We start from the raw sequence: 282,144 nt of genomic DNA on the forward strand, positions 1-282,144 counted from the left end.
TAAACGAATGAAAGAACGCATCTGCTTTACCCACGGAGCATTTGTGAATGGTTCTCAGGATTGATTGCTGAATGTTGCTAGAGTCCAACATGAACCCAAAATTGTGGAAATAATATAAGTATATAGCTGGTCAACCAATTCTTGTCAGTAAAAAAAGGCGCGAAATTCAAATTTTCTATGGGACGATATCCCTTCGCGCCTACATTTTTCAAATTTGCCGATTTATTCTACTGTCAAGATCTGGTTGACCAAGTATAGGTACTCTGTCAAGCAATTTCCGTCAGTAATTAAGAAAACTTAAATAAGTATAATATCACATCAGTGACATCAGTCCAGACGTTAAAGGAAAGAGGTCGGGAATATGGAAATATTGTGTCAATTTTGTAACGTGTTTATGGTGTATGGTGTGTTCAATCGTCCGCTGGTTATTTTCCACTTAATTTCTTAATTAATACATGAGGCCACAGTAGGCCTATTTACGTTTTAACAGTAAGTTTCAGAAATAAGGAATTCGTATTTGTTTTTGAATTTCCCGTAGTATAACGAGGGGAATTTCATTATTTAAACTAGCAACCCCAATGTCCACCTGCCAGTGGCACTTCCATTCGTTCGCGTCACGCGTAATCCATTCATTTGAATTCGTTCGTTTTAATTTAACGGCCTATAGCGGCTAAGAAAGTTTTGGTTGTGTTGTGTGGTGTAACGATCTGTGAAATGGCATCTTATGAATTTATTACGTTATTACTGTGTTTAACAACGAAAGGTAAGTTAAAACTACTATGGCACATATTGAAACATATCTTAAAGTATGCATTTAATGTTAAAAAACACTTAAAACCGGTACGTAATTGTTGAGTCGCATACAAAGGTGTTCGCGTACTCGATTGTTTTGGTTCCATGCACGTATTATATTAACAGACACACCCTTTTATCACGTTTTTTAAGAAAACACCTTGTAAAAAACCTAATTTATGCTTTAAAAGTTACGAAATATATAAAATTAGTTAGAATTCACATTTTATTTACTTATGAATCATCTACGTACAGTTAATACAATATCTAACGGACTTTTCGAACGTTAAAACTCTTCTAGTTACGAATTAAATTTAGTGCCTAATAATAGGTTTACCACTCAAAATTGATGTCGTAAAATGCGTTTTCGGATCGCGGCCGGCCACCCTTCGGCTATCGATTCATTTTGCCGCTTCAATGAGTTAAAACAGGATACCAGGGGTGATCCGAGGCGCGATAAAGGGATGTAATGTCGTAAATTACGACTCGCAAGCTTTTTAAATCACCCATTTGTTAAATAATAGTGACAATTAGGGTGTCAATGCTTTAGTGATTTTTTGATGGTATCACGAGTTTTTATTCAATTATGCTTTTGTTGATTTTTAAATGTGATGGTGATGTTCTTTTTCACTTGCCTTTACTTTTTTTATCAGTAGTAGGCAAATTGAACTTATTTTTAGAGAAGATAGTGTTGAAAAAAATTGTCTTAGAGTTCCAATTCAAAACAAAGGAATAACTAAAATTGAGTGAGATTTATTTTGAATATTTTTAAAATGCAAGTGTCACTTGCACCATTCTACTAACCTGGGGTTAACCGGTTAAACCTGGAGTTACCATGGTTACCAGCCCAATTTTGACACACACACCCGGGTTAGTGGCATGGTGCAAGGATTCCACATCAACTTTTTAGGATTCCGTACCTCAAAAGGAAAAAAACCCTTATAGGATCACTCGTGCGTATGTCTGTCTGTGCAACTATCCCCCCCCCCCCTCCCGCCCCTTTTATCTCCAAAACAGTCTAAAATTTTGAAAAAAATACACAAAATAGTTCTTTACCTATAGATAACAGGAAAACCTATTAGAAATGTGCAGTCAAGCGTGAGTCGGACTTAATGTACGAAACCCTTGGATCGCGAGTCCGACTCTCCCTTGGCCAGTTTTTTTATTTGGTGCTACCATAGAGAAATATAGTAAGACAAGAGTGCTCACTCCATACATCAGTTAGACTATTAATTTCAGTGTCTTTTTGGTACTAAAACTGATGTATGGAGTGAGCAATCTATGTATTTTTTTCTCTATGGTGCTACTAATATATGTCATTTCACTTGAATACCCTACAATCAAAAAGTTTTGATTTAAAGTTGTACTTTATTTTCAGCATGGGGTCAACGGACTCCGACAATCTCACACATAACTCAGGAGCAAATCAGAGACATTGGCAGCCAAGTGGAGTTAGAATGCTCCGTTCACTACGCACAAGAATATCCGGTGCTATGGGTAAGTTTCAAACTATAGAAACAGGCTGAAATAGATGTCATATATTAAAGAAAAAGTGACGAAGCCCTCCAGTGGTGAAGGCCGGATTCGAACCGGGGTCTTTAGCAATCCGGGCTAACGCCTTGAACCCCTCGGCCACCCCGCCACGGTGGAACCCGTCCGAATTTCTCGACTATATTCCATCTTACTAAGACTAGGCGTCTTTGACCAACTCTAAGGGCAAGCGGTAGGCGGTTGCACCTCCTATACTAATTCTTTACACACACACAAATCTAAATATTTAATAAAATAATTTGATTTGTTCCCAAAGTTGTGCAAAGAATCTATAAATAATTGTACTAGGTACAGACACAGACAAGACATCCTCTAGACTGAGCATAGTAACGCTACCCCCTCTGCCACTCATACGGTAGTTTTACTCCATCTTCGAGTCAATTCCGTGCCGTGATTGGTCCGTGTCTTTGAACGGACCAATCACGGCACGGGATTCGCTCACCTCGTCCCCCCGCACCCCCGTATTTTTGGCAGCATCGGTTTCATGAAATAATTGCTCTAAACTCAGTCTAGAGGATTCCTAGTCTATGGGTACAGAAGATTCACTCTTTAAAACGCGTCTATTACGACAGATATGACCGCTTTTATTACGACAGGCGTCCGTTCCGTAGCGGTGCGCGGCAACTACGGCTAGACACCAATATTGGTGTGGGCCGCATGTACTTGTAGGTACTTCTGGTGACGCGACGAAATCGCGGAGTGAGCCACGCCTGTGTATGCTAGCCTGTATTGTGCCCTAGGTGTGGTCATACATCCATCCCTACGCTGCTTTGTCATGCCAATTATTATATAAATGCTATCGAATACCTAGATTAGATTTTAGATTTAATTTAATATCAGATTTAATATTAGATTAAAGACATAATTTAGATTTAAGACTATTGCTGTGCCCTACCAGGGTCCATGTGAAACTCACTATTACCACAGAATAAATAATAGTACTAGGTACAGAAGACTCACTCTCTAACAAAACGCGTCTGTCACGATCAGGACAGATATGGCCGCTAGGTGGCGACAGCGCCACGCGCGGCTTATGGCTGGCCACCAAAATTGGTGTGGAACGGATGTACTTTTAGCTACCTGTAGCAAAGCGACGAAATCGCGGAGTGAGCCACGCCTGACAGAGGTCTATTAAAACACGCTTAAGTCACTCCTTGGCGTACCCCCATGTCCAATTCCAAGACAAACACACAATCAACATTTTATTGTATCTCAAACATTCTTAATGACTCAATGGCTAGGGTCACAACGCATCACTGCTTTGTATAGGGGGCCACTGGCACCATTGAATTTTGATCACACCCCCCTCAATACGACAAGGTCTTATGTGTGAAGAATCAGTACGCATTTAGGACCTTTTCTGAGAAAGGAAGTTGTAGATGTTTTTTTTATTACGTTATGCTTGAATTGTGATATTAAAATGACATTTGGCTGGGATTTAAATAGACTGTCTTTTATGAAGGACAATGGTTTAACTAATAAGATTAACGATTCTTCCAATGGTGATATATTTGATATTTGATATTTATTGAAATCAAATTTTACAGCATTACAGCTAACACCAATGCACTGTAAAATTAAGTAAGTAATAATAAAGCGATTAATAAACTACCTATTGCATTTTTGATTCGCAGAACCGTAAAAAATCTTTAAAAAGTTTACGACTTTGGTCGGCAAACAAGTCGCAGTCAGGTGCAAAAGATAAAAGATTATTAAGGAGTGTCCGGGAACGGACTATTGGAGAGTACTGGTGTGCAGTCGTGTGAAAGGTTCCATTATCTAGGAGGCGATGTATGCAGCGCGCACCCGAGTTGCATACATCGGCATTGTTAGCAATATCTTTCAGTAGGAGTAGCAGCGAAAGTGCTATCATACCGTGACAACTAGCTGAGGGCCATTTAGCGCAACTTCTCATTTTGTGTACCGTAAAATGGGGTGAGTAGGGTTCGCGGGGAGAGTTGGGTTATGAATGGGGAGAGAAGGGATGAAAGGGGGGTGAGATGGGATTTTAAGGCTACTGCTACAAAAATAATGTATTCCAATTTAAAATGGAGCTATAAAAAAAATCGGAACAACAATCTTCCAAAAATCACCTTTGTATGAAATCCCATCTCACCCCAATTACGAGGGACTACGGGGTGAGGTGGGATTTCCTGTTTATCGTCAAAGTTATGAAATGGAACTACCCAAAATAAAATAAAAACTAAAATACAAACGTCCGGAACACTTATTATATACGCCATTCAGTTTGCATATGTAACAATAAAATGTTATCGAGGTTTGAATGTCAGTTTTGCCCCTACTCACCCCATTTTACGGTACTCTTTGTTAGTTTTTAAGGTTATTTTATTGTGCTAATAATAATAATATACCCATGCAACCTTATACCTTTCCATAGCGCCAACTACTGAACCACTTACCGCAAACTTGGAGACTCACACAACGGTCAGGAACGCTCAATCTGCTGTACCTTATGAAGAGATAATAGATATTACACTTACCTGAGATGCACTTGGCCTAGGCCCGTGCATAGCATTAATCCGGTGAAAGCCGAAAAAATATGAAAAACCAGATAATAATAATAATAAAATGTTATTTATTTAGCTATAAACCCATTACATTTTACAATAATACAATAAAATTAAAGCTAGGTATACTAAATCTAAAACTAAACAAGTAGGTACCTACTAATTATTAGGTGCGGCTGACATCTGCGGGCTCAGCACGGTTCCATTTTTATCGACTATCACTATGCCCGTCACTTTCGCACTTACATACTTGTTAGAACGTGACAGACATGGTGATAAACGATAAAAATGCTACCGTGCTACTAGGGCTGCACACAACCTGCTACTGTATGAGCAGACAGTAGCAGGTTGTGTACACTACATTAACAATGCTGGTCGTCGATTCACTCACTCTCCCGACAAACGACCAGTGCCTTTTACGCATTATAGCGTAAAAGTCATCTACTCTGTTCTCGGCGAACATACCACTCATACCAGACGCACTACACCGCCACGGTAGCCGTAACATTGCACGAAACGCGTTGTTGTACTGTACTCGGAGTCTGTTGAACGATCGTTTCGTGAAATGGTACCAATATACTGGTAAATGGTAATAAATGCTTTCTTCTTCTATTATTGTTTGTCCTTGTCAGTCTAACTTTTTTTTAAATTCCCATCCGTAAATTTAGTATGGATTATGGTGGGCAACAAATAAATTCGACCAATCATAGTGTCGCATTGCGTACCTATATGTATTGACCCTCACGGACGCACGCGTATAGCACATTTATAGGATCCTACCATATATGAACCTTAAACTTTTTTTGAAGTGAAAACTTCTTTAGCGGCGCTGTGCACTTTTTGAGTTGGGGAAAAAATGTTAAACTCGAGACAGCGTAAGACGATCACGTGACCTGATCGAAAAACTGTTACATGTAATGTCATTGAGTTTTTCTTTATTGATTTAAATGCCATCTAGTGAGTTTCAATCTAACTGGTATTAATATAACTCCAGTACTAACAGTTATGTGCTTAGGGGATTCAAGTAATGCGACGAAATAACGCTAGATGGCGTTAACCTCAATTATACATAGTGCTGCAGACATTTTGCAATAGTGATTGATTTGCCGGCACTCCCTGAGTGCAACCCGTTGTTTGTTTTTTTTTTTACCATAAACCTTTTGTTTTCAGTTAAGATTCGACCGGATAAAGACCACCGAGGCCCTGCCTCTCTCATACAACTCTGGTCTCATCATACGAGATTCTAGGTTCTCGCTAAGATATGACGCAGCCTCCGCCACTTATACCTTATCGGTGAGTAATTGAGTAAACTGAAATAAATGTCATATACTAAAAAGTGACCAAGGCCTCCAGTGCCTCAGGCTGGAATCGAACCAGCGTCCTCTGCTATCGCGGCAGGTGTCTGTGCCACTCGGCCCCCGGGCCACAGCGGCGCAGATCGAATTTTTCCAAGTATATGCACTTCTTACTGAAGGCTTATGGCGCCCCCTGGCCACCAAACCTTTCGAAAATAATCGTTTCAAAAGAAAAAAACATGTATCCTTCTATCGTTTTTAGGGTTCCGTATCAAAAGGGTAAAAACGGGACCCTATTACTAAGACTCCTCTGTCCGTCTGTCTTATGCGTCCGTCTGTCTCATGAATGTATCTCGTGAAACGTGACAGCTAGGCAATTGAAATTTTCACAGATGACGTATTTCTGTTCCCTCTATAACAACAAATACTAAAAAAGGGGCCAAGTGCGAGTCGGACTCGCCCATGAAGGGTTCCGTATTTAAGCGATTTATGACGTTTTAAAAAAAACTACTTACTAGATCTCGTTCAAACCAATTTTCGGTGGAAGTTTACACGGTAATGTACATCATATATTTTTTTTAGTTTTATCATTTTGTTATTTTAGAAGTTACAGGGGGGGGGGACACACATTTTACCACTTTGGAAGTGTCTCTCGCGCAAACTATTCAGTTTAGAAAAAAATGATATTAGAAACCTCAATATCATTTTTGAAGACCTATCCATAGATACCCCACACGTATAGGTTTGATGAAAAAAAAATTTTGAGTTTCAGTTCTAAGTATAGGGAACCCCAAAAATTTATTGTTTTTTTTTCTATTTTTGTGTGAAAATCTTAATGCGGTTCACAGAATACATCTACTTACCAAGTTTCAACAGTATAGTTCTTATAGTTTCGGAGAAAAGTGACTGTGACATACACGGACAGACGGACAGACAGACAGACATGACGAATCTATAAGGGTTCCGTTTTTTGCCATTTGGCTACGGAACCCTAAAAAGTGCGGAACGCTCGGGTCCAACTCGCACTTGTACGGTTTTTACAAGCTTTTATTTAGTTTCACCTGTCCCGTTGTCTGTAATCAAATCTTGCAAGTTAAATTTGACCCACTTCCCGGTTTCCGATGAAGCTGAAAATTTGCATACGTGTGTAAGTCGGGTGACAATGCAATATTATGGTACCATCGAGCTGATCTGATGATGGAAACAGGAGGTGGCCATAGGAACTCTGTGATAAAACAACGGAACCTAATTGTGTTTGGGGTTTTTAGAATTGTCTCGATGAGTATTAGTTGTCTGTGGAAAAAAAGTACAGTCAGCGATAAAAGCTTGTGAAATTTTTGCCAAAAACTTATTTTAAATGTCTACTTTACTTTTTCCTACAGGTCAAAGATATCCAAGAGACTGATGCTGGCTGGTACCAGTGCCAGGTCATCATCTCAGCCTCTAATAAGATCACGGCCGAAGTGGAACTCCAGGTCCGCACACCGCCCATCATATCTGACAACTCCACGAGGAATCTAGTCGCTAGCGAAGGGGAAAGTAAGTACAACCATAGAGAAATATAGTAAGACAAGAGTGCTCACTCCATACATCAGTTCAGACTATTAATTTCAGTGTCTACATCTAGCATCGAGTAGCGGAACTATCAGTACTGCTACTTGACAATAGATGTAGCAGTACTGATAGTTCCGCTACTCGATGCTAGATGCTAATAGTCTTTTTGGTACTAAAACTGATGTATGGAGTGAGCACTCTATGTATTTTTTTCTCTATGGTACAACGAAACGTCATATTCGCTAGGTGCACGACTGGTGCTGCCCTCATTTTGTCGGACTTTCTACGTTAAATCTTATGGAGTAAAATTAGTTCAAGCGGCTGCCGCTAGTACTAATGTCGGACATTCCATAAGATTACCTGTGTTTGTGACGATCAGCGCCACTTCCCCCTCCACCGACTTTGCACCTTGCCAATAGTACACTATAGTTCGTTGTTTTAGCATTAGAATGAAAGTAAGCAATCTTGACATGTCTTTTTATAAAAAATTACCATTGAAAAATAAGTCACAGCAAATATGTTAGAATTATAAATCACATATGTACGATCTTTTACATTCTTTTGCTTTCATAAGTTATATGAACTAATTTATTAGAGCGTTTTTCAATATCTTTTATTAAAAAGACACGTCAAGATTGTTTGCCTTCTTTTTAATCCAAAAAAAACGAACTATAGCGACCCGCCCCGTCTTCGCACAGGGAGTAAAAGGTAAGGTCCACGAGGAATCTAGTCGCTAGCGAATGGGAGAGTAAGTATAACAGTACATCGAAATTGTGTCGTATAGTCCGGTATCAGTGATGACCTGGCATCCTCTAACAAGATCACAGCGGAGGTGTAACTCCAGATCCGCACACCGCCTATCATCTCTGACAACTCCACGAGGAATCTAGTCGCTAGCGAATGGGAGAGTAAGTATAACAGTACATCGAAATTGTGTCGTATAGTCCGGTATCAGTGATGACCTGGCATCATCTAACAAGATCACAGCGGAGGTGTAACTCCAGATCCGCACACCGCCCATCTTCTCTGGCAACTCCACGAGGAATCTAGTCGCTAGCGAAGGGGAGAGTAAGTATAACAGTACATCGAAATTGTGTCGTATAGTCCGGTATCAGTGATGACCTGGCATCCTCTAACAAGATCACAGCGGAGGTGTAACTCCAGATCCGAACACCGCCTATCATCTCTGACAACTCCACGAGGAATCTAGTCGCTAGCGAATGGGAGAGTAAGTATAACAGTACATCGAAATTGTGTCGTATAGTCCGGTATCAGTGATGACCTGGCATCATCTCAGCCTCGAACAAGATCACAGCCGAAGTCGAACTCCAGGTCCGCACTCTCTCTCTCTCTTTAGCCCTTTTCTACCCTTCGGGTGTAGGCCTCCTTCATTCTTCGCCATTCGTCACGGTTCTGTGCAACCTGGAGCATAGAGAAATATAGTAAGACAAGAGTGCTCACTCCATACATCAGTTCAGACTATTAATTTCAGTGTCTACATCTAGCATCGAGTAGCGGAACTATCAGTACTGCTACTTGACAATAGATGTAGCACCGACCGGAAAGTCTTATCTCAACAGCATAAGACTTTCCGGTCGGTGCTACATCTATTGTCAAGTAGCAGTACTGATAGTTCCGCTACTCGATGCTAGATGCTAATAGTGTTTTTGGTACTAAAACTGATGTATGGAGTGAGCACTCTATGTATTTTTTTCTCTATGCCTGGAGCCACCTCATCCCCGCAGCCCTTTTGATGTCGTCTTCCCAACGCATATTGGGTCTACTTGGAGGACGTTCTTTCACCCCATGGTCGCCACTCGAGTATTCTTTTACTCCACGAGTCGGTCTTTCGTGCCATATGACCAGCCCATTCCCACTTCAAACTGGCTACGCGTTTTACATCCGTGACCTTGCTCTGCTGTCTCAGCCACTCATTCGTTTTACGGTCTCTCAATGTGATCCCCACCAGTTTTCTCTCTAGCGCCCGCTGGACAACGCTTAGTTTACGTAATATGCCTTTGGTGAAAACCCAGGTTTCGGCTCCATAAGTGAGAATAGGCAGGATACATTGATCCAGGTCCGCACACCGCCCATCATCTCTGGCAACTCCACGAGGAATCTAGTCGCTAGCATAGAGAAAATATACATAGAGTGCTCACTCCATACATCAGTTCAGACTATTAATTTCAGTGTCTACATCTAGCAACGAGTAGCGGAACTATCAGTACTGCTACTTGACAATAGATGTAGCACCGAACGGAAAGTCTTATCTCAACAGCATAAGACTTTCCGGTCGGTGCTACATCTATTGTCAAGTAGCAGTACTGATAGTTCCGCTACTCGATGCTAGATGCTAATAGTCTTTTTGGTACTAAAACTGATGTATGGAGTGAGCACTCTATGTATTTTTTTCTCTATGTCGCTAGCGAAGGGGAGAGTAAGTATAAGGCCTGAGTGGACGCTCTTGTTGCGCGTGCAGCGGGGCGGGGCGTGCGGCATGCATGTTAAACAAATGTATTTATACAGTCAGCAACCCTATTGGACTTATGTGGTTATTGTCTTTTTTCTTTTTCCTTGTTTGTTTTATTTTGTTACTGTGTTTTGCTACAATAAATGACTTTTTATTTTATTTATTTATTTATTTATTTAAATGCGCACGTATAGGAGCGGCCTTAGTGCACGCTGCTCACATCACGCGTGAGCCCACAGCCACGCTGCACGCGTCGCCGAGCGAGCGTCCACTCAGGCCTTACACTAAGTTCAACAAAACGGCATACCTATTATAGCAGGGATCGGATACCGGTATTTTTTGTATGGGAACGAAAACTGTATTTTTTCGTTCTGTGCTAATTATTTCATTTCTAATTGGGCAATCTAATAGTACGAAGTCGTTACCTAAAAACACGACTGAGTCCTACAGTCGCCATCAGATATATCGGAGCGGCTAAGGCGCTCACAAATATCTGAACACGCCTCTATTGTCAGGGCGTTAGAGTGCGTGTTCAGATATTGTGAACGCCTTGGCCGCTCAAGTAATTCGCAAAATATGGTTATTTCGATGTTTTTGCAAAAAACCGGTTCCGATCCCTGTATTATATACACTAGCGACCCGCCCCGGCTTCGCACGGGGAGTAAAGTCACGTTAGACCGGGTCGTGTCCGGGCCGGAGCTTCCGGCGCTTACTTTTCTATTACAGATGACAGGTGATCAAGTGATGCTTTCCATAAAAAACTAAGCTCCGGCCCGGACACGGTCCGGTCTATCCTGAAGTCCTTAAAGGGTAATGGCAGGCGTGGCTCACTCCGCGATTTCGTCGCATCGCTACAAGTACATGCGGCCCACACCAATATTGGTGTCTAGCCATAGTAGTTGCCGCGCACCGCCGAAATTTGCTTTAATATGGGGGTTTTCGGGGGCGAAAAATCGATCTCACTAGGTCTTATCTCTGGGAAAACGCGCATTTTTGAGTTTTTAGGGTTCCGTACCCAAAAGGGTAAAAACGGGACCCTATTACTAAGACTCCGCTGTCCGTCCGTCCGTCCATCCGTCCGTCCGTCTGTCACCAGGCTGTATCTCACGAACCGTGATAGCTAGACAGTTGAAATTTTCACAGATGATGTATTTCTGTTGCCGCTATAACAACAAATATTAAAAACAGAATAAAATAAAGATTTAAGTGGGGCTCCCATACAACAAACGTGATTTTTGACCGAAGTTAAGCAACGTCGGGCGGGGTCAGTACTTGGATGGGTGACCGTTTTTTTGCTTGTTTTGCTCTATTTTTTGTTGATGGTGCGGAACCCTCCGTGCGCGAGTCCGACTCGCACTTGGCCGGTTTTTATATGTAAATAGCTCGGTCTCCCAAAATAATATTGTGGTAAATTAACAAAATTCAATTAATTTTGCTGGCTATGGATGAGGTCTTGGTGGCTCAGATGGCAGAGCGCTGGAGTATCGATCCAGAGGCCGTGAGTTCAAGCCTCACCCAAGACAGTAATTTTTCCACTTTTAAATTTATTCTAAGCTTAAAATCCAATGACGACCGGTCTGGCCTAGTGGGGAGTGACCCTGCCTGTGAAGCCGATGGTCCTGGGTTCGAATCCCAGTAAGAGCATCTATTTGTGTGATGAGCACAGATATTTGTACCCGAGTCATGGGTGTTTTCTATGTATATAAGTATGTATTTCTCTATATAAGTATGTATATCGTCGCCTAGTACCCATAGTACAAGCTTTGCTTAGTTTGGGGCTAGGTTGATCTGTGTAAGATGTCCCCTGATATTTATAGCTGGTCAACCAAATCTTGTCAGCAAAAAAAGGCGCGAAATTCAAATTTTCTATGGGACGATAACCCTTCGCGCCTACATTTTTCAAATTTGCCGCCTTTTTCTACTGTCAAGATCTGGTTGACCAAGTATATTTATTTATTTATTTAATTATTCAAGGTGCCCTGATGGAATGTTACGCGGGTGGCTTTCCCCCGGCGAAGATATCGTGGCGTCGCGAGAACAACGCCATCTTACCGACCGGAGGATCCATTTACAGGTATTGTATAGTTAGCATAAAGTGCTATAGTCTGTCATAGAGAAATATAGTAAGACAAGAGTGCTCACTCCATACATCAGTTCAGACTATTAATTTCAGTGTCTACATCTAGCATCGAGTAGCGGAACTATCAGTACCGCTACTTGACAATAGATGTAGCACCGACCGGAAAGTCTTATCTCAACAGCATAAGACTCCGGTTGGTGCTACATCTATTGTCAAGTAGCAGTACTGATAGTTCCGCTACTCGATGCTAGATGCTAATAGTCTTTTTGGTACTAAAACTGATGTATGGAGTGAACAATCTATGTATTTTTTTCTCTATGAGTCTGTCAAGCCAGATATGTCAGTAGCAATGTAAAGCAAACTATAGTATGGTATCCCTGGGAAACGAAACAAAAGCAGCAATGTACATCGAACAACGATGAAATGTAAACAAAACAGTTGCACAGATAAGATTTAAATGGCACGCGATTTTCGAACAATTCAAACGTAGTGTTGCTAAGCCGCTCAAATTTGGCGCCAATATTTACTTGACCAAGTATAACTCCATACGTTTTCTTACCGAAACCATAGAGGAATATAGTAAGACGAGAGTGCTCACTCCATACATCAGTTAGACTATTAATTTCAGTGTCTACGTCTAGCATCGAGTAGCGGAACTATCAGTACTGCTACTTGACAATAGATGTAGCACCGACCGGAAAGTCTTATGCTGTTGAGATAAGACTTTCCGGTCGGTGCTACATCTATTGTCAAGTAGCAGTACTGATAGTTCCGCTACTCGATGCTAGATGTAGACACTGAACTGATGTATGGAGAGAGCACTCTTGTCTTACTATATTTCTCTATGCTACTGCTACTTGATATTAGATGTCATGAGTGTCGCGGCTGACGAAAAGTGTATTGCTCAACAATTTATAAGCAGAAGGAGTTAAAAATAGAGTCCGGTTAATCCGGTTATAATATTAGCTGTAAATCGTTGAGCATTAGACTTTCCGTTCGCCGCGACATCTATTGTCAACTAGCAGTACTGATAATTCCGCCACTTGACGCTAGATGGCCACTGCGAAATAAAAGAGTCAATTTGTGTAAGGACGTCCTGTAATATATTAATTTATTTAATTCATAATATGTTTTTTTTAGTCGTGCAAAACTATTGCAAATCAAAAAAATCAAATCAAAATACATTAATTTCAGATAACTATGATCCATAAGTACATGATAAATTTAAATAAAATTACAAACACAATAATAATCACACATCACAATAATACAAATAAATGTTAAAATACAATTAAAAATTAAAATAAATTAAATTAAAAACAGTTAAAATTAATAAATTAAGCACATAAACACTAATTAATTTTTTTTTAAACATAAAACAAAGATTAAAATCACAGTAGGACATAAAACAAAGATTAAAATCACAGTAGGTAAAATCACAGTGCAAACTAGTGTAATGTATTAAAATAAACAATTAAATTTATAAACTTAAATGTAAATACAAACTAAATATTTAAAAAATAACTACCTACTAAAACCCGTCCCGGGCTGCCCCCGACGCAAAGGTGCCCATTACGCTCGCTGCGTTGCCGCGTTGGATTGCGATGGACAATTTATTTAATTTAACCTCGTGCCGCCCACTATACATTAGGATGTACACTGAGTTTCGATGGAATGTCAACCGTAATTAACAAACAAAGTAGGTAGCATTTCATTAATCTCGTAAAATTTTCGACCAAATGAAATTCAACCTAGTTGAAAATACAACAGGATTCTAACTTCCTTGGCTATAATTTTGTATTCTTTATTCTTTAAATAAATACAGGTATAAGTTTACAGCTCTAGATATGCCAAAACACTTATACTGTTAATACATAGTCATTATAACTATTACATATGTAGAGATTAAGAAAAGGCCTGAAACTATACTAATTTACATAGGTACTCGTAGAGTTAAAAAAAAACTACTTTGTAAATCCTGATACTATACTAATTTACATAGGTTGAGTTTTAAAACATCCTGATACTATGCAGTAAGGACGGCCACTTGTCTGCGAATATGTCTGCGTTTTGGACTGCACGAGGCTAAAGGGGGTAAATATGCTATTTTCAGGGGTAACACGTTCAAAATCGCGGCCGTACACAAGGAAGACCGCGGCACTTACTACTGTGTGGCGGAAAACGGCGTGGGCAAGGGCGCGCGACGTAATATCAACCTGGAGGTCGAGTTCGCACCCGTCATCACCGTGCCGAGGCCCAGGCTTGGACAGGTTAGTAAAAAGAAAATACTACATAGTATAAAACAAAGTCGCTTCCCGCTGTCCATCCGTTTTATTCAGCGATTAGACCTCTGGTCCAAAATAATAATCAAAAAACCGGCCAAGTGCGAGTCGGACTCGCGCACGGAGGGTTCCGCACCATCAACAAAAAATAGAGCAAAACAAGCAAAAAAACGGTCACCCATCCAAGTACTGACCCCGCCCGACGTTGCTTAACTTCGGTCAAATATCACGTTTGTTGTATGGGAGCCCCACTTAAATCTTTATTTTATTCTGTTTTTAGTATTTGTTGTTATAGCGGCAACAGAAATACATCATTTGTGAAAATTTCAACTGTCTAGCTATCACGGTTCGTGAGATACAGCCTGGTGACAGACGGACGGACGGACGGACGGACGGACAGCGGAGTCTTAGTAATAGGGTCCCGTTTTTACCCTTTGGGTACGGAACCCTAAAAATCAGGCATCTAAAGTTCTGGTTTCCTCGGAAAGCGGTGCCGTCATATAGCGGTGAATGACGTCACTAGAACGGTGTCTATGTAAACCAAATGGCGCGGTTTCCTAGAGGGCGGTGATTGACACCGTAACGTCAAAAAGCGGTGCCGCCATTTCCATGACGGTGTCGATAGTTTCGTGAACGTTTTATTAGATAGCGGTGAAGCCATTTTGTACTAAAATCTCAAATGCACCTTCTGTACCACGAGATTTGAATAAATGATCTTCCGCACTACGATTATTTTCCTCTTCTGATGATATTTCATCCTCCAAGTAAATTATTAAAGCTAAATCAAGGTCGTCCATTTTCTCTCCTGAATACGTTTCGTTTGACCTTGGTGGCTGACGGTGTGTTATGACGTTAGTTCCCACATGTCACCGTACAGACGCCAGTGATTTATAACTCAAGATAGGTTATAGGCGTTCCAAAATTGAAGCGCTTAACTTGTGACAAATTGGACAAGTTGTCTTTAGTCGTGGCTGGACAAGCGAGAAATGTGCACGTGCTAACGAGCTCCCGAAAGACACCGAAAGAGAAAGAAACGACCTTATGTTTAACAACGAGTGTGAGAAAATTAATCAAAAATAGCAGGTTTCTTCGTAGGCACAGAAATAAATATGGAAGTATTTTTTGTGCTCCTCAAGTATGAGTATAACCTATCGTTATATAATATCATTGACAGACGCCCGTCTTTTTGACGTCCGCTATATGACGACACCGCTTTCGGAGGAAACCACAGCTTAAGGGCCAGTTGCACCAATCACACTTCAACCCGACTATAACTTGTATGGGAACTGCACGCCGACGTTCCCCCCCCCCCCGCCCCTCACACACACAAAATAGTTCTTTACCTATAGATGACAGATAACCTATGCGCAGTTAAGCGTGAGTCGGACTTAATGTACGGAACCCTTGGAACGCCAGTCCGACTCGCATTTGGCCGGTTTTTTTAAATTTTACAAGCTTTCATTTAGTTTCACCTGTCCCGTTGTCTGTCTGTAATCAAATCTTGCAAGTTAAATTTGATCCACTTCGCGGTTTCCGATTGAGCTGAAATTTTGCATTTCATGTTTAAATCGGATGACAATGCAATATTATTATGACATAGAGCTGATCTCGTGATGGAGACAGGAGGTGGCCATAGGAACTCTGTGATGAAACAACGCAACCTAATTGTGTTAGGGGTTTTTAGAATTGTCTCGATGAGTATTAGTTGTCTGTCGTAAGAAAAGTACAGTCAGCGATAAAAGCTTGTTCCAAAAATGAAATTTTTGCCAAAAACTTATTTGAGTTATTTATTAAGAGATCTCTCAATGCCTTACGCATTCAGTATAATAACGGGTTCAGGGTGTTGTTGGGGTTGCCTCGATTTTGCAGCGCGTCGGGGATTCCAAGCCATAATGCGCAAGAGAGTGGCCTCCCTGATGCGCCGTGCTAGGGACTGCCCCAGCAGCCTTCTGAACACTGTTATTGACAATTTACAGTGTCCAATAGTGCTCAAATGGAACGATATGCACATGGACCATAATAGAGGTGCTGTTAGGCTAATTTAGTTATTTAAGAAATAGTTTTAGTTTAATTTAATTTGTAATGTATGGATCTTGTTATCTGAATTAAATATATATAAATAAAATAAATAAAAGCTTGTTCCGAAAATGAAATTTTTGCCAAAAACTTATTTGAGTTATTTATTAACAGAGGTCTCTTATTGCAGGCTCTGCAATACGACATGGACCTAGAGTGCCACGTGGAGGCCTACCCGCCGCCCGCCATCGTGTGGCTCAAGGGCGAGTTCCAGCTCGCCAACAACCAGCACTACAGGTCTATATTTCTTTTACCTATTATTATTTTTATTTGGGTCTTGGTGGCTCAGATGGCAGAGCGCTGGAGTATCGATCCAGAAGCCGTGAGTTCAAGTCTCACCCAAGACAGTAATTTTTCCACTATTCTAAGCTTAATAGCATCGTTCGCAGACGTTTCTGCTTGTTAAAAATTAAAAATAGGTAAATATTTATTTACAAAAGGCGAACTTAGTGCCGGAAGGCATTCTCTACCAGTTAACCCTCGGGCCAAACAGAGAACAAGCAGTAATATGTGCAGTAAAACTAAAAGTACGAAAATTTAATAGTAAACAAATTTTTACAAAAAAAAAATAGTGGTGGCGGGTGAACTCGTATTCGCTAGGTGCACGACTGGTGCTGCCCTCATTTTGGCAGACTTTCTACGTTAAATCTTATGGAGTAAAATTAGTCCAAGCGGCTGCCGCTAGTACTAATGGCGGACATTCCATAAGATTACCTGTGTTTGTGACGATCAGCGCCACTTCCCCCTCCACCGACTTCGCACCTTGCCAATACGATTTTAGTTACATTGCGGACCATTGAGGTTACAACAATTCAGTCGACCTATCAAATAATGCAATGTAATGAAACTCGCATGAAAATGAGCCCTAAAGTGGAAAAATTCACTGTCTTGGGTGGGACTTGAATCCATGACCACCGGATCGCTAGCCCGGTGCCCTTCCATCTGACCTACCAAGATCTTAACCAATACAGCGAATATTTCCACCATATATGAGTCTTAGGGAGGCCCTAGCGACATCTACTGTAAGAGTGTTATACTTCATAAACGGCTACCAGAGTTCCAAGTCATATTGGAAATTTACCAGTAATGAATCGCTATCCCATACTAAATTTATTTTGTATACAGTAACAGTAAGGTCTTGGTAGCTACAATGGAAGGGCACCGGGCTAGCGATCCGGTGGTCGTGGGTTCAAGTCCCACCCAACACAGTGAATTTTTCACTTTTAATTTGTTTCTAAGCTTAATAGACTTGCACCATCCCACTAAGGGGCTATTCATAAATTACGTCATTTCAAATTAGGGGGGGGGGGGGTCTGGACATCGGATGATGGTAGCAAGACGTAGGAGGAAACTGGGTCAATCGAAGCATGATTTTGGATGATTTTAGGGGGGGGTGGTCAAATATCGTCAAAAATAGATGACGTAATTTATGGACAGCCCCTAATCCGGAACTTAACTGGTTAAACCGTTAACGTAGTGTCAAATTGAACTGGTAACCATGGTAACTCCAGGTTTAACCAGTTAACACAGGGTTAATGGAATGGTGCAAGTAGCCATACGGTTAAAATCGATAAGTTTACTATTTCCTGTTAAACTTTTGTTATCAATAAAAATATTCTTATTTGGATTATCCTCACAGCATCTCCCACTTCGCGACCGCTGACGAGTTCACCGACACGACACTCCGCGTCATCACAATAGAAAAGAGACAGTATGGCATGTTCACATGCAAGGCCACCAACAAGCTGGGGACTGACGAGGGACATGTCGAACTATTCGGTATGTATCTTATTCGAGACAGGCCAATGGGTTGGCAGATGGATGGGGGATGGCGCCATCACAGGCCAATGGGGTTGGCAGATGGATGGGGGATGGCGCCACACTCCGCGTCATCACCATAGAGAAGAGACAGTATGGCATGTTCACATGCAAGGCCACCAACAAGCTGGGGACTGACGAGGGACATGTCGAACTATTCGGTATGTATCTTATTCGAGACAGGCCAATGGGTTGGCAGATGGATGGGGGATGGCGCCATCACAGGCCAATGGGGTTGGCAGATGGATGGGGGATGGCGCCATCACAGGCCAATGGGGTTGGCAGATGGATGGGGGATGGCGCCACACTCCGCGTCATCACCATAGAGAAGAGACAGTATGGCATGTTCACATGCAAGGCCACCAACAAGCTGGGGACTGACGAGGGACATGTCGAACTATTCGGTATGTATCTTATTCGAGACAGGCCAATGGGTTGGCAGATGGATGGGGGATGGCGCCATCACAGGCCAATGGGGTTGGCAGATGGATGGGGGATGGCGCCACACTCCGCGTCATCACCATAGAGAAGAGACAGTATGGCATGTTCACATGCAAGGCCACCAACAAGCTGGGGACTGACGAGGGACATGTCGAACTATTCGGTATGTATCTTATTCGAGACAGGCCAATGGGTTGGCAGATGGATGGGGGATGGCGCCATCACAGGCCAATGGGGTTGGCAGATGGATGGGGGATGGCGCCATCACAGGCCAATGGGGTTGGCAGATGGATGGGGGATGGCGCCACACTCCGCGTCATCACCATAGAGAAGAGACAGTATGGCATGTTCACATGCAAGGCCACCAACAAGCTGGGGACTGACGAGGGACATGTCGAACTATTCGGTATGTATCTTATTCGAGACAGGCCAATGGGTTGGCAGATGGATGGGGGATGGCGCCATCACAGGCCAATGGGGTTGGCAGATGGATGGGGGATGGCGCCATCACAGGCCAATGGGGTTGGCAGATGGATGGGGGATGGCGCCACACTCCGCGTCATCACCATAGAGAAGAGACAGTATGGCATGTTCACATGCAAGGCCACCAACAAGCTGGGGACTGACGAGGGACATGTCGAACTATTCGGTATGTATCTTATTCGAGACAGGCCAATGGGTTGGCAGATGGATGGGGGATGGCGCCATCACAGGCCAATGGGGTTGGCAGATGGATGGGGGATGGCGCCATCACAGGCCAATGGGGTTGGCAGATGGATGGGGGATGGCGCCACACTCCGCGTCATCACCATAGAGAAGAGACAGTATGGCATGTTCACATGCAAGGCCACCAACAAGCTGGGGACTGACGAGGGACATGTCGAACTATTCGGTATGTATCTTATTCGAGACAGGCCAATGGGTTGGCAGATGGATGGGGGATGGCGCCATCACAGGCCAATGGGGTTGGCAGATGGATGGGGGATGGCGCCATCACAGGCCAATGGGGTTGGCAGATGGATGGGGGATGGCGCCACACTCCGCGTCATCACCATAGAGAAGAGACAGTATGGCATGTTCACATGCAAGGCCACCAACAAGCTGGGGACTGACGAGGGACATGTCGAACTATTCGGTATGTATCTTATTCGAGACAGGCCAATGGGTTGGCAGATGGATGGGGGATGGCGCCATCACAGGCCAATGGGGTTGGCAGATGGATGGGGGATGGCGCCACACTCCGCGTCATCACCATAGAGAAGAGACAGTATGGCATGTTCACATGCAAGGCCACCAACAAGCTGGGGACTGACGAGGGACATGTCGAACTATTCGGTATGTATCTTATTCGAGACAGGCCAATGGGTTGGCAGATGGATGGGGGATGGCGCCATCACAGGCCAATGGGGTTGGCAGATGGATGGGGGATGGCGCCACACTCCGCGTCATCACCATAGAGAAGAGACAGTATGGCATGTTCACATGCAAGGCCACCAACAAGCTGGGGACTGACGAGGGACATGTCGAACTATTCGGTATGTATCTTATTCGAGACAGGCCAATGGGTTGGCAGATGGATGGGGGATGGCGCCATCACAGGCCAATGGGGTTGGCAGATGGATGGGGGATGGCGCCACACTCCGCGTCATCACCATAGAGAAGAGACAGTATGGCATGTTCACATGCAAGGCCACCAACAAGCTGGGGACTGACGAGGGACATGTCGAACTATTCGGTATGTATCTTATTCGAGACAGGCCAATGGGTTGGCAGATGGATGGGGGATGGCGCCATCACAGGCCAATGGGGTTGGCAGATGGATGGGGGATGGCGCCACACTCCGCGTCATCACCATAGAGAAGAGACAGTATGGCATGTTCACATGCAAGGCCACCAACAAGCTGGGGACTGACGAGGGACATGTCGAACTATTCGGTATGTATCTTATTCGAGACAGGCCAATGGGTTGGCAGATGGATGGGGGATGGCGCCATCACAGGCCAATGGGGTTGGCAGATGGATGGGGGATGGCGCCACACTCCGCGTCATCACCATAGAGAAGAGACAGTATGGCATGTTCACATGCAAGGCCACCAACAAGCTGGGGACTGACGAGGGACATGTCGAACTATTCGGTATGTATCTTATTCGAGACAGGCCAATGGGTTGGCAGATGGATGGGGGATGGCGCCATCACAGGCCAATGGGGTTGGCAGATGGATGGGGGATGGCGCCACACTCCGCGTCATCACCATAGAGAAGAGACAGTATGGCATGTTCACATGCAAGGCCACCAACAAGCTGGGGACTGACGAGGGACATGTCGAACTATTCGGTATGTATCTTATTCGAGACAGGCCAATGGGTTGGCAGATGGATGGGGGATGGCGCCATCACAGGCCAATGGGGTTGGCAGATGGATGGGGGATGGCGCCATCACAGGCCAATGGGGTTGGCAGATGGATGGGGGATGGCGCCACACTCCGCGTCATCACCATAGAGAAGAGACAGTATGGCATGTTCACATGCAAGGCCACCAACAAGCTGGGGACTGACGAGGGACATGTCGAACTATTCGGTATGTATCTTATTCGAGACAGGCCAATGGGTTGGCAGATGGATGGGGGATGGCGCCATCACAGGCCAATGGGGTTGGCAGATGGATGGGGGATGGCGCCACACTCCGCGTCATCACCATAGAGAAGAGACAGTATGGCATGTTCACATGCAAGGCCACCAACAAGCTGGGGACTGACGAGGGACATGTCGAACTATTCGGTATGTATCTTATTCGAGACAGGCCAATGGGTTGGCAGATGGATGGGGGATGGCGCCATCACAGGCCAATGGGGTTGGCAGATGGATGGGGGATGGCGCCACACTCCGCGTCATCACCATAGAGAAGAGACAGTATGGCATGTTCACATGCAAGGCCACCAACAAGCTGGGGACTGACGAGGGACATGTCGAACTATTCGGTATGTATCTTATTCGAGACAGGCCAATGGGTTGGCAGATGGATGGGGGATGGCGCCATCACAGGCCAATGGGGTTGGCAGATGGATGGGGGATGGCGCCACACTCCGCGTCATCACCATAGAGAAGAGACAGTATGGCATGTTCACATGCAAGGCCACCAACAAGCTGGGGACTGACGAGGGACATGTCGAACTATTCGGTATGTATCTTATTCGAGACAGGCCAATGGGTTGGCAGATGGATGGGGGATGGCGCCATCACAGGCCAATGGGGTTGGCAGATGGATGGGGGATGGCGCCACACTCCGCGTCATCACCATAGAGAAGAGACAGTATGGCATGTTCACATGCAAGGCCACCAACAAGCTGGGGACTGACGAGGGACATGTCGAACTATTCGGTATGTATCTTATTCGAGACAGGCCAATGGGTTGGCAGATGGATGGGGGATGGCGCCATCACAGGCCAATGGGGTTGGCAGATGGATGGGGGATGGCGCCACACTCCGCGTCATCACCATAGAGAAGAGACAGTATGGCATGTTCACATGCAAGGCCACCAACAAGCTGGGGACTGACGAGGGACATGTCGAACTATTCGGTATGTATCTTATTCGAGACAGGCCAATGGGTTGGCAGATGGATGGGGGATGGCGCCATCACAGGCCAATGGGGTTGGCAGATGGATGGGGGATGGCGCCACACTCCGCGTCATCACCATAGAGAAGAGACAGTATGGCATGTTCACATGCAAGGCCACCAACAAGCTGGGGACTGACGAGGGACATGTCGAACTATTCGGTATGTATCTTATTCGAGACAGGCCAATGGGTTGGCAGATGGATGGGGGATGGCGCCATCATGGCCAATGGGGTTGGCAGATGGATGGGGGATGGCGCCATCATGGCCAATGGGGTTGGCAGATGGATGGGGGATGGCGCCATCATGGCCAATGGGGTTGGCAGATGGATGGGGGATGGCGCCATCATGGCCAATGGGGTTGGCAGATGGATGGGGGATGGCGCCATCATATGCACCTTTCTCTAGTTTTGTTCTATAAAATTCATACAGAAATATAAGTAAAGAAAGAGTGGTAACTCCATACATCAATTGGCTACTTTCCTAGTAGTCAAATCAGCTTCTTTTTTAGAACTGTCAAAACGATTTTCTAATATGGAATTTATATGAAAACGTGTGTAGTGACGTCACGGTCAAATCACCTAAAGTCAATTTTTTTATTCGGTAGACTAAAATGACATTTCATAGTATGAACATAAAATGTAATTTCATACTGTGAAATGTCATTTTAGTCTACCGAATAAAAAAATAGACTTTACTTTTTAAGGGGCAAGCTATGGTGGCGCCATCTATGCAAACCTTTGACAGTTGCCAACCCCATTAAGAAGACATAGAGTGCTCACTCCATACATCAGTTTTGTTACCAAAACGACTATTATCGTAGTCGACATCTAGCGTCAAGTAGTGGAACTATCAGTACTGCTACTGCTAATATTCGGTCGAATATTCTCTATCCATTACATCATTTTTAATTTTGAGTTTTTTTTTATGCGATGTGTCAATTGCTAGCGATGTAAACCCGTGGTTTTATTAGGAATTTCCCTTGGCTTTGAAGGGACATTTCACGAGAATGTCGCTTACGTAACACTTTTGCCTTGTATGGCATCTACGTCAGTGTAATCCGTACGAGTATAGCTCGAGAATAAGGTCCCTTTGTTTCCCATAAAGTTTTAAGCCATAATGTATTGTTTGTCATATTATCATTAGTCGTAAAACTGAAACCGTTAACTTTCCAGGATTTTCGTAAGGTTATCCTATATTTGTTGTGTTTTATGGCAATCCTGAAAAGTGACACGTTTCTGAAACAAGTGATTTATGAATTATGAGTTATGACAAACGAAAATGCGGGCAAACAATAACATTATGACTTAAAACTATTTGGGAGACAATAGAGAATCGAGAATATGCTACAAAGTTAGCCAAGTCATGAAATATTTCCTGACCTAATGTCGCTTTCTCAGCATTTTCAGAAGTATTAGAAGAGTGGTGTTACGTAAACGATATTCTTGTGGAACGCCCCTGAAGTATATTAAAATATTTTGCAGATGTCTCTGCTTGCTAAAGTTTTAGTAATTTACAGTGTTATTTTAGCATGTTTTCGTCAACCGACTTCCAAAAGTTATCATTTGACTAGGATTTTAGAATATGTATTATTATTTAATTTATTTTGATGACCGGTCTGGCCTAGTGGGCAGTGACCCTGCCTGTGAAGCCGATCGTCCCGGGTTCGAATCCCGGTAAAGGTATTTGTGTGATGAGCACAGATATTTGTTCCTGAGTCATGGTTGTTTTCTATGTATTTATGTATTTGTATATTATATACAGGGTGGCCCATTTAGATCGGTCAGTATGGGAAAATCTGAAACTATAAGACATACGACGATCTCTTCTTAGGAACCATGTCATCGATTTTAGTAGCAAGAAAAACTGCATTCATACATTTGAAAAAAAAATGTGTACTCAGCTCGGGAATCGAACCCGGACGTTTTGAATAACAAAACTAAAATTATTTCTATTTAGATATCGATTGTGTAGGTCTTATAAGCAGTAAATGTTACTATGAAACATGATGTCTGAAATGAATTAAATGCATTGTTTTCATATCCTTTAATTTATTTTTTAGTAAGTTTTCGAAATGACCACCATTTTTTTTCATACATTTTACATATTTTTTTTTTATGTATAAATGCAGTTTTTCTTGTTACTAAAATCTATGACATGGTTCCTAAGAAGAGATCGTCGTATGTCTTATAGTTTCAGATTTTCCCATACTGACCGATCTAAATGGGCCACCCTGTATATCGTTGTCTGAGTACCCACAACACAAGCTTTCTTGAGCCATAGAGAAATAAGTAAGACAAGAGTGCTCACTCCATACATCAGTTCAGACTATTAATTTCAGTGGCTACATCTAGCATCGAGTAGCGGAACTATCAGTACTGCTACTTGACAATAGATGTCGCACCGACCGGAAAGTCTTATCTCGACAGCATAAGACTTTCCGGTCGGTGCTACATCTATTGTCAAGTAGCAGTACTGATAGTTCCGCTACTCGATACTAGATGCTAATAGTCTTTTTGGTACTAAAACTGATGTATGGAGTGAGCACTCTATGTATTTTTTTCTCTATGCTTGAGCTTTCCGTGGGACTTAGTCAATTTGTGTAAAAATGTCCTATAATATTTATTTATTTTATTTTATTTCATCATAGTGCTAATATTGAAGGGGATAGTCTTGTATAACTCTCAAATTAATCTCCAAGAATGAGAAACATTTATTCTTTGTCGTAGAGAATAATTATTCATATAGAGTCGGACTTAATGTACGGAACCCCTGGAACGCGAGTCCGACTCGCACTTTACCGGTTTTTTTCTACAACTATGGAAGTTTTGGAAGTCGGTTGTAATTTTTGTCGTCAGTAGCCATTTTGACAGTAGTGATCGTGGCATGTTCGTAGAGACCATAATCCCGGTGTGCCCGCCCGCCTGCGGCCAGACGCGATACGGCGGCAGCGCCGCTTCGCTCGCTCCTTCTGCTCTGCTCATGTGTGGGTTATACGCTACACACGTTCTAAGGAGGTATGTACAGGCATAGAGGAAAAAATACATAGAGTGCTCACTCCATACATCAGTTTTAGTACCAAAAAGACTATTAGCATCTAGCATCGAGTAGCGGAACTATCAGTACTGCTACTTGACAATAGATGTCGCCACCGACCGGAAAGTCTTATGCTGTTGAGATAAGACTTTCCGGTCGGTGCTACATCTATCGTCAAGTAGCAGCATTGATAGTTCCGCTGCTAGATGTAGACACTGAAATTAATAGTCTGAACTGATGTATGGAGTGAGCACTCTATGTATTTTTTTCTCTATGGTACAGGTCTCTATTGTTTCACAAATAGTTTTAAGCCATAATGTATTGTTTGCCCGCATTTTCGTTAGTCATAATTCATTTGATTCAGTAAACGCGTCTTCATTATTGCCATAAAACAAACCTAACCTAACCTATCTATAGGATAACCTAACGAAAATCCTGAAATGTTAACGGTTTCAGTTTTATGACTAATGATAATATGACAAACAATACATTATGACTTAAAACTTTATGGGAAACAACGGGACTCCAGGTATGTACAATTGTACACTGTCTTATTGACACTACGATTTTCATACCACGACAGGGTTCGAAATTATCCAGATAATTATAGTATTTGATAATTATCGCGATTGTTATCCGATAGATGCTATACACGATCTAAGATGGTCTGTATATAGTACATGTGTATAATTTGTCCTTTTAAAAGGACACCGGGACTTAAAGGGAGAAAATACCTTTACGTTTTTTTTTGCTTTATTATGAGATGTGCATCATGTAGATTCATTAGTTAAATGTAGTTTTATATTAGCATGCATTTGTATTGGTTTGTTAACGAATGACTTATTTGTGATGTTCCACGGGAAAAGGCACCTAATGGCGGCTAGCGTTTACGCTGTTATTTACGAGTTTCACGAGGTTCCTATACGAATACGCTGCTACGTGTCGTTAAGCGCCAACCGCCATAAGGTACCTTTATCCGTGGGATGTCACATTTTACCTGTAAACACTTTATAAGTACGTAATGTACAGGCATAGACTAGGAATCCTCTAGACGGAGTTTAGAGCAATTATTTCATGAAACCGATGCTGCCAAAAATACTGGGGTGCGGGGGACTTAGCACCTTTGAATACAAACTTCTATGCAAAAGGGGTCACCTTTTTCTGCAGCTGAATGTACAGTAATCTTCAATAATATGTTACACAATGTACAGTCACCTTCAATAATAACGTTACACAACGAAGGCCGCAAAAATATCTGACACGATCTTATTTGTAGAGCCATAAGAGCGTGCCAGATATTTTTGCGGCCTTTGATTAGTAACATATTATTGCAGGTGACTGTACATTGGTATATCATTTAGCAAGTACCTTTCTTACAGTAAATTAAAATTCTGACTCGTCAAATCGTCGAGTTGTAAATGACTGAATATATGTACAGTCAGCGATAAATACTTCTATCAATTTAAACAATTTTTTTTTCAGAGTCGCCAATCCCAGATATTAACTACCCGGGCCTGCGCCCGGACCCGCTCTACTTCGGCAGCTACAGCGGAGCGACTGACATACACACAAACATACACATATCGTTAGTACTGTTCCATGTGTTCAAAATGGCGGCTAAGTTTATAGTTTAATTCAGTGGTTCTCAACCGGTGGTCTTACCAAGAAACAATAATTCTTTATAAGTTACTAGCGACCCGCCCCGGCTTCGCACGGGTTAACAAATTATACATAAACCTTCCTCTTGAATCACTCTATCTATAAAAAAAACCGCATCAAAATCCGTTGCGTAGTTTTAAAGATCTAAGCATACATAGGGACAGACAGACAGCGGGAAGCGACTTTGTTTTATACTATGTAGTGAAGGGTCAAACGCATTTCAGAAAAAGGTTAAATAGGGTATTTGACTGTATTTAAAATAAATTATTTTACACCATGCATGAAATAAAGCACCAGATTAATAAAGAAATGTAGACACAGTTATTTTTGGACACAATTTCTATTTTAAATCCCGTATAAAACTATAAACAGTAGGTAATTTGATTGTGACGTCACATGCTAGTGTTTCATATAAATTCCACAGTAGCAAAATCGTTTTGACAGTTCGAAAAAAGAAACTGATTTGACTAGTCAAATACCCTATTCTGCCGTCTCATACATTTCGGTGAATCAGAGTCAATGTTGTTGTTTTTTTGTAAGTATAGAATAGCTGATTTTTTTTCGCGATTTCGGGGTTGGCCACATAGTAAAAGTTGTTCAGTATGACCATAAAGAAATATAGTAAGACAAGAGTGCTCACTCCATACATCCGTTCATACTATTCATTTCAGTGTCTACATCTAGCATCGAGTAGCGGAACTATCAGTACTGCTACGTCTATTGTCAAGTAGCAGTACTGATAGTTCCGCTACTCGATGCTAGATGCTAATAGTCTTTTTGGTACTAAAACTGATGTATGGAGTGAGCAATCTATGTATTTTTTTCTCTATGGTATGACCTACATAACCCCTCAGAGTTTCATCATCATCCTCACGTTGTCCCGGCATTTTGCCACGGCTCACGGGAGCCTGGGGTCCGCTTGGCAACTAATCCCAGTAATTGGCGTGGGCACTAGTTTTTACGAGAGCGACTGCCATCTGACCTTCCAACCCAGAGGGCAAACTAGGCCCGTATTGGGATTAGTCCGGGTTCCCCCCCCCCCTCAGTTTGATCAGTGATAACAAAACCACACTGTATTATTAAGAATGACGATACATCACAATTGGTAGCTAATTTAAATTTAATTATAAACTCATGATCGTAAAATAAACTAAATAATATACCAAATGCAAAGATATTTTATCTATGGACCAAGTACTGTCAGCAGTAAATATTAAGGGCATTTATTTGTGTGATAAACACTAATATTTGTTCCGGAGTCATGGATGTTTTCTATGTATATAAGTATGTATTTATCTATATAAGTATGTATATCGTCGCCTAGTACCCATAGTACAAGCTTTGCTTAGTTTGGGGCTAGGTTGATCTGTGTAAGTGTCCCCCAATATTTATTTATTTATTTATTTTATTTATATACCATTTTAGATGTAATAATGGTTGTGCTTATGTATTTGTATTGAACAGTGATCACAAATTAATAAAAATAATAAATTTCAGTTATAAATCTTAGTAAAAGTTGGAAACACTATATACATAAGTATTTAGAAATTAGGCCTTGTCAAGACCTTGTTGTTTACAAAGTAACATCAACGTGGATAATTCCGTCATAGCATAGAGAAATAAGTAAGATAAGAGTGCTCACTCCATACATTAGTTCAGACTATTAATTTCAGTGTCTACATCTAGCATCGAGTAGCGGAACTATCAGTACTGCTACTTGACAATAGATGTAGCACCGACCGGAAAGTCTTATCTCAACAGCATAAGACTTTCCGGTCGATGCTAGATCTATTGTCAAGTAGCAGTACTGATAGTTCCGCTACTCGATGCTAGATGCTAATAGTCTTTTTGGTACTAAAACTGATGTATGGAGTGAGCACTCTATGTATTTTTTTATCTATGGTCATAGGGACTATTCCGTCTACTAACGTTTTTCTCGAGCAACGAACCAAAATTTATAATTTCATCGACAAAGCAGCGATTGCTTTTAGTTTCAGGCAATCAAAAGCGGATGGTGTTTTTCCTATAAAAAAAAAAAATATATACGCTCGTGGACGGAATAGACCCTATGACGGAATTAGCCACATTGACCTTATTTAGAAATTAGGCTTTGTCAAGACCTTGTTTACAAAGTAACATCTACACATCAATGCCAGATGTAGTGCATAATTATTTTCCATCGTATTTTCACGGAAACGCACGAACATGTCTTGCTATTTCAGTCAGTCTCGGTACAAAAAGTATGTATGTATGTATGTATAAACTCTTTATTGTACAAACACAAAACACAAATTTATGGCACAGGATAGGCAGTACAAAGGCGAACTTATCCCTTTAAGGGATTTCTTCCAGTTAACCTTTGAGTAGATGAGAATTGATGAAGAACGTAGACAAATATAGCACTGAGTACAATAGACTAGAGGAAAGTCAATAAAATTACTGACTAAAAGTACTGACGTTGACTGAAGTAGCATGACAAAACGAACTTTCCCGAGAAAATACGATGGAAAACAATTATTCACTACATCTGTACAACTCAATGTCAGTTGACAATTGTCACTTGACACCATTTTTGTACTATTAAGTCTAGTTGACTTGCCTATAGCACTTTACTGACATGTACGAGGGGCGTTCAAAATATTCTCGGTATTGATATCTTACGACCTCTTCTAAAATTTCTTTCGTTACTGGCCGCTAAGGTTTATTCATTGACATTAAAAAAAAGTATAATTCGAACCGAGATAGTCTTTTGTTTTTCTGCAATTGCTGAACAAACATGAACATCCTGTGCGAATTGACAATGTTAACTAAATTAGAACATCGATGCGTGATAAAATTCTTGACAAAACAGGGTAAAAATCAAAAAACCATAAAAGAGGAAATGGATTGTGTTTACCGTGAGTCTGCTCCTTCTTTATCTACCATTCAAAAGTGGTCAAGCGAGTTTAAACGCGGAAGGGAGAGTATTGAAGATGACCCTAGACCTGGCCGGCCTGTAGTAGCTACTTCACAAGAAAATATTGATAAAGTGGAAAAACTTATATTGGAAGATGGTCGAGTGAAGGTAAAATCTATAGCACAAGTAACCAATCTCTCTATTGGTACCGTACATGATATTATACATGACCATCTTAATATGTCAAAAGTAAGTGCAAGATGGGTTCCGCGAATGCTGACTCGGCTTCAAAAAGACATGCGTGTAGCTTGTTGTTCCGATTTTATTGACCTGTGCGGTGAAAATCCTGATGAGGTGCTGCAAAGAATAGTTACTGGAGATGAAACCTGGGTTCATCATTATGACCCAGAGAGTAAACAAGAGTCCATGCAGTGGCACATTAAGGGTTCAGCTCATCCCAAGAAGTTCAAGGTCATCCCTTCAGCTGGCAAGGTCATGGCCACGATATTTTGGGATTGTGAAGGAGTATTACTAATCGATTATAAAGAAAAAGGTGTAAATATCACAGGACAGTACTACGCTAACATTCTACGTCAATTAAAGGATGTAATTAAAGAAAAGAGGCGAGGAAAGTTAACCAAAGGTATTCTGCTTCTGCATGACAACGCCCCCGTCCATACTGCTCATATTGCCAAGGCAGCTATTGTTGAACGTGGGTTTAAAACTGTTACTCACCCACCGTATAGTCCGGACTTAGCCCCCAGCGACTTCTTTTTGCTCCCCAATCTTAAAAAGGATCTGCGTGGAAATAAATTTTCTGACGATGAAGCATTGAAGGCGGCAGTGGAGGAGCATTTTTACACGAAAGATAAAAAATATTTTTACGAGGGATTAAAAAAAATAATTGATCGATCTTTTAAGTGTATGAACATAGGGGGGGAGTATATTGAAAAATAAAAATATCAAACTTTTCGTACTTGTTTGTTTTCATTCTCATACCGAGAATATTTTGAATACCCCTCGTACTATAGGTATACACGCATTTATATAAAAGCTTATAGGGAGCGTGCATGAACTGTAGGGGGCAGCACAGGAGCCGTCAGATTTTTGGCGCGAGGCGTAAATGTGAAGTTTACGCTTCCGATGTAGCCCACAAGATGGCAGAACTTACTATACACAAGAAAACGTACGAGAACGGTAGATGGCAGGACTTGCTTTGGCACTTGTTTATGTTTCCGATTCAGGCCACAAGATGGCAGGCCCTTCAACGTTCACGGTCCCTATAGTAAATACACGTACCTCTAAATAATGTTTAGTAACGTCCGACCAAGCTAACTGTGCACGGGCTGAGTGTGGCAGTGATACCATAAATACGAATTTCTTTGAAAAATTACGTTATAATGACAACACCAGACTTGCACACACAGGATGATTTAGCTTAGTCGGTCTCTAAAGAACTTTTAGGATTTCAAAATGAAAGTAAAATAATATGATATAATAACGGCCTTAAGTGGGTATATCAACTATTTCTTATTGTTATTCTGTCCGGTCAGCCAAGAGACAATAGTAGCATAGTTTGTTAGAAGACATTGTACACCACCTTCTGACACGCTTGGTAGACGACCCTCAATGGAAAGGGTTTATAAGTATCACAAAAAAGCGTGTTTGGTGAATATAAATGCCTAAAAATCAGGTTTTAAAGAGTGACCCAGGAGAACGTAACCATGGCAGCGAGTGACAAGAAAAAGTTGATTCACCCAAGTATTTCATTTCATTTCATTTATTTTATGCATAAACCATGGTTATAATAAGGTGTTACATATTATTGTTTTTATACTATAATATGATAGGGTCATGTGGCGTAAAACAAAAATAAGATTTCACAAATCATATTTTCTAAAATTATTAATTATACTATGTTTATTATAAGTAATAAGTGAATAGTAGTTTTTGTACAACGGAGTGAAATATTCAATTATTGTTCAGTAAGAAAGTATGTGATTTTTGTACTACCAAAATTATTTTTTAACTAGTACATTTAGTATTTTTTGCCACTTATATTTTGCGTATAGATAATTATCTTATCGTAGATATGAAATAGGTACAGATTCTTCCAAAATACCATTCCTGTTTTAATTTATATAATGAATTCAAACATTGTTCTTTATATATTGTATATTTCGTAATCTAGTTTTTTTAAGTAGAGGGAAATTCTCATTTTGTATTATTTTTATAAAAGATGTAACTAGAAGCTTTAGATTTACATAAATTTGACTGATTTTGAATTTGATTGATTCCATCCAATTTAAAGACTTTTTATGGCAAATAGAGAAAAATACGTCTTTATACATTGTCTTAGCGATTATACATTTAACCGTTTTTACGCCAATGACCGATATATCCGCACCGTAGGTTCAACGCCAAAGACCGATTAATCGGTCACAGACCACAGAGCAACATAGACCTACGTGCATATGCATAAAGTTCAATTTCAGTTTTGACACTTCGGTGACGTGGCGTCAGCGTGACAGCTTTTGTGTTTGACACGTCGTCGAAAAGGTCAATGGGCGCCATTTTTTTAAAGAACTTTTTTTAAAGTACGTTTAGACAGATTGGTGCAACTGTCCATTAATTATTTTTTTTATTTTTAAAAATAACTAAACTAATTGCTCTGTGAGCTTTGGACCTCGCGAGCATAACTTAAAACTGAATAAATGTATGGCTCCGCCATTTTGTAAAATTACCAAACACTGAATAGACAAAAGTGTCAGTATACCCTTCACTTTCGCACTTACATACTTGTTAGAACGTGACAGGCATGGTGATAAGCGATAAAAATGCGACCCCGTTACCGCCGCTGGTCACAAAATTTCACAAGCTTCGTTTGAAAATTGCGACGTGTAGAAGCCATCCAGACATACGAAAGCATTTTTAACTAAGCTGAAACGGAGACCTTCGCTCACGCTCGGTCAATTAACTAAATTAAGATGATTTTTCTCTATTTGCCAAATGTTACTTTAAGGTTTTTACTATCGACATGAGTTATTTTGTACGTATTTCCATAGAGAAATATAGTAAGACAAGAGTGCTCACTCCATACATCAGTTAGACTATTAATTTCAGTGTCTACATCTAGCATCGAGTAGCGGAACTATCAGTACTGCTACTTGACAATAGATGTAGCAGTACTGATAGTTTCGCTACTCGATGCTAGATGCTAATAGTCTTTTTGGTACTAAAACTGATGTATGGAGTGAGCAATCTATGTATTTTTTTCTCTATGGTATTTCAGTAGCATCGTAGAGAAATAAGTAAGCATAGAGTGCTAACTCCATACATCAGTTTTCTTACCAAAACGCGGCTTATTTGGTAGTCCAAGCAGAAGGGATTGAAAATAGAGTTCCGGTTATAATATTAGCTGAAAATTGTTGAGCATTAGTGTAAGGCCTGAGTGGACGCTCTTGTTGCGCGTGCAGCGGGGCGGGGCGTGCGGCGTGCATGTTAAACAAATGCGCACGTATAGGAGCGGCCTTAGTGCACGCTGCTCACGTCACGCGTGAGCACACAGCCACGCTGCACGCGTCGCCGAGCGAGCGTCCACTCAGGCCTTACACTTAGACTTTTCGTTCGTCGCGACATCTAGTGTCAAGTAGCAGTACTGATAAATCTGCTACTTGACGCTAGATGTCGACTGCGAAATAACCCGAGTTTTGGTAAGAAAACTGATGTATGCTTACTTATTTATCTATGGTAACATTAATGAATCTCTGTAGTCTGGTATTATTACTATACCTAATCTTGCATAGTTTTAACAACTTTTGTGGAATCTCATATGCACATAGATTATTCTACGCTTCTTTCGAGTGATTAGTGATTATGCTTTATATAGCTGTTTTTTTATTATTAATGTATTAAGTAAATATATGTTTGTAGCCGTTTCTCACAATTTTGTAACTAATTTATTATTTATCTGTGTATTTTGTGTCCATTCTAAATGTATTTTCAGCCTTGTATGTTTAGTGCAAATTTTTGATTTTTAATAAAAAAATGTATGACAATTTCGTGTTTTATTTTCACTTGGGATAATGATGATGATGATTGTTAAAAACTATCTAACTAGTTTCCTCGGGCCCTAACCTTTTCGACGCCGTGTCAAACACAAAAGCTGTCACTCACACGCCACGTCACCGAAGTGTTAAAACTGAAATTGAACTTTATGCATATGCACGTAGGTCGATGTTGCTCTGTGGTCTGTGACGGATTAATCCGTCTTCGGCGTTGGACTTGCGGTGCGGATATATCCGTCGTGTTATTGGCGTCAAAATGGTCGCTATGGATATATAAATACCTATCTAAACGGTCGAGTGGTTAAATAAAAAACATTTTGGTATTAACATGTGTATTTATATTTTTAACCCTTTATATGTAGATTGTAATTGTAACTTAATCAAATGCTGTATTTTATAAAATATAAAAATATATGTACTCTTAACTATATTTACAAAATCATACCTTTTAACAACTGCTATAAAATTTAAAATACCTTGACATAATCACATTTATCAAAATAGCTTAGTATATTGTTTAACAACATAAGGTACAAAAAAATACAATTCAATTATATAAGTTTTTAAAGTAATCTATACAATTTTCATAAAAACACGGTTTAAGTTTTTAAAATACCTACCTATGCATAATATTGTATCTGTACACATTACCATATTTTTTATTTCTATAGAGTTACCTATTAACCTTTTCGACGCCGTGTCAAACACAAAAGCTGTCACGCTGACGCCACGTCACCGAAGTGTCAAAACTGAAATTGAACTTTATGCATATGCACGTAGGTCTATGTTGCTCTGTGATATGAGACCGATTAATCGGTCTTTGGCGTTGAACCTACGGTGCGGATATATCGGTCATTGGCGTCCAAAAGGTTAATAGCGAAAGTGTAAAGTTTGAGAAAAATGTACCCGTACTTGACAGCTGATTTAAATGGTGCTGTATGGCGTAAAAAAAAATCTATAATATAATTTTGTATGGTGAAAACTTTAGTTTTTAATTTTTTCTCTTTAGTAACGGAAGCGAAAGAGGTTGTCAGGATCGTAGCAAGTGGAAATCCGTGGTCTCTGCCTACCCCTCCGGGAAATAGGCGTGATTATATATATGTATAGATCTTGTCAGTAAAAAAAGGCGCGAAATCCAAATTTTCTATGGGACGATATCCCTTCGTTCCTACATTTTTCAAATTTGCCACCTTTTTCTACTGTCAAGATCTGGTTGACCAAGTATATGTATGTTTTTCTTTACTTTCGACTGTCAAACTCGGAGCCACAATTCTTTCTTGCACTTTACATCTCCACTACAGTAAGAACGCTAGGCACGAAGAATATCGTACAGTGATCCGCCTGTTATATTTCTGTACCGCTCGCACTGTGGTATTAACCGCCGGCACGTCGGGACAGCAATATTAAAAAAATATATATACATGGTGTCTCATTTAAATCGGTCAGTATGGGCATAGAGAAAAAAATACATAGATTGCTCACTCCATACATCAGTTTTAGTACCAAAAAGACTATTAGCATTTAGCATCGAGTAGCGGAACTATCAGTACTGCTACTTGACAATAGATGTAGCACCGACCGGAAAGTCTTATCTCAACAGCATAAGACTTTCCGGTTGGTGCTACATCTATTGTCAAGTAGCAGTACTGATAGTTCCGTAGTAGACACTGAAATTAATAGTCTGAACTGATGTACGGAGTGAGCACTCTTGTCTTATTATATTTCTCTATGGTACATACTTAGAGCCACCCCACACTAGCGTCGGCGTCTAGTCAACTCTATGGCTGCTGCTCGACGCAACGTGGGCGCAACTGCGCAGCGACGCCATTTTCCATAGCGCTGACTAGACACCGACGCTCAAAAGACGCTAGTGTGGTGTTTAGCGTCTTTACTGTAAAACAATAACTCTTTGGTTCTAAAACAGTGCTGCTAATATGGACCATAGAGCGTAGAGGGCTAGAGCAGAGAAAATGAGCCTTACTAACTGGTGCAGGTAGTATAATCTGAAACAAACAAAAATCAATTTTGTATTAAGCAGATACTTCTGCGAACGATGCTATTAAGCTTCGAAATAAATTAAAAGTGGAAAAATTCACTGTCTTGGGTGGGACTTGAACCCACGACCACTGGATCACTAGTACAGTGCTCTGCCATCTGAGCTACCAAGACCGTACCGAATTCACCGAATATTTCCACCGTATATGAGCCCTAAGACAGTGAATTTTTCCACTTTTAATTTATTTCGAAGCTAAACAAAAATCAGTATTACAATAAACACACAAAACCTTAGCCTTGACAGTAATTACCCAGCCTACGAAGCAGGGGGTCGCGGGTTCGAATCCCGGTAATGGCATTTATTAAGATAAGATATCGTTTATTTGCGTAAATTATGGTAGTTAACAGATGTTACATAGTTTTTACGGACACGACAAAACAGCCGAATAACGGCATGCAATATTCGTGTGTTTGTTTGTTGCGTATAATTTACAGATAAAGATAAATACTTAGAAAACATTAACTCAAGAAATATCTGTGATAAACATATATACAAATTAATGCCTTTACCAGGATTCGAACCCAGTAAGTACCTTCTTCGTAGGCTGCTTCGTAGATGCTTTAAAAACTGAAGGAAAACTTGTCCGAAATTCGAACTTGCGACACCGAGACACCAGCCCGCCGCTACCAACTGAGCTACCGAGATTTACCCGTTGACAGCGAATATTTCTTAGCAACGTCGCGAATCCGAGTCTGTCCGAGGAAATATTTGTTTTAAATACCTTCTCCACTTGATCCTCGCTTGCGGCAGCGTGTCGTCGCTCTCCTTGAACATGTATCGCCTGATTCCGATGAGGTACTGCTGGAAATACTCCTCCCAACTCACTTCGGATATACTGAACGGGAATAACTGAAAAATCAAATAGTATTTGTTTTACAAGAGAGCAAAGTTGTTGTTTAACCGCTCGTGCTAATATTGATACCCGAGCCAGCGAAAAATTCCGAAATTGAACCACGAGCATGAGTGGTTCGAAAAGTGGAATATTGAGCGTTGCGAGGGTTTCAAGGCGCGATGGTAAAACAAACTTTGCCACCAACGCGACGAAAATATTTTTTTTGTTAGAGAGCCTACAATACAATAGCGTTGCCCGAGCGTCGGGTTGACTGACGTCTAGTCAGCGCTATGTATAGTTTGTAGCTTTCTAGTAGAGCCCGAAGGCTTATCCTATTGTCTATTGTTCAGTAAAACCGCTCGTGCCACGTGCCACAACCACCTGCATAAAAAATCGCTCGTTCACTTTACCCAGGTAATTGAATTACAACTCCTATGGAAATTGCAATAAGATTCAAAATGAACTAATGGATAAATATTTTGTTACGATGTGTGTGGTCAGTACTTCGGTTACTGAGTGCCGGCGAGTCGAACGCTACAGAACCAGTCTAAAATGTGTCATCGAGATGCGTAACAAAGGCGCGTTATCGGAGAGCGCACCTACACTGGTTTTTTTGAGCGTTGGACTAGCCCGCGCTCAGGTGCCAAATAGAATAATGAAGACCCTTTTTTATAATATAGCGTTTGCCGCACTGGATTGCGACGGAATTCACCGTTTCGGTGCGGATGGCACGACAGGCGTGTCATCACTGTTTTTAACGTATGACACGATAGGTGTGCCATCATATTCTATGACGTAAGGCACGCCTGTCGTGTCATGAAATCATTTTTCGCCGCCACAGCCAAAAGTTTTCGAAAATGGAACACGCAACCATAGAGAAATATAATAAGACAAGAGTGCTCACTCCATACATCTGTTCAGACTATTAATTTCAGTGTCTACATCTAGCATCGAGTAGCGGAACTATCAGTACTGCTACTTGACAATAGATGTAGCACCGACCAGAAAGTCTTATGCTGTTGAGATAAGACTTTCCGGTCGGTGCTACATCTATTGTCAAGTAGCAGTACTGATAGTTCCGCTACTCGATGCTAGATGTAGACACTGAAATTAATAGTCTAACTGATGTATGGAGTGAGCAATCTTGTCTTACTATATTTCTCTATGCCCTAACCGTGAGACGTAATAATTGGATGACCCCTATCTGTTTACCTGTTTGTCGTCATCTGGCGTGCTGTCCCACATGTTTCTTATATTTCGGTTGCAGAAATGTATCTCCCGCGTACAGAAGTAGGAGAGAACAGAAGAGAACTTGTGGATCTTGCGATACACCTTCAACATCCTGCATTAATAAGAAAATGTTATTGATATTTTAAAACAACAGTTTTTTTTTACAGATTTGGTCCATAGAGATGCCCCGAATAATGGTCTCTTTGGAGGCCCACACCATAGGGTTCAAATCCAGAATTGATCACAGTTCAGAGGGCCTACCGCGAACCACGTTCGAAGTGTTGCCTCTCTATCGCACTTGTAAATTCGTAAGTAAGTGTGACAGGGAGGCAACACGTCCAACGTGGTTCGCGGTAGGCCCTCAGTTTTTCATTGTGATCATAGAGAAATATAGTAAGACAAGAGTGCTCACTCCATACATCAGTTCAGACTATTAATTTCAGTGTCTACATCTAGCATCGAGTAGCGGAACTATCAGTACTGCTACTTGACAATAGATGTAGCACCGACCGGAAAGTCTTATCTCAACAGCATAAGACTTTCCGGTCGGTGCTACATCTATTGTCAAGTAGCAGTACTGATAGTTCCGCTACTCGATGCTAGATGCTAATAGTCTTTTTGGTACTAAAACTGATGTATGGAGTGAGCACTCTATGTATTTTTTTCTCTATGTTGTGATAGACATCTGAATTAGGAAGCTCCAAAGAGTCGCAAATGGTGTTTTAACTCTCAAGGGTTAATTTTATGGGCGCTACCTCCAAAGAGCCTTATGCAGCTCGCGAGCCGCGGTTTGCCGACCCATGAGGGCCTATCGCGATAACCGAAATTCGCAAATTGCGGGGATCATTCTCTTTTACTCCAATGAAGGCGTAATTAGAGTGACAGAGAAAGATCCCCGCAATTTGCGAGTTTAGATTTTCGCGTTTATGATGATGAAATAGCACTGGACACTGGTATAGTTGTACCTACATAGCAGGGATGTTGCGGATGCCGATTTTTTGACATCCGCGGATGCGGATGCGGATGCGGATTTTTAAAGGCTCACATCCGTGGATGCGGATGCGGATGCGGATGTCAAGATTAGGTACTTAGAAAACGTCAAATATTACATTTTTATTAGTATTTTTTTATTTAAAAAAAACGATACGTAAAATATTTAATAAACAGTAACTTGGCCGACTTTTCTGGATCTAGACGATTTCGTTATAGGTAATTACGAAATTACCTAGCACTTACGCCGCCGCTAAGACGTTCCTGTACCAACTTGTTCGACATCCGCATCCGCATAAGCTCCGCATCGATTTTATGCGGATGCGGATGCAGATGCGGATGTTGAAATCAATGCGGAAGTTCCGCGGTTGCGGATGCGGATGCGGATATTCGCAACATCCCTGCTACATAGTTAGTGACTCACTTTGGTTTTCTTCCTAGGCAGACAGCCAACGCGTCGACCAGCACTCCAGGCAGGAGATGCAAGAAGATTATGTAGAGCTGGTTCATGAAAGCGGACCTGTGTAGCGTCAGCGACACGTACCTGGATATTAAGAACAATGCGTTTTTGGCAAAAATTTCATTTTTGGTACAAGCTTTATCGCTGACTGTACTTTTCTTACAACAGACAACTAATACTCAACGAGACAATTCTAAAAACCCCTAACACAATTAGGTTGCGTTGTTTCATCACAGAGTTCCTATGGCCACCTCCTGTCTCCATCATCAGATCAGCTCGATGGTACCGTAATATTGCATTTTCACCCGACTTACATGTGTATGCAAAATTTCAGTTCAATCGGAAACCGGGAAGTGGATCAAATTTAACTTGCAAGATTTGATTACAGACCGACAGACGGACAGACAACAGGACAGGTGAAACTAAATAAAAGCTTGTAATTTACCTATGGATAATCAACACTTTATTACAGACTAGCGACCCGCCCCAGATTCGCACGGGTTAACAAATTATACACAAACCTTCCCCTTGAATCACTCTAGGTATCTATTAAAAAAAACCGCATCAAAATCCGTTGCTAAGCATACATAGGGACAGACAGCGGGAAGCGACTTTGTTTTATACTATGTAGTGACGAAGTGTCAGGGAACCGGCCGCGGAACCGCCGGAATGACACCCTTCGGCCAAAACTCCTCCGCGTTGAAATTCGCAACGCTCACCACAAAATAATAATTAATATTATCTTACCACACCGCATTTGAAAAGGGGTTCTTGTCTATATGCTTGAGGTTGTGCGTCATGAACTCGGCCCACTTATCTTTCTGTGGCTCCGCCATCTAGAGATTCTAGACTAGAGCGAACGGGAGGCGATCGGGCGGTGAAATACCTAGAGCAATTAAGGGCCGGTCGGCCTAGGTGGGTGTATGCGGTGGACGCGAATCTGTGCGAGCTCCAGCCAGCACATGATTGGCGCGACAGTATCTCGCGGCGAGATAGACTACCCGTCCCTCTTTTATTAACATATTTAGAAAAAGACGGGTGCAGGTGGCGAGAAACAGCACAGGACCGGGATCTGTGGCGAACAGTTGTAATAGAGCCCAAGACACTTTGTGTCGCTGCGCCAGAGGAATAAGTAAGTTGTAAATGTTATTGACTCACCAAACAGCGTTTGAGAAGGGCTTCTTGTCTATATGCTTATTGTTATTGTGCTTGAGGTTGTGCGTCATGAACTGCCCCACGTGTGTTCGCCACGGAGTTTTCATTTTTATGTGATAAAGTGTCAGGGAACCGCGTTGAAGTTCGCTAGAAGTTCAGTCGGAACGCTCACCACAAAATAATTAATTATCTTACCACACAGCGTTTGAGAAGGGGTTCTTGTCTATATGCTTGAGGTTGTGCGTCATGAATTCGTCCCATGTGTGTTCTCCGCGGAGTTTGCGGAGAGAGGTAGCCACGGAACCGCCAGAACTTAATTGATACCCTTCGGCCAAAACTCATCTGCGTGCGCGTGAAGTTCGCTAAATAGTCTAGTCGGAATGAGTCGGAACGCTCACCACATAATAATAAAATCTTACCACACAGCATTGGAGAAGGGGTTCTTGTCTATATGCTTGAGGTTGTGCGTCATGAATTCGCCCCACGTGATGCGGTTCTCCACGGAGCTGACGTAGTTGAAGATAGGGGGTTCGGGGGGCGGTGACCTGGACAAGAATGAATGAATTATTTACTGGTCAAATTAGTGGCTCTGTGAGCTGTAGACCTAGCGATAAGCTTTATAAGCTTAAAGGGGTCCACTGATTAACAGTCCGCCGGATGATATCGGCCTGTCAGTTAGAGCAAAAAGTCTACAGTTCCGAACAACTGACTGGCCGATACCGTCCCCCCGGGTCCACTTAAGAGTGGCTCACAGTGAACTCGCAACGGTCTTAAAGGGGCCCACTGATTAACAGTCCGCCGGACGGTATCGGCCTGTCAGTTGTTCGGAACTGTCAACTTTTTGTTCTAACTGACAGGCCGATACCGTCCGACGGACTGTTAATGGGTCCCTTAAGTGCCATATAGGTACTCTACTGTCACTTAAGTCCTTTATGCGAATTTCTGCCATTTGAAACAGGTATTCAAAAACCGGCCAAGTGCGAGTCGGACTCGCGTTCCAAGAGTTCCGTAGATTAAGTCCGACTCACGTTTGACTGCACATTTCTAATAGGCTTTCTTGTCATCTATTGGTGAAGAACTATATTGTGTATTTTTTTTTTAAATTTTAGACCCAGTAGTTTCGGAGATAAAGGGGGCGAATAGTCGGATAGACAGACAGACAGACGCACAAGTGATTCTATAATTAAGGGTTCCGTTTTTTCCTTTTGAGGTACGGAACCCTAAAAACGAAAAATAAACGAACTACTGAACCCTCATAAAATTTTACGAGAATCGATAGCAGTGCGACACAAAACTAGGCTGATAAATGCTCTCATAGATACGAGTACCTCTTGTAAATTTTGTGAACGTTGGCAGCGGCCACCATGAGGCAGTTGACCGTCATGTCGACCGGCACGATGTCCGCTGTGACTTGCTCGTCGCATTGCAGGGTTCTGAGGATACCCGTTACTGAAACAAGAGTTGCGGATTTCTGTATTAACCTTTTCAACGCCAAGAGCCACTAAAGTGGTCGAGTGCTGTCGTGCCCATGACGCCAACAGCCACTAAAAAGGCTATGACGGACGCTGTCAAAGCAATTTTCCTGCTGACAGATAAGGTTTATTTTCGCTCTTCATATTGCAACCATTTGGCGTATAAGCCACATTTTAGCATGGGACGAAAAGCGTTGAAAAGGTTAAAAGAATAAGTTTTTGGCAAAAATTTCATTTTTGGTACAGTCGCCATCAGATATATCGGAGCGGCCAAGGTGATCACAAATATCTGACACGCACTCTTAACGCCTTGAGAATAGAGGCGAGTTCAGATATTTGTGAGCGCCTTGGCTGCTTCGATATATCTGATGGCGACGCGTACAAGCTTTTAAGCTGTACTTTTCTCACCACAGGCAACTAATACTCGTTATACAATTCTAGATGCGTTGTTTTATCACAGAGTGCCTATGGCCACCTCCTGTCTCCATCATCAGATCAGCTCGATGGTACCATAATATTACATTGTCAATTAAGGTATGCAAACTTTCAGCTTCATCGGAAACCGGGAAGTGGGTCAAATTTAACTGGCAAGATTTGACCCGTACATATATACATAGTGGGCGAAGTCGCGGGCAGAGCTAGTGATTAAAAAACCGGCCAAGTGCGAGTCGGACTCGCGTTCGCGCATATGCGTACCAAATTCCAACTTAATTGGTCCAGTAGTTTCCGAGAACATAGGCTGTGACAGACGGACAGACAGACGCATGAGTGATCCTATAAGGGTTCCGTTTTTTCCTTTTGAGGTACGGAACCCTAAAAAGTAGTGATACCCACCAGTGCCGATGGCAACTCCTGTGGGTCCATACATGTTGTCCAGCCAGCATACTAGCGGCTCTCTCGCAGTTGATGTTACTGTAAATATAAACATACAGTAAGGTCAGATGGCAGTCGCTTTCGTAAAAACTAGTGCCACGCCAATTCTTGGGATAGTAGCCAAGCGGTCTCCGTGCCATGAGCCGTGCAAAAAGCCTGGACATCAAACAAAATACACAGTAAATAGTACGGTGAAATATTATATTCCTACTTTGCTCCAAAATTAGAAATGAGTGAGAGGGGCCTTGACCCCGCTCCGGGTTTTTCCTGATGCAAAGGCAATACAACGTGGCAACGCAGCGCGCGTGATGGGCACCTTTGCGTCAGGGACAGCCTGGGACGGGTTTTAGTAAGTAGTTATTTTTTATATTTTTAGTTGGTATTTAAATTAGAAATTTAATTTAAACTTTAATATTATTATAATGTGCTGCCAATTACCGAACATTCTCGTTTGGTGTGCCTCGGTGGAAACTACGGAAACGTTCGAGTATTTGTCATGCTACTTCAGTCAACCTCAGTACTTTTTGTACGGAGACTGACTGAAATAGACACATTCGTCCGTGAAAATACGATGGAAAATGATTTTGCACATCTGTATAAAATTACTCATTCTGTATTTTTCTTGTTACTCACCTATCGCAGGCCTGAAGATGCCCAGCGGAAGGTCTCCAGCGTTTTTCCTCAACTCTTTCTCCGCCAGTGCTTTGGTGAACGTGTAGGTATTCGGCCAGGGACCTAGGATGCTGAAATAATTATGAGAATAAGAGAATTTACATTACATTACAGAAAAACATTGGTAGCGTAGTGGTAAGAGAAGAGCGTGCTACTTCTAATCTGGAAAGTCGCAGAAGGCGCTCGTAGAATCGGGAGTCAAATATCAGAATGGAAATTGTATAACAAATCCAGTTAAACCCAAACTTTCAATTGCTTATAATGCTTATCGTAAAACAATTTAAAAAAGTGCAGAAACGTATCATTTTCTGTACCTTATAGAACAGCAATGACCCACTTTCAGAGCATGAGAAATGAAAAGGAATTATTTATTGCAAATTAAGACCTGGTTAACCATTACGTAACCATTTTGGTTTACGGGTCAGTAGGCAGTTGTTTTAGTCAAAAATGAGTAGGTAGCGGAGTTTGGGATGCAACCGGGAAATCGTTAAAAAGATCACTTACGTGGGTAACATCTGGTTGATCTGTTCATCTGTCAGTTTGTCTATCACCGTCTCCAGGTGCTCGCAGCTGGTTGCGCAGAGGTAGAACCGCTCCTGAACCGCTTCCAGGTGGAAGTTGATAAAGGGAAGGTACTTACGTGAGTAACATCTGGTTGATCTGTTCATCTGTCAGTTTGTCTATCACCGTCTCCAGGTGGTCGCAGCTGGCTGCGTAGGGGTAGAACCGCTCCTGAACCGCTTCCAGGTGGGAGTTGATAAAGGTACTTACGTGGGTAGCATCTGGTTGATCTGTTCATCTGTCAGTTTGTCTATCACCGTCTCCAGGTGGTCGCAGCTGGTTGCGCAGGGGTAGAACCGCTCCTGAACCGCTTCCAGGTGGAAGTTGATAAAGGTACTTACGTGGGTAGCATCTGGTTGATCTGTTCATCTGTCAGTTTGTCTATCACCGTCTCCAGGTGGTCGCAGCTGGCTGCGCAGGGGTAGAACCGCTCCTGAACCGCTTCCAGGTGGAAGTTGATAAAGGGAAGGTACTTACGTGGGTAACATCTGGTTGATCTGTTCATCTGTCAGTTTGTCTATCACCGTCTCCAGGTGGTCGCAGCTGGCTGCGCAGGGGTAGAACCTCTCCTGAACCGCTTCCAGGTGGAAGTTGATAAAGGGAAGGTACTTACGTGGGTAACATCTGGTTGATCTGTTCATCTGTCAGTTTGTCTATCACCGTCTCCAGGTGGTCGCAGCTGGCTGCGCAGGGGTAGAACCGCTCCTGAACCGCTTCCAGGTGGAAGTTGATAAAGGGAAGGTACTTACGTGGGTAACATCTGGTTGATCTGTTCATCTGTCAGTTTGTCTATCACCGTCTCCAGGTGGTCGCAGCTGGCTGCGCAGGGGTAGAACCGCTCCTGAACCGCTTCCAGGTGTGAGTTGGAGTACGCTGTTGAGACATGCATGAACACCTGGAAATTATGAGGAATTACAGTGATATGAGCGCTAGTGTGGTTATTCATATATTGTACCTACATAGGTACAGTCAGCAGCAAAAGTTGCTAACATCAAACAAACATCAAATGTGACGTTATCTATGAAAAGGGACCTTATTATCGATGGCGCTTACGCCATTATTAACGATGCTCCGATGTAAATACAATGGCGCGAGACGCTGTGCGGCGTAAGCGCCATCTACAACAAGGTCCCTTTTCATAGATAATGCCCCAAATATCAATATAGTATAGGTTGTCTGGAAGAGATCGCTTTTTACCAAAAAAACTGTTGTTCACCTTTTCTACAGTTGCTTTTAAATTGTGTTTTCTGTATTGAGGCATAGATTGAGGTGTGCAATAATAAAAGTAATATGTATATTGTATTGTATTCTGTGGACCTTATGACTTTTGCCGCCGATTAATGAAAACCGGACAAGTGCGAGTCGGACTCGCCCACCGAGGGTTCCGTACTTTTAATATTTGTTGTTATAGCGGCAACAGAAATACATCATCTGTGAAAATTTCAACTGTCTTAGCTATCACGGTTCATGAGATACAGCCTGGTGACAGACAGAGACGGACAGTGGAGTTTCTTTCTCTCCCGTTTTTACCCAAAAAATATAAATAGTTGGTATAAAAAAATTGAGTCTAAGTGTAAGGCCTGAGTGGACGCTCGCTCGGCGACGCGTGCAGCGTGGCTGCGGGCTCGCGCGTGATGTGAGCAGCGTGCACTAAGGCCGCTCCTATACGTGCGCATTTGTTTAACATGCACGCCGCACGCCCCGCCCCGCTGCACGCACAACAAGAGCGTCCACTCAGGCCTTACACTTAAACTCACGCTCAAGTCCTTCATATCTCTCGCGAGCCTGAGCAGATGTAGCGGCGCGCGAACATTCGTGGCGAGCGCCGCTCGGAGGTGCTCGTCGAACTTGACCGTGGCCGCCGAATGGAACACCACGTTCACCTGAAATAGGGTAATCATTTAAAAATTTGGACCTACGAAAAATTACTACTTAGTTACTGTTGCTAGCAATGTGACGTAAATGTACTAAACTAAGTGCCAGTTGCACTATTCGTACTTGACAGACTGATCAATGTCGCCCTGCGCGCCGCGCGGTTTACTAAGCTATGTATGACTATGAAACTCTCCAATCCTACAATAAAATTTAGCGAACTCTTTAACGAAGACAAACAGTTTGGTGCAATGTTAAATGAAACAGTCGTCAACCTTCCCTTCATTATATATATTAGAAACAGCCAAATTTGTACGTAAAAATATTAACCTCTATGAATCCAATACAAATCCTCGCCGAAATCATGATTTAGCCTTACCGGAACCCAAAATAGAGATGTTTAAAAAAAGTCCATACTACAGGTCTATCCACATAATTAACAATAAAAAAAATCTTTGCCATACATTTTTGTCTACCTCTCCTTGACCATTTCTATGGAACAGCTCAATTTTTTTTTAATATTACAAAATTGACCCCATAGTAAAAGTTGTTCAAAATCATGAAAAGATTCAGGTTTGATTATCTTGTATCACGTTTTAGATTACACCCTGTATAATAGCATTCCCAGACAAATTAAACCAGAAGAAAATTATAATACATTTGTTAATAAATTGAAACAACTACTTATAAATAAAGCCTACTATTCAATAGCCGAATTTTTGGAGGAATAACAATCTTATGTCCATACTTTCACAATTTACATGGTCTATTTTTCATAATCTTGCAAATATATCTAAGACCTAATTAGAGTAATTGTTGGTTTATGTAATGCAAATTCTATACATTGTTATTTTTTTTTTGTATTATAAACTACGAGCATTTATTGTAATAAGACTTTTAGTATAAGATTAAAACTAATTGCTATACCCTGTCCGGGTTCATGTTCACATATGTGTACCTTGTATACTTATAATGTTGTACATGATTGCAATGATTAAATGATTAAATGAACAGTTAACAACATTTAATTAGCAATAGTTAATCCCTAATCTGAACGGGAACTTTCCATGTGGAAACTTGGATGAGAGTTTCCTCATTAAAGTTTCCAGAAGTTTGTGAAGGTTTTGCGAATGCAGCGAATGTTCTACTACTTGCACATTGTATATAGTTATCTCTACAGGTTGAAAGGTCAGATGGCAGTCGCTTTTGTAAGAATAAATGTCTCCGTAGTGTGTGTCTAAAGCAATAGGGATGTTGCGAATATCCGCATCCGCAACCGCGGAACTTCCGCATTATTTTCAACAGCCGCATCCGCATCCGCATAAAATCGATGCGGATTTAATGCGAATGCGGATGTGGAACAGGTCGGTACAGGAACGTCTTAGCATCGGCGTAAGTGCTAGACTGCTAGGTAATTTAGTCATTAGCCAATAAACCTATTAGAAATTAGCAGTCAAGCGTGAGTCGGACTTAATATACGGAACCCTTGGAACGCGAGTCCGACTCGCACTTGGCCGGTTTTTTGAAATAAAAATTACTAAAATGTAATATTTGACGTTTTTTATGTACCTATCTTGATATCCGCATCCGCATCCGTAGATGTGAGCCTTTAAAAATCTGCATCCGCATCCGCATCCGCGGAAGTCAAAAAATCGGCATCCGCAACATCCCTGGTCTAAAGTAGAGGGTTAAGACAGTCGCCGGCAAGCTCGGCCGAATTTCACCTTCCCATACAAACGGAGTTTCGTTCTCATTTTAAAACTACGCGTTGTATTGTAATTAAACTTTGCACATACAATGACATGAGGTATATCTAGTCCTGTAATTAGTTTATATAGCTCTACCCTAGTAGCACGGTCGCATTTTTATCATTTGTCACCATGCCTGTCACGTTCTATTCAAGTATGTAAGTGCGAAAATGACGGGCATAGTGATAGTCGATAAAAATGGAACCGTGCTGAGCCCGCTAGTTTATAAAACAAACAAAATAGAGCAAAAACAAGTTTTGTATGAAAAACTAAAATTCATTATTAAATTATACAACGGGACTTAATCGCGTATCTAAGTTTTAAGATTTACCTCCGACGATTTCTTTTGTCTTCTCCGAGACCACGGGGACAACGCCGTCCTCGAAACGTCGGAGGTAAATCTTAAAACTTAGATACGCGATTAAGTCCCGTTGTATAATTTAATAATGTGTAAAAATCGTGAAAGTTTAAATCAGTGTTAAACTTAAATTCGCTGTGTTTTCTTAACTATGGTATCTGAAGCTACATAAACTAATTACAGACATAGATATACCTTATCCTACTGTAGTAAAAAGTTTCAGTGCAAACTAGCTACTCGTTATAAATTAGAGCGTTTATATGAAGAACCGAGCTAGCCGGGGACAAGAGCCAACAGGAGCTAAGATTTAAATATTTTAGGTAAATATACCCGTCTCGCTAACGGAAGCGGCTCCTAAAACTAGTGCGATAAGGACAAGGCGAAAAACCCTGCGTAAAAATCTCAAAAATCGAGGTTTCGTACTCGACTGTTTCCTCCTCCAAAACTTAACCAATCGTAACCAAATTTGGAAATCTAAATGATTATGACATTATCTGTGTCGGACCGTTTTGCTTTTTTGACTAATTGATATCAGTTTTGAATAGCACGCCTCTCATTGCGGCATAGTCAATTAGGCCATTTTGGCCATTTTTGAAGGGCTCTAGCGCCTTAAAAAACAAAAATATCAAAAAAAGCAAACCGGTCCGACACAGATATTGACAATATTAATCTGTGTTGAAAAAATCATTGCTCTAGCTTCAAAACCCACGGAGGAAACAGTCGAGTACGTTTGTATGGAGAAATGACCACTCCTGTTGGCTCTTAAGCAAAACTACTCAAAATTCCTACCTTCTCTGTAAGTATTTGCCTGTCAGACAGTGAAAGGCCGAGCCCCACCGCCTCGCAGTCTCCCGGCATCACCACTACTTTGTGCCGGAACTTCGGCACGTCTTGCTTCAGCCTGTCGAATACCTGGGAACAATGAAAACACTTTAATATTTGCTCCTGAGCTACCGGTGTTATCTAGGTATGTGGCCCACTACCATAAAATGTGCCTACTTTGCTCCAAAATTCTTTTAAAGGCAAGCTCGGTTCTCCTAAAAAAAATAGAGCTAAACAAGCAAAAAAAACGGTCACCCATCCAAGTACTGACCCCGCCCAACGTTGCTTAACTTCGGTCAAAAATCACGTTTGTTGTATGGGAGTCCCACTTAAATCTTTATTTTATTCTGTTTTTAGTATTTGTTGTTATAGCGGCAACAGAAATACTGATGTATTTCTGTTGCCGCTGTGTCTGTGAAAATTTCAACTGTCTAGCTATCCCGGTTCGTGAGATACAGCCTGGTGACAGACGGACGGACAGACGGACGGACGGACGGACGGACGGACGGACGGACGGACAGCGGAGCCTTAGTAATAGGGTCCCGTTTTAACCCTTTGGGTACGGAACCCTAAAATAATAGGGTCCCGTTTTAACCCTTTGGGTACGGAACCCTAAAATAAAAACGCGGCCAAGCTTGCCGGCGACTCTTAATTAGGGTTGCCAACCGTACTATATTATATAGTATTGTACTATATTTTGGCTATCTGTACTGTATAATTTTGGAAAAATATATAGCACGCTAAAATACTATATTTCCGATTAAACGTATTTTACACTTATGTTTAGTATTTTATCTAAAAGTACTATATTTTTTTGAAATTACTATATTTTTGATGCCTTATTCTGGAAAATACTATATTCCACCAAAAAATAGTTGGCAACCCTTCTCTTAATATAAACTTTTAAATAATTGTATTTATGTGATAAACTTGATCATACTTGATACAGGTATGTTGATATATGTGCCGATTTAAAGTAGACCATCACAACTATCATGTTATAACACCTAAATGTGGTTGTGATATAGTTATCATATACAGGATGCCCAGGAATTAATGGATAACCTTCTAACCACCAATTACTAGGCACGCTGTATAAAAACTGTCGGAGCACAATCCCCCAATCGGAGGTCAATGCACATTTTACAGTATTCAATTTGGTTGACTGTACCTTTTACCTAGAAGGAAAACCCACATTGCCTTGACATATTTACTGACACAACCTTAAACATGACATGAGCATGTCAAAGAAAACACTCGTGTCTTGTGTCAACATCGCCAAGGGCCCTACGGTCAAATAAAATGGACACATATTGATTCTGTTCGAGTGCAATAAACAAATATGGTTCAATGCCAGTGATGAAAACAGATGCATATTAAAGTATAATATTTAATATTGATGTTTAAAATTTAAATAAAGCAAAGTACTCAACCCACTTTGATACACCGTGGATACGTATACGTGGGTACATACAGCCACAGAGAAATATAAGTAAAGAAAGAGTGGTAACTCCAAACGCGAGTTATTTCGTAGTCGACATCTAGTGATTCTAGCGTCAAGTTGCGGACATTATTAGTTCTGCCAGCCTATTATGGATAGCTTTATCCATCTTTATCCACGTGATAAAATAACTGTCACTGTTTAACACCGTGGGAAAGAAAGTGACGGACACCGTTTTATCACGCTGTCACGTAGACAAGAACGACCATCATATCCGTACTGCTAGTTATGGATTTATCCACGTGATAAAATAACTGTCACTTTTTAACACCGCGGGATAGAAACTAGGTAACGGATATCATTTTATCACGCTGTCGCGTCGACAAGAACGACCATCATATCCGTTGGTTCAAGGCGCAATTAATGACCGAAAATGATTAAAAGTTTAACTCGACTGTAACCATTTTGAAGGTACTCTGAAACACGATTTACCACGATGATGATAGTTATGGTAAACCACAGCTCAGATTAAAGGGCCTCAAGGTTATGAAATAGACAGGCTACCATCCAAATCTAGGTTTTCTTGTGGTTACGATCACAGTTCTGATCAATTGTGACGTTATCTATAAAAAGGGACTTATTGTCGATGGCGCTTACGCCATTATTAACGATGCTCCGATATAAATACAATGCCGCGCGACGCTGTGCGGCGTAAACGCCATCGACAATAAGGTCCCTTTTCATAGATAATGCCCCAATTTACTACTAGTGCATTCAAAACTTCCAATTACACTTGACATATTTCGATTTTCGTCACGCTTATGATATTTGTAATTTGACAGGCAAATCTTGTATGTACATTCTAGACCAGTAGCCGCACCATGAGTTGGCAAATACTCTTAGCGACTGCGTAAACTCGATCGCATTTCCTCTCGATCGCACCAATACACAGTACGAGTGTGATGGACTGCGATCGACTTCATGCAGTCGCTAACGTAGCAAACGTCAAGTGTCAACTCGTAGGAACCTTGTACAGTCAGCAGCGGAAGCTGCTAGCGGGCGAGGTGTTCAAAATTATCTTGACGCGACTTTATTGTTAAGGGAACAAGAGCGTGACAAGGTAATTGTGAACTCCTCGCCCGCTTAGTAACTTCTGCTGCTGACTGTATTGTATCTGACAGACACACGGTTCATTCGCGAATTTTCCACAACCTATCGATTGATAAATGCAATGCACCTACACTGCATATTTGTATGGTCGCCACGTCTCATTGAGACATCCATGCCGCAAGACTAAATATGAAATGTATGGCAGGCCCATTCAAAACAAATGAATCATGAGCAATCGGACAAATGTGCGTTTGCATTTGCGAAATTTATAGCTTTTTCACAGGGGGCTACCGTAAAACCGGCAAATTAGATTAGATTAGATTATTTATTTCATGAAATAAATTACAGTACAACTTTGCCTAAGCCAAAATTATAAGAATTTACATCACAATCGTCAAAAACTAAAAACTAACATGCAAGAATTCCATAAACCATTATATAATTTAATATTTTATCTCCCAAAAACTCCCAAAAAGGATCGTCAGGGTAGTAATAGTAAAGTCAGTAATTCACAATAAATATAAATATGAAATATATGTCAATTTTTCATTATAAAGAGTAATTACCATAAAAATATTTAATAATAACAGAAATATGTCAGTTGAATAAGGCAATAAAATTTATATTATGCAAAAGTAAGATGTGAAAGAGAAAAAATCCCGCAATTTACGAATGTCGATTTTCGCGGTTATAGCCCAGGTCGTTTTAAGAGTCCATCAACGTGCTCACTAGCGCCAATGAATAATTGTGATCACGCCGCATTTGGCACGAGCGGCTTCTCCAACAGGAAGCTTGGAGAAGAATGGAGAACTTACAGGATCGTCGAGAATCTCTTCTATCCTCGTGTAGATGTCCTTCCCTCGCTTCTGCCGCACCAGCACGTGTTCTCCACGCCGGGACACGAGCGGAGAAGCTTTCTTCACGAGGAAGCCTGGAGAATGAAGAACTTACAGGATCGTCTAGAATCTCTTCTATCCTCGTGTAAATGTCCTTCCCTCGCTTCTGCCGCACCAGCAGGTAGTTCTCCACGCCGGGGCACGAGCGGAGAAGCTTTCTTCACGAGGAAGCCTGGAGAATGAAGAACTTACAGGATCGTCTAGAATCTCTTCTATCCTCGTGTAGATGTCCTTCCCTCGCTTCTGCCGCACCAGCAGGTAGTTCTCCACGCCGGGGCACGAGCGGAGAAGCTTTCTTCACGAGGAAGCCTGGAGAATGAAGAACTTACAGGATCGTCTAGAATCTCTTCTATCCTCGTGTAGATGTCCTTCCCCCGCTTTTGCCGCACCAGCAGGTAGTTCTCCACGCCGGGGCACGAGCGGAGAAGCTTTCTTCACGAGGAAGCCTGGAGAATGAAGAACTTACAGGATCGTCTAGAATCTCTTCTATCCTCGTGTAGATGTCCTTCCCCCGCTTTTGCCGCACCAGCAGGTAGTTCTCCACGCCGGGGCACGAGCGGAGAAGCTTTCTTCACGAGGAAGCCTGGAGAATGAAGAACTTACAGGATCGTCTAGAATCTCTTCTATCCTCGTGTAGATGTCCTTCCCCCGCTTTTGCCGCACCAGCAGGTAGATGTTCTCCACGCCGGGACACGAACGGAGAAGCTTCTCCATCAGAACCTTGCCGAGGAAGCCTGGAGAAGAATGGAGAACTGTAGTCAGTGCTATAGATATATACAAATACAGAATACAAATACAAATACAAATAATTTATTGAGAGAAGTATAGAACCCACTGTTGCTCTTAAAGACTAAGAATTTATAGACATAATTTACAAATGCCTGCACTAGGATTCCCTGTGTTATATGCATGTTATATGATTAATCTTCTGGTGCTTTATTTCACGCATGGTGTAAAATAATTTATTTTAAATACAGCCAAATACCCTATTGGCGTAGGCACTAATTTGTACGAAAGCGACTGCCATCTGACCTTCCAACTCAGAGGGGAAACTAGGCCTTATTGGGATATGTCCGGTTGCGTTGCAATTATGTATTATGACGATCACATCCTGCGATCAGATGATCGATTAAAATAGATTATAGGTACAATGTTTATGTATTTAGAAATTGGGTCGAGGATAGAGAAAATTTTGTAAGAAGGTCGAGTTTCCATTATTTTTAATAATTGAAATTGAACAAAATTATTTCAGACACATTATCCATATCATTGGTTAGTAGCAAAATAACAAAACAAAACAATAATAAACTAATCAAAAAGACCTCAGCGAGCTGTACCGGATTCAAAGGTGCCCATCACACTGGCCGCGTTGCCACTTTGGATAGCGATGGCCAACCTTTGCACCAGTTACGAAAAAAATAATTTATACTTGGTCAACTAGATCTTGACAGTAGAAAAAGGCGGCAAATTTGAAAAGTGTAGGCGCGAAGGGATATCGTCCCATAGAAAATTTGAATTTCTCGCCTTTTTTTACTGTCAAGATTTGGTTGACCAAGTATATTACCTTATCCTAACTCGCAGTCTAGATTGCCCGCTGTCACCGGTGACCTAACTATGTACCTACATTCATACTACATGTACCTACATATACTTGATACATACTGCGATGCATTCTGAAAATTAAAAATAATGGGGTCGAGGTCACAGACTATTTTAGATGTAGACCACGTTTCTGCTTTTTAAAATTCTATCAATGCTGACTGACACTTTTTATCGACCTTGTGTCCAGTACATTTCTTTAACATTGGAGTCAGTGATGGACTAATAGAAACGTATGCCGGTCAAACAGATTACTGTGTTATCGTTTTTCCTGTAGACATACACAAGAGTTAAGGGCTATAAAGGTTAATTTTGTTATTTAACCCTTATCCACGTGAAAAGGTCCTCCTTTTATTTAGAGAACTATGATAAAATCATTACTTACATGCCCACAAGCTGTTAACTATTGCCCGCAGGAGAGAAAACTAGTGTGTTAGCGCTAACTGTACATTTTTCTCTCCTGTGGGCAATAGTTAACAGCTTGTGGGCATGTAAGTAATGATTTTATTGCTGACTGTACATGTGTACAAATTGTACATAGTGTTTCAACTAAAACGAATAAACATATTCTTTGAATATTAAAAAGTCATTAGTATTTTTTATCGGCTACAGAAACGGTACTTTAATTTGAGAAACACCGAGAAATTAAACATTACAAAAATAACAGTAAGTATTTATTATAAGCATCTGTATGCACGTGTACCATATATATTGAAATTATAATAGAACATATTTTCATGGTGTAGACTGTAGAGCAGTGGTTCCTAACCTTTTCAGTCCGGTCACCCCTATGACTAACTAGGGAACCTGATTTTACCCCTCCTCCCAATGGTAATAAAAAATGTTGCGAATATCCGCATGCGCAACCGCGGAACTTCCGCATTATTTTCAACATCCGCATCTGCATCCGCATTCGCATAAAATTGATGCGGAGTTTAATGCGGATGCGGATGTGGAACAGGTCGGTACAGGAACGTCTTAGCATCATCGGCGTAAGTGCTAGACTGCTAGGTAATTTAGTCATTAACCAAAAAAACCTATTAGAAATGAGAATGAGCAGTCAAGCGTGAGTGGGACTTAATGTACGGAACCCTTGGAACGCGAGTCCGACTCGCACTTGGCCGGTTTTTTGAAATAAAAATTACTGAAATGTAATATTTGACGTTTTTTATGTAGGTACCTACCTATCTTGACATCCGCATCCGCATCCGCATCCGCGGATGTCAAAAAATCGGCATCCGCAACATCCCTAATTGCAACATCGGTCAGAAAAAAGATCTAATGACGAAATAAAATATATTAAAAAAAACTTAATAAAGTCAGTTTATTGTTGACAAAATAGAGCCAACTATCGTACACATCGTCAAGCACAATGTTATAAAACAAAATCCGTCAAAATAAAAATATTTAAAACACAATGTTTCAGAAAAAAACAAACTGACAGACAAGTGATCCTATAGCGTTATTTTTTTTTCCTTTTTACGGAACCCTAAAAAAATCAAAGTAATTTGTGGAGTTATACATAAAAAGGGACCTTATTGTCGATAGCGGTTACGCCATTATTAACAATGCCGCGCGACGCTGTGCTGCGTAAGCGCCATCGACAATAAGGTCCCTTTTCATAGATAATGCCCCATTTTGCTTTCTAAAGCAGGGCTCTCCGAACCCCGGCTCGCGGGCCTAGTCCGGCCCGCGTAGCGTTCCAATCCGGCCCGCCGACAGCGTTCCAATCCGGCCCGCGGGAGCCAGGCTCCAGATGTTCAGCCCTAACAGCAGCAACCAGATACACCCCCCTCGGCGCCGAGGGTGGCCCGCGCGAAAATTCTGAGGCGCAATATGGCCCTCGGGTAAAAATGTTTGGAGACCCTTGTTCTAAAGCATCATTTAGGTTAAAATTAAAATGAACAAACGTTACGACAACCTTGAACTTATGAGGTCAAGGTCAACCAATTGGTGTAAAATTATTAAGTTAAACTTTTTGTCTCGTAATTATTTTTTTTGTATTTTTTTAATAGTAGCGAATCCGCTCTATTGATCTTGTTAAAAAAGGCTTTTAATTTTGTGTGGGATATTGAGTTTCCGCTGCATTACGTAGTTACTTACATACGAGTATAAAAGTACCCACTAGAACAGCGGTCGGCAACCCGCGGCCCGCGGGCCGCATGCAGCCCGTGAACCTGTCACTTGCGGCCCGCGAGCCTCCCTGGCTATTTTGTATGTAATATTGACAAACGACAATGTCTGATAAAATCATAAATCTTAACAACGTGCGGCCCGCGTCTACTTTGTTAACTACTATGTGGCCCTTGGCTGCTAAAAGGTTGCCGACCGCTGCACTAGAACGTGACGATCCGTAAAAAAAATTTTCTGTCAAAAAATCTGGATTGAAAGCACTAATTTAGGCGCTAATATGATTCTTATTAAAACAAAGATAAATGTAAGATTAGAAAATTAAAGACAGGTGACACACTATTTACACTGTTATCCAGAAAAATATCCAGTACGGCTACCATCAGTTTGGCACTGACATAAACGCCATCGAGAACGTAATTTACTTTCTATACTCTCGTACTCGTATATTAGTGCGAACGAGATGTATAGAAAGTTAATTTACGTTCTCGATGGCGTTTATGTCAGATTTGACACTGTCAGTGACTCGTGGTACGGACTCTTATCAGAAAAAACGGATTAAACTCACCTGTCGCGCCGGTAATCATCACATTCTTCCCATCATAAAACTTTTGTATTTCTGTCAATTTCCTCTCATCTTTCCTACACTCCAAACACTCCTCCAACTTTTTACTGCTCAAATCATTTATAATCTCCAAATTCCTGTTTTCCTGTTCCATATTTCCGTTTATCTCTTGATTCCTGTCGATTTCCTGTCGAATTAGAACGTTCTCCTTCATGCTTCCTGTTTTCACCGTTTGTTTCTCCTGTTTTAAGTTCCTGCTCCTGTCCGCGCTTTCCTGTGCGTTCCTGTTCTCCATTTTCATGTCCAGCGTTTCGATAATGTTACTATTGGTGTCGAGAGTCGCCATTGTGGGAGTTCAGCACATTCTGTGAACAAAAAATATGTAGATTTAATGATAAGATTCAAAACAAAAGGGTTATGAAATGATGCGAACTTATGAGGGCAAGTTTCGACAAAAAAATACCTATTAGGTACCTAAATACCTAAGTATTTTTGAAAAACCGTTACGTGCGCACGTTGTAACACTATCTGAAGTAAAATTAGAACTAGGAGAAATCACGGTAGTGCGAGTTGTTTTTATATGTGCAAAAACCTACATATATATATATGAGCAATATACCTACTCGTATTTTACTATACATATGTATGTATGTATAAGTAACAAGTTTACACAAAACAGACAAAAAAAGGTAAAAAATATATATGTAGGTACAAAGGCGAAGTTATCCCGAAAGGGGATCTCTTCCAGCTAGCCTTTGAGAAAATTCGAAAGGAACAAACAATCAAAGGTGACAGGACAAATTAAAATGAACTTAAAAGTCTTCATAAAAAAAAAACATTAAATCAGAATTATAATTTAGAAGAAAAACATCGTAACCCTCATAATATATTTTGGCACGCCATAATACACATGCATCATGGGTGTCATAGCATTACATAGAGTCAAACAGGCCGACAATGTTTATGCCGTACGTCTTGCACGTAAACAGAAAAACGTGCAGGTTTGTTTATTCAGGTCAAGTGCACAACAATACAAAACATTCAGATCAGGGATGTTGCGGATGCCGATTTTTTGACATCCGCGGATGCGGATGCGTATGCGGATGCGGATTTTGAATGGCTCACATCCGCGGATGCGGATGCGGATGTCAAGATAGGTACATAAAAAACGCCAAATATTACATTTTAGTAATTTTTATTTCAAAAAACCGGACAAGTGCGAGTCGGACTCGCGTTCCAGGGTTCCGTACATTAAGTCCCACTCACGCTTGACTGCTAATTTCTAATAGGTTTTTTTGGCTAATGACTAAATTACCTAGCAGACTAGCACTTGCGCCGATGCTAAGACGTTCCTGTACCAACCTGTTCCACATCCGCATCCACATTAAATCCGCATCGAGTTTATGCGGATGCGGATGCAGATGCGGATGTTGAAAATAATGCGGAAGTTCCGCGGTTGCGGATGCGGATGCGGATATTCGCAACATCCCTGATTCAGATGAAAACCAAGTTGAAGGTGTCATTTTCGTATTTGTAAAATAATTAGCGTGATTGCGGTTTTAACAGACGTCACAGACATTACAGACAAAGTGTTGAGTAAGTTATATGTGACGATATCTGTGAAAAGGGACCTTAATGTCGATGGCGCTTACGCCATTATTAACGATCCTCCGATATAAATACAATGCCGCGCGACGGAGTGCCGCGTAAGGGGCATCGACAATAAGGTCCCTTTTCATAGATAATGCCCCATATATTCCAAGCGTTTTCTGTAATAAGCAATGTAGTTTCCACTGTTTGTGATTTTTTTTTTGTTTCTTGATTACTGTTGAATTTTTGATTTTTTGGTACCATTTTTGTTCAATTTTTCACCAGATAGTCTCTTCGGATTCGGAAGATCAGCGCTTTCAAAGGATGCACTTTCTAGTTTTTTTCCTTTAATGTGTTTGTGTATAAATGCTTAGAAATATCGGTCGTATTTTAGATTACTTGAGTTTTTTTGGCGAATTATGATCATGTTTTATTAGCAATAGGTACCTACAATATTTACAATTATATAAAAAAAAATACCTGAAACCTAAGTACTAAAATAAAAGTTATAAGTACTTTTATTTTTTATTTCTATTCATTTTCTGACCCCATTTGAAAATGTATGATGTGTAGATACTAGATAATATGGCATTATACTTTGCTGCTTACACCTATGGTGTAACGTTGCGCTTGGCCGCTCGACCGAAAAGATGCTTTAATTATACCGCTATTTAGATGCACTACTTTTCTATTTCTTCACTTTGCAGATTCAAGTTTTCATCATTTACGCTACTAGCTCGCCGGCCGTCTTAAACTATGCTGGGGCCCCTGGGCACATAAGAATTGGGGGCCCTTTTGCAAAGTAAAGAAAGCTAATTAAACTAACATTTTACTACTATGATCTTCTATTTATTATGGGTAATCAAATATACTGTTACTGTCTGTCCTTGGGGGCCCCCTGAGGATGGGGGCCCCGGGCACGGGCCCCATGTGCCCTTATGGTAAAGACGGTACTGTAGCTAGCTGACAAGTCATCATCTTCCTCGCGTTGTCCCGGCATTTTGCCACTCATGGGAGCCTGGGGTCCGCTTGGCAACTAATTAGCGTAGGCACTAGTTTTTACGAAAGCGACTGCCGTCTGACCTTCCAACCCAGAGGGTAAACTAGGCTTTATTGGGATTAGTCCGGTTTCCTCACGATGTTTTTCTTCACCGAAAAGCGAATGGTAAATATCAAATGATATTCGTACAGTATAAGTTCCGAAAAACTCATTGATACGAGCCGGGGTTTGAACCCGCGATCTTCGGATTGCAAGTCGCACGCTCTTACCGCTAGGCCATCAGCGCTTTTTTTTCCTGGCTAACTGACAAGTAGTTTTTTTTTTAATTTTGTGACTTAGGGCGTCCGGAAGCTGACCATGGACAGAAAATAAATAATTTCATATTTAAAAAAATAGTACAAGGAACTGTATTGTTATACGTTCGGTATGTAGAGCTATACTTGGTCAACCAGATCTTGACAGTAGAAAAAGGCGGCAAATTTGAAAAATGTAGGCGCGAAGGGATATCGTCCCATAGAAAATTTGAATTACACGCCTTTTTAGGGTTCCGTAGCCAAATGGCAAAAAACGGAACCCTTATAGATTCGTCATGTCTGTCTGTCTGTCCGTCTGTCCGTCTGTCCGTCTGTCCGTCTGTCCGTCTGTCCGTCTGTCTGTCCGTCCGTATGTCACAGCCACTTTTCTCCGAAACTATAAGAACTATACTGTTGAAACTTGGTAAGTAGATGTATTCTGTGAACCGCATTAAGATTTTCACACAAAAATAGAAAAAAAACAATAAATTTTTGGGGTTCCCCATACTTCGAACTGAAACTCAAAATTTTTTTTTCATCAAACCCATACGTGTGGGGTATCTATGGATAGGTCTTCAAAAATGATATTGAGGTTTCTAATATCATTTTTTTCTAAACTGAATAGTTTCCGCGAGAGACACTTCCAAAGTGGTAAAATGTGTGTCCCCCCCCCCCCGTAACTTCTAAAATAACAGAATGATAAAACTAAAAAAAATATATGATGTACATTACCATGTAAACTTCCACCGAAAATTGGTTTGAACGAGATCTAGTAAGTAGTTTTTTTTTATACGTCATAAATCGCCTAAATACGGAACCCTTCATGGGCGAGTCCGACTCGCACTTGGCCGCTTTTTTACTGACAAGATTTGGTTGACCAGCTATAAGTGAAATTTAGCACACGTTATTGTGACCTAGTTTTAAGTGACCTTAACTTTACTCATCGCTTAGAATAGGTATCTTATTAAATATTAATTAAGTTCGTTAACATATTAGGATATAAATGTATGCATATATTGACAAGGAATTAAAAATAACTTTATTACAATTCTCGATACCTACATAAAAGTGATCTTAATTTATATAGGAAATATTGAGCTTTGATGGAATCTATAGTTAGTTATTTTAGCATTAGAAAAAAGGTAAACATCTTGACGTGTCTTTTTACAATAAGTAGGTACCTATTTTCAAAAATATTTTCAATTCACTTGTTATATAGAACTGGAAGAGATCCCTGAAAGGGGTTTAAGCTCGCCTTTGTACAAATGATGTGTTTTTTCATGTTTTATGTTTATTTTTGTACAATAAAGTGTTTTACTACTAATACTATAACTTAGGCTTAGGACTTTTTGCGTGGTTCTATATTCTATGGAATTTTTGGTTGTAAAATAATATACCTATTATAATAAAGTAAAAAAAGACATTTACCTAATATAAATAGTATAATGTAATATATTAATTTACAATGCATTTTATAACTAGATAAATAATATTGTAGCATCACATGTGCTCAGTAAGTAATTAGTATTATTATATAGGTTTATGATAAAATTAATTACGTTCGATTAAAATTAACTCAGTAACGATGTGACAGTATGTAAAAATCATTATAGGTATTTAATATGACATCATACTTTTTGACTTTGACTTCGAAAATTTCACATATGGCGGCTCCAAGGATTTTAGAACAACGGTTTGCTACGGAAAGTCCTAAGCCCGAGTCTATAACCACAGACTACATTTATGCTATAACGGAGGCGGAACAGGTACCTATCTCAGGATCGTAGCAAGTGGAAATCCGTGGTCTCTGCCGACTCCTCCGGGAAATAGGCGTGATTATATGTAAGTATGTATGTACTATTACTATACCTATAGCTTGAAAGTCGGAACACGGCGCTGATGCCTACACATTTACGCAGGTCACGCAACAAGTTGTGTTATTATGTCATAAGTCATATGTAATCCGGCAGCGGGCCAAGGTCTCGGCGGTTGAATCTGACCACATTGTTTTGTTACTATAATCGAGATGATACTATCACTACTTACACTTTATACAACAAAACAAAGTCACCCGACGCGTCTGTCTGTTTGTAACTTTGTATCATGTTTGTATGTAGGTACCTACTTGAGGTCCCTTTGTTTCCCATATTATCCATTAACATAAGTCTTAAGTCATAATGTATTGTTTGTCATATTGTAATTACTGTAATTAGTCCTAAAACTGAAACCGTAAACTTTTCAGGATTTTCGTAAGGTTATCCTATAGTATATCCTATATTAGTAATATTAGTATATCTATACTCTATAATATAATAGATAGATGATGATGCACTACATCTGTAATTAAAAAAACCGGCCAAGTGCGAGTCGGACTCGCGTTCCAAGGGTTCCGTACATTACACAATTTTTAACAATGTACTTATTTCTTATGTGAAATGTGAGTGAAATGTTTATTAAAAACCCGTAGGGGTCGGATCAAAAACTAGAAATAATTGAGTTCGACTTACGCTTGACTGCACATTTCTAATAGGTTTTTCTGTCATCTATAGGTAAAGAACTATTTTGTGTATTTTTTTTTTAAAGTTTATACCCAGTAGTTTCGGAGATAAAGGGCAATTTTTTGCCTATTTTCTTGAATAACTGCTAAACTATTTATCTTAAAATTATAATATATATATTTGTGATTCTTACAATGAGTTCTTTCATTTGATATGTAACACTATATAGTTTGAAAAACTTTATTTTTTAATTTGCTCATTTACCCCCCAAAAGTGTGGCCTCCATATTTAAAATTCATTTGTTTCGTGAGCAAATCTCACATCGTGAGAAAACCTGCATGTATACATCTTCGAAGAAATTCAGATGTGTATGTCCCCAATCCATAATGGGCTAGCGTGGGGACTATAGCCCAAGCCCTCTCGCGCATGAGAGGAGGCCTGTGCCCAGCACTGGGACGTATATAGGCTGAATCTAATCTAATACCTTAAAACGAGTAATTCTTGTATATTATTTATTTGTTTATACTTATACATAATTATATTTCGGGGATCTCGGAAACGACTCTAACGATTTCGATGAAATTTGCTATATGGGTGTTTTCGGGGGCGAAAAATCGATCTGGCTAGGTCTATTTATCTCTGGCAAAACGCGTATTGTGAGTTTTTCAGTATATGTTTTCCGAGCAAAGCTCGGATTGCCAGATATTATTATTTTATCTGTAATTAATGTTTATCATATGATTATGATTACCCCACTATTCGTGTAACGATTGTCGTTTCGCGAACCTACGTGATCAAATCAGTGTTGCAACGCCGAGGAGAGCAGAGAATCGGTAAATAACACGTTTTCATATAGATAGTCACGTTTTTCACCGGCTGACGGACAGGGAGTTAAGGATTACTCACGCTAGACCGGTCCGGGCCCGGGCCGAGGCGTCCGACATGTTATTTTTAGGTATGACGGCTGATTGATGATCCTTAAAGCATCCTCAAGCATCACTCTATTGATAGGTGAAAACCGCATGAAAATATGATCAGTAGTTTTTGAGTTTATCGCGAACATACAGACAGACAGACAGACGCGGCAGGGGACTTTGTTTATGATATGTATTGATTGATCGATTCCAGGATGGCAGATAGTTTTGGAGCTGCTACTAGAAATATTCATCTGCTACTAGAAATAGACCAAGCTAAGTTTGGCAGCCATTTTGATAGCACCATACTGTGCCAGTGTTATTTAAAACGTCAAACTTCTATGAAATTATGATGTTTTTTTTTAATAACACTAGCACAGTCTCTGCTATCAAAATCACTGCCAAGTTAAGGATGACTCACTTTAGACCGGGCCGACCGGACCGTGTCCGGGCCGGAGCTTCCGGCGCTTACTTTTCTAGGACAGATGACCGGTGATCATGTGATGCTTTCCATAGAAAACGAAGCTATGGATGCTCCGGCCCGGACACGGCCCGGTCTAACGTGAGTCATCCTTTAGCATGGTCTAGTCTAACTCTATTGATGCTGACTGTACATAGTGTAAAATGGCGTAGGATTCAACAGTGTTGCGCCTTGCGGCGTACCTAGTATTCTACATTTTAAAGAGCTCATTTTAGCGACCGGTATGATCAGTCTTCATAAGCGGTATCTTGTGTGTTGTAATCTATGCAGCATTGGCAAAAAATTAGGTGTACCTACTTATTTTTTAATGATATTGGAAGCAAACAAGCAGACGTATCGCCTGATGGTAAGCGATTACCGCCGCCCATGGACACCCGCAACACCAGAGGGCTTGTAAGTGCGTTGCCGGCATTTAATATGGGAGTAGGTACACTCTCTTCTTGTGTTTCTTCTCTTTTTTATGTGATTTCCTTTATTCAATCAAAAGTTGACACTTTATTCTACATAGAAATAAACGAAAATATTAGAAACTACCGAAATAATTATAGCTACACGTTTTTCGAAAAACGCTCATATAATCCATTAGGTATTTTAGTGGGTATTTTCAATCAATTTTTTCATCTAAACAAGAACGCTGTCGACATTTCAAAATTGTTAAATGTCAAGCAATCAAGACCGCGGAAGCGAGCAGAGAAAAATTGGGCAATACTATGTAATTTTACGTTACGATATCACAGCATACATACCTACATACGCTTCATAAAAAAACGCGGCACATTTCCGTACCGATGACTTTCACATTCGAAAAAAAAACACAACCAGGCTAGCCACAACAGCGGAAAACTTACTTTTTTAAAATCCCAAGTCACTGCACTAAATGTCACTGGCACAAATTCAAATTTCGAACACTGAACTGTCAATGAGAAAGCGCGCGAGCGTGTGCTATCATGGCGGCGGACTGTTCGCAACCCGCCAAATTATGAGGTCAAAATGATCGTTGCGTAACTATTTATTACATCGTATTACATAAAAATGGCCGCTGGGCTCTATTATGCAAAGTCAGCCGAATCTCACGGTTTCTAGGTTACAACTTCGCTTATTTCGCGCGTATATTTTTAAGAGAGGCGGGTGCGTTGCGGCGGTTATAGTATTACAGTTGCAGATTAACTATTGTGATCTCTTGATGTCCACCCCCCACTTCTGGCGGCGAAAGTGAGGGGGAGGGGGTCATCCGTGGTGGTAAGAATGTACGCATATTAATTTATTGTTGACGCAATCATAATGATTTGCGTGACTATGCGACTACCGATAGCGGTGAATGACATAGACTCAAGTTTTCACGTGTGCATTCTCCCAGTATCTGTAATTTGTAAATAATTATCGGCAAATTCCGAGTTATTGGTAAGCGGATATCGCAGCCTATGGACGCTTGCAACTCCGGCCAATAGACGCTTTAGCACTTCTCTGGGTCCCTGAAAACTATAGGTAGGTATAGGTCATAGGCCGTAGTCATTGTGCTAGTTTTCGTCCAGCTCTAGTTTTCGTCCACTTGACGAAATTTGAATATAAACCTATATTGTTGCACAAATTTGGACATATTGTATTCCGACAGACAATCCATCGCGCTACCCCCTCTGCCACACATACCTACGGTAGTGTTACTCCATCTTCGAGTCAATCCCGTGCCGTGATTGGTCCGTGTCTTTGAACGGACCAATCACGGCACGGGATTCGCTCCCCCCATCCCCCGCACCCCCGTATTTTTGGCAGCATCGGTTTCATGAAAGAATTGGCCTAAGCTCAGTCTAGAGCATAGGTTCCCAAACTTTTTTGGGTGGCCCAACTTAGGTGTAAAAAAAAATTTCAGCGCCCACCATCACGGAATAAAAGCGGTATTAACGTATTTTTAATTCACGGAGTAACCATGAATGTCTACCGATACTTATTACGGTTCGATGCCAGGTGCCAGGGGCACGTTCGAATTGGTCTGAAAGACTTACAACGAAGACCTAATTTAATAACTTTTTCAACTTGTTAAGACTGATATTTGGGCCAATTAAATTAGAATTTTAGATAATACGAATAGATGTATTCCTAAGCATACAGTTTATTTGTGTTTCCTACCAAAAAAGCATTCCGAGGAATTAATTCCCAGCAAGCTGGAACCCATTTTAAAACATTCATTTGGTCTTAAATGCGTATAATCCGAGTTTGCTTAATCCCAGGAGGTGGAGGCTGGTGTGCATAGAATTCTAGCTCATTATCACATTTTTGCTTGAAGCTCGAAAACGGTACGTCTGACCATAGAGAAAAAAATACATAGAGTGCTCACTCCATACATCAGTTCAGACTATTAATTTCAGTGTCTACATCTAGCACCGAGTAGCGGAACTATCAGTACTGCTACTTGACAATAGATGTAGCACCGACCGGAAAGTCTTATCTCAACAGCATAAGACTTTCCGGTCGGTGGCTACATCTATTGTCAAGTAGCAGTACTGATAGTTCCGCTACTCGATGCTAGATGCTAATAGTCTTTTTGGTACTAAAACAGATGTATGGAGTGAGCACTCTATGTATTTTTTTCTCTATGGTCTGACGGAAAATTTCGACTAAACATGATAAAAATTGATATTTGAGGATCCGAAAAGTACCTTAAATATGAATTCGTTGTATTAGTTTGTAAAATTGTCTGCCACTTTGAATTTCCTTTTTTTGGTATAATTCTGTTAAAATCCGAAATTCTTTTTCGCCAGTATCTGATCCACAAAATCTTGCTGGTGAGTCTGTTTGGAAAGAGAAGAGTCGTGGAATGTATTGGGTCCCATACATTCCACGACTCTTCTCTCGACGACTCTAGTGACATTGTAATTGATGATTCCTTCTACATCGAGTGGTTTGGAAATCCAAGGAAAAATTGAACATCCAAGGCTCACAAAATTTATGCACACCTCCTGGAATTGAGCAAACTCTGATTACACGCATTTATTTTAGGACCAAATGAAGGTATTAAAACGATTTCCAGCTTGCTGAGAATTCATTCCTCAAAATACTGTTTTAGTTAGGAAACATAAATAAACCGTATACTCAGACTCAGGTATAAATCTATTTGTATTATCTAATATTTTAGTTTTTTTCCGTTCGGGGGCGCCCCCCTGGGCAGCATGAACGCCCCCCAATCGCTTCCGCGGCCCGCACCGCCCCCCTGAAACTCTTCAGCGCCCACTGGGGGGCGGTATTGACCACTTTGGGAAACTATGGTCTAGAGGCTGGATTGTCAGTGTGTAATCCTTAACCCGTGGAGCGCCCTACCAAGACACGTGTGATGGTAACTCCATACTATTCTTAGTTCTGCTGGGCGCTCGACGGGTTAAGGTCTAAACATATAGTTGGTCAAACCAATTTACCAGTCAGTAAGAACCAGGAAATCTATACCTACTCATCCTTTTCTTTTGGGTGCTAGTACTAGTGTAAGACAAAGATAGTATGATTCTTTCTGTCTATGTTTGAAATGAGACAGTCCTTTGACAAAGTATATGTAGGTACGCAATAATATACAATGACAATGGTGGTGGTAGGTGACTGCTTACCATCAGGTGGGCCGTATGCTTGTTTGCCGCCGATGTGCTATTAAAACAATGTCCCAGAACTCCCAGAGCCGGCAAGATTTTTTGAATAACGCCTTTGGATTATTTTGCTATTCAAAATTATCAGGCGTTAAAAAAGAAATTGCGCCCGATTGAAACCTAACTCTAGCTCCTCACACAACAGTGGATTTTGTTCGCCTGATTGTATATTCAGTAGCAGTTGCACCATCCGCACTTGACAAACTGATCAACGTCAGCCGGCGCGCCGCGGCTGTTTACTATGAAACTTTCCATACAATAAAATTTTGCGAACTCTTTAACGATATAATGTAAAACAGTTTGGTGCAACCCCATGCAACCCACTCTTCATAACCCAAATCGTTTCGTATGGAATATGAGTGCACTATAACCTCCTGGCGACTCTTTTTTAGGGTTCCCACCCAAAGGGTAAAAACGGGACCCTACTATATATCTACTATCTACAGTATCTACTAAGACTCCACTGTTCGTCTGTCGTCTGTCTGTGACCAGGCTGTATCACATGATTGAATCGTGATAGCTAGTAACAATAACTAAAAATTTAATTTGTACAGAACCCACGGTGGGCAAGGCGGACTCGCACTTGTCCGGTATTTTAAGATTTAAACGGGTTGCGTGCGTTAAATATAGTTTGTCAAAGGACTGTCTCATTTCAAACATAGACAGAGATAATAATACTAAACATCTTTGTCTTACAGTCTTTGTCTCTAGTACTGGCACCCAAAAGAAAAGGTTTTTTTTTTGTTCTTATTTACTGACAAATTTGGTTTGACCAACTATACTAGCAACCGTTTAGCAACACTTAGGTACTAGCAATACCATGCTAAACGTCAAAGTCAAATGTCATAACTGTCAATGTCAAACAAAAAGCGAAGCTTTTCGGCATCTTTTCGGGAAGCGTTTGTCGGCTATCGAAATAAAACAATGACAATTTAACCGTCTAAACTACATGGGAAATGAGCCAAGGCGCGGCCCTGACCCGCAGTCGGGTGAGCGGCGAACAGCTTGAACTCCTACTGTCGTTTATGGAAGAACACCCCGACTTTGCAGCGAGCAAGCAGTCGGTTTATTCCAGGCTCAGTTCGTGCAAGCTTTGGCGTCTGTTGGCTGAACGGCTGAACGCCGTTGCCCAGGATTGTGGAGGCGCGAGAAAATCACCCGATAAGTGGTGTCGAGTAAGTTTTTACGTGCGGGTTTTGTTTTGGATTTGAAGTATTTCTATGATTTTTAGCGGGTGTGAAAGCCGGGCAGCTCTTATGTTCTTTCAGAGGCGTAATTTAAAGATTTGGCACCCCGGGCCAGTTAGATTCGCCGCCCTATTAAGTGGTGTCTCATATAAGGAAAAAAAACCGCCCCGTGCAGCCTGCCGCCCCGGGCCATAGAGTACCTAAATGTTATAGTCAGTTTTTGTGTAATACCAGGCGTGGCTCACTCCGATATTTCGTCGCTTTGCTACAGGTAGCTAAAAGTACATCCGTTCCACACCAATTTCAGTGGCTAGCCATAAGCCGCGCGTGGCGCTGTCGCCACCTAGCGATCATATATGTGCTGATCGTAACAGACGCGTTTTGTTAGAGAGTGAGTCTTCTGTACTTAGTACTATTATTTATTCTGTGGTAATACTAAAAATAAACTACAAAGTTATACATTATGCTTCCACTAATTACCTATCAATTTCTATCTTACGACCTGAAACCTTGATGATTCTATTAAAATATATGTTGATTAAAAAGGAGCTAACACAAAGTTGTAATATTTAATTTTTACATGTTTAGCTGTCAACATTTTCATAGCTCTTCACTCATAGCTGATCCCAGTGTTTTCCCGCTTTGTAGAGGAAATTGCGTGGTGTTATAGCTCGGTTTTTACTAATGCTAAAAAACGTTTACCATTTTTCTAATGCTAAAAAAAACGAGGCTTAATCAAGGCATAATAACATTATAAATGCAGCATGGAAACACAACACACCGTTAAGACACACACGTTAAGAGTATACAACACTAAATACTTGTAAATGCTAAATTTCAAGCTTACGATGGAGTCCATTTATTTCCCATTTTCAGTACTGGGCAGACATCAAGTACAAGGCCCGCAAGAAGACAGCGGCCGGCGGAGCCCTAGGAGACCTATCCAGTGTTGAGGAGCGCTTGGAAAGGCTGCTCGGGAGCAGCGCAGCGTGTAAGTATCAACTATCAACATAGACTAATTCTTCTTCTTCCTCGTGTTATCCCGGCATTTTGCCACGGCAAATGGGTGCCTGGGGTCCGCTTGACAACTAATCCCATGATTTGACGTAGGCACAAGTTTTTACGAATGCGACTGCCATCTGACCTTGCAACCCAGAGGGGAAACTAGGCCTTATTGGGATTAGTCCGGTTTCCTCACGATGTTTTCCTTCACCGAAAAGCAACTGGTAAATATCAAATATTTCGTACATAAGTTCCGAAAAACTCATTGGTACGAGCCGGGGTTTGAACCCGCGACCTCCGGATTGAAAGTCGTACGCTCTTACCGCTAGGCCACCAGCGCTTCCAACATAGACAAATAATTTTTTTATTTGTAAAAATTCAATATGATGGTGATTAATGATCGGACACCGATAGCATTTTATGTCATTTTGACGTCCAACGTAATGACTAATTGCTCGTTTAAAGGCATAAGAGTATTACGTTGGACGTCAAAATGACATAAAATGCTACCGGTGTCCGATCATTAACCTTGTGCCGCCCAATGTACATTAGGATGTACACTCAGTTTCGATGGAATGTCAACCTTAATTAAAAACAAAGTAGGTAGAATTTCATTTCTCTCGTAACATTTTCGGACAAAGGAAATTCAACCCAATTGAAAATACAACAAGATTCAAACTTGCTTGGCTATAATTTTGTATGGTGGGCGGCACGAGGTTAATGATGATGGTATCCTGTTATCCCTCATCAGGGAGATAGGGCTCTCAGAAGGGATTTCCATTTTTCGCGGCCAACCGAGGCCAGTAGGTACAGCCTCCTTTTCCACTGTGCGCCTCCAAGTGGTACGTGAGCGTCCTTTCCCTCTTTTCCAGGAACTTCCCAAGTCTGCCCTTGCTTGGATAGGTGGTTGTTTGGCCTTCGTATCCAACGCCATTTCCGCAGAAGTATCTCCTTAGCTAAAGGGTTAAAAAAAAATATATTTTAGGACATTCTTACACAGATTGACTAAGTCCCACAGTAAGCTCAAGAAAGCTTGTGTTGTGGGTTTTGTCTGGTCAAATCCCATAATTTAATATGAAAACTAAAAGCCCCTTCTTATAAGCTTGTAGCGAGCTAAAAGCCAGACCACCTGTAGCCATCACATGTAATAGGGGTGTTTCCTGTACTTAAAATAAATTATTTCAAACCGTGCACGAAATAAAGCACCAGATAATTATTAGAAAAACATAGACAGCAGCTATTTTTAAACACAATTTGTATTTTTTTTTTTACTTATTACAAAATCATTTATTTACAAACAAGATAGTGTATTACTAAAAGAAATTAAAAACTAGCTTAAATTTGTATTTAATAAATCGGATGGAAGTATAAAAAGTAGGTGAGTTTACCGTGACGTCACTACATTCGTTTTCATATAAATTCCATATTAGTAAATCGTTTTGACAGTTCTAAAAAAGAAGCTCATTTGACTAGTAGGAATGTAGCCTATTACGTCGGAAGGGTGCTGACCTGCAGCGAGTGTGGCCGCACATTTGCTGCAAATATTGGCTATGTCGGTCTCCTGAGAGCGCACCGGCGACGCTCTCAGCGGTAGAAAGCAGTCGCTGTGGCCGAAAATGGTTAGGAGCCGATGATGATGATGATGCAGCTTGTTGTTAAAAATGCATCACATGCAGCTTAAGTCTTCTGCCAACATGCATTGCCTGAGTCACCGCCTCAAATTGCACCTAATCAAACAATAAAAAAGTCGTAAATATGTCTCGCGAAAGTTTAATCTCGAATAAAAAAGTCTTTGTTTTTTTATCACCTGAGTAAATAGTTTATAGACGGAAACTGTTTGATTTAACTTATCTAATTTAAGAATTAAAGATGAATTTATTGTACACTACTTGTAATAATAGGGTTGGCAACTGTCAAAGGTATCATAGCTTGCCCCTTTTTAGGGTTCCGTACCTCAAAAGGAAAAAACGGAACCCTTATAGGATCACTCGTGCATCTGTCTGTCCATCTGTCACAGCCTATTTTCTCGGAAACTACTGGACCAATCAAGTTGAAATTAGGTACACATATGTAAATTAGTGACCCAAAGGCGGACATGTAACGTAAAACATAAATTTTAAACATGGGGGCTACTTTTGGGGGGTAAATGAGAAAGTTAAAAAATAAAGTTTATCAAACTATATAGTGTTATCATATTATGTGTTATATAACTATATATGTTTCAAATATATATTTTTTATTATTTTAAAATAACTAGGTAAGAAGCTATTTGAGAAAATAGTCAAAACATGACCGTTCCCCCCCCCCCCCGCTCCCGCTTTGTCTCCGAAACTACTGGGTCTAAAATTTTGAAAAAAATACACAAAATAGATGGCGCTGTACCCTCCACCACGTTCGTCTACTCGTATTTACCCCTCCTTCACTCGGTCTGTCAGTTGTTCGGAACTGTCAACTTTTTGTTCTAACTGACAGCAATGATTTAAAACTCAAGATAGGTTATAGGCGTTCCAAAATTGAAGCGCTTAACTTGTGACAAATCGGACAAGTTGCCTTTAGTCGCGGCTGGACAAGCGATATATGTGCACGTGCTAACGAGCTCCCGCACACCGAAACAGAAATAGGCGAGCTTATGTTTAACAACGAGTGTGACAAAGATAGATGGAATGAAAAAATTAATCAAAAATAACAGATTTCTTCGTAGGCACAGAAATAAATATGGAAGTATTTTTTGTGCTCCTCAACTATGAGTATAACCTATCTATGGTTATATAATATCATTGACTGACAGGCCGATACCGTCCGGCGGACTGTTAATCAGTGGGCCCCTTTAGTCAGGTTGACTGAAGCAGCATGACAAATACGAATGTTCTCTATCTAGATTGACTGTCATGATGAGCAAGTTTTTTACTAAGACTTTACACCTCTACTATCAATATCTATGAGATATATTTTAAACTAGCAACCCGCCCGACTTCGCACGGGTTAACAAATTGTACATATACCTTCCTCTTGAATCTTTCTATCTATTAAAAAAACCGTATCAAAATCCGTTGCGTAGTTTTAAAGATCTAAGCATACATACAGACAGACAGACCGCGGGAAGCGACTTTGTTTTATACTATGTAGTGAAGTAAAATAATTAAATCTTCTCGGGGCTGAGGTGTAGGGTTGGAGCCGGTGTAGCTTTATTTGACGTTCATAAGCGCATTGTAATATGCCTACTTGAATAAACTATCTTTTATCTTTTATTATCATATTTGTACGAAAAAGATTATAAAAACTGAAACTTAAATTCTACGCAGTCAGTCCGCGAAACTGCACCATTGGACTCTGTACATTCGTAAATCAATCTGCTGGATACCGAAATGTATCTTAAATTGTTATATATTATACCGTTGCTTAACACTGTTAGCAGCCATGGTCTTAAACTGCAACAAGTGGTCGTGTTATCCAGACATAATATTCGAACACCGACATTGAGTAACTGTAGCATGGCGGCATTTTCGCCAAAAACTTGGCCTACGTTTAACGAAGATGTGGGTTATTTGACTGAAAAAGGAAGCGTACTGGAAAAAGCTATGGGGAAGTATTTTTATGATTGGTTGATCGGAGAGAAGTTATTAAAGATCAATTCCTTTGAAGATGATGTTTTTGTGTACTCTAACAATTTGGAAAGGACTATAGAAACTGCGAGAGCTTTTGTCGAAGGCGCAGGTTTTGGTGTAGACGTTTATTATAAGAATATAACAGGGGAGGATCCAGTATTTGAATGTGTATTAAAAAATGATACGGAAGAGTTTATGGAAGCAGTTAAAAAAGCCATGGAGATCAAATTGAATAGCTACAACTTGACAGACGCTTATTTAGAATTAAATGAAATTGTAGATATTGGGAATTCGACAATTTGCACATATTACAGTATTTGTGATTTGAGTACATTGAAAGATGAAATTATTCTAATTATTAATGAGCCACCGAATACCATAGGTGCTTTAGTCTTAGGGTACCTTTTTGTGGATTACTTTTTAATGGAATATTATGACGGGAAATCTCTGGACGAGGTAGCTTGGGGCGAAATACGAACAACACGGCAATGGAAAAAATTAACTGCAGTATTAGAAGATTATAAAGATGTGAACTTCAGAACTAAACCTTCTGACAAAGATATATCTTCAGACTTACTTGAATATATGACCGATGTATTCGAAAATGGTACTAGAAAATTCTATCTTCTAGTCGGGCATGACACCAATATAGGTCCGCTGTTGTCTTCTTTGGATTTTAAAAACTACACTCTGATTGGTCAGTATGAGAAGGAGCCTATTGGCGGGAAAGTCGTGTTTGAGAAGTGGCACGACGAATGGAGTAAGAGGGAGCTGCTGCGTGTGCGCTACGTGTATCAGTCCTCGAAACAGCTCAGAGATGGCGTTGAAGCCAGTTTACTGCACCCGCCGCTAGAGGCGCTGCTGCAAATGGAAGGTTGTGCTGTTGATGCTAATGGTTTTTGCCTGTGGGACAAGTTCATAACTATATTGAAGAATGTTTAATTATTATACTTGAAATATATCGTCTTATAAATAGGTATAGAATAGTTAATTAGGTTTAGGTACTAACATTAGGAACGTAAGTCTACTAATAAATCTGTATGAATCCATAGTTACTCGAAATAATTTTTTTATTTCATTTCATATGCAAAAAACTGTAGTGTTTGATTATTTACACATATTTAGTATCTTCCTTATCCTCATGTACGGCTATATTGGCCATATAATGTAAGACGGGTTATTTAGATATATTACCACCAAATTACCAGTGGGAGCAGCTGGTAAAAATAATTCCTAGTTACCACCATATAAGCGATATAATCCATTGTACAAAAAAGTGTAAAATGTATTAACATAATCTACTTATACATTTTCTGTAACAATAAGTATATATAGGTAGGTATAGGTATTTTCTGTATATTCTGTAACCTATATGAAATAAAATATTTACAACAATCGCAGTTTTTGTCGTATTTCATCTTAGTTTTTTAAACGAAATTAATAAGTGCCTATACCGGATATAATAATTTATTCGGTCCTCTTCAGTTCCGGTATGGTTATATTTATATCGCAAAAAGGCACCGGTATTCATGACCGAACTAGAAATAGGATCAAAACAAAACTTTTCGAGTAGCTTCGACTTGTTTCCATTTTTACGCTATTTGGCAATAATTAATTATTTATAATAGCACTAGTGACCCGCCCCGGCTTCGCACGGGTTAACAAGTTATGCATAAACCTTCCTCTTGAATCACTCCATCTATAAAAAATTCGTTGCGTAGTTTTAAAGATCTAAGCATACATAGGGACAGACAGCCGAGAAGCGACTTTGTTTTATACTATGTAGTGATATATATCTCTCCTTTGACAGTAGGGTAAATAAAGATATATTTGGTTGTCAGCCTCAAGCGGACGGCGACAGAGTTCAGACGACGATCGCAAGCCGGGCATAGACGACGACATGTGTTCCGAGGGTTCCGCCCCGGCTACCGAGGGAAAACTGTCCACCGAGGAACTACTCGCTGAGGTGAGTCATCGTTATATACCAGTAGCGACATTATGGCGACAGAGTTCCGACCGCAAGCCGGGCGTAGACGACGACATGTGTTCCGAGGGTTCCGCCCCGGCTACCGAGGGAAAACTGTCCACCGAGGAACTACTCGCTGAGGTGAGTCACCATTATATAGGTACCAGCAGCGACATTATGGCGACAGAGTTCCGACCGCAAGCCGGGCGTAGACGACGACATGTGTTCCGAGGGTTCCGCCCCGGCTACCGAGGGAAAACTGTCCACCGAGGAACTACTCGCTGAGGTGAGTCATCGTTATATACCAGTAGCGACATTATGGCGACAGAGTTCCGACCGCAAGCCGAGCGTAGACGACGACATGTGTTCCGAGGGTTCCGCCCCGGCTACCGAGGGAAAACTATCCACCGAGGAACTACTCGCTGAGGTGAGTCATCGTTATATACCAGTAGCGACATTATGGCGACAGAGTTCCGACCGCAAGCCGGGCGTAGACGACGACATGTGTTCCGAGGGTTCCGCCCCGGCTACCGAGGGAAAACTGTCCACCGAGGAACTACTCGCTGAGGTGAGTCACCATTATATAGGTACCAGCAGCGACATTATGGCGACAGAGTTCCGACCGCAAGCCGGGCGTAGACGACGACATGTGTTCCGAGGGTTCCGCCCCGGCTACCGAGGGAAAACTGTCCACCGAGGAACTACTCGCTGAGGTGAGTCATCGTTATATACCAGTAGCGACATTATGGCGACAGAGTTCCGACCGCAAGCCGGGCGTAGACGACGACATGTGTTCCGAGGGTTCCGCCCCGGCTACCGAGGGAAAACTGTCCACCGAGGAACTACTCGCTGAGGTGAGTCATCGTTATATACCAGTAGCGACATTATGGCGACAGAGTTCCGACCGCAAGCCGGGCGTAGACGACGACATGTGTTCCGAGGGTTCCGCCCCGGCTACCGAGGGAAAACTGTCCACCGAGGAACTACTCGCTGAGGTGAGTCACCATTATATAGGTACCAGCAGCGACATTATGGCGACAGAGTTCCGACCGCAAGCCGGGCGTAGACGACGACATGTGTTCCGAGGGTTCCGCCCCGGCTACCGAGGGAAAACTGTCCACCGAGGAACTACTCGCTGAGGTGAGTCATCGTTATATACCAGTAGCGACATTATGGCGACAGAGTTCCGACCGCAAGCCGGGCGTAGACGACGACATGTGTTCCGAGGGTTCCGCCCCGGCTACCGAGGGAAAACTGTCCACCGAGGAACTACTCGCTGAGGTGAGTCATCGTTATATACCAGTAGCGACATTATGGCGACAGAGTTCCGACCGCAAGCCGGGCGTAGACGACGACATGTGTTCCGAGGGTTCCGCCCCGGCTACCGAGGGAAAACTGTCCACCGAGGAACTACTCGCTGAGGTGTGTCACCATTATATAGGTACCAGCAGCGACATTATGGCGACAGAGTTCCGACCGCAAGCCGGGCGTAGACGACGACATGTGTTCCGAGGGTTCCGCCCCGGCTACCGAGGGAAAACTGTCCACCGAGGAACTACTCGCTGAGGTGAGTCATCGTTATATACCAGTAGCGACATTATGGCGACAGAGTTCCGACCGCAAGCCGGGCGTAGACGACGACATGTGTTCCGAGGGTTCCGCCCCGGCTACCGAGGGAAAACTGTCCACCGAGGAACTACTCGCTGAGGTGAGTCACCATTATATAGGTACCAGCAGCGACATTATGGCGACAGAGTTCCGACCGCAAGCCGGGCGTAGACGACGACATGTGTTCCGAGGGTTCCGCCCCGGCTACCGAGGGAAAACTGTCCACCGAGGAACTCCTCGCTGAGGTGAGTCATCATTATATACCAGAAGCCTCATTATGGCGACAGAGTTCCGACCGCAAGCCAGGCGTAGAGGACATGTGTTCCGAGGGTTCCGTCCCGGCCACGGAGGGAAAACCGTCCACTGAGGAATTGCTCGCTGTGGTGAGTCACCATTGGATGCCTAGCCAACATGGCAATCGATTGCGCTACAAAGAAACGCTACCTATCTCTCTATCACTCTTCCATATTTGTGCGATAAGGACAAATAGCGTTTCGTTTATCTGCGAACGATTCCTGGCTACCTGTCTTATGCCACCCTGACATTCCATTGACATGGTTGAACCGCCAACCCGGATTAGGGTTAAATGGGTTTGGCAACTGTCAAAGGTTTGCATACATGGCGCCATCATAGGGTCTCTAGTGTTTCCCAAATAGTTTTAAGCCATAATGTATTGTTTGCCCGCATTTTCGTTAGTCATAATTCATTTGGTTCAGAAACGCGTCACTTTTCAGGATTGCCATAAAACAAACCTAACCTAACCTATCTATAGGATAACCTAACGAAAACCCTGAAATGTTAACGGTTTCAGTTTTATGACTAATGATAATATGACAAACAATACATTATGACTTAAAACTTCATGGGAAACAACGGGACCCCGCCATCATAGCTTGCCCCTTTTTCTATGAGATTTGGCTTAAAGGGCTGGCATCCAGGACATAAAAAAAAAAAAAAAATTTGACACAATTCTAGGGATTGACAGGGCAAGCTATGATGGCGCCATCTGCTAAATACTTCGACCGGCCAACCCCATTAATACGGTTTTCGGTTTTTCAAATACTGCTTCGTCCAACAGGCGGCCATGCGCAGCGCGCTAGCGGCCGAGAAGCAAGCGGAGGCCGTAGCCCAAGGAGTGGAGCTGCTCAGAGACCTGGTCGCCATACTGCGCGAGAGGCCGCTCGCCGCGCCCACTCTACCGCCAGAATATCATCATCATCGACTATGATATGACAGTTATTAGGGTTCCGTAGCCAAAGGGTAAAAACGGGACCCATTACTAAGCCTCCACTCTCCGTCTGTTTGGCACCAGGCTGTATCTCATGAACCGTGATAGCTAGACGAAACTTTCACAGATGATGTATTTCTGTTGCCGCTATAGCAACATAAAAAGTACGGAACCCTCGGTGGGCGAGTCCTACTGGCACTTGTCCGGTTTTTCTGTAGTGCCACTATGTTTCCATAAACTTAGAAATTCTACAGTATGTCTCCCACCATGGGGCTTTAAATAAAAATAAAAAAAAAAGCGAGCTACTTTTACCATGGGACTGAGCCCCAAATCGCGAAAAAATGCTTGGCTTTTCCATAGAAAACATCGATATCTGATCAGCCAAAATGTATGAAAAAGCCGATATTTTTTTCGCGATTTCGGGGTTGGTTCCATAAAAAAGTAACACAAGTGTAGCGAGTTGAATCGAGCCCTGCATTTAAAACCCCATGATGGGAGGCACCCTGTATAAGAAGGACGGTAAGTATCCGTGAAACGCATAAATAATATTAATAGTGTTCAAGCTTGGATGTCTTGAGTATTAAATAAAAATCGCAGATACTTAAAAAGCTTCTAATTCTGGTTCCACAGAGGTACTTAAGATTACATTGTATGAAAAATATATTTGCGAGTGTGACGCGCACATGAGCGTGTATCTCAGAGCCTAATGGCTCGCTAGGCGTCTATAGAGACGGCGGGGGGCGCGGCCGATGGGCCAACTGGTTTAGTGGTGTACGGTCCCCGCTTCCCCTTCGTTGGTAGGAGCCGCAACATCCTGGGGGCCCTTGGAGGCGTCAGCCTTCAAGGCTTCATGAGTGTCGTCCAGCAGTGGGCAGAGGTACTTCACACCTCGTTTATAAGTGCCCGTTACTGTGGCAACTTCGGCCACTCGCGAAATCCCGTCGGCGCCAGGAAACAATTTAGCGATTCGTCCAAGCCGCCAGTGTAGGGGAGGAGTATTCTCTTCCTTGATGAGGACCAGGTCACCCAGTTGAAGAGCTCGTCCTGGAACACGCCACTTCGTCCGTTGTTGGAGCTCGCCGACGTATTCCAATTGCCAGCGCCGCCAGAAGTGCTGTCTTAATGCCTCGAGCCTCTGAAACCTATCTAAACGGTTTGGGTTTATATCCGCGAGGTGGGGCGACGGCAACGAAGTGAGCGCGCGGCCGATGATGAAGTGACCTGGGGTTAAGGGTTGGAAATCGTTTGGTGAGGACGACAAAGGACATAAAGGACGACTATTAAGGATAGATTCTACCTGACTAAAGAGAGTTGCCAATTCTTCATAGGTTAAATGAGCGTTACCTAATATACGATTGAGGTGAAATTTTGCCGATTTGACTCCTGCTTCCCACAAACCACCAAAGTGAGGAGCATATGCCGGTTGGAATTTAAATTGTATTCCCTCATTTGCTGCAAAATTGCAAACCGTGTCTGAGTTTGAAGTAAGGTAATCGCTAATTTCCTTGGCCGCTCCTACAAAATTACGTCCATTATCGCAGAATATTTCGCGAGGTCGCCCTCTACGAGAGATAAAACGTCGCAGTGAAAGTATGAACGAATCCGTCGACAGCGTGCTTACTGCCTCTAAATGCAAACATTTGTACCGGAAACAAACAAATATAGCTAAATAGCACTTTGTTATTTTGCAACCTCTGCCATGCCTGTCCGTAATCATAAAGGGCCCAGCGAAGTCTACGCCGACACTAATGAAAGGGAAATCAGGCGTTACGCGCTGAGAAGGCAGAGCGCCCATCAAAGGAGCAGAAGTGTTGCCAGCTGCACGGCGACAGGTCACGCATTGCTGCGATACGGTACGCGCAAGCGTGCGCCCCGATACGGGCCATACCGTCTCGCGAACGGCGGCTAGAAGCAGCTGAGGAGGAGCGTGCAGGAGACGGATGTGTTCCTGTTGAAACAGCAATCTAGTCAATCTATGTTTAGAGTGTAACAGCATTGGGTGGCGTTTGTCAAATGGATAAAACGACGAGGACAGACGTCCACCAACTCTGAGAAGCTTGTCGTCTTCATCGTAAAATGGGTTCAATGATAAAATAGGGCTTTTAGGGCCTAGAGGTTGCTTGTCACGCAACAAATTCAATTCAAGGGGGAAACTAGCCTGTTGTGACAAAGCGACCAGTTTTTTAAACGAAACCTCGAGCTCCTCAGGTTGTAGCACACCCGTAGTTTTATTGGATGAAGGGCGGCAGTTATGCGCAAACCTAAGCATATAAGCTACCGCACGTTGTAAATGTGTAAGTTTCGAATATCGATCGAAATCAATAACATTGTTTTTTTGCGAATCGTCAGTAATCGCGACGTTAACCTTTAGCTCGGGTAAATCGAGTTCCGAGTTTGAGGAAAACTGAGGCCAGTTATTTTGTGGCTCGTATAAGAAAGATGGCCCGGTCCACCACATGTGCAAATCAGGTAAGCGACGCGCTTCGACCCCTCTAGATGGGTAGTCAGCCGGATTTAACGCGGTTGGAACGTGACGAAACTCACTGCCATCGGTGAGTTCTAAAATATGAGGCACGCGATTGGCAACAAACGTTTTTAATTTGGTTTGATTAGTTTTAAGCCATGCGATTACAATTGACGAGTCAGTCCAATAAAATTTCTGCGCAATCTGGCAGCGCAACGTCTTAGAAACAGCTGACGCGAGCTGCGCGCCTAGAAGGCAAGCGCATAATTCCAATCGCGGAATAGTCGTAGCCTGGACCGGCGCGACCTTGGCCTTGGCGCACAGCAACCTGACTACAACATCGCCCTTCTCATTAGTGGACTTTAAATAAATACAGGCCGCGTATGCAACTGAGCTTGCATCACAAAAGACGTGCATCTCGATATGCGTCGGCGAGTCGCAAAGTACATTACGAGGTATTTGGAGCGAAGTTAAAGACGCTAACCCGTTAACAAAGTCCTGCCAAGACTCGTTTATGTAACTCGGCACGGGAACATCCCAGTCGATTTTTTCAATCCATAATTTTTGAATTAAAACCTTAGGTATAATCGTCAGCAAACACAAGAGGCCTAGGGGATCAAATATTTTACACGAGTCCGATAAAATTGAACGTTTCGTAGGGTGGCCGTCCTTGGCAGAGTATTGAGTAGGAAAATGAATGACATCTGCCTCAGAGTCCCAGCCCACTCCTAGCGTGTGCGACGACGAGCTAATGATCAAGCTGCCTTTATTTTCACCTACACTATCGTTTTGTGAGTCATGCAAAATTGACGGTAAATTTGTGCGATATTTGCGCAAGGGAAAACAACCAGCTGCCAGCGCACGCTCAACCGACTCTTTAATATAACGCAATTTCTCCTCTGTGTCTGATCCCGTTAATAAATCGTCAACTAAAAAATCATTTTGAATGATGGTCTTAATTTTTTCATCTGCACATTCCTCGCCCAACTGCCACAAACAGCGTGTACTCAAAAAACTAGCACTTGAAAATCCGTAAGTGACCGTGTTAAGCCTTAAAGTTTTTAAAGGCTCGTTCTCATTGGAGCGCCAGAGGATTAATTGTAAATCGCGGTCGCATTCCTGAACCAGGACCTGCCGATACATCTTAGCGACATCCCCAGTTAAAACATATTTGTAAGTACGAAACCTCAGAAGAATGTTAAACAACGAATCTTGGATCGTCGGCCCAACCATCTGTAGGTCGTTTATAGAATAGCCAGACGTAGTGGGGGCACTGCCATTGAAAACGACCCTTAATTTTGTAGATTCGCTGGAGGGCTTTTGCACAGAATGATGTGACACAAAAAAAGAAGGATCCGGAATGTCAGAATCGGACACAGAGAGATGGCCTAATTCGGCATATTCATTTATAAATTGCTGGTAAGCTGTTTTCAAATCAGGGTTGCGTTTGAATCGTTTCTCTAATGCAAAGAACCGTTTTTTAGCATATCGATACGAATCCCCTAAACAATCGGGTTCCGTAACTAATGGCAAACGCACGTGAAACCTACCGTTATCGTCACGATAAGTGTGAGTGACAAAGTGTTGCTCACATTCCGCCTCTAAATCGGTAAACGGTTGACTAGGTTGGGGCACCTGCTCCAGCTGCCAGAATTTGGTAAGCGAGTCGTCGAGATTATCACTGGTGTACAAGTGATTGCATTGTAAAGAGGAATTGAACGACTTATCGTTCAACATTGAAAATGCATTGTACTTACTGACCACTAACCAACCTAGTTTCGATTTGCGCAAAACAAGCGAATCGTGCCCTATATCAATTTGCTGGCCTTCAACCAGACTCCAAAAAACGTCACCGCCAAGTAAAATATCTACAGGTCCGGGCTGATTAAAATTAGGATCAGCGAGCGTTTTATTACGTGGCCACTGGACGCTCGACACATCGACATACTCTAGTGGCAAAGTGCTATTAATTACAGGCAGCGCTAAACATGCGATATCGAATTTAGATTTTTTATCATGTTTAGACCGAATTTGCACAAAGCAGCGCTCCGGATTACTAGATATAGGAACGTCGGACAATCCGAAAAGCTTGGAATTACTGGGCAGCGGTGCGAGTTGCAATTTCTGTTTAAAACTGCTTGTAACAATAGAAGGCATGCTTCCGCAATCTAAAAACGCGCGCGCTGTTACATAATCATTAATAGCCGGGCTATATATGTCTATGTACGCGGTAGGCAAGAGTATTTGATTTGAGCGCGACACGGTCACATTCGACGACAGCCCGAGCTCGGGCTCCGAACGCGGCGGAGGCGCATCTACGGGCGCAGCGGCAACCTGAGGAGTCTCCCTATGCAACAAAGTATTATGGCGCTTCTTACAAGTGTGACACGGAGCTACTCTGCAGCGATGAGAAGTGTGCCCCTTCCGCAAACAGTTGAGACAAAGGCGTAACCTTGACGCTCCGGAGATCCGGTCTTCAACTGGCAGGGACAGGAATGACGAGCAATCGTAAATCCGGTGCTCGCCGCTGCAGAACACACAGGCAGGAGGAGAGGCCGAGGCCGAAGCAGCAGGAGTGGCTGAAACCGCAAAACATTTGGTGCTAGACTTCTCGCGTTTATTATGAGGCGAGGCAATAGGTTCGCGTTTATTATTATTATTAGTGATAGGCTTATCAGATTTATTACGCTGAACCGATTCCAAAACATCCGCACGTCCCTTTAAAAAGCGATTAAAATCGGCCAATGACGGCATAACGTCATTTGAAAATGAATTACCTTTAAATTCCTCCCATTTTAAACTCGTATTACTATCAAGTTTATTCGCGACCATATGTATAAGAAGCGTGTCCCACTTATCAGTGGGCTGGCCCAACGTATTTAAAGCCCGTAGGTTTTTGGACACATGATCCACTAAATAGCGCAAGGACTTTGCCGATTCGCGACCAATCTGTTGTAAGTTAAACAATGAGTTTAAATGGTTGCTAATCAGCTGTTTTTTGTTGTCATATCTCTCGCAGAGTAGACGCCATGCCTCAGCGTAATTATTGTCCGACACTTCTAAATTACTTATCACCTGAGCCGCTTCACCGTCCAAATAAGAATTTAGATAGTGAAATTTGTGAATCGGCTTGATGTGGTCGGAACTGTGAATGAGTGAATCAAATGTGTCTCTAAATTCGAGCCACTTAAAATACGAACCATCGAAACTAGCGATTTTAATCACAGGCAAACGAAAATTTAAACCGTTGCAAACATTGTCATGACCACAGTTACTTTGAACTTCAGACTTTACGCTGGCGAAATCAGATCTTTCGGCTATCTTATCGATAATTTTCTGCGCCGTTGCAATAAGAGAAATAAAATCATTTTCCATCTCTTCTCTTATGTCAATTTCGGACTGCATATCAGATGTAGTCGCAATTTCTATTTGAGTTTGGATCTGGTCGAATTGTGTGAACATATTACGAAAACGATCCAACTTCAACGAAAGTTCGTCTACATCTTTCGAGGAAATATTTTCCTGAGCATTCAATTCCACAATGTAATTTTTAAATTTAGTAATACGCCCCTTAATGGACGTTCTAGTAGGAATCAACGTAGCCATTATATGAAAAAGATCCGATTTCAATTAAAAACAGCGAATGAGGAAATGAGAAATCAAAAATAAAATATTGGAATAAATACGTAAATTTTTCCGGCCTATGTTCACAGTCACAGTGGTTGGCTCGGTCGGCAACAGTGCTATGCGGAATGCAGGAGTCAGCGGAAAACGCACCGCAGCTGCAGCTGAGTAGTGGCTGTTGCCGGGAGCGATGCGACCGGTTCTTATCTGTAACACGGTGAACACTTGTGTTACTATGGAATGCAATGGAATTTTTTGCGTTGAGATTTAACTGTGCGTAATTAGTAAAATCGCTAGACAGTATTCTATATAGCACAAAGTGGGAGTATGCTTTATGAAATAACGGAATGTTTAAATTAAGTTGAAGAAATTAACTAATAAGAATGTCACTCAAATAAGCGTTCTGTTCTTTAATAGTTTTAAGTTCTTAAATTGTCGTGAAAGACTATAGGCTTTAAGTTTGGCTATAAAGCAGCGATCAGATTATTTCACTGACACTAGCTATTAAATGAGGATACGTGCTAAAAAATGTTTACGTCACTAGTGCAATAAAATGGCATACAATTAAACTTAAGCACGGCGAAGGGTGAAGACGGCAAAGCTAAATAGTCAAGTAGGTGGAGGATAGTACGAGCAGAAAAATAGGAAATATGAAGGAATGGTGCACTTCCCTTGCTAAACCTTGGCTGCGGCGGCGTAGTTCTGACCGGCGGCGGGCTTGAAGTAAGGGTGTCTGCAGCTTCCAAAATGGCGTCGTAAATCTCCGAATATATCTCTGTACAGTGCAACTGGCGTCGTGGATAGGTACACTCCGATAGGCGTCGTAAGTTCAGAATGCTGCGTTGACGCCGGGATGTCCAATTTCTGCCACGTTGTAGCTGTCGTGACCTTTGCTCTCTTCACACGTAGAAATTCCGTTCGACTCGGGCAGAAGCAATCGTTGCGTATTAATCACGTCGGGGTCACCATGTTCAAGCTTGGATGTCTTGAGTATTAAATAAAAATCGCAGATACTTAAAAAGCTTCTAATTCTGGTTCCACAGAGGTACTTAAGATTACATTGTATGAAAAATATATTTGCGAGTGTGACGCGCACATGAGCGTGTATCTCAGAGCCTAATGGCTCGCTAGGCGTCTATAGAGACGGCGGGGGGCGCGGCCGATGGGCCAACTGGTTTAGTGGTGTACGGTCCCCGCTTCCCCTTCGTTGGTAGGAGCCGCAACAAATAGTTTTCAAGGACGGATCACGGATAGGTATCGTGTGTACTACGTTAAGGGCTTATAATCTGGGACAACTCAATAATAGCTTTATCCGTGATATACGCAAAGAGCGACTGTCTCAAAAGACAGACTGCGTATTACGGATACGTATCGTCTGTGTTACGCCACGGGGTCATTATCTGGGGCAACTCAATACTATACTATTTATACTGTTTTTATTAGTATTTAACTCTAACAAAATTTTGGTGGTAACTACTGGGAATAAATTCCCAGTAGTTATCAGTGGTAAAAGGTGGGAAAAGAATTCCCAGTAGTTACCACTGGTAACAACTTGGTGGTAACTAGTGGGAATAACCAATCTGACCGCTCGCAGCTCATTTGTGTATGACATTTATGTATGAGTAATATTGAGAAAACATTTGTTCTTGTTTATTTTGAGAACTTATGCAACTTTTTGGAAACTGTCCAATCTGACACAGGAACGAAATTTTAGCTTGTAGAAAATATAATGATCTAGGTATTACAATATAATATGATTACCTATATAAAAAACTCTAATTGATAATTAGTTTCTAAGTGCGAATTGTAGAATAGGTAATAATGGGCAAATCGCTTTAGCCTTGGGTTTCCATACAATGGCCAATACAATGCATTTGTGTATGAGATGAAATATTGCGTATTGTTATATAAATTACAAACAGGTACGCCTGTATGGAAGGGAAAAGATATGTATCCAGTCCGTATAGTACCCCTCGTATGCTTAGTTAGACTCGGATCCGTGCGTGGGAATTTAAATCGATTGTTTTAAATGTCAAGGCCACTTTTTCAATGATCAGATTTGACAGGCGGATAAGATGAGGCATTAAGTGAACCTAGAACACGATGTATTTGCAAACACAAGGCTCAAACGACCTCATATCGTTAAATTAAATGCGCCTACTTTGCTCCAAAATTTGAAATTTAATTCAAATTTTAAAATATATTGTGATATGTTGATAGATATGCTGATTTAATGTAGATCATCACTACACTACTATCATGTTGTAACACTTAAGTGAAGTTGTGATATAGTTTTCATAACAAAGTAGGCACATTTATCGGTATTTAATATAAGTAAGCGTATTTTGTGAGAGACAAGTTAGAAATTCCGACTGCTAATCTTCATACAGAGTACCGCAGCTAGATGACATCGTTAAGGGGGCTTCCATTAATTACGTGAGGCGTTCAGGGGGGAGGGTCAAGCAAGACTCACTAAATCTCTCATGTGGAGAAAACTCGGCAAATATCACGTAATTTTTTTCGGCCAATAGTGCAAAAATGTGAGAAAACAGAACATGGTTCCAGGCTAAAATATGCTGAATTCTGACACAATTATTCTATATCAAAATCCATGAATAGATATAAAGTTATTTTTGTTCTCAATAAATCCAGCATATTTATACATAGTCTTGCTATAAATTCTGTATCAAAGTTAATTGTCCCTAGAGATGATTTCAAATCCTCAAAAATGGCTGACGTAATTAATGGACGGCCCCTGTAAAGGTCTCTGACAGAAAAATAAAATAAGTCAGCATATGACAGTGACAGAACAGTTATACATTTAATCTAAAGTGTCATTCAATAGAACTTGCTAACTATGTAAACAAACCGCCATACTAAAATTGACACTGAATGTCAATTTACTAGTAACATTTGTTTACATAAGTTAGCAAGTTCTATTGAATGACACCTTACGATCTTTACTATATGGTAGGTAGGTACTTTATAATTGTGTATATTAATTTCATGGCATTTAATCTTTCTAATATACCTGAATATTAAAAACATTGTCTTTTTATACATTAAATACCTACAAGATAACCTATCGTCAAAAATATAAAGGAAAAAGTGTCAAAGTCACTTTGAGAATAAATTAATTATAGAATCGTAACATAATACAGAAAAACTAAACTAGTTTGTTTTGCTTGCAAAATTTAAGGAAATTACAGCATAATTTGTGATAGAAATTTTGTTTATTTTTATCGTAAACATTTGGAAACTACCTAATAAGTTATTTGCCCAATTTATATCATTTTTGACACAAGCTTTTATCGTCGACTGTAGGTTTCTTTTTCAACAGGCAACTAGTACTCGTCGAGAGTGTCGAGACAATTCTAACAAACCCAAACACAATTAGGTTGCGTTGTAGGCAGAGTTCCTATGGCCACCTCCTGTCTCCATCATCAGATCAGCTCGATGGTACCATACATAATATTGCATTGTCATCCAATTTACATCTTTGAAAATTTTCAGCTTTATCGGAAACCGAGAAGTGGGACAAACTTAACTTTTTTTATATTATAAATGGGCTTACTCATAGCCACAGACTAGCCGAGGCGAAGACGTGGCCTACGATGGAGCGAGCCTGCCCAGAAGGTGCCTGCTCACCCTTGATTTGAAGGTTGCCGGGTTATATGAGCTCGGAAATATAGACGCCGGCAAGGAATTCCATTCCTTGGCAGTGCGCATAAGATAAGAGGAAGCAAAGCGCTAAGAATTGACCCGTACAAACATAGTTCATTAGTTACATACATTGTGAGTTAAATAAAAGCTTGTAAAAGACATTTAAACAATTAACGTTTATGTTTAAAGTAGGATAAGTACCTAATGTCTAAAACATCTGCAAAATAATTCAAATGTTATGTTATCTTTATAAGTTCTATTGCAGTTTGTTATCATTCTCCGTCTCATGACGTGTTACAAGATAATAGTAATTTCCCTATAATTATACTAACGATTCAATATCAACTAATGTCTGATGCAACCTGATGCAACTGAAACGACTAAGTAGGTACTTAACTTTATTACGTACTAGCGACCCGCCCCGGCTTCGCACGGGTTAACAAATTATACATAAACCTTCCTCTTGAATCAAAGACCGCATCAAAATCCGTTGCGTAGTTTTAAAGATCTAAGCATACGAGTACATATTAGGGACAGACAGCGGAAAGCGACTTTGTTTTTACTATTTAGTGATTCAGAATTGGTTCATAACATTTACTGTCCATTATAACTACGTTTACGATACATAGGTCTTAAGTTAGGTGATTTATAATATGAATATTAATACAAAAGCAATACAAATACCTACATAAACACATTATGAAAAACCTAACCTAAGGTGCTGCCGGTAGCGACATCGACATAGGGCCGCAAAGAGAGGAACCGACGTATAGTCGTCATCAGATATATCGGAGCGCCCGACGTGCTCAAAAATATCTGAACACGACTCTAACGCCTTGACAATAGAGGCGTGTTCAGATATTTGTGAGCGCCTTGGACGCTCCGATATATGATGGCGACTGTACTATACGCGCCGTGTCCAAGATTACCTACCTACCGCCATCTGTATTTTGACCCTTGATCTAACGCTCAGCGAGACTTGGTTGAGAAGAGTCGGCTATGAGACCGTGCGCTGACACGACTAATCATGGCGGTTATCTCGTGAGCCTAATTTAGCTACAGTCATCAGATTTATCAGAGCGGCCGAGATACTCAAAAAACCCGAACACGCACTCTAGCGCCTTGACAATAGAAGCGTGTTCAGATATTTGTGAGCACCTTGGCGGCTCCGATATATCTGATGGCGCCTGTACTTGCTGGACTTGTCCTCGGCTTTCACGAGATCATCACGGGGGATGGTGACGTCGACGAACACGGCCCGGCGCTGCCATAGGGTAGGTGCGTCAGTTTTCGTCCAGCTCTAGTTTTCGTCCACTTGACGAACTTTGAATATAAACCTACATTGCTGCACAAATTTGGACTTATTGCAATTCTTAATGTCTAAACAATATATCTATCTACATGAAAATTATATTACGCAAGTAGCAAATTAAAAATCAAATATATTAAGTATTTGCTAAACTGTCATGTGGACGTCACGTGTAAATATAAGTACCTACTATTGTGTGCCCTTACAGGGTGTCATGAACTGGCCTCTTAAATTGTAACACCTTATTATGTACATGACAATGCAATATTGAATAAATGACTAAATGACGAAAACTAGCGCAATGACCTTATATCAGCACAACGTCGGACTTGTTGGCTACAATACGCTGAATGGTGTGTGGTGAGCAGTATGACAAAAGACTGTTAAATACTTTTGTACTACTAATACTAAAAAACGCTCCTTCACAATAATTATTAACTAAACTATGTCATGTAGGTTAGTCCATGACTATGTTAAATTTTCTTATAAAATCGTTCCACGGACAGTACCCGTTTTCGTCAACTGCACAATCTTCCATTTGCAGCAGCGCCTCCAGCGGCGGGTGTAGTAAACTGGCTTCAACGCCATCTCTGATGTGCTTCGAGGACTGATACACGTAGCGCACGCGCACCAGATCTCCACCATTCACATCGTCGTGCCACTTCTCAAACACCACTTTCCCGCCAATAGGCGTCCTCTCAAACTGACCATCCAACGTATAATCTTTAAAACTCATAGCTGACATCAACGACAGTATGTTAGCATCGTGTCCAACAAGCACATATAACTTTTTACTACCATTGTGAAACGCATCCACCAAATATTTAAGCAACGTCGAAGCTGCATCTTTATCCGAGAGCTTAGTTTGAAAACGGATCTTGTGGTAAGCTTTTAATATCTTTATTAATGACTCCCATTCTTCTGCCGTTCGAATTCGTCCCCAGGCTACGTCGTCTTCTTTCATTCCGTCGTAATACGCCATTAAGAAAGCATCAACTAGATTATTTCCAAGTTGTAGCGCCCCAGCAACATCCGGTTCCTTGTTCACCTCGAAAAATATTTTATTTTTCACCTCGCTCAAATCGCAAATGTTTTCAGTTTTACAATATTCAGAATTTTTAATATCGACTATTCTATTCAGCCTTAAAAGCGGATCTTTTAAGTCGATTTTATTCAACTGCGCTTGCATATCACTTAAAACGGTCTCCATAAACTCTTCGGAATCATTCCTTATAATTGGATTAAAAACTGGATCCATGCCAGTCATGTTTTTATAAAAAACTTCCGCACAGTCGCCAAAAGCGCCTTCAGCGAACGATTTCGCGGTTTGTATTGTCCTTTCCTTCGTATTAGAATACACAAGCACTTGATTTCTCGAGCACTTATCGATTAATAACTTCTCTTCGATAATCCAGTCTGCGAAATATCTCCCCATAGCTTGTTCGAGCATCCGTCCTTTTGGAGTGAGATACCCCGTGTCCCCGTTCCATTTCGGCCATCTTTTTGGAGTCAATAACTTCAAATTCGTGGTTAACGGCGTCCGTATGTTGTGCCTGGATAACATCACCACTTGTTTTAACTCCAAACAGAAACTAGCTCCGATAAATGTGACGATAAAAATTAATTTCGCAATCATGATGTGATCGATGTTCGCGGAGCGGCTTATCAACGAACACTGAGCATGTTTAACGAGTTGTTCAACTCGTCTTTGGATTCTTAGATTCTTACCAACCAGAATGAGTTGATCTCGAATTCTGTACTAATTTTGCGTAATTATAGACCGTTTGTATGCTGGTTCGAATAGCATAGCATGTATAATGCAGTTGGCATGAATTTGAATCTCATTATTAGCAAGATACAATCTGACCGTCAATTATAAGAAATGTCATTGACTTCAGCAACATTTTCGCTTCGCTTTCCACGTTTCTGTAATTTATGTCATTTATGTGTTTACTAAACAAAACAACAAAATAAAAACTAGATACCTACCTTAATACTTAGTTTCGTAAGTAGTAAAGAACGTTGACTCCGACAAGGGGCTGGTCATATTAAATTACGTCCGTCATCTATTTTTGACGATTTCTTTCCCCCCCCCCCCCCCCCCTAGAATCATCCAAAAATCATGCTTCGAATAACCCCGTTTCCTCCTACGTCATGCTACCATTATCCGATGTCCAGACCCCCAAAATTTGAACTGACGTTTATGGGGGCTACCCAAGTAGGTAGTATTAAAGATATGGGGCATTATCTATGAAAAGGGACCTTATTGTCGATGGCGCTTACGCCGGACAGCGTCGCGCGGCATTGTATTTATATCGGAGCATCGTTAATAATGGCGTAAGCGCCATCAACAATAAGGTCCCTTTTCATTGATAACGTCACATATAATGTTGGAGTAGGTACGTATAATACCAGTATATATACCTATAGCAGGCGTGGCTCACTCATTTCGCTATATCGTCGCGTCGCTACAAGTAGGTACATGCGGCCCACACCAATTTTGGTGTCTAGCCATAGTAGTTGCCGCGCACCGCTACGGAACGGACGCCTGCTCGCGCTTGCGCCACCTAGCGGTCATATCTGTCGTAATAGACGTGTTTTGTTAGAGAGTGTATCTTCGTACCTAGTACTATTATTTATTCTGTGGTAGTAGTAGGGTGTAAGAAATTTCACTATTCCCTATTTACTGTATTTGCCTTTATCGCTCTTACATTAGATAAAACTTGAAGAAAATTGACGAACGAATGGTTTCACGATTAAGGAGCAATATCTGGGAGACCCAGCTTTGCTCGGAAAACATATAAAAATTGCAAACATACAAAAACATTTGGCCGGACTAGCCGAGGCGAAGACGTGGCCTATGATGGAGCGAGCCTGCCCAGAAGGTGCCCGTTCACCCTTGATTTGAAGGTTGCCGGGTTATATGAGCTCGGAAATATAGACCGGGCAAGGAATTCCATTCCTCAAAAATGCGCGTTTTCCCAGAGATAAAACCTAGCTAGATCGATTTTTCGCCCCCGTAACCCCCATAATAGCAAATTTCATCGAAATCGTTTGAGCCGTTCACGAGATCCCCGAAATATATATACATATAAATAAATAAATATACAAGAATTGCTCGTTTAAAGTTATAAGATTACAGCAGTGTTTAGACCTTGTTAGATCAGTAAATAATACGCAATGTCAGCCGACGCACTTGCGCGACCTTAACGGTCCGTTAGTGGCCAGAAGCTAACCTTCCACCGTGTCCGATCTGATGAAGGATACGACTATAAAGAAGCAAAAAGTAAAAACCGGCCAAGTGCGAGTCGGACTCGCGCACGGAGGGTTCCGCACCATCAACAAAAAATAGAGCCAAACAAGCAAAAAAACGGTCCCCCATCCAAGTACTGACCCCGCCCGACGTTGCTTAACTTCGGTCAAAAATCACGTTTGTTGTATGGGAGCCCCACTTAAATCTTTATTTTATTCTGTTTTTAGTATTTGTTGTTATAGCGGCAACAGAAATACATCATCTGTGAAAATTTCGACCGTCTAGCTATCACGGTTCGTGAGATACAGCCTGGTGACAGACGGACGGACGGACAGCGAAGTCTTAGTAATAGGGTTCCTTTTTTTACCCTTTGGGTACGGAACCCTAAAAACCGGCCCGGCCAAGTGCGAGTCGGACTCGCGCTCGAAGGGTTCCGTACCATTACGCAAAAAACGGCATAAAAATATAGTGACGAAATCGAAATAATTAGTTAATCTTTGTACAACCATATCTTATGGATGTTTCGATCGTAACTAGTTACGAAATAAAGTTACGAACACATACTTATACTTTTATAAAGTTATCTCACCAAATAAAACAAAGATTCATATTTAAAATATTTATTCGCTTTAAATATCACAATGTACCATGCAGCAACCAATATAACATTTTGTATTTGATCACTTAAGTACATAACACTATATACACTAATAAGTACAGAACATAAGTTTGGGATAAAAAAAATGCATAAATAATATACAATTAAAATTAGGGCAAATAAATAGTGGAGCCCGAATACTGATAATTACATGTTTAATATTATTTCACCTAATAAAGTTTCACTTTCAATATTGATAAGAATAAAACTATTAAATCTAATACTTGCGTTACTTAATCGAATCATTTAGTAAAAACAACTATTTAAATAATTGACAACAAATAAAAAATAGATTACCTATGTGAAACACTTATTAGGTAAAATAATGTTATAACAAATTACATAACTGGAAATAGCACGTTATTTACGTAATAATAGGTATATCTATAATTTGCTAATTATTTTAAATTAATCAAAGTAATGTAGCACCATGTTTAATAAGGCAAGCCTCAATTTGAATTGACATTTATTTTAGCAGAAGACACTGACGTTATAATACGACGGGTGTCTTTCCTGTATCCTTTTCGTTATTTTTCTTGGAGGTACTTTAAGTACCTAAGTAATATTTAAGTTTCCTAACATCACATTTTTATATGGTGAATCTACTTTTTTGTCTCCTGGGTGACATATTGAAACTGGGATTTAATTGCACCAGAAAGGGATATTTGCGGTACATCAATTAAAAAAAATATTTATGGACTATCTATAATAATTATGATCATGTTACAAGTGTTACTGTTGTCCCCTGTCTCACAAGACACAACAGAAAAAAGTTGAAAATAGACCCTCTTTTACTAAAACATCTCTATATTTGATAATTTTACACACCGTGTCTTATAATTATAATAGGTGTTCCTATAATGCCTTAATTAGCGCATAAACTAAAAATAATCACAATACACAATTGACAATAAATGCATTGCATTGCATATATTATATAGGCAAGTTTGCGAATAAGTATACCTACCTACCTACCTAATCACACCTTACGATAAAGCCGGTAGGCGAATCTCTGAGGGTTATGGTGTATTTTTACGTAACAAAGGTTCGAATTAGTTACGAACATTTTTTCTGTTCGTAACCAGTTACGAATCATTTCCAATGTGAGTTCTTTGTACGAAACAATGTTACGAATTGAGATTTGTTTTTGCACTTCGTAAGTGATGGTTAAAGTACCTAAGCAAAATAATCTTCACAGCACTTTTTCGTAAGCTCACAGCATTAAGTTATTTGCCAATGAAAAATTACTTATCCAATTATTGTAAAAAAAATATAATATTTTTGGTCATAGTTATAAAGTAGGTATGATAATGATTTTAAAAATTTGGCCATATTAAACCTGGCCAATACCCGTTCACATAGACTAGGAATCCTTTAGACGGAGTTTAGAGCAATTATTTCATGAAACCGATGCTGCCAAAAATACTGGGGTGCGGGGGACGAGGTGAGCGAGTCCCGTGCCGTGATTGGTCCGATCAAAGACACAGACGTCACACAAAGACACTTTGACTCGAACATGGAGTAAAACTACCGTATATTTGTGGCAGAGGGGGTAGCGCCACTATGCTCAGTCTGGAGGATGTCTTGTCTGTGCCCGTTCGTGGTTAAATGCAAACGCACCACTATATAATAATTTAAGTAGACATGCATGATTTAAATGTGACTTAAATCGCGACCTAGTTTTCTGTAGCATTGTGGGTATTTATCACAAATATTCTCAACTTTCAGGTAACAGAAGTGATAGGGTAATTCGCCAGTAACTGGCCGCCCTAAACTAAAAATGAATTCTATTCACCTATAAACAGAATGCATTTTAGTATAAGCAGGCGTGGCTCACTCCGCGATTTCGTCGCTTTGCTACAGGTAGCTAAAAGTACATCCGTTCCACACCAATTTTGGGGAAAGCCATAAGCCGCGCGTGGCGCTGTCGCCACCTAGCGGCCATATCTGGATGCTGTTGAGCAAAAATGTGTCAACCCACATTAATTTTGCAATAAAATGTCAACTTTAAGCGTCATTTTTTCGAGTTGGCATCTTATTGCAAAATGAATGTGGGTTGACACATTATTGCGTATCAGCATCCATCTGTGCTGATCGTAACAGACGCGTTTTGTTAGAGAGTGAGTCTTCTGTACTTAGTACCCACTATTATTTATTCTGTGGTATAAGGCGGCTAGTTATTGAAGGCTGGCCAGTTATTGAAACCTTATACTAAACTGAATTCCGTTTATAGGTGAATAGAATTCATTTGGTGGCCAATTACTAACAGTGGCCAGTTACTGGCGAATTACCCTAAAAAGAAAATATTAAATCTATGTATACAGAGTGATTGTCTTGTCTCTGGCCAAATTCTGAGGGGTGGATATGTAGGTCATACTGAACAACTTTTACAATGGGGCCAACCCCGAAATCCCAAAAAAAAAAACAGCTGTTCTATAGCCTCCTTACCCAGTCATACAGATGAAAAATCCATTGCCACTGCAATTTAAACCTATAGTGTAAGAGATACAGTTGATTTTGTTTTGTATAAAAATTTAACGAAAAAAACAAATTCAACTCTGTTCCAATTGGATATGATTTAAATTTCATCAAACTGAATAAGTACTATAGGTAGGACCTTGGGCCTTACGAGGATAGAAAACATTGACCGAAATGTATGAGATGGCAGTGTAGTATGTGTACTATGCCTCACCCACACACGTACGTAGTGGTAGTATATAATAGCATGTACGCGTTAGTTTAACCCTTAATTTGACTGTGTCCGGTGTGGCGGTCAACTCATTTGAAAAAATATGACAGCTTTTCGTGAAATTATTTACTATATTTTCACATGGCAATCGATTTTTGAATTTCTGCGGATGGGTAGAAAAATATAGTTGAAGTACCCTCAATGTCATTATATTAGTTAATCTGTAAAATGGCACCGCCTCGCACGTCAGTTGTTTTTACCAAGGTATATATGCGTTTATCTCTGTTATTTTCCAAAAAAACGAGTCAATATGAATCAAAATAATAATCTTTGTTATATAATTGAAAGGAACTAATATTATAAAATTTCATTTTATTACTTTGTCATTCTCTAAACTGCCGCGAATCAGTTGTCCGTTGCACCGGACTTCACCAAATATGCTGTAAACGATGTTTAGTAATATTTGTCCGCAGTGGCGGACTCTGCCAATGACACGGAGTTTAACTTTACTAGTATAATAAATTTAACTTTTATGAATGTATAGTTTTTTTCGTGAACAAACTCACTTCTTTGCTAAGACTTTTTGTTTACCTTCCAACAGCACAAGGTGTTAGGCCGCTCAGCTAAGATTTTGGCGCTCATACCTAAAGAACATGCCGAATCTGAAGCAAGTGAAGTTTCTACTCGCGAAAATGAAGTGCTTGATAATTTTGACGCTGACTCATATTTTTCCTCATCAGCATCGTTGTCATCCTCACTAGAACGACTGAATATTTCAAATAGTTCTGAAAATGACCATGAACTTATGTACAACAATGTTGTAAATAGTTATGAGGTACATACATTGCAGGATGTAAATGTCCCATTAACACCTATTATGCGGGAAGTAATTGATCAAGAAAATTATTACTGAAAGGCATCGCCGGAGTTGGTCTACATTTTGCGCGAAAGATACGGCATATTTTCTGTGGGAACTATTCGTCGTAATCGATTGCGAGGGGCTGATGAAAAACTTACTATCGAGGTGCTGAAAAAGAAACAAATGTGTCACCTTCATAAGTTCATAAGTCATGCTTATCTATCTAATACCTTTAAACGAGCAATTCTTGCATATTTATTTATTTATATGTATATATATTTCGGAGATCTCGGGAGCGGTTCTAACGATTTCGATGAAATTTGCTATATGGGAGTATTTGGGGGCGAAAAATCGATCTAGCTAGGTTTTATCTCTGGGAAAACGCGCATTTTCGAGTTTTTATATGATGTTTTCCGAGCAAAGCTCGGTCTCCCAAATAGTATCTCTATAATATACAGAATTCCATTTAAAAGTCGAAGGTGGTACTTGAATATCTTCTTGACATACCTATGTATAAACAATGGGTGGCTTGTGTATAAAAAAAACTGTTGCTCGAAAAATCTAAAATCAAAACCACTAAAAGCCTTCAGACTAGACTTATATACAGCTTTGACTAAGTCTAACAGGTCAGATCATCGTGAAAAAAATGTGGAATGTACTGTCAAAAGGCCAGTTGCAGCTCGTCCAGCTGACTCAGTGCGTTATGATAATATTGGGCATTTCATGAGCACCAAATCTGAGGGTCGCTGTATGTATTGCAACAAAAAAACAGTTGTATACTGTATAAAGTGCAATGTCAGATTATGCTTCGTTACAGGAAAAAAACCCCTGAAATTGTCAACTACATTTTCACACAAAATAATGTATATATTTGAATTTTGAAGTACATTTTTAATTTCTAATTATTTTTTTATTTCTTTGGCAATGTCCGTCTCGGCGGACATCTCCATTTGTCTATTATATTCCAGGAATTTGGCAGAGTCCGGTGTAGCGGACATAGTTTTTCTCGGGATCTGGAAAATCTAGATTTTTATTTTTATTTTTTGGAAGCTTCTGAAGGTACAATTATTCAATTTTATTAGCAAAATATATAAATTTCTGTTATCAAAGTCTCTGCCAAATTAAGGGTTAACAGAATATATTCGTATTTAGACACCAACAGTTGTATCATTGACGCCACACCTTACATGGCGATCCTGCCAGTGCGGCCTCGCGCTGCACTGGCAGCGCGCTGCGCTTGCCAGTCAAGGACGTGGACAAAAATCAAAATTTTAAGCTGAAGGACTATGTTAAACAAAATTGTGTCGGACATTTGTGATTAAACCAGAGCAAAGTGAAAATGGGATAAGTGAATAAATTAAAATCGTGCATAATTGGACAGTAATTGCCAGGACTAGATACATATTATTTAAAACGAACTTTACACGCGGGAGGTTGTTGTAAAACATTGGTGGATGACTTTATTGCGGATTAGTATCATAAAAACTGTAAAAGTGGACAGTTTTGATACTTCAACAGAAAGACTACAGACAACAGGGGCAAAGCTAGTAATGATGGTTTGCAGCAGGGAGTTGTTGGTGTCCTTGGTCGAGTGTGGCGTCTGGAGGTCCAGGGACTACAAGGAAAGAGTAGGTTGGTGTGTGGAAAAACGATAAAGTGATAAGTGTGGTTTAGTGCTGTGCCGTGCAAAAAGGGACATTTAATTGTTTATTTTTTATGTTAGCTCCATAGTTCAATTTTTTTTAAATAATAGATACCTACATTTTAACGTTTTTGTTGGACTTTATATTAAAGGTCCGTTAGTTAGTTTTTTAATGTGACTATTGAATAAAATCCTATTTTAGTAAGTATAACTATGCCGCTTGATGACAAAACCATAATATATGGGTACATACATGTGATAGTTTCGTTTTATTAAATTTAATATATCTTATACTTAGTAAAATGACACGCTTTTATTCCTTATAACTTACAAATATGGCACATAACATAACGGCGGCGCGTGCACTCCTTAAAGGGATCGGTAGGCGGCGTCTGTTATTTCATCTCTAATTTCATAGTTCGTGCACTGATTTAGATTACTTAAACATTATTGTAATGATATTAAATTGAAAGAATAAGTAGTAAGTAATAATTAAAATATTTCAAATCTCAGATCTTAAAATGTACCGACTTTTAACCATAAGTACTTTATTTTTAATTAGAATTCGAATTGTGTTTTTTTTTATGATAGCGAGTTACAATTGTATCGGACAAGACTTTTTTTTTTAATTCACGGATCTGACATATAATGACGAAGTATTATAATTATGGATATTATGACTTTTAAAGTAAATAGTGGTATTTCAAAGAAGATCTGTGGTATTGTAGATAGATATGGGCTTGTTTAAGAAAAGATTTAACGTTGGTTATTATTGTTATTAAAGAGCGCAAGTTTCGTATAAATGTTAGTAAATGAATGTTTGTGGTAAGTTTAAGAAAGGTAAGGAATGTGAAATAATGGTTAGCATGGTTGTCGATTGTATTATTAGTAAAATGGAATTTGTATGTTATTGGAAAAGTGATAAAATATTGATGTATGGGAAAACTTTTTTTTTTTCGCGATTTCGGAGTTGGCCCCATAGCAGGCGTGTCTCACTCCGCGATTTCGTCGCTTTGCTACAGGTAGCTAAAAGTACATCCGTTCGGCCCCAATTTCGGGGAAAGCCATAAGCCGCGCGTGGCGCTGTCGCCACCTAGCGGCCATATCTGTGCTGATCGTAACAGACGCGTTTTGTTAGAGAGTGAGTCTTCTGTACCTAGTACTATTATTTATTCTGTGCCCATAGTAAAAGTTGTTCAGTATGACCTACATATTTACCCCTCAGTTTGGTCAGTGATAACAAAATCACTGTATATCAGGGTTTCTTAAACTTTTTCAGTCACAGACCATTTTCACAATTTCAACAATTTCAACAATTCCACGGACCCTGGTCAAAAGTCAAGTTTACTACAATATTTCCTAATAGTAATAAACTGTATGTTTACACTAGGTCACATAATAAATAATAGTACTAAGTACAGACGACTCACTCTCTAACAAAACGCGTCTGTTACGATCAGCGCAGATATGGCCGCTAGGTGGCGACAGCGGCACGCGCGGCTTATGGCTTTCCCCAAAATTGGTGTGGAACGGATGTACTTTTAGCTACCTGTAGCAAAGCGACGAAATCGCGGAGTGAGACACGCCTGACTAGGTAACTGATCTACTGCGGACCCCTGATAAACATGCTACGGACCCCTAAGGGGTCCGTGGACCCCACTTTAAGAAACCCTGCTGTATATGGTGGATATATAGTAAAAATAATTTTCATTTATTCTAAAAACAATAGTTTAAATTCGAGACATGATCGATAAAAAACGAGACGTTATCATTAAGACGAAAAGGGGTGACCCGAGAGGAAAATGGGGACTAAGTTTGTATGGAGAGGCCGCCCCCTTTCCTCTTTTAAGTAGGTATTGGAAGATTTCATTACACAGATTATAGTCCTATTGGCAAGGCACTTAAGGTCTATAATTGATTAATGCATCATATTTGTTTTAATAAGTATAGCGATTAGTACCATTTATTCAACTTTGCTCTTCCTTGCCAGCATTTTGTTGTAGCTCTGGAAATAAATAATAGAAATATCAAACAAGGAAAAATATGTGACGTTACACGGGAAAAGGTACCTTATTGCGGCTGGCGCTTACGTCGCATAGCACCGCAATAGTATTGGAGCGGCGTTATTAAAAGTGTAAGCGCCATCCGCCTTAAGGTACCTTTACCCGTGGGACGTCATATATATATAAAAAAACACCGGTCAAGTGCGAGTCTGACTCGCGTTCCAAGGGCGTACATTAAGTCCGACTCACGCTTGACTGCACATTTCTAATAGGTTTTCCTGTCATCTATAAGCAAAAAACTATTTTGTGTATTTTTTTCAAAATTGTAGACTCAGTTGTTTCGGAGATAAAGGGGGGGGGGGGGGATGGTCGGACAGACAGACGCACGATCATATGAGGATTCCGTTTTTTCCTTTTGCGGTACAGAACCCTAAAAATAATTGAAGAAATATGTGGCTTTTCATCTGAGAAGGGTCCTTACGCACATGGATCATAAAGACCCTTTCTGTTCGAAAGCTCCTTTTATGATGGAAAGCCATATTTAGGTTGGGCTCAATTTAAAATAATTAAAGAAATATGTGGCTTTCCATCTGAGAAGGGTCCTTACGCACATGGATAATAAAGACCCTTCTCTGTTCGAAAGGTCCTTTTATGTTGGAAAGCCATATTTAGGTTGGGCTCAATTTAAAATAATTAAAGAAATATACGGCTTTCCATCTGAGAAGGGTCCTTACGCACATGGATAATAAAGACCCTTCTCTGTTCGAAAGGTCCTTTTATGATGGAAAGCCATATTTAGGTTGGGCCCAATTTAAAAAAATAATTAAAGATATATGCGGCTTTCCATCTGAGAAGGGTCCTTACGCACATGGATAATAAAGACCCTTCTCTGTTCGAAAGGTCCTTTTATGGTCGAAAGGTCCTTCTCTGTTCGAAAGGCCCATTTATAATGATAATTTTATTTAGGTATATTTGATTAATGATGAGGAAATTGATATTCCGATGTACATACTTCTTTTGTGTTTTTTATTTATTTATTTGACATTTAGATTTTATTCTAGAAACATTCTAGACTAGTATTTTTTATACAATTTTTTTTTCATGTTTGACGATCCTTTTGTGAAATTCTTAAATTTGTGTTAAATTTGATTTGTATAATAATCCAATATTATTATGGAATAATAACATCAATAAATTGCTGTGATAATTAGCTTAAGATAATTTATAAGTACCTATGTTACGATTCATAAGTGCTTGTTGCTAGGCCTACATGAATAAAGTATATTTTGACTTTGACTATAATGGAAAGCCACATATGTTCTGCCGGTGATCTCACCTCTTCTGCCATCTGATGCAACATGGCGGCTGTGTCCCGGCCCGTCTGTTCCACCAGCGTCTTGAAAATACCTACGTCCACGTCGCTCACTTCAGACCTGTTGATATATAGCCTGACCAGTAATATATGATAATTGTCAAGAGGGCGCTGTTATTCTCATGTATAGGGTGACAATTCAGTGTAGTATGAAAAAATTAGTTCCAGTGAAATTCCGCAACATGGCGCACCCTCAATAGATCCTGGTTCACCTTTACATTCATTGATTTAAGAATAGTACATTACGATACAAGTGCGAAAAATAGAAATTCTAAACGTGTACCCTAACGGGGTTCATGTGAACGCTAGCTGTAAAATGCCCTTTGTAAGACCTTATGTAACACATGATTATAAATGCAATAAATGAATTATGAATTATGAATGACTAGTGCGGTAAAGTAGGACCATATGTACTGTAAATAAAATAATACCACTACTATACCTCTTTCGTCGAATGATGTTGCCTATGTCACTCTCTTTTGGTTAGGATAAATTTAAAAATCAATAAAAATAATCTACTACGTAAGTCAAAAAAATCAAAAAAAATCAAAATAGTTTATTGAGACAGTGAAACTTATGATTAACAAGATTTACGTAAACTTATTCTATGATTAAACACTGCTAAAGTTGTTGCCAGATATATAAATTGCCCGTGACACCTGCACTAGGCTATGCCTGTCTCGCAGGATGGCACTTTTCCTAGTTTGCCAGTTTTTTATTGATGACATTAGGCGCTAAAGAATTCACTGCTATCAGCTAAATTAACAAGATGCATGCTACATTACATTACAGTCTACTACAAAGTATTCTACGATTTTTGTGTCTACTGTGACACAGTACTTTAGTAAAATTTAAAACTAAGTAGGTAGGTACTTATTTTTACCCGACTACAGCAAAGCAAAAGGAGGGTTATGATTATTACTTAAATGTTACATATTCTAAATAAATGAAATGTGTTAAACTTCCAGAATATGTCCGCAAACATTGTTCTAAAATACATAATAATAATGAAAGAGCTTATGAAGCATGCCGTACGTTACACTTTTGCGGTTCTGAAAACGCGAAAACTGAATGCGTTTTAAAGGGGCCCACTGATTAACAGTCCGCCGGACGATATCGGCCTGTCAGTTAGAACCATAGAATTAATATGACTAGAACAACTGTCAATCTTCAAAAGTGCGACCAAAAATGAAATGCAAGTGTGTGCCTAAATTGTCTATGTGAGATCAAAAATAGTGATGTCATGTTACAACATATTAATAATCTGTCGATGTTCGATTGCTTTATCGACTACTTTTTCAAATGTGTTATTTTAAACGTTAAAATTCTACGACATTATGACGTATAAATAACACTTGCACTGCGTGTGATTTCAAAATCGTTGCGGACTTATCTTAATGTAACTCTTACTGTGTTGGAAAGTGAAGTTTAAATTTACTGCTAAACTTGAGCACCTTCAAAAAGGTATAACAATCGTTATTATTTGAAGTCGGTTACAAAAGCTAATATCTTAATGATGTCTTGTGAAGAAATAATTACATAGCTATTAATATACCGACAAGTTACTGGCATATGAACATTTTGTCAAGCCCTAGCGTAAAGTAACAGGTTATGTTTTTACACAAAATATTTTAAATTATAGACTAATATGATAAAATATTAGCACACAAAGGAAGAAAAACTTACAATGAACTTTATAAACCGGCTTCTTACACTTTTTACGCTGTTAATTTGACAAAATATCGTTATGAAAATTTCGCTCGGAATATCATAAATCCTCTGAAATGAGTATTTGCTTGGATTATTTGGCACTGTAACACTGAAATCCGGCACACTACAAGACACCATCTTCACTGAATTACTTTATTTAATACTTTTCGTCCTAATCCGTGTATATTTTTCAATTTGAAAATTACCGTGATACGCTCTTGGCCGTCCGCGGCCGTCGTTAAACTCAGAAGTGGTTACGTTTTCTCATTGGTAGTCTGACTTTTTCGCACACATGGGATGTTCATATACGTGATGGCTTATATGTCTGTGGTTAGAACAAAAAGTTGACAGTTCCGAACAACTGACAGGCCGGTATCGTCCGGCGGACTGGTAATCAGTGGGGCCCTTTAGCCTTTGTCGTTGTAAATGGACCTGGAACCTGGAGTTACCATGGTTACCAGTACATTTTGACACTGGGTTAACGGTTTAACCGGTTAAGCCAGTGTCGGTATTAGTGGGATGCATTGGGGGACATACCTGTTAGAGTATGTCCTTGTCCTGTCGCGCGACACGATGAGCGTCTCGTTCTGGTCGAGGTCTCTTTCGGCGGACGGGTCGAATGTGAAGTTTTCCGGGATCGCTAAAGGAGCCTGGGTGAAAAACATTAATAAATAGGTATATTTTAACAAAAAAAATATTTAAATTTAAAAGTGGAAAAATTACTCTCTTGGGTGAGACTTGAACTCACGGTAGTTATCGCTAAGGGTCCCCTAGACCATAGAGAAATAAGTAAGACAAGAGTGCTCACTCCATACATCAGTTCAGACTATTAATTTCAGTGTCTACATCTAGCATCGAGTTGCGGAACTATCAGTACTGCTACTTGACAATAGATGTAGCACCGACCGGAAAGTCTTATTTCAACAGCATGAGACTTTCCGGTCGGTGCTACATCTATTGTCAAGTAGCAGTACTGATAGTTCCGCTACTCGATGCTAGATGCTAATAGTCTTTTTGGTACTAAAACTGATGTATGGAGTGAGCACTCTATGTATTTTTTTCTCTATGCTTATACATACTGTGCCTTAAACTGTTTTTTGACCGGTTTTCACAGACAATTATCTAACCTCTCTATTACTCTTGCATATTCGAGCGATAAAGAGGCAGATAGCCGAGTTTCGATTTCGCGTTTCCCGGCAGGCCCTTTGTAAACAAACCGCCTTGATGTATCAATGTTATATTTGATTGTCTGTGAAAACTTGTCAAAAAACAGTTTAACCCCTCGTATGCTGCCTGTCAAATTTGATCACTGAAAAAGTGACCTTGACATTTACAACAATAGATTAAAATTCCCACGCACGGATCCGTGTCTAAGCATACGAGGGGTTAAGGCATAGTATGTGTAAGTTACTCTATGGTTTACTAAAGTCGCTAGTGCTGCATTCTAGCGGCAAAACATTGCAGTCATACCAGGCGTGGCTCACTCCGCGATTTCGTCGCTTTGCTACAGGTAGCTAAAAGTACATCCGTTCGGCCCCAATTTTGGGGAAAGCCATAAGGCGCGCGTGGCGCTGTCGCCACCTAGCGGCCATATCTGTGCTGATCGTGACAGACGCGTTTTGTTAGAGAGTGAGTCTTCTGTACTTAGTACTATTATTTATTCTGTGCCCTGGGGCATAGTGCCAAAGACACTGGCAGCATTTCCTCGCTGAATTGCAACGCTTATTCGTTGAGCGAGGAGGCTGCCATATTTAGTTATAAAATTCAACATGTGTCAACAACCCTATTGACGACTGGTCTGGCCTAGTGGGTAGTGTCCCTGCGTGTTAAGCCGCGGTCCTGGGTTCGAATCCTGGTAAGGGCATTTATTTGTGTGATTAACACAGATATTCGTTCCTGAGTCTTGGGTGTTTTCTATGTATTTGTATATTATATATGTCGGAGCGAGACACCAGAAAGACGTATTGCAGCATTACAGTTCATAGTTAGACGCCTGTAAAAGTCGATTAGCAATGTTTGGCTATGTATTATTTGCTTGTAACGAAATAATGAAGCTGCGTAGTGAGTAACGCCGCCATCTATTGGTGTATTGTTGAACGAAAATGACAGGTAGAAGGCTTTGGAACGTCAAGAGGCGTATCTTGAGTGAACGTAGGCACGAGCAGGCATTTTTGTCGTTATGTTGGTAGACTGGTCAGGCAGGTTTACCAACTTGATTTGGAGGCGGGAGCGGTTGGCTCCGCCGCGGGAACTGGCTTCTTTCTTCTTGATCGGACCGCGCTAGAGATCGGACGTTAGCCAAGCTCGTGCCTAATTCGCTACGTTCCTGAAGGCTTACACCTGAAGGATTATTCTGAAAGCTTATAGATTCTCACGTTGTTTAACCGTTTAGCTAAGTGTTTTATTCCAAGTGTTATTTTGATTTCTTATGTGCCATTAGAAGCTTACTTTTGTAAAATAAAGAAACTATGTGTTGTTTTGAAAAGATGTGTCCCGCCGAGTTTGTTGCCGGGTTAAATCTTCTCGGGTCAGAGGTGTAGGGTTGGAGCCGGTGTAGTTTGACTTAAATAAAGATTTGAACGATTTCATGTGATCTTTTTATTTTTATTGAATACGATTCCATCGTAAGATCGTTTATTTAGTACTGAAATAATAGTAGGCACTAGTATGGTTAATGAGTCCGAATGTTTATTTCATGCGTAGGTAGCATACCTACTATTTTGACTGTGAAGTAATACATCTAGGTACTACCCCCACTAGATATGAGCGCCGATAGGCATTTAACCGGCGGCGGCGCGCCGGTCAAAATTGGTCGGCGGCGGCGGCGAATCGGCGGCGTGGCCTTGAAACACCTTCGATTAATGAAAAAAGAATTCAAACCAACATTTTACCGAGAAAACATGTTTTTGCTATAAGAAAGTTATAAAATAAATATATTTTTTATTTTCAAGGATAATTTATTGAATAATGGTACGAGAAAAGTTGTATTTCGTATAAAATGAACTGTGGATAAGGGGTATCGCGCGGCATCAGAGGCGGTCTTAATCTTGGCGAGACTCTGGCCGGAAGATCTTAGCGAGGCCCTTATCTTTTGTGCTAAGTTAAAAATTGCGGATTGACTGTATCAGGGAGACGTCTTGTCGACAGTCCGAAGAAAATCGAGCTCCGTCATTAACTAATATCGACCCAACAAAGCCGATTCATGTCAAAAAGTGAGGCCCAAGGCCGAACTCCATGTAACACCGAAGACTTGATTTCGACGCCTCCCAATGCGAGGCCAGAGGATGAGCTGCAGGTAAGCATACAGCTAAGAATCGAACGCCAAGTGTGAGCCTGGCTGACGGCCGAACGCCTGGAGCGCCGTTTGCGGCGCGCTTCTATGCGAGGCCAAAAACAGGGCCAAAAACTTGCAAGTTCAGATAGCGGCTTACTTCCATTCCATGCGAGCGATGCAAGGCCAAAGAATGAGCTGCGAGAGAGCAAAGCTTGAAATTTGAACAGTGGCCAAGTTCCGACGATACCCGATTCCGACGCCCTTCCGTGCGAAGCCAACGGCCGGACATTTGGACGTGGAAACGCTTAATATCTCAAAATTTACCCCTTTTTATACCTTTTAAAGATGTTTCACCATGCTTGCAGTGGTTAAATTCGGGGTAAATGACGGATGATTAGCTAGCTTAGTTATGCATTGGATCGGTAATCTAAAGATGTAGGTTCGAGTCTCACGTTAGCCAAAGTTGATCACAGTTAATTTTTTCATTGTGATTGACATGTCTAGTGTATATACAATCTATAAATTGTAATGTGGAACGTTCCACAATAATAATGGATGGAAATCAGTATGTTTATTAAAAGCATATTGATGTTAAAATTTATATTAAATAATTTTGTTTCCCGAAGTTTGCTTTTACCTTCGATATTTTTGAATTATATGGGCCTAAAATACCTTTTGAATGCCTATTTGCCTATAAACTATTGGAAGTGGCGCCGTTAAAGATCTAAACTCGATTGAATATACATATATTATCTGATTCTGAAAGTAGTAGTAACTACCAAGGTCACGCCGATGCCACGCCGATAGCGCAGCGTCGGCGGCGGCGGCGCGAAAATTTTGTCGGCGGCGGCGGCGCGCCGGCGCGGCGCTCATATCTAACCCCCACGCGCCCACCGCCATCGGGACCATCCGTCGCCGACATCAGCAAGTGGGATAGATGCGGAGTTTCATGTATTGCTTACACCGCCACCTGGGAGCGTGGTGTATTTCTGGTGACCTACATTCCATAATCTGAACACGTGGTAAGGTAAGCTCACGTGTCTAACCTTGATTGAATGGTGAGTGTTATTCATTGTTATTTGGTGAGAATTATTGTGAAATTGTGAATTATGATTGGGGCTATCGAACAGAGTGGTCGTGACGTGACGTCATCTCTGGTATCGCAACGTTTCTTTATAATTAATTTTTGTAATCCATTTAAATCGAAGCGATCTTGAGTTATTTTGATTTGAAATCCATACTGTTAATTAAAACCAAGTATTAGCTATCACGACGTGATATTATTTTATCGCTCACTTGTGAATCTACCCTCAATAATTGATTTTTCATGAAAATACAATTAATTTTTAAAATCCGTTGAAATCTAAGTGATCTTAAGTTATTTTGATGTGAAATCCATATTGTTAATTAAAATCAAATATTGGCTGTCGCGACGTGATATTATTTCATCGCTCACTTGTGCATCTACCCTCAAAAAATATTTTTTTTCATAAAAATACAATGCACCGTTAGAAATTGATCCTGCTGATTTGCCAATGCAAGCATTATGTAATCTTTACCCTGTAATGTTTAGTAATTAATAAAATTGCGACAAATTATTGCTCGTAATGCCGTGATAGATCACAAATCGTGCATACTATGGAAACATGAGCTACGCATATGAAAATTAATGTTACAGTGTCCTGCAGCCAGAGCCGAGCGAACTTGCAGACACCATTACGCCCGTGACAGAGAAGCAGCTGTGCAGTATCTTCTGTGCTGGAGATTTGGAAATAAAAGGACAGGTTTCGTTCTAATTGTTTATTAGTGAATTTTATTTTGAGTGTAATGGCGAAGCATAACAGTCGAACGTAACTAATAAGCTGTCACTTTTCGTATTGGCCCATTTTACCGTGTTACTTATTTTTGGAACATGTGTTTGTTTGTTCATAGAAGGAAATAAAACGCACTCATTGAAGTTTAAATTTTATTCTGAGATTTTTGAAGTCCCGTATACATTGGAAACATGTTTTTTTGTGTCTGCTACCTTGCATTTCATAAACCTTTTGAGTTTAGCCTGCATTCATGATAAACCTGATACCGTGCAAATGATGATTTCAGTATCAGCCAGCTATGTTGAACCACATCGTGTCTCTCGCAATCTGCCGCAGCAACGGCAACGGCAAGCGGAAAGGATCAGCCTCCGTGCTTGGGTTGGACCTCACCACCACCACCTTTGACTTGGTCGCGTGCATCATACTGTATTAAGCTGGTGAGCAGTTCCCATTTCGTTGGGATTATTTTGAGATGTCTTACATCTGTTTAGAACTCTTGAGCGAGTTTCTGTTGTAAAAGCTAAAGTAAAAAGCGATTTTCAGTTATTTTGATCAGTAAAGTTCAGTTTCAGTCGATCAGTTGACGCTGATAGTGTCAGTAATTCTGAGTTACATGATTGTAACACCTGTGTTTATTTTCTTTCCGGGATTCACTCTTAACATTTTTTTGTGCTTTCGATGGATTGAAAGCTTGTACTTTCGTAGGACTGAAATTACGCCCGATGGACTGGGCACTACTCTTTTGCTTTCGATAGACTGAAGGCACGCCCGATGGACTGGACAATACTGTCATGCTTTCGATGGACTGGGCAATACTGTTTTGCTTTCGATGGACTGAAAGTATGCTCGATGGAGTGGGTATTGTTTAGTGACCGCATCAGAAGTGCCGGAGCATGTAAGAGGTGCACGTGGTCTGCTTTTTATGTGCAGAATGCTCTTTGCGAGGAGTAGCACTTACGCGGCTGAGATGGTTACTTCTGACGAGGGTCTGGTATCTGCCGAAGGACTGGCAATGCACCGAAGGACTGGTGTTGTTTTGTTAAAAATGAATTCCCGTTTATGTACTGTGTTCATATGAGTAAAATTGGAACTATCAATTCAGAATATTATTTATTTTAAGATGTCTTACAAAAATTTAGAATGACCAATTTTTTTTTTTAAAGCCAGATAATTTCCCCGTAAATTGATATTGACGAGTTTGACGACAATAGTAGTGATACTAGTGATACTGTCGAGCAATGAATTAGAGCTGTTGTGATTTGTGTTTTTGATGTTTGGGATTGTTCTGTTTTCACATAAATTTGAGAGTATCCGCCAGATGGAGGCGATGATCATTGGAGTGTATCCGTTAGATAGCGGCGATGATTACTGATGATTATTTTTATTTAGTCGTTGCTCGATGGACTATTTTTGACTAGAGAATTGAGGATTGTTAAAGTAATTTTGAACAATTATTTTTTCTGGTTTGATTGATAACAAAGTTTGATTTTAATAGTAATTTGAGTGTGACCCAAATTGTTGGTCAGGAATGACCGAGCGATGAGATACTGTGCTGTATATTTTGTTACAGAATCAAATGCATACACCCACACACGAGGACGTGTGTAGCGCAGGACGGCCGTGTCGGAGCGAGACACCAGAAAGACGTATTGCAGCATTACAGTTCATAGTTAGACGCCTGTAAAAGTCGATTAGCAATGTTTGGCTATGTATTATTTGCTTGTAACGAAATAATGAAGCTGCGTAGTGAGTAACGCCGCCATCTATTGGTGTATTGTTGAACGAAAATGACAGGTAGAAGGCTTTGGAACGTCAAGAGGCGTATCTTGAGTGAACGTAGGCACGAGCAGGCATTTTTGTCGTTATGTTGGTAGACTGGTCAGGCAGGTTTACCAACTTGATTTGGAGGCGGGAGCGGTTGGCTCCGCCGCGGGAACTGGCTTCTTTCTTCTTGATCGGACCGCGCTAGAGATCGGACGTTAGCCAAGCTCGTGCCTAATTCGCTACGTTCCTGAAGGCTTACACCTGAAGGATTATTCTGAAAGCTTATAGATTCTCACGTTGTTTAACCGTTTAGCTAAGTGTTTTATTCCAAGTGTTATTTTGATTTCTTATGTGCCATTAGAAGCTTACTTTTGTAAAATAAAGAAACTATGTGTTGTTTTGAAAAGATGTGTCCCGCCGAGTTTGTTGCCGGGTTAAATCTTCTCGGGTCAGAGGTGTAGGGTTGGAGCCGGTGTAGTTTGACTTAAATAAAGATTTGAACGATTTCATGTGATCTTTTTATTTTTATTGAATACGATTCCATCGTAAGATCGTTTATTTAGTACTGAAATAATAGTAGGCACTAGTATGGTTAATGAGTCCGAATGTTTATTTCATGCGTAGGTAGCATACCTACTATTTTGACTGTGAAGTAATACATCTAGGTACTACCCCCACGCGCCCACCGCCATCGGGACCATCCGTCGCCGACATATATATCGTTGTCTGAGTATCCACAACACAAGCCTTCTTGAGCTTACTGTGGGGCTTAGTCAATCTGTGTAAGAATGTCCTATAATAGCTGTCAGGTGCAATGTATGGCCAAGACGGGTTCGACCCAACATTGTACATAGTAATTTATTGTAATGTATTTTTATCTTTTTGCTGTCTTTGTCTTTTGTATGTTATATATTAATTTTGTTTTGTATTCATGTTACCTGTCGTGATTGTTTCACCGGATGGTCTCATCGGAAGATCAGCGCTGGAAGTCGCCAGCAACATGCTGAGGTGAGACCATTTCGTGGCACTTTATCCTTTTATTCTCTGTTATATCTCTTGTCATCTCTTGTTATATCTCTGTTATATCTGTTACATCTGTTTCTATTTTGTGTTTGTGCTCACGAATAAAATTATTTCTATTCTATTCTATTCTAATATTTATTTTATTTATTTATTGGTTTAGTTACCTGGCTCTTGGACAGCAGCGCTGACCGGCGCGGCGCGTCTCGGCCCTGCTGGGTCAGCAGCTCGAACGGATGACCGGATTCCACTACGCGCCCTCTGTAATTAGATTATTTTATAGTCTGTCAAGCCGGATATGTCAGTAGCAATGTAAAGCAAACTAACCTCCTAAGGCCCAAGGTCCTACCTATAGTACCTAACAGTTCGATGTAATTTAAACCAAGCTGGAAAGTTTGAAAAATGTGTGGAAATTTTAGCACACTTTTTTTCTCCTATAAGGATGAAAAGGGTTTGCGATCCTGACTAGAAATAATACAAAGGTGGCAAAAAGGTCACAATATATAAAAATGGCAAAAAAAAACGAAACGCTCTGGAACAGAGTCGCTTTTGCTTTGGTCGTTCAATTTTCAAACAACACAAAATCAACTCTATTTCATCTAGTTTAGGTTCAAATTTCAGTGGCAATTTTTGGATGTTAAATTTTGATATCCCTAGGAAACGAACAAAAAGCAGCAATGTACATCGAACAACGATGGAATGTAAACAAAACAGTTCCACAGATAAGATATAAAATGACATGCGATTTTCGAATTCGAACGTAGTGTTGCTAGCCCGCGATTTATCAAATTTGCCGCCGTTTTCTACTGACAAGATTTGCTTAACCAAGTATAGATGCAGTTCAGCCATAGAACCATAGTAAATAGATAAATAAATATTGAGCGAACAATGGTCAGCACGGTGGAGTGACTGTTATAGTCGCACCACGCTAACTCTGCGACTATAAAATGACGTTACCGGTCCATGACGATGACTCTGTCGTAGTCCATGACGGTGTTCAGTCTGTGCGCGATGGTCAGCACGGTGGAGTGACTGTTATAGTCGCACCACGCTAACTCTGCGACTATAAAATGACGTTACCGGTCCATGACGATGACTCTGTCGTAGTCCATGACGGTGTTCAGTCTGTGCGCGATGGTCAGCACGGTGGAGTGACTGTTATAGTCGCACCACGCTAACTCTGCGACTATAAAATGACGTTACCGGTCCATGACGATGACTCTGTCGTAGTCCATGACGGTGTTCAGTCTGTGCGCGATGGTCAGCACGGTGGAGTGACTGTTATAGTCGGACCGCTAACTCTGCGACTATAAAATGACGTTACCGGTCCATGACGATGACTCTGTCGTAGTCCATGACGGTGTTCAGTCTGTGCGCGACGGTCAGCACGGTGGAGTGACTGTTATAGTCGGACCACGCTAACTGTGCGACTATAAAATGACGTTACCGGTCCATGACGATGACTCTGTCGTAGGCCATGACTGTGTTGAGTCTGTGCGCGATGGTCAGCACGGTGGAGTGACTGTTATAGTCCACACCAACTCTGCGACTATAAAATGACGTTACCGGTCCATGACGGTGTTCAGTCTGTGCGCGATGGTCAGCACGGTGGAGTGACTGTTATAGTCGGACCACGCTAACTGTACGACTATAAAATGACGTTACCGGTCCATGACGATAACTCTGTCGTAGTCCATGACGGTGTTGAGTCTGTGCGCGATGGTCAGCACGGTGGAGTGACTGTTATAGTCGGACTACGCCAACTCTGCGACTATAAAATGACGTTACCGGTCCATGACGATGACTCTGTCGTAGTCCATGACGGTGTTGAGTCTGTGCGCGATGGTCAGCACGGTGGAGTGCGCGAACTTGCTCCGAATCGTGGTCTGGATATGCTTGTCGGTTCTAGAACAACCACGTTTAATAAATAAAAATTGCTTAGCTTATCAAATAAATCATTAGGGTTCCGTACCATAAGGGTAAAAACGGGACCCTATTACTAAGACTCCGCTGTTTTCTGTCTGTCCACCTACTCGTGTCTATTTAAAACACTCCCTTCGGTCGTGTTTCAATTTATCGCCACTCGTTGCGAATCTCCTACTTTTCGCACTTGTATCGTAATGTACTTATGTGTTTCTGTGCGATATCAGAGGGATTTCTTTTCGCGAACGCTCCGATTATGGAATGTAGGTACTATCTGCCAAGGTTTTCTAACTATACTACAGTATAACCTTCTGAGACCCAGAAGTATTTGTTTTGTTTTTAAATTCGTAACCCTTAGTTACTCAATGAAAGTTCAAAATATTTTTTGGAATATGTACAAAAATTTGTACGCGGGGACTTAGGAGGATAGAGCCTTCAAAAAATTAATATATGGATGTTAAACGACTCTGCAACGCGCAAGTCACAACAATGGACTTTCAGGCGTCCATAGGCTACGTTAGCCGCTTACCATCACACATAGTATAAAACAAAGTCGCTTCCCGCTGTCTGCCCCTATGTATGCTTAGACGTTTAAAACTACGCACCGGATATTGATGGCATTTTTTTTAAATAGATAGAGTGATTCAAGAGGAAGGTTTATGTTTAATTTGTTAACCCGTGCGAAGCCGGGGCGGGTCTCTAGTGTGTGAAATATAATGAAACGTGTACTCACTCAGTGTCCACGTTGGCAGTTGCCTCGTCGACGAGCACGCGGCAGCGCGCCAGCGCGGCGCGCGCGAGGCACACCAGCTGCCGCTGCCCCGCCGAGAAGTTGCCACCATGGTCGACAGCCCCGCCGGCATGTTGCTTATCATCTCTATCAGTTCCACCTACCAGACGAGTAAAATAGTTATTGAAACGTGTACTTACTCGGTATCCACGTTGGCAGTTGCCTCGTCGAGCACGAGCACGCGGCAGCGCGCCAGCGCGGCGCGCGCGAGGCACACCAGCTGCCGCTGCCCCGCCGAGAAGTTGCCACCATGGTCGACAGCCCCGCCGGCATGTTGCTTATCATCTCTATCAGTTCCACCTACCAGACGAGTAAAATAGTTATTGAAACGTGTACTTACTCGGTATCCACGTTGGCAGTTGCCTCGTCGAGCACGAGCACGCGGCAGCGCGCCAGCGCGGCGCGCGCGAGGCACACCAGCTGCCGCTGCCCCGCCGAGAAGTTGCCTCCGCCGTCGCCCACCATGGTCGACAGCCCCGCCGGCATGTTGCTTATCATCTCTGTCAGTTCCACCTACGAATAGACCAGTCAAATAGTTATTTGTTTTACAAGGGGGCAAAGTTCTTGACACACACAAACAGAAGCACACAAAGTAAACACACACACACGTGACGCAAGCCCATACCTACTTTGTATAAATTTTCTTTTTCCTCCCTTCATTTTTCTTAAAAGTTTTTTATATTGCTGCCACTTGTTATTGGATGTTAGCTGTATTTTTGTGGACACTTAACCGAAAACATCACCAAATATTACCAAGGGGTGGCATCAAAAATAGCTGAAAACACCTCGCGTGATTTAAGAAGAAGATGTATTTATTGTCACAACACAACAGCGAATACAGGACACAATAAAAAAAAAGAAGTTACTTAACCTATAAACATTAGGTATACCTATTATCTAAAAACTTAACCAGACACGTAACTTAATAACTAAACATTTGCTGTGACAAATGGTTTGGGCGTCAGCATAATGCTGCCAGCATCAACTCAGCATGAGTGAGACACTGCAGCGCTGTTTTTCAGCCAAGACCAGGTTACCAATTAAAATAAATTAAATTAGCTCCGTACTTAACATCTACACAACACAAATACAATATTTAGACTTAGCCACTAACGAAAAAAAAGGCAAAATAAACTTCAGTGCATATAATTGAATAAATAACAAGTGCTAAAATCTTGTCGACTACTCATCGATTATTCTATTTATTTATTTATTTTTCCTATTTAGGTACGTACATTTGCCATTTCCTTTTGTTTATTAAATATTAAGCGTTTGCAGTGTTTTTTAAATGTAATCAAACAACGTTTATATCTAATAGGTGGTGGTATATTGTTCCATACTTTTGAGGCAGCGTACCTAAAGCTACCCTTAAACCCTGCATATTTATGCTTAAACACTATTAAATTGAGTTTCATTGTCTCTCGTGTGGGGTATCGATTTTCTTTTCGATTTGTACACTGTATATCTCAGCGTCAGTGTATATGTGCTGCGGGTCGAGGCCTCCGGCCTGACGTTTTACCTAACCTGTTATAAATGTATCTCACCTCATGTAACGCGTTGTATATCTCAGCGTCAGTGTATATGTGCTGCGGGTCGAGGCCTCCGGCCTGACGTTTTACCTAACCTGTTATAAATGTATCTCACCTCATGTAACGCGTTGTATATCTCAGCGTCAGTGTATATGTGCTGCGGGTCGAGGCCTCCGGCCTGAGGTTTTACCTAACCTGTTGTAAATGTATCTCACCTCATGTAACGCGTTGTATATCTCAGCGTCAGTGTATATGTGCTGCGGGTCGAGGCCTCCGGCCTGAGGTTTTACCTAACCTGTTATAAATGTATCTCACCTCATGTAACGCGTTGTATATCTCAGCGTCAGTGTATATGTGCTGCGGGTCGAGGCCTCCGGCCTGACGTTTTACCTAACCTGTTGTAAATGTATCTCACCTCATGTAACGCGTTGTATATCTCAGCGTCAGTGTATATGTGCTGCGGGTCGAGGCCTCCGGCCTGACGTTTTACCTAACCTGTTATAAATGTATCTCACCTCATGTAACGCGTTGTATATCTCAGCGTCAGTGTATATGTGCTGCGGGTCGAGGCCTCCGGCCTGAGGTTTTACCTAACCTGTTGTAAATGTATCTCACCTCATGTAACGCGTTGTATATCTCAGCGTCAGTGTATATGTGCTGCGGGTCGAGGCCTCCGGCCTGACGTTTTACCTAACCTGTTGTAAATGTATCTCACCTCATGTAACGCGTTGTATATCTCAGCGTCAGTGTATATGTGCTGCGGGTCGAGGCCTCCGGCCTGACGTTTTACCTAACCTGTTGTAAATGTATCTCACCTCATGTAACGCGTTGTATATCTCAGCGTCAGTGTATATGTGCTGCGGGTCGAGGCCTCCGGCCTGACGTTTTACCTAACCTGTTATAAATGTATCTCACCTCATGTAACGCGTTGTATATCTCAGCGTCAGTGTATATGTGCTGCGGGTTGAGGCCTCCGGCCTGACGTTTTACCTAACCTGTTGTAAATGTATCTCACCTCATGTAACGCGTTGTATATCTCAGCGTCAGTGTATATGTGCTGCGGGTTGAGGCCTCCGGCCTGACGTTTTACCTAACCTGTTGTAAATGTATCTCACCTCATGTAACGCGTTGTATATCTCAGCGTCAGTGTATATGTGCTGCGGGTCGAGGTTGTCCCGCAGCGGGCCGGCGAACAGCGCGGGCCGCTGCGGGAGCGCCACGAGGCGCCGCCGCCACGCGCGGAGCCCCGCCTCCTCGGGCGTCACGCCATCTACCGAGATCCGGCCTGACGTTTTACCTAACCTGTTATAAACATGTATAATTAAAATCCTTGCTGTCCTGGTTTTTTCCATGGGTCTACTACTACTATATATTGTAATCTTTTAGTTATGATGACACTTAGAGACATTTACATCTCTAAATAATTTTATATTATAGTTTTTGTATCTTTGTTTTTTTTTTCAATACTATTGTTATTGCGTTTTTTGTAACGACATTTAGAGGCTTTATACATCTCTATGTTAGTTTGATTTGATATTTACGGCTTAGTTGTATTTTATAATTATTGATGTGTTTTTTTTGCTGTATGTAAATTCCATATTGACGTGTAAAAGTGCCCTTGTGGCCTATTTGCTGAATAAATGTTGATATTTGATATTTGGTCGATAACCATTTTTAGGGTTCCGTAGTCAACTAGGGACCCTTATAGTTTCGCCATGTCCGTCTGTCTGTCCGAGGATTTGCTCCGTGATCGTTAGTGCTAGAAAGCTGCAATTTGGCTTGAATATGTACCTCAATAAATCCGACAAAGTCGTACAGTCAGCAGCAGAAGTCGCTATACACTCCAGGTAGTTCAGGTGCTCAAAGAGAGGTAAACGTTTAAACTGTCAAAAAGTTGTTGACTGTCATGGTAGTATTTACTTGTGAGCGCTCAACGTGTCACAAATATCTTAACAGTCGCTATTCATTAATTTCTACACTTACAACAAGTCATTGATACCTTTAGCTGTCAAAAAACCACTACTATCTAAGCGGTCAACGTGTCAAATATATCTGAACAATATGGAAAATTGACGTTTAAAGCATACAAGTTTGGTGGAATATTGAATGAAAAATAGCCATGCTAATTTCGCTTATCAACTTATTATACCGAAATATTAATGCGCCTGACAAAGATATCATAGCAACAACTACAGTAAAGAAACATTGCTAAAATATTACATTCAGGCGCTTAGTACTTGTATATGTTGTGTACTTTTTATACCTTAACATTCAGCGCCTGATAGTAGTATCATAGCATCAACTACAGTAAAAAAACATTGCTCTAACATTATTTTGTAAGTGACCCTTTATACTTTATAGCATACGCGGGGAGTTCTTTCGCTTATAATATATTGTCTACATTTATACCTTAATATTCAGCGCCTGACTATAATATCCTAGCAACAACTACAGTAAAGAAACATTGCTCTAACATTTTGTTAAGGCGCTTGTACTTTCCATAGTATTATGTGTAAAAGTCGTGAAAGTTTAAATCAGTGTTTTCCATAGTATTACCTGAATAAAGCCTGTATGAGTGAGCTCTTCCCAGCCCCAGTCCTCCCAACAACAGCCACCTTCTCAGCGGGTCTTACAACGAAACTGACCCCCTTTCTAACATACGTGGGGAGTTCTTTCGCATATAATATCTTGTCTACATTTATACCTTAACATTCAGCGCCTGATTATAGTATCATAGCAACAACTACAGTAAAGAAACATTGCTCTAACATTTTGTTAAGGCGCTTGTACTTTCCATAGCATTATGTGTAAAAGACGTAAAAGTTTAAATCAGTGTTTTCCATAGTATTACCTGAATAAGGCCTGTATGAGTGAGCTCTTCCCAGCCCCAGTCCTCCCAACAACAGCCACCTTCTCAGCGGGCCTTACAACGAAACTGACCCCCTTAATAGCATACGCGGGGAGTTCTTTCGCATATAATATCTTGTCTACATTTATACCTTAACATTCAGCGCCTGATTATAATATCCTAGCAACAAATACAGTAAAGAAACATTGCTCTAACATTTTGTTAAGGCGCTTGTACTTTCCATAGTATTATGTGTAAAAGTCGTGAAAGTTTAAATCAGTGTTTTCAATAGTATTACCTGAATAAAGCCTGTATCAGTGAGCTCTTCCCAGCCCCAGTCCTCCCAACAACAGCCACCTTCTCAGCGGGCCTTACAACGAAACTGACTCCCTTTATAGCATACGCGGGAAGTTCTTTCGCTTATTATATGTTGTGTACTTTTTATACCTTAATATTCAGCGCCTGATAGCAATATCATAGCAACAACTACAGTATAGAAACATTGCTCTAACATTATGTTCAGGCGCTTGTATCTTTAGTATTACCTGAATAAAGCCTGTATGAGTGAGCTCTTGCCACCCCCAGTCCTTCCAAAGACGGCCACATCGCTTATATCCTGTGTACTTTTTATACCTTAACATTCAGCGCCTGATTATAGTATCATAGCAACAGCTACAGTATAGAAACATTACTCTAATATTTTGTTAAGGCGCTAAGTATTTTCTATAGTATTACCAGGCGTGTCTCACTCCGCGATTTCGTCGCTTTGCTACAAGTAGCTAAAAGTACATCCGTTCGGCCCCAATTTTGGGGAAAGCCATAAGCCGCGCGTGGCGCTGTCGCCACCTAGCGGCCATATCTGTGCTGATCGTAACAGACGCGTGTTGTTAGAGAGTGAGTCTTCTGTACTTAGTACTATTATTTATTCTGTGGTATTACCTGAATAAAGCTTGTATGAGTGAGCTCTTCCCAGCCCCAGTCCTCCCAACAACAGCCACCTTCTCAGCGGGCCTTACAACGAAACTGACGCCCTTTATAGCATACGCGGGGAGTTATTTCTCTTATTATATGTTGTGTACTTTTTATACCTTAATATTCAGCGCCTGATAGCAATATCATAGCAACAACTACAGTATAGAAACATTGCTCTAACATTATGTTCAGGCGCTTGTATCTTTAGTATTACCTGAATAAAGCCTGTATGAGTGAGCTCTTCCCAGCCCCAGTCCTCCCAACAACAGCCACCTTCTCAGCGGGCCTTACAACGAAACTGATCGCCTTTATAGAATACGCGGGCAGTTCTTTCTCTTATAATATCTTGTCTACATTTATACCTTAATATTCAGCGCCTGATTATAGTATCATAGCAACAACTACAGTAAAGAAACATTGCTCTAACATTTTGTTAAGGCGCTTGTACTTTCCATAGTATTATGTGTAAAAGACGTGAAAGTTTAAATCAGTGTTTTCCATAGTATTACCTGAATAAGGCCTGTATGAGTGAGCTTTTGCCAGCCCCAGTCCTCCCAACGACAGCCACCTTCTCAGCGGGCCTTACAACGAAACTGACTCCCTTTATAGCATACGCGGGGAGTTCTTTGGCCTCGACCACTTTGGGGGCCTCGACATCTTTGTCCTTTTTATGAAGCTTTTGGGATTTTTGGAGTTCCTCCTTTTTGGGGGGTTTCTCGTATTCTAGGGATACGTCCTCGAAGACGATTTCACCTGCAATTTCATTGTAAGTCAATGCATAGAGAAATATTAAGTAAAGAAAGAGTGGTAACTCCATACATTAGTTTTCTTACAAAATGCGAGTTATTTCGTAGTCGACATCTAACGTCAAGTTGTGGAACTATCAGTACCGCTACTTGACACCAGATATCACAAGTGTCGCTACTGACGAAAAAAAGAAATATCATTTTTATATCTAGAATATAAAAAAGAGCTTTACATGGAACAGAACTTTCTGGACAAAAATGTACATATTAAAAAGTCTACCTTTTTCAGGCCATTGCTCGAAGTTTAAGGTCGGATGGTTGGTCTTCAGAGCTTTCGTGTCCACATCCACTGGTTTCTCTGGTTGTAGGTTCGTATATTCTAACATTCTTTCCACCTGCAAGCGAATAATAGGGTATTTTGACTACTTGTCAAATCAGTTTCTTTCTTCGAACTGTCAAAACGATTTTGCTACTATAGAATTTATATGAAACACTAGCATGTGACGTCACAATCAAATTACCTACTCTTTATTTTATACGGGTTTTATAATATAAATTGTGTCTAAAAATAACTGCTGTCTACGTTTCTCTATTAATCTTCTGGTGCTCTATTTCATGCATCGTGTAAAATAATTTATTTTAAATACAGTCAAACACCCTATTCATGAATTTCATGATATTACTAGGTTATCAAACTGTAAACGCTAATCCGCATGCCACTCCAGTGTTTAAAGACATTTGCTTAGGGCTTAGTACATGCGGCCCACACGTGTGTGTGTGTGTGTGTGTGTGTGTGTGTGTGTGTGTGTGTGCGTGCGTGCGTGCGTGCGTGCGTGCGTGCGTGCGTGCGTGCGTGCGTGCGTGCGTGCGTGCGTGCGTGCGTGCGTGCGTGCGTGCGTGCGTGCGTGCGTGCGTGCGTGCGTGCGTGCGTGCGTGCGTGCGTGCGTGCGTGCGTGCGTGCGTGCGTGCGTGCGTGCGTCAGTTACCCGTGAACAAGATGCATGTAACTGCGTCGAAAGATCGGGAGCTCGAAAACAATACTAAAGGTAGGTAACAGTTTTGAATGATTCACGGTTAGTTTCACTTCACTAGACTTATATCGACCGGGATATGAATATCGGGGAGCTCGAAAACAATAAGGTATATAATCATTGTTCATATCCCGGTCCATATACCTAAGTCAAGATAGCTTAATTTTAAGAAGAATAAGGCCCACTTGCACTATCCTACCAACCCGGGGTTAAGCGGTTAACCTCCCGCCATACAAATGAAACATTCAAAATTTGCCATACAAATTTGAACCTAAATTGTAGGAAATAGAGTTAATTTTGCGTTGTTTGAAAATTGAACGAAACAAAGCAAAAGCGACTCTGTTCCAATTGAACATGGTTTAAATTACATCGAACTGAATAAGTACTATAGGTAGGACCTTGGGCCTTAGGAGGTTAAACCGTTAACCTAGTGACAAATTATACTGGTAACCATGGTAACTCCACTTTATTAATAATGATTTTTTGTTTCAAGAATTTTCAATAAAAACTATGTGTCCCGTTACATGGATATTTTATGTATCACTGTTTGGTCCTATTTTTTATATATTTACTTGTCCGTTTGTACATTGTTGTATATATTTTGCGCAATAATGTTAAAATACAAAACATGTTTAAGTGGTTAACCCCGGGTTAATGGAACAGTGCAAGTGGGCATAATGAGGTTAACTGTTAACTCACGGATGTCATCTGGTTCTCCACTTCAGCAGTCTGCCGCATGCCGTACTGGCACATGCCCACTAGACCTATGACCTGCGTTATGGCCAGACCGACATTGCCTCCGATCGTGTCTACGAAACAAATTTAAATATATAGATGTATAGTTTGTTGATTTTTAACAGAGCCCGAACGGCTTATCCTTTGTCTATTGTAAAGTTAAACCGCACGTGCTACTACCTGCCTAAAAAAATGGTTGGGCCGTTTTTACCGGTTATTGAATTACCACTCTGTGGAGATTACAATAAAAAAATATTTTTCTAGGCTGTGTGTGGTCCATTTGATTTTCTAGGCTGTGTGTAGTCGAACGTTACAGAACCAGTCTAAAATGTGTCATCGAGATGCGTAACAAAGGCGCGTTATCGGAGAGCGCACCTACACTGGTTTTTTGAGCGTTGGACTAGCCCGCGCTCAGGTGTCAATTAGAATAAATAAGACCCTTTTTTGCAGGTAAGTAGCACGTGCGGTTTAACTTAACAATAGACAAAGGATAAGCCGTTCGGGGTCTGTCTGCGTCCATCAGCCGCAAAAAAGCATGGCGACTTTATCAATGAATTGATTCAAAATTTCTCCATGCAATTTCGCATGGTATGCACTTTTGCAGCAGCGTGTACATGTACCATCACGCTCCACGATTGTTACACCATTTAACGTTCTAGCTAAATTGGGCATTCTATAGCGTTTGTATGGAACAACCAATTTAGCTAGGACCCTAAATGGCGTAACAATCCCGTGTGGTGCCTGTATAGTCAGCAGCAGAAGTTGCTAAGCGGGCGAGGTGTTTAAAATTGCCTTGACACGCTCTTATTCTCTTAACAATAAAGTCGCGTCAAGATCAATTTGAACACCTCAGCAACTTGCCCGCTTAGCAACTTCTGCTGCTGACTGTACAAACAGAGCTACTTTAATAGTATAAAGCTATTTTCAAACGCAACCTAAATATTACTTTATCATTATATAGTAGACACTGAAATCATAACGCCTGGACAAAATATCATAGCAATATCATAACACACACCAAAACTGATTGCTGCGATATTTCTACAAGGCGCTTTTACATTCGCTAAACAGAGTGACAAAAATATTTAGGGTCCCATGTGATACCATATGATATGTATAAGAACATTAAGAACTACTATGTACTATGACTTGCAAGCATAGCCTAGGAATCCTCTAGACGGAGTTTAGAGCAATTATTTCATGAAACCGATGCTGCCAAAAATACTGGGGTGCGGGGGACGAGGTGAGCGAATCCCGTGCCGTGATTGGTCCGTTCCAAGACACGGACGTCACACAAAGACACTTTCGACTCGGAAATGGAGTAAAACTACCGTATATTTGTGGCAGAGGGGGTAGCGCTACTATGCTCAATCTGGAGGATGTCTTGTCCGTGATTGCAAGTAATAAACGAATACTGAAAACATAACGCCTGGACAAAATATAATAGCAATATCCTACCAACACCCCGAGACTGATTGCTATAATATTTCTACAAGGCGCTCTCACCTTCGCTAAACAGAAAGAAGCTGAACGTGACGAACGCGAGGTAGAGGCAGCAAACCATGTCCATCCAGAAACCGAAGGCTCTGTTCGTGTTCAGGACCAGGGTCCACGAGGAACTGTGGAGGTCCTGTGGAGGAATAGCCTCGGGTGGGAATACGTTTGAATATGTGTGCGATACGGTTAAGCTTTGGATTCCTCCGAAAACGGTGCCGTCATATTACGGCCGCTATATAGCGTTGACTGACGTCACTAGAACGTTGTCTATGTAAACAAGATGGCGCGGTTTCCTAGACGGCGTTACGTTACGTTGATTGTCAACGCAACGTAAGATGACGGCCGTCATGACGGTGTCGATAGTTTCGTGAACGTTTTATTAGATAGCGGTGACGCCATTTTGAATAAATGACACGAGATTTGAATAAATGATTCCGTACTACGATTATTTTCCTCTTCTGATGATATTTCATCCTCCAAGTAAATTATAGATGATCAAGCAAATCTTGTCAGTAGGAAAAGGCGCGAAATTAAAATTTTCTATGGGACGTTATCCCATCGCGCCTACATTTTTCAAATTTGCCGCTTTGACCTTGGTGGATGAAGGTGTGTTATGACGCCGTGGTACTTTCCACGCGTCGCCACCGTAAAGACGGCCGTCTTTTGCGGCCGCTATATGACGGCCGTCATATGACGGCACCGTTTTCGGAGGAATCCAAAGCTTTACTGGCAGGAGTTAAACCCAGGCACCCTTGTAAGGAAGTATTTAAGAAAAATCGAATAATGACGCACTACTCACTATACATATTCGAAGTATTGATGTTCGTAAGAAAAAACTTGCCACAGTTTAAACGTGTTGAGGTCACGGGCAAATTAATCAGATCCACGGGGAGACTCAGAACAGTGCCGCGACGCATGGCACTTTCATGCAAAAACCCGCGAGTAATCGACCCGACATACTACGACTCTACGAGCGTCTACCCGCTGAATTACGAATGGAAACATCTGACGAAATATTTGAACGTCAACTGAGGGTCCTTTTAATGGATAATCCACTTTATTCAGTAAATGAGTATATGACTTTGACATTTGAAATTGTAAATTGAATCGTGTAAATTTGACATGTTCTCATTTATTGATATTCAACGTAATGTATACCTAGTATTTATTATATTTAGAACATGACGATCATTAAGAGATACTCGTACTTAGTTATTCCCGTATTTTGTTTTGACATGAATTGATAAAATTGTTGACAGAAGATTGATTATTTTTAAAACATTTTTAATTTGTATCTAATAAAGAATATCATGTTAATGTTAATGACGATCATAATATAAATTCATGTAGATTAGTTTAGCATAATTTATAATGTAATTTCGTATAATGAGAATAAATATCTAAATCTAAAAAATCTAAAATCTATGTGCAAAGTCGGTGGAGGGGGAAGTGGCGCTGATCGTCACAAACACAGATAATCTTATGGAATGAAAACTCGCGCGGTTAGAAGATGCTGATGTCAACTTAAGCCAGTCTTCTCCGAGACCACGGGGACAACGCCGTCCTCGAAACGTCGGAGGTAAATCTTAAAACTTAGATACGCGATTAAGTCCCGTTGTACAATTTAATAATCTTATGGAATGTCTCACATTAGTACTAGCGGCAGCCGCTTGAACTAATTTTACTCCATAAGATTTAACGATGAAAGTCCGACAAAATGAGGGCAGCACCTAGCGAATACGCCACTTACATTGGTTTACAGGAGAGCGAAAAGAAACAAAAAAAAAATTCTCGAAAAGTTTTACATTTAGGAAATATTGAACTTATTTATCATTTAGGCACATATGTTTACTATTTATAGTACCATACAAATATTGTGAATATAGTGGTAATCGTGAAATAAAAGCATTTTTATAATTGCCATATCCGTTTATGATGAGGAAGTGTTAAACGTACAATGTATGATATGACACAAAAGTTTTGGATATGTCACACTTTTGTGATAATTTTCTGTTAACAGAGTGTAATTATCCCATAGTAAAATGCGGATATGGATATATCAAAAATCGATAAGTGTCAATTATAGCATATTTTTTGTTATTTTAGAAATCATTAAAAGACGATTTTGCTCAAAAAAGGATATGGCACAAACGTATTCTCTGCCGGCGATATGTTAAATTACATATTTAAAACTTCACCGTGATCGATTTCGAGAACCCATCCGACCATAAAACTGGAGACGTGCAGTGCCCAGTACGAGTCGGACTCGCGCACGAAGGGTTCCGTACCATTATGCAAAAAAACGGCAAAAAATCATGGCAAGCCTCCGTAGCTCAGTTGGAAGTAGGGGTGTTCCAAAAGACCGCAAGTTTAAGTAGTAGTAGTAAACACTTTATTGCACAAAACAAGTACATAACACAGAGATCATTCAAGTAAATGTGTACAAAGGCGAACTTATCCCGTTAAGGGATCTCTTCCAGCTAACCTTTAAGTAACTGAGAGATACATTATGAAATGGTAGTCAAACTAAGATAAACTGTACATGACGGCGAGACTTAAAAGAAGTAGCTAACTCTAGAAACATAACTAAATACGATGCGATGCATTAGGGGCAAGGTGGTTAAGTCTTTCCAGAGGTAGTAAATTTTTCCATTTTCCTTATAATATAAAAATTTCAATAAATAATAACCTGTAACTTGTCGAATTCTCTCGCTAGGGTGACCTGGGTCTCCTTCGTAGACCTAATGGTGGCCAGACCACCGACCGTGGCCGTTGTGTGGTTCAAAGATTGGCTCCGAGCTGAAACAAACCAGTGACGTGAAATAAAACTAATTAAACCATAGAGAAATATAAGTAAAGAAAGAGTGGTAACTCCATGGGTTAATCAACTTTTTCTTGTCACACGTTGCTATGGTTACGGTCTCCTGAGTCACTCTTAAAACTCTAGGTTTTTCGTATTTAAATGAACCAAACTTGCATTTTATGGTGGTTATAAGACCTTTCCATAATGGGACATCTACTGAGCATGTTAGTAGAACATGGTACAGCAGTTCTTCTAACAATCTATGCTACTATTGTCTCCTCGCTGATGGGACAGAATAACAACAAGAAATAGTTGATTGACCCACATACATCAGTTGGTTGGATGGACGAACTGATGGATTGATTGATAGTTTGACAGAAGGATGGATTAATTGATGGATTGATAGATTGATGGAATAATTTATGGATTGAAGAAGGAATGATTTATGGATTGATGAATGAATGAAAGATTAATTGATTGCTGAATGGATGAATAAGTTTGAAGGATTAATTAATAAATGAAGGAATGGATGATGGATTAATTAATGGATGGTGAGGTGAGTTATAGCTGGTCAAGCAGATCTTGTCAGTAGAAAAAGGCGGCAAATTTGAAAAATGTAGGCGCGAAGGGATATCGTCCCATAGAAAATTTGAATATCGCGCCTTTTTTTACTGACAAGATTTGTTTGATCAACTATAATTAAACCATAGAGAAATATAAGTAAAGAAAGAGTGGTAACTCCATGGGTTAATCAACTTTTTCTTGTCACACGTTGCTATGGTTACGGTCTCCTGTCACTCTTAAAATTCTAGGTTTTTCGTATTTAAATGAACCAAACTTGCATTTTATGGTGGTTATAAGACCTTCCCATAATGGGACATCTACTGAGCATGTTAGTAGAACACGGTACAACAGTTCTTCTAATAATCTATGCTACTATTGTCTCCTCGCTGATGGGACAGAATAACAACAAGAAATAGTTGATTGACCCACATACATCAGTTGGTTGGATGAACGAACTGATGGATTGATTGATAGTTTGACAGAAGGATGGAATAATTTATGGATTGAAGAAGGAATGATTTATGGGTTGATGAATAAATGAAAGATTAATTGATTGCTGAATGTATGAATGTATGAAGGAATGGATGATTAATTGATTGATGGATGGTGAGGTGAGTTATAGCTGGTCAAGCAGATCTTGTCAGTAGAAAAAGGCGGCAAATTTGAAAAATGTAGGCGCGAAGCGATATCGGCCCATAGAAAATTTGAATTTCGCGCCTTTTTCTACTGACAAGATTTGCTTGACCATCTATATATGGATGGATGGATGAATGAATGAATGGATAAATGTTAGAAAGATTAATTCCCAAATGAAGGAATGGATGATTGATTGATTGATGGATGGTGAGTTGTATGGATGGATGAATGAATGAATGAATGACTGACATATAGCCTCTATCCTCTTGAGCTCCCTGCTGGTGCTAAGGAACAGGCTGGATGGATGGACGGATGGTTGGTGGGATGGATTGATGGATAGTTTGACAGAAGGATTGATTAATTGATGGCTTGACGATGGATTGATAGATTGATTTATGGGTTGATGTATAAATGAAAGATTAATCGATTGCTGAATGAATGAATGACTTTGAAGGATTAATTCATAAATGAAGGAATGGATGATTGATTGATGGATGGATGAATGAATGAATGACTGACCTATAGCCCCTATCCTCTTGAGCTCCCTGCTGGTGCTGAGGAACGGGCTGGATGGATGGACGGACGGTTGGTTGGATGGATTGATGGATAGTTTGACAGAAGGATTGATTAATTGATGGCTTGACGATTGATTGATAGATTGATGGAGTGATTTATGGGTTGAGAAATGAAAGATTAATCGATTGCTGAATGAATGAATGAGTTTGAAGGATTAATTCATAAATGAAGGAATGGATGATTGATTGATGGATGGATGAATGAATGAATGACTGACCTATAGCCTCTATCCTCTTGAGCTCCCGGCTGGTGCTGAGGAACAGGCTGGATGGATCGACGGATGGTTGGTTGGATGGATTGATGGATAGTTTGACAGAAGGATTGATTAATTGATGGCTAGACGATTGATTGATAGATTGATGGAGTGATTTATGGGTTGATAAATGAAAGATTAATCGATTGCTGAATGAATGAGTTTGAAGGATTAATTCATAAATGAAGGAATGGATGATTGATTGACTGATTGATGGATGGATGAATGAATGAATGACTGACCTATAGCCTCTATCCTCTTGAGCTCCCGGCTGGTGCTGAGGAACAGGCTCCGCAGCAGGAACAGCAGCGCAGCCACCACACCCGTCGGCAGCAACAGCCACCAGTTCACCAGGCACACCACCACGAGGATCGATACCACTTCAAGGAAGAACTGAAACAACAACAATATTGTAAACTGATGTACGGGTCAATCAACTATTTCTTGTTGTTATTCTGTCCCATCAGCGAGGAGACAATAGTAGCATAGATTGTTAGAAGAATCAGTACCATGTTCTACTAACATGCTCAGTAGATGTCCCATTATGGAAAGGTCTTATAAAATGCAAGTTTGGTTCATTTAAATACGAAAAACTTAGAGTTTTAAGAGTGACTCAGGAGACCGTAACTATAGAAACATGGGACTAGAAAAAGTTGATTAAACCATTTATGTGCGGAAACGTTAAAAGTTAGTTATAGAAATACAAAGTCTACAATTATACAATTAATAATAAATATATCTGCATTGTATTTGCATTTTAAATCGTCTCTGGTAAAAACTGCATGTTACAACTCACCCCAAGGCAGTCGACCAAAGCGACCGGCAGCAGTGTGTCAACTTGCCCCATGTCTTTCGAGAATCGATTCAGGATGCGCCCGGATGGGTTATGGTGGAAGAACCACATCGGCGCGTTGGTCACTCCCCTGAAAACATGAAAACATTACATAAAACGAAAAGGGTTAACTTTTGCGTGAGTAAGGACATAGAGAAATATTTATAAGTTAAGAAAGAGTAGTAACTCCATACATCAGTTTTCTTACGTGTAAGAAAGCAAGAAAGAGAGAGAGAGTCGACAAATATTTCTTATTGTTCACAAATAGGTATGTATTTCTTTTTGAATATGTTGTGAGTAAATACTTTTTTAGGTTGTACTTAAAAGAGGTAACGGATTTGCAGTTTCTGATTGGTGGCGGTAAATTATTCCAACACTTCGTTGCAGCATATTGTTGCTGCCACGAAAAGCGGACGTACTGTGTTGCGTAACGTTAAGTTTGAGAGGGAGTCTCTTTCCAGACAATGAGGATAGAAAGAGAAACATACCTGAACATAGTGTCGTGCAGTGTGATGGACGCCCGTATACACGTGTTATAGAATAGCACCAGCTTATTCCAAGTAAAGAATATGCAGATTCCGATGAGGCTCGCGTACACGTACACACACTGGTTGCGGGTCAGGTGGAACATGTTGCCAGACACTTCGGTGAATTCTGAAATAAAAAAGTTTTTTATCCTCCTAAGCCATAGCCAGCCTTGGCCACTGAAATTTGAACCTAAGTTGTAGGAAATAGAGTTGATTTTGCGTTGTTTGAACGAGACAAAGCAAAAGTGACTCTGTTTTAATTGAACATGGTTTAAATTACATCGAACTGAATAGGTACTATAGGAAGGACCTTGGGCCTTAGGCGATTATTACTTTACAATGGAAATATGGTAAGCCCCGTGTTAGTTATAAAAGTATGAGTGAAAATCGTGTCAGTTTTAAATCAATATATGACAGGATAATTAATATTGATGTGTGTGGCTGACTGGCAGAGAATGCCTCCTGACATTAAGTACGCCTTTTGTACATTAAGTTTTTCTTATGTTCAATTGAAAAAAAATCATTGTAAATTAAAGTTTAAATAAATAAATTGATTAAGTATGAGTTTATTTATTTACCCGGGGCAGGTAAAGTTGGTGTTTGGTTCTTGGCGGCCCGCACCGCTGCGCTGTTAGCCTCTTCCATATTCACCCTGAAAATAAAACCGTTAGTGAACATAAATAAGTTATATATAGTATGTCAAACTGGATATATCAGTAAGTGTAAGGCCTGAGTGGACGCTCATGTTGTGCGTGCAGCGGGGCGGGGCGTGCGGCGTGCATGTTAAACAAATGCGCACGTATAGGAGCGGCCTTAGTGCACGCTGCTCACATCACGCGCGAGCCCACAGCCACGCTGCACGCGTCGCCGAGCGAGCGTCCACTCAGGCCTTACACTAAGTAATGTAAAGCTAAGTATGTAATACTAAGTATGGTATCCCTAGGAAACGAACAAAAAGCAGCAATGTACATCGAACAACGATGAAATGTAAACAAAACAGTTCCACAGATAAGATATAAATGACACGTTGTAGAACAATTCAAACGTAGTGTTGCTAACCCGCGATTTTTCAAATTTGCCGCCTTTTCTACTGACAAGATTTGCTTGACCAAGTATGCAAATAGAACATTTTACTTGCGCCAGTAGGAAACATGTCAACATTTAGGTCATTGATCATTTGCCGCCACTTTAAATAAGTCAATGAGTGAATGATTGAATGAATGAAACCAACCATTCCTTAAGCCATATGTCAGTAGACGAGTAGAACAATTGGGTCAGTAAAAAACATGTGAACATCAAGGTCATGGACTATTCGCCGCCACGTTTTATGTCAATTAATGAATGATTGAATGAATGAAACTAACCATTCCTTAAGCCATATGACAGTAGACGAGTAGAACACTAGAGCGAGTAGAAAACTCGTTATACGCACGTACGAGTAGGTATACACACGAAATGATTACTGATATTAATAACTAACCATTTCTAATTTTATTCAAGATTACACTTTTTTTACTACGAGTACAATATGAATTATTAAAAATATTAAAATCAATGAGTGAATGATTGAATGAATGAAACTAATCATTCCTTAAGCCATATGTCAGTAGACGAGTAGAACACTTATGCGAGTAGAAAACACGTGAACATTAAGGTCATGGACCATTTACCGCTCTTTATATACACCGAATAAGTCAATGAGTGAATGATTGAATGAATGAAACTAACCATTCCTTAAGCCATATGTCAGTAGAGGAGTAGAACACTTGTGCGAGTAGAAAACATGTGAACATCAGGGTCATTGACCACTTGGTGCCCCCACTCTTTATATACGCTACGTAGACGCCGTTATCCACGGACCCTTTATGCTGGGTTTCTCCTGAAAAAAGTAACAATATATAATATTTAATTTATTCATAAATTATTATAATATTTACCTACTATTTATTTCAGTAATATAAATATGTACAAAACATAACAACTAAAACCCTTTCTGAGCCATGCCGGGTCCAAAGGTCCCCATCACACTTGCAGCGTTACCCCACTGTATGGCGATGGAGGCCTGTTGGACAAGCCATGACTCAGAACGGGCGTTGATTCATAAATAATCAAATACAGCACAGGTGGCCTAGCGGTAAGAGCATGCGGCTTGCAATTCTATTTTATTTTGGAGGGAACACAGTCAGCAGGATAACTAAGCAGACGAGTTTTTCCTAAATATAATATGTGACGTTATCTATGAAAAGGGACCTTATTGTCGATGGCGCTTACGCCATTATTAACGATGCTCCGATATAAATACAATGCCGCGCTACCTATAAGCTTACTGTGGGACTAGGTCGATTTGAATGAATGAATGAAAGGATGAATGATAAATGAATGATGATAGAATGATGAATGAATGAATGAATGATTGTTTATTTGCGGAATATGGGTTTGTATAAATATGTCGAATAGTATTTTGTTTAAATAGTTATTTACCTTCGTATGTCGGGTCCAAATTGCTGTCCAAATCGAGGTTGAAGGACAGCTGTGACGCCTCCGACATGGAACGCTGAGATCGCAGTTTGTGACTGTGTTCCTGTAAGAAAAAGTGTCACTTAAATATTATGTCATAAAAATATATACGAGCATACAGGCCGTACAGGGGCCCGTTTCTCAAAATCTTGTAATACAAGCGGATGTCACTCTTTAGGGTTCCGTACCCAAAGGGTAAAAACGGGACCCTATTACTAAGACTCCGCCGTCCGTCCGTCCGTCCGTCCGTCCGTCCGTCCGTCCGTCTGTCACCAGGCTGTATCTCACGAACCGTGATAGCTAGACAGTTGAAATTTTCACAGATGATGTATTTCTGTTGCCGCTATAACAACAAATACTAAAAACATAATAAAATAAAGATTTAAGTGGGGCTCCCATACAACAAACGTGATTTTTGACCGAAGTTAAGCAACGTCGGGCGGGGTCAGTACTTGGATGGGTGACCGTTTTTTTGCTTGTTTTGCTCTATTTTTTGTTGATGGTGCGGAACCCTCCGTGCGCGAGTCCGACTCGCACTTGGCCGGTTTTTTTGTTTATCTGTTATACACATAAATATTTCCATTCACTCATTCATTCCATTCGTGTCAGCTTTCGTGGATCGACATGTACATAAATATAATACTGAATACATGTAATATATTAAAAAAGCTATAAGAAGTGTAAAAAAAAACAACTACTGATCCAAATGCTAAGCTAATATAGTGTTTTTCTAACATTTTTCACTCACTGTTAAAGCTACGCTAAGAGTCCATCTAAGCTAACGTTGCTCCAGCAAAGTGAGGGAGTGTCATTATAAACGTCATATTTTCATTGAAATTTTTGATGACATTGATCCGATAGTAATATTCTAAACTAATTGAGGCTATACGCACATACCTAAATCTAATTATACGTGAATCAATGATTTTTTCACAAATAAGTTAAACTACCAAAATCAGGTCAAAAACGTACACTCCTTTTGCACTCCGCTCTCAAGTTTTCAGCGCCGAAAACACAGCTGTATACCTTTGAAATTATATGAATTTTATTATAAAATTTTGAGTTACATGAAATTACAAAACAATGATGAAAATCAAATTGTGTACAGAAGGTTCACTCTCTAACAAAACACATATATTACGACAGATATGACCGCTAGGTGGCGCAAGCGCGAGCAGGCGGCCGTTCCGTAGCGATGCGCGGTAACTACTATGGCTAGACACCAAAATTGGTGTGGGCCGCATATAGTAGCACTTGTAGCCATTCCGTCCGTCCATTTTTAGGGTTCCGTAGCCAAATGGCAAAAAACGGAACCCTTATAGATTCGTCATCTCTGTCTGTCCGTCTGTCTGTCCGTCTGTCTGTCCGTCCGTATGTCACAGCCACTTTTCTCCGAAACTATAAGAACTATACTGTTGAAACTTGGTAAGTAGATGTATTCTGTGAACCGCATTAAGATTTTCACACAAAAATAGAAAAAAAAACAATTAATTTTTGGGGTTCCCCATACTTCGAACTGAAACTCAAAATTTTTTTTTTCATCAAACCCATACGTGTGGGGTATCTATGGATAGGTCTTCAAAAATGATATTGAGGTTCCTAATATCATTTTTTTCTAAACTGAATAGTTTGCGCGAGAGACACTTCCAAAGTGGTAAAACGTGTGTCCCCCCCCCCTGTAACTTCTAAAATAAGAGAATGATAAAACTAAAAAAAATATATGATGTACATTACCATGTAAGCTTCCACCGAAAATTGGTTTGAACGAGATATAGTAAGTAGTTTTTTTTTATACGTCATAAATCGCCTAAATACGGAACCCTTCATGGGCGAGTCCGACTCGCACTTGGCCGCTTTTTTTTTATAAGTAGGTACATATATTTAAAAAGAAAGTAAATGCTTTCCCTCCAAAAATTGTCTATGGAAATATAGTTTTTAAAGGTTATCTAGTGACCTATGTATTTGCGAGCAGCAAGTGTCTGGCTCAACTATAATAAATACATACATGAGACAGCAACATACCACGCTGTCCTGGTTCTCGTATACTATCTTCTCTTTCTGTTTCTTCTCTTCTATCTTTTCCCCCATCTCGATGAGGGCGTTGAACTCTTGCACGCCGTTCTGCAGTTCGTGGTAGGTGCCTTGTGCTACAATCTAAATGATAAACAGTTGATTACAATTAAATATAACAATACTAGCTTTTGCCCGCGACTTCGTCTGCGTGGAGTTAGTAATTTGGGTAGCTTATTTTTACCCAATCTGCTTTTTAACGATTCCCCATACAAACTTCCACCCCCCTTTTCACCATCTGAAAGGGAGATTTTTGGGATAAAAACTGCCCTATGTCCTTCCCCGGGACTCAACCTATCTCCATGCCAAATTTCAACTAAATCGGTTCAGCGGTTATTGATTGCCCATACAAATTTCCACCCCCTTAAGGGGTGAGTTCTGAGATAAAAAGTATCCTATGCCCTTTCCCGGGACTCAAACTATCTTCATACCAGAGGTTTAAACGTGAGGAGGTAACAGACAGACAGACAGACACACTTTCGCATTTATAATATTAGTATGGATTATTAGTGACCAACCGAAAATTCGGTTTCGGTTTCGGCAATAAAATCATATTTCCGGAACAATCAAGGAATGTCCGAATCGCGATTTCATTGCGTATTATCCCCCGTCGCGTTGTCTGCCTCCTGTTGTTGACTTATTTCCTAGTCGACATCTAACGTCAAGTAGTGGAACTATCAGTACCACTACTTGACACCAGATGTCATAAGTATCGCTACTGACGAAAAATGTACTACTAAAACAATTTACAACTAATATTATGAGCAGAAGTTAAAAATAGAGTTCCAGTTAATCCGGTTATAATATTAGTTAAACATTGTCGAGCATTAGAGTTTTTGTTTGCCGCTACATCTATTGTCAACTAGCAGAACTGATAATGTCCGCTACTTGACGTTAGATGTCGACTACAAAATAACTCGCGTTTTGGTAAGAAAACTGATGTACGGAGTTACCACTCTTTCTTTACTTAAGTATATTTCTCTATGGTTCTAAGCATACAAATTTCAGGATTCAGATTGTCATAATCTTCGATCAACACGGAAGGGATGCGGCATTCGCATTGTATTTGTGTCATTTTCTATGTATTTGTGTGTCGTCATTACAGATTGGATTTTGTATGTAAGTGTGTGAGAAGTGCGACTGTGTGCACGTTCCCCCCCGCGAAAAATGGCAGAATGATTTGTATGTCAAGATATCGCTTGGGCCTATCCACTGACAATCCAACCTCTAGACTGAGCTTAGGCCAATTCTTTCATGAAACCGATGCTGCCAAAAATACGGGGGTGCGGGGGGACGAGGTGAGCGAATCCCGTGCAGTGATTGGTCCGTTCAAAGACACGGACCAATCACGGCACGGGATTGACTCGAAGATGGAGTGACGCTACCGTATGTGTGGCAGAGGGGGTAGCGCGACTATGCTATGTCTAGAGGTTGGATTGTCTGTGGGCCTATCCCTTCAGACGTGTCGGAAGCCCGTGTTGATCGAAGGTCATAATGCATTCCATACGTGGTCTAAGTGTGTCCCTAGCTTTAGTCTCACCTTCCCGGAACGCATGACGCATACGTTGTCCGCGTGCCGCGCGTAGTGCGCGTGGTGTGTGACCAGCACTACTGCCGAGTGCTTCAGGAACCCGCGAATGCATTCCTCGTACATAGCCTGGGCTACCTGTGGAACACATAACCATTTCATAATATTGTCTTCGGTTACCGCGATCATAGAGAAATATAGTAAGACAAGAGTGCTCAATCAATACATCAGTTCAGACTATTAATTTCAATGTCTACATCTAGCATCGAGAAGCGGAACTATCAGTACTGCTACTTGACAATAGATGTAGCATCGACCGGAAAGTCTTATCTCAACAGCATAAGACTTTCCGGTCGGTGCTACATCTATTGTCAAGTAGCAGTACTGATAGTTTCGCTACTCGATGCTAGATGCTAATAGTCCTTTTGGTACCAAAACTGATGTATGGAGTGAGCACTATGTATTTTTTTCTCTATGCCGCGATAGTTACTCATGAAATAAAACTATTAAAACGGATTATATCGCGTATATTGAATTTATACTACATCCCGACGTTTCGAATCCCTTACAGCGTTCGTGGTCAAAGGGTGAGGAAAAACTACACTGTGCAAATCTACCCACTTACAAAATAATGAACCATCATAAACTATAAATTTTAAGGCCAGTTATACATGCAAAATTGGTTTCCTTACTCGTAGGCAAAGAGAATTATGTAGGTTCTAGGTATAGAGGCTAATTGTCATAGTAAATTTTGTAGTCAAAGTAAATTTACTGCCATCTTTCGACACAGGATTAAAACTTTTAGAACGCCATACGACTTTGATCCTTGTTCTTTCACTGATATGTGTTAAAATTGTAGGCCAAAGGTATGGCGCCATCTTTTCTAGATTAACCGAGGCACGTTTTTTCCTTAGACTTATTTATACTTATGTAATCGATAATGAATGAATGAATGAATGAATGACCTACCTTGGCATCGACCGCGGCTAGCGGGTCGTCAAGTAGGTACACGTCGGCGTGTTGGTACACACATCTCGCAAGTGATTTATGCGAGCTACCCACTGGATAGTGAACACATCCATAATGAATGAATGAATGAATGACCTACCTTAGCATCGACAGCGGCTAGCGGGTCGTCCAGTAGGTACACGTCGGCGTGTTGGTACACACATCTCGCCAGCGATATGCGAGCTCGCTGTCCGCCGGATAGTGAATGAATGAATGATTGAATGAGTGAATGAATGAACTACCTTAGCATCGACAGCGGCTAGCGGGTCGTCCAGTAGGTACACGTCGGCGTGTTGGTACACACATCTCGCCAGCGATATGCGAGCTCGCTGTCCGCCGGATAGTGAATGAATGAATGATTGAATGAGTGAATGAATGAACTACCTTAGCATCGACAGCGGCTAGCGGGTCGTCCAGTAGGTACACGTCGGCGTGTTGGTACACACATCTCGCCAGCGATATGCGAGCTCGCTGCCCGCCGGATAGTGAATGAATGAATGAATGAATGATTGAATGAGTGAATGAATGACCTACCTTAGCATCGACAGCGGCTAGCGGGTCGTCCAGTAGGTACACGTCGGCGTGTTGGTACACACATCTCGCCAGCGATATGCGAGCTCGCTGCCCGCCGGATAGTGAATGAATGAATGAATGAATGATTGAATGAGTGAATGAATGACCTACCTTAGCATCGACAGCGGCTAGCGGGTCGTCCAGTAGGTACACGTCGGCGTGTTGGTACACACATCTCGCCAGCGATATGCGAGCTCGCTGCCCGCCGGATAGTGAATGAATGAATGATTGAATGAGTGAATGAATGACCTACCTTAGCATCGACAGCGGCTAGCGGGTCGTCCAGTAGGTACACGTCGGCGTGTTGGTACACACATCTCGCCAGCGATATGCGAGCTCGCTGTCCGCCGGATAGTGAATGAATGAATGATTGAATGAGTGAATGAATGAACTACCTTAGCATCGACAGCGGCTAGCGGGTCGTCCAGTAGGTACACGTCGGCGTGTTGGTACACACATCTCGCCAGCGATATGCGAGCTCGCTGTCCGCCGGATAGTGAATGAATGAATGATTGAATGAGTGAATGAATGAACTACCTTAGCATCGACAGCGGCTAGCGGGTCGTCCAGTAGGTACACGTCGGCGTGTTGGTACACACATCTCGCCAGCGATATGCGAGCTCGCTGCCCGCCGGATAGTGAATGAATGAATGAATGAATGATTGAATGAGTGAATTAATGACCTACCTTAGCATCGACAGCGGCTAGCGGGTCGTCCAGTAGGTACACGTCGGCGTGTTGGTACACACATCTCGCCAGCGATATGCGAGCTCGCTGCCCGCCGGATAGTGAATGAATGAATGAATGAATGATTGAATGAGTGAATGAATGACCTACCTTAGCATCGACAGCGGCTAGCGGGTCGTCCAGTAGGTACACGTCGGCGTGTTGGTACACACATCTCGCCAGCGATATGCGAGCTCGCTGCCCGCCGGATAGTGAATGAATGAATGATTGAATGAGTGAATGAATGACCTACCTTAGCATCGACAGCGGCTAGCGGGTCGTCCAGTAGGTACACGTCGGCGTGTTGGTACACACATCTCGCCAGCGATATGCGAGCTCGCTGCCCGCCGGATAGTGAATGAATGAATGATTGAATGAGTGAATGAATTAACTACCTTAGCATCGACAGCGGCTAGCGGGTCGTCCAGTAGGTACACGTCGGCGTGTTGGTACACACATCTCGCCAGCGATATGCGAGCTCGCTGCCCGCCGGATAGTGAATGAATGAATGATTGAATGAGTGAATGAATGAACTACCTTAGCATCGACAGCGGCTAGCGGGTCGTCCAGTAGGTACACGTCGGCGTGTTGGTACACACATCTCGCCAGCGATATGCGAGCTCGCTGTCCGCCGGATAGTGAATGAATGAATGATTGAATGAGTGAATGAATGAACTACCTTAGCATCGACAGCGGCTAGCGGGTCGTCCAGTAGGTACACGTCGGCGTGTTGGTACACACATCTCGCCAGCGATATGCGAGCTCGCTGTCCGCCGGATAGTGAAGCCCCTGTGACAATCAAATAGTATTTTACAGTACATATGATGCTACTTTACCGCACTAGTGCGATAATTAGCACATTACGTAACTATGTCGCAAATTCAAAGGGCCATATGTACTGTAAATCGTTGTACGATACATGTGCGACTAGGTAATTCGCAATTCCTATTTTTTCGCACTTCGCACTTGTATCGTAATGTACTATTACACAATCGTGATTTAATAGAGCTTTTCAGTCGAATACCGTGTTTAGGCGACGATGCTTGCTGAGTGGCCTAAGTAAGGTACGAGATTGAAGCTTAGAAATAAATTCAAAGTGGATAAATTCCCATCGCTCTGTCAACTGAGCTACCTACCACCCGAAGCAGGCGCGATTTCGTCGCGTCGCTACAAGTACATGCGGCCCACACCAATTTTGGTGTCTAGCCATAGTAGTTGCCGCGCACCGCTACGGAACGGCCGCCTGCTCGCGCTTGCGCCACCTAGCGGTCATATCTGTCGTAATAGATAGACGCTTTTTGTTAGAGTGAACCTTCTGTACCTGTAGTAGGTACAGAAGGTTCACTCTAACAAAACGTTATTTATTATTTATTTTGTGTTCATGTAGGTTACCTCGTTCACCGACGATAGTCTTGTCTCCGTGAGACAGTATCTCCAGGTCGCTCTTAAGCTGGCAGCACTTGATAACCTGCTTGTATCTCCTGAGGTCCATCTCTTGACTGAACAGGATGTTCAAAACTACCTTATGTCCTTCCCCGGGACTCAAACTATCTCTATGCCAAATTAAAACTGAATCCGTTCAGCGGTTTAAGCGTGAAGAGGTAACAAACAAACAGACAGACAGACAGACACACTTTCGCATTTATAATATTACTAGCTTTTGCCCGCGACTTCGTCTGCGTGGAGTTAGTAATTTGCGTAGCTTATTTTTACCCAATCTGCTTTTTAACGATTCCCCATACAAACTTGCACCCCCCTTTTCACCCCCTTAAAGGAAGATTTTTGGGATAAAAACTACCCTATGTCCTTTCCCGGGACTCAAACTATCTCTATGCCAAATTTAAACTAAATCTGTTCAGCGGTTTAAGCGTGAAGAGGTAACAAACAGACAGACAGACAGACACACTTTCGCATTTATAATTGACCGAAGCGTAGTATTAGTATGGATTATTGACCGAAGCGTAGCGAAGGTCTACGTTTTGACTCGGGTATTTTGCTTTTGTATGTCCGGATGTTCTCCTCTACAGGTCGCAATTCTTAACCAATTTTCGTGAAATTTTGTGACCGAATTCTATGACTAAATATTTTTTTTTTGTCGATCCGGTTTTTGGAAATTTTTCAAAATGGCGTAGTCGTGATAGCTCCCGCCTAAACAAATAGTCGTATCGGTATCATAAAAGTTTTTTCCTTTTGAGATATGTTTATAGATTAAAAGGCCAAAAATTCAGAAAATTTGTATCGCTGGTTTTGGCGGTATTTAGTTTTTACTTGAGAATGAGTAGCTAGATTTCGTCAGCTTTAGTAAGAACTATAATGGCGTATTTTGCAAACGTTCGCTTTTTTTGTTTGCATCGGCAGGTCCCTGGTTCCATCCCCAGTAATTGTATACTGCTACATAACTTTTTGTATTTTTTTTTATACTTAAATTTCGTATAGTTGTTTTTTATTTAATTTTTTTATTTTGAAAAAAATAGAAATTTCGTATTTTTTATTTATCAAGCGCGGGTTAAGCGTATTCGTTTAATTTTTGTTTGTAGCTTTATGTAGTTTTTAATTTTTTGTTTATTTAATTACATGTGCTATACCTATATTTTAATAAATATTTTTGCCATACATTTATTCAGTTTTAGCTCTGCTCGCGAGGTCTACAGCTCACAGAGCCACTAGTGCCCGAGTGCCCGAGGTCATATTTTCTTGAAGGTTACCTCGTTCGCCGACGATGGTCTTGTCTCCGTGAGACAGTATCTCCAGGTCGCTCTTTAGCTGGCAGCACTTGATGACTTGCTTGTATCTCCTGAGGTCCATCTCTTGGCCGAACAGGATGTTTTGACGGACCTGGAACAATATTTATTTGTTTCACTCGGGGGCAAAGTTGTTGTTTAACCGCTCGTGCTAATATTGATACCTGAGCTTTGCTCGTGGTTCGCAAAATGGAATCTTAAACATTGCGGTTTTTTTTTTAAATTAACTATGCCATTTAGTTCTCTTAAACGTACTTAACCATACCCCGAAGTTAACAGAATTCAATAAAAACACGGTGTATAAAGGTAACGAAACGGCTGGATGTAATTTAAACTATTTCTTGTTGTTATTCTGTCCGGTCAGCCAAGAGACAATAAATAGTACCATAGTTAGTTAGAAATAATAGATATACTTTTTGAAAAAAAATTAAAAAAAAAAAATTAAAAGACATTGTACACCACCTTCTTCTGACACGCTTGGTAGACGACCCTCAATGGAAAGGGTTTATAAGTTTCACAAAGAGAATTTAAATGACTAAAAATCAGGTTTTTATAGAGTGACCCAGGGGAACGTAACCATACCAACAAGTGACAAGAACAAGTTGATTCACCCATATAATGAATTTAAAATACATCCCGACATTTCAAACTATTTACAGCGTTCGTGGTCAATGGGTGAATTCATCTCTGTCAAAATTACAATGTGCTTTAATTTTTTTCCATAATGTTAATAATCTAAGGAAAATGAGGACTACGTTTTTAATACCACATCGGTGGCAAACAAGCATACGGGCCGCCTGATGGTAAGCAGTCAGCCTATGGACGCCTGCAACTCCAGAGGTGTTACATGCGCGTTGCCGACGTTTGAACCGTTACCTTTCCTCTTAATGATGGTACTCACAGAAGCCTCGAAGAGCCAAGGGTCCTGCGCGGCGTACGCCACCGTGCCCGTGACCTCCAAGTGCCCTTGACTCGGTTGCAGCTCGCGCAGTATGGCTTGCAGTATCGTGGACTTGCCGGAGCCGACTGTACCTACTATGGTGGTTAGGGTCTCGGGTTTTATCTGAAAAAAAAAAGTTTTTTGTCAAAAATATAATTTATTCTCTGGCAAACCCAGTTTGTCAATAGAAAAAAAAAGCGCGAAATTCAAATTAGTAGTGTAGTGGTACAGTTTGATAGAAGGCATGTTGAATCACGTTCAATAGGGATGTTGACATGAATCGCGAATATATAACATGTTATGTTTTTACCATAGCAGGGAATACTAGAACGCGGAAAATCATATTTTGCAAGTGTAAATATGCGTAATAAATTAATTAAAAATAATCAAAAGTATTTAAAAATAAAATAAATAAAAAAGAATTAAAATATTAAAAATAAACAAAAATAAACCCAAAATAAAATAACTTAATATAATATCTTTTTTAAAAAAAGGGAACCGCCTTCAAAAAACCAACCCACTGAAAAGCACAAAATAATTTCTATATGGCACTCCTCTACGTGTCCAGTCCCTATCCCGTCAAAAGCAAATTTCTGCCAAAAAGTAATTAATACCTAATAATAAGAAAATTAATAATCATCCGGGTAATTACTTAGTTTTTGAAGTCGGTGCCAAACCAAAATTTTTGAGAACCGATATTTTAGACAACGAAGAACGAACGCTTCACTTACTTGCATTATAAAGACATAGTTGGTTTACTCATTAATTTAGTTCTTGTAGGTACTACAACGTACTCGTATTTTTTTTCTGATTGGTAGTAAAGAATGTTTTTGTTGGTTTGGCACCGCCTTCAAAAACTAAGTAATTACCCGAATGATTATTAATTTTCTTATTATTAGGTATTAATTACTTTTTGGCAGAAATTTGCTTTTGACGGGATAGGGACTGGACACGTAGAGGAGTGCCATATAGAAATTATTTTGTGCTTTTCAGTGGGTTGGTTTTTTGAAGGCGGTTCCCTTTTTTTAAAAAAGATATTATATTAAGTTATTTTATTTTGGGTTTATTTTTGTTTATTTTTAATATTTTAATTCTTTTTTATTTATTTTATTTTATTTTTTACTTTTTAGTGATAGGTAGGTACTTGAAATACAAAATACAAATTACATTGTTTAAAATAATGTATTTCAATTACAAAATATACCTTTATTTATTTTTTTGTTTAGCATTTAGTTTTAACGTTAACGAATATCCTTTCATATAAACTTATAGGGTCATTGCGCTAGTTTTCGTCCAGCTCTAGTTTACGTCCACTTGACGAAATTTGAATATATACCTACATTCCTGCACAAATTTGGACTGATTTCAATCCTTATGTCTAAGGCGTCTAAGCAATATATCTTTCTACATATAACAATGATATTTCGCAAAAAGGAAGCGCTGGTGGCCTAGCGGTAAGAGCGTGCGACTTGCAATCCGGAGGTCGCGAGTTCGAACCCCGGCTCGAACCAATGAGTTTTTCGGAACTATGTACAAAATATCATTTGATATTTACCAGTCGCTTTTCGGTGAAGGAAAACATCGTGGGGAAACCGGACTAATTCCAATTACGGCCCTAGTTTACCCTCTGGGTTGGAAGGTCAGATGGCAGTCGCTATCGTAAAAACTAGTGCCAACGCCAATTACTGGGATTAGTTTCCAAGCGGACCCCAGGCTCCCATGAGCCGTAGCAAAATGCCGGGACAACGCGAGGAAGATGAAGATTTCGCAAAAAGTAGTAAATTAAAAATGAAATATATATTTGATAATCCGTCAAGTCGTCGAAAACTAGTGCATGGACGGAAACTACTGCAATGACCCTATCCCCTAGATTTAAACGAAAAGTTCCACGCAGAAGTTGACCTAATATAGATCCAGTATCCAGCCAATGAAAATTGTATCTCGGCTGGATCGGAGGTTCGCGGTCGGCTCACAGCTTGTGCGAGAGATTAGACATTTTAGGATTATAGAATTTAATAAAATGTATTTATAGAAATGTATTTTGAAGCTTGAAGTATTTGAAATACAAAATACTAAATACATGTGAGTGCAGTATTTGAAATACCAAATACAAAATACTTTTGAGGTAGTATTTGAAATACAAATACAAAATACTAATTTGTATTTCAAATACATGTAATTGAAATACTGCCCAACCCTGGTTACACCAAACCTTAGTTCCACTAGGTACAGCCAGGGTTCAGCATCAGCTCTATCTTGGGTACTGCTCTCCCAAGTGCTCATCAAGATGTGACGGATGACCAAAATAACGTCGGCCTATGTAGCAACAAAACCTGAGTCCCACTACAGTACACAACCTGAATAGTACCGTTCTATGCAATGAAGTCCCTACCTATCACTAAAAAGGTACAGCCAGGGTTCAGCATCAGCTCTATCTTGGGTACTGCTCTCCCAAGTGCTCATCAAGATGTGACGGATGACCAAAATAGCGTGGGCCTATGTTGCACCAAACCTGAGTTCCACTAGGTACAGCCAGGGTTCAGCATCAGCTCTATCTTGGGTACTGCTCTCCCAAGTGCTGATCAAGATGTAACGGATGACCAAAACAGCGTGAGCCTATGTTGCACCAAACCTGAGTTCCACTAGGTACATCCAGGGTTCAGCATCAGCTCTATCTTGGGTACTGCTCTCCCAAGTGCTCATCAAGGCGTGTTGGATGACCAAAACAGCGTGAGCCTATGTTGCACCAAACCTGAGTTCCACTAGGTACATCCAGGGTTCAGCATCAGCTCTATCTTGGGTACTGCTCTCCCAAGTGCTCATCAAGGTGTGACGGATGACCAAAACAGCGTGAGCCTATGTTGCACCAAACTTGAGTTCCACTAGGTACAGCCAGGGTTCAGCATCAGCTCAGATCTATGTATACTAAAACCTTCTCCAGAATGTAAGAAACACTTTTTTGAAAACCGCATCAAAATCGGTTCAGCCAAACGCGAGATAATCGCGAACAAATATACATACATACATACATACATACATACATACATACATACATACATACGGGTCAAACTGAGAACCTCCTTTTTTTTTTGAAGTCGGTTAAAAATAATGCCCAGTATCACGTGACTGCAAACGCCAATCGGAGCGCGTGACGTAATCACAGTGGAACCACCAAAGACAAGCCTAAGTGTCTACAAATTATCGTACCGAAACGCGATCTTGGTGCGGTGCGGCGCACGAATCGATAGTGTGTAAGGTGGTGCGTTAAGGACGCAGCTATAAGTTAGAGCGAGAAAGAAGGTCGCTGTCCGATGCGGTAGTGTGTTAAGGCTTTAAAAAAATTTTGTCAGTTGCCATATAAAGAATTTAAAAAAATGACTGACAGCAGTTTGTTTAAAACGCCGTTACGTCATCAAGGTCACGTGATAGTTTGGAGCGTTTAGGCGCGAAATTTAAACACGAAACTTATTATACATGTTTTTTTATTCAAAATTAATGAATATATTTTTTTAATATTTTTTTCTGTAATTATTACGTATCCATCTACAAAATGAAACCAGTTCCAAAAAATTGTCAACATCCCTATTAACATGTTAAGTAAAATTTTAATCCCATGAAATTAGGGTTTAAAGAGTTGTCCAAGGGAAAGTACACAAAAAAGTTGATCACCCATTTATTTAATCTTTACTCACAACTAGATTGATATCGCTGAGCGCGAGCGTTTTCCTGTCCATATTGTCCCCGCTGTCACCCGACTCGGCGTTTTTCCAATACGCCGTGTAGTTCTTCAGGGCCACAAGGACTTGTGGCTTCGCTAGCTTCTCGAGGTTCGTGTCCGATTTTATGTAGGCTTGTTGCCTGTGAACATATAAATAATAGATATTTTTTAAGTAATGTTACGTCTCCTGGGTTACCCTTTAACCTTAACCTATCCATTTCCCGCTGGATAGGGTAAGGTTACACTGCCGCATGTTTAAACGTTGAGATTTGAATTTTCAAATAGAGAACTGAATGTAATATGAAGTTTGAACTTAAATTTAGATTGAAATAGACTTTTACAGTACATAATATGGTGCTGCTTTACCGCCCTAGGACGGGATTAAGAGCAGTACGTGCCTATGTAAAAAATTTAAAGGGCCATATGTACTGTAAAACGTTGTACAATACACGTGCGAAAAGGTAATTCGCCAATTCATTCTACAAAAACCAGCTGACAGATAAATAATCGCTTGTTTAGTCATTGTAATACAGGGTGTAATCTAAAACGTGATACAAGATAATCAAACCTGAATCTTTTCATGATTTAAACAACTTTTACTATGGGGTCAACTTTGTAAATTAACAATAAAAAAAATCTTTGCCATACATTTTTGTCTACCTCTCCTTGACCATTTCTATGGAACAGCTCAATTTTTTTTAATATTACAAAATTGACCCCATAGTTAAAGTTGTTCAAAATCATGAAAAGATTCAGGTTTGATTATCTGGTATCACGTTTTAGATTACACCCTGTATAAAATGCTTCATCTGTCTGTAATTTTAGATTATAAAATAAGATGATAGTGAAGTGCAATCGTATTGTATCAAGGATTATGTTTAGGATTTCAAAACATAGATGGGGCATTATCTATGAAAAGGGACCTTATTGTCGATGGCGCTTACGCCACACAGCGTCGCGCGGCATTGTATTTATATCGGAGCATCGTTAATAATGACGTAAGCGCCATCGATAATAAGGTCCCTTTTCATAGATAACGTCACAGATAAGAATGCTTACCCATTACCAATCTTCTCAAAAACCCCATTAACCTTCACCTTCTCATCAATCACCATCAAATCCACCCCATCCTTATTATCCACCTCCGGCAACAACAAAAACTCCTGCATCCTCTTCACACTCACGTACGCCTCGAGAGTGAAAGTGATAGCAAGAGGCAGGAAATCCACTAAAGTATACTTCAGTATCTCGTAGTAGGAGAATATGACGAAAACTTTGGCGGCGGTTAACTCGTTGTCGAATGATAGGAATGAGATTATGGAGAGAAATATGGCGACTTTGGTGTTGAGTTTGACGCAGGATATCATGACTGCGCGCAGCCAGGACATCTTTTTTATTATGTTCATTTCTTTTCTGGAATAAAAAGGAAAATGTTAGAATATTGAAAAGGAAAATAAAAACGAAAGTGAATAATTCCGTAAGGGGCGTAAGGTATCGGATTAGTCAGATCAACGGTTGTGTCCACTGAGTTACCGATGTGAAATGGAGGCCAATAGACAAAAAAACCATAACTAGGTATGTATTTATTAGTAGTGCTCTGGTCTCTAACATATGTATTTTTTTTTATGAATAATGATTAAATATGTTTTTTATCAAACATTAATTTTTTTAGGAGCTTTTATCGCTGACTATACTTTCCTTTCTACAGGCAACTAATACTCGTCTAGATAATGTTAACAACCCCAAACACAAGGTTGCCACCTCCCGTGACCATCATAAGATCAACTCGATGGTACCATTATATTTCATTGTTACACACGTAACAATGAAATACAATGTTGTTGTGTGTGTATCTTACATACGTGTGTAAAGTTTCAGTTCAATCAAATAATGGGAAGTGGGTCTAATTTAGCTTGCAAGATTTGACCCGAACAAATGCAATGTTGTTGTTTGAAACACTAACATTGCTAGATAAAAGCTTGTAAAAAGCATACCCTAAGCCGTTGCCGTAGTCTATGGATACTGACCACTGCAGCATATACTTACTTCCTAGCCTCTCCTATGATCCTAGCGAACGCGTTCTCCCAAGCATACATCTTGATAGCTTCTATACTCTGTATGACCTCGTTCATAAGTCTGATTCTGTTGTCGGTCCGCATGGCAGTTTTCCGACGTAGTTTACTGGATATTTTGCCCAGGTAACCTGAAAACAGAAAAATTTGATTCGAAATGAAGCGTGTAGATCAAGAAATATTTTGACGGTGGACAACTGCCGTAAATCTTTTGTTGTTTGAGTTAGAACAACTTAGTTGCTTAATGTGAAATAAAAAATTAGACACTTGTTTCTTTTGGTAACTCAGGAGACAAAAAAATCCAAACATTGATTAGTGTATGTAACTAACCTCGTAGGTAGAGGAATAAACAACATAAACATAAGCAAAATTGCAACGCCCAGGCACGCTAAAGTTGCCACGACGATTTATCTATACATTAGATATAGGCACGCTATCTTGAAACGAGGAGCGTCGGCGATTAGAAGTAACTTTTTCGTTTGGTAACCCAGGAGACAAAAAATGGTCCAAAATTTGATTCATTAGCAACTGTGATATGGAACTTACCTTGTAAAGGTATGAACATAAGCAGAAACGCCACTCCAACTAATGTAGCCACACCAATCTGCCTGTACATTAAGTACACAATAAGTAGGCTTTCTATGGGTGTTCGAACAAGGTCCACCATGAACAGACAGGCCATGTCGAATCGTGGCGCGTCGGCGGTTAGGAGAGTTAGTACTCGGCCGGAGAGACCGCTCTCGCTGGTTTCTAATCGAAGGAGCTGAAACAAAAAAAGTGTGTCTAAACTAAAAAATTGTGATTTAGAAATCATTGTCATACAAACTTGACTGTACTTTTCTTTCAACGAAAACGACAAGATGAGGAGGAGTACCGGGTATTATATTATATATTCTAATGCATACATACCTTCCTGTAGATGAGGGAGCAACAAGCAACCCTTATTTTCATAGCCATGTCCAACAGCCACAGCAACATAGGATGCATCATACTTGCATTTATCGCCATAAAACTGCAACGTAAAAAAAAAAGTAAATAGTACATTATGGTACTTACAAGTGAGCCACGGTCATTACACTCGAGGCGATATGTGCGTGCGAGCTGCATGTGTGTGTAATGAATGACCATAGCACACGTGTTTCATACGACGTTTATCAATACTCGCGGAAAAACTAAAATTTAAATAATAATCAAATTTTAATTGTTATAACAGATTACCCTATAGACCAAATTCAGCAACACTCTTCACATACTTAATAGCCTACTTATATGAAAAATTTTGCTGAACTTATTTAGGCATATCAGGTAAAATACTATAGTAATTCTACAAGACTTACCCTACTACGCCCGCCGCATAAAAGTACGCCAGAGTGGTGCTGACGCCGGCGTGGTTCGGTGAAAAATAGTTTATTAAGCCCTCGAGACACATTGGAATGGATAGCCTGAAAATAAACATTCATAAACAATAAGTACTTACAATTACATAGAGTCAGACCAAGCTAAACTAAATCAAAACGATCTTATTTCGAGTGTCCGCAGAATTTGCAGTAACAATTGTAACAAAATTTATTGTAACTATGAAAATTCGACATTTATAGTAGAACTTCTACATTCTACTCTGTAGAAGTATGTGCAGTTAACTTAAGACTCATTTACACATTTATTCACAACTATAAATAATAAAAACGGAATTCATTATTCTATCTGTCTATCTTTTTGACCAGTAACCCAGGAGACAATATTAAAGAATATTACCAACTTACATGTTTTTATTATAGAAAAATAACATTAGATTTATTATTCCATAATAAAAAAAAATAAGTTAGTAATATTCTTTGATTTTGGCTCCTTGGTCACTGGTCAAAAATATATTAGATCACTTTCGACTTTCAATAAAAAAAGTAAATATACAAATAAATATTAGAGGACAATCTTACGAGGGGCGTTCAATAAAAAGTGAGAATGAGTATGTTATATACAACTTTTATTAAATGTTATTTTATTTTTCGACATAGTCACCTTTTAGCATAATACACTTAGTATATCTTTTTTCTAAACTTAATATTCCATTTCTAAAAAACGTTTTATCTTGAGTACTTAAAAAATCTTGTACTGCAGCGACTACCGCGTCGTCGTCTTCAAATTTCTTGCCTCTTAGGTATTTCTTCAATCTCGGAAATAGGTAGAAATCACTAGGGGCGAGGTCTGGTGAATACGGAGGATGCTTAAGGATATCGAACCCAGCATCACGTATTGCAGCCATTGCAACGGCGGACTTGTGTGCCGGTGCATTGTCCTGATGGAACAACACAATTTTCTAGAGTTTACCTCGCCGTTTTTCACGGATCTCATTGCGCAATGTTGCTATTTGTTTGGCATATAAAGAGCCCGTAATTGTGGCTCCATGCTCGAGATACTCAATCACTACGACCCCTTTACCATCCCAAAAAACAGAGCCCATGACCTTATCGGCAGATGGGCCCACCTTGAATTTCTTCGGAGTTGGAGATGATGGCCTTTTCCATGTCATAGACTGCAGTTTCGTTTCAGGGTCGTAATGATGGAGCCATGTTTCGTCCATTGTTATAAATCGCGCCAAAAAAAGTTCCCGGTCTTGCTGTATCAGGTCCAAAGCTTCTTGACAAATCTCGACTCTAGTTTGTTTTTGCGTGTCAGTAAGCATTCTGGGTACCCAACGCGCTGATACCTTTTTCATACCCAAGCGTTCATGTAAAATATTATGCACGCTCCCCGTTGAAATCTTTACATTTTCAGCAATAAAACGAACCGTGACACGACGATCCGCCAAAACTAAGTTTTCGACTTTTTTCACAATTTCTTCAGTTACTGCTGTAGTAGGGCGTCCGGAGCGGGGGTCATCCATGGTCGATGTTCTTCCACGTCTAAATTCGGCGCACCAACGTGCAACTGTCGAATACGGAGGAGCATTAGACCTTAAAGTGTCCCGTAAATCTAAATTGACTTGGTCCGTAGAAAAATTTTTCAAACACAAGTATTTAATAACGGCGCGCAGTTCAATTTTCTCCATTTTCGCTAACGTACTCAACAGCATCGCAAAGAAATCGCCGTATTTTTTTTTAAACAAAAAACAGTTAGTTTTTTTTTTCATGGCAATCAGCTAGGTAGATTAGCTTTACCGGCCAGTATTTACTTTCCTAATATTTAAAGAGTTTGCATCTCATTCTCATTATATATTGAACGCCCCTCGTACACATATCGACCCAGCCCTAGCCAGCCTGTATGTACTATTTATATGTGCAATTTTCAACCAAAGTAGTATTTCTTGTCGGTTTTCAATAAGGCGCTATTACCATATAACTTCAATTTGAAATTAACCTTATCTACAACAGACAATGTTGTACCTTTTGTAAAACTTTAAAAAATATTGAATATAGAATAAAGCAACTCACCTTATGCTAGCGTCTACAATGGCGAACAATATATTTCCTATTATAAATTTGAGACCGTATATCTTAATAATAGCACGCAGTAGGGACGGATTCTTGCCTTTTTCTGAAATATAACAAACATACAATTTAGATATATGTACCTAGAAGCACATATATCTACTTCTAGGTATGATAAAGATATAGGTAAAAGATAGTTTATTCAAGTAGGCATAATTACAATGCGCTTATGAACGTCAAATAAAGCTAGGTAGACCGGCTCCAAGTAAGGGTAAGGGTAAGTAGGTACATATATACTCTTTACACTTAAGAAACTATTTTTGGGTGAATCAACTTTTTCCTGTCACTCGTTGCCATGGTTACGTTCTCCTGGGTCACTCTTTAAAACCTAATTTTCAGGGATTTAAATTCACCAAACACGCTTTATTGTGATACTTATAAACCCTTTCCATTGAGGGTCGTCTACCAAGCGTGTCAGAAGGTGGTGTACAATGTCTTCTAACAAACTATGCTACTATTGTCTCTTGGCTGACCGAACAGAATAACAACAAGAAATAGTTGATCCACCCTTAATCATTTAAAGTGTGTTATTGTTAGGTACCCCGGCTATCCAGCTCTTGTTTCCATTTCTCGGCCAGCGCGTCTCCTCGAGGTGCCGCCCTGTGCCCTGGCGTACATCTGGAAAAAGGGAACAATCTTAGTGTAAGGCCTGAGTGGACGCACAAAGCGGAGCGTTCGGCGGGGCGTGCAGCGTGGCGTCGGGCTCACAAGTGATGTGAGCAGCGTGCACTAAGGCCGCTCCTATACGGTTGCATTTGTTTAACATGCACGCCGCACGCCCCGCCCCGCTGCACGCCCAACAAGAGCGTCCACTCAGGCCTTACACTTACAAACAAACAAATTTATATTTTGGGCAAACTGCCGAATCCGATACAAGACCAGACGATTCAACGGAGCTAACTAAACATTTTTTTTTAATAAATCAATACATACTATAAAACAAAGTCCCCTGCCGAGTCTGTCTGTTTGTTCGCGATAAACTCAAAAACTACTGAACGGATTTTCATGCGGTTTTCACCTATCAATAGAGTGATTCTTGAGGATGGTTTAGGTGCATAATTTGTAAAGGTTTTGCGTAAATTAGTTGAACTACCCGTGCGAATCCGGGGCGGGTCGCTAGTTAATTAATAAAAAGCTAAAAAAAAATACGCACCTGTATACATCTGATATGCTCAGTTGACCTTTGCGACCTTTCACGAACAGTGGCCTTGTGTACCTGGAGGATTTAATTAAGGTCATCAGTCAGAGAATAAAGAAAAAACCGGCCAAGTGCGAGTCGGACTCGCGTTCAAGGATTCCGTAAATCACACAATTTTACAAGTTTTTATTTAACTTGCAATCATTACATGTAAGTACCTATGTATGTAACTATGTTTGTACGGGTTAAATCTTGCAAGTTAAATTTGACCCACTTCCCGACTCCCAAGGAAGCTGCTGAAAATTTGCATACATACATATATGTAAGTCGGGTGACAATGCAATATTAGGTATGGTACCAGCGAGCTGATCTGATGATGGAGACAGGACGTGTCCACAGGTACTCTGTAATAATAGGGTATTTTCCTACTAGTCAAATCGGTTTCTTTTTTCGAACTGTCTAAACGATTTTGCTACTATGAAATTCATATGAAACACTAGCATGTGACGTCACAATCAAATCTTTATAGTTTTATACAGGTTTTAAAATAGTAATTGTGTCTAAAAATAATTGCTGTCTACGTTTCTCTATTAATCTTTTGGTGCTTTATTTCATGCATGGTGTAAAATGATTTCTTTTAAAAACAGTCAAATAGCCTATTCACCAGTAACAATAATGTACCTATACTTACCAAAAACATGATTTCGATATGAGATTGGCCGTCTCCCTAGGATTCTGCTTCCTGTCTATATCGAAGTACCCTGGGTCCATGTTAAAACTTATTTAAGTACGAATGTAAGTAACACTTATTTGTAGATTGGCACTGTTGGTTACGTCATCGTATCTGTAACAAAAGATAAGGTTATATTAGTTGCGTTGTAATATAGGTCCATAAGAGACACGGGACACCGCTGCTGTTTGTAATATACGGATCCTTATGGGAGACGGCACATCGCTGGCGTGACTTGTGCGTGCACGGCGCCAACATTTTAGCGTAGGCGCACGTGCACGTATACGCACTGCACTGAGGACCTAGCCAAGATGCCAATCGTTTGCGCCGTAGCGAACCAAACGCTAATCTCTCTCTGTAGCACTTATATGGAAAGTTACAGAGAGACATTAGCGTTAGCATAGAGAAAAAAATACATAGAGTGATCATCAGTACCAAAAATACTATTATTTTCGTACTTAGTAGACATCTAGCATCGAGTAGCGGAATTATCAGTAATGCTCAATTATGGAGTGAGCACTCTATTCTTGCTATATTTCTCTATGGCATTAGCTGCCGTCTGTCACTGGTAACAAAACTTGGAAACTAGTGGGAATAACCCTTTTTGTTGGTTTAAAATGTAAAAATAATATATTCGCATAATGTACGACGAGCATTCGGCGGAAAATCACAGATTTCCTGTTTCCAACAGCATCACCAAAGATTACGTAATACCTGTGCAGATACGTCACTTAACGGATCGTCATTCATAAAATTTATTGAGGGCGCCACTGAGCTTCGACAGGCAACAAATTATGCAAACATCCCCATCTCCTTCTGCCGCATAAGTGCGTCCTTTACGTTTGTTTTGACATTTGATGTTTTCTATATAACGCATATTTTCATATAGCTTCAAAACGTTGCAATAGATAAATTAGACCAAAATAGCAGTAAGTATAAGTATAACAAATGAGCTCGTACTTTTAACTAACTATCGGTGAATTGAATCTTATAGTCTCTAAATTCGGATATGTCAGTAGCAATGTAAAGCAAACTAAAGTATGGTATCCCTAGGAAACGAACAAAAACCGACAATCAAATGTAAACAAAACAGTTCCACAGATAAAATATAAAAGACACGCGATTTTCGAACAATTCAAACGTAGTGTTGCTAACCCGCTCAAATTTGCCAAAAAAAAGTATATATTATATATTTACCGTCTGGGATCGGGGAAGCCCACAAGGTTTACTAAAAATAGCTGACACATTGAGAATCTAAAAACGGATAGTTCGTAAACCTTATTTACCAAAGGCATAAGGTCCACCGATGGACAGTTAAAAAGTGTTGCTATTTGTGCAATACCTACAGTCTAATAAATTAGACTTAATAGCATCTACATTAGATGGATTTTTCTTTGCCACTGATAATTTTTAAAGACGAGTCACGGACGCCAATTGAAAAGTAAATATTTGAAATAAATCATATTTTTTGCTTGACGACGGCAAGGTTATGATTATAACAGTTGATTTATGTGGTTATATCATATTGTGCCATTACTTACCTCAACACAATGGGACTAATGATGATGATGATAATGATGACTACTTGACTAAGTAACAAAAAATTTGTAGAGATAGCGTGTCTTAAAAATGCAAAAATAACACGGTTTTTTACTGGCATATTTAATTGTACGATATTGATTTACGTTACATTAAAATAAGAAAAGTTATCCGAATAGTTAGAAAACCTATCATATCAGGAATGTAAGCTATTGAAAAATAAATATAATAGGAAAATTGTTGAGCATTAGAGTTTTCGTTCGTTGCGACATCTATTGTCAACTAGCAGTAGTGATAAATTCCGCTACTTGACGCTAAATGTTGACGACGAAATAACTCGCGTTTTGGTAAGAAAACTGATGTATGGAGTTACCACTCTTTCTTTACTTATACGAGGGGTATTCAAAATATTCTCGGTATGAGAATGAAAACAAACAAGTACGAAAAGTTTGATATTTTTATTTTTCAATATACTCCCCCCCTATGTTCATACACTTAAAAGATCGATCAATTATTTTTTTTAATCCCTCGTAAAAATATTTTTTATCTTTCGTGTAAAAATGCTCCTCCACTGCCGCCTTCAATGCTTCATCGTCAGAAAATTTATTTCCACGCAGATCCTTTTTAAGATTGGGGAGCAAAAAGAAGTCGCTGAGGGCTAAGTCCGGACTATACGGTGGGTGAGTAACAGTTTTAAACCCACATTCAACAATAGCTGCCTTGGCAATATGAGCAGTATGGACGGGGGCGTTGTCATGCAGAAGCAGAATACCTTTGGTTAACTTTCCTCGCCTCTTTTCTTTAATTACATCCTTTAATTGACGTAGAATGTTAGCGTAGTACTGTCCTGTGATATTTACACCTTTTTCTTTATAATCGATTAGTAATACTCCTTCACAATCCCAAAATATCGTGGCCATGACCTTGCCAGCTGAAGGGATGACCTTGAACTTCTTGGGATGAGCTGAACCCTTAATGTGCCACTGCATGGACTCTTGTTTACTCTCTGGGTCATAATGATGAACCCAGGTTTCATCTCCAGTAACTATTCTTTGCAGCACCTCATCAGGATTTTCACCGCACAGGTCAATAAAATCGGAACAACAAGCTACACGCATGTCTTTTTGAAGCCGAGTCAGCATTCGCGGAACCCATCTTGCACTTACTTTTGACATATTAAGATGGTCATGTATAATATCATGTACGGTACCAATAGAGAGATTGGTTACTTGTGCTATAGATTTTACCTTCACTCGACCATCTTCCAATATAAGTTTTTCCACTTTATCAATATTTTCTTGTGAAGTAGCTACTACAGGCCGGCCAGGTCTAGGGTCATCTTCAATACTCTCCCTTCCGCGTTTAAACTCGCTTGACCACTTTTGAATGGTAGATAAAGAAGGAGCAGACTCACGGTAAACACAATCCATTTCCTCTTTTATGGTTTTTTGATTTTTACCCTGTTTTGTCAAGAATTTTATCACGCATCGATGTTCTAATTTAGTTAACATTGTCAATTCGCACATGATGTTCATGTTTGTTCAGCAATTGCAGAAAAACAAAAGACCATCTCGGTTCGAATTATACTTTTTTTTAATGTCAATGAATAAACCTTAGCGGCCAGTAACGAAAGAAATTTTAGAAGAGGTTGTAAGATATCAATACCGAGAATATTTTGAACGCCCCTCGTATATCTCTATGATACAAACGTAGACCTGGGTATTGACACTATGGAAAATAATTTGAATGTGGCGATTATTTCCCGAAAAATCGAATTTTACTGCAATCGATTTTTCCATTCGTCCTTTCTTTATAGTTTGTAAGGAGGAGCGGTACCAAGGCCTCATAAAGATAAGCTATAAAGTGTCCAGTTGAACGACCCGCGCGCTTGCATATACGCCACGTGTTTTTGAGGTCACTATGCTAATTGCCTGTTTTTGCATAACACCGCTCACGAAGCGATTTGATGATGACCGCGTGATCTTTAGATAGGGATATTCGCAGAGTAGCAGTAGCACGGTCGCATTTTTATCGTTTGTCACGTTCTAACAAGCATGTAAAAGTGCGAGTGACGGGCATAGTGACAGCCGATACAAATGGAACCATGCTGCGCCCGCTGATCTCTGGGCGAATCAACTTTTTGACCGACAGTTATGAGTGTCTCTTGCGTTACTCAAAATGTCTCTGGCGTTACCAAGAAATCGGACAACGAATATACATAGTTTCTGTTTATTAGGTTTAATAGTTGGGGTTTTGAATGTTTTAACATACACTGCTAATGAAACATAGAAAATCCATTATTTTTTATGGTGAAAAATTATAACGAAGTTTAAAAGTTGTTGATAGTTTTGCGTTGGCCAAAAAATTTATTCGCCCATCTGTCAGATCTGTCTGACAGATATCTGGCAGCAGTTAGGTACCGTCGTAACCTCAAATCTGTCAAAACAAATCTTACGCAAAAAAAAACGGCCAAGTTGCGGGTCGACCTCGCGCCCCAGGGTTCCGGTACTTCACATTTATTAATGTTTTTCTTACGTCCGACTCACGCTTCTCTGTCTTATAGGTTTTTCTGTATTTTCTGTTTTTTTTTTCCTAAATTTTATGCCCAGTACTTTCGGAGATAAGGGTGGAAGAATTGTACCTAATGTAAGCTTATTTTCTTTACTAACTTATAAACTATTTATCATAAAATTTAAAAAAACAACGGGTTGCACTCAGGGAGTGCCGGCAGAAGTGAAAACTCAATCACTATTGCAAAATGTCTGCAGCACTATGTATAATTGAGGTTAACAAGTAACAGTTTTTCGATCAGGTCACGTGACCGTCTTACGGTGACACATTTTTTCCCTGTCACAAAAAGTGCACAGCGCCGCTAAAGAAGTTTTCACTTCAAAAATTTTGCTAAGCAACAAAAGCTTTCAACTTGACTGGTACTATGCAAAACTGGAGCATGTAACTAGAGTAACCAGACCTTGTGATAATGATAAGTTATCTCAACTCATGTAATGTCGGCAATAGATACCAAGTATTAGTATTTGTATTGCTATTTCCCGATAACGTGATTGATTGCCAATTAACATATCTTTTTAGGGTTCCGTATCCAAAGGGTAAAAACCCTATTACTAAGACTCCACTGTCCGTCTGTCTGTCTGCTACCGGGCTGTATCTCACGAACCGTGATAGCTAGACAGTTGAAATTTTCACAGATACATGAATAAAGTATATTTTGGACTTGAACTTATAATATGTTTGTAGCAGTTTCATATCGGATTGAGCCTGTTTCCTGAACTAGGACCAACCCTGTGACTCAGGATTCAGCGATTCCTCCGAGGAAAGTGGTACAGATTTTATAAACTTTATAAACATTTACAATCGCTAGCGCTCTTGGAACCATTGCAAAGTAAATCTTCAGTAAACACATAATGTCCATATCTAAATCGCATCGACCATTCCGACTACAAATCACAATGCCCGACCTCACCCATTAAATCACAACAGCCTTGACACCGTGACCTTTGCCGACCACCATTAACTTCTGACGCACGGGAAACTAGAAGATGGTGAATTTTGGGGTAAATGCTTTTGTACCACTACACCTTAGCGACCCGGCGACTTCGCACGGGTTATCAAATTATACAAAAACCTTCCTCTTGAATCACTTTATCCTTTAAAAAAACCGCATCATAATCCGTTGCGTAGTTTTAAAGATCTAAGCATACATAGGGACAGACAGACAGCGGGAAGCGACTTTTATTTGTGTGTATGTTTGTTCGCGATAAACTCAAAAACTTCTGAACGGATTTTCATGCGGTTTTCACCTATCGATAGAGTGATTCTTGAGGAAGGTTTAGGTGTATAATTCTCGTGGTATAATAGTGGTTCTGTTGAGCTTTTTCAAGCCTGGATTGAATGGTTACGTATTTGATAGTGCTTGCGTACCTATATTTTTGACGTAGCCTCTGTATCGATAAATATTGACGTTAATGCAGCGTCGTGTGCCTCACAATTTCTTATCTTTTTATTATGTTTACTCGTACATTTTACCTTTGTGCGTAAGAAAACTGTTTACTTATGTTTGTTATGTTTACATTTTATCTTTGCGCGTCTAAAGACCGTCTATTTATTTACGTGATTCTGTTCCGAGTAGAAATAACATAATAATTCCCGAAATTGAAATCAAAGTGTATTTTGCGGCGGCCGAGGTGCTCAAAAATATCTGAACACGCACTCTAGTGCTTCGCAATAGAGGCGTGAACAGATACTTGTGAGCACCTTGGCCGCTCCGAAATATCTGATCAAATCTGATGGTACTGTACAACTTAAAAAAAATGGCCTAGCCATAAGTCTTATACAAGTACCTACAGTTAATAACAGTTACGTGACCAGTCAAATGAGTTAACCAGTCAAATGAGACGTTAAAAATTAATTATTCACAGAGACGACAATCAACAAACTACAAATTATTTTGTGTCTTAATTTATACAGTTTAAGGTTCATAATTACGTGCACGATTGTGACATTCGCTCCTTTTTTTAGTTGTATAACCTTGTGTTGATTGAGCCTCGAAGGCTGGGATTTATTTTCGGAAAGTAAATTAAACTAATTATAATTAACTAGTGGCTCTGTGAGAATAACTTACTTCGTTCAATCATTATCACAGCATTCACAGCGAACTTACAAATCTTAAGTGCCTTAGACCTACTATCGCTTAAGTTCTTTAGGTTAGGGCAATAGAGAGTATTACTGCAATGTTCTGCCGCCAGAGTGCAGCACTAGCCTTTCGTAAACCATAGACGAACTAGGTATCATTTGATATTTACCAGTCGCTTTTCGGTGAAGGAAAACATCGTGAGGAAACGGGACTAATCGCAACAAAGCATATTTTCCCCTCTGTGTTGAAAGGTCAGATGGCAGTCGCTTTCGTAAAAACTAGTGCCCTCGTCAATTCTTGGGATTAGTTGCCAAGTGCACCCCAGGCTCCCATGAGCCGTGGGAGCATGCAGGTACAACACAAAAGATGATGATATATGTAGCTTTGTTTTTCATGATGTGTTTTTCACAGGACAAAAAGAAAAGCATCATTCAAGTCATTTATTCCACGCAGACGAAGTCGCGGGCAAAAGCTAGTATGTTATAAGATAAATACATCTTTGATATTAGTGGTTGATTATCGTCCATTTCCTATAAAGGTTTGTTATGAAAACGCAGACATACGAGTAATGCTTTGAAAACTGTTCGATAGTGAGAACTTTGTTTGAAACCTGTAAGTGACACCTGGTTATGAGAAATCAAACACATTAGGTATAACAGGATAAATAATAGCAACTACTTCAAGCAGTTGTATAGCTAAAGTAATTTCATAGATTGACACGCCAATTCCTATCTCAAAACCAACTGTTGAAAAATAAGCGTTGCATATTTTTATATAATGGCAGAATACCAGCGATGTGGCTTGCCGCATCACAATGCTGAGCCAGCGCCTTTTCTGTGCCACGACACATGGCTTCATAAACTAATAGTTAATAGTTTTTAGTAATTAAGTTTGGTTTTGCATGTTTTTATCTTGTACTTTTGATGTCACGTATGTTGTCTATGCCATGTATGTTGTGGGTATGAATACTATGAATAAAGAAATCATTTATTATCTATCTATCGGGCTATTCGGGTTCCCCTACCATAGATAACGGGATTTCGATATTCGTTAATAGCGGTCCTCAGTATATATAAGTAACCATATAGTTATAGTCCCAGTTGGCGCCTACGAGAACAAAAGCAGATAATAGCATTGTAATAAAACAATGCCATTGTTAGTACAGGTAAGTACACAAGCTCAGTTAAAAAAAATGTACTATATAAGGCCTATAACTGTGTCACCTATTCTTGGAATTTCTTTATACATATACATAAGTATATGTCAAATTCGTTGCGCGGAGCGTGAAGGTGATATCATGATTGTTTCGTGTACGTCCCAAACATGCAGTATATTAGTATAGAACCTTTATTGTTATGTATTCTTAGGAAAGTTACTTGAAAACAAAAGTAGATACATAGTTGGTCAAACCAATTTGTCAGTCAGTAAGAACCAGGAAAACTAAAGTTATCCTTTTGAGTTGACTAGACGCCGACGCTCGCGAGACGCTAAGTGTGGGGTTGGCCGTAAATCTGCATAAAAAATAAAGGGCACATTATCCACACTGTTTGAGAAAGATAAAACAAATAGACACTGCTACTATTTGCCCGCGAAACAAAGAGATTATTAAGACTTTACAAACAAAATGTGTACATTTTCACTGTCATTTACTTAACATGGTGATAACTTAGTTACAGGTAAAAACAAGTAAAGCCACTCTTACATAGGGTTGCCAATAAGTTTTTATTTATATTTATATGAGCCTAGAGTGTCCCACTGCTGGGCACAGGCCTCCCTCCTCCCTTTCCACGTATCCCGGTCTTGACCCCTTTCCCACCAGTTCCTGTCAAAGGCGTCGAGGTCATCCCGGTCCCGCCAAGCCCTAGTTGCCAATGTTGCCATATGAAAAAAACCGGCCAGATGAGAGTCGGACTCGCGCACGTAGGGTTCAGTACCATTACGCAGAAAACGGCAAATAATCACGTGTGTGGTATGGGTCCCAATAAATATCTAGATTATAGACTAAAAAAGTGTTTGTATAGCTGTTTATCGTAACACAGGTGAGATTATCAATGTGGAACTGACGCATGCATGAGTAAATAAAATATTTCAGGCAAATTGCACACACTGTCTGGTACAAATAGGTACAATACAATTGAAGGGATGTTTACAAAAACAACATAACTGCTTAGAGCGGTTGACAGTTGACACTTTTTTAAGAACATTGCTAATCGTTTCAGGTGTCAACCTCAACCAGTGTAGTCAGTTATGTTGTTTTTGTAAACATCCCTTCAATTACAGTAGGTACCTATTGTATATGTCGCAGTCGGATTGTATAATCCGCCGTATTACATTACGGCTAGCCGTTTTACAAAACAGGGGCGTTTTGAAATGCGGCGGTTTGACGATTAGCCGGATTTAATGCGGCTGAATGAAAATCCGCCGGAATGTATTCGGCGCCATACGTTCTTCAACACGGCTAGCCGTAATGTAATACAGCGAGTCATTAGCCGCCGCTTTGACAGTTTTTAGTTCCCATTTTTAACACTCGTGGCGCTGCCTGACTAAACAACAACAAACTATGAAAAACGCTGGGGTGTCCATCAAATCTGGAGTTCGTCGGACTGTTTCTTTTCAAAAAACATTTCCTTCGCAACTTAACTAGACGGAGCCCCGCTTCGCGGGGCTCCTATTTCTGAGTGGTTTGCCCTTCGGGCATCTGAAGCTACCTAACGAACCTAACCTACCTACCTATTGATTTAGTGAGACGTCCGTGAAAACATTACATTTTGGGGAAAAAAGCGTAGGTAGGTAAGTAGGTTAGGTTCGTTAGGTAGCTTCAGATGCCCGAAGGGCAAACCGCCCAGAAATAGGAGCCCCGCTTGCGGGGCTCCGTCTATTTAAGTTGTGAAGGAAATGTTTTGGAAAAGAAACACATGTAGTGCGGTGGGACCATGGTAAAAATAAATTAAATTGCAAACATTGTCAATCTCCGGTTACGTAGGCGACCGAAAGAACTGGTCACTCTACAATCTAAATAGCAGATACGATGCGGCTAAACGTTGGCCGCCTTATTGAAGAACGTATCGCAATGACAATTCGGCTAATCGTCGAACCGCCGCATTTCAAAACCCCCTCGCCCTTTCGCCCCTGTTTTGTAAAACGGCTAGCCGTAATGTAATACGGCGGATTATACGATCTGACTACGACATATACACATCATTTATTGAGAAATTTGCTAACTAGGTTACCTAAATCAGGGATGTTGTGGATCCCGATTTTTTGACATCCGCGGATGCGGATGCGGATTTTTAAAGGCGGACATCCGCGGATGCGGATGCGGATGTCAAGATAGTACCATAAAAAACGTCAAATATTACATTTTAGTAATTTTTTTTTCAAAAAACCCGCCAAGTGCGAGTCGGACTCGCGTTCCAAGGGTTCCGTACATTAAGTCCCACTCACGCTGGACTGCTCATTTCTAATAGGGTTTTTTGGTTAATGACTAAATTACCTAGCAGTCTAGCACTTACGCCGATGCTAAGACGTTCCTGTACCGACCTGTTCCACATCCGCATCCGCATTAAATCCGCATCGATTTTATGCGGATGCGGATGTTGAAAATAATGCGGAAGTTCCACGGTTGCGGATGCGGATATTGGCAACATCCCTGATCTAAATAACGTCTACAAATAAGAAGCCCATCACAGTTATGAACTCTGGCAGGGTTGATTGCTGAACGTAATTAATTTACTTCCTATACATCTCGCTCGCACTAATATGCGAGTACGAGCGAGATGCATAGAAAGTGAATTACGTTCTCGATGACGTATGTCAGTGCCAAACTGGTGGTAGCCGCACTGTTCCTATCTCTATCGCACCATTTATACCATGCTTATATTGTACACTTTATTTCTCTGGTATTGTAAGTATGCCGGTGACCTAAGTTACATCCGCGTATTTCCTTCGCCGATAATAACTTATAAATACTTAAAGCGTGTTTTTTACTAAACTGTGTTTTATAATAGTATTTTATGCAACCGTCGTTTAAGAGAGGTCAAAAAAGACGAGTGGCGTGATAACAATTTGAGACGAAGCCGAAAATTGTTAATAAAGACGCCACGAGTTTTTTTTTGACTCAGTTAAACAACGTTGCATACAATACTTTTTTTACGACCAAGCACTTACTTTGAAATAAAATTGTAAATTTAACAAATATTTTTCATTCAACAAGTAGCAAAGAATGGAGGGTACGAGCGGGAAAAGAATGAATGAAATAAAAAAACGTGTCTATGGTTCACTCATCTGTCAGAGATGACAATTAAAACTAGGTTGGCAACAATGTATTTCATACAATATTTTTTAAGTGGTGATTACACGAAGTATCGTAAAAGTGCCAAAAAGATACTGCATGTATGCACAAATACTTTTTTGGGGAATAGACTAAAGACTTGTCTTGACAACTATAAGATAGGGGTTAAAGGTGTGTGCACGACCCTTTAATTTAAACATATTTAAATGACAAATAAAAGTACGGGAGTATAAAAAAGTTATAAATAATCATCTGTACATGTCTGTACCTACTTAGACAGGCTCCTTGGTACTAATCAGATATGTCGGAGCGGGGCGGAAATATCTGAACACGCCTCTATTGTCCACGCGCTAGGGTGCAAGTTCAGATATTTTTGAGCATCTCGGCATCTCTGATGTATGTAGGTATCTGATGGCGTGCCAATGTGCCGTTCCTAATTGTATTATTGTTAACATCTTCGTACACAGTTAATAATATCTTATCTTATCTTAGCCCTCTCGCGCATGAGAGGAGGCCTGTGCCCAGCAGTGGGACGTATATAGGCTGAATTATTATTATTTATTATTATCTTATCTTATAAATGAATCTGAATAACACTTGCTATGCAAATTGACATTTAAAATGTTACACACGCTTATATCTATGTAGCGAATACTTTCTATAGTTTCTACATTATACCGGTTGTGTACGGCCGACGGCGACGCTCACTTTTCGACCTTAAACTTGGCTGATTTTAGTACTTGTATCCTGTCACTTTTACTAGAATGAACATATGGTTTAAGAAATTTATTCTCAATAAGAATTTACAAAAATCGCTTACTTGAGAATACAAAATTACTTATACAATACACCGTGTTTTTTTTTCTTCCGTTAATTTCAAGGGTGCATTCCTGAGCTTAAATCAAGTAACTTTCTCAAAGACACCAATATTCTAATTAACTCCATTTCGGAGATAATCAATAATTTATTTTTTTCGGGTGCATTACATTTTTTATAATTACTTTTTATATATTATAGTTTGATATATCGTTATTTCGAATAACGTAATGAATGTCATACTACCGTAATACCTAATTAACGTTACACATAACATACTCTAAAGCATATTATTTGTTATAACAAGTGATATCGCATAATTATTTGTGTGGCATAATAGTTGCATGACATAAATGGGTTAGGTTAGGTTGGAACTGCGACTCCACACAAACGAATAACTACCTAGCAAAAGGAGGGTTAGGTTAGGTTAGAACTTTGACCCTCCGTAGAATGAAATACCTAGCAAAAAAGTGGTTTAGGTTAGGTTTGAACTGCGGCCCCCGCAGAATCGAAAACCAAGTAAAAATTGGTTAGGTTAGGTTAGGTTAGAACTGCGACCCCCTAGAATAAAATATGTAGCAAAAGAAGTAGGATAGCATAAAAGACGTAACTAGAAATTCAATATTTTATTAAAAAATAATGCAGATATGAAAAATATGTAAATTTATATGTTACTATTAAATGAAATATGACAAAAAATGTTATAAAATATATGTATTTATACTTGATAAAATTTTATAAAGTATTACGTTATACAAAAATATAATATAACAAATGTCAGTATAGCACATGTGTATATATTATTTAAAAATTATATTACAACAGGCATTATATCAATGTCAGTTTAGATGAAATCACAATATAACAAAGGAAATGTATAATAAAAATTACATTATAACATATAATAATATATCAAATGGCGTTATAACAAATGTATGATAGGTCTTTTATAATTATATTAAGCATTACACACCCATTTTTTTCCTATAAGGCCTCTACAAGCGTGTACACTTGCCTTAGGGCCGGTTTACATATTGATTAGTGTTTAGAATGAGTTCATACATTAGCTACTAAACTTAAGTACAATCTCGGTCGATCGATGTTCGAAATGACATTGATTGGTCACAGAATTTCAATTGTTTGGTTGAGTTAAATGTAATGCCCATGTTACAACAACGCTATATGCTACATTTAATTACTTTTTAAACTTATTTTTTTTTTGTAAAAAAAAGGCAATTTTTTTTAAATAAACGATGCCATTTAGTTCTCTTAAAGTTCTTAAACGTACTTAACCATACCCCGAAGTTAACGGAATTCAATAAAAACACGGTGTATATATTTGCAGAGAAAAGGTACCACCGCTGCATAGCATTTTGTATGCAGGGGTGGTACCCTTTCTCTGCAGCTGAATGTACAAGCGACCCGCCCTGGCTTCGTACAGGTAAAACCTTAACAAATTATATACCTAAACCTACCTCAATAAACACTTCATTGATAGGTGAAAACCGCATAAAAATCCGTTCAGTAGCTTTCGAGTTTATCGCGAACATACATATAAACAGACAGACGCGGCGGTGGACTTTGTTTTACCTATTAGGTGTAGTGATTTAAATACTTAAATACATAGAAAACATCCATAACTCATTACGGATATGATGGTCGTTTTTGTCTACGTGACAGCGTGATAAAACGGTGTCCGTCACTTTCTAATTCTATCCCGCGGAGTTAAAAGTGACAGTTATTTTATCACGTGGATATAACTACCCATAATACGCATAATTCTGAGCAAACATAAATGTTATTAGTTATAAGTGGAAACTGTTTTGGCTATGTATTGTCTAATTTAATTATTTTGTTGTACTATTTTGCTTGTTTGTTTCCCAAGTTTAAATAGAATAAAATAAAATAAACACACAAATAAATACCCTTGGGATTCGATTCGAACTCACCAGGATTCGAACCTGGTACCTCCCGATTCGTATGCCGAGTCACTGGTCATTGCCGATTAGGCTAGGTGGCCGTTAACAGAATTATTTATATAGACGCGACAACCGTTTTCGATATCAAATGTCAATATCCTTTAAACATAGCGGTTGTGAAGAACTAATTATGCAATGGATCCAGTTTTTAGGCTTCCGTACTTTCGTACCTCAAGAAAAAAAAACGGAACCCTTATACTTCATACTTTTATAGGATCACTTGTGCGTCTGTCTGTCTGTCCGTCCGTCTGACCATTCCCCCCCTTTATCTCCGAAACTACGGGGTATACAATTTTGAAAAAATACACAAAATAGTTCTCGCGACATCTATTGTCAACTAGCAGTACTGATAATGTCCACTACTTGACGCTAGATGTCGACTACGAAATAACTTGCGGTTTGGTAAGAAAACTAATGTATGGAGTTACCACTCTTTCTTTACTTAATATCTGGGAGACCGAGCTTTGCTCGGAAAACATATAAAAACTCAAAAATGCGCGTTTTCCCATAGATAAGACCTAGCTAGATCAATTTTTCGCCGCCTAAAACCCCCATATACTTAGTAAATTTCATCGAAATCGTTAGAGCCGTTTCCGAGATCCCCGAAATATATATATAAATAAATAAACAAGAGTTGCTCGTTTAAAGGTATAAGATATTTCTGTATGGTAACGCCGGTATCGAATGAAATTTACACTAGGTGTTCTGTCAGCCAGGCAACAATAGTAGCTAAGTTGGGGAGTATTTAAATGTACAAGTTGCATATGTAAGGAATAATTTACAATGTTTTTGCTTACATTATGTTATTGTATCTATTAAAATAAAATACAGTTATCCTCAGACTTTACCTGAGATCGCATCAAAGATGCGGAAAATCGTAGTATCAAGGTTGTCGACAATGTCGACATGACTTAGATAAGTCAGATAACAGACTTAAAGTAAATCTATATGTAGTAGTTAAGCGTAAGTGGCTATAGGTAGTGTTATGTTCACATTTTCATTCATCAATCAACTTTGTTTTTTTTTTTTTTTCTAGTTTGTAATTTGTTAAAAATACGTTTCTCAAGATACAGGCTATGCCTAGTTTAGTTTAGGGACCCCTATTAATATTGTTTTATATAAAAGTATCGCTGTATGCATGCAACCTCTACTTCATGTATGTTCCCACGGTTACACCCTTTTTTTATGAGTGCAAAAATAATATATTGTACTTTTTTTTAGTTTTTCATTTTCAGTAGGTATTTAAACAATTTTTATTGCACCACACTACTACCGGCGTCATGACAGCTGGGGCCCGTTTCTCAAAAGCTTGTAACTTGTAATACAATTACAAGCGGATGTCACTTTTTGACGGCTTTTGTCAGAAAGGGACTTCCACTTGTATTACAAGTTACAAGCTTTTGAGAAACGGGCCCCAGGTGCATCAATTGTCACATACACAATACACAACTGTTAGATCTGCGCAGGGGGGTGCTACGGGAGGGTGCACGACCATCAAACAAGCGAGCTAGTTTAACACTGATTTATTCTAATGCATTACCGAACAGGTTAATACAAACACAGCGGCGCGCACTCACACATGCATAGTATACATATCTAACATCCCTCCACCTTAGGAATATACCTAGGTACTATTACAATGACCTTAACCTAAAACTAGTAAATCACTCGGTATCGTAATTATTAGTGTCCTGCACTTGCGGGGGGGTGGCGAACTGAGGGCTTATCGCATATCTTCGCCTAGCGACGTAGTCGGCAGTTGGCGTTGATGGACCTCCGGCCTGAGCCGGGTCTGGGTCTACTGGCTTGGCAGTTACATCCAGTTCCTCTCCCTCTTCTGGCTGTGATGGTGGCTGCTCGCCAGCAGCAGGCGTCGCAGCGCAGCTAAGGCTCGTAGTCGCGGGCGCGGCAGTAGTGGTCTGCGCATTGGCTTCCGACGACGATGACGACGGTATGTCCGGCACGACGTCGGGATCCCACTGCGAGATGTCGCTTTGTACGGGGGATGGATGCGCCCTCAATTGATCGATGTGTCTGGTTACCTCGCAGTCCAGTTCTGGTACATAAATTTGGTACATAACTTTTCCAATCTGTTTTTTTACGATACCTTCGATCCAAGTGATTTTCTTATTATTATTTGTATATTTAGTTAGCCACACGTTATCATTAATTTTAAAATTCGGTCTCTGAACTCCTCTATAATATTTAGCCTGTAAGGACTGACGTTGTTCCACATTTTCAGTGAGGTCTGTGGACGAAGGAGACGGTGCGTACGGATTTATCAAATCTAGTCGCGATCGTAACTCTCGGCCGTATACTAACTCGGCGGGTGATTTACCTGTGGTACTGTTTTTAGAGTTCCTGTAGTCAAATAAAAATTTACATATTTTTCCCTGTAAAAATTTATTATTCTGACTGCTTAATATAATTCCCTTAAGGCCCTTTTTTACTATTTTGACAAAAGATTCCGCTTGGCCGTTACTCGATGGATGGTAAACAGGTGAGAACACATGTTTTATACCGTTAACATCGCAAAACAATTTAAAGTCGTGAGAAGTAAAAGAAGTGCCATTGTCGCTCACTAAGGTGTGAGGTACGCCAAATCGTGACATAAAATCACATAGCCGCTCAATAACCGCTTTTGACCCGTATGACGAACACATATTGTAACATTCAACCCATTTGCTATACGCGTCAACAACAATTAGGTAACTTGATTATTGAACGGCCCCAAGAAATCAATGTGAAGTCGATAAAATGGGTGCGGCGGCACCGGCCAGCTGGCTAGCGGTGCGTGCGGCGGCGCTCCGCGCAGCTCGGCGCACACGGCGCACGCGCCCGCTAGCCGCTCCAGAGCGGCGTCTACGCCAGGGAACCATAATCGCTTACGCGCCTCGGCTTTCATTTTCACTATACCGAAGTGAGAGCTGTGTAATTCCTTACAAATACCATCCCTTAATGACGAAGGAATGACAACCTTGTGCCCTCGCATTAGACATCCATTTTCATACGATAACTGTGATCGACAATAATAATATGGTTTTATTTCTGTATCATTAGTCTTCCTAGGCCACCCATTCATAACATAATGCTTGACCGTGCTAAGTACCTTATCGCGACCGGTTTCGCGCTGTAGGTCGGCCAACGTCACGGGCAAGCTACCCTCAACAACAAAATTGACGTAAGCGGTTCTTACCTCACATTCCTCAGCCTCGGCCTGCCCCGCCTCCCCTGCTTCCCCCGCCCCTGCCGCCGTCCGCGACGGGAGGCACGCTCGCGATAGAAAATCAGCACTATTTTGTTTACTACTTACATACTCAATAGTATAATTATAAGCTGATAAAAATATCGCATAGCGTTGGAGTCTGTTAGCGGATATTTCGGGGATGCCTTTATGCGGACCGAATATTGAGAGTAGTGGCTTGTGGTCCGTTCGTAACACAAATGGAATGGACCGACCATACAAGTACTGGTGGAACCGCCTAATTCCAAAAATAATGGCAGTGGCTTCCTTCTGAATTTGCGCATACTTTTTTTCTGCTGACGTAAGCGTTCGGGAAGCGTAAGATATGGGTCTTTCCACTCCGTCGGGACCCAATTGTGAAAGAATGGACCCCAAGCCCACTGGTGACGCATCTACTGTCAAAATTAAAGTAGCATTAGGGTCAATATGGGCTAAAGTACTATCAGAGGCAAGAATCGTTTTTACCTTATTAAACGCGTTATCGTGGATAGAAGTCCAGTCCCATTTTGTATTTTTTTTTAATAAATCGTACAATGGACTTAAAATTGAAGATGCCGACGGTACAAAATTGCGGTAATAATTGGCTAGACCTAAGAAAGATTGTAGCTGAGCTACGTTTAAGGGTTTAGGCGCCTCTAAAATAGCCTTAACCTTATCCGGTGACTTCCTTACCCCGTGTTTATCTATGACGTGACCTAGATAAGCAACTTCGTCCTTGAAGAATTCGCACTTACTCATTTGTACAGTTAACTGTGCGTCTTCTAAACGCTGCAACACCGCGGTTAACCTTTCTTTATGTTGAGTTTCATTTGTGCCCGTAATTAAAATATCATCTAATAAAAAAATGATTCCATCTATTCCTGCAAGTACACACTCCATAGCGCGCTGGAATATAGCAGGTGCACACGCTAACCCAAAAACTAACCTGGTATATTTAAATAACCCCCGGTGTGTGTTAATACATGTCAGATGTTGCGATTTTTCCCCAAGGACGAATTGATTGTACGCCATAGATAAGTCTATCTTACTAAATTGGACGCCTCCGTGTAATTTAGATAACAAATCGTTAACCGAAGGCAAAGGATATTGATCTATTAATAACTGTTTATTAATAGTGACGGAGTAGTCGGCACATAACCTTATGCTACCGTCTTTCTTCAAAGCTGGTACTATCGGTGATGCATAGTCTGAGTGTTGAACGGGTTCTAAAATACCTAACCCAATTAACCTATCTAACTCTTTATCTATCTTTTCCTTTAAAGCATAAGGCACCTGTCTAGCTTTGAAGAAGATGGGCTTTGCGCCTGGTTTTAGGTGCAAATCGACGGTATACTTATTAAATTTCCCTAAATTTCCCGAGAAGACCTGTGGAAATTTTGAAGACAGTTCTTTAATAATGTCTTGGTCACGTAGGTGCGCGGGCGGCGCGGTTACGGCGCTCACGGCGTGCACGGCGCGGTTCGCCCGCGCCAGCTCCAAGTCAAATGCGCGAATAAAATTCCTGCCAAGTATCGGAGGGCCCCCTTTCCTAACCACATATATGGATATCAAATGGGTTTCACCGTTATACGAAATAGGCACAGTAATGACACCTGTCGTTATAATATCATGACCAGAGTAATTAAATAATTTTTTGCTTGTGTTCGACAATGGCAATTCTTTAAAATGAGAATTATAAAAACTTTCTGTTATAACGCTTACTGCTGCCCCACTGTCTATTTCGAACTCCAAAAACAGATCACCGACTTGTACCCGCTCCGTCATGGGCTTGCCCTTTACGCACCGAATGTTATAAAATTGCTTACCGTCGTCTCCTTCGTCCTCAAATCCTTCCTCCACGAATTTCACTGCGTCCTTGAACGTGCACATCTTACGTAAATGCCCTTTCCTATTACATTTTTTGCACTTATAGTTTTTGTAGCCGCATTGATTAGTCTTATGATTGGTAAACCCGCACACATTGCATTTCTCTTTTTTGGAGATGTTGAACACGGAGTCCGGGCCCGCTGCCGCCACGTCAGCGCCGGCGCCCGTTGCGCTCGCCCCCGGAGCCTGCGCGGCGGTGGCGCGGCGCGCGCACCGTACGCTCTCTGCCAAGTCGATAGCCTTGGCCAGGGTCAGATCCAGTTGATTCTGGGCGAACAGCTTATCCTTCTCGCGTCCCGCCGCCATGCCCATGATAAATTTATCCAGCAAGGCTTCTTCCAAATTCTTAAATCCACAATGTGCCGCCAATCCTCTAATCCTGGCTGCCCACTGAGTGTGACTTTCACCTGGCCGTTGCGTTGCCGAATAGAAGGTAGATTTCTCCGCGAACCCGAGTCGTTTTGGAGTGAAATGGTCGTCGAGGATTTTGATTATTGTTGCATACTCCAATTCTTCCACCTTACTTGGCAATGCCAGGTCACTAGCTAACTTAAACGACGATTCGCTTAATGCACTTAATAAGATTGCTCTTCGCTTGACCGCGGACTTATCGGTTTGCTCATCTATGTCGTTGGCAATAAACCATTGACTTAGCCGAGATTTGTAGCTGATCCAGTCCTGCGAAGTGTGGTCAAAGGTCGAAAGAACGCCAAACGTTGCTCCCGTGGCCATAATTATTTTTTAAACGCGAGTCCGAACGTCGCCACGTGTTAGATCTGCGCAGGGGGGTGCTACGGGAGGGTGCACGACCATCAAACAAGCGAGCTAGTTTAACACTGATTTATTCTAATGCATTACCGAACAGGTTAATACAAACACAGCGGCGCGCACTCACACATGCATAGTATACATATCTAACAACAACCAATAATGTACAGTCATTACATACCTAATCATCTTACATCTATTAACAAGCCTATACGCTGATAATTCATCTGAATTGAACAACTATACGAGTTTAGATAAGTCCAATAATTCTGATACCAGCATGTCAATGTTTCAGAGGGCGCTAAGGGCCGGTATAGACGGACTACAACCGACTGCAACTTGTAAGGGAACTGCACGCCAACTGCAACGTCGGCGTGCAGTTCCCACACAAGTTGCAGTCGGGATGCAGACCTAAGAGGGCGATAAGAATACTGACAGGACACTGTCACTGTGAGATGGTAATAATTTAATAATTTCAGCCTATATACATCCCACTGCTGGGCACAGGCCTCCTCTCATGCGCAAGAGGGCTTCGGCTATATATAGTCCCCACGCTAGCCCAATGCGGATTGGGGACTTCACATACACCTTTGAATTTCTTCGCAGATGTATGCAGGTTTCCTCACGATGTTTTCCTTCACCGAAAAGCTAGTCGTAAATATCAAATGACATTTCGTACATATTAAGTTCCGAAAAACTCATTGGTACGAGCCAAGATATGAACCCGCGACCTCTGGATTGAAAGTCGGACGTCGTATATGTAAGTATTGGCCTTTGAGATTAACTATCTTACAAAATGTTGACATACACAACACATACAGTCATCGACGAAATATGATGATATTTTATCTCAACAATGAAAGTGTCATGGCGGCCGATTTTTATTTAGTTTACGACTTACGATCTTTAAGGTTCCGTACCTCAAAATGAAAAAACGGAAGCCTTATAGGATCACTCGTGCGTCTGTTTGTCCGAACATCCCCACCCTATATATCTCCGAAACTACTGGCTCTAAAATTTTGAAAAAAATACACTAAATAGTTCTTTAAGTACCTATAGATATTTTTTTTTTTCGATTCCACTTCAATCTTGCAAGCTGTCTATCTTTGACATTTAGCTGGAGATTAAGTATTTTTAATAGTCGTGCGTGGTGCGATATCCTTTGATACGCCCATCAATTTCGTTAAATCTTATATTTATTTTATAAGATCTTGGGGTGCTCTTCTCTTCAGCCTTGTAAAAGTAGTGTTAGGTGGTTCCTTCATCAGGTTTCTTGCGAGTAAGTTTGGGTGTTTCTCCATTCGTTTGCGATATTTGTCTAAGGTGTCGGACACTTCTTGGTTTATTGTTTTGATTTTGAGATCTCGATGCAAATTCTCGTTTTTGATGTACCACGGGGCTTTAGTGATTATACGTAGTATTTTTGATTGGAAACGCTGTAGTATTCCTAGATTGGATTTTGAGGCTGTTCCCCACAGCTGGATCCCATAAGTCCATATTGGTTTTAGTATGCACTTGTAAAGTAGCAGTTTGTTGTTTAGGCTGAGTTGAGATTTGCGTTCTAAAAGCCAGTACATCTTTCGCAGCTGCTGTCCGAGGGCTTTTCGTTTTGTAAAGATGTGTCTCGTCCAAGTTAGTCTCCTGTCCAAGTAGATTCCTAGGTATCGAACGTGGTCTGATTGGGGTATACGTATGTTGTTAAGTTTTACTTCCGGGCACGTTTCACGTCTTAGCGTAAATGTTACTTGCACCGATTTTGTCTCATTCGCTTTAATTTTCCAGTCTTTAAGCCATTTCGATATATCGTCGAGACTGTTTTGAAGTTTTCCTGATGCATCGGCGGGAGTGTCGGCTACTGCTAATATAGCAGTGTCATCGGCGAAAGTTCCTGTTAGAACATTTTCGGCACTTGGGAGATCCGAGGTATATATGAGGTAGAGTAATGGGCCCATGACACTTCCTTGCGGCACACTGGCTTCTATCCCATGTAGGTTTGTCGTGCTACTGCCATAGCTTACATAAAAGTGTCGTTCGTTAAGGTACGAAGTGATAAATTGATAATAATTGATTGGAAGGTTTTTTAATATTTTGAATAAGAGTCCTTCATACCTATAGATGACAGGAAAACCTATTAGAAATGTGCAATCAAGCGTGAGTCAGACCTAATGTACGGAACCATTGGAACGCTAGTCCGACTCGCACTTGGCCGGTGTTTTTCTGTGTTGACCGCTAGAGTCATCGGCGGGACAGCAATAATATAATTATGCGCGTGCGATAGAGATAGGAAATGGCGAGTCAACGTACGTAATTCTTCGTACTTAGCATCCTTACTTTAGACGTCTGAATATTACTCTTAGACTAGTATAAATATAGACACATTATATTGTTTCACAACGGAAAACACACTGAAAAAACAAGGTCAAACGTATGTTTGCACCTGCAATGAATTTAAATTAGTACCTAACATCAGTACGGCTACCATCAGTTTGGCACTGACATAAACGCCGTCGAGAACGTAATTTACTTTCTATGCATCTCGCTCGTACTCGCATATTAGTGCAAACGAGATGTATAGAAAGTACATTACGTTCTCGATAGCGTAAATGTCAGTTTCGACACTGTCAGTGACTCATGGTACGGGCTCAGGCGAACTCATTACATTTGGTGACTTACACGAAAACGTCTGTTATTTACTCCATAATTTTGTATTTCATAGATTCATGGACTTGGCGTGTGTTTTTCAGAAACATCACTAGAAGCTACAGCTCTACAGATCTAGTGCATAATTATTGATTGCATAATGAATGTGTTAAATGTGACTGCAAACATTCAGGTACTTCCAGTTGATCTGAACACATGTGTTTGTCGCTTGGTAACGACACAACAATATTTCACTGCACATCCATGAGTCAAACTAAAATGTATTGTATATAAATACTCACATAGCAACGTACTTAGGTATGCTGCGCTGTCCTGACAGATAGTAAACCTTATTACAAAGGCGTAAGGTCCAATGATGGATAGTTATGAGTGTTGCAGTTTGTACAGGGACAAAGTACAAGTATGATCTGTTATTGCAACACCATTGTTCTCATGGAGACGAATCATACCAAGATAATGTAACACACTTGTTAACATAGTTCTTATTTCGTTGCAATAAAGTTGGATTTAATCAGGTAACTTAGTCAAATATGGTATGTATGTTGTATGTCCATACATACATATAATCACGCCTATTTCCTGGAGGGGTAGGCAGAGACCACAGATTTCCACTTGCTACGATCCTGACATACCTCCTCCGCTTCCGTTACTTTCATAACATTCCTCATACACGCTCGCCGGTTTAGGGTGCTCTTGACCTGGCCTTCCTTCAGGATTTTCCCGATCTGATCAGAGAAAGTCCGCCGAGGTATACCCCTTCCAACTCTATTTCTATTATACACTCTCTTTGTTAGTCTTCTTTCAATCATTCTTTCGTGTATTTATTTATTTTAAACGCATTTATTGCAAATAAAAAAGAGTATATAGGCGAATTTAGTGCCACTATACTTCGTTTTTTTTAGCATTAGAAATTTGGTAAACAATCTTGATGTGTCTTTTAATTGAAAAACACATTTTAAAAATAGGTTACGGTAAATATGTAACAATTATGAATATAATACGAACTTTTATAGTCTTCTGCTTTCATAAGTAATAGTTATTGATTTTTAAAGTTTTTTTCAATTAAAAGACATGTCAAAATCGCTTACCTTCTTTCAAGTTCTTTCTAATGCTAAAAAAAACGAACTATATAGTTAGAACTATAGTTACCCGAGTTTACGGTACTGAAAATAATTATGATGAAATATTTATTCAGTGACTAACAAACACATATTTCATAATATTATTTACCTCAGGTTCTCTAACACAGAATATATATTCGGAGAATACGTAATCAGTTATAAAACTTTTTTAAACACATTTTTTAAGAACTTATAAATTAAAAACTGTTTTACTTTCGTAATGTTTAAACACCATATGCACCACTATTGTGCTATATGCACAGTATGCACTAGATGGCAAGAATACTTACTACTTACTTCCTTAGGATTAAATAAATTAAATTGTCGGGTATTAAAAAAAAACTTACCCCAATCGGAAAAATATCGGATGTCAGCTGATCCCAAAAACACAATCAAACGATACACGTGGATCACAAAAACGATATATCACCAGCACTGCTTAACGGAAACTAGAACAGTTTATTTCAACACCAAAAATACAATAATCACGATGTAAATAAAATTATTTGTTGGAACAAAAGCGCACAGCCAAAGCAAAAGCAATTTTTCAAATAATGCCACTTGTCAGTGTCACTGTCAGTTCTAGAATGAAAGTTATGAGAATCATGAACGAATGATCGGATCGGAATGATATTGGTCGTCTAGCAGGTTTAGACTCGCGGCTCGGCTCGCGGCGCGTCTCGTGGCTCGCCTCGACACACTCGCGTTCGGCTTGTCATTTGGTTATAAACCTTATCCGTGCCGATAGTGTTTAAATTATATTAGCTCGACGAGCTTACGAGCCGCGAGACGAGCCACGAGACCACCGTTTACACTCACGTCTCTTGGCGCGGCTCGCGGCTCGGCTGGTGGCTCACGCGAGAATGTAAACGCTTTGTCGGATGAGTGAATGACTTGAACAAGGTCCGTTACGTTCGGAAACGTGTTAAAATTTTCATATTTTTGGTTGGCCAGACTGTGGCCAGCTTCTTTCGCGGTTTCGCGCACGAGTGTGGAGGGCCCTTTGGGTACAATTTTTTGTACGTTTTATTTTACCGCTCGGTCACTATGCTCGATTTATGTATGCGTTCTAGCAAACGTACTGGTTATATAGACTTCCTGGGGGACGCATTGATTCGTTAGAGGGAGCAAGTGATATTGCTATCTCATTCTACCGCATGGCTGCGTCCCTTGGAATGGGCGGCGCTGGCCCATTGTGACAGGGGCCTTAATATGTGCACTACGGAAACCTAAAAAGGCGGCAAATTTGAATAATTTAGGCTCGAAGCGAAGGATCGATCTCCCTACAAATGTTATAATTAGCGTCTTTTTTAGGGTCCCGTAGCCAAAGGGTAAAAACGGGACCCTATTACTAAGACTCCTCTGTCCGTCCGTCTGTCACCAGGCTGTATCTGATGAACCGTGATAGCTAGACAGTTGAAATTTTCACAGAATATGTATTTCTGTTGCCGCTATAACAACAAATACTAAAAAGTACGGAACCCTCGGTGGGCGAGTGCGACTCGCACTTGCCCACTTTTTTCTACTGACAATGTTGACTTGCCAAAGTATAAATTATGAATTGCTGCTCAGTCTGAAATATAAATAAAACGCCAAGTAATTTCATAATTTATTTACTAATTAAATGGTAGATATATAAAAATACGCATTCTTTCGCAAACTAATGTAGGTATAACTATTTATAAAGTCAATACATTTATTAGCACATGTACAACATACATATAATATAAATTAAATAATTTGGAATGTTTATACAATAATTATTTATATAAGAAGACTGATAAAAAGTTATTTTACTTAAATACCATTCTAAGTAACAAATGTAAATACTTTGAATGGTCAAAAACATTAATATTATTACAACATAGACTAGGAATCCTCTAGACGGAGTTTAGAGCAGTTATTTCATGAAACCGATGCTGCCAAAAATACTGGGGTGCGGGGGACGAGGTGAGCGAGTCCCGTGCCGTGATTGGTCCGTTCAAAGAGACAGACGTCACACAAAGACACTTTGACTCGAAGATGGAGTAAAACTACCGTATATAGTGGCAGAGGGGGTAGCGTTACTATGCTCAGTCTAGAGGATGTCTTGTGTGTGTTTTACAATCAATCAAATTTATAATGGCATGTTGTTCTTAACAATAAATAATGCCTAATGACAACCACATAATTAATAGACTAGTTTTCAAACGAAAAACGTTCCAAGATTGGACTTCTTATATATGGTCAATAGTTATTTGTTTTACAAGAGGGCAAAGTTGTTGTTTAACCGCTCGTGCTAATATTGATACCCGAGCAAGCGAAAGATTCCAAAATTGAACCACGAGCGTAGCGAGTGGTTCGAAAAAATGGAATCTTGAGCGTTGCGAGGGTTTCAAAGCACGAGGGTTAAACAAAATTTGCCCCCGAGTGAAACACGAAATTTTTCACCACACCGACCCGAAGAAAATATTAACTGTAAGGTATCAAACAAAAACAAACCGAATCAAATCCAAATGAATGTTATTAAATGTTTATCATTAAAAATCATCATTTAAAAGTCAATTCAAACAGCAAACATAAGAAAACAACTCAAAATTTGCATTTGATTACTTTGCCTCACATGTGAATAAAATGCAACTTTGCTATCGGTTTCCGAACAATCAAGAGAGCCTTTACCAGTTGGTGTGGTGAAAAGAGAATTAATTCACTTGTCTCTGATATGGTACAGGTACAGTCATGAACATAATCAGAAGAAACTGTACTGTAATAGTACAGAAAAACGTTACGGCGTGTTACATGGGGGGAGGGGGGGGGGGGGGGGGGGGTCAAAAATGTCCAAAATATGCGTTACGTAATACTTGAACGCTCCCTTAGAGTGTGAGTAATTGTGGTAGTGGCGCCCCCTACGCAGAGTTTCGCGTAATACTCCCTATTGAAAGTGTCATTATGAGCCGCAGGCGAATAAAGACACGGAAAAAGTACATAATCACACTTACACACTGTGCTATAATAGTTATTTTCGATACAAGTGCGAAAAAGAGGAAATTCGAAACGAGTGGCGATAAATTAAAACACGACCGAAGGGAGTGTTTTAAATCGACACGAGTTGCGAATTACCTATTCGCACGTGTATCGAACAACGTTTTACAGTACATGCGTAAAATAGCACTTTTCGTGCGTATGTCGAAACTTTAATAAAGTGCCATATGTACTGTAAAACGTTGTTCGATACAATAACTATTTCAGTAGTTTTGCCGCTGACTGTACGATTTGTATGATTTTTAAAGAATAATAAATTACTGGAATGTTTATAATTTATAATAGACTTATCTTAATATCCGACCAGAACCGATTGCCTCAAACAATCTTATACAAGTTATACAAATATCAAATTATCCAAGCTAATAAATACACAACCTATAATAAAAACCATAGACAAAGCGATACTAAGACGTGTAATGTAAATATTGTAGTCACAATATGACAGTAGATGGCGCTGGTATGTCATATGCGGTAAATATTCCCTCGAGGTAGGTGGTACTTCAAAAATAGAAGTGTACAGGTTTTTAAATGGTACACCCCTTATTGCAGGCGTCCATAGGCCACGGTGATAGCTTAGCGTCAAGCGTACGCTTGTTTTCCACCGACGTGGTGTTAAAACCTAGACTAGTCAAGCACTAAAATTTGACAATCCCGTCAGCACAAAACGCAACAGCGCCATCTGCTTCAGCTGTCAAAAAATCGGCCACAACACGCACTTTACGCTCTTATAGTATTTTTCAAATAGGAAGGGTACGGTGACAGGTGTCATCTCCGTAACCTTATAACGCCAGCTCGCAAAATGATGATGATGATGATGATAATGCAAATATGATATGATATGAAATAGATATGATATGATATGAAATAGATATTGTATTATATGAAATAAATATGAATATCTGGGAGACCGAAATGCGCGTTTTCCCAGAGCCTAGCTAGATCGATTTTTCGCCCCCAAAAACCCCCATATAGCAAATATCATCGAAATCGTTATAGCCCTTTCCGAGATCCCCGAAATATATAAATACTAGCTGTTGCCCGCGACTTCGTACCCGTGGATTAGTATATTTTCCCCATACAAACTTTGGACCCCCATTTCACCCCTTTAGGGGATGAATTTTGAAAAATCCTTTCTTAGTGGACCCCTAGACCTTATAAGGAACCTACTTGCTAAATTTGAACTTTCTAGTCCCAGCGGTTTGGTCTGTGCCTTGATATAAGTCAGTCAGTCAGGTCTTTCACGTTTATATATATAGAATTTGTATATTGAATTGCTCTTATCACTACATAGTATAAAACAAAGTCGCTTCCCTGTCTGTCTGTATGTCTGTATGCTTAAATCTTTAAAACTAAGCAACGGATTTTGATGCGGTTTTTTTAAATAGATAGAGTGATTCAAGAGGAAGGTTTATGTATAATTTGTGATTTATGAAAAATACTATCATTCTGTCTACACCTAAAATATAACTCCAATCAAAAATACAATGGCATCACTTCTTACCGCCAAGTGATTCAAAGAAATTCACAAACTTGTTGACCCCGATGTTCTTAGGCAGATCGTCTTCAGGCGGATCGTTGGCGCGAATGACGTCTTTAGGCTCCCCGTTCCCGTTCTGGACCATTTTGATTTCATTAGACGGCCTAGGTTTCCTTTCTAGGTCACCATTTGTACCGTTGTGTTCAATAGTTTCTACTGGCAGAACTACGGGTTCCGGTTCTGGTTCTTCAATGGTTATTGGTTCTTCAATGGGGCTGGGTTCTGGGCTGGTTTCGGGTTCCGAGCTGGTTACAGGTTCCGGACTGGTTACGGCTGGTTCTGGCTCGCTTGTCTCCGCTTCTGAAATGGAAAAAATAGTAAATTCTCAAATATCATTATCATTAGCCTAAATGTGACGTTATCTATGAAAAGGGACCTTATTGTCGATGGCGCTTACGCCATTATTAACGACTTACGCCATTATTAACGATGCTCCGATATAAATACAATGTCGCGCGACGCTGTGCGGCGTAAGCGCCATCGACAATAAAGTCCCTTTTCATAGATAATGCCCCAAATAACGAGTATACATATACTAGCCTAGTTCCCTACTTCCCTAGAAGCGTTGGTGGCCTAGCGGTAAGAGCGTGCGACTTGCAATCCGGAGGTCGCGGGTTCGAACCCGTACCAATGAGTTTTTCATGTATGTAAATGATATTTCTCATTTGATATTTACCAGTCGCTTTTCGGTGAAGGAAAACATCGTGAGGAAACCGGACTAATCCCAATAAGGCCTAGTTTACCCTCTGGATTGGAAGGTCAGATGGCAGTCGCTTTCGTAAAAGCTAGTGCCTTCGCCAATTTTTGGGATTAGTTGCCAAGCGGACCCCAGGCTCCCATGAGCCGTGGCAAAATGCCGGGACAACGCGAGGAAGATGAGGTTATAAATTATATGGAGATGACACATGTCACCGTACCCTTCGTGTTTATAAGGCGCCCTAGGTTTAGGCAGGCGTGTCTCTCTCCGCGATTTCGTCGCTACAGGTATCTAAAAGTACATCCGTTCGGCCCCAATTTTGGGGAAAGCCATAAGCCGCGCGTGGCGCTGTCGCCACCTAGCGGCCATATCTGTGCTGATCGTAACAGACGCGTTTTGTTAGAGAGCGAGTCTTCTGTACTTAGTACTATTATTTATTCTGTGCGGTCACAAATTTACATATGTGTGCCAAATTTCAACTTAATTTGTCCAGTAGTTTCGGAGAAAATAGGCTGTGATAGACGGACAGACAGGTGCACGAGTAATCCTATAAGGGTTCAGTTTTTTTCCTTTTGAGGTGCGGAACCCTAAAAAAAAGCGGCCAAGTGCGAGTCGGACTCGCCCATGAAGGGGAACCCCAAAAATTTATTGTTTTTTTTTTTCTATTTTTGTGTGAAAATCTTAATGCGGTTTACAGAATACATCTACTTACCAAGTTTCAACAGTATAGTTCTTATAGTTTTGGAGAAAAGTGGCTGTGACATACTGACGGACAGACAGACGGACAGACAGACAGACATGACGAATCTATAAGGGTTCCGTTTTTTGCCATTTGGCTACGGAACCCTAAAAACGAAAAGTTTCTACTAAGTATACGTACCAATCACAACTGGCTCAACTCTCAGAGTTTTAACTGGCGTTTCTTCATTATTGACTTGAGGGTGCTCCCAGATTTTGAAATGCCTGCTGTAAAGGTCTTCCCAGAGGTCCATTCTTTCCTTATCCGGACTCGTGTTAAGGGCGAGTTCGTTGCTCAAGTTCAAGTAGTACAGGTTGTCTTTGGTGACAGGTTGCCAGGTTACCGTGATGTAGTGGTTCTCGTCAGGGGTCGGGTTGCTGGAAAAATATTGGGAAAGTTGATTGAGATTTGGGATTTATCGACGATCGTCTGATAAATGTTTAGTATGTTCAAAAAACGAGAAGAGGTTTTGTCTAGAGCTCACTCAGTTAGGCACAGAAACATGCTTATGCTGCCCTCATCAAATTTGAAAATGCATTCAAAAAGCACATACGTCATGGCAATCAAAATTTTCAATAAATTACCAGACGTACTTAGAAACGAAGAACTAGATTTTACCTTCATAAGACGCCTAAAACAATTACTTGTCTCAAAATGTTATTATACCATAACTGAGTATTTTGATGATAATTTAACAAACTATAACTGTAACGACTTGACATTTAACTAATTTTATTATTATAATTCCAATTTACTATAATTATTTCTTGACGATAAATCATCAATGTTCTATATTTATTGTGAATTGTTTATTACTTATTACTGTTATATTTCTACTACAACTAACAATTTTAAAAATGATCGTGTTTTGTAGGTATAATAAACTTTTTAGTTTTAAACTAGTTTTTAAGACAGTGCTACGCCCTTGCAGGGGGACCATGTACCAAATGTTTATGTAACACCTTATTAATACCATGGTTTATGCATAAAATAAATGAAATGAAATGAAATGAAATGCGAATGGTCCAATAGGGTATTTGACTACTAGTCAAATCAGTTTCTTTTTTCGAACTGTCGAAACGATTTTGTTACTATGGAATTTATATGAAACACTAGCATGTGACGTCACAATCAAATTACCTACTCTTCATAGTTTTATATACGGGTTTTAAAATATAAGTCAATTGGGTCTAAAAACAACGGGTTGTACTCAGGGAGTGCCGGCAGAAGTGAAAACTCAATCACTATTGCAAAATGTCTACAGCACTATGTATAAATGAGGTTAACGCGATCTAGCGTTATTTCGTCACATTACTTGAAACCCCCAAGCACATCACTGTTAGTACTAGAGTTATATTAATACCAGTTAGACGGAAACTCACTAGATGGCATTTAAATCAATAAAGAAAAACTCAATGACATTGAAGTAAGTTTTTCGATCAGGTCACGTGTCCGTCTTACGTCTTACGGTCACGTGACACCTGTTACGAGTTTAACATCTCTGTTTCTCTATTAATCTTCTGGTGCTTTATAATTTATTTTAAATACAGTCAAATACCCTATTGAAAATGATTAGAGTTTCGGTGAAGTCGATAAGGGATTATGGGTCAATATCTGGGAGACGGAGCTTTGCGCGGAAAACATATACTCAAAAATGCGCGTTTTCCCAGAGATAAGACTTGTCTAGATAGATTTTTCGCCCCCGATAACTCCCATATATAGAAAATTCGAAATTGTTAGAGCCGTTTCCGAGATCCTAGAAATATATAAATAAATATACAGGCTGGCTAAAAAATAACTGCATTCCTGTTGCCATGGAGGTTTTAGGATTGTACTGAGCAACTTTTACTATTTACTAAACACCTAAATCGCGAAAAAAAAATTGGCTGTTTCATACATTTTGACTGGTCCATTTTCTATGGGAGGGTTAATTTTTTTTTCGCGATTTCTGGGTTGGTCCCATAGTAAAAGTTGCTCAGTATAATCCCAAAACCTCCCTGGCAACGGGAATGCAGTTATTTTTTGCCACCGTGTATAAACAAGATAATAGTGGAAATTAGCATAAAGGACTTAAGTCCCAGTAGGGTCTATGTCACTTAAGACTATTGTGAATTAATTGTGATAATGACTCAACGAAGTAGGTTCATATTTTTTATTTTTTTTAACTTCATTGCCACCCAGCCAAACAAGACATCCGTCCCAGGCCACAAATCGTCGTTGCGCTTACCAAATCTGATAAGTACGCGATTTTAATCAAATGAATTATAACCTTATGTGTTTTGTTGCTAGGTAACTATTTGTCAATCAAAAATCGAGCACATATCAGTTTTGGAAAGCGCAACGACGAAATATTTCGTCATATAAAGCTGTAGTACCACGATCCCGACTATAGGGTCGTCCGGCCTGGGAACGAAATCATAAAATACCCGATAGTCGGGTTTTCGGCACTGAATGTGTTAGGCCCACTTGCACCATTCCACAAACCCGGGGTTAATCGATTAAACCGTGAACCAAGTGTCAAATTGTACTGGTAACCATGGTAACTCCAGGTTTAACCGGTTAACCCCGGGTTAGTGAAGTGCAAATGGGCCTTAAGGTTTATCGCGAGGTGTACGACAAAGCCACTATAGTTCGTTTTTTTTAGCATTAGAAATAAGGTAAACAATATTGATGTGTCTTTTAATTGAAAAACAGATTTTAAAAATAAGTTACGGCAAATATGTAACAATTATGAATGTAATACGATCATTTATATTCTTCTGCTTTCATAAGTAATAGTTTTTGATTTTTAAAAAGCGTGGTTCAATTAAAAGACATGTCAAGATCGTTTACCTTCTTACAAGTTCTTTCTAATGCTAAAAAAAACGAACTATAGTTTAATTATAAGTAATGATACCCTTACCCAGATTTAGCAAAGTTGGTCCAAAGCCTCAGCATCCTCTCCCTCATCTTGACATCCTGGGCCGTCGGTTCCACCCCACCCTGGGAGTCCATCTTGAACAGATACCCCAATTCATCCGCGTGTCCAGCGTGATGGACATCCAGACAATCCACCAGCTTCTTCGAATTATTTAACTCGCCTACATAATCAAACTTATAATAGTAAACAGGCTTGGTCGTCGCATGTACCAAATACTGGACATATCTGTGCGTATCAACGTTGATCAGTCTATCGGAAACCAATTCGAAATAACCATTCAAGTTTTCGATGGCGGCGTGATTCCCTTTGAAATATAAGCTTTTAAATTTGTTGGCGATCTCCAAAGATTCCTCGGAATTTCTCTGCACGTTTAATTCTTGGGGAATAAATACTTGCAAGTCATCAGTGTCGACTTTACGCAAAAACTCCAAAGTTGTCGAACCGATCATTATAGGAACTTCAGCAACGCGACCAGAAGTCAATAGATCAGTGAAGGACTCTGTAATAGCGGATTCCACGCCAGGAAACTCTTTCTCCACAACAAAAGTGAAACCTATTAACGCGGTTTCGAAGAACATTTCCAAAGGAAACAGTTTTCTAGTAGCTTCCACGATTTCTTTTGCGGGTGTTGCTCTTAGGAATTCGAGGATATCATCAGCCTCGTCCGACTCGCAGCCTAGTAAATGGGCCAGCTTTTTAGCGTTTTCTAACGGCTGTTTCTGCCACGCCCAGCTTGAGAGCCCACATCCAGACTGAATTATAGCTTTGCTGATCAAATCTTTGCTCAAAGGACTAGCTGTGAGCACAGACACAGCCGCACCGCCAGCGCTTTCACCGAAAAGCGTTATATTCCCCGAATTACCGCCGAAACTATTGATATTGTCTTTAACCCATCGTAACGCTGCAATCATGTCTTTTAAGCCAGCGTTACCAGGGATCTCAGGGGTGTTTAAGCTTAGGAAGCCAAGGGCTCCGCATCTGTAGTTAATAGTGACTACAACTACGTCTTTCTCAACGAGGTAGTGGGCTCCTCGTACGCTGGCATTGCCTGAGCCGAACTGGAGACCTCCTCCATGGATATAGACCATGACTGGGAGGAATTCTCCGTCTATGTTGGGGGTGTAGACATTAAGATAAAGGCAGTTTTCGTCGCCTTCGAACGTGTCGGAATCGAACTTTATTTGAGCGCTAATATTGCCTTCTGATGTCGCGTCACGGACGCCATCCCATGGCTCAAGGGGTTGGGGTGCCTGGAATTATAAGTTTGATTAATGGTAAGGTGTGACGACTGGTCTGGCCTTGTGGGTAGTGATCCTGCCTGTTAAGCTGCGGTCCTGGGTTCGAATCTTGGTAAGGTCATTTATTTGTGTGATTAACGCAGATTAACGTTCCTGAGTCTTGGGTGTTTTCTATGGTATTTATGTATTTGTATATTATATATATCGTTGTCTGAGTACCCACAACACAAGCCTCTTTGAGCTTACTGTGGGACTTAGTCAATCTCTGGAAGAATGTCCTATAATATTTATTTATTTATGGTCAAATAAATGACTCGATGTGTCAAGGTTGGTTCGATATTGTACATATTTCATTAGAGAGAATTGAGGCGATGCGAAAATTGTATTTTCTACAATTTCTTGTCGGACTATAAGTACTTAATTCGTCAGGACATAACTCGTTATTGCATAATAATGTTTTAATAAAAAACACACATCTGACGCCACAACTGCAAGACGATTTAGCAAAACAAATATTTGATGAATGCTCGAGAAGTGATAACTGATAACTTTATCTGGGCAAATACGCGATAAAAGATAGTCAGCCTCCCGGGGAACTTATCTGTGCTAGATTAAACGTGCTTTCTAACCGAGTTATGAAAGGAATTTATTCTTTCAATTGAATTTTTACTCGAATCCATAAGGGTCTGGGTTTTTCTAGGTAGGTATTGTTTGCGTAGCATAGCAATTACTGAGCTAAAGACAGGTGCCAATCGATTCTTCTTTTAATTAGGTTTAGATAATACCTGTATATGAATAGAATCTACATATTCTACATAGGTACGATACCTTCCAAAAAGCAGGAAATCTTGTGTGTACAATTAAGATTTCATAACTGCAGAGGTATATGTTGTCCGGTCCGAGTTGCTAAATATAAACTTAACCACAAGCAAAAAAAGTGCACTGAATGTTTTTTATAGAAAATTTTATGTAGATTGCTTATCTAATAGAATATTTTTTGCTACGGGCCACCGTTTAAGAGCTACGAAAAACTATAAAAAGGGTCATAACCTCATAAGTATTAAAGTTTTATTTACCTGGAACCGCAGAGTTCCCAGCGGTGGCTTAGCGTAAGGGATCCCCTGGAAGCTGTAGAAGGCCTTCCCGCTAGGGGTCTCAACCACTCTTCCTTGTAGCTCCCCATGTTCCACCCGTACTACCGGTGCCTCTGTCATTCTGCCACCCCTGAAAAAATAAATAAAAAAATTAGTGCACATCTTATACAGATCGAAGTCTCTAAAGAAAGGGGCCCACTGATTAACAGTCCGCCGGACGGTATCGGCCTGTCAGTTAGAACAAAAAGTTGACAGTTCCGAACAACTGACAGGCCGATACCGTCCGGCGGACTGGTAATCAGTGGGCCCCTTTAATAGATTAAGATCGGGAGTTGGCCGATCCAAAGACAACCTTCTGAAATGGGGCATCAACCCGGGACAAAGTGATGCACTATGCCAGGGCTCCCAAACCCCGTGAGGGCCAAATGCGGCCCGCGACGCGTTCCAATCCGGCCCGCGGGAGCCAGGCTCCAGGGGTTCAGCCCTAACAGCAGCAACCAGATCCCCCCCCCCCCCGGGCGCCGACGGTGGAAAATTTCTGAGGCGCAATATGGCCCTCAGGTAAATAAGTTTGGAGACCCCTGCACTATGCGAATGTGCCGACCTACAAAACAAACAACGCAACATATGAAGCAGTGTTCCCTGTGTCCAACTACGTGCACCACAGAAGACCTCATAAGAGCTACCCCCGGGGGTTAGAGGTGGCAAGATATTGGCAAAATATTATCTAGTTAATGATCCCTTCACACGATAAGAAGAAGAAAGATACAAATCAAACTAATTTTATTTTTTAACAAGCATAATTGTCTGCGAGTGTGAGACTTGAACTCACGGCCACTGGGTAGAGAGACGAGACGAGAGTACACGTATTACGTCAGGCGTGTCTCACTCCGCGATTTTTGCTACAGGTAGCTAAAAGTACATCCGTTCGGCCTCAATTTTGGGGAAAGCCATAAGCCGCGCGTGGCGCTGTCGCCACCTAGCGGCCATATCTGTGCTGATCGTAACAGACGCGTTTTGTTAGACAGTGAGTCTTCTGTAATTAGTACTATTATTTATTCTGTGATTACGTATTCAAATCTTCCGATGAGACCATCAAGTGAGAATCACGACAGGTAACAATTAAACAGAAAATAAAACAAAATAATGAATGAATGAGTGATTGATATAAATTACGATCAGCGATCAAAAATGTGATTGCTTAAAACATAGAACTGCGTTTATCTCGCTTCGGATAATGTAATCGGTTAATAGCCCGGAGTTTGATATAGATTAGCGCATTTTATAATATGCAAATTATGTGCACTGGAAATATAATATGTCATAATTGTTATATAGGACCGGTTCGCACCAGTGCATGTTGTAAATTAAATTTTATGAAACTTTAAGAGGTGTACGCATCTGTCACTGTCACACTAATATGGAAGAGTGATAGACACAAAGCGATTCGAGCGCAAGCGATCGTCACCTTGGCTAGGCCGCCTGGTGACCGAAGAGCTGGCGGCTTCCTCGCACAACGTATCAGCATTGCGACACAGCGAGGAAATGCCGCCAGCATCCTTGGTACAATTGCTCAAGGGCCTATTTTAGATTTAAGCTAGTTATTAATTTAGTTTAGTAGTACCACTGTATACAGGCTGCTTCCTGTAACAGCAGCAATAAATTAAACTAAAGGCTGTACTCCTCAAACTGACCAACATTTGTTCAGCAACTTTTAAAAATGATGAATCTTTTAGACATCCTCTTTTTCATACAATAGTTATTTGTACAACAAGTGATCAAAGTTTGATATTTCTTCGAGTGCTTATTTTGAGTCCCGTGCAAGCGAAAGATTCTATAATAGATTCACGAGCGTAGCGAGTGAATCTAATTTAGAATCTTGAGCGTAGTAAGGGACTCAAAAGCGCACGAGATGTAAATAACTTTGATCTCGTGTAGTACACAACATTTTTCACCTCAGCACAGTGAGAACATACCTATTAGACAACTTGAAAAATGTAATCCTTGTTCATCACTTAATACCTGCACTCATGTTTTCTTAAGATATACAAACAATTAAGTTTAATTACCGCAATGGAACACAAAAACAAAACGTAATAATAAATTCCATTAAAATAATATAGAAATAACAAACATTAACTGACACTTCAAACTTTTTTTTGTAAAAAAAATCTTTGTAAGATACGGTCCGAATTGCGGATACGTACTATTTGTCAACTATGGTAGAAATTCTTAAAAGTAAAATAATTAATTTTGCGTGATGATCTGCGTATTTTTTGAGTTCGTTATTTTAATTGTACAATAAAATACCTAAAATATAGTATTTTATCAGTTTTTATCAAATCTTAAACTTTATTTTTATTTATTAATTATTAAGAATTCATACTCGTACGTGGTTTGGAACGATGCGGTCTGAAGTTTTTCGGGGGTCTATTATAAACCGTGAATATACTGTTGAATGTCGTTTTAACTTTTTTTTGTCTGTTTCTTTTTGCTAACAGTGTGAAAGGGACAGAGATAATAGAACCCAAGTATTTCGAAGTTTTATTAGACCCCGCATGTTGAAATGACATTTGACTATAAAGGTCACTTGAATGTCATTTTGTCTCACTCAGTGAGCAAAATCGCATTTTGCTCACTGTTTTTAAGAATCAAAGTACCCTTGTTCGAGCTGCTGAGGTGAAAAATAAATATTGCCTTCAATGTACGCTGACATCAGTGTGTTTGACGTTGCTTGTCACGCTTTAAACATAACAAAATTTGCAATACATTGCGTCTTAGAATAAACTTTAAAGTGTAATAAAAATCAAAACATGAGTTATTTTCAAAAGTTGCTCAACAAATGTTGGTCAGTTTGAGGAATACAGCCTACAGTTTAATTTATTGCTCCTGTTACAGGAAACATCCTGTATATATTTACTGTTAATAAATTGTTATTAACATTTACCTTATGCACATGTAGCATAACATAACAAAAAGATATAGTTATGTCTCAATATGTAGAACAATTAGATTGTCAGACATATTTGTGTCAAAGTCTAATAGTCAAGTCTAGTCTAGTCAAATGACGGGGGATTTTCTTGTATCTTTATACGAATACCCAGTACCCAGTCAAAGCTTCCTTATAGCAAGCAACAAAGTGGAAAAATTTTTGCTTGGAAAAGACACATTTTTGAACGCAAACTGTAGAGATATAATGTATATCTTATTGGAAAGTATTCCAGATACTTTTGGTGCCTTATTGTTCAATCTGCTACCAATCTTGACTGTAGTGGTAGCAGTATTAAATCACTTTATTGTACAAAAACCGGTTCATAAGAAATTCCCATAAATCTAAATACAAAGGCGACCTTATCCCTATAAGGGATCTCTTCCAGCTGACCTTAGACTGACTGTTACTTTAGTTAAAAAAAAGATAAAAAAAACTTACCAAATAAATTCAACACAGTCACACTAAGGGGAGAACGTTACATACTGAATTTCAGGCAGATAGATATTGATATGATAATGATAAGATAATATATAACATATTGTACGGTTACGAAATGATGAATCACTATGTTTAGAGAGAATTCGTGAATAATTTTTGTTACAACGGGATTCAGATATCTTTGTTAAAATATTATTCACCACACCATGACACCAGCTCGTAAAGAATGTAAGTATTTGATATACCTACTAATGTGATATACATATAGGATAGTTGCATTTTATCCACATGTCTGGCAAAGTCTGATGCCAATTTTGAGTTGTTTCCTAATGATAGAATTGTCTTTTAATTTAAGTGATGATTTTGAATGGCAAATATTAAATAGTGCGTCTGGTGACCAGAGGGCTGGCAGCTACCTGGGCAAGAGACTATATATGTCTGGCCATCCAACATCCAACGAGGTAACGCTGCCAGTCTTCTGGGCACCATAACACAAACACATGACAGCAACCTGGGGAGCATTTTTTATTTATAAGTTTATTTATAAGATTATTTTAAGTTTTATAATACATGTAGTTTAGTTTTATTGAATAGGTAATTGATTTAAGGAAACTGATGCATGGAACAATATTGTACTGCATATGCTCATGTTTGAGATATTCAGTAAGTTTTTTAAGGAAGCAAACCATCATTAAATTAATTATAAACAACCCCTTTTAAGTACAAACCTAAGTGTAATAATGATAATTATGTTTTGCTGTGATTATCACCTCGTCTTACTGCCAGTCTAAACTAGGAATAAGTACCTAATTTACGCTCTAACATCATATAAGGAATTTCTATATTAGGTACAGTAAGCAGCTGAAGTTGCTAAGCGGGCGAGGTGTTCAAAATTACCTTGACGCGCTCTTATTCTCTTAACAATAAAGTCGCCTCAAGATCATTTTGAACACCTCGCACGCTTAGCAACTTTTGCTGCTGACTGTACCGTACCGATATTTTTCAAGATAAATATACAGGTACGGTATATCGTACGAAGATAATTATACAGATACGGTATAACTTGGTATTAAACGGGGTCTCAAAACTCTCAAACGACGATAAAATTCCTGAAGGCAAGGACCATAAACCAGGACCGCCGATCCCCATATTTAGTAGCGTACCCCGGAAGGAAACATTTTTTTGTATTAAACCTAGATGGCGTTCGTCATTTAACGGGTTGTAGGTTGCGTAATATATTCCGCAGGAGGGCGCTGCCACTAGAAGAGTTGTAGACGTTGTAGTTGTTAGTTTAAGTTCTTAGTTCTGAAACGAGCGGATAGATGGCGCAATAATTTTTATACAACCGCATCTTGAATTTTGACAATGCACGAGAAGAGTAACGTAACGTCAGACGATATGTTTGTCCCTTTTCATAGCTGAAGGCCAGTGAAGTCGATTAATTGACAATAAATGAACATTATCATGAAAATCTAAGACCGTGGGAAATAAGGTAATTTAATATTTTGTGAAACACGCGATCTTGCATCTTATGATAATGGTTAACTGCTTTCTTGGCAACGTATCTTACAAGATACCTACATAATCTTTCACCGTCGTTTTTGCTCCATCAGGCGTAGTGATGTGCCGCCGAGAAATTACGCACTTACCGTAATTCTCATTAGTGAAAATTACCGTAAATTACCGAGAATTTACGGTAACTTACCCATGAAGTATATTAAATTAGGATTGAATTTTGCTTACAAGTTTTGTGGTTTTAAAGTATTTAAATGTTTTTTACATTATTATTATTCTGTGTTATTATTATTTTTATGTTATCTGACACGTGGTTGATTGGTATAATAATTTCTAGTCTTATTTCTCCTTGTATTAGTCTCAGCTCTATCTGGGCTTCTGTGTACGGCGGCGGAGCCAAACCGCTTTATTCTGGGTTACCAATGTTACCATAGGGTTTAGGTTCTGGGCTTTCATCTCCCTCTTGATATTGAACCACCATGTGCCGGGTGGTCTTCGTCTTCCCAGGAATGTTGTGAGGATATTGTATTGTATTGTAGCACGGGCAGATTTCCTAACTCGACGACGGGCGCCTTTTTTTCATGACGGGGGGTGAAGGCTAGTCCAGCCAACCCAACCCCTCAAGAGGAAGGGTCACCCTTCCTCCTGTTGGATCCTGAAAGAGCGACTTCGTGAGGCTTTCATTGATACCATAGGCATGGCCTTTCGGCCTCCATCCTGGTTTAGCCAGTGTGCTGTTTCTTTGGACGTTCCAACAGCAGTGAGCGTACCTTGCTAAAGTGGATCGGGAGAATCGTTTCCGGGCCAATCGCCTCCGCACCTGATGCGTTTTGATGTAATTATATGGCTCAGGGCGATTAAGAGTGCTCTACTGTCAGATAGCATGTGGATGGAGGATCCTACTACCCTCCTTGCAGTGATGGCAGCCGCCGCATTGATGATGCCCATGCACTCAGCTTGGAATATGAGTTATGGGCTCCTAGCGGAGTGGTAATGGACACGTTCAGGTTTTCTGAGAAGATTCCAGAGCCCGACTCACTGTCTGTTTTGGACCCATCAGTGAAGATTTTCAGTGATTGTAGTCCTCGTATAATTGTATTTTGTACTTTTTGTCAAAGATAGTTTGTGTATGAATCCGATCCGTGCCTGGTCTGAGCATTGGAAAGTCATCGTAAACCTTTTCCAGGCATATGGTGTACCGAGCTCCGAAGTTAGACCATATGTTGAGGTCGTTGAGGTTTGGCAACCTTAACCGCTGAGGGGGATGGCCTCTTGCTGTAGGTATGTGTAGGTGAAGCGATGGAAGGTTTAATGTGTAGGTGAAGCGATGGAAGGTTTAGCATACCCTGAAGGGCATGAATGGCTGCAGACTGTGTGGACTTCGTGCTTTGTAGGGATGTTGAAGAGATTTAACTGGCAAATTATCAAACGTCTCATGTGGCCGAACCGGACCATCCTGCCTTCTTTTAGTTTGTCATAAATAAAGGACCACTCTGAAAGATCCTCTCACGTGCTCATTGCGCTATAGAGACAAGTAACAGGACATAGAAAAGTCGAGCGTTATAAATGCAGGATCTTGAGGGCCATCAGGAACTATTTTAATCCGTTAGTACCCACACAGTACAAAAATGCACTTTCCACGTGTTTTATTTTTACTGCGGTAACTGGGTACATTGTAAACCCAGCTGATAAGCGTTTACCTGTTTACAATATAACAGCCTACTTAACTTGAAATAAACACGCGACGTAATAAAATTGTATCTTAAAACACACTTGTTGTAATGGAAGTCATTACAAATCAAACTTTACCTTACACATCAATGCTTGCTTACATATGACGTTGAAATATAATATCTGGGAGACCGAGCAGCTTTGCTCGGAAAACATATAAAAGCTCAAAATCAGCGTTTTCCCAGAAATAAGACCTAGCTAGATCGATTTTTCGCCCCTGAAAACCAGGGATGTTGCGGATGCCGATTTTTTGACATCCGCGGATGCGGATTTTTAAAGGCTCACATCCGCGGATGTGGATACGGATGCGGATGTCAAGATAGTACCATAAAAAACGTCAAATATTACATTTTAGTAACTTTTATTTCAAAAAACCGGCCACGTGCGAGTCGGACTCGCGTTCTAAGGGTTCCGTACATAAGTCCCACTCACGCTTGACTGCTCATTTCTAATAGGTTTTTTTGGTTAGTGACTAAATTACCTAGCAGTCTAGCACTTACGCCGATGCTAAGACGTTCCTGTACCGACCTGTTCCACATCCGCATCCGCATTAAATCCGCATCGATTTTATGCGGATGCGGATGCGGATGCGGATATTCGCAACATCCCTGCTGAAAACCACCATATAGCAAATTTCATGGAAATCGTTAGAGCCGTTTCCGAGATCCCCGCCATATATATAAATAAATTTATAAGAATTGCTCGTTTAAAGGTATAAGATATGTTTTTTTTTAGATTACACGTTTTGAATTAGGTATTTAAAATCACTGTCATATCTATGAGATGAATTTTATACATTTAAGCTAAAATAATAAAGAACTCACTTTATTTTTCGTTAGGCAAGTTTGATTCAACCTACTTTCATTAAAAACACTTAAATCGCACATCAAATTAAACTTATTAAACATTGGTAAAATAATTTAATATTATTGTGTATTTAATCTCCAACATCTAATTACATACATCATTGAATTCATTGATAAAAGTTAAAATTTCTCTTAGAAAAATTACCCGAGAACATTCGCGGGGAAGATTGCCCGTAATATACGGCGGTAATTTACGGTAATTTTGGTAATAAACTAGTTCCTCTTGCCAGATTATTTTGAAAATTTCTATACAGATTGTATTACCTAAATAAGAATCAATTCTGTAAAAAAAAGTTTAAAAAAATTTAAACTTAGACCACTTTCTCGATAATTACCCGTACGGAGAACGTTACCGCGAAAGTTACCCGACGATTCTCTCTGTTCTCGTAATTTACGGTAACGGCACATCACTTTCAGGCGCATGCGCGGTATACCTAGTTGGTGAAACCAATTTGTCAGTCAGTAACAACCAGGAAAATTACACTCATCCTTTTCTTTTATAATAGGCTACATGACTAATTTTCATTTATGGTATCAATCGATCGGGTTTGTTTTTAGGATCAAATGTCTATATGGGACCCATTGCATTAAAGTAACACAAAAGTCAGAAATTGTAGTCAAAGGCCGAGAGTCGCACTTCACTCGCGAAACGCCCTATACAAAACGGCAAAGGAACGTGACGTCAAGGTCTCTGGGAGCCCATCTTGTAGTATGGACAACATATGGACAAAACAAGAAAATTGCGTTTTTGTCGGTGAAATATTGCGTTTATATATACAGTTGCTGTACAATATTTTTTTGGATGAAATGTAAGGAATCGAATGGTACCCTTACTTTTATCGTTTTTGGAAGTTAAAAAAAACTTAAATTCTGAAACTTTCAGGTCCTGTATTTTTGTAATTTTTCAATATTTTATTTTAATATCCACATTATTGTGATAAATTGCTCGTTTGCTATCTATTTTACTAGATTTTGTTATAAAATTCAACATGTGTCATCATCCCTATTATAGTAGGTATACTAGTGTAGTGTAGGTTTTGTGGCCTGGTGCGGATTTCTTGTTTGGCTGGGTGGCAATGAATGTGTTAAGCAATATGTTTTAAAAGTAATTTTAAAATTTACCAGAAACCCATGTCGTAATGCACAAGAATATCCCTCGAAGTAGAATCCAATCTCACTCTCCTGGCAACACTGTTATGCTCCACCACTTTCCATTCGAAAACGTTAATGTTCCGCGTCAAATCCTCATTCAACGAGTCCATAAAGCTATTCCACACGTTACTTTCTTGATGGCTTCTTATATAGTTAGCTATTTTCTTATTCACCGGCTTTTTACCTAAAGCTAACAGTCTAGATTCCCTCGCGAATAGATAACGTAAAGCGGTCCGTTTTAAAATAAATATGTCTTCTAGAGTTCTTGCCATAAACTACAAAACAGGCAACACAGGCAAACAATTAATTTCGGAACGCGGCAGTTTTTTAAACTAGACCGCAACTGATGAAGACAAAGATGGTTACTAAACAGCCAACGTATTTTGACGATCAATTATCATTCTTTGAAGAAGTTGACGTGATAAATTGGTGTAAATTATGTTAAATAGATCGTCGTGCTTAACAGATGTCAACAACATCCTTATCTCGTAAGCCAGAAGGGTTTAAATCGCTAAAAATAACTTATCAGACTGTAAAGTACGTTTGTACTGGTTACATAATTTTCTGCGTCACCTGTTGGAAATTATGGCGTAAACATAAAGCAAAAAAATTGTGCCTAACTATAGTATCATAACCTAATCCCTGACCTACTCGTAACTCTTGACCCAAAAATAAATACAAAGGCAAAAAGTACTCGTCGAGATTTTCTCGCCGAGTCTCGGCAAAAATCCCGAAGAAGGGCGAAACGAGAAGGGAGCAGTATGTACACACTCGTTCTCTGCCTGTCTCGGGTCTCTCGACGAGTGTGTACAGCCGGCATTACCGTGGACGGTCTTTCGGCCGGTAATCAGGTCACAGTTGCCATTCGACTCACGCCATCACTTTGCAAGGTCGTGTTATATCGCCGGCGCCCGGGCAGTCAGTACATACAAATTATGTCTAAATGGAATATTAAATAAGTACGCCATGGCGATGTCACGACGCTGTCATAGATTATGTAATGTTACGGCAGATTCAAACATTCGAGCCTATTTGTGGCTTTCCGTCAGAGAAGGGTCCTATGTATGCTTCATGTGCTATAAGGATCATTCTATCGATAAAGATAAGATAAACGATAAGGATCATTCTATTGGAATTTCAGGTAAAATAGGGTAGGTGCGTTAGTTTTCCTCCAGCTCTAGTTTTCGTTCACTTAAATATAAACTTAATATATTGCTGCACAAATTTGGACTTATTGCAATCCTTAATATCGAAACAATATATCTATCTACATAAAAATTATGTTTCGCAGGTAGCAAATTAAATATCAAAAATATTATTTGCTAATATGTCAAGATTGTCAAGTGGACGAAAACTAGCGCATATATGGACGGAAACTAGCGCAATACTTCCTCTTTACAAATTTTATTTTCTATATATATTTTTTTAAGATATATGTAGCAAACGAGTAGACGAATCGTCTGAAGGTAAGTAAGCGATACCATCGCCCATGGACATTAAACATTCGCAACACCAAATGGGTTGTAAATTCGTTGCCGTCTTTCAAGATGGGAGTACGCTCTTAGTCTTTTCTTGAACGTTTGAAGGTCATCTGCTACGTCAAGCTGCCATACTCGTATTAATATTGATCCGTTTATAATTATCCACCCCGTAGATACAGGGGTGTCATATTTTTAGAATAGGGTCCCTGTCCACTGAGGCAGAGATAATCAACCTTGCGAAATACCCGCCGCGGAACAGAAGTGACGTAGATTTAGGTTCTAATTTAGTTTAAATAGCGACCCGCCCCGGCTTCGTACGGGCATAGAGAAAAAAATACATAGATTGCTCACTCCATACATCAGTTTTAGTACCAAAAAGACTATTATGGTCCACGAGCCAGGCGCAAATTTCGTCAGTCATCGCCTCCCGGGTGAAAACTCGTATACTGGTTAACGGCCATATATGATGAACCCTCGTGGACGTCAGCTGCCGCTACGTTGGTGGGTTGAGGAATGGCAGCCACCAAAACACGTAAAAAAAAAGATTCCACCGCGATACAACCGGCTGACGATGTTTTTTATTAACAATAGCACCTAAACTATCATCTGACAAAGTATCAAGCGGGAGGCGATGACTGAAAAAAAAAATTTTTTTTACATGTTCATGTGACCAGCTGACGGTGATTCCACCGCGATACAACCGGCTGACGATTATTTTTATTAACAATAGCACCTAAACTATCATCTGACAAAGTATCAAGCGGGAGGCGATGACTGAAAAAAAAAATTTTTTTTACATGTTCATGTGACCAGCTGACGGTGATTCCACCGCGATACAACCGGCTGACGATTTTTTTTATTAACAATAGCACCTAAACTATCATCTGACAAAGTATCAAGCGGGAGGCGATGACTGAAAAAAAAATATTTTTATTACATGTTCATGTGACCAGCTGACGGTGATTCCACCGCGATACAACCGGCTGACGATGTTTTTTATTAACAATAGCACCTAAACTATCATCTGACAAAGTATCAAGCGGGAGGCGATGACTGAAAAAAATTTTTTTTTTTACATGTTCATGTGACCAGCTGACGGTGTTTCCACCGCGATACAACCGGCTGACGATTTTTTTTATTAACAATAGCACCTAAACTATCATCTGGCAAAGTATCAAACGGGAGGCGATGACTGAAAATTTTTTTTTTTTACGTGTTTCGGTTGCTGCCATTCCTCAACCCACCAACGGAGCGGCAGCTGACGTCCACGAGGATTCATCATACGTAGCCGTTAACCATTATAGGAGTACCTGTTCGTGGCTCGCGGTCTATTAGCATCTAGCGTCGAGTAGCGGAACTATCAGTACTGCTACTTGACAATAGATGTAGCACCGACCGGAAAGTCTTATGCTGTTGAGATAAGACTTTCCGGTCGGTGCTACATCTATTGTCAAGTAGCAGTACTGATAGTTCCGCTACTCGATGCTAGATGTAGACACTGAAATTAATAGTCTAACTGATGTATGGAGTGAGCACTCTTGTCTTACTATATTTCTCTATGGTACGGGCAAGGAGAATAGAGTGAATAGAGAGTTACTTTCATGGTAAATTATGTAGCCATAGTACATTTACTGCCATCTTTAGACAAAAGATTAAAACAGTTAGAACGCCATTTGACTTTGACCCTTATTCTTTCACTGATATGTGTTAATTTGTTAAATATTGAAATTGGCACGGGTTGACAAAACAAATTAGGTATACTCCTAAAGAAACCTTCCGCCGAGTGAAAACCGCATGAAAATCCGTTCAGTAGATTATTGCGAACATACAAACAGACAGACGCGGAGGAAGACTTTGTTTTATAAGGTGTAATGATTGAATACATATTTATATAAATAGGTACTGTCTGTTTGTATGTATGTTCGCGATAAACTCGAAAACTACTAAACGGATTTTCATGCGGGTTTCACCTATGAATAGCGGGTTTAGACTTTAGATGTATAATTGTGACGTTATCCATGAAAAGGGACCTTATTGTCGATGGCGCTTGCGTCATTATTAACAATGCTTCGATATAAATACAATACCGTGCGACGCTGTGCGGCATAAGCGTCATCGACAATAAGGTCCCTTTTCATAGATAATGCCCCAATTTAAGGTTTTGTGTAACGTGCGAAGCCGCGGCGGGTCGCTAGTTTTAACAATAAGTTAGTTACAACTTGTATTAGCAATATACATAAAACATAAGTTAATTTAACTTAAGTGATATTATTAATTAACAACCAACGTAGCAAGAGCTCCCCTTACTAGTAAAGTTAAATCAACAAAAGCTCAAGCAACTGAGGGCCTACCGTGAACCATGTTCGACGTGTTGCCTCCCTGTCACACTTACGTACGAATTTACAAGTGCGACAGAGAGGCACGTGGAACATGTTTCGCGGTAGGCCCTCTGTCTTACCGCATGTCATCTAAGAAGGCATTGACCGCCGATATCATTCTGCAAATATAGATGACATTTATATATTATTGAACCTGTTAATGATAAAATACTTCACTAGGGCACAGAATAAATAATAGTATAGGTACAGAAGACTCACTCTTTAACAAAACGCGTCTGTTACGATCAGCACAGATATGGCCGCTAGGTGGCGACAGCGCCACGCGCGGCTTATGGCTATATAGCCACCAAAATTGGTGTGGAACGGATGTACTTTTAGCTACCTGTAGCAAAGCGACGAAATCACGGAGTGAGCCACGCCTGACTAGGGGCCACTTGCACCATCCTACTAACCCGGGGTTAACCCGTTAATTTACCAGTCGCTTTTCGTTGAAGGAAAACATCGTGAGGAAACCGGACTAATCCCAATAAGGCCTAGTTTACCCTCTGGGTTGGAAGATCAGATGGCAGTAGCTTTCGTAAAAACTGGTGCCCACGCCAATTCTTGGGATTACTTGCCAAAGCGGGCCCCAGGCTCCCATGAACCGTGGCATAATGCCGGGACAACGCGAGGAAGATGATGAGATGAGCCAGATCTAAGAGTTTTACATACAGTCGCCGTCAGATATATCGGAGCGGGTAAGGCGCTCACAAATATCTGAACACGCCTCTATTGTCAGGGCGTTAGAGTGCGAGTTCAGATATTATGAACACGTTGGCCGCTCCGATATATCTGATGGCGACTGTACCAAAGGATGGTATCACTTTGTATGTATGGAGCCTGGTCCAAAAACCAACAGAAATAAGAGTTAGTTGAATAGATAGATAATTTCTATGAACTTCATTTCGTTCTATGGGCATGGGCACCAAGCGGAATTCCATTGCTTAAATCAGATATTGGTAATATTGGTATTTTAGTCAAAATGTCGTCACCCTTATTACCTAGGCAATAGAGTCCAACACATAACGCACATCTGGCTGCAAAGTAGGCCCTATCGTAAGTCGTTCAACGAAATTCCTTTGTCGTCTTTGCAGGATGCGTCAAACACGGCTCTTACTTTAGTTGTGCTGCGGTTCTCAAGAATGACAGCATGATGAGGTAAATATATAGCAAGTAAACTAATGCAACGGGTTCTGCAATGGAATTCGGCTTGGTGCCCATAGAACGAAATTAATTTCATAGAAATACGACCTAATTCTCAACTCTGTTGGTTTATGGACCATTTTGAAGCATAGTCGTTTCATAAAATCGAAAATAGGGAAGGGGAGGCCTCTCAAAAACGAACCGTACGAAACCAAAAAATGTTCTCATAATAATTGAAATAAAACACGTTTGTTATAAATTAGCATTAAAGTTCAGCAGCATGGTTCCGATTGTAACTCACTTCCGCCGTTTGTTCAGAATTTTGTGGGAAACAACCAAAAGTGTACAGTCGTCGATCAAAAATATCACTCTAACTCAAAAATGGCCCTTTACATTTTCGACATAGGCACGTATCTTAATCCCTAATAATAGGGCGGTAAAGCAGCACCATATGTACTGTAAAAGACGTTGCATCGAGCAGAAGCCATAGAGATGACTAGACGCCGACGCTCGGGAGACGCTAGTGTGTGGTGGCGCTAACACATAAATTTATTAAAATTACATAAACATAGGTAACACAATAATTGATATTATATGTTCCATTACAATAGTTACCTTGAGAGAAGCCCTAGTTTGTGAGATATTACGTAGGCTTGAAATGGCTTACGAGTAATCTTCTTATTGTCTACGAATTATCCAAGTGTTAATGTATATGTCGGCGGCCGATCGATAAGATCAGGCAGATCGTAATGTTCCTGTGTAAAGTTTTGACGATAGCACATTAAACCAATATATAGGTAGGATAGGTTCGTTAGGTTGCTTTAGATGCCCGAAGGGCAAACTGCCCAGAAATAGGAGCCCCGCGTAGCGGGGCTCCGTCGACTCAGGGAACGGGTCAAAGATTTTCACGTTTCACAATATGCCTAGGAATTTCACGATAAGTATTTATGACCAAGAATAACTAACATTTCGTCTAAGCTAACTTTACCTTTAGCTAGTACAGTCAGCTGCAATAATATGTTACTCTTCGAAGGCCGGAAAAATATGAAGATCGTGTCAGATATTTTTGCGGCCTTCGTTGTGTCACATATTATTGCAGGTGACTGTACTATTATTTATTCTGTGACTTTGCACTGATTTGGATAGAACAATGTGAGGGAGTGTCATTATAAATGCCATGCAGAGATATCTTGGTCCAACGGTGGATGTGGTCCAGGAAGTCGTAAAAATTGGAATGAGTATATTACAACAGGCTATCAGATCGTAAAAGATACATTTTGATACCGCGTCGACACTGTCAGATAACAGATAAGGCACTCAAAATGGTTGTGAGAAAAGCGTGTTACTTATCTCTACTTCAGGTTCTCCTTTACAAAAAGTATTGTATAAGTGTATAGCACCGTAAAAGTATAAAACTTTGCCCTGTAACATAACTTTGCCCACCGCGTCACAGTTCCGTCAAAGAAAGAAAGAAAAGTTCTGAAGAAAGTGAAGACATTTACACTCTAAAAAATGAAGACCAACTAAGAGCAGTTTTCTCTTAGTTGACGTTAAGTTAATTATAACAATAACGATCTTATATAAATCAAAGAAACCTGATTACTTAAAACAATAAGTGTATCTGTGATTGAACTAATAAAGTAGGTATGTTATTAATCCTAACAATTGTATACTTTGCATCTATCATTAACTTGTTGGCATAATTATGTAACGTAGGTTGATTCAATCCTTAACAAATTAATTAAAACAGATAAATATGTTAATAGTTATGAACATTTTAATAGTTTATGTGATTATTTTCTCTTTGTTGATTTACATAAGACTTGGTATTTTAATCAACTAAACATATAATATTTAGAACAACGAAGATAAAACATTCAATCCCATTATGATCAAGTTATTGTATTAATTACGAAACTAATATTCCATTCTATTAAGAATTATTTGTTAAATCGATTTTCTTCATAATTAAATTAAATAATCAGTTAATCCGTTCAATCAAGAGATAAGTAGCGGGGCGCCGGTGCACCCGCGGTCCTCCCCGCCCGCGCCCCTGCGGCGCCTGTGACCGTGCGAGTGGGGAGTCAGTCTCAGCCTCGACGTTCAACATTCAACTACTTAGTCATTCAAGTACGCGTCAACGAAATAAATTCTACTTGTGCCTTTATTTCACGGCAAGCCTGGAACAGTGAACGTGTTACCTTTGCTTTGTGTACCTAATAGATATGAGCGCCGATAGGCATATAGCCGGCGGCGGCGCGCCGGTCAAAATTGGTCGGCGGCGGCGGCGAATCGGCGGCGTGGCCTTGAAACACCTTTGATTAATGAAAAAAGAATTCAAACCAAAATTTTACCGAAAAAACATGTTTTTGGTGTAAGAAAGTTATGAAATAAATGCATTTTTTTATTTTCAAGGATAATTTATTGAATCATCATCATCCTCGCGTTGTCCCGGCATTTTTCTCACGGCTCATGGGAGCCTGGGGTCCGCTTGGCAACTAATCATAGTAATTGGCGTGGGCACTAGTTTTTACGAAAGCGACTGCCATCTGACCTTCCAACCCAGAGGGTAAACTAGGCCCGTATTGGGATTAGTCCGGCTTCCTCACAATGTTTTCCTTCACCGAAAAGCGACTGGTAAATATCAAATGATATTTCGTACATAAGTTCCGAAAAACTCAATGGTACGAGCCGGAGTTAGAACCCGCGACCTCCGGATTGCAAGTCGCACGCTCTTACCACTAGGCCACCAGCGCTTTTTTGATAATTTATTGAATAATGGTACGAAAAAAAATTATTTCGTATAAACTGTAGATAAGCGGTATCGCGCGGCTACAGAGGCGGTCTTAATCTTGGCGAGGCTCTGGCCGGAAGATCTTAGCGAGGCCCTTATCTTTTGTGCTAAGTTAAAAATTGCGGATTGACTGTATCAGGGAAACGTCTTGTCGTCAGTCCAAAGAAAATCGAGCTCCTTCATTAACCAATATCGATTCAACAAAACCGATTTATGTCAAAAAGTGAGGCCCAACGCCAAGCTCCATGTAACACCGAAGACTTGATTTCGACGCCTCCCAATGCGAGGCCAGAGGATGAGCTGCAGGCGGTCTAGCACAACTTGCGTTCTCGCGCGCGAGTCCATACTTGAAGTCGCGCCAGATGTATGGAGTCGCGCGCGAGAACGCAACTCATGCTAGACCGCCAGGTAAGCATACAGCTAAGAATCGAACGCCAAGTGTAAACTTGGCTGACTGATTGCGGCGCGCTTCTGTACGAGGCCGAGCTCCAAGAGAGCAGAGCGAGGGCGCAGGCCGATAAAGACTGAAGCCATAGTGTTAAAGATCTGGAGCTTTCCTGCGGGCGCATTCGTGCGACGCCAAAGGCCGAGCTACAATGGAGCTAAGATCGGATAAGGACCAATGCTCAAGCGTTTTAAAACAGGCCGAAAGTTGAGCTCCAAACAGGGCCAAAAACTTGCAGGTTCAGATAGCGGCTTAATTCCATGCGAGCGATGCAAGGCCAAAGATTGAGCTGCGAGAGAGCAAAGCTTGAAATTTGAACAGTGGCCATGTTTAATTGAGACCCGATTCCGGACATTTGGACGTGGAAACGCTTAATATCTCAAAATTAACCCCATTTAATACCTTTTAAAGACGTTTAACCATGCTTGCAATGGTTAAATTCGCGGTAAATGACAGATGGTTAGCTGGCAAAATTAGTTATGCATTGGATCGGTAATCCAAAGATGTGGGTTCGAGTCTCACGTTAGCCAGAGTTGATCACAGTTAATTTTTTCATTGTGATTGACATATGTCTAGTGTATATATACAATCTATAAATTGTAATGTGGAACGTTCCACAATAAAAATGGAAGGAAATCAGTATGTTTATTACTAGCATATTGATGTTAAAATTGATATTCATTAATTTCGTTTCCCCAAGACTAGTAGCGCGGTTATTAGACAGATAAGTTTGCATTTGCCTTCGATATTTTTTAATTATATGGGCCTAAAATACCTTTTGAATGCCTATAAACTATTCGAAGTGGCGCCGTTAATGATCTAAACTCGATTAAAAATATATTATCTGATTCCGAAAGTAGTAGCAACTACCAAGGTCACGCCGATGCCACGCCGATAGCGCAGCGTCGGCGGCGGCGGCGCGAAAATTTTGTCGGCGGCGGCGGCGCGCCGGCGCGGCGCTCATATCTAGTACCTAATGTATAATAGTGTATGTGCAACATGGAGCAAGTGATAATCGCGGCGACGGGAATAAAAGGCGCGGGGACGGGCCGGGATGGTTATGTGGGAATCCCTGTTGTGGACTAATGAGACCCCAGGTCTACCCAGTAAAACCCCTGTTGGCCGCCTCAAGGATTTAAGGCGAGGCACGGGAAACGATCGGGACCATGCTTCCGAAACCCCGCCAGCGGCTGTCCGAACTGCGGACTCGACTTCGGAGGAACTGTTTCCCTTTACTTCTCTAAGAGTGCGCCATTTTTTGCGCATTGGCCATCCCAGGGACCCTCGTGTAGGCGACAGACGTCCCCGAGCCTGCCGCCAACGGGTACCCATAAGGGGGAAATCGACGGTTGTACGCCAAACGGTCATTATATTTGTAGCCCGTTTTAAATGGAAATTATAATATATATGTAAGGTATGTAAAAGAAAGTTCGATTTTTAAATGTAAAACGTTTAGTTTTCTAAATGTTTAGATGAATAAATAACATCTTATTATATATATTTTTTGTTTTATTCATTTACCCCCTTTTCATAAAACTTTACTTTGTTAAATTTGAATCTCAATTGTTTAATCAGTTCAACTATGAAGCTTGTTGTTTGTTGTTGTGTTTTATTGTACTAGTACAATTGATTAAGAATGGTATATTGTACTAGACAAGCTTCATAGTTGAACTGATTAAACAATTGAGATTCAAATTTAACAATTTCTTAGTTCTGGCTAATAAGATGCATAAGTCGATGCAATCATGTTCTTAGTTGAACTTATTAGGGTCAAATAGTTGATACAGTAATTCTTCATGTTAACATTGATTTACATCTTAGTTGAAATGATTAAACTATTGAGATTCAAATTTAACAATATCTTAGTTCAGGCTAATAAGGTGCATTAGTCGAGGTAATCATGTTCTTAGTTGAACTTATTTGGGTCAAATAGTTAATACAGTAATTCTTCATGTTAATATTGACCTACATGTTAGTTAAACTGACTTGTTTGTATTAGTTGGTACAGTAACTTATCATGATAATAATTATCAAGCCCTTAGTTGATCTTGCTAGGATCAATTAGTTAGCATAATTATTTTTCGTGTAAATATTGAACAAGATCTTAATTGGTTCAGTTACATAGATATAGTAATAGCAATCAGAATTACCTTATTTGATATGTCTAAGTTCTTGTTAGGCTCGTATGGAATCAAGATGCTTGTTTACGACTATCAAGATATTGATAGGGCCAACCAAATTTTTTTTAGAGTGTACTGAAATGGCCGCGTAGCCAACGTGCCAATCGCTTACGCTCCGTAATAGCGATCGAAAAGCAAATGTCGCTGTCACACTAATATGGAAGAGAGATAGAGAGACACAAAGCGATTCGATGGCGAAGCGATAGCGATTGTAACCTTGGCTAAGCCGTCAGGCGGCGGGCATTAAATGGCAAAGTTTTATACTTTTACGGTATTAATAGTATGAGCAACGCTTAGGTATATGGCCCACTTAAGAACCCATCAACGTGCACACTAGCGCCACTGCTAAATAATCGTGATTATTTCAATTTAACGAAAGATATTTAAAAAAGGGGGCCGCTACGTACTGTAGTCTGTATCTTGTATTAAAGTACCTTTTGAATAAGTACATCAAACTAGTTTATATGTTGTAGGATTCGTCAATCTATGCGTCCAAAGTTAAAACGGCCGTTTTTGTTTTGAGTTCATAGATTGACGAATCCAGCAACATAGAAACTAGTTTGACTTATTCAAAAGGTACTTTAATACAAGATACAGTTTGTAACAGCCCCCTTTTTTAAATATCTTTCGTTACATTTAAATAATCACGATTATTTAGCAGTGGCGCTAGTGTGCACGTTGATGGGCTCTTAATATCTCAATTTTAGTATCTAGTCCGTATAAATAGAAACATTTCCGTTAAACGTGTTTTATTGCAGTTAAATTCCGATCATACCGAGATGAGAGAAAGAGAAAGTGTTTGCGTATCGAACTCATTAATATTAAATTTGAGCAATTACCGTTATTCATACTGTTGCTTCGGTATCGTGATCGATAACAGTTATTGCACTGTAGAGAGATTTTAATTTTTTTTTTTTAATTTATTCGGTTTTAAGTTATGCTCGCGAGGTGTAGACCTCGCGAGGTGTAGGTGTAGAGCTGTAGAGCTCACAGAACTACTAGTGTGTATGTAAGTAATAGGGAATATTACGCGATACTCTGCGTAGGGGGCGCCACTACCACAATCCATCACAAGGCGTGTCCAGACGAGGACGATTTTTCGCCAATCTGATGAAATTGTCCGATCAAATCAGGACGTGCGGACGCAAACGCCAATTTGGCTCGCTGATTTCAATCGCCGATTATGACGAATATTATAGTTTGTAGCTTTCTAATAGAGCCCGATGGCTAATCCTATTGTCTATTGTTAAGTAAAACCTCTCGTGCCACGTGCCACAACCACCTGCATAAAAAATCGCTCGTTCACTTTACCCAGGTAATTGAATTACAACTCCTATGGAAATTGCAATAAGATTCAAAATGAACTAATGGATAAATATTTTGTTACGATGTGTGCGGTCAGACTTCGGTTACTGAGTGCCGGCGAGTCGAACGCTACAGAACCAGTCTAAAATGTGTCATCGAGATGCGTAACAAAGGCGCGTTATCGGAGAGCGCACCTACACTGGTTTTTTGAGCGTTGGACTAGCCCGCGCTCAGCCGGCCTATTATGGATAGCTTTATCCATCTTTATCCACGTGATAAAATAACTGTCACTGTTTAACACCGTGGGATAGAAAGTGACGGACACCGTTTTATCACGCTGTCACGTAGACAAGAACCACCATCATATCCGTACAGGTGCCAAATAGAATAATGAAGACCCTTTTTTGCAGGTAAGTAGCACGTGCGGTTTTACTGAACAATAGACAATAGGATAAGCCTTCGGGCTCTACTAGAAAGCTACAAACTATACCGATAAAATGGAGGTGCGGACCCAAGTGAGCAAAAGAGGCAGATAGCCGAGTTTCACGTTTCCCGGTAGGCCTTTTGTAAACAAACCGCCTTGATATATCAATGTCATATTTTATTGTCTGTGAAAACGGCACAGTATAAGCTACTTTATGGTTTACGATGGGTGCTAGTGCTGCATTCTGTCTGGCAGAACATTGCAGTAAAACCCTCTATTGAAGCGCTTACCTTGTGACAAACTGTACAAGTTGCCTTTAGTCGCGCCTGGGCAAGCGAGAAATGTGCACGGGCTAACGACCTCCCTTTCACCGAAAGAGACAAGCTCATGTTTAACGAGTATGACAAAGATGAATGGAATGCGTAAATTAATAAAATAAAGATTTCTTCGTAGGTAGATATATAGCTAAATAAATATGGAAGTATTTTATGTGCTGCTTATGTATGAGGCATGAGTATAACTTTTATATACCTAGTTAATATCATTGACCTACGGTTGTTTTTCACATTAATATACAATATATGGGGCATTATCTATGAAAAGGGACCTTATTGTCGATGGCGCTTACGCCGCACAGCGTCGCGCGGCATTGTATTTATATCGGAGCATCGTTAATAATGACGTAAGTGCCATCGACAATAAGGTCCCTTTTCATAGATAACGTCACATATACATGAATACCTAATACCTATGTTACCTATACAAGATACATAGCCAGAGATCTTTATCCTTAGAATAAAAATAACGTAGCGTTTATTTTTTATTTTATCTTTCTTTAATCCGGATTACATACGAGGGGTATTCAAAATATTCTCGGTATGAGAATGAAAACAAACAAGTACGAAAAGTTTGATATTTTTATTTTTCAATATACTCCCCCCCTATGTTCATACACTTAAAAGATCGATCAATTATTTTTATTAATCCTGCATAAAAATATTTTTTATCTTTGGTGTAAAAATGCTCCTCCACTGCCGCCTTCAATGCTTCATCATCGGAAAATTTATTTCCACGCAGATCCTTTTTAAGATTGGGGAACAAAAAGAAGTCGCTGGGGGCTAGTCCGGACTATACGGTGGGTGAGTAACAGTTTCAAACCCACATTCAACAATAGCTGCCTTGGCAATATGAGCAGTATGGACGGGGGCGTTGTCATGCAGAAGCATAACACCTTTGGTTAACTTTCCTCGCCTCTTTTCTTTGATTGCATCCTTTAATTGACGTAGAATGTTAGCGTAGTACTGTCCTGTGATATTTACACCTTTTTCTTTATAATCGATCTGTAATACTCCTTCACAATCCCAAAATATCGTGGCCATGACCTTGCCAGCTGAAGGGATGACCTTGAACTTCTTGGGATGAGCTGAACCCTTAATGTGCCACTGCATGGACTCTTGTTTACTCTCTGGGTCATAATGATGAACCCAGGTTTCATCTCCAGTAACTATTCTTTGCAGCACCTCATCAGGATTTTCACCGCACAGGTCAATAAAATCGGAACAACAAGCTACACGCATGCCTTTTTGAAGCCGAGTCAGCATTCGCGGAACCCATCTTGCACTTACTTTTGACATATTAAGATGGTCATGGATAATATCATGTATGGTACCAATAGAGAGATTGGTTACTTGTGCTATAGATTTTACCTTCACTCGACCATCTTCCAATATAAGTTTTTCCACTTTATCAATATTTTCTTGTGAAGTAGCTACTACAGGCCGGCCAGGTCTAGGGTCGTCTTCAACACTCTCCCTTCCACGTTTAAACTCGCTTGACCACTTTTGAATGGTAGATAAAGAAGGAGCAGACTCACGGTAAACACAATCCATTTCCTCTTTTATGGTTTTTTGATTTTTACCCTGTTTTGTCAAGAATTTTATCACGCATCGATGTTCTAATTTAGTTAACATTGTCAATTCCCACATGATGTTCATGTTTGTTCAGCAATTGCAGAAAAACAAAAGAACATCTCGCTTCGAATTATACTTTTTTTTAATGTCAATGAATAAACCTTAGCGGCCAGTAACGAAAGAAATTTTAGAAGAGGTTGTAAGATATCAATACCGAGAATATTTTGAACGCCCCTCGTAGATAATCGATTTATTTTATCGTATATACTATATAGTATCTGCATATTTAAAGTATTACTAATATATAGTAAACGTTATAGTAGAGCAGCGGTCGGCAACCAGCGGCCCGTGAACCTGTCACTTGCGGCCCGCGAGCCTCCCTGGCTATTTTGTGTGTAATATCATTGACAAACGACAATGTCTAGTCTAGTCATAAATATTAACAAAGTGCGGCCCGCGTCAACTTCGTTACCTACTATGTGGCCCTTGGCTGCTAAAAGGTTGCCGATCGCTGCAGTAGAGTATAATAAAATAGGTAATACCTAGATAATTAGATAAAAATATAACACGTTCAAGGTTTTTTTTATATTCAAAGTTGAATTCCTCTTAGTTCTTTCTAATTCTAATCGATCAATCTTTCCAAGTGTTCCTTGATTTGTCAATAAGTACTGAAATCTTTAAAAAACCTGCCAAATGACCCGCGGACTTTTTTAGGGTTCCGTTCCGTACCCAAAGGGCAACAACGGGAGCCTATTACTAAGACTCCACTGTCCGTCTCCGTCCGTCTGTCTGTCACCAGGCTGTATCTCATGAACCGTGATAGCTAGGCAGTTGAAATTTTCACAGATGATGTATTTCTGTTGCCGCTATAACAACAAATACTAAAAACATAATAAAATAAATATTTTAGTGGGGCTCCCATACAGCATACGTGATTTTTTTGCCGTTTTTTGCGTAATGGTACGGAACACTCCGCGCGCGAGTCCGACTCGCACTTGGCCGGTTTCTTTAGTATTATAAATATTTCATTTCTTTCGACAACTATTTCTATTCTAGCGGTATCGTGGTCGCGTTTTTATCAGCTGTCATGTCATGCCATGCGTCACTTTCGCACTTACGTTAAAACATGACAGGAATGATGCCAAATGATAAAAAGCCGACCATCTCAGCCCCTTCATAAATGTGGATTACTTTTGGCTGTCCTTTCTCTTGAAGACAGAGTCACGGCGGACACGCCATACATCAAAAATGATTTGCGTTTTTATGTGTGCGCGGCACGTCTGTACACGCGTCATTGTGTATCTGATGGACTTCTGGCATGCTCTCAGAAAAGCCCTTGCTACACGGTCGCCGACAAGCCTTCTAACCGTCTGTCCTTGGTCTGACCTTGGACTGACCAAAACTGACCAAGGACAGACCAAGGTCAGACGGTTAGAAGGCTTGTCGGCGACCGTGTAGCGAGGGCTTAAGTAACTGGATTGGGCATGAGTGGTGAGGATAACTGACAGAACGGGATAGTCTTATGTATCTTTCAGTAGGAGTAGCAGCGAAAGCGCTATTATTGTTTGTCCTTGTCACAGTCTCACAACTTGTTTTATTCCCCACCGTAAATTGACCACCGTGATTGGTCGAATTCATTTGTTGCCCACCATAACAAATAAATTCGACCAATCATAGCGTCGCAATGCTACGCTATGATTGGTCAAATTTATATGTTTTGTCCCTCACGGAGGCACGCGTAGACCACTTCTATAGGATGCTACCTTCTATGCCTTACGCACACATTCATGTCGCGGCCAGTCGCGGGGCGAGGTAATCCGAGTCGGGGCGAGGCGGTGCGTGTCCGTTCTGTATGATAATACTATTACTTATTCTGTGACAGAGTTCAACAAAAGTAAAAGCATAAGTGAAAACGAACGTGTTTTTGGTCCTGTCGCGAATTATATAACTTTAACGAGCAGCATTTCAACCCTCGTTTCAACCAGTTTGGTGACAGTCAAAATTCATGTTATGTAACAATTACAAGTGCATTTGAGTTTTGAGTTCAGAAACGGAATGGAATGAAAATGGAATTCCAAATGGAAACTTACATATTTCCTGAGTTTTTTTCGGAAATTTATACAACTTTTTAGAAACTTGTGCGGCTTGTGATAGTGACCTGCTAACTTAATCAGTTGATGATCGTCGTTTGTCCCTATCTGTTGTTATGCCACAGAGAGGGACAAACGATGATCATCAGCTGATTATATTATATTTTGAACTTTGAATAGGTACATCGTCCACTTATAGGTAAGTACATAGTTTGTTTTTTTTAGCATTAGAAAGAAGGTAAACAATCTTGACGTGTCTTTATTAAAAAACTAGCGCCCCGCCTCGGCCTTGAATCACTCTATCTATTAAAACCGCATCAAAATCCGGTGTGAAGTTATAAAGATCTAAGCATACATAGGGAGTATAGGGACAGACAGACAGCGGGAAGCGACTTTGTTTTATACTATGTAGTGATGATTCTAACATATTTGCTGTGACTTATTTTTCAACGGTAATTTATAATAAAAAGACATGTCAAGTCAAGATCGCTTACCTTCTTTCTACTGCTAAAAAAAAAACGAACTATAGCTACCTCCGCTACTGACTGTAGTTAACCTGAATAGAGATGTAAATATATTTGCATAGGTATCCACACGTGTGCATTCGTGATTTCGTGTGAAACCATGCATTTTTAACCTTATAAATATCGCCTGAGAGTATCATATTGCTTACGTCCCGAACTCTTCATTCAAGTGTTAGAAATTGTAGAGTTAGACAAACACTACACATGACTACACATTCGAAATTAAGGATTTACGGACCTCATCGCCTAGCAAGTGTGATGAAAAAATACATTACAGCCCTAGGTCGAAATTTAATTATTACGAGCAAAAAGTGTGATGAAAGGTTTTTTTTTATGGACACCTCCGCTGTCCGTCTGTCCGTCCGTCTGCTCATGAACCGTGATAGCTAGAAAGTTGAAATTTTCACAGATGAGATGATGTAGGTATTTCTGTTGCCGCTATAACATATACAACTAACGTGATTTTGCAGTTTTTTGCGTAATGGTACGGAACCCTTCGTGCGCGAATCTGACTTGCACTTGGCCGGTTTTTTTTTAACAAAGTTTTTAAACGCCTCGCACGCGCCAACCGTCCTCGCAGGGAAAGACGTGGGTACGGCCACGAAAACCAGCGAATGTCAGTATAACCGGACATAATTTCATGAAAATAGGGTTTTTAGGTCATAGTAAGCGATTTGTCACTATAAGCGAAGTCATCTTATCCGAATTTCTCACAAAGAATGTTATATAAAATAAAATAAAAAGCTTTTATTTCAGGCAGTACCCATATACAAATTGCATTAGAACTAATTTAAAACTAAAACTACTGACCTGTAGAGGGGTGCCACTCATGTTAAAAATGTTAAAATAAAATAAAATGTTAAAATAAATCAAGATATATGAAAACCAAAGTTCGCACAGTAATTACGTCATAGTAAGCGGTTGGTCAACATAAGCGCAGTCATAATAAACGGATTCTACTGTACATACAGAGTTACAGACATAACATACGCGGCGGGGGACTTTGTTTTATAAGGGTAATGATAGTGATTACTTACTACTTACTAAAAAACACTTGTACATACAGAACCATGTACAGTTTTTGTACCGTCAGCAGCAGAAGTTGCTAAGCGGGCGAGGTGTTCATAATTACCTTGACGCGCTCTTATTCTCTTAACAATGAAGTAGCGTCAAGATTACTTTGAACACCTGGCACGCTTAGCAATTATTGCTGCTGACTGTACCGTCGCATCTGATTCATGCACTACTGAAGCGAGGCGGGGCGAATTGATTTCTACACTGAGTCACGAATGGATATGTTGTGTGCTGGCGAGTTTTGATTGAGTGTTTTATGAATTTTTAAGACGAAACCGGAGCTGATATTTAAATATTTTAGGTAAATATACCCGTCTCGCTAACGGAAGCGGCTCATAAAACTAGTGCGATAAGGACAAGGCGAAAAATCCGGCGTAAAAATCTCAAGAATCGAGGTTTCGTACTTGACTGTTTCGGATCCTCCTCCAAAACTTAACCAATCGTAACCAAATTTGGAAATCTAAATTATTATGAAATTGTCGGACCGTTTTGCTTTTTTGACTAATTGATATCAGTTTTGAATTCCACGCCTCTCATTGCAGCATACCTAGTCAATTAGGCCATTTTTTTGAACGGCTCTATTATAGCGCCTTAAAAACCCAAAATTATCAAAAATAGCAAAACGGTCCGACACAGATATTGACAATATTAATCTGTGTTGAAAAAATCATTGCTCTAGCTACAAAATCCAAGGAGGAAACAGTCGAGTACGTTTGTATGGAGAAATAACCACTCCTGTTGGCTCTTAACTTCTCACGCTCGTAGAGTTGGTGGTAAATTCGTGTCGTGGTATAAAGTTAATTTTTATGCCCTAGTGCATAACGTAAAATCATCTACATATTACGTTACGACCCTCATTCATTTAGCGATTAGCCGGAAACCTACCAGGTAAACGCTGGAGGCCAGTATACTCCATCTCCACTAGGGCTTCCAATACCGGGATCCCGGTATTTCGGGATCCCGGGATCCCGTCTTTTTAAACGCATTTTTCAATACCGGTATTTTAAAAATGAGGGAAATGCGCAGTATAAACCCTTTAAACCCATTATATTCGGCTGTATCAAAAAGCTTACTAAACGCCAGACGCATCTAGAGTTAGACCAAGAAAAGTCTGCAACGATTTTGATAGCACGCAAGTGTTATATTAAACGTCAAACTTCTATGAAATTATGACGTACAAATAACACTTGCACTGTATACTGCGTAATTGCGTATGCTATCAAAATCGTTGCACTTTACTTGGTCTAACTCTAACTGGTCTCTAGCCCGCATTTTATTATTGAAACAAGATCGTTGCCTAATACGTCAGATAAATATTTGGTGGTTGGTGGTGGATGAATCCTGAAGTTATGTGAGTGATGAATATTATGATAGTGACATTAACATGAACATAATTAGTTGTTATAATTTTATCAAAAAATAAAACGAAAGACCAAGGATAACTGTAATAATGGCAATCCAATTTTGACGGAAATTTGAAAAAATGTTGTCTGGTTGGTTAAGTTGGACTACAAATGTGACAGGTGAGGTGAAGTCAATAAATTGGATAAAATTATTGCCAACCTTGAGTGTGAAATAAAATTATTGCAGATGGCGGCATTGATTGTTTATTGTTGTAATAGCTTTTAGGACATATCTGGTATTCCAGTGAGCCTTTTTAATTCCCCTTTTTAATAAAACTGTATATTTTTAAGCGATTCATATCCAATACCGGGATCCCGGTATTGATGAAGACAGTTTCGGTATTAATACCGGTATTGTGAGAAGTCCGGTATTTGGAAGCCCTAATCTCCACGCGGCCGTGTGCAACTTTACGATACAAGTGCGAAAAGTAGGAAATTCCCAACGAGTGGCGATAAATTGACACACGACCGAAGAGAGGGTTTCAAATCGACACGAGTTGCGAATTACCTTTTCGCACGTGTCTTGTACAGCGTTTTACAGTACATATGGCCCTTCGACATACGCACGTATATAGGCTAACTATACTTCGTTTTTTTTTAGCATTAGAAATTTGGTAAACAATCTTGATGTGTCTTTTAATTGAAAAACACATTTTAAAAATAAGTTACGGTAAATATGTAACAATTATGAATCTAATACAATCTTTTATAGTCTTCTGCTTTCATAAGTAATAGTTATTGATTTTTAAAAAGTGTTTTCAAAATCGCTTACCTTCTTTCAAGTTCTTTCTAATGCTAAAAAAAACCCTTTCGGCCTTCGGCGAATTAGCGTTATAGCGATAATTAGTCCGATAACTGCACATTACTTACCTACACTCATCGCAGTTTATCTTGAGGTTTCGAAAGCAGATTTGACATTCCGTATTCGGTAGGAGTTTCTAAAACAGACTTTGATTTCTTTTTAGGAAACCCGGTTTCCAAACAAGACGAATCATTCCGTTTTCTCTACTGGTTTCGAAAAATTGGTTTCGAAAGTGGCCGAAAGGAAAAATCGAACTATAGTTACCGCACTAGGGCGTAAAGTACTGTAAAAATAGTTGTAGGCGACTGTACAAGGATTCACCTGTGGTTAGGCCTGGTCGATAGAAGGTTGCGGTTTCGATTCTTACACGTACAGTATTTGTTAGCTATTGGCAGCTATAACAAGCCACGACGGATTAAGGCTTCGTCACACAGGCGCGTTTTCCGGGCGGGGCGTGACGAGCGTTTTATATGTAAAAGCGGCGCGCCCCGCTCACGCCACGCCCGGAAAACGCGCCTGTGTGACGAAGCCTTTAAGAATCTAACACTAAAGCCCTTGCTACACGGTCGCCGACAAGCCTACTAACCGTCTGACCTTAGTCTGACCTTGGTCAGTTTTGGTCAAATTTTGTTGGAAACAACTGTCTACACGGTCCGGGACGGACCAAGGCCACGCGGTCTGGGGGCTTGTCGGCGACCGTGTAGCAAGTAGGGTTTGCTCCCGGGAAATACCGGTACCGAAAGTACCGGGAATTCCCGGGATTTAGAGCCAAGCAAAGAACCGGGATTTCAAAATTAAAATACCGGGACTCCCGGGATTTTCGGGACTAAAATTTCCGGTACAATATTTGACTGCTTTCTGTTACTTAGCATGAAATATTATGTTTTATAAAGAAAATAAATATACATATTTTATCAATCTAAGGCTGATGGTAATATGTACTTTTACGGCTAACCACTAGATTAAAATAAATTTAAAAAAAAAGTCAATGGGTTTGACAATGCCGAAAATATAAAATTGCGTAATTTGATACTTTAAGTTAAGGGCATAAATGTTTGTACGATAAATAATTTTATACGAACAATTATGTAGTTATTTCATATTTGTATACTAACTAGAAGCAAAAATAGAGACAATTTTGTAATTAATAAAATACTACTTTTAATTCAAATTCAAACACGGTATAAGAAACTCACATATGATAATGATATTTTAAATGAATTAATAATTCTGGCTGAATAATTTCTTGATTTGTCGTATTGATAGTTCTGTTATTATACTAATGTTCGAAGGCCCACAGCCCATTTTGAACGCATGCGAAAATTATATTTTTTTTTATCCTTTCTCACAAAACGTCTTACATATAAAAAAAATGATGATATTACTGAGCCACAATTCAGTTTTTGCCAATCAACAAAGATAGTAAAAATATCATGTCGTTTAGGAAAAAAAACAAATTATATTAATGATTGTGTGACTTAAAGACACATATTATGGTACAAAAGAAGTGTGTACCTTCACTGTGCTACTTTTTTTTGTTTTAAGAAAGATTCGTGGTCGTTTTACGCTTTTTTTACTGAAAATTGATGTGAAAACTGATTTTTGAAGGCAGTCCCGAAAGTACCGAAAATACCGGGAAATCCCGGTTCCATTTTTGCCCGGTACCGAAAATCCCGGTTCTTTTAAACAGTACCGGTTCTGCAATCCCTAGTAGCAAGGGCTTTAGTCTGTGCGGAAAAAGAAGAGTCGTAGAATGTACGGGCTTCCCTATTACATTTAACGATTCTTCTCTTTCCGCACAGACTCTACTAGAAACTGAAATATGTATGTAAGTAAAAGTGACCAAGCCCTCCCTTCAAACCAGCGTCTTTCCTTTCGCGGGTAACGACCTAGACCTCTGTGACGGGATAGCCTAGACTAGACTCTAGAGGCTAGGCCCTAGAGGTTAGAATCCGGCCTCCGCCACTGGCAAAATACACAAAATAGTTCTTTGCCTATAGCACAGGGCGAACACGCCATACATCAAAAATAATTTGATATGTGTGCACGGCACGTCTGTACACGCGTCATTGTGTATGTGTGGGTAAGTCGCTTTACTGAGAGTACACCAGAAGTCCGCCATATTCATGTCGCGGGGCGAGGTAATGCGAGTCGGGGCGGGGCGGTGCGTGGCCGTTCTGTATGCTAATACTATTACTTATTCTGTGCCTATAGATGACAGGAAAACCTATTAGAAATATGCAGTCAAGCTTGAGTCTGACTTAATGTACGGAACCCTTGGAACGCGAGTCCGATTCGCACTTGGCCGGTTTTTCTTACATACTTTCTGTACTATATATGACATCTATTTGAGATTATAATACGTATATCGACGGATCTTTGGGAGGTCTACGTGTTAGGTGGTAAGTTAATGCATTAGGCACAATCGACGGCCCTTTTAAAAACCCATTGTATGATAAGATATGACGTCAAAGAAAGATGGCGGCGGTATTAGACTAATTCTCAGACAGTGACACATTGGAGATACAAACGTTACTCAAGCGATAACATCAAAGGTATTTTAAATAAAAAACCGACTTTACAATTTAAAATTTAATTGGCTTTGTATTGTTACCTAAATCTGTATAATGTTTTTGTAACTGTTGGTACTCCTTAAAAAAAAGTGCCGGCAGAAGTGAAAACTCAATGACTAGTGCAAAATGTCTGTATAATTGAGGTTAACGCCATCTAGCGTTATTTCGTCGCATTACCTGAAACCCCTAAGCACATCACTGTTAGTACTCGAGTTATATTAATACCAGTTAGAGGGAAACTCACTAGATGGCATTTAAATCAATAAAGAAAAACTCAATGACATTGTAAGTTTTTCGATCAGGTCACGTGTCCGTCTTACGGTCACGTGATCTGTCGCGAGTTTAACATTTTTTCCCCACCTCAAAAAGTGCACAGCGCCGCTAAAGAAGTTTTCACTTCAAAAAATGCGACCATGATAGCTGGATGTTGATTTTATTGGTCGCATATTGGATAAGAGTTTTATTTATTTAGATTGAACGCATCATTATAACAACTCGTTTATATAAACCGATCATATAACACGCGCAAGACAATGGCGCCTTCATTTTGTGATTTTCATAACACAATGGATTGCATGTCCTCTATGACTCATTCATGTGTCTTGTATGTACTGTTTTGAGTAAAGTATCGCTGGTGCTGGTGGGCAAAGTACGGCCCGCGGGCCAGCTTCGGTCCGCGAAATGATTTTTTCGGCCCGCCGCCGGTCCTAAATAATTAGTATAGGTACCATCATAGTATAAAACTTTGCCCCTTTAACATAACTTTGCCCAATGCGTCACGGTTCAGGAAAAGCGAAATAACTTACTGAAGAAAGTGTATATGTAACTACTTTTAGGTTTTAAGCTGGGCAAAGTTGTGTTAAGGGGCAATATTTAATACTTTTACGGTAGACCTATAAATGCTCTCATTAAGCTATTGTTTGTTCTTTTTATGTCATTTCTTCAAGCACTTCGCTAATTTCTCAGAATAGGTATTTACAAAACTCGGATGCGATAAGAAATGAGATGAAAGTCTTATCATTAACTAACCTAGGTACTGTAGGTAGTATATTTCGTAGGTAGTTGTTACGTATGTGCATTATATCAGATTAAATGGACTAAAATTAGTTTTTGTCAGTCTACGTAGCAATGTGCAAATTTCAGAACTTTCTCAAAATTTCTGGAAACTTTTTATAGTCTACGAGTACGTGAGTGCAGATACTGTACCCAAAGGGTAAAAACGGGACCCTATTACTAAGACTGCTGTCCGTCTGTCAGTCTGTCACCAGGCTGTATCTCATAAACCGTGATAGCTATAGACAGTTGAAATTTTCACAGATGATGTATTTAATGTTTTCGAAAAAATTGAATAAAGATAACTGATAGGTTCTTTTTAAAGTAACCTACCTATCTGTAATAGGTAGGTATACCTACCTATCTGTAATAGGTAGGTATACCTACCTAGTTAGGTAGGTACCTATTACAGGTTGCCCATTGAATTGAAAACAATACTGTTTTAATTATTCACGTAAGTAAAGACAATAATAAAAACTGCAACACGGCAACAGTATGCACGTAATAGTAATTACTTATTTATGTAAAATGTTAGTTAACAATTATCTTTTTAGGGTTCCGTACCCAAAGGGTAAAAAACGGGACCCTACTACTAAGACTCAGCTGTCTGTCCGTCCGTCCGTCTGTCACCAGGCTGTATCTCATGAACCGCGATAGCTGGACAGTTGAAATTTTCACAAATGATGTATCTCTGTTGCCGCTATAACAACAAATACTAAAAATAAAATAAAATAAATATTTAAGGGGGCTCCCATACAACAAACACGATTTTTTTGCTCTATTTTTTGTTGATGGTGCGGAACCCTCCGTGCGCGAGTCCGACTCGCACTTGGCCGGTTATTTTAGGGTTCCGTACCCAAAGGATAAAAACGGGACCCTACTAATACTCCACTGTGCGTCTGTCTGTCACCAAGACCAAGACAGCTAAGTACAGCTAGACAGTTGAAATTTTTACAAATGATGTATTTTTGTTGCCGCTATAACAACAAATACTAAAAACCGGCCAAGTGCGAGTCGGACTCGCGCACGGAGGGTTCCGCACCATCAACAAAAAATAGAGCAAAACAAGTAAAAAAAACGGTCACCCATCCAAGTACTGACCCCGCCCGACGTTGCTTAACTTCAGTCAAAAATCACGTTTGTTGTATGGGAGCCCCACTTAAATTTTTATTTTATTCTGTTTTTAGTATTTGTTGTTATAGCGGCAACAGAAATACATCATCTGTGAAAATTTCAACTGTCTAGCTATCACGGTTCGTGAGATACAGCCTGGTGACAGACAGACAGACGGACGGACGGACAGCGGAGTCTTAGTAATAGGGTCCCGTTTTTACCCTTTGGGTACGGAACCCTCGGTGGGCGAGTCCGACTCGCACTTATCCGGTTTTTATTTTATTTCTTGAAACTATGTTTACTTGCTGAAAACTAATAAGTAATTTCTTCTACCCACAATCTTATTATATTCTTATTAAAATTATAATTGAATCTCTTTTACACCTTTTACAAAACAAAAACTAATTATTACTTACCTATACATTTAAAATTAAACGTATCCATAAAAAAGCCTTTAACAAAGACTATCGAAAACCTGTTTTGCAAAAATCTCACTATCGCGCGGCCGGCGTAGCAACTTTTATTATTTTACTTTTTAATATGCCAACAACTTTCTTAAATGGCGTTTAGCTGAAAAGTGAAATGAAACTTTTATGTGTAATTTTAATAATATAAGTACTTACGTTTGTTTTATTTCGTTGCACTAAATAATCCTTCACTTCCGAATGTCTGGCGGACTCGTGACCGACCGGGCATTAGCACTTGCGGTACTGCCAACGCAAGGGTGTTTATCAATCGGTTGGTGATTGTGTCAGAAGTGTTTCCAGTATGAAAAAGGTGATCATAAGGACTTCAAGGACTTTTGTTTTGTTATGAAGCATTAAAAATAATCATATGCTATATATTTTAATAAGCAATAAGCCAGAGTTTTCTTCTGATAGTTCATCGTGAATTAATGAAAGAAATAAATGTCGCTTGACCATTCAGTTGTTTGACATGTGGTCAAACCGTGGTCAAGCCATTTCAGTCGCGTTTTAAACTGCGATCAAGGTAAAGTTGTGTATTGTTATTTTTTGTAATATTAATTTTATTACCAATTCAAAATATTTTATTTAATATCTAAAGATATATACCTACTCACTAAAGTAAATGAATATTTTAAAAATAAAGGAACTAAATTTGAGAAACTAGTTGAGGGTTCTTGTTAAATCATGCATAACCAATATTTTTATTTTTTAATTAACTACCCTCATAAACATAAAATAACTAAAACAATGATAAGAAAATAGATTAAATATTTTATTACAGTCAATTATATTCTAAAATCAAATAATTTAAGTTCCGGCTTTACTTATTATGATTAACACCCGTAACTTCTTTATTTAACATTAAACATTTGAAATGTATTACTAGCTTGTGTCAACACAGGGACAAAGCAGTCAATCTATTCAAAGAATTTCGTCTTAGTGTAAGGCCTGAGTGGAGCGTTCGGCGGGGCGTGCAGCGTGGCGCCGGGGTAAGGAGTAATGTGAGCAGCGTGCACTAAGGCCGCTCCTATACGTTTGCATTTGTTTAACAATGGTTTAACATGTACACCACACGCCCCGCTCCGCTGCACGCCCAACTCGAGCGTCCACTCAGGCCTTACACTTACATCGCTTTGTTTCTAAATACGGTTCCAAATAAAAGGGGTTGTAACTTATTTTGTATTCGTTGTCGAAGTTGGTGATCTATATCCTATGGATTCATTCTGCCCAGCAGTTGTAGCGTTATGCATGCTTCTTCTTTTCGCATTGAAATCACCGGACAAAGATGTATTACTGCAGACAGGTGCTGAGACATTTAAAAAATTCTCACCAAAGCTAGCAAGACTAAAGTGTTTCTGAAATTTCGCTTTGTTGATTGGATTCTTTATACCCCTTGCAAAAATAGGACCATTCTTGTAAGCTGCATTCTTAACCGGTGATTTTTCATTTGATGTATTTAAAGATGTATTCGATTTAGAATAATTCCAAGCGTTTTCATCATATTTGTTGTATTTTCTTCGATTCATATCATGTAACTGTAAATAAATCAAATGTTTATTTTTTTTTACAAATAGAAGTATGACAATGTTTACGATGATTTTGCTGAGGAAACCGTTTTTAACTTACCATTTGTATTCTGGCTTTTTCCCTTGCAATTCTTTCTTCTTTAAATCTTTTTAGAAGCTCTTCTTTTTTAGACGTCATTTTTTTTTATTTTTTTCTTAATCTTTAAAGTAGAATATTTAATCACACTCTGTACAATAAAATTAACAAGTCACGCTAATAGCATTGCTAAAAAATCAACATTTGTACATAGATGGTAGGATCCAAAAATACTAAATGTTCAAGATTTTGTAGCAACAGTTGACACATGAGTCTTTTGCCGCGTTTATAACAGCTGCTCAAACAACCCGACCAAAAAATTCAAAGTTTTTCGAATATGGGCGGTTAACCGTCAAATGTTGAATTGAAAAGCGGTTGTGTTGTTTGTTTGCCGTTTGGTTCCCATTTGTAAACGGGATTTGCTAGTGGAATAAGTGTTTTTTGTGTTGTAATTGTCTTTTTTTATAATGGAATCCGTGGAAGAACGCTTGAATAAGGCTCGTCAAGAGCGCATTGCTAGAGAAAAAGCGAGAATCGATAAGGTAATTTTGTTAAATCTATATACCCATTGTTTTTAATCTAGAAATTCTAATTGGCTACACCAAATTTACATTATTGTGAGTAATTTACTAAGGTAATCTACTGAGTAATTCCAAAATTATTACTACATATTTAATTATTATCCTACTTTCAGTTACGGGAGTTGAACCTCAAGAAATACAATAAAAACGAGTCCCAGGGTATTTTTAAGGCGCCGTCGACCGCTTCCCTTGCTAATAAAACACTCAATAGCACCATTAAACCCAGAAACGACTTGTCAACAAGCAATCTAAAATGTCCCAGCACTATTAGAGAGGTCAAGAATAATTTTAGCAACGTTAAAAGATCTCTTACGGCCCCGATGCCGAAAAAACCAACTGCAGAAATTAAACCAGTTATGAAAAGTGCTGCTCCGAGAGTAACTGAAGTTAAGAATGACTCAAAAATGCTGACAAAAAGTACTGTTCCCCTTAAAAATACTGTAAAAAAGGATTTTATTAGCAGTAATAAAATTATTGCCAATTCTGTAAAACTGCCGGTTAACGGAGTCAAAAGTGTCCCAAATGTTGCTAGAAAAACTTTGGCCCCTATCAAGATGGCAAACCAATTGAAATTGTCAGAAATACAGTCTAAAATGTCTGAGAAAGCTAAAGAATGTAGAAAAAGCATGATACCAAATCAGCAATTTGAGAAACCAAAGCTAACTGCCAGAAAGAGTATGGCACCAGTAAACCAGTCCAAAATATCTGAAAAACCTACGGAGTCTAGAAAGAGTATGATACCGATGCGGCCGCTCAATGCGACGAAGAATAGAGAATCTGTGTTTGATCGCCTGTATAAGCCTAAAACAGTTCAGAAGAGTGAATTGAGTGATGCGGACAGACTTCAAAGAGATCCAGTATTTTTACAAAAGGTAAGTAAAATTTTGCTTTGTAAAGATACCAATCCTTTACAATTTTCCTCTGCTGCACTGAAATATACTGAAAATCTTCCAAAGATTGTTAGAAAACCAAGTTTTGGTCTGAGATTGTTAAGTTTTTAAGCCAACCTATGGAATTCAGACGCAAATTCAGCTTCCTATCTTCAGAGTTACTAAAAAACCAAGCTTATTTCTCTCGCCACTTGCACCATCCCACTAACCCAGGGTTACTGGTTAAACCGTTAACCTAGTGTCAAATTGTACAGGTTACCATGGTCATTATGATTATGAACCATGGTAATTTCAGGTTTAACACATTCAGTGCCCGACCCAGATTATCGGGTATTTTATGATTTCATTCCCAGGCTCGGGATTGTGGTACTACAGCTTTATATGACGAAATTTTTGTGGCCTGGCGCGGATGTCTTGTTTGGCGGGGTGGCAATGAATGTGTTAACTGGTTAACCCCAGGTTAGTGAATGGTGCAAATGGCCCTAATGCTCCTCTAATGCTATTATAGTTCGTTTTTTTTTAGCATTAGAAATAAGGTAAACAATCTTGATGTGTCTTTTAATTGAAAAACACATTTTAAAAACAAGTTACGGCAAATATGTAACAATTATGATTCTAATACGATCATTTATATTCTTCTGCTTTCGTAAGTAATAGTTTTTGATTTTTAAAAAGCGTTTTCAATTAAAAGACATGTCAAGATCGCTTACCTTCTTGCAAGTTCTTTCTAATGCTAAAAAAACACGAACTATAGACAAAAATGCCAAGAAAAATACTGACCCAGGTACTGCAGCAGGGCAGCTTGATTGCCAGCAAACGGCACACAATATTCGGTCAGAACTTCGCCAAGCCCGTGACAAAGGCCCCGGTGCGCAGGTCCATATCCGCTGTTCATCTGAAACGGATCAGCAAGAAGGAGCTGGGGAACTGCTTCCAGAAGTGGTCATCTATCGGTGAGATTTTATTTTTTATAGAGTTAAAATTTTCTAGTTGTCTACGGTGCTGCCGGCTCATCCATCAAATTCTATCAATTCCTAAGGGCCACTTGCACCATCCCACTAACCCGGGGTTAAGCGGTTAAAGCGTTAACCAAGTTTCAAATTGCACTGGAAACCATGGTAACTCCAGGTCTAACCTGTTAACCCTGGGTTAGTGAAATGGTGCAAGTGGCACTAAGACTTCAGTGTCCCTCTTAAGTGCATTGGTGGGCCTTATGCGTTTTGTAATAAGGTCCACCGATGTACAGTTAGGACCGTTGCTGTTTGTACAGTCAGCAGCAGAAGTTGCTAAGCGGGCGAGGTGTTCAAAATTACCTTGACGCGCTCTTATTCTCTTAACAATAAAGTCGCGTCAAGATCATTTTGAACACTTGCACTAGCAAGTATTGCTGCTGACTGTATGAGGAATTTCAGACATTCACCCGCTTTTTCCTATCTCTATCCCACGCGCATAATTATATTGCTATCTCGTTCGCACAGTGTAACCACCATCATCATGGGTGGAACATCAACCAATGGGTGCTACCTAAGAGTCCTTAATAACAAAATTTTATACCAAACTAGCGACCCGCCCCGGCTTCGCACGGGTTAACAAATTATACATAAACCTTCCTCTTGAATCACTATCTATTAAAAAAAAACGGCATCAAAATCCGTTGCGTAGTTTTAAAGATCTAAGCATACATGGGTGGATCAACTATTTCCTGTTGTTATTCTGTCCGGTCAGCCAAGAGACAATAGTAGCATAATTTGTTAGAAGACATTGTACACCACCTTCTGACACGCTTGGTAGACGACCCTCAATGGAAAGGGTTTATAAGTATCACAAAAGCGTGTTTGGTGAATTTAAATGCTTAAAAATCAGGTTTTAAAGAGTGATCCAGGAGAACGTAACCATGGCAACGAGTGACAAGAAATAGTTGATTCACCCACATACTATGTATTGATATCTCCTTGCAGGCGAAAAACTCGACGAAATCGACATAACCACGACCAACGAAGATGACAAAGTGACACAGGACACCATACAATCTGCCATCAAAAGTGAACGCAAGCGTGTCCGCCTCCAAACTCCCACATTTACACCTCGACCAGCCGAGATGCAACACCGACTACAGAAATGGCTGCAATCCCGAGGCAAATCCATACAGTCCTACCAACACTTACAGTGTTTCGGGATATATCATTTGGCTGAAAAACCTATTAAACCGCTGTTCATAAAGGGTCAACCTGAAGATTTTAATGATGAAAATAAAGAAAATATAGAATTGGAGCATGACAGCGATAATGATTCATACACTGACTGTATGAATGAACCTAATGATGATGATAAGACTAAGTGGAGGGGCCGGATTAGCTATGTTAGCGACAGTGTGTGTATGAATGATAGCGAGCATGATACTACGCTGAATTCTGATGAGGCTCCGGTGGATGATGTGTTGTTGGGAGCGCTGAATGATCTTACAGAGTTGCTGCGTGAGGTAAGACTAAACTTTTAAAGTGGTAATACACTATCGCACCGCACCGCGCCCTTGGTGCGTTGCACCCATAAGTAAGAGTGAGAAACAGATATCTCTTTCTTGCTCTCACTATGAGTGCGACGCACCAAGGTCGCGGTGCGGTGCGATAGTGTGTTACATCTTTTATATTTCTACTTTTTAATAAAGATCCATACAGCATTATCAGCAGTCATACCTGGTAATGATAATAATTAATTAACACATTCATTGCCATCCAGCCAAACAAGACATCCGCGCCAGGCCACAATAATTTCGTCATATAAAGCTGTAGTACCACGATCCCGACTATCGGGTCGTCCGACCTGGGAACGAAATCATAAAATACCCGATAGTCGGGATTTCGGCACTGAATGTGATAAGTGATAACCACAGAACATATTAAAGAGGTTAGAATGGCTATCGCGCGCAGTTAGTATCGGAACCGGTGTCGCCGCTCGTTCCTCTCCACATTAACTAACACTCGCGCAACGGTAGTAAAAACTTGTGTGCCTGGTGAATGGATACGCCTCCTTTAGACAGATTTGATGTCTGGCTTCCTAATCTGAAGGTTATTGTGGCGCAAAAGGCATGTTTACTTCGTTTTTCGGTCAGCGCGGGCGAGTAGCATGCGGGCGTTTGCTCAAAACCGGCGGCGACACGTACCCTGCTCGCATCGCCATTCTAACTTGTTCTGTGGTGATAACTAAAAAACTTTTTACAAAAAAAATAAAACCGACTTCAAAAAGGATGAAATAAAATATTATCCTTTTTGAAGTCTATGCGTTACCAACTGATATGTTTGAAGTCGGTGCCAAGCCAAGTAGTAACAATACCAGTCAAAAATGGGATTTTTGGCCATAAAGCTGATTATTTTTGACTGGTATTATTACTACTTGGCTTGGCACCGACTTCAAACATATCAGTTGGTAACGCCATAGACTTCAAAAAGGATAATATTGGGACCAACTTCGGGGTAAACCCTTTCCAATAAAAAAATAATTATCAAAATCGAACGACTCTGTAAAAAGTTATGCGTGGTCATACATAAAAAAAAAAATATATACGCGTCGACTTGAGAACCTCCTCCGTTTTTTTCGTCGGTTAAAAAATATTTATCATCCAGGGCTTCGATTGGGAACAATGCGCGCGCTGGCTGCGCGCAATCCGCACCCGTTTCCCGCACGCACCATCCCTGGCCGCCTATTGGGAGTGTCGCGCCGCACTGGAAGAGACGCGCGGGGACTTACCCGCCTCCGTGCAGTGCTGGGAAGAGGCTATAGCTAAGGGGACACAGGTAATATCTTACTGAAAGGAGTTGGAGGAGGCCTTTGCCGACAGGCACACTGAACTAAGAGACTTCGTATAAATATTCAAAACTAAAATTACTACAAAAATCAACAAATATGTTCAGAATAAAGGGCTATATAATAATATCTTACTACCTAGTCCTACTGCTTACTTACTGCAAGCCTTTCTCCGCCTGAACTCATATTCCCATCTCATTTTTTATCCCATCCTATCTCTGCGCACACTTCACTTTTGTCGCAACCGTTTCCATGCACCGCTATAAATTGTTTTCTTGTTTTTTTTTTATTATTCACTGATATTTAATTAGCTTTATATAATATTTAAACATAAAAATGTTCACTTTAGCGTATGTTAACTATTTTTCACCAAAACTTAGGGTTTTAACGTGCTAATTGATTTTTAAAATGCACAGCAACGCGAGAGCAGTGTTAGGCGTTGCACGCCCTCTCGCGGGAATCCGCGGGAGGCACAATTATTTGATTTATTCCCTAGTCCCTACTAGTGACCCGCCCCGACTTCGCACGGGTTAACAAATTATACATAAACCTTCCTCTTGAATCACTCTATCTATTAAAAAAAACCGCATCCAAATCCGTTGCGTAGTTTTAAAGATCTAAGCATACATACAGACATACAGACAGCGGGAAGCGACTTTGTTTTATACTATGTAGTGATGAAGTTGAATCAATAGCAATAGTAATCACAATGCTACTGTATCAACTGCTGTTGAATAGGCGGCGGACGGTCAATGTCCATTCTCGATTGTAAAAAGATAAATGCATCATCGTAACTATAGTGTGTCAAAGGTCTGTTTGATTTCAAACATAGCAGAGAGAATCATACTATCTTTGTCTTACACTAGTACTAGCACCCAATAGAAAAAGATAAGTATAGTTTTTTTTGTTCCTATGTACTGACATGATTTGGTTGACCCGGTATATCTTCTATTTTGGGACACCGTGATGTCGCAAACCACGTCACAATCTGCAACTGTAAAAATAAAAACCCCAATTTTGTTTAAACAATTTTATTTATGACGTCTGCAGCCAATTATCTAATGATAAAAACAAAAAGATGATCAATGTAACAGTTTTTCATGTAATGTCATTTGAGTTTTTCTTTATTGATTTAAATGCCATCTAGTGAGTTTCGCTCTAACTGGTATTAATATAACTCGAGTACTAACAGTGGTGTGCTTAGGGGTTTCAAGTAATTAACGCTAACGCTAGATGGCGTTAACCTCAATTATACATAGTGCATTTTTCACTAGTCATTGAGTTTTCACTTCTACCGGCACTCCCTGAGTGCAACCCGTTGTTTTTTTTTAGCTAGGTTCTACAAAAGTAACTGCCATCTGACCTTCCAACCCAGAGGGTAAACTAGCCCTTATTGGGATTAGTCCGGTTTCCTCACGATGTTTTCCTTCACCGAAAAGCGACTGGTAAATATCAACTGATATTTCGTACATAAGCTCCGAAAAACTTATTGGTACGAGCCGGAGTTTGAACCTGCGACCTCCGGATTGCAAGTCACACGCTCTTACCGCTAGGCCACCAGCGCTTATCACCTATAACATGACATTATTTAATTTCCAGCACTCAGTAGTGGACGCCAACTTGGATCAGCTTCTGGACAAGTTCATGCAGCTGAAGATCAGCCCCAGCAGCGGTACGCGAGACCGCGTGGACCCCAAGCTGGTGGACGTGAAGAACGTCTTCAAGAGCACCATCATTAGGTTCGCCGTACAGCAGGCCAAGTTGTGAGTAGATGGAAAACTGTACGATATAAGCGCGGAAAAGAGGAAATTCCCAGTAGTTACCACTGGTAACAACTTGGTGGTAACTAGTGGGAATAACCCTTAATTTCCAGCACTCAGTAGTGGACGCGAACCTGGTCAGGCGTGTCTCACTCCGCGATTTCGTCGCGTTGCTACAGGTAGCTAAAAGTACATCCGTTCGGCCCCAATTTTGGGGAAAGCCATAAGCCGCGCGTGGCGCTGTCGCCACCTAGCGGCCATATCTGTGCTGATCGTAACAGACGCGTTTTGGTAGAGTGAGTCTTCTGTACCTAGTACTATTATTTATTCTGTGACCTGGATCAGTTCCTGGACAAGTTTATGCAGCTGAAGATCAGCCCCAGCAGCGGTACGCGAGACCGCGTGGACCCCAAGCTGGTGGACGTGAAGAACGTCTTCAAGAGCACCATCATCAGGTTTGCCGTACAGCAGGCCAAGTTGTGAGTAGATGGATATAGTTATTTGTAACTTGTAATACAAGTGGAAGTCCCTTTCTAACAAAAGCTGTCAAAAAGGGACGGTTTGTTGTAGACTGTCCTATAATAGTATTTTATGCAACCGTTAAGAGAGGTTAAAAAAGGCGAGTGGCGTGAGTAACAATTTGAGGCGAAGCCGAAAATTGTTAATAAAGACGCCACGAGTATTTTTTGACTTAGTTAAACAACGTTGCATACAATACTTTTTCTACGACCAAGCACTTTGAAATAAAATTGTAAATTTTACAAATATTTTTAATTCAATAAGTAGCAAAAATGGAGGCTACGGGCGGGAAAAGAACGAATGAAATTTAAAAAATAACATGTCTATGGTTCACTTATTTGTCAGAGATGACATTTAAAATAAGGCTGGCAACACTGTATTTCATTCAATATTTTTTAGGTGGTCATTACACGAAGTCTCGTAAAATCGTCAAAAAGATACTGCGTGTATGCACAAATTCTTTTTTGGGGAATAGACTAAAGACTGGTCTTGACAACTATAAGGTAGGGTTTTAAAGGTGTGTGCACGACCCTTTAAATGACAAATAAAAGTACGGGAGTAGAAAAAGATTATTTATTTTATGTTATTTATAATTATACAGACGCCAGTCCAACCAGGCGGACCCACCCACGCACACCATGACCCCAGTCCGCCGCAGCGCCCGTCTCAGCACCCACTGGAAGATTCAAAAAACGCCCCGCTACCAGAAAACGCCCAAAACGCCCCTACAGATATGTTCTTCGATCAGACAAGCTGGACTTATAGGGGAGAAGGTGCTATTCGTGCCTAATACTACTTTGTGTAACACTCCTTAACGCTATGAAGCTAGTGGGACTTCGTTGGCTATACATGACATCTAAAAATCTCTACCAATATACTTCTCAGTCATTGAAGCTGACTTAGGGCTTATTTAGAAGGCGCGCGAACTCGTATACGATTTTAGGTACATTGCGGACCATTGAGGTTACATCAACTCAGCCGACCGATCAAATGACGCAATGTAATGAAACTCGCATGCGAGGATTCGCACCGTCTAAATGAGCCCTTATAGGGGAGGTGCTGTTTGTACCTAATACCACGTTGTGTAACACTCCTTAACGCTATGACGCCATCGTCGGCTTATACATGACATCTAAAAACAGCTCTACCGATATCGGCCAGTCGACAAATGCTACAGTATAAAATGAAGCTATACATTGTAATAAAGTTTACTATTGCATGTTATGTCAACAATCGTGGCGGTCTGCCGGTTAAAGGGTGAATGATACCCTAAAAGCTTTAGATTCCTTGACGTAAGCGGTTTAAACTTTTTTTTTAAATCTAAACGCAATTGAATTGCTCATAATAATTATGATATGATATAAAAAAAAATATATCATTGTTTCGGAAAATTAAAAATTCCTTACAAAATTGATATAATAATGTATTTTAGATTAAGTTTTTTAGATTGTAGATAAACCAAAAATACAGCGAAGTTCATTTATTAATTTCATTATGACTGTCTGATATAACGTAAATATTATACATATGTATAATCAGTATAATATTCGTTAGGTATATATATATTATACTAAACTTAAGAAGTTCCTCTTGTATAAGGATTCATCCTGTATATGTGACGTTATCTATGAAAAGGGACCTTATTGTCGATGGCGCTTACGCCATTATTAACGATGCTCCGATATAAATACAATACCGCGCGACGCTGTACGGCGTAAGCGCCATCGACAATAAGGTCCCTTTTCATAGATAATGTCCCATATGCTTCGAATTGGGCAACTGATATAGATGGCGCTGTACGGCGTTGTACATTACACGGTATTTTAAATTTGATTGTCAAAAAATGACGTTTAACTATAAAGTGACCAACAAAGCTGTCGCAGTACAGCGCCAACTATTTCAGCCGTCATACTTATGGCACGATTTTCCCTAATTTATACATTTCTTCTACTATATGAGGTACTGCCATCTTGTGGCCTGAATCGAAAACTAACTTTACGTTGACTTTTAACGCTAAAGCAGGTGCCCTCTACAGCTCGCGTACGTTTTCTTGTGCATTGGTTCTGACATCTTGTGGACTACATTGGAAGCTTAAACTAGACATTTACACTTCGCGTCAATAAACATGGGCTCCTTCTGCCCTACAGTTCATTCACGCTAACTATTGTAAAGAAAAAAGCACCCAGCTAAAAATGTGATTCCATATTTAAATTTTAGATTCGCTGATTAAAAAAATACATAGACAACAAGGGCTGTTTTTAAGTTACTTTCCCTTTACTCTAGGTAGTCTAGGTACTTACTTTATGATTTCAAGAAATGGTACTTTGTATTTCAGCCGGCCTAGCCAAGGTTACAATCGCTATCGCTTCGACAACGAAACGCTTTGTGTCTCTCTATCACTCTTCCATATTAGTGCGACAGTGACAGTTGCGTTTCGATCGCTACGAAGCGTAAGCGATTGGCATCTTGGCTACGCGGCCTGTACTGTTTTCTTTTAGCTTTTAACTTTATTGCTTCCCTTTGCTGTTTTTAGATTTTTCTAAGACTTGAAAAAGTAAAATTATGTTCAATATCTCATTTACGTTTTATAAGTGAATGACAATAAATGAAAGTATTTTGTTCTTAGTTGTTTTATTGAAATTTTAGTTTGTCTTTTATGTCATAAATTCATACTAAAACATCTCGCGGCGGTGCAGACTCTAGACTGGAGTCGCGAGGGTAGATGTGGAAACTTAGTACATACGAGGGGCGTTCAAAATATTCTCGGTATTGATATCTTACGACCTCTTCTAAAATTTCTTTCGTTACTGGCCGCTAAGGTTTATTCATTGACATTAAAAAAAAGTATAATTCGAACCGAGATAGTCTTTTGTTTTTCTGCAATTGCTGAACAAACATGAACATCATGTGCGAATTGACAATGTTAACTAAATTAGAACATCGATGCGTGATAAAATTCTTGACAAAACAGGGTAAAAATCAAAAAACCATAAAAGAGGAAATGGATTGTGTTTACCGTGAGTCTGCTCCTTCTTTATCTACCATTCAAAAGTGGTCAAGCGAGTTTAAACGCGGAAGGGAGAGTATTGAAGATGACCCTAGACCTGGCCGGCCTGTAGTAGCTACTTCACAAGAAAATATTGATAAAGTGGAAAAACTTATATTGGAAGATGGTCGAGTGAAGGTAAAATCTATAGCACAAGTAACCAATCTCTCTATTGGTACCGTACATGATATTATACATGACCATCTTAATATGTCAAAAGTAAGTACAAGATGGGTTCCGCGAATGCTGACTCGGCTTCAAAAAGACATGCGTGTAGCTTGTTGTTCCGATTTTATTGACCTGTGCGGTGAAAATCCTGATGAGGTGCTGCAAAGAATAGTTACTGGAGATGAAACCTGGGTTCATCATTATGACCCAGAGAGTAAACAAGAGTCCATGCAGTGGCACATTAAGGGTTCAGCTCATCCCAAGAAGTTCAAGGTCATCCCTTCAGCTGGCAAGGTCATGGCCACGATATTTTGGGATTGTGAAGGAGTATTACTAATCGATTATAAAGAAAAAGGTGTAAATATCACAGGACAGTACTACGCTAACATTCTACGTCAATTAAAGGATGTAATTAAAGAAAAGAGGCGAGGAAAGTTAACCAAAGGTATTCTGCTTCTGCATGACAACGCCCCCGTCCATACTGCTCATATTGCCAAGGCAGCTATTGTTGAATGTGGGTTTAAAACTGTTACTCACCCACCGTATAGTCCGGACTTAGCCCCCAGCGACTTCTTTTTGCTCCCCAATCTTAAAAAGGATCTGCGTGGAAATAAATTTTCTGACGATGAAGCATTGAAGGCGGCAGTGGAGGAGCATTTTTACACGAAAGATAAAAAATATTTTTACGAGGGATTAAAAAAAATAATTGATCGATCTTTTAAGTGTATGAACATAGGGGGGGAGTATATTGAAAAATAAAAATATCAAACTTTTCGTACTTGTTTGTTTTCATTCTCATACCGAGAATATTTTGAACACCCCTCGTATGTATAGAAATCTGAAGCATTCATCAACAAACTATAATTATAGGATTAGAAACAAATTAGAAAGCAGAATGAGTCGAGCAAATGTAATAGTTATTACAGACGGGCGCACTGCGACCTTGGTGCGGTACGGCGCATGTTCGATCGTGTGTAATGTAATAGCCCTAACACACTACCGCACGGCGACCCAGGTGCGGTGCGGTAGTGTGTTATGGCTTTAAGGTGGTCCGCCGTACATGCGTTAAGGACGCAGCTATAAGTGAGAGCGAGAAAGAGATATTTTAAACTCACCAAGGTTGCGATTCGGTGCGGCCGTATGTAAACACTACATACACTAAAATGCTTTATAATTATAATATAATTTACTTTTATTATTACCTAGATTCTATCTAGAAATCTAGAACGTCGTAGGTTTTTATACTCAAACACACCCAACATGTCAGTAGAAAAACGCGCGAAGTTCAAATTTCCTATGGGAGATCGAGCGGGAATTGTATGTCTGTGTGGGAGATCAACGATATGCGTTCACTGGAGATCAACCCTTCGCACCTACATTTTATAATTTGCCGCCTTTTTCTACTGACAAAGTGTCTGTGCCAGAGTATACTATCCTACTTTCTACTCCTATAGTCTTACAATAAATTGTAGAAATGAAAAAGTGGCAACATTGCAGTGTCGCCCCTTTTTTCTAGATTGATTTGAAAGGGACGACACTACAATGTTGCCACTTTTTCATTTCTACATTTCTTGTCGAACCATCGGGAACAATCATGTGCGTAGAATTTTTACTTGACAAATGCAACTATGCCTATGGCAACCCAGCTATAATGGCCGCCGCCATCGCTGTTGCAACGTTATTTGTGTGACAAGTCATGTCATTTTTGTCCATGATATATGAGAAAATCCAATGGCAGATTATTTCTTCGGGTTCGATACTTCGTCATCGGTAAGCTTGTTAAGTTTTCTTTTCATTTCAAAAGCAAAATTAGCGAAAAATAAGCCTTAACTCTCTTAGTTCTCTTACATAGTGGTTGTGCCAGCGTGCTATATTGCAAAGTTATGACTCAATTTGAGCCAGTTTTCGTAACTTTCGAGTCTTTCTACGCGTGATTTATTGGTATTAGAGCCTTTTTATCGCGACGTATAACTTTTGGTTCCATAATATCAAGGTTTTCCATGGCAAAATACTTAAATGCTGTGTCGTGTATAACATATATGTACCAAGTGTCTTCATTTTGTTACTTGTTTACATCCAAGCTGCAAGCATATTTGTTATAAATGTAGGTTTCAAATGTCTCCGCTCGTCGTTCATCCTTGAAATCTTTAAAAAACTACAAACAACATTGTTACTTATCTTTATTTGATTCTTATGAACATGAATTATATTTGAAAGATGATTTCATCATTATGAAACGCATAATAATATATATACCTTGTTATTGTAAGTATATCCTGGAGCTATTTCCATACTGCTTACATGAATACAGTATCAGGCCAATGATATATCTTGTTTTTAGTAGATGCTTAAATTTTCATGTTATTTCAGAAGGAAGTTAGCTCATAACATCTTTGTTGGCATGCCTACATCAGTTCTGTATGGTTTTCAATAGCAGCTTTTTGTAAATTACAGTGGAAACTCTATATAATGTCACTCAATATAACGATTCACTCCCTATGCTGTCAACATTGGTTGCCTAGGTTGCTTTACTTTAATATAATTTCTCTCTATATAACGAAAACTCTCTATAGTGTCAAAAAACGTCCGGTCCCTGGAGTGATGCTATATCTTCTTCAGTCGGTCCCTCAATACTGAGGATCGTGACATCATGTCCTTCTGTTGAAGACCAGGTTCCTCCATAGGGTTCTGTTCCCCGCCAAGCGCATGGCCTCGTGCAGTTACTATATAGAGTTTACACCGTATTTGATTTAGAATTTTCATATAGATAAATTCCCGCACCTCCCATTTTAGAAAACAAAGATATTATTGACAAAGTTTTATCAATGAGATCTGATCATGGAGGGGAACATTATTTGATTGCTATTTGATCTTTATAATAAAAACCCCAAACACAATTATGTTTCGTTGTTATATCAGAGTGTTCCTATGGCCGCCTCCTGTCTCCATTATCAGATCAGCTCGATGATAGTACCATAATATTGCATTGTCACCCGACTTACATTTGTATGCAAATTTTCAGCTTGAGCTTTCAGGTAGTTGGGAAGTGGGTCAAAATAACTTGCAAGAATCAACTTTTCTTGTCACTCATTGCCATGGTTACGTTCTCCTGGGTCACTCTTTAGAACCTGATTTTTAGGCATTTAAATTCACCAAGTTTTTTTTTACATTTTCATTGTGCCAAAGATAAAGATAGTTCTGGCTTGTAATTGGTAAGGTCAACCGAGGTTAATGCGTCACTTGAGGTAAATGCGTCTTTTAAAGATTTCTTCTAAACGGAACATTTTAGAGCTATTGCAACCCTCTCTGTTTGAAGTGTGGTCACTGAACTTTTAATGCAGACGGCTATAATAGTTATAATATGTTGCGTTTCGAAGATATCTTCTAATGACGCATTTACCACAAGAGACGCATTTACCTCGGTTGACCTTACTGGATTCTACTCCACACTTTGGTGAGATTGTGGCCAAATGCTTACCTATTTTTAATAAAAAGAAAAAACCGGCCAAGTGCGAGTCGGACTCGCGCACGGAGGGCTCCGCACCATCAACAAAAAATAGAGCAAAACAAGCAAAAAAACGGTCACCCATCCAAGTACTGACCCCGCCCGACGTTGCTTAACTTCGATCAAAAATCACGTTTGTTGTATGGGAGCCCCACTTAAATCTTTATTTTATTCTGTTTTTAGTATTTGTTGTTATAGCGGCAACAGAAATACATCATCTGTGAAAATTTCAACTGTCTAGCTATCACGGTTCGTGAGATACAGCCTGGTGACAGACGGACGGACGGACAGCGGAGTCTTAGTAATAGGGTCCCGTTTTTACCCTTTGGGTACGGAACCCTAAAAAAGACTGCCACAGATACAGTATAACTTATAGTTTTTTTTTTCAGAACTTAAATGACGACGAAGGAGCCGGCGAGCCGTCGGAAGATGAATATGACGCACTCAACGATGAGACCTTTGGGCAGGGTAAGTTCTCTTTATATTTTTATCCAAAAGCCTAGGTAGTACGGGAGGAGCGAGAAGGGAGTTACGGGAGGAGCGAGTCCCACATACCACCCCCCCCAATGGGCTTCCCCAGTCCGGGGGTGAGATGCCTAAATGCATTTACCCCTGCGTCAAAAAAAAAAAAAAAAAAAGTAGTCAGTACTTTTTGTACCGAGACTGACTGACAACAAGACACGTTCGTACGTTTCCGTAAAAATACTTATTTATTTATTTATTTATTTATTTAAACCTTTGGGAAACAAACAGGCAAAAACAACACACATAGTAAATCAGATAACACATTCACAAGCCACACAGTTTCCACTAATGAATAATAACAGTTATGCTGCTCAGAAGCTAACATTAATACAATTTAAACTTAAACCTATTTTAACATTAATAGAATTTACAACATGCAAAACTCAAATACCTAACTTGAATTGTTGAAAAAACACACATAACAACAACATGTAAACGTTGGCAAGTATGATGTAATATAATTACTAATGGATATTATTTTTATTATTAACTGTACTTTTTATTGCAGAAACAAACTGTTGTAATGATAAATGAAATATATCTATATCAGCAAATTTTTCATTATAAGTTCTACACGCTCTAGCTAAGAAACTATTTCTTGCATACGTAGTGCGCCCAAAGTCAATTGCAAAAAGGTTTGTGGAGCGAGTTCGCCGATTAGGACATCGAATCGAAATCTTAGATAAAAGATTAGGTGAATCAATAAGGCCATGTAAGATTTTGAACAAAAATATCTGATCTCGAATTTCTCTACGTGTTTGAAGAGACTCTAAATTGTTAGTGCTAAAAGATTTAAATTTATATTTCATTGTTATAATAAATTTGTTTTGAATTTTTTCAATTGTATGAATGTGAACATTAAAATGAGGATTCCAGACTGTAGTCGCGTATTCTAAGTTTGACCTAACAAATGCGTTAAATAGAAGTTGCAGAGTCTTAGGGTTTGTAAAATCCTTGCTTTGGCGGAAAATGAATCCCATCATTCTGTATGCTTTCGTAGAAATTTTGTCAATATGTGAAATAAATTGTAGTTCACTATCGAGATTTATACCCAGATCCTTCACTTCAGACACAACCCTTAAAATTTTGTTGTTTAAAGAATAATTATACTCTATCTTATTGCGTTTTCTTGTAAACGTAATAGCACAGCATTTCTCGACATTCAAGTACAGTTCATTTACAGAACAATATAAAGTTAGTCTATCAAGATCAGCTTGAAGTTTCGTGCAATCATCTCTATTCTTTATAATAGTATATATTTTAGTATCGTCGGCATATAATAATAAATCAGAAAATTTGAAACAATCAACAACGTCATTAATGTAAATATTGAATAATAATGGACCCAAATGGGATCCCTGAGGTACGCCTGAAGATACGGGAACAAAGCTAGAAGTGTACCCCTTTATAGCAACTGCTTGTGTTCTGTCGCGCAGGTAGGAAGTAAGCCATCTCAAAAGATTACCGTGAATTCCAAAAGTTTGTAATTTTTGAATAAGCAGAGAATGAGAAATTTTATCGAATGCTTTGGAGTAGTCGGTATAAATAACATCTACCTGATAGCCCTTATCCATTGCATTCGTCGCATAATCAATCAACTGACATAAATTGGACTCAGTGGAGCGTCTATTGATAAATCCATGTTGCTGATTTACCAATTTCGGTCGAACTGCATAAAACAATGAGTCGTAGATAATTTTTTCGAACATTTTAGGGATAACCGACAACTTAGAGATACCCCGATAGTTTTTTATATCATGTTTATTGCCACTTTTATGGATTGGAACTACGATCGATCTCTTCCAACAACATGGCAATGTCCCAGTCCTTAAAGAAAGATTGAATAGTAGGCATATGGGAAAAGCTAACCTCGCCCGACAGTTCTTTAAAAATATGGGATGTATTCCATCTGGTCCACAGCCTTTAGAAGTCACCAATCCTTTAAGGTAGCTTTCAACTAGAGAGGTAGTGATATTAACATTATTTATTAGGCAATTCGAAAACACAGTGTTATTTAATGCAATTGAAGTAGATTGGCAAGGTGCTTGAGAGTTAACACTATTCACGAAAACTGACTGAAAATAGGTATTAAATAAATCAGCGACTTCTTTGCCGCTATTACCAACACTGTTGTCCAAGAAAAGTGTGTTGGGTATCCCGTTTACGCTCATCTTAGACTTTAAAAATGACCAAAAAGATTTTGAGTTATAACGAATGTTGTTTTCAGATCGTGAGATGAATAATTTGTAGCATGAATTTTCCATGGATTTAATCTTTGCCCTTAATTTTGAAAATGCTATGTAATCCGCGATTCGTCCATAAATTTTCCATTTTTTATGGGTCTTTATTTTATTCCTAATCATTTTTATTAATGGTCGGGAGTACCATACGGGAAATTTGTCATGGCTAGAATTTATTATTTTAGTGGGGATCAGGTCATCTATAATTCGGTTTAGAATATCATAGAAAGTGTCAACAGCTTTTTCTATGCTATCTTGTGGAAGACAACGTTCCCAGTCCACTTTATCCAATTCAGCGTTTACAATGTCGTAGTCAGCTGCATAGAAACGCCGTACTATACGACGCGCTGGTTTTAAGTAATTATCACTCGACCCTATACAAGTCTTTACACAAAAGACCGGGTGATGATAGTCTATAGGAACCAAGGCTTCAACGTTTGATACACTACAGTCAATATTTGACAAAACTAAATCTAATTGTCTACCATTTTGATTGGGAATGTCGTTGAATTGATACCAGTCGGTAAAACACATAAACGCAGACAACTGAGTCGTTAAAATATCACAATTTGGAATCTCCAACTTGAACTTTTTTTGGCTAGGTACATTAGGTATCCAGGAGGCTCCCGGAATGTTAAAATCACCTAACACTACGAAATAATCGTTAGGAAAGTCAGTGTAAATATTAGATAAAAATTCAAAAAATGATGATTGGGACTCTATCTGGAACTTACTTTGTGGAAAATAACAAGTTAATAACCTTATTTTCTTACCAGTAGGTCCTTGAGCGATAGGTACATCAATCCAGGTGACGTCAGCGTCAAGTAAATCGACGAATGGGTGAAGATCGCGTTTTTCAGCTCTGAACTTACGATGCACGGCTATAAGCGTACCTCCTCCCCGCGTCATACCTACTCGCTCATAATCACGGTCAGTACGGTAAACCGAGTATCGAGAATCGAAAAGTTCAGAATCAAATATTCCAGGCAGGAGCCAGGTTTCCGTAATACAAACAAAGTCGTAGTTAAATCTTAATACGTTACGAAGAAATTCAATTGTTTTTGACCTTAAGCCCCGTGCATTTTGGTAATATATACTAATATTACCGTCCATTATTTAACGATAAAATTAATATTTAATTCAATATTTCTGTATTTGGATCTTAGAACAAAAATCATTTCAATAGCAAGCCAAGCTCCAGCAATAATAAGCAATAGTATGCAAGAAATAATGTAAGATAAATCGAAAATAAATATTCCATGAACTAATTTATAGCAAGAAATACAGCCAAGATATAATTTGTTTCTGCAAATATTAATATCACTTATACACAATTTAAGTAATAAAATATAGAGGTAAAGGTTTTTGATACACAAATGCAAAGCTAAAGTTGTAACGCCTATGTAATTTTGTTTAAAGCCTCTTCCGACCCAATATACAAAACCGGGGACTTTTCATCGCGCCGAACCATGACTGTGCAATTGCGAACCCAACAAAATTGATATTTTTTCTGTTTGGCTCGTTGTTTCGCCTCTTTGAGTAGATATTTATTGTAAGTCGAGAGATGGTCATTCACGTAAATTCGATTAAGGCTGGTATTGTATCCTAAGTCGGAAGCTTTTAAATTTCTTAATTTACGGAGTGACGCCATGAAGTCGTCTTTCTTATAGCGCGCTTGCATCTTAACAATAATGGGTTTCGGTATGGCGCCGTCCGAGTCGTTCCTCACAGCAACACGCGTAACAAAGTCTACGTCGGTGTTCGTATTCAGCGAGTATCCACTTAGGTCCGCTAACGACTTCAGAATGGTGAACAGGTTTTCTCCCTTTGTTTCCGGCACGCCATTGATTTGTATGTTAGATCGCCTAACCCACTGTTCATTTCTTCGGGAGTCGTTTATAACATCGCCGATTGCCTTTTTTACGTCGTCCAATTCTGCTTTGCACTCTTCCAGTGCGCTAACCCGAGACTCAATCGTGCTCATTCTGCCGGCTAAGTCAGTCAATTTGGAGTCGATACTGCTCCTCATCTCGGCAATATCACACTTAACTTGGGACAAATCCGATTGTATTGCTTGAATCGCCGAGAATTGAGTCTGTAACGCCGACACTTTCGTCAAAATATCGTGTAATAACGCTTCAGGACCAGATGTTAAAAGTGAACTGCTATTTCCAGATATATTTCTAATATTTTCATGATAGGAATTCGGCGGCGTCACTAACAAATTGCCATTGTCTGTTCTAACTACGAGGGGGGGCCTGTCTGCAGCGTGTGAATCATCCAACGACATGACAGAGTCGTCAAAAGCAGCACGCTGAACGGGGGTGTTGTCATTCCTCCGTCGCCGCGTGTTGACCGATGAACAAAACGAACATAACCACGCTTGTCTCACGTTTAAAGCTTGCTCCAAAGTTAAGTCTAAGCAAGACAAATGGTAAAGTCCACTGCATGCCGTACATTGTAAATAGTCATTATTATTGATCTGAATATCACAGGATTGACACGACGACATTTTGTAAATATGACTTCTATTTGCTTGTCACTAAGGTTCAATATCACAGCGCGTCACTCAAACCGATAACGACGTTGAACTTGTATCGTAATTTCGCGCCGGCTCGCTCAAGCTCTCGTAGCGCAGCGGTAAAGTCGCCGACACGGACGCAGGGGGCCGGGAGATCAAATCCGCGCAAAGATACAAAAAGCTGAATTAGGTAACACCGCACTCCGGCACCAAACTTCGTTCACAGTCGACTACGTCACTCGATTCACTCGCACTTTAGAGCAGGAGGTCCGACACTTATCAATATGGCCGACAGGCCAAGTTCAACTTCTCCCAAGCAAGACAAGGAGGTACCGAGAAATGAGAACTTCTAGACTGCATCGAGAAATGTAAATAAATTTAAATTTAAAAATGCACAACAACTCAACAAACACACGTCCACTCTGAGCAACGGTGCGACGCAGAAAAAAGCATTATGCACTACATCTGTACCTACATTGTTTAAATTTAATTTGTTTTAGGTATACAGTGTGGAAAGATAAGTCGGGCCCTGGAGGGAAACTACCTTAAATCCTTAAGCTGGCTCATTTCACTTAATGGAGACATTCCTTTATTTTTAAAAAGAAACAAAACTGCATTCAATGTATTTTTCTTTTTTTCTTCATTTTGGCTTGTCTAAAAAAATTTTGAGTACTAAATATTACATTTTATGGATATTTTGTACGATAGACGAGTTTAAGACCTAATGTTTCTTGGAGAAATGTTATCATTAACATTAACTGTATCGACTAGGAGAATAAAATTGCGAAATTTATTTAAATATTTGAATGCAGTTTTGTTCCTTTTTAAAAATAAAGGAATGTCTCCTTTAAGTAAAATGAGCCAGCTTAAGGATTTAAGGTAGTTTCCCTCCAAGGCCCGACTTATTTATCCACACTGTATATAAGTAAATTTGAATAATGTTTCAATTCACTAAAATTCCTGACATTTTCGTATGACATGCCAGGAAAATTTCTGACTTCTGCGTACGGTTTACGAGGACCCAGGTTCAAATCCTGATCTGTGATTGTCAGTGTTTTTGTCATATCATTACAGTCACTCAATACTCAACAAAGACTTAGCGCTACTCGCACCATCCTACTAACCAGGGGTTAACCGGTTAAACCTGGAGTTGCCATGGTCACCAGCACACGAGCACGTGAGCAGCACGTGAGTAAACAATTTAACTGGTTAACCCCGGGTATTTGCCGTATGCCTGATGATTTGTGGGCTAAAATAATAACCAATTGGGTCCCACATCAAACCAGGGGTCGCGGCAAACCTCGACGGCGTTGGCGGGATGACCTCGACGCCTTTGACAGGAACTGGTGGGAGACTGGTCAAGGCCGGGATACGTGGAGAGGGCGGCCTTTGCCCAGCAGTGGGACACTCTTTTTCTTCAGTCGGTCCCTCAATACTGAGGATCGTGACATCATGTCCTTCTGTTGAAGACCAGGTTCCTCCATAGGGTTCTGTTCCCCGCCAAGCGCATGGCCTCGTGCAGTGTCATAAATTTAAGACTTTAAAAGTTTACAACAGAAGTCTAAGAGAGTCTACACGGAAAAGATATGACGAGCCACAAGCCTCTAATTATTATGGTCGAAGAACAAGGCAGTACTTAATACCGCGTATTTTTAACGTCATACCCCCCGAGCAAGATTTCTCAACTAAATCAATATTTAAGAAAAAAATTCAAAGTTTGTTATTAAATAGTTACGCTAATGCAAGTTGGTCATAATTAGATTAGTTTAGTAATTAAATTAGCATAGTATAAGCATGAAGGGAAATTGGGTGTATCTCATTCGCCAACAAACTGTTACGCAGTGAAAGCATATAACTGGAAACCGCCTTTGGGAACATTACCGTTCAAATTCTCGGGCCAAATTAGCACACACACACATACACAATAACGCCTACATTTAAATAAGACGATACGTTTACAGAGCTTGTCTCTATTACACTAACGTACACAGCTAAGTGTAGATGAAATGCATATAATGTCAATAACTACCAATCAGCGACATTAATCCGCTAATAACCTTCTTGCTGTACGTACTGGCCGCTGAGAGTTCGCGGTTCGTATTTGATTAGAATATGACTTGGACAGGGATAGGTTTATGCCATACATTGAAGAACCAGTAAAATAATTCACGTATAATAATTTAATGCAGATTAAAAGATAACTAGTTAAAATGTTGTTATGAAATTAAATGACAGACTAACTCAACATAATTAAATATTCATTGTTGTATAAATGTATTCCGCTATAATAAGTATTTTGTATATTTTATTATCAATCTGTATGGCAGTGCGAAGTCACGTTCAGAGCCCGTACCATGAGTCACTGACAGTGTCAAAACTGACATTTACGCTATCGAGAACGTAATTTACTTTCTATACATCTCGTTTGCACTAATATGCGAGTACGAGCGAGATGTATAGAAAGTAAATAACGTTCTCGACGGCGTTTATGTCAGTGCCAAACTGATGGTACCCGTACTGGCATAGTCTGTCCGTTTTTCTAAGATCAAGTACGCCATAGTAAATGTATGGCGAACTTGATCTTAGAAATCGGACAGGCTATACAGCCTGCAAAATTTACATGGGTACACGAATCGGGTCAAAAACATTTGAACAGGCGGAGTCACAATAAATCCCCACTTTCAGTTCCAATGGAAATATGATATATATATAAAGCTGCAACACGACTGACTGATGATCAATTGATCTCCCGGAAGGGGGTTCGGGGGGTATTTGACTATGGTACGGTCGTATAGAGGGCGGCTCGGTGACCTCCAGAAAAATCTGACATTTGGTCTACCGCTCTCGGTCAGAAAAATGTTTGACGGCCCGGCCAAACGGTGAGACCTAGGTGGGGGGTGCTCGACCAAATGTCATAGACGGACCCTGGCAGTTTTTGAAGCCGCCATTTTTTTTTCAAACGGGCCGACTTTTTTTTTTAATTTTTTCAAGTTTGTCCTAGCGCGCTGAAATTTTGCTCCCGGAAACTCGGGGTCCCCTAGATTCCTATGAAGAAAAAAATTTTTGAAAAATGTTTCAATTGTGGAAAATCTGGCCACTTTTATTTTGTATGGCAACTTTTAAACGGTGCCAGATAGGTGGGGGGTGCTCGACCAAATGTCATAGAGGGCCTCGAGGGAAATAAAACTGCATTTAAAAAAATTCAAAATGGCCGACTTTTTTTTTTTAATTTTTTCAAGTTGGTCCGAGCGCGCCGAGATTTGGCACGGCGGGAGATAGAGGCCTCTAGATTCTTATGAAAAAAAAAATTTTTGGAAAAATCCCAAGATGGCGGAGAAAACGGCAATTTTTATTTTGTATGGCAGCTCTTAAACGGTGCGAGATGGGTAGGGGGTGCTCGACCAAATGTCATAGAGGGCCCCGAGACAAAATAAACTGCATTTAAAAAAAATCAAAATGGCCGACTTTTTATTGTTTTTTTTTTCAAGTTGGTCCGAGCGCGCTGAGATTTGGCATGCGGTGAGTCTGGGGGCCCAAGATTACTATGTAAAAAAATTTTTTTGGAAAAAGTCCAAAACGGCGCGGACAGGGGCAAAAGTCAAATTTCCAAGTAGGTTAAGCGAGCCCGAAGGGCGAGCTTCAGCCTGGGAGGCCGAAGGCCGACCCCGCGGAGGGCCGTCAGGCCCGGAGCTTCACCCCGAACGTCCAAGCGTGCCTCACCCCCAGTAATTTTGGGCGAGGCCGAAGGCCGAGCTGCGGGAATGACGAACCAAGCAAAATCCTATACAAAAAGTGTGTTAAGCGAGCCCGTAGGGCGAGCTTCAGGCCGGGAGGCCGAAGGCCGACCCCGGCGGAGGGCCGAAGGCCCGGAGCCTTCATCCCGACTCCCAAGCGTGCAACCCCCAGTAATTTAAAGCGAGGCCGAAGGCCGAGCTGCGTGAATGCAGTGCTTCCAAGCGTTCTACCAAGTCAACTGTCTTGATAAGCGAGCCGTCGAAGGCGACGCTGAGCTTCGAGACCCAGCGAAGGCCGAAGGCCGAGCTCCGCGTAGGGCCGAAGGCCCGGAGCGTCCCTTACGAATCCCCAAGCACGCGAGGCCGAAGGCCGAGCTGCGGGAATGAAGTGCTCGCATGCGGACCTTTTCTTTCTAGCAAAAGTACGACTTTATTTCTTTTTCCCTTTGGAAAACGAAACTACAGCACAAACAACAACACCAACAACAACACAACAACAACAACAATACAACAAACAACACGCACACCGCGGGGCCCTCGGGCCCCGCGCACAGGGCAAAATCTAGTTTTATATGTATATAGCCGGTCAAGCAAGTTTGTCAGTAGAAAAAGGCGCATAATCACAATTTTGTATGGGACCATAACCGTTCGCGCGCTTACATTTTCTAAATTCGCCGCTCTTTTCTACTGACGAAAATGTCTTGAGAGAGAACCTACATATATGTAACAGTAGAGGGTGGATTCAAATGATCAACATTCTGAGATAATGTGTGTATTTGTTAAATTAATTCAGTGAAAGCGTGATAGAGAAAAATGTATCTACATATAGGAGACCGGGTATGATTATCTCACGGGATCTCATGAATAGAACATTAGATATCTTAGAGAGATGGCGCTTATAATAATAATAATAATAAATGTTTATTTATTTAGACAACAAGATCCATTTTGTTAGTATTATATACAAACTAAAACCTAAAAACTATGTTAGTATTCGTAACTCACTAATGACAACGTATTTTTAATTAAGTGTTGCATCACTGAGCACTCATTCCTTACAGCTATTGTCTTCAGGAGGCTGTTCGGGCTTATACTGACCAACCGCTTACTATGACGCAATTACTGTGCGAAGTTTGGTTTTCATTTGAAATTCCTTGTGACAAAGTCGAATAAGATGACTTCGCTTATAGTGATAAACCGCTTACTATGACCTATAAATACTATTTTTATGGAATTATGTCCGGGTATACTGACAAATTCGCTAGTTTTCGTGGCCGGCCCCACATCTTTCCCTGCGAGGACGTCTGTGGCGTTTAAATTGTTTTAGTTTTTACTCTCGGTGAAAGTTGATAATTGGTATAAGGTTAATAAAACTCATCTCTCACAAAATAGTTTGAGATTAATTTGGAAAAAATAAAATAAAAAGTTTATCAACTATGCTTTATATGACATCCGCTTAGTATGACGTTTGTTACTTCCCTTCAATGTCATTATAAGCGGATTCTACTGTATATAGAAAATACCTAAACCAAACATAAGTTAATAAAATAGTCTACTTCATTTGGCATAAAACCATCCCTATTATCCTCGCAATTTAAAAAGTCGTATGTTGTTATGAAAGTCGTATGCAGTTGTTACTTTTTAGCTTAGCACGGTAGTATTGAAAAAATGTCGTCATGTTTATTCCAAATTTTACTGAAGTTATCTGTTTACTACAAGTGAAAAGTGATTCCACTGTCCTTGATATGAACTAAAACAACTTCTGCACCACTACACGACACATGAAGACATTTTTAATTACAAAAAACGTAGTTTTTATAAACCAATTTAGCCATCCGTCACTGACTGTCATCTCGGCCGAACTGATGTTGCCAATCGAACACTCTGTAAGCACCGCCTACAATCGAATACTTTACGTTGGGTCATAATTGAGCGGACAGAATACTTCCATGGTTTATATGCGTTCACTGCTGTTACGCAGTTTGGCGAAGTTTTGTAATAGTTGTAAGTGTTTTTTTTGTTTATTAGCAATAAAAAAAAAAAAAAAGTTTTAATTGCATAGGTGCCGTAATTTGAGAACACCATCTAGTAGGGGGAGGGGCCTGAGGTCTCGCGCCTTCAACTTTGCCCGTCATTATTACTCTTTCCAGGCTATCAGGAGAGCGACGTGAGAGGTGTCCGAAGTATGCAAGCATTTGGTCCTGGCATATTGTTGACAACCGGCGTTTTATGCGTAGCTTCTCCAGTATGGAGAGATTGGTACGCATTGCTGTCCACGGTATTAGCAAAAGCCGGCGCCAACACCACATCTCAAACGCGTTTATACGCTTGGTCAGATTGGCTCGGATTGTCAATGTCTCCGAACCATACAGTGGGACACTCTAGGCTCATAGAAATAACCCCGGATTAGTCGGATGGTGCAAGTGGTGCTTATAGTATCTGTTATTGCAACAAATAAATAGAATAGAAATAGTTTATTCGTGGCAATAAAGATATAACAGATAAAACAGGGGAACAAAAATAAACTTTACACTTAACATTACAACACATATCATTTCAAACATAACATGTAAATAACCACGAAATGGTCCCGACCCAGGCTAACGCTGGTCTTCCGTCGGGGCCAAGGGCGAGTGAAGCACGGAAAGTACACAACATAATTAACAATGCCAATAAAACAAACAAATTGGAAATAAATAAATACCAGTAATACATTCATATTATAATTACATTCTATGGAAATAAAATAAAAAAACTAAAAATAAATAAAGGCGAAAAATGTGTATATTGTTTCGACAGCTGACGGCTTCGATTTTGAGGAGCACGAGCAGATGGCTTCTCAGATCGAGAGCAGCCGCCGCCACCACAGCACCCTGGACGATGCCAACATGCAGCTGGGTAAGCACTAGTTTATACAGAAACCGGCCAAGTGCATGTCGGACTCGCGCACGGAGGGTTCCGCACCATCAACAAAAAATAGAGCAAAACAAGGAAAAAAACGGTCACCCATCCAAGTACTGACCCCGCCCGACGTTGCTTAACTTCGGTCAAAAATCACGTTTGTTGTATGGGAGCCCCACTTAAATCTTTATTTTATTCTGTTTTCAGTATTTGTTGTTATAGCGGCAACAGAAATACATCATCTGTGAAAATTTCAACTGTCTAGCTATCACGGTTCGTGAGATACAGCCTGGTGACAGACGGACGGACGGACGGACAGCGGAGTCTTACTAATAGGGTCCCGTTTTTACCCTTTGGGTACGGAACCCTAAAAACAGTACCGCAGAATAAATAATAAATAGTACTAGGTACAGAAGATTCACTCTCTAACAAAACGCGTCTATTACGACAGATATGGCACCCGTTCCATAGCGGAGCGCGGCAACTACTATGGCTAGACACCAAAATTTGTGTGGGCCGCATGTACTTGTAGGTACTTGTAGCGGCGCGAGAAAATCGCGGAGTGAGCCACGCCTGACAGTACAACCTTAGGGTAGAACCTCAGTGGCGCGATCTATACTTCGTTTTTTTTAGCATTAGAAATAAGGTAAACAATCTTGATGTGTCTTTTAATTGAAAAACACGTTTTAAAAATAAGTTACGTCAAATATGTAACAATTATGAATCTAATACGATCATTTATATTCTTCTGCTTTCATAAGTAATAGTTTTTGATTTTTTTAAAAGGGTTTTTCAAATAAAAGACATATCAAGATCGCTTACCTTCTTGCAAGTTCTTTCTAATGCTAAAAAAACGAACTATAGCGGGGCGCAAGGGCGTAGCCAGCAAATGAACGAGGGGGGGGGAAGTTGATATCGCCGGAGGCCTAGGGGGGGGGGGGCATCTAACCTTCCTACCCAGAGGGTAAACTAGGCCTTATTGGTATTAGTTCGGTTTCCTCACGATGTTTTCCTTCACCGAAAAAGGACTGGTAAATATCCAATGATATTTCGTACATTAATTCCGAAAAACTCATTGGTACCTCCGGGTTGCAAGTCGCACGCTCTTACCGCTAGGCCACCGCTTCTAATATAATAAAAACAGTCGGTTAAATACTAATTTTGAATACAGTATTGTATTGTAAAGTTGTTTTTAAATTAAAGAACTGAGAATTGAGAAAGGTATGTTGAGATGGTTTGGACACTTGGAAAGAATGAGTGAAAGAAGGCTGAAAAAGAGAGTGTATAAATAAATAAATAAATATTGGGGGACATCTTACACAGATCAACCTAGCCCCAAACTAAGCAAAGCTTGTACTATGGGTGCTAGGCGACGATATACATACTTATATAGATAAATACATACTTATATACATAGAAAACATCCATGACTCCGGAACAAATATTAGTGTTTATCACACAAATAAATGCCCTTACCGGGATTCGAACCCAGGACCATCGGCTTAGCAGGCAGGGTCACTACCCACTAGGCCAGACCGGTCGGTATCGGTCGTCGGTCGGTCGGTATAAGGGAGAAGTAGAAGAGGGAGTTGGAAGGGGCAGATCTAGGCGGACTTTCTCCGATCAGATCGGGGAAATCCTGAAGAAAGGCCAGGTCAAGAGCACCCTAAACCGGCGAGCGTGTATGAGGAATGTTATGAAAGTAACGGAAGCGAAGGAGGTATGTCAGGATCGTAGCAAGTGGAAATCCGTGGTCTCTGCCTACCCCTCCGGGAAATAGGCGTGATTATATGTATATGTAAAGATATAATTAAATATTGTTTCGGTTTTCAGAAGCGTCACTATCCCAGCTAGTGTTAGACGAGAGCGAACACACCTCAGCGCTCGGCTCGAGCGTGTGGAGGCACGACGCGCCTTTCCAATACCAACCGCCGCACACGCAGACGGTAAGCACTGAATAAATAAGTTTTTTGCAAAAATCTCATTTTCGGCACAAGCTTTTATCGCTGACAGTACTTTTCTTTCCACAGGCAGCTAATACTCATCGAGACAATTCTAAAAACCCTAAACACAGTTGGGTTGCCTAGATTTATCAGAGTTCCTATGGCCACCTTCCTGTCTCCATCATCAAATCGGCTCGATGGTACCATATATTGCATTGTCACCAGACTTTTACATATGTATGCAAATTTGCTTGGTTTGGGGCTGGGTTGATCTGTTTAAGATGTGTGTATATTTACACAAGTTTGGGAACAAATCGAATTATTTTATTAAATATTTTGCAAGCGCATATCGCTTGCCCTTAGTTGGTCAAAGACTCCTAGTCTTATCTTATCTTATCTTATTGTTTTCGGGGGCCCTTGCGGATACGCTTCGACCCATAAGGATCTTTTGTGCAATTACCCCCTAGAGAATTGTCAACTACTCAAGAGCTTTTCCCACCATATCCATGTGTCGGATGATGGAGCTCATGGGTAGCGTTTTAAAGTCCTTTGGTTCCAGATATCCTGCTCCAAAGTCCTTCATTCTTTGTCTGGCTAGGGCGTGACATTCACACATTAAGTTCATACGATCACATACGACAATCGGTGTTGTCAGAGTGTACCATCTTGGCCAGAATTCCTTTGACCCCGTAATGGTCTAAACTCCTAGTCTTAGTAAGATGGCATATAGTCGAGAAATTGGGACGGGTTCCACCGTGGCGGGGTGGCCGAGGGGTTCAAGGCGTTAGCCCGGATTGCTAAAGACGCCGGTTCGAATCCGGCCTTCACCACTGGAGGGCTTTGTCACTTTTTCTTTAATATATGACATCTATTTCAGTTTATAATAGGAATGATGACACATGTTGAATTTTATAACAAAATCTAGTAGAATATAGGTAGATAGCAAACGAGCAATTTATCACAATAATGTGGATATTAAAATAAAATGTTGAAAAATTACAAAAATATAGGACCTGAAAGTTTCAAAATTTAGGTTTTTTTTAACTTCAAAAAAAGATAAAAGTAAGGGTACCATTCGATTCCTTACATTTCATCCAAAAAAATATTGTATAGCAACTATATACATAAACGCAATATTTCACCGACAAACACGCAATTTTCTTGTTTCGTCCATACTACAAGATGGGCTCCCAGAGACCTTGACGTCACGTTCCCTTGCCGTTTTGTTTAGGGCGTTTCGCGAGTGAAGTGCGACTGTCGGCCTTTGACTACAATTTCTGACTTTTGTGTTACTTTAATGCAATGGGTCCCATATAGACATTTGATCCTAAAAACAAACCCGATCGATAGATGAAATGAAAATTAGTCATGTAGCCTATTTGTAGATAGATAGATGATTTATTTCATGAAAGACAATTACATAATAAGTTTGCATTGATGTCAAAAATATAAGAATTTCTATCATGATCGTCAAAATAAAAATAAAAAATAAAAATGAAAATAATAACAATACTAATGAAATAAAATTATAGCTCCAATAAGGATTGTCAACACAATTAGAATAAGAGTAAGTAGGTAAATACTTACAAATCCAAAATATAAATTTACAATGTCAGAACTTACGAGAATACAAGAACAGAAAAAATAAAAACAATAAATAAAAGTCAATTAATTTCCAATTGGAACAGTCGTTAGTAAGAGTAGGTATAAAATAATATCTCCCAATAAGAATCGTCAACACACAACATAAAAAAAAATGTATATATTTATTTATGTTATTCATGTATAATGTTTCCAGCCAGCACCGATCCTCAAGAATGTGTGCACTGTAGAGGAGATAGAGCGGCAGCTGCGCCAAAAACAGGCGCCGTTTCCACCATCGCAGAACTACTTCCAGGTGAGTTCCTTAGATAAGCCTTGTTTTAATGGCCGTAGCCTAACCTGCCTAACCTGGCTAAGAAGCTGGAAAGAAACAAAACTGCATTCAAAGATTTTCTAAAACTCGCTTGCCTCGCCCGGGACTCGAACCGACTAAAATTCCAAAAAATAAAAACTCGCAATTTTATTCTACTAGTCGATACAGTTAATGTTAATGATAACATTTCTCCAAGAAACATTAGGTCTTAAACTCGTCTGTCGTACAAAATATCCATAAAATGTAATATTTAGTACTCAAGATTTTTTTAGACAAGCCAAATTTAAGAAAAAAAGAAAAATACTTTGAATGCAATTTTGTTTCTTTTTAAAAATAAAGGAATGTCTCCTTTAAGTAAAATGAGCCAGCTTAAGAATTTAAGGTAGTTTCCCTCCAGGGCCCGACTTATCATTCCACACTGTGTATATATTTCGGGGATCACGGAAACGGCTCTAACGATTTCGATGAAATTTGCTATATGGGGGTTTTCGGGGGCGGAAAATCGATCTAGCTAGGTCTTATCTCAGGGAAAACGCGCATTTTTGAGTTTTTATATGTTTTCCGAGCAAAGCTCGGTCTCCCAGATATTGCCCATAATGTGGGATAATAGGAATGCATCATTATCATGTCACTGAACTAAATTACATACTTATGTAGTGCATAATTATTTGCCATCGTATTTTCACGGAAACGTACGAATTGGTCTTGCTATTTCAGTCAGTCTCGGTACAATAATAGTTTTTTGGTAAAACTGTCATTCTTGGTCACTTCTTGGTATAAGCTTTTATCGCTGACTGTACTTTTCTGTCCACAGCAACTAATACTCACCGAGACAATTCTAACCTCCTAAGGCCCAAGGTCCTACCCATAGTACTTATTAACTTTCTTATTCAGACCCAGCTCCTACAACAATTGTGTAGTCATAGCGTACCACGGTCCTACCAGTAGGACTTAATAGAAAACCCATCATTTTGTTTTCAAATTTTGCGCTTATCGAAATTGGCATGTACGAACTTCTAAAGGACTGTTTTGTTTTGTCTGTGAGACCTTTAACAAGTTCGTAAAAAAAAATCAAAGTGCTGTACAATAACATTAAAAAAGTCTTTTAAGTACTTGGGTCTGAATGAGTATAAAACAATAGTACTACTGGTAGGACTACGGGCAGTACTGACTACATACTCAATTTTTCGTTGGGCCTTAGGAGACTAATAACCCCAAACACAGTTAGTTTGCGTTGTTTTATCGCAGAGTTCCCATCGAATCTCTATGAAATATAGAACAATGACGTCACCTACCTACTCTTTATAGTTCTTTCGGATTTATTATATAGAAATTGTGTCTGAAAATAACTGCGGTTTAGATTTTTCTAATATTTTTCTGTGCTTTATTTCGTGCATGGTGTGAAATAATTTATTCTAAATACAGGAAACATCCCTCATCATCTTCCTCGCGTTGTCCCGGCATTTTGCCACGGCTCATGGGAGCCTGGGGTCCGCTTGGCAACTAATCCCAGTAATTGACGTGGGCACTAGTTTTTACGAAAGCGACTGCCATCTGACCTTCCAACCCAGAGAGGAAACTAGGCCCGTATTGGGATTAGTCCGGTTTCCTCACGATGTTTTCCTTCACCGAAAAGCGACTGGTAAATATCAAATGATATTTCGCACATAAGTTCCGAGAAACTCATTGGTACGAGCCGGGGTTCGAACCCGCGACCTCCGGATTGCAAGTCGCACGCTCTTACCGCTAGGCCACCAGCGCTTCAGGAAACATCCCTATTAATACTTATATATATTTTCCAGCCGCGATTTCCTCCAGTCATCCTGCAGCGGCCCCCGGGGCTCCAGGCCCCGGTAACACTCCCCTTCGCCCCGCAAAACATGCCCATGATGCCAATGGGCCACCCCAACAACATCAACAGCATGCCCAACCAGATGGGCCAAAACGTCAACCCGATGGGCCAAAACGTCAACCAGTTGGGACAAACCGTCAACCAGATGGGCCAAAACGTCAACCCGTTGGGCCAAACCGTCAGCCAGATGGGCCAAAACGTCAACCAGTTCATGCAAAACGCCAACCACTACGCCAACAACATGCATCCAAACATGCACATGAACCAGATGCCCAATCAAGTCAACATGGGCCCGAACATGAATATGGGTCAGAATCAGATGATGCCGAATGGCAACCAGTTCCCGGGTTTGAACCAGCCGGGCATGAATCAGCAGGGCATGAACCAGCCGGGGATGAATCAGTTTCCGCACATGATGCCCAGGATGATGCCTCCGCCTGGGATGGGTATGCCGAGGCAGAATTTCAATCCTAACGTTGGACAGTTCAATCATAATTTTCGTGTAAGTATTCGTTCCGTTTTAATTTTCACGGTCCGGATTAAAATATTACAAAATATACAAATATAAACGGATTAACCGGAACTCTATTATCAACTCCTGCTTGTAAAATTAGTCGTAAATTGTTGTTCAATACAATTTTCGTGAGTCGCGACACTCGCGACATCTAGTATCAAGTAGCGGTTACCGTTACTCGACGCTAGATGTCGACTACGAAAATAATAGGCGTTTTGGGACCAAAACTGATGTATGAAGTGAGCACTCTATGCTTACTATATTTCTCTATGCTAAAGGTCGATTTTTAGGGTTCCGTACCCAAAGGGTAAAAAACGGGACCCTATTACTAAGACTTCGCTGTCCGTCCGTCCGTCCGTCTGTCACCAGGCTGTATCTCATGAACCGCGATAGCTAGACAGTTGAAATTTTCACAAATGATGTATCTCTGTTGTCGCTATAACAACAAATACTAAAAATAAAATAAAATAAATTTTTAAGGGGGGCTTCCATACAACACAAACACGATTTGGTTTGCTCTATTTTTTGTGGATGGTGCGGAACCCTCCGTGCGCGAGTCCGACTCGCACTTGGCCGGTTTTTATTCTAATTATTTTTCTCACTTTCAGGGCCCAGCCATCCCCTCAAAACCCGAACCAATGATGCACATACAAAAGAGCCAGCCCAACCAATCCCCCCCCAAAAACGGCAAAACTCCACCAAAACTGCAGAAGAGCCGCGTCTACAACAACTCCAAAACCAACCAACCGACCAACCCAACCAACCTGACGTCCCAAAACCTGGTGCAGTTGATACAGAATACTCACCCGATGCTACAGTATAACAATAGTTATCATAACGCCAGCCATCACCCGATGCTGAACAGGGGGTTTGGGCAGTTTCCCAATAACATGGCGTTCGGGCAGAGGCCGAATGGGACGTTCAATAATAATCATAGGTGAGTTATTCCAATTTTAATTTAGCTTTAGAATAAATAATAGTACTAGGTACAGAAGATTCACTCTCTAAAGGGGCCCACTGCTTATCAGTCGGCCTTTTTGTTCTGACTGACAGGCAGATATCGTCCGGCGGACTGGTAATCAGTGGGCCCCTTAACAAAACGCGTCTATAACAATAGTTATCATAACGCCAGCCTGATCCGATGCTGAATAGGGGGTTTGGGCAGTTTCCCAATAACATGGCGTTCGGGCAGAGGCCGAACGGGACGTTCAATAATAATCATAGGTGAGTTATTCAAAACTGTTTAGACGACAACGGTTTCACTCACTTGAATTTTTAGTCGCTATCGGCGACATGTTTCGGGCCCGTCAGGGGTCCTTCTTCAGGCTCGCGGCGACTGCAACTCGTGCACTGATCGCGCCGCCCGCCTTGTCGCTCGTTGCGCGTTTAATTTAGCTTTCGGCACAGAATAAATTACAGTACTAGCTACAGAAGATTCACTCTAATAAAATGCGTCTGTTACGACAGATATGACCGTTAGGTGGCGCAAGCGCGAGCAGGCGTCCGTTCCGTAGCGGTGCGCGACAACTGCTATGACTAGACACCTAAATTGGTGTGGGCCGCGTGTACTTCTAGCGACGCGACGAAATCGCGGAGTGAGCCACGCCTGCTCTGATTCACTCTGAGACGGCAGAGTTTTTATCCGCGATTTCGGGGTTGGTACCATAATAAGGGCTGATTTAGACGGCGCGCCAACTCGCATGCGAGTTCTCGCGTCGTCTAAATGAGCCCTAAAAGTTGTTGATTATGACCTACATATTTACCCCTCAAGGTTTGGTCAAGGATACACCCTGTAGGGCTAAGATGGCCGGCTCTTTATCATTTGTCACCATGGCTGTCACGTTCTAGCAAATATGTAAGTGCGAAAGTGACGCATAGCATGACAGGTGATAAAAATGCGACCATGATAGCTGGTCTGTATAGCGTTGGCTATATTGACAGCACGTTGAGATTTATTACATGTATCTCGTACACTCGTTTCAGGCATATGAACGGCGATGACGTGACATCATTAAGCGACACGGACGAGTATAGCGGCCTTATGACGCAGCGCGAAAAGCAGTGGCTGATCAACATACAGATGCTCCAGCTTAACACTGGCACGCCTTACATCCACGACTTCTATTATACGGTGAGTGACGAGTATGGCGGTCTTATGACGCAACATACAAGCAGTGGCTCATCAACATACAGATGCTCCAGCTCAACACTGGCACGCCTTACATCCACGACTTCTATTATACGGTGAGTGACGAGTATAGCGGTCTTATGACGCAACATACAAGCAGTGTATCATCAACACACAGATGCTTCAGCTAAACACTGGCACGCCTTACATCCACCACTTCTATTATACGGTGTGTGACGAGTATAGCGGTCTTATGACGCAACATAACAGCAGTGACTGATCAACACACAGATGCTTCATCTAAACACTGGCACGTCTTACATCCACGACTTCTATTATACGGTGAGTGACGAGTATAGCGGTCTTATGACGCAAAATACAAGCAGTGTGTCATCAACAAACAGATGCTTCAGCTAAACACTGGCACGCCTTACATCCACGACTTCTATTATACGGTGAGTGACGAGTATAGCGGTCTTATGACGCAACATAACAGCAGTGCCTTTAAGGTTCAATTTAGCTTGCACTTTCAGGAAATGTGACTTCTTCAAATTAATAATCAAAGCTGTATAGGGTGGAAATTTCAAATGTCGTAAGGGACATACGACATCATGTCCCTTACGACCAAGCGTTGACTTTACTAGCGTGTATAAATATTTTTTTTTGTTTATATACAGGTGTTCTTGGAAAGGCAGTCGCAGAAAGAGAAAGAAGGAGTGAAGGAGGCTCACAAGGCGAATCAGCAGAACCATCCATTCTACAGCGGGGGTGAGTCACCATACAGATCATCACTAAATAGTATAAAACAAAGTCGCTTCCCGCTGTCTGTCTGTCCCTATGTATGCTTAGGTCTTTGAAACTACGCAACGGATTTTGATGCGGTTTTTTTAAATAGTGTGATTCATGAGGCAGGTTTATGTATAATTTGTTAATCCCTGCGAAGCCGGGGCGGGTCACTAGTACATAATAATTGCATTGTCCTGCTGATAATAATTGGCCTGCTCTCACGAGCAACAGGGCTGGGGCTATAGTCGCCACGCTAGCCCGATGCGGATTGGGGATTTCACACACACTTTTTAGGGTTCCGTACCTCAAAATGGAAAAACGGAACCCTTATAGGATCACTCGTGCGTCTGTCTGTCTGTCTGTCCGACCATTCCCCCCCCCCCCCCCCCTTTATCTCCGAAACTACTGGGTCTACAATTTTGAACAAAAAAACAAAATAGTTCTTTATCTATAGATGACAGGAAAACCTATTAGAAATGTGCAGTCAAGCGTGAGTCGGACTTAATGTCCGGTAAACCTTGGAACGCGAGTCCGACTCGCACTCGGTCGGTTTACGGTAACCCTTAACCACCATCCCACAAACACGGGGTTAAGCGATTAAACCGTTAATCAAGTATCAAACTGTACTGGTAACCATGGTAACTCCAGGCTTAATCGGTTAACCCCGGGTTAGTGAAATGGTGCATGTGGGCCTAAGGGCAACACACACGTTCTAATATTAGCTTGTTTATTAGGTGTAAAGCAGGAGTCCCACGGGCGCGAGCGGCACAACTCGAACCGGCACAACTCTACAAGCGAGGACGCGCCGCCGCGCGCTTACGTGCCCACACAGTTTGAGAACTCGCTAGGAAAGCTGCAGGTACATACATTGTAAAGCAGGAGTCCCACGGGCGCGAGCGACATAACTCGAACCGGCACAACTCCACAAGCGAGGACGCGCCGCCGCGCGCTTACGTGCCCACACAGTTTGAGAACTCGCTAGGAAAGCTGCAGGTACATACATTGTAAAGCAGGAGTCCCACGGGCGCGAGCGACACAACTCGAACCGGCACAACTCTACAAGCGAGGACGCGCCGCCGCGCGCTTACGTGCCCACACAGTTTGAGAACTCGCTAGGAAAGCTGCAGGTACATACATTGTAAAGCAGGAGTCCCACGGGCGCGAGCGACACAACTCGAACCGGCACAACTCTACAAGCGAGGACGCGCCGCCGCGCGCTTACGTGCCCACACAGTTTGAGAACTCGCTAGGAAAGCTGCAGGTACATACATTGTAAAGCAGGAGTCCCACGGGCGCGAGCGACACAACTCTACAAGCGAGGACGCGCCGCCGCGCGCTTACGTGCCCACACAGTTTGAGAACTCGCTAGGAAAGCTGCAGGTACATACATTGTAAAGCAGGAGTCCCACGGGCGCGAGCGACACAACTCGAACCGGCACAACTCTACAAGCGAGGACGCGCCGCCGCGCGCTTACGTGCCCACACAGTTTGAGAACTCGCTAGGAAAGCTGCAGGTACATACATTGTAAAGCAGGAGTCCCACGGGCGCGAGCGACACAACTCGAACCGGCACAACTCTACAAGCGAGGACGCGCCGCCGCGCGCCTATGTGCCCACACAGTTTGAGAACTCGCTAGGAAAGCTGCAGGTACATACATTGTAAAGCAGGAGTCCCACGGGCGCGAGCGACACAACTCGAACCGGCACAACTCTACAAGCGAGGACGTGCCGCCGCGCGCTTACGTGCCCACACAGTTTGAGAACTCGCTAGGAAAGCTGCAGGTACATACATTGTAAAGCAGGAATCCCACGGGCGCGAGCGACACAACTCGAACCGGCACAACTCTACAAGCGAGGACGCGCCGCCGCGCGCTTACGTGCCCACACAGTTTGAGAACTCGCTAGGAAAGCTGCAGGTACATACATTGTAAAGCAGGAGTCCCACGGGCGCGAGCGACACAACTCGAACCGGCACAACTCTACAAGCGAGGACGCGCCGCCGCGCGCCTATGTGCCCACACAGTTTGAGAACTCGCTAGGAAAGCTGCAGGTACATACATTGTAAAGCAGGAGTCCCACGGGCGCGAGCGACACAACTCGAACCGGCACAACTCTACAAGCGAGGACGCGCCGCCGCGCGCCTATGTGCCCACACAGTTTGAGAACTCGCTAGGAAAGCTGCAGGTACATACATTGTAAAGCAGGAGTCCCACGGGCGCGAGCGACACAACTCTACAAGCGAGGACGCGCCGCCGCGCGCCTATGTGCCCACATAGTTTGAGAACTCGCTAGGAAAGCTGCAGGTAACCATAGAATAGGCTAGATCAGGGGTCTCTAAACTTTTTTACCTGACGGCCATATTGTGCCTCAGAATTTCGCGTCGAGGCCCAGGGGGTGTATCTGGTTGCTGCTGTTAGGGCTGAACATCTGGAGCCTGGTTCCCGCGGGCCGGATTGGAACGCTTCGCGGGCCGTGGTTTGGAGAGCCCTGGGCTAGATGACAAATTTTCATTTATGGTATCAAATGTCTATATCAGCGGTTCTCAATCTTTTTTTTTGACGGAACCCTTTTGGAAAGCGAAATACTTGATGGAACCCTACAATACAATAAAACAATAGTTTTTAGAAGTGTATTTTTTTATTAATAAGCATAATAATTATGCTTATTTTATTATTCTAAATTCTTGCGGAACCCCTGCAGGGGTGTCGCGGAACCCTAGGGTTCCGCGGAACACACTTTGAGAATGGCTGGTCTATATATATGGGACCCATTGAATTAAAGCAATACAAAAGTCAGAAATGATAGTCAAATACCGACACTCGTACACCACTCGCGAATCGCTCTTTACAAAACGATATGTGAACGTGACGTCACGGTCACAGTGCCCATCCTAAAGTATGTATAATGTATATATGTAGTTGCTTTAAAATCCTTTTTTGGACAAAATGTAAGGAACCGAATGTACCCTTACTTTTTTCCTTTTTGGAAGTCAAATAAAATCTAAAAATTTGATACTTTCAGATCCTGTATTTTTGTATTATTTCCATATATAATTTTAATGTCCACATTATTGTGATAAATTGCTCGTTTGCTATCTATTTTACTAGATTTTGTTATAAAATTCAACATGTGTCATCATCCCTATTTATTTATTTAAACTTTATTGCACAAAAGAAAAACGTATCGTACAAAAGGCGGACTTAATGCCAAAAGCATTCTCTACCAGTCAACCTTAAGGCAAAGCATAGAGATTGCCTATTGACCAATCGAAAGCGCGGAGCAAGTACCAGGGCCTCATGAGTTACGAGAAGGTGTCGTTGACCAACCGGCCGGGGGCGCGGGGCGCGGGGGCCGGGTCGCGTACGAGTATGAAGGTATCGCGGCTGCTCGCGCATCTTAGCTGTATACTTTTGGTTTTTTTACTATTTTAGTGTTTAGTTATATTTTTTTTCTCAAAAATGGACGCCAAAGTTGCCGGTTAAAAAATAGGTCGCGAAGTGCGTAGTTTATGGTCATTCAAAAAATTAAAAAGTTAAAAACATTGCAGTCTCGATTTCGGGACTGCAATGTCGCATACAAATTCCATTATTTAACGAGTTCCAAACTTTTTAAAACTTCAAATGGCCATATCAAATGAAGGCATAGGTCCCTTAAACAGCCAAACAGATGATCAGCACTTATTATTATAAAGCCTATAACAGACTATCGCACCGCACCGCGACCTTGGAGCGTCGCACCCATAAGTGAGAGCGAGAAACAGATATCTCTTTCTCGCTCTCACTTATGGGTGCGACGCTCCAAGGTCGCGGTGCGGTGCGATAGTCTGTTACAGGCTTAATGTTGGTACCGCGACTATTTAGGTGTCTCAAATAGTTTGGCGTATTTTCAGCAGAAAAATACACTTCTTTTTTTTTTAAAGGCGGCAAGCTAATTTTTTTAATGGTTGTACTTTTTTCTGTGTAAATGAATGGAAAATTAGAACGTTGCTTCTGTAAGTTCTGTAAAATATTTCTATTTCTTGCACCATTTTTGAGAAAAGCACTATATATGACTCGGCTGGAAGGCTGCTTGCTGGCTTCGGATTCAATTAAACGGACTCCCAAGGTCGTCCGTTTAAAACGAATCCTCAGCCTGCAAGTAGCTACTTCCGAACCTCGACAATAATGTACTATATAATATGTATGCTAGTTTTAAGGTATTTATGTATGGGCCACTAGTTGCCTGAAACAAAGATTTCATTAATTAATTATGTGTCTGTTTGTAGTGCGGCAGCGTGACTGCGCCGCGTAAGATCATCGACGTAGAGCTGGTGAGCGGCGCGGAGCCCGCGGCGCCATCGCGCGCCAACAGCGTCGCCAGCACCACCAACCCTGCCGAGGTAAGTGCGGCTGGGATTAAACAACTGTCGCTTTCCACCAGAAAAGGGCCCTTAAGCTTTGGATTCCTCCGAAAACGGTGCCGTCATATAGCGGCAGCAAAAGACGGCCGTCTTTACGGTGGCGACATGTGGAAAGTACCACGGCGTCATAACACACCGTCATCCACCAAGGTCAAAGCGGGAAATTTGAAAAATGTAGGCGCGATGGGATAACGTCCCATAGAAAATTTGAATTTCGCGCCTTTTCCTACTGACAAGATTTGCTTGATCATCTATAATTTACTTGGAGGATGAAATATCATCAGAAGAGGAAAATAATCGTAGTACGGAATCATTTATTCAAATCTCGTGTCATTTATTCAAAATGGCGTCACCGCTATCTAATAAAACGTTCACGAAACTATCGACACCGTCATGGCGGCCGTCATCTTACGTTACGTTGACAATCAACGTAACGTAACGCCGTCTAGGAAACCGCGCCACCTTGTTTACATAGACAACGTTCTAGTGACGTCAGTCAACGCTATATAGCGGCCGTAATATGACGGCACCGTTTTCGGAGGAATCCAAAGCTTTATGCTTCAAGTGCGATAAAAATCGGTTTTCCTAGGATAGCGGTGCCGTCATATAGCGGCCGTCTCCATACTAAATATTAAGGTCAATGTGGCTAATTCCGTCATAGGGGCTATTCCGTCTACTAGCGTTTTTCTCGAACAACGAACAAAATTGCTAATTTCGTCGACAAAGCAGCGATTGCTTTTAGTTTCAGCAATCAAAAGCAGATGGGTTTTGTTTCCTGCGATTGAACATCAAAGAAATATTTATATACGCTCGTGGACGGAATAGACCCTATGACGGAATTAGCCACATTGACTTTACGGCTAAATATGGATGTCGTAGTATTTGTATGGAGACGGCCGCTATATGACAGCACCGCTTCCAGAGGAAACCAAAGCTTTAGGGGTCAATAACTGTGGCTTTCCACCAGAAAAGGGCCCTTATGCTTCAAGCGCGAGAAGGGGTCTATAACTGTGGCTTTCCACGAGAAAAGGGCCTTTATGCTTCAAGTGCGATTAAGGGGTCAATAACTGGCTTTCCACAAGAAAAGGGCCCTTAAGCTTCAAGTGCGATAAGAGGTCGTCCATTTATTACATCACACGAAATTTCGATTTTTTGGACCCTTCCCTCCCCCCTTGTCATACGTAGATAGGAAAAAGCTTGTACGTACTGTCACATTTGGCGTGACGCCCCCCCCTCCCCTATTACAAATATAGTCTGTCAAGCAGGATACGTCAGTAGCAATGTAAAGCAAACTAAAGTATGGTATCCCTAGGAAACGAACAAAAAGCAGCAATGTACATCGAACAACGATGAAATGTAAACAAAACAGTTCCACAGATAAGATATAAATGACACGCGATTTTCGAACAATTCGAACGTAGTGTTACTAACCCGCGATTTTTCAAATTTACCGCCCTTTTCTACTGACAAGATTTTCTTGACCAAGTATAATACTACTACTACTAGGTAATTCTAAAATATATTAAAAAGTTCTGTTTCTTTCAGGTCCCTCGGGAAATGCGCAGAACGAAGCAACTACTATTGGACATTGAGGCACTATATCTCATACTGCTTAGGCTTGAGGAGCTGAACGATCCCCTGGCGATATCCAACGCGCTCATACTCAAGGTATTTATAATTTTTTTATATCATAGGTATTGATATTCATTAATAGAGAGCGGATTTGAAGTAGCGATCTCAATATTTATATGGATATGACTGGTATATATATATTTTTTTACACACATTTATTCATTTATTTATCTTTCCTCTTACGTTAGGTTATTTATAATATGAATATAAAAGTAAAATATAAAAACACTTACAAAACAATAAAAAATACATATAAACACATTTATTTATTATTATCATGATTTTTGCCCAATACTTACAAAAGCTTCTAAAAAGGTTTTTACCTTTTTGTACCGATAAGTTACATTATTTTTGTGTGTAGTAAAAATAATAAATTATACCAGTCATATCCATATTAATATTGAGATCGCTACTTCAAACCCGCTCTCTATTCATTAACAATGCCATTGACAGATTGACAATTTGTGATACTACTCTCATTTTAATAGAAACAACACTGAATTGTCAATGTCAGTGACTTAATAATTTTAATAAGAGAGAGAGACTCTCGCTAGGTGGTTGGATCAAGGGTCAGATGCAGAAGGCGGTGATCTTGGACACGGCGCGGATAGTCCGCCGGTTCCTCTCTCTGCGGCCCTGACCACCGGCAGCTTGGGCCTTGCCCCGCTGCTGGCAGCACCCTAGGTTAGGTTTTTTATAATATGTTTATAAGTATTTTGTATTGTTTTTGTAAGTGTTTTTGTATTTTATTTTTATATCCATATTATAAAATAACCTAACTTAAGACCAAAAATAAATAAAGAGATTAATAAGACGATTTGTTTTTTTTCTCGAGTAGTCATGAGCAGGTCCATCTTCTGGTGCCAGCTTATCGTTGAATTTTGGGACACGTTGTATATTTTACTTCAACGTAACTTCCTATTTATGTATAAAATCTCTATAGGGAAGAAATTACAAGTACAGATACAGATATTTATTGGTAAAAGAAACATATACATTTACACTATTCTAGAATATCAAAGAAATGTTGTGAATGCTATGTGATATTTTTATTTTTAGTTATACCGGTAACGGTACCTGATTGTAACTCGTGGTATTCGCACACCCGTTGCAGGAAAGAGAAGAGAAGCAGAAGCAGCTAGAAGCAGCGCAGAAGGAAGCGCTTGAGAACGAGCTAGAAGAGGATTCCAACGTGTTCTTGAGAAATATCGAGTCGGTGCAGCGGAGGCCTAAGCAGGACAGCCCTAAGAGCGAGAGCGTAGATAAAAGACAGGTTGGTTTCAGACCTTTTTAACCTTTTCGCCGTACTTGGCTTCAGACCTTTTTAACCTTTTTGCCGCCAATGACATGATATGACGTCATTACTTGGATTCAGACCTTTTTAACCTTTTTGCCGCCAATGACATGATATGACGTCATTACTTGGATTCAGACCTTTTTAACCTTTTTGCCGCCAATGACATGATATGACGTCATTACTTGGATTCAGACCTTTTTAACCTTTTTGCCGCCAATGACATGATATGACGTCATTACTTGGATTCAGACCTTTTTAACCTTTTTTGCCGCCATTAACTTGATATAAAGTCATTACTTGGTTTCAGACCTTTTTAACCTTTTTGCCGCCATTAACTTGATATAAAGTCATTACTTGGTTTCAGACCTTTTTAACCTTTTTGCCGCCAATGACTTGATATAAAGTCATTACTTGGTTTCAGACCTTTTTAACCTTTTTGCCGCCATTGACTTGATATAACGTCAGTACATTTCGTGCCCCCCACACACAATAGGGTATTTGACTACTAGTCAAATCATATACTTTTTTCAAACAGTCAAAACGATTTTGTTACTATGTAATTTATATGAAACACTAGCATGTGACGTCACAATCAAATTACCTACTCTTTATAGTTTTATACGGGTTTTAAAATACAAATTATGTCTAAAAATAACTGCTGTCTACGTTTCTCTACTAATCTTCTGGTGCTTTATTTCATGCATGGTGTAAAGTAATTTATTTTAAATTCAGTCAAATTCCCTATTAGTTATTGTGTAATATAGGCCTTACTTGATAGCATACACCAGGGCTCCCCAAACCCCGGCCCGCGGGCCAAATCCGGCCCGCGAAGCGTTCCAATCCGGCCCGCGGGAGCCAGGCTCCAGATGTTCAGCCCTAACAGCATCAACCAGACGGCCCTCGCGAAAATTCTGAGGCGCAATTTGGCCCTCAGGTAAAAAAGTTTGGAGACCCCTGGCATACACCACAATACTTGTAGAACGATAACTTTTTGCGCTATAAAGTCCTTGGAATTTAAAAATATTACCTTCCAGGTGGTGAACCTAGCAGTGAATCAGAAACCGCCGCCAGTCAAGAACCTTCTGGACGAAAACAAAGACGAGCTGGTCGACAAAATGTTTGCCGGCTTACTGCACGCGGATAGGCTCGCGCAAATGCTCACCGTTAGAAAAGGACGGGTGAGTCGAACCTCTCTCTCTGTCTTAGATCCTTCAGGTGAATTTAGCTGTGAACCAGTAATCGCTGCTGGTTAAGAGCCTTCTGGACGAAAACAAAGACGAGTTGGTCGACAAAATGTTTGCCGGCTTACTGCATGCCGACAGAGTCGCGCAGATGCTCACTGTTAGAAAAGGACGGGTGAGTCGAACCTCTCTCTCTGTCTTAGAGCTTTCAGGTGAACCTAGCAGTGAACCAGTAATCGCTGTTGGTCAAGAACCTTTTGGTCGAAAATTAAGATGAGCTGGTCGACAAAATGTTTGCCGGTTTACTACATGCCGACAGAGTCGCGCAGATGCTCACTGTTAGAAAAGGACGGGTGAGTCGAACCTCTCTCTCTGTCTTAGAGCTTTCAGGTGAACCTAGCAGTGAACCAGTAATCGCTGTTGGTCAAGAACCTTTTGGTCGAAAATTAAGATGAGCTGGTCGACAAAAGGTTCGCCGGTTTAAAGCACGCGGACAGGGTGGCGCAGATGCTCACTGTTAGATAAGGACGGGTGAGTTGAACTTCTCTCTCTGTCTTAGAGTTTTCAGGTGAACCTAGTAGTGAACCAGTAATCGCTGCTGGTCAAGAAACTTTTGGTCGAAAATTAAGACGAGCTGGTCGACAAAATGTTTGCCGGCTTACTGCACGCGGACAGACTCGCGCAAATGCTCACCGTTAGAAAAGGACGGGTAAGTTGAACCTCTCTGTCTTAGAGCCATTCAGGTGAACCTAGCAGTGAACCAGTAATCGCTGTTGGTCAAAAACCTTTTGGTCGAAAATTAAGATGAGCTGGTCGACAAAAGGTTCGCCGGTTTAAAGCACGCGGACAGGGTGGCGCAGATGCTCACTGTTAGATAAGGACGGGTGAGTTGAACCTCTCTCTCTAGCTTTTTAGGTGAACCTAGCAGTGAACTAGAAACCGCCAGTTAAAAACGTACTAGATGAGAATGAAGCCGAGTTGGTCGACAAAATGTTTGCCGGTTTACTACACGCGGACAGACTCGCGCAGATGCTCACTGTTAGAAAAGGACGGGTGAGTCGAACCTCTCTCTCTGTCTTAGAGCTTTCAGGTGAACCTAGTAGTGGACCAGTTATCCCTGTTGGTCAAGAACCTTTTGGTCGAAAATTAAGATGAGCTGGTCGACAAAAGGTTCGCCGGTTTACTACACGCGGACAGACTCGCGCAGATGCTCATTGTTAGAAAAGGACGGGTGAGTCGAACCTCTCTCTCTGTCTTAGAGCCTTCAGGTGAACCTAGCAGTGAACTAGAAACCGCCAGTTAAAAACGTACTAGATGAGAATGAAGACGAGTTGGTCGACAAAATGTTTGCCGGCTTATTACACGCGGACAGACTCGCGCAGATGCTCACTGTTAGAAAAGGACGGGTGAGTCGAACCTCTCTCTCTGTCTAAAAGCTTTTCAGGTGAACCTAGCAGTGAACTAGAAACCGCCAGTTAAAAACGTACTAGATGAGAATGAAGCCGAGTTGGTCGACAAAATGTTTGCCGGTTTACTACACGCGGACAGACTCGCGCAGATGCTCACTGTTAGAAAAGGACGGGTGAGTCGAACCTCTCTCTCTGTCTTAGAGCTTTCAGGTGAACCTAGTAGTGGACCAGTTATCCCTGTTGGTCAAGAACCTTTTGGTCGAAAATTAAGATGAGCTGGTCGACAAAAGGTTCGCCGGTTTACTACACGCGGACAGACTCGCGCAGATGCTCATTGTTAGAAAAGGACGGGTGAGTCGAACCTCTCTCTTTTTCTTAGATCCTTCAGGTGAACATAGCACATGCATCAACCAGTAATCGCCGTCGGTTAAACTCATAGACAATCCAACCTTTAGACATAGCATAGTCGCGCTACCCCCTCTGCCACACATACGGTAGCGTTACTCCATCTTCGAGTCAATCCCGTGCCGTGATTGGTCCGTGTCTCTGAACGGACCAATCACGGCACGGGACTCGCTCACCTCGTCCCCCCGCACCCCCGTATTTTTGGCAGCATCGGTTTCATGAAAGAATTGGTCTAAGCTCAGTCTAGAGGTTGGATTGTCAGTGGTTAAACTAGACGAGTTGCTCGACAACATGCTCTCTGGTTTATTGTATGCGTACACTACAGACTTGGGGTTTAGTCAATTTATGTAAGAATGTTCTGTAATATTTAACATCGTTACAGAACATTTCAATGTCGGATTTGGGGGAGGGGGGGGGGTCATGCCAAGTGTGACAGTACCGTATTAACGACTTATGTTGCTGTATGAAAAAGTGTGACAAGAGGGTGGGTTTAAAAGAGTCTAAGTTTTGTACTGAAAACAAGGGGTGGACTTAAAGTTTTGACACTTTTGACCGGTAGTGTATGTCAGGGATGTTGCGGGTGCCGATTTTTTGACATCCGCGGATGCGGATGCGGATTTTTAAAGGCTCACATTCGCGGATGTCAAGATAGTACCATAAAAAACGTCAAATATTACATTTTAGTATTTTTTATTTCAAATAACCGGCCAAGTGCGAGTCGGACTCGCGTTTCAAGGGTTCCGTACATTAAGTCCCACTCACGCTTGACTGCTCATTTCTAATAGTTTTTTTTGGTTAATGACTAAATTACCTAGCAGTCTAGCACTTACGCCGATGCTAAGACGTTCCTCTACCGACCTGTTCCACATCCGCATTAAATCCGCATCGATTTTATGCGGATGCGGATGTTGAAAATAATGCGGAAGTTCCGCGGTTGCGGATGCGGATATTCGCAACATCCCTGGTGTATTTTGGTTCCCTGTATCGTGATGATTAGTAATATCGTGTTGCGCAGGCGCTGGTGGCGCGGTTCCTGGCGCGGCTGGGCGCAGGCGCTGGTGCGCACGCGCAGGCGCACGCGCAGGCGCGCGGCGTGTGGGCGCGGGCGCTGCGCGCGCTGCCCGCCGCCGCGCGCCGCGACCCCGGCCCCGGCCCGGCCGGCCTGCAGCAGCTCGCGCCGCACTACAGGAAGTGAGTACGCACCTATACTTGGTCATAGAGAAAAAAAACCGGCCAAGTGCGAGTCGGACTCGCGCACGGAGACTCCCGCACCATCAACAAAAAATAGAGCAAAACAAGCAAAAAAACGGTCACCCATCCAAGTACTGACCCCGCCCGACGTTGCTTAACTTCGGTCAAAAATCACGTTTGTTGTATGGGAGCCCCACTTAAATCTTTATTTTATTCTGATTTTAGTATTTGTTGTTATAGCGGCAACAGAAATACATCATCTGTGAAAATTTCAACTGTCTAGCTATCACGGTTCGTGAGATACAGCCTGGTGACAGACGGACGGACGGACGGACGGACGGACAACGGAGTCTTAGTAATAGGGTCCCGTTTTTACCCTTTGGGTACGGAACCCTAAAAATACATTGATTGTTCACTCCATACATCAGTTTTAGTACCAGACTATTAGCATCTAGCGTCGAGTAGCGGAACTATCAATCCTGCTACTTGACAATAGATGTAGCACCGACCGGAAAATCTTATGTTGTTGAGCATTAGACTTTCCGGTCGGTGCTACATCTATTGTCAAGTAGCAGTACTGATAGTTCCGCTACTCGATGCTAGATGTAGACACTGAAATTAATAGTCTTTTTGGTACCAAAACTGATGTATGGAGTGAGCACTCTTGTCTTACTATATTTCGCTATGACTTAGTCAAACAAATCTTGTCAGTAGAAAAAGGCGGCAAATTTCAAAAATCGCGTATTAGCAACTCTACGTTCGAATTGTTCGAAAATCGCGTGTCATTTCTATATTATCTGTGGAACTGTTTTGTTTACATTTCATCGTTGTTCGAAGTACATTGCTGCTTTTTGTTCGTTTGCTAGGGATACCATACTTTAGTTTGCTTTACATTGCTCCTGACATATCCAGCTTGACAGACTATACATTCTACACCAACGATTCCCTAACTAGAGTACACGAACCTAAAGGTTTCCCTATCCATTGTAAAATATATGACAAGTACAAGTGACGGCTCACTTAACATTGAAAAAAAAAAGAGCCGGCAGAAGTGAAAACTCAATCACTATTGCAAAATGTCTGCAGCACTATGTATAATTGAGGTTAACGCCATCTAGCGTTATTTCGTCGCATTACTTGAAACCCCTAAGCACATCACTGTTAGTACTCGTGTTATATTAATACCAGTTAGACCGAAACTCGCTAGATGGCATTTAAATCAATAAAGAAAAACTCGAATGACATTGAAGTAACAGTTTTTCGATCAGGTCACGTGACCGTCTTACGTCTTACGGTCACGTGACACCTGTTACCAGTTTAACCTAATAATGATGATTGTAACAGGGATCGTAACCGGTTTTTTGCAAAAACTTAGAACTAACCATATTTTTCGAAGTATTTTATACTCGAAATGTAGGGACTCGGTTGTGTTTTTAGGTTACGACTTCGTATTATTAGATTGCCCAATTAGAAATGAAGTAATTAGCAAAGAACGAAAAAATACCGTTTCCGTTCCCACACAAAAAATACCGGTATCCGATCCCTGGATTGTAATATGCCTACTTGAATAAACTATCTTTTATCTTATCTTAATTGTTAACAGATACATCCAAAGCTCAACAGGCTGGAACCCAATCTTGGAGTCGTGTGGACTACTGGCGGAAGCCCTAGACCCGGCTAGGACGCCCTACGCACTCACGACCCCCGTAAGTTACTCCCCAAATAAATGTAAATCAACCTTTTCTCGAAACCAGGGTTTAAAAGGATAATTATCATTATTATCAATGATAGTTATCTTGATAATTATCATGATTTTTATCCCTGATAATTATCGATTTGATAATAACCTTAAATTTAAAATATAAAAATCGCGTAAATTTTTTTTCTATCAAAGAATTCAACGATAATAAATATAGCACGATCCATACCTAGGATATTTATCGGATAATAATCACGATAATTAACCAAGACTATAATTGGGTACTTTCCTCTACTTAAAATAAATTATTTCACACCATGCACGAAATAAAGCACCAGATAATTATTAGAAAAACCTAGATAGCAGTTATTTTTAAGCACAGTTTCTATTTAATAAATCGGATGGAAGTATAAAAAGTAGGTGAGTTGACTGTGACGTCACTACACACGTTTTCATATAAATTCCATATTAGCAAATCGTTTTGACAGTTCTAAAAAAGAAGCTGATTTGACTATTAGGAAAGTAGCCAATTATCTAGATAATTTCGAACCCCACATCGGCTCAAGCCCTTATGATTTTGGCTAAAGATGGTTGTATTTTTTTGTATTAACAATGTTGTATTTGATCTTATATTTCAGTTAACCCTAAGCTGCGTCTGCGCTTTAATAGAGAAGGCGTCCCTCCTCGTCAACACCCCCGAGGCGACCTCCAACGAGCGGCAATGGTACAAATTCCTAAAAACCCTCGCTCGCGCGCTCAAAAACACCACTCTAACGGTCGCCAAACCCGTCACACCGCTCCCGGAAAACAAACTACTATTCCACTTAAAACAACTAGAATCTAGGACCACTATAGAGATCCTGCAGAGAGGGAAAAGCGCTGAATTCGCTGATCTATCTAAAGCTGATGTGACGGAGCAGTTGCTAAAACATCTGTGCTGATGGTTCATGTCGTGCGTCATAGTTAGCACGTTGAAAACACTGGGGATAAAGATGGAAAGCGCATCTAAGCTACCGGAAAACAAATTACTATTAAGTGATGAAATACTAAAAAAACATCTATGCTGGTGATGGTTACTTTCATCGTGCGTCATAGTTAGCACGTTGAAAACACTGCAAATAAAGATGTAAAGCGCATCACTAAGCTACCGGAAAATAAATTGTATAGTAATTTAACTTGTAACACTTGCATCGTGCGTCATAGTAAGCACGTTGAAGACACTGCGTCCTGGGAATAAAGACGCTACCAGAAAACAAATCACTATTCCACTTGAAACGGCTAGAATGTAGAAGCACTATAAAGATCCTACAGAGGTAAGAATGCTGAATTTGCTGATTTATTTAAAGCTGATGTGACTGGACAACTAATGAAACGTCTGCTAATGATGTATCGTGCGTCATAGTAAGCACGTTGAAAACACTGTTCTGGGATAAAGACGAATATCGCGGACAGAAAATAAGATACCATACAATAATTTGAGACTACTAGAGTCTAGGACGGATAAGAGGTCCTACAGGTAATAATGCTGATAGTAGGTGTTAGCGTGCGTCACATTTAGTGCGTATGTCATCTATACTAAAAAGAAAAAACATGTACTGAAAATAAATTGCGTCATAATTAGCATCTCTTGTAAAGACGAGAAGTGCACGAAACAAATGATACGAACGCACGAACGTACCAAAATCAGAAATTGGTGTGAAAATATCTTAATTTCATCATTATTACAAAACAAAATATTTTGGGAAGTATCCGTGCGTCACAGTTGGCTTTTAATATCGGACGTTGGAATATAACAGACGTTGGGTAATATCTTAGACGATAAAGCGTCACATGTAGCTGAAATAATTGCTTTGCACGTCACGCGAGTAAAGTGGAGTGAAAGAGTTCAACAACACCTGTGTGTATTGTTATTAGTTTATGCGTCATTTTAGCTGGAAACTGCGTCATATCTAGCTGATAATACGTAACTTTGACAAGTATCGGTTACGCCGGTAAAATGCCGAAAAATATATCATAAAAGGTTACATTTTATCACGGCTGTACTAAAATTGAAACAAAAAACACACCTCATCTTCTTCACCTCACCTCGTCTTACATTTGACTATCATAAAGCCCCATATAGACTGTTCAAGAACTTGCATGCAATATTCAATACTATGATTATAGTTGGTCAAACCAATTTGTCAGTCAGTAAGAACCAGGAAAACTATACTCATTTTTCTTTTGGGTGCTAGTACTAGTGTAAGACAAAGATAGTATCATTCTCTCTATGTTTGAAATGAGACAGTCCTTTAACAAACTATAACTACAATGAATTTAGTCGATCGACCAAATATCGCAATGTAACAAAAAACGCATGTTCAAGAACCGTCTAAACGGGGCTTCGCAAAAAAAAAAATTTTTTCAGCTACATTGTTGGCGTGATTTTTTTGTTACATCATAGAGAAATATAGTAAGACAAGAGTGCTCACTCCATACATCAGTTTTAGTACCAAAAATACTATTATTTTCAGTGGCGACATCTAGCATCGAATAGCGGAATTATCAGTACCTGCTGCTACTTGAAAATAGATGTAGCACCGACCGGAAAGTCTTATGTTGTTGAGCATTAGACTTTCCGGTCGGTGCTACATCTATTGTCAAGTAGCAGTACTGATAGTTCCGCTACTCGATGCTAGATGTCGACACTGAAAATAATAGTATTTATGGTACCAAAACTGATGTATGGAGTGAGCAATCTATGTATTTTTTCTCTATGCTTACATTTAACACGACTTATTTTTGATATTGTCATGCTGTGAAGCGATGATCTCGAATGTTCTAACAGAAAGTAGCCACGGGGGTTATGATCCGCAAAATGCCAACTTTTGTTAATTGCATACTTTTATACGTTACCATGGAGACCTGTCCACAACGTTACCATGGAGATCGGTCCACAACGTGACACTTTTTCGTGCATGCTACCGGTGTTCATCGATTTATAAGACTTTATCACGTTAAAAAAACAATAACGAATAACTAAAAATGTTGATGCTCTCATAAACATCTATACACAAATTAGCGATGGGCGAGTCGAGTTATCTGATTCGAATAATTCGAATCAGTCTACAGATGAGTTAATTCGAATCAAGACTATTGGCAATTCGAATCAACTCGACCACTAGCTAACTCGGCGAAATCGCCAACTCGCCGAGCCAACGCTATCACACTGCTACTAAGGCCATTCAAAAATAAACCTTAATACCGTAGCCCGAAGGCTCTTTTTACAACAACTGCCGCTCGATTCGCCATCTCAACTCGAGTTGGTACTATGATCATTCAAAAATAAACCTTAATTCCGTAACCCGAAGGTTCTTTTAACAACAACTGCCGCTTGATTCGCTATTCCAAGTATACCAACTCGAGTTCGCTGCTAGTATGGCCATTCAAAAATAAACCTTAATTCCGTGCTCTGAAGGTTCTTTTTACAACAACTGCCGCGTAACTCGCCGTCTCAACTCGCTCCGCGCCTGTGCCTGTGACCTTGTCGCGAACCACGCGAATCGTCGAGTCGAGTTAACTCGATTTTGAATTCGAATCAGCGGCCGAATCAATTCGAATGATTCGAATTGAAAAAAAGTGGACTCGTCACATCGCTAACACAAATGTTGGTATTTAACGAAGACAATACGTGCATATGATATTTGCATTTTAAATATTTACAACTTTACTTGTTATTGGCTTAAAATAGTAAAAGATCAGACAAAGACTATAATCTCCATACGTATTCCTCCAAAGTTTGTATGTAAGAATGACAAATCTCAGACCCAAATATTTTCTTTAGTTGGTCAACTTACTATGATATCCAGCGAACAGAGTTTCAAAATTGGAGATTGTTAGTGTTTTAATATCGTTTCTATGGCGTTATTTCTAAACGCGTTACTGGCCTGAATTAGCTATGAATCGTTTGTCTTGTTCTATCATTTTGACTTATGTATGTGTAGAAAGGGATAAAGCATTTAACTAAATCAGGTCCGTAAAGTTTTATGAATAAGGGGGGGGGGGGGGGAATAGATGAACAGGCCTCAGTGTGAGGGCCAGTCACACATAACCCACAGCCAATCTTACCCCTTTTGACCACCAATCACCCAATCAGAACACGATAGTTTATATTGACGTTACATATGCTCAATTTTCGCGCAATTTTATCTATGTTTCACTTATCATTAATTTAGTGATATTTGTAGATAATATCGCGCATAAAATGATCGTATCTGTACGTGTGTGACTGTACTAAGATGTCAACTGTAGCCACGGGGGTTTTGAATTGTCAAAATGCCAACCTTTGCTTTGTGAAATTATTGCGCCTTGAAGAACAAACATCAAAGGTCAAATCTTACGACGTAATCTGTAAAAAATTCTGAGCTTTCCGTACTAACAAATTTTCTTTTTTATCCTGTATTTCTAATCAGTTATTTAGGCGCTTTAAGGCTTGGGTTTAAGTGTTCTTCAAAGTGTAACTTACATTCATTTACAAATGCGAGTGGTCATCATTTGTGTAATTTAAAATCCCCGTGGCTGCAATACTAAAGACCCAATTCGATTAAACGGGAATCGGACCTTAATCTGATGTTAAGGTAATTTTTGAATAAATATTCATGCTTTGACACAATAAGGCAGGTAAATGTTTCTCACTTAGTCTTATTCGTTGTAAGCCTTCGTCCGTCTCTTTCTAACGCGTTAGAGTGAGACGGACGACCGCTTCGACATTTGAAACGCACCGTTGAGTACGTTACACAAATCGTTACATATTTAATGTTATTTAACATTTTACGTACATTTCGTGTCAATTTTCATGTAATAATCAAGATCAATTGAACTATTTTGCCATCACAAAAATGATTTTCCTATGTAAAAAAAAAGAAAATTGACATGAAACCGCCAATATGTAATATTAATAGCCTTTAAAATCATTTATTCATTTATTTATGTAAATATTAAGAAATAAAACAGGTAACGTTAAACTTAGTTAATACAGCTAAATAGATTTATTTATTAGCACGGGGTTTAAATAATATTAAAAAAAATCAAAAAATATCCATTGAATTTAACATTATGGAGGGTATATGTTTTTCAGTCCATAAAAATTCATGGATTACAACCGAAGTGAGGATTGATTTTTTACATATTTTTCCGCTTGAAAAAAGCGTACGTATTTTTTTCAAATTCGCTTTTTCCGAAAAAGTCAGTCCTCAACGGCAAAATCACATTTCGACATTTGTTTAACATAATGTGACTAGCTTAAAATTAATGTGAAAACCTTTTTTTTCTCATGTAAAGAACGACTCAAAAATTTTAGACTAAAATTAGTCTTTATTGTATAAACATTTATTGCGATATATGTAAGAAATACCTCAGTCCTTTCGAATCTTTAATTACATTATTTCTGACCAATAGGGAATATTACGCGAAACTCTGCGTAGGGGGCGCTACTCCCACAATAAGTCACAATCTAAGGGTCTACCGCAAACGAGAGTAGGCGTGTCTCCCTCCGCGATTTCGTCGCTTTGCTACAGGTAGCTAAAAGTACATCCGTTCGGCCCCAATTTTGGGGAAAGCCATAAGCCGCGCGTGCCGCTGTCGCCACCTAGCGGCCATATCTGTGCTGATCGTAACAGACGCGTTTTGTTAGAGAGTGAGTCTTCTGTACTTAGTACTATTATTTATTCTGTGACGAGAGTCGAAATTTTGTTATCTATCCTTTCCATCACTCTTGCATATTCGAGCGATAAAGAGGCAGACAGCTGAGTTTCAATTTCGCGTTTCCCGGTAGACCCTTTGTAAACAAACCGCCTTGATGTATCAATGTCATATTTGATTGTCTGTGAAAACTTGTCTAAAAACAGTTTAAGGTACAGTGTGTATAAGTTACTCTATGGTTTACTAAGTGCTGCACTCTGGCGGCAAAACATTGCAGTAATACTCCCTATTGTCTAACGTCTTTTGGCAACCAGAGCTTAGCGCCATCTACATTAGCTGTCAATTTTGAAGCACGAATTTCTCTTAGACTAAACAGTAAACATCTTATATGTGTCTTTCCATTAGCTAAGGGTCCCTTTTTTCTAATAGAAAGGTGCTTATGGATTTGAAGCATACCTTTATCTGATGGGGAGCCACATATAGTGAATTAATATTCGTCTTAAAGCTATGCCTAACTGTTTTATAAATAGTGATAGAAAAATTATATACGGGCCATCTTATTTAAAGTTGTCCCCCAAACTTTTTTCAAATTTGGGATTTTTTATGTTATTTCTACTCAGAATCACGAGCTCTTTTGATCCTAATAGGAGAACAAAAGTGTCCCAAACCTTTCCATACATTTCTCGATCTTTCCATTCCGTGACCGCCATACAAAGTCTATGAAAAATGGTAACGGAATGGAAATAAAAACCTTGGGACACTTTTTTTTCTCCTATTAGGATAGAAAGAGCTCGTGATTCTGAGTAGAGATAACATAGAAATTCACAAATTAAAAAGAAAGTCTAGGGGACAAGTTTAAATAAAATGGCCCATATGACGATTGTAAAGCATTGAGGTATTTCATTAATTTATAATTTAAAAATTGTATATATTATTATAAAACAAATCAACTGCCAATTCGCGTCATAAGTTTTACGAACTTTTGTTAGAGCGTTTTTAACCGACCGCCGCTTGGAGGGTAATGTGTTACGCTACAGCGGGGGGGAGGAGGTATATTCTTTTTTTACTGTTGGTAGTTTTTAGTTTTTTTTTATCCGTGAAATAAATGAATAGAAAATTTGTTTATTGTAAACTGAGTATTATTGTACAACCCTAAGCGCCACTTGCACCATAGCACTAACCCGGGGTTAACCGGTTAAACCGAGTGACAAATTGTACTGGTAACCATGGTAACGCCAGGTTTAACAGGGTAACCCTGGGTTAATGAATGGTGCAAGTGGCCCTAAGCGTGTCTATATCCCAGATAATTAACACGTTCACTGTCGCAACTGTTAACTGTCAGCCTTACGGGCTACGGCCAGTTAATAGAGGCTTGCCGTGACGAGTTATTCCCAGTAGTTACCAGTGGTAAAAGGTGGGAAAAAAATTCCCAGTAGTTACCACTGGTAACAACTTGGTGGTAACGTGTAGTGGGAATAACCCGTCGTGACCCATATGTGGGGGACGGAACAGTGAACGTGTTAACCTTTCGGACGCCAATGACCGATATATCCGCACCGTAGGTTCAACGCCAAAGACCGATTAATCGGTCACAGACCACAGAGCAACATAGACCTACGTGCATATGCATAAAGTTCAATTTCAGTTTTGACATTTCGATGACGTGGCGTCAGCGTGACAGCTTTTGTGTTTGACACGGCGTCGAAAAGGTTAACATTCAGTATCAGCGACCCGCCAGAATCACTATCAGGTGCATAGCGCGATTTTATTCCTAGCAGGCGTGGCTCACTCCGCGATTTCGTCGCGTCGCTACAAGTACGGGCCACACCAATTTTGGTGTCTAGCCATACTAGTTGCCGCGCTCCGCTAGGGAAGCCTGCTCGCGCTTGCGCCACCTAGCGGTCATATCTGTGCTCCTATGCAGTGTTGCCAGATGGCCACAAAAATGGGTGACAACCTTCTGAGACTAAATGTACATTACAATGTACATATTCGTGCAATCTAATTTGAACCTTTCATGAACCAAATAAAGTAGCATTTCTTTTGTTTCATTGCTTTTTAAAACAAACGAAATTCGTTTAATTTACTTATAGAATAAGGTTCAAATTCAAAATTTGATAACTTTATATGGTGGGTCTTATGAGGATTGTCGTATTTAGCCGTTTTTCGTTTTATTTAAAAATGTGAGCTGTGCAATAAAAATGTGAATTTTCATTATACTGAACGTAACTTATGACTCACGAGCCCTGGCAACACGGCTCCTGTAGCACATAACGGTGTCCTTGCACCGTACGGATTCTACAGTAGGAACTCCTTTCGACCACAAGAGGGTGAGTACTATAGTTGGTCAAACCAATTTGTCAGTCAAAGAACCAGGAAACCTATACTCATCCTTTTCTTTTGGGTGCTAGTACTAGTGTAAGACAAAGATAGTATGATTATCTGTCTATGTTTGAAATCCTTTGATAAACTTTAAGTACCAAACTTAAACGTCACATGAACTTTAGTTCACACACATATTTAAATGCTAATAATTGGCATAAAATGTTAGTTTCTCTATAGATAAATAAAAAATACAGAAAAACACATAAACGTAACTATTACGATTTCTCGGGTTAAACACTATTTCACACTTGTCCGTGCAACTTGTTTTTTTTTGTCGTACCGTTCAAAGCAAGCTGAAACAGAGACCTTCGCAAACACTTGTCAAAAGATTTACCGCACAAAACGGTCAATAAAAGGTCAATGGCCGAACGGTACTTTAAATACAGCTGTTCGTACGCCAAACCGGCTTGCTGGTCCAAGCCGGTTTCAAAGTGCAGCAAGCAGGAATTGATATATCACATACACAACAAATAATAGCCACAACTGAATACAGAACCTCCTTCTTGGAGAGGAAGCCGGTTAATAAGTTAGATTTTGTCACACTCACAGCTTCAAGGGACTAGGTAGACCTGAGTACGAGTATAAGTATGGTTTTAATTTCAACTCTATACCTACACGCGTCCCGAGATAAGGGGTATTGACAGACAGACGGACAACAAAATGATCCTAAGGGTTCTGTTTTTTCCCTTTAAGGTACGGAAACCCTAAAATAAGAATTTGGACACAATTCTCGGGATTGATAGGAAAAACTAGGTATGCTGGCGTAGGTAATCTGTAAAAAAGCTTCAGCAGGCCAACCCCATTTCTGGACATTATACCAGGGACGTCTCTGAGACTCATTATCATTCATGCTTCCAGAGCTAAGTTACTGCAAAAATGACGATTCTGCTGCTACTTCTGACTGCGTCGGCGTCGGCGTTATTGTCGACGCGCGGCGCGCCCGCCGACGCCGAACCGCCCGCCGACTCCGAGCCACCAGTCGACCGGGGCGACCGACAGCCCACTATTTTCGCCAATACCTCCAGAACGATCAGCTACCGAAAAAAATATTCTGAAAGCATACATTTAGATTCAACGTACGGAGAAGATATCACTATATTCTGCACAGCCAGCAACGCTCAAAACATAACATTCGGTCAACTGAAGGCGAAACAATATAACTCTACAACTATAAAAGTGTTATTGAAAAATTTAGATGTAGGAGTATACATGTATAATTGCACAGATTCCAGCTCAGGTTATAATGGAACTCTTACCATCTCCGTATACCCCGCGCTAACCGTGACCGCTATGAATGTTCGTCACAGTAACAAATTTAAAACGCCTCTATACTTTGTGCCTCGGGGCGAAACTTACGAAGTATCTTGCACGGCAAATGACGTTGAATCTCTCTCGCTTGAAACTTGGCAAGGTTTTGAAGGCTTTAAAACAATGGCGCTAAATAAAACCACTGTAACTGCAACAGTGAAGGATGATAATGAAGGGAAGCGTTATATGTGTGAGAAGGATGATTTATACATGTATGTTAACGTAATCGTGGATTACTGTCCAGAAGCGACTGAGTTTAAATGCGTCTTGCATTTAAATCATAATCTCGAGTGCTCATGGCGATCGTCAAGTAAAAGGAATACCTTTATGCTATTTAGCGGAAGCAGGCTCATTTGCTCAGATATGTCAGGCAACGCGAACGCTGGATGTATCCGGGGCTGGAACGAACACTTATATGCTTCGTATTCTAATAGACATGTTATCAAAGATTTACCGTTACAACTACAAGCATGTAATGAAGTTTTTTGCAACAATCAGACGTTCCTGAACAACATCAGGTCAATAGTTAAAGTTGAACCGGTGTATAACTTACAGTTTATAAATACGAGCTCGCAATATGCCACAGTCGCGTGGCGTCATAGGAATTCTAGATGCTACGTTAACTGCGATTATAAAGTTAAGTACAGACTAGGCACGCTGTGGCGAGAGGCGACGGGGAAGGTGATTTGTGGGAATTATTCTAACGGCGAACTGTGTAGTATTCAACTGCCTGTTCTATGCCACGATACCCATTACGAGGTTCGTGTGTATGTCAGGTCTAGATTATCTGAAGTCTGGTCTGAACCTGCTTCTGTTGCGTTTAAGACGGACCCGAGCGTGGCCTATGAATCTCCGTGTGACACGGAGATCAGGATACGGGAGAATCCCGCGGTTTTAGATAATATTAAGCAACTAATTAGTGATTTAAATATGAATTTGAACCAAAGAATGGCTGAGATCAAAGCACTGATGAATACTCAAACGTAAAGTTGTAGGTATCAGAGTTGAGGTAATGCACACAATAAAGGTATGTGTATACTGGATGCGTGTGAGTGGACGTGCACGCGCACACGTGAGCGTTGCATTGCAATAAGTACATATGTATACAGATCCTTATGAGAGACAGCACCGCCTACGTCCTGTACCTGTTGCTGCAGACTGCTGAGATACTGATCCCCTCTGTATATCAATTTGTTTGCACGAGGGGGTCAATTATCTAATTAATAAAAAAAATTAAGCATATCGGCATCAAAATAAAAGGTTCTGATATTTCACCTAGATGTGTTTAGTATATTACTTAAAAAATCTCGAGGCGGGGATAGAATTTTGAAACATAATCCTTGTTTTCAGTTTTGTACTGATGACAAGGTAACAAAAATGAAAAAACATAATACAATTCATAAAATGTATTTCACTTAACATTATCACGTAAAAATAAAACTTATATTTACAATTCGTTTTGTAATAATAAAATTTATAATAAAAACTAATAAGTAGGTACATAGCTAATAACAATATTAGTAGATCAATAATAGGTACATAATTTGTGATATTTTGTATAATCTGATCGTATCAGACTGCCATCTTTAGATTTTAATAAATACTTAAACATATAAATAAATGTAGAAGAGATAAGGCCAGAGAAATATGTAGAATAAAAATTTAACATTCATTTTGCAGTTTAATTTTTTAGTTTAGTTAATTGAACCCGTCTAGCGGGTCGCTGGCAGCGAATGTGTTAAAGTTTGTTATCAGTGCACCCAACAGCGTCGCAGAGTAGATAACCAGTAGGCGCCTAGCCTTTCAAAGATAGCATACCTACATACACCAGAGAATTTGGGACAAGTACCGCCGTGGCCGGGTGGTCTAGTGGCCAGGACGTTAGCCGCGTAAGCTGAAGACGCGGGTTCGATTACCGTCTCGGCCACCGGTGTACTTGGTCACTTTTTCTCTGGTGTAT

The 282,144-nt window shown here is 40.4% G+C and overlaps 10 protein-coding genes, 1 long non-coding RNA gene and 1 other non-coding gene across 12 annotated transcripts; 5 read left to right on the forward strand and 7 right to left on the reverse strand.

Moving 5' to 3' along the window:
* Positions 1–665: 665 nt before the first annotated feature.
* Positions 666–27,112, forward strand: LOC134660536 (lachesin). The gene is made up of 10 exons (XM_063516313.1): positions 666–763; positions 2,171–2,289; positions 6,042–6,164; positions 7,549–7,705; positions 12,165–12,264; positions 14,384–14,540; positions 16,759–16,865; positions 18,268–18,407; positions 25,400–25,520; positions 27,022–27,112. The coding sequence occupies exons 1-10, from the start codon at positions 715–717 to the stop codon at positions 27,041–27,043; spliced, it is 1,095 nt and encodes a 364-aa protein (XP_063372383.1). The 5' UTR covers positions 666–714; the 3' UTR covers positions 27,044–27,112.
* LOC134660559 (uncharacterized) lies at positions 9,634–9,794 on the reverse strand. The gene is made up of 2 exons (XR_010097890.1): positions 9,728–9,794; positions 9,634–9,695 (listed from the first exon to the last, which is right to left on the reverse strand). It is a non-coding gene; the product is annotated as an uncharacterized LOC134660559 (long non-coding RNA).
* Positions 27,113–36,064: 8,952 nt separating the features above from the next.
* Positions 36,065–64,554, reverse strand: LOC134660522 (fatty acyl-CoA reductase wat-like). Its single transcript, XM_063516296.1, has 14 exons — positions 64,526–64,554; positions 57,007–57,368; positions 53,313–53,443; positions 49,230–49,352; positions 46,220–46,345; positions 45,212–45,357; positions 43,863–43,972; positions 43,191–43,268; positions 42,213–42,333; positions 41,304–41,429; positions 39,694–39,813; positions 38,262–38,391; positions 36,939–37,066; positions 36,065–36,164 (listed from the first exon to the last, which is right to left on the reverse strand). The coding sequence occupies exons 2-14, from the start codon at positions 57,347–57,349 to the stop codon at positions 36,077–36,079; spliced, it is 1,770 nt and encodes a 589-aa protein (XP_063372366.1). The 5' UTR covers positions 57,350–57,368; positions 64,526–64,554; the 3' UTR covers positions 36,065–36,076.
* Positions 64,555–68,297: 3,743 nt separating this feature from the next.
* LOC134660541 (uncharacterized) lies at positions 68,298–78,006 on the forward strand. Its single transcript, XM_063516319.1, has 4 exons — positions 68,298–68,580; positions 69,469–69,583; positions 75,041–75,165; positions 77,852–78,006. Exons 1-4 carry the CDS (start codon positions 68,362–68,364, stop codon positions 77,999–78,001), a joined length of 609 nt encoding a protein of 202 aa, XP_063372389.1. The 5' UTR covers positions 68,298–68,361; the 3' UTR covers positions 78,002–78,006.
* Positions 78,007–78,677: 671 nt separating this feature from the next.
* Positions 78,678–81,035, reverse strand: LOC134660557 (uncharacterized). The gene has a single exon (XM_063516329.1). The coding sequence runs from the start codon at positions 80,880–80,882 to the stop codon at positions 78,765–78,767; it is 2,118 nt and encodes a 705-aa protein (XP_063372399.1). The 5' UTR covers positions 80,883–81,035; the 3' UTR covers positions 78,678–78,764.
* Positions 81,036–89,518: 8,483 nt separating this feature from the next.
* On the reverse strand, positions 89,519–90,725 carry LOC134660397 (glucose-1-phosphatase-like). The gene has a single exon (XM_063516132.1). It carries the CDS (start codon positions 90,695–90,697, stop codon positions 89,519–89,521), a length of 1,179 nt encoding a protein of 392 aa, XP_063372202.1. The 5' UTR covers positions 90,698–90,725.
* Positions 90,726–100,107: 9,382 nt separating this feature from the next.
* Positions 100,108–176,152, reverse strand: LOC134660501 (probable multidrug resistance-associated protein lethal(2)03659). The gene is made up of 34 exons (XM_063516272.1): positions 175,914–176,152; positions 152,592–152,744; positions 151,916–151,978; positions 151,304–151,380; positions 150,706–150,808; positions 148,612–148,716; positions 148,184–148,286; positions 147,821–148,037; positions 147,249–147,405; positions 146,262–146,615; positions 145,177–145,342; positions 141,446–141,607; positions 140,509–140,638; positions 138,483–138,592; positions 135,509–135,634; positions 133,921–134,052; positions 131,863–131,962; positions 131,110–131,260; positions 129,960–130,033; positions 129,343–129,508; positions 128,819–128,945; positions 128,265–128,415; positions 125,880–125,989; positions 123,200–123,323; positions 121,658–121,767; positions 120,208–120,322; positions 119,691–119,934; positions 116,477–116,663; positions 114,173–114,345; positions 112,908–113,024; positions 111,287–111,380; positions 103,785–103,897; positions 101,502–101,598; positions 100,108–100,167 (listed from the first exon to the last, which is right to left on the reverse strand). The coding sequence occupies exons 2-34, from the start codon at positions 152,669–152,671 to the stop codon at positions 100,126–100,128; spliced, it is 4,380 nt and encodes a 1,459-aa protein (XP_063372342.1). The 5' UTR covers positions 152,672–152,744; positions 175,914–176,152; the 3' UTR covers positions 100,108–100,125.
* Positions 176,153–180,070: 3,918 nt separating this feature from the next.
* On the reverse strand, positions 180,071–195,779 carry LOC134660517 (juvenile hormone esterase-like). The gene is made up of 5 exons (XM_063516290.1): positions 195,480–195,779; positions 186,798–186,945; positions 184,466–185,733; positions 181,724–181,940; positions 180,071–180,410 (listed from the first exon to the last, which is right to left on the reverse strand). The coding sequence occupies exons 1-5, from the start codon at positions 195,617–195,619 to the stop codon at positions 180,081–180,083; spliced, it is 2,103 nt and encodes a 700-aa protein (XP_063372360.1). The 5' UTR covers positions 195,620–195,779; the 3' UTR covers positions 180,071–180,080.
* Positions 195,780–222,663: 26,884 nt separating this feature from the next.
* LOC134660451 (uncharacterized) lies at positions 222,664–230,647 on the forward strand. Its single transcript, XM_063516195.1, has 7 exons — positions 222,664–222,812; positions 222,965–223,723; positions 224,526–224,694; positions 225,700–226,220; positions 227,362–227,532; positions 229,142–229,305; positions 230,423–230,647. The coding sequence occupies exons 1-7, from the start codon at positions 222,738–222,740 to the stop codon at positions 230,634–230,636; spliced, it is 2,073 nt and encodes a 690-aa protein (XP_063372265.1). The 5' UTR covers positions 222,664–222,737; the 3' UTR covers positions 230,637–230,647.
* Positions 230,648–234,635: 3,988 nt separating this feature from the next.
* Positions 234,636–271,805, forward strand: LOC134660507 (protein PAT1 homolog 1). Its single transcript, XM_063516279.1, has 17 exons — positions 234,636–234,805; positions 236,930–237,008; positions 248,360–248,458; positions 250,295–250,407; positions 252,203–252,301; positions 254,122–254,673; positions 255,294–255,622; positions 256,669–256,816; positions 257,491–257,581; positions 258,334–258,458; positions 261,864–261,977; positions 263,544–263,666; positions 264,745–264,903; positions 265,962–266,105; positions 268,938–269,113; positions 270,717–270,819; positions 271,451–271,805. Exons 1-17 carry the CDS (start codon positions 234,767–234,769, stop codon positions 271,751–271,753), a joined length of 2,796 nt encoding a protein of 931 aa, XP_063372349.1. The 5' UTR covers positions 234,636–234,766; the 3' UTR covers positions 271,754–271,805.
* On the reverse strand, positions 237,559–241,782 carry LOC134660486 (uncharacterized). Its single transcript, XM_063516255.1, has one exon. The coding sequence runs from the start codon at positions 241,593–241,595 to the stop codon at positions 240,705–240,707; it is 891 nt and encodes a 296-aa protein (XP_063372325.1). The 5' UTR covers positions 241,596–241,782; the 3' UTR covers positions 237,559–240,704.
* Positions 251,162–251,234, forward strand: Trnas-gga (transfer RNA serine (anticodon GGA)). The gene has a single exon. It is a non-coding gene; the product is annotated as a tRNA-Ser (tRNA).
* Positions 271,806–282,144: the final 10,339 nt, after the last annotated feature.

The sequence above is a fragment of the Cydia amplana genome, chromosome 27 (genome assembly GCF_948474715.1).
Source record: "Cydia amplana chromosome 27, ilCydAmpl1.1, whole genome shotgun sequence".
Taxonomy (NCBI): domain Eukaryota; kingdom Metazoa; phylum Arthropoda; class Insecta; order Lepidoptera; family Tortricidae; genus Cydia; species Cydia amplana.

Bases quoted from the DNA above. Each gene is read 5' to 3' on its own strand.
- LOC134660451 (XM_063516195.1), top strand. From the start codon at position 222,738: ATGGAATCCGTGGAAGAACGCTTGAATAAGGCTCGTCAAGAGCGCATT. The intron at 222,813-222,964 runs GTAATTTTGTTA...TCCTACTTTCAG, and splicing joins AAAAAGCGAGAATCGATAAG to TTACGGGAGTTGAACCTCAA. The intron at 223,724-224,525 runs GTAAGTAAAATT...ATACTGACCCAG, and splicing joins ATCCAGTATTTTTACAAAAG to GTACTGCAGCAGGGCAGCTT.
- LOC134660486 (XM_063516255.1), bottom strand. From the start codon at position 241,595: ATGTCGTTGGATGATTCACACGCTGCAGACAGGCCCCCCCTCGTAGTT.
- LOC134660397 (XM_063516132.1), bottom strand. From the start codon at position 90,697: ATGATTGCGAAATTAATTTTTATCGTCACATTTATCGGAGCTAGTTTC.
- LOC134660501 (XM_063516272.1), bottom strand. From the start codon at position 152,671: ATGGACCCAGGGTACTTCGATATAGACAGGAAGCAGAATCCTAGGGAG. The intron at 131,261-131,862 runs GTAAATAACTAT...TACTTTTTTCAG, and splicing joins TTTGGACCCGACATACGAAG to GAGAAACCCAGCATAAAGGG. The intron at 100,168-101,501 runs GTGAGATCACCG...ATTTATTTCCAG, and splicing joins TGCATCAGATGGCAGAAGAG to AGCTACAACAAAATGCTGGC.
- LOC134660536 (XM_063516313.1), top strand. From the start codon at position 715: ATGGCATCTTATGAATTTATTACGTTATTACTGTGTTTAACAACGAAA. The intron at 2,290-6,041 runs GTAAGTTTCAAA...TTTTGTTTTCAG, and splicing joins AAGAATATCCGGTGCTATGG to TTAAGATTCGACCGGATAAA. The intron at 12,265-14,383 runs GTATTGTATAGT...TGCTATTTTCAG, and splicing joins ACCGGAGGATCCATTTACAG to GGGTAACACGTTCAAAATCG.
- LOC134660517 (XM_063516290.1), bottom strand. From the start codon at position 195,619: ATGGACTCGTTGAATGAGGATTTGACGCGGAACATTAACGTTTTCGAA. The intron at 185,734-186,797 runs GTAAATAAAACT...TTATAATTCCAG, and splicing joins TGGGAACTCTGCGGTTCCAG to GCACCCCAACCCCTTGAGCC. The intron at 181,941-184,465 runs GTAAGGGTATCA...ATATTTTTCCAG, and splicing joins ACCAACTTTGCTAAATCTGG to CAACCCGACCCCTGACGAGA.
- LOC134660507 (XM_063516279.1), top strand. From the start codon at position 234,767: ATGGCAGATTATTTCTTCGGGTTCGATACTTCGTCATCG. The intron at 255,623-256,668 runs GTGAGTTATTCC...CACTCGTTTCAG, and splicing joins ACGTTCAATAATAATCATAG to GCATATGAACGGCGATGACG. The intron at 256,817-257,490 runs GTGAGTGACGAG...GTTTATATACAG, and splicing joins TCCACGACTTCTATTATACG to GTGTTCTTGGAAAGGCAGTC.
- LOC134660522 (XM_063516296.1), bottom strand. From the start codon at position 57,349: ATGGCGACTCTCGACACCAATAGTAACATTATCGAAACGCTGGACATG. The intron at 49,353-53,312 runs GTAAGTTCTTCA...CATTGTTCCCAG, and splicing joins AAGAGATTCTAGACGATCCT to GTATTCGACAGGCTGAAGCA. The intron at 36,165-36,938 runs GTATTTAAAACA...TGTTTGTTTCAG, and splicing joins GCGAGGATCAAGTGGAGAAG to ATTATACTACCTGCACCAGT.
- LOC134660557 (XM_063516329.1), bottom strand. From the start codon at position 80,882: ATGCACGTCTTTTGTGATGCAAGCTCAGTTGCATACGCGGCCTGTATT.
- LOC134660541 (XM_063516319.1), top strand. From the start codon at position 68,362: ATGAGCCAAGGCGCGGCCCTGACCCGCAGTCGGGTGAGCGGCGAACAG. The intron at 69,584-75,040 runs GTAAGTATCAAC...TTTGGTTGTCAG, and splicing joins GCTCGGGAGCAGCGCAGCGT to CCTCAAGCGGACGGCGACAG. The intron at 75,166-77,851 runs GTGAGTCATCGT...TTCGTCCAACAG, and splicing joins CCGAGGAACTACTCGCTGAG to GCGGCCATGCGCAGCGCGCT.